Source organism: Bombina bombina, chromosome 6 (genome assembly GCF_027579735.1).
Source record: "Bombina bombina isolate aBomBom1 chromosome 6, aBomBom1.pri, whole genome shotgun sequence".
NCBI classification, from domain to species: domain Eukaryota; kingdom Metazoa; phylum Chordata; class Amphibia; order Anura; family Bombinatoridae; genus Bombina; species Bombina bombina.
The window spans coordinates 533,399,656-533,688,013 of NC_069504.1; the positions used below are offsets into that span (position 1 = coordinate 533,399,656).

Consider the following 288,358-nt stretch of genomic DNA (forward strand, 5'->3'; position numbering starts at 1 on the left):
ACTAGCGCACATAAAAAATGCTGGATAAATAATGTACCGTATAGTCAGTTCTTAAGGATAAGAAGGAATTGTACACATTTTAAAAATTATGAAGAAGAAGCTGACATTTTAGAGAGTAAGTTTTTAGCCAAAGGATATGATGCAAATAATATTAAATTAGCTAGACAAAAGGCCGGTATGAAAGATAGACAAGATTTAATTTCTCCAAAACATAGAGATGCACCAAATAAGATCAATAACAATGAATGTATAAGATTCACAACTACATTCAGTGAAGGTGCAGGGGCAATTAAGAGTATTATAAATAAACATTGGTCAATCTTAAAAGCAGATCCCCTTTTAGGACCACATCTCCAAGAGAAAGCCAACATATCATACAGAAAGGGTATGAGTCTTAAAAATTATTTAGCACCAAGCAAGATACGTGGTAAGACTGACAACAAGAATAAAGTACAGGAAACTTGGTTAAGCACCTGGAAGGGGACACTAAGATGCTCGAAGTCTAGATGTACGATGTGTCCTCATGTAGAGAGATCAAAATTCTTTAGTAACTCTAGTAGAACCAATAACTATGAAATTGACTTCAAAAGCAATTGTGAATCTACATACGTAGTCTACCTGTTAAACTGTGGGTGTGGCCTAATGTATGTAGGTCGCACAAAACGCCAAATAAGACGCAGAGCCTGTGAACATATTTACAACATAAAAGAAAGATTGATCAAACATAACGTTGCAAAACATTTTTTTGAGTATCACAACAGTGATCCTGCCTCCTTAAAAATACAGGTAATTGGGTGGATCCCGCCAACTAAACATAATAGACTACTAGAATTGAGGAAACTAGAGACATATTGGATATATAAATTAATGACATTTCATCCTCAAGGTCTCAATATTGACATTGATGTGGCCGCCTATATGTGAATCATAATAAGTTTCAAGGTGCCCTGCATATTTTTGACTTTTCTGCTTTTTACATTAAATTTTTTTTACATTAAATTATAAAAATTAAATTTTAACATCAATGTTTAGTAATTTTTAAATCAAATTCAATTTTAAATTTTTTATATGTATCTAATTATTTTAATATGTATGAACTTTTTCCCTTTGCTAACATATGTCATTATTCAACCAATCCAGCCGCTATGAACTACCATTCCAATCAACAATGTATTATTATTGCTTTTAGTCGTAACATATATAGTGCAAACTTTAGATTATTTAACTTAAAACAACATTGATTCACTATAACATCACTTTTCAGCGCTCAAACTTTTATGTTATGATGCGAGGTTGCAGTGCGTACAATTAAATACTATGTGTATCTAAGGATCGTATCACATGGGGGAACTCCCCAATCAAATGACTACACCACTCAGCCCTGTCATAGAATGAACAGAACTAGAGGTTATACAAACCACCTATCCTCAGAGAGAAACAAATGTCGAGCCTCTGTAGGGGGAGGGGTATACTACAAACCCATACAAAATAGCGCTGCTACGAGTAAACAATTACAAACAGTATGTATGCCCATGAACAGTTTCCTGAAATAAATTAGGCACAATATATGTGTGTGTGTAGATAAAGTATATGAACTTTTTGTATACAATTTTTTATCTTGTTTAAATGCCGTGTATAACAAAAAATTTTATGAATGAATTTTTCAGTATATGTATTATGTTTCTTATTGGTTTATATAAGCCAATCACTAATCAGATGGAAGATAGGCCCCTCTCTAGGGAGGAGAGTTTTCAACGCATACGGGTATTTAAGGAGCCAATGTTTGCTACAACCCGCTATTAACTTTTTGGAGAATATCCCCTTGATAAAGCCCGGCGAACACCGGGGGAAACGCGTTGGGGTTCACATCCGTCAGGAGCACCAGAAAAACAGAACTGTTATACTGAGGGCGGGCTGTCCGGAAAACCCTGCCGCAAGTTTTGACTTGCTATTCTAAGAACTTCCAGTTACCAGTGATCTGTGGTCTGTGGGTGCTGTGCACGGAAATGAAGTGTTTTTATCTTTGCAATAAATAAAGGCAATTTTTAATATATATCTGGTGAGTAGTTTTATCACATATTGCGCTACTTTTTTGTGTTATAACTGCACTTGAATCCTCTCTCTCTTGCGCTTTTGTTTTTCCTGTCTAATCTATTCAGTGTTGTCACATGAAAAGATATAATAAAATATTTTCAAAAATGTGAGGGGTGTACTCACGTTTGAGGGATGATGTATGTGTATAGATGGAAATAACATGGGCAGGTCTGCTATGTCTGCTATTTCCCATTTTAAAAGGACATGTGCTTAATAACAACAGGTGATAATTTTATTCAGCAAAACCAGCCTTTTTAAATAAAAAAACAAAATTTATGCTTACCTGATAAATTTATTTCTCTTGTGGTGTATCCAGTCCATGGATTCATCCATTACTTGTGGGATATTCTCCTTCCCAACAGGAAGCTGCAAGAGGATCACCCACAGCAGAGCTGTCTATATAGCTCCTCCCCTAACTGCCACCTCCCAGTCATTCGACCGAAGACAAGCAAGAGAAAGGAGAAACTATAGGGTGCAGTGGTGACTGTAGTTTAAAAATTAAAAAACACCTGCCTTAAAATGACAGGGCGGGCCGTGGACTGGATACACCACAAGAGAAATAAATTTATCAAGTAAGCATAAATTTTGTTTTCTCTTGTAAGGTGTATCCAGTCCACGGATTCATCCATTACTTCTGGGATACCAATACCAAAGCTATAGGACACGGATGAAGGGAGGGACAAGGCAGGCGCTTAAACGGAAGGCACCACTGCCTGTAAGACCTTTCTAACAAAAATAGCCTCCGAAGAAGCAAAAGTATCAAATTTGTAGAATTTAGAAAAAGTATGAAGCGAAGACCAAGTCGCCGCCTTACAAATCTGTTCAACAGAAGCCTCATTTTTAAAGGCCCATGTGGAAGCCACCACTCTAGTGGTATGAGCTGTAATTCTTACAGGAGGCTGCTGGCCAGCAGTCTCATAAGCTAAGCGGATTATACTTCTTAACCAAAAAGAAAGAGAAGTTGCTGAAGCCTTTTGGCCTTTCCTCTGTCCAGAGTAGACAACAAACAATGCAGATGTTTGACGAAAATCTTTAGTAGCTTGTAAATAAAACTTTAAAGCACGAACCACGTCAAGATTGTGTAATAGACGTTCCTTCTTTGAAGAAGGATTAGGACACAGTGACGGAACAACAATCTCTTGATTGATATTCTTATTGGATACCACCTTAGGAAGAAACCCAGGTTTGGTACGCAAAACTACCTTATCTGCATGGAAGATCAGATAAGGGGAATCACACTGCAAGGCAGATAACTCTGAAACTCTTCGAGCCGAATAGTTAGCTACCAAGAACAGAACTTACCAAGATAAAAGCTTGATATCTATGGAATGCAGAGGTTCAAACGGAACCCCTTGAAGAACTTTAAGAACTAAATCTAAACTCCATGGCGGAGCAACAGGTTTAAACACAGGCTTGATTCTAACTAAAGCCTGACAAAACGCCTGAACGTCTGGAACATCCGCCAGATGCTTGTGCAAAAGAATAGACAAAGCAGAAATCTGTCCCTTTAAGGAACTAGCTGACAATCCCTTCTCTAATCCTTCTTGGAGAAAAGACAATATCCTGGGAATCCTGACTTTACTCCATGAGTAACCCTTGGATTCACACCAATGAAGATATTTACACCATATCTTATGATAGACTTTCCTGGTGACAGGCTTTCGAGCCTGAATTAAGGTATCAATGAACGACTCGGAAAAACCACGTTTTGACAAAATCAAGCGTTCAATCTCCAAGCAGTCAGACGCAGAGAAATTAGTTTTGGATGTTTGAAGGGACCTTGAAGTAGAAGGTCCTGCCTCAGCGCCAGAGTCCAAGGTGGAAAGGATGACATGTCCACCAGATCTGCGTACCAAGTCCTGCGTGGCTACGCAGGAGCTATCAAAATCACTGAAGCTCTCTCCTGCTTGATCTTGGCAATCAGACGAGGGAGCAGAGGAAACGGTGGAAACACATAAGCCAGGTTGAAAGACCAAGGCGCTGCTAGAGCATCTATCAGCGCTGCCTTGGGATCCCTGGACCTGGACCCATAACGAGGAAGCTTGGCGTTCTGACGAGACGCCATGAGATCCAGTTCTGGTTTGCCCCAAAGCTGAATCAACTGTGCAAACACCTCCGGATGGAGTTCCCACTCCCCCGGATGAAAAGTCTGTCGACTTAGAAAATCCGCCTCCCAGTTCTCTACTCCTGGGATATGGATAGCTGATAGATGGCAAGAGTAAACCTCTGCCCATAGAATTATTTTTGAAACCTCCAACATTGCTAGGGAACTCCTTGTTCCCCCTTGATGGTTGATGTAAGCTACAGTCGTGATGTTGTCCGACTGAAATCTGATGACCCTGACCGCAGCTAGCTGAGGCCAAGCCTGAAGAGCATTGAATATCGCTCTTAGTTCCAGAATGTTTATCGGAAGGAGTGTCTCCTCCTGAGTCCACAAGCTCTGAGCCTTCAGGGAGTTCTAGACTGCACCCCAGCCCAGAAGGCTGGCATCTGTCGTTACTATTGTCCAATCTGGCCTGTGGAAGGTCATACCCTTGGACAGATGGACCCGAGATAACCACCAGAGAAGAGAATCCCTGGTCTCTTGATCCAGATTTAGTAGAGGGGACAAATCTGTGTAATCCCCATTCCACTGACTGAGCATGCAGAGTTGCAGCGGTCTGAGATGTAGGCGGGCAAACGGCACTATGTCCATTGCCGCTACCATTAAGCCGTTTACTTCCATACACTGAGCCACTGAAGGGCGAGAAGTAGAATAAAGAACACAGCAGGAATTTAGAAGTTTTGACAACCTGGCCTCTGTCAGGTAAATCTTAATTTCTACAGAATCTATCAGAGTTCCTAGGAAGGAAACTCTTGTGAGAGGGGATAGAGAACTTTTTTCTTCGTTTACTTTCCACCCATGCGACCTCAGAAATGCCAGAACAATGTCCGTGTGAGACCTGGCAACTTGAAAAGTCGACGCCTGTATCAGAATGTCGTCTGAGTAAGGGGCTTCTGCTATAGCCCGCGGCCTTAGGACCGCTAGAAGGGACCCTAGAACCTTTGTAAAGATTCTTGGTGCCGTGGCCAACCCGAAGGGAAGAGCCACAAACTGGTAGTGCCTGTATTGACCCTCCTGGATCATAGGAAGGATGGTTCGAATAGTCTCCATCTTGAAGGATGGGACTCTGAGAAATTTGTTTAAGATCTTGAGATCTAAGATTGGTCTGAATGTTCCCTCTTTCTTGGGAACAACAAACAGATTTGAATAAAAGCCCTGTCCCTGTTCCTCCTGCGGAACTGGGTGGATCACTCCCATAACTAGGAGGTCTTGAACACAATGTAAGAATGCTTCTCTCTTTATCTGGTTTGCAGATAAAAGTGAGAGATGAAATCTCCATTTTGGGGGAGAGGTTTTGAATTCCAGAAGATAACCCTTGGACACAATTTCCAATGCCCAGGGATCCTGGACATCTCTTTCCCAAGCCTGGGCGAAGAGAGAGAGAGTCTGCCCCTACTAGATCCGTTTCCGGATCGGGGGCTGCTCCTTCATGCTGTCTTAGAGGCAGCAGCAGGCTTCTTGGCCTGTTTCCCCTTGTTCTAAGCCTGGTTAGGTCTCCAGACCGGCTTAGACTGGGCAAAAGTTCCCTCTTGTTTTGTGTTAGAGGAAGTTGAAGCTGCGCCTCTCTTGAAGTTTCGAAAGGGCCGAAAACTAGACTGTTTGGTCCTTAATTTGTTGGACCTGTCTTGAGGAAGGGCGTGACCTTTTCCTCCAGTGATGTCAGAAATTATCTCCTTCAGTCATGGCCCGAATAGGATCTGTCCTTTGAAGGGAATGTTGAGAAGTTTAGACTTTGAAGTCACGTCAGCTGACCAGGATTTAAGCCATAGCGCCCTACGCGCCTGAATAGCAAAACCTGAATTTTTAGCCGTTAGCTTGGTTAAATGAACAACAACGTCAGAAACAAAGGAATTGGCTAGCTTAAGGGCCCTAAGCTTGTCAATAATATCTTCCAACGGGGTTTCAACCTGTAGAGCCTCCTCTAGGGACTCAAACCAGAAAGCCGCGGCAGCAGTGACTGGGGCAATGCATGCAAGAGGCTGGAGAATAAAACTTTGTTGAATAAAAATGTTCTTAAGGTAACCCTCTAATTTTGTATCCATTGGATCTAGAAAAGCACAACTGTCCTCGACAGGGATAGTGGTACGCTTAGCTAGAGTAGAAACTGCTCCCTCCACCTTAGGGACCGTCTGCCATAAGTCCCGTGTAGCCGCGTCTATAGGAAACATCTTTTTAAAAACAGGAGGGGGAGAGAATGGTACACCTGGTCTATCCCATTCCTTAGTAATAATTTCAGAAAACCTTTTAGGGATTGGAAAAACATCAGTGTAAGTAGGTACTGCATAGTATTTATCCAATCTACATCATTTCTCTGGGACTACAATAGTGTCACAGTCGTCCAGAGTTGCTTAAACCTCCCTGAGCAATACGCGGAGGTGTTCAAGCTTAAATTTAAATGTAGACATATCAGAATCAGATTGAAGTATCTTCCCTGAATCAGAAAAATCACCCACAGATTGAAGCTCCCCTGCTTCAGCTTCATTATATTGTGAGGGTGTATCAGAGATAGCTACTAAAGCATCAGAGAGCTCTGTATTTATTCTAGTCCCAGAGCTGTCTTGCTTTCCTTGCAATCCTGGCAGTTTAGATAATACCTCTGTAAGGGTATGATTCATAACTGCCGCCATGTCTTGCAAGGTATACGCAATGAGCGTGCTAGATGTACTTGGCGTCCCCTGAGCGGGATTTATAGGATCTGACACCTGGGGATAGTTAGACGGCATAACTTCCTCCTTGTCAATTTCTTCTGGTGATAAATTTTTTAAAGCCAGAATATGGTCTTTGTAATCTATAGTAAAATCAGTGCATTTGGTACACATTCTAAGAGGGGGTTCCACAATGGCTTCTAAACATAATGAACAATGAGTTTCCTCTATGTCAGACATGTTTAAACAGACTAGTAATGAGACCAGCAAGCTTGGAAAACACTTTAATAACTGTGAACAAGCAAAAAATAAAAACGGTACTGTGCCTTTAAGAGAAAAAAACAATCACAGAAACTGCAAAACAGTCAAAAAAGCAGTAAATCTTACAAAATTTTTACAGTGTGTATAATAGGCTGAGAGAGCATTGCACCCACTTGCAAATGGATGATTAACCCCTTAGTTTCAAAACCGGATAAAAAAAACGATATAAACGTTTTTAAACAGTCACAACAAACTGCCACAGCTCTACTGTGGCCCTACCTGCCCATACAATGACTTTGGAAGGCACAAAAACCCCTTAGAGAGGTCCTATATGTTCAGGGGACTCCTTCAGGGAAGCTGGATGTCTCAAGCTGCAAAAACTAATGGAAAATAGGCCCCTCCCAACCTGTACTCACAGTGAGAGGGCCTTAAAATACTATCCCTAGGCAAAATCTAGTCAGCCGTGTGGAAAAACTGGGCCCCAGAATAAAGTTTTATCACCAATATGAAATAAACGTTTATACACCTCAAGCAAACGTTATATCTATTCAGTAATGTGAGTAAATAATAAAAATATTACCCTTTACAGCAAGCATGATACCAGTCGTTATTAAATCACTGTAATCAGGCTTACCTTAAATAAATCTGGTATTTTCAGCATTTTTTAGCTTATCATTTCTCTAGAAAAAAATTTAAAACTGCACATACCTCAGAGCAGGAGACCCTGCACACTATTCCCCCAGCTGAAGTTACCCATCTCTTCAGTTATGTGTGAGAACAGCAATTGATCTTAGTTACAACCTGCTAAGATCATCAAAGACCACAGGCAGACTCTTCTTCAACTTTCTACCTGAGGCGAAAATAGTACAACTCCGGTACCATTTGAAAATAACAAACTTTTGATTGAAGATAAACTACATTAATGCACCACATCTCTCTAGCTGCTTCCCTTGTCGAGAGCTGCAAGAGAATGACTGGGAGGTGGCAGTTAGGGGAGGAGCTATATAGACAGCTCTGCTGTGGGTGATCCTCTTGCAGCTTCCTGTTGGGAAGGAGAATATCCCACAAGTACTGTAATGGATGAATCCGTGGACTGGATACACCTTACAAGAGAAAAAAACAATATTTAATGTCCCTTTAAGAGTTCTGGAAGATTTCTGAAAGGGTTTTCCAGACAATGGGTGACTTTATACTGTTTAAAACTATTTGTAGGAGGTGTAGCTTTATTTTGCATTAGAATTTTGGTGGGTTGTTCAGAAGTGCGTTCAGGGGTATCAGGGATAATTTAGTAAATACCCTACTGAAGTATGTTTTGCTAGTTTGCCAAAACGTTTGTATCAATTTGCAATGCCACCAGATGTGTGACAGACTACAAGCCTCCCACATCACCTCCAAGAGTTCCCTTGATAGATTGTCCTCGAACACACTGGCATTAGGTACTATCTAAGTAACATTTGCAAGTATGAGTAATGATGTGGTTCCACTCATTGGCTTCTATGGGCACCCCAAATTCAGTCTGCTATTCCTGTGCATAAGTTAGGATGGTATTATAGTGAGTTTCTCTGACTTTTAAAGTTACTACTTCCCAAGCACAAAGACTCAAAGTGGGTGAGGAGTCTCAGAAGGTCATGCCTGTGTGTTGAGGATGTGTAGCAAGTGCTGCAGTGGTGCATATTTGAGGCATAAGGGCCTCATTTAATATCCTATATGTTGTCCCTTGATTTTAAACTTCCCCCTGTCCACCAGCACACCCAGTGAGATTGGGCATCCGCACTCTTCTTGCTCCTCAAACCTGTGATCTTGACCTCCAATCACCTCTTCGTTCTGAGGAATAGGCAGCATAGGGAATGTCTGGTAGTGGATTTAAAAAGAGCATCCCAAGAGGAAAATAACTGTCAATGTATATCATATTTTGCACACTGGGGATGCCTACTCTCTTTGGATATCTAGCAGAAAGCTCCTACGAGCTGCGCTTTCATTATATGAGAGTCTATAGCTAGCCCCCTTTCAATTCAATATCCTCTGCAGAGTAGTTGTCTCATAGTCTCCGCTAATCTCTGGAACTCCCAAGACCCCCTCCATTTTCCTGTATAGATTTATTCTACTGTTTCTCAGTTTTATTTCTCGCCAAATAAAGCCGTTAATTGAACCTTGTAATTGCTGAAAATATGCAAAGGACAGATGGATAGGAAGTGCTTGTATGACATATAATAATGTTGTAATATTGTAATTTTAATGGATTGGATGCAAAATAGATTTCTCATTGGATGAAATATAGATTCATAGATATTTAAAAGCTACTTTTTGAAATTGAAATAAGCATACTTGTCTCAAGGCCTCATAAGGAATTCAGATAGCAAGGATGGTAGAGAGGTCTGGTCAGGACAGGTAAAACAGCGTGTTATCTACACAAAGGGCTATTTTTATATCTGTTTAGGCCAATTTGATTCCCTTTAATAGCTGTATTTTGTCAAGTATGTGCTGCCTTTACCTCCACAGTGTGTATGAACAAGATCAGGGACAGTGGGCAGCCCTTTTTCGTTCCTTACCCAAAAAGGCACAAATAAGACACCATTTCTTTTATTCATGCAGTCAGGGAGTAGAAGAGGCCAAAGATGCACATGCCTATTTGAGGACCAAATCCATATACCTCAGGTGTGGAAATTCTAGTCAGTGTGGTTAAAGGCTTTTTTATCATCTGTTTGGTCCTGCTTGTTTCCCATAGGACATAAGATTCAAGAATCTAATTGTGTTGTTTCATGCTTGCCTATATGGGACAAACCAAAGGACTGAATTCATTTGCTCTGCTATGATTTTAGCTAGGATTTTTAACTCTGTGTTTAAGAGAGTTATAGGGCAGTAACTCCTGGGCTCTTTTGGCGGTTTTCCTAAGTTGACGAGAAATAAAACGTGCTTCTAGTAAATTTGGCGAAAAGGTTTGAATTGAGATCAATAGTGTATAAAATGACAATATATTTGGGGCTAGGATATGTTTGAACAGTTTGTAATATGCATTGTTGAACCCATCTGGGCATGGCTTTTTCTAAAATAGAATGTTCTCTAAGGCCTCTTGTAAGGTAATTGAGTTTTCTAAGAGCTCAGCTTTATGTGCTGGTATTCACAACTCTCATTATATTCTCTGAGCATTTTATGCCTGCAAGTCTCACTGATTTATCTTACAATCTGTATGCTGGTGCAGTTTTCTTAAAAATCACAACTCACTTATTTAACGGTCAGAAAAGTGGTCTATATTAAGCTACAAGCAAATACTGAAGTACTGAACTGTACTGAAAACTTTGCAGATGAATTTGTATTTGCTTCAAACTTTATGTCAGTGCCAGATGCAACCTCATTCTCCCCTGTGTGATTTTCTTAGAGAATTCTGTGAGGTCAGCCCCTATGAGGTATGGGAGGGACTTCAATCCACACTGAAAAGTTTTTAAGAATCAGACCCTTACGCACAAGTAGTGTATTACCCTAGTTCTACCCTACATATCTTGATTCAATAAAACATGTTCATGAAACTAATGTCTTGCTGGGAGAAAAAAAATCATTCTCTGGTATAAGTATAAAAATACTCTTACATATTTATCACTTGGAAAGATAAGTTAAATACTTAGTTATAACATCAACAGCCAACAGGGCTTCAGAAACTAAATAGGTGAATAAAAACAAAAATACAGCTACATGAACTAGAAAGTGGAATAGGCCACAATAAAAATTTCAAAATTAAACTTTCATGATTCAGATAGAGCATGCAATTTTAAACAACTTTCTAATTTACTCTTATCAATTTTTCTTTGTTCTCTTGGTATCTTTTTTTTTCTTTTTTTCAAAAAGCTTTATTGAAGAAAGTATAACCATTACATACAATGTAAAATAGAGGTAGGTACATATACAACAGCATTTCACTGGTCAGGAGACATAAATAACAACAATGTGTCCTTTGCATAGGTGATATATAACAGATTGCTAACCAGGTTGTGTTATAATGACATATATCATTGCATGTACTATTTTAAATTACATAATATATTATCAGTGCTAGGTAAATAAAAAGTAAGTTCAGTCTACGAAAGGTAATGGTTCCTGCAGAGAAAAAACATGTACATTTTTATTTGATAGGCTACAAAGGTGGTCTCCTGTCTAGTTAGGGGTTATGGGGTATCATTTCAAATTTGTTGGTAAAGAGCACTAGACTTCTGTGGGTTTGAGGGGAGTGTAAGGGTGCCAGCTGTGGGTACCGGTGTTGTCTGATTGAGATAGTCTTCCCATAGGAAGTAGACTGAGTGGTAATCGTCTATTTGTTTGTTACGGGTGTAGTGGTATTTTTCTAGTTGAAGGGATTGAGTGGTTGTCTCCTTCCAAACTTGGATAGAAGGGAGGTTGGTACTTTTCCAATTTTTTGGGATCAGTCTCTTAGCTGAGTTTGTCATAATGGTCAACAGAGCTAGACGTAACTTACATTTTATTTGGGTGAATTTGTTAAAGAGGAAGAACCAAATATTAAGTTCAAGGCTTATGGATAAGATCTTCTCAAACTCGATCTTAATAGCCTCCCAAAATTTCTGGGCGGTTGGGCATGTCCACCAAATATGTGTGGGGGTACCAATTGCTGTACAGCCTCTCCAACATTCAAGTGTGAGCGTGGGGAGGATGGTGTGTAGGCGGTGTGGTGTGTAGGCGGTGTGGTGTGTAGTACCACCTATATAATAGTTTAACGTTAATTTACATTACATATATGGACGAGGATTTTGTCATGGCGGAGAATTTTTTTTGCCACTCTTTTTGGGTTTGAATGTCACCTATTTCCCTCTCTCATTTCTGAGTGTATGAAGGTAGGGACGCATTGTATGGTTGCATGAGTAATTGATGTGAGAGAGATGTGCTCAAGTTGTGCTTTTTGATGGTGTTTGGAGAAAAAGTCAGCGAGTTGCTGGTGTCTAAACCAGTTTATGTGTGTATCTCCTAGTATGGAGGTGAGTTCGGGTAGGGGTTTGAGTTTCCCATTCTGAGTGATTGCGAGACAGGGGAGGGAGTTAGTGATATGGGGTGTTTGTGTTGTTGGGCTAAGTGGTTGAACTGGAGAATCTGGATTTTCGCAAAGGGGTGTCAGCGGCAGGTTCTGAAAAAGATATAAGAATTTAGGGAGAAGAATCATTTTAACCGAGTTGATCCTACCTATCCACGAGCGTGGCTTACTGCTCCAGGATCTCAGTATAGCTTGTATCTCATTTCTTATGGCTTTGTGGTTGGCGTCAAGTGTTACTTGTGTGTGTGGGGATATATGTACCCCAAGGTACTTGATTGAGTGGGGTTGTATGTAAAAATGTGCGAGTGTTTTAATCACCTTGAGATCTTCTGCGTGTAGTTTAACTGGGAATAGTTCTGATTTGGTGATATTTATCTTAAAATTTATCTTAAAATTGGAGAAGGTGCCATTGGTATGTATCGTCTGTATAAGGGGGGTATTGATTTGTAAAGGTTGTGTAAGCATGAGGAAAAGGTCATCTGCATATAGAGTGGCTTTGTATTCCCGGCGGTCGATTGTGAACCCTTGTATATTTGCGTTGTGTCTAATATATGAGGCTAATAGTTCCATAGCGAGTATAAATAGTATGGGAGAGAGAGGGCATCCCTGTCTCATACCATTTGTAATGTCAAATGGGCAGGATAGGGTATCATTTAATTTAATTTTGGCTTGGGGGTTATTATAAAGGGAATTTTTTTCCCAGATGAATGTTTTGTCGAAACAGAATTGTATAAGTGTTGCTTGTAGAAATCGTCAGTTTAGCCTGTCAAAGGCTTTCTCCGTCTCCATTGAGATGAATGCGGTGGGGATGTTGTTGTTAATGGTGTGTTCCATCAACAGTAAGATTTTAGTGGTGTTGTCTTTGGCTTCTCTGAGTGGAGTGAAGCCTGCCTGATTGATATGTATAATTGATGGGAGGATTGAGTTAATGCGGGTGGCTAAGATTTTAGCATACAATTTGATGTCTATGTTTAGAAGGAAAATTGGGCGAAAATTTGCAGGCATATGGGAGGTATACCCGGTTTTGGGATCACTACCACCTGTGCCTCTAGCATTGATTGAGGGAATGGGTTAGTGTCGGTGACCTCGTTAAAGAGCTGGGTGAGATGGGGTGAAAGTAGGGAGGAGAAGGTGTGATAATATTTTCCGGTAAAACCATCTGGTCCTGGGCTTTTCCCGTTATTGAGCGATTTCATAGCCGCTAGGAGCTCAGGTTGGGAGATAGGGTTATTGAGAGTTTTGAATTGGTCAGACGTTATACTGGGTAAATGTGCTTGGGAGATATAGGAAATCAAGCCCTTGTGTTGAGATATCTTTTTGAATATTGTAGAGAATGGAATAATAATCATGAAAAGATTGTAGAATGTCCTTTGTTGTTTTAAGGGTGCCGGGAGGGTTGGGTATGTGTATTTCATTGATATATGATTTTAGCTTCTTTTTTTTCAAAGCTCTTGCTAAGAGCTTGCCCGATCTATTACTTTCATAGAAAAACATACTATTAGTTTTTGTGCAGAGTGTCTGGTATTCGATTTGTAGGAAGCCATCTAGTGCTTGCCTGGCGTGTTGTAAGTATTTCGCTATAACGGGGTCAGTGGGGGATAATTTGTGAGCCAAGTCTAGGCGGGCGAATGCATCTGACAGTTCTTTGTATTTTTGTCAGTATAATTTTTGGTGTTGAGCCTTTAATTTAATCAGTTCACCTCTGATCACGCATTTATGCGCTTCCCAAATTGCATAGTTATTGGTTGTCGAGTGTGTGTTTAGTTGGAAATATTTCTTGATACTGACATTAAGTTTTGTGACTGTATCTGGGTTGTTGAGTAGAGTGTTGTCTAATTTCCATGTTAATGGTGTTAATGGTTTGTTCGTCCAAGATATTTTCAGTGTTACCGCTAAGTGATCAGACCACGATGTGAGGGAAATATCGCATCTATTGAGTAGAGCTAGGGCTGTTTGATTGGAGAAGATGTAGTCTATGCGACTGTGTGTTTTATTTTGGTGTGAAAAGAAAGTGAAGTCTCGTGTATCCTGATAGGTGAAGCGCCAGGTATCGTGCAGGTTGTGACTCCTCAGACCTGTCCACAGTACCTTTGTGACTTTTTTTGAAATTGCTATGGTGGGATTGGAGCTATCTTCGGCTGGTTGCAGGGGGGCATTAAAGTCTCCCGCTACAAAGGTGGGTCCTTTTGTAATGTCGACAATACGATTAAACGTGTGTTTAAAGAAGGGGGTTTGGTTAGTGTTTGGGGCATAGATATTTACTAGGGTGATAGGCCAGCCATATAGCAGGCCTACCAAGCCCAGAAATCTTCCATCTGAATCTTTTGTTGCTTGGATCTGGGTAAATGGGAGCGATTTGTGCAGGAGGATGCTGACTCCTCCTCTCTTGGAGGTGTTAGAGCTGTGATAGTGGGTGGTAAACATTTTCCCAAAATATTTGGGTTCCCTGTTTCTTTTAAAATGAGTCTCCTGTAGGAACAGGATATCAACCAGTCTTTTTGATAGGTCTAGAAGGGCCTTGGATTGTTTGTGGGGCGAGTTCAGTCCCTTGGTGTTCTGTGTAAAAATAGTTACGATTCCCGTCATCCATAGTTGTGGGGATCATGGTGTTTTTTCTGTGGTACCCTGCCTAATTGTGGTTGTGTAGTGACATCAAACCTAGTGTGCATGTGCAGTTGTGGTATGAGTGGGTGAATCTCTGCCGGGGGAGGACATGTGTATAACCGGTAATAGAGTAAGTGGTGATGGCATCTATGAAGCTGTAGCATGTGTGTATGTGGGTAGATCTCTGCAGGAAAAAAACAATTGTATAACAGGTAACACGAAAAATAGTGTGTCATGACTAACATTGTAACATCATTAACAATAATAAACAGGAACATAACAACAAAAAACAAAAAGTCTCTCTTCCTATTATAGGGCATAAATAAGAGTGGTTTGGGGGTATTACCACAATTCGCCCAATTGGTGGTATTTGTTTGGTAATTTAAGAGGTTGGGTATCCTGGTCTGATCCATGAAGGGAGAAAAAAAGGGGATGGGAAATGGGTAGGGGGAGAGGGAAAGGAGGAGAGGGAGAGGAATACAGGCTTGGGGAAATGAGAGATAGGGGAGAGGTATGGGACAGTCAAGGGAATTAGGGTATATCAGTCTCCTTATTCAAGGGATAACAGGAAATGGTGGGGTACCAAGTAACAAGGCTGATGCTGAGATTACTTGCCTGTCCTAAGGAGGACACATTGTCCAGAAATCAAGTCTGTTTATTACAGCACTGCAAGTAAAGGATACAGAGTTCACGATGGTGAGTTATCAGAAGAAGCAGAACTAGTGGTGGTGTGCCTTCTGTTGGCGGCATCCTTTGGCTTGATTTTCTTAGGCAGGGCTGTATGCCAGGATTCACCTGGATTACTCAGTCTTTTGGGGGTTTGTGAGCTTCGTGGCTCAGGAGGGGGTGCGTCTGAAGGGGGATCAAGTCCAAGTGCTGTACAGAAAGTCTGGATGTCTTCTGGAGTCTTACAGACTATACAGGTGCTGTTGCTGATAGTCCAGAGATGGGTTGGAAAGCCCCACCTGTAGGGTATTCTTTTGTTTCTTAACAAAGTGGTAAGTGGCAAAAATTCCTTTCTATGCTGTAAGGTGCGGGTTGATAAATCCTGGAAGAACTGTAGGACATTGCCTCTGAATCTTACTGCTTGAGTTTTGCGGGATTGATTTAAGAGCATTTCTTTCTCCTGAAAGTTCTTAAAAATGATCACAATATCCCTTGGTGGGGCTGAGTCTGGTGGTTTTGGTCTCAAAGTTCTGTGAGCTCTGACCCATGGGATGTCATCAGTATAAGAGGGATCTTTCAAATGCCGGAACAGGTCCTGCAGGTAGACGGGGAAGTCTCTAGGTAGGATTGATTCAGGTACTACCCTGATGCGCATATTTTTGCGCCTGCTTCGGTTCTCGAGATCATCAAGCTTATCTTGAAGTGAGAGTATGGTCTCCTGCTGAGAAGTTAGTTGCTCTGTCAACTGTTGCACGTCTTCTTTAATGATGTCCTGATTGCTTTCTAAGGTTTCAACCTGAAAGCTTAGTGTGTGAATGTCCTGCTTCAGTTCCGCCAGCTCCTCTCTGATGCAAGAACGGACTATGTCCGCAATGTCTTGTTTCGAAGTTTAAGTTTTGCAAAAAAGTAGGAGAGAGCTGGCAATCTGCTGGTAGATTCCTGCTAGGTTGAGGTTCTTGTGACTGTGCCAGAGGAGTTTTTTTCCCCAGCTTTATGGCTAGTAGGAGAGGTGATCACCGTACTAGAGCTGTGCAAAAAGGAGGACATTGAATTAGATTTCCCTGAAGTAGATTTTGGCATTTTGTCCTGCTTGGTACTGCGTTTGGACGCCATTTTGGACAGGAGTTGCATTTGGAGCGGTACCAAGGTTGCTGTAATGGGGCTACCCAGCGCTATGCAGCACTTGTAATTTGTGTGCAGCAAGTGAATTTAATATCTGGGCTGCTGAAAAAAAAGTGGCAATGCCTGTCAGTTTACTGATGGTGCATGTCAGCAGACTGCTGCATGCTGAAGGAGTTAAACCGGTGCTGCAGTCGCAGTGGTATATTATTGAAAGGAGGTCTGGGTCTCTGAGCAGTTTTTTGGAGACCTAGAAAAGGTAGGCTTTGTGGGCTTGTCTGCTAGAGAGGCTGCAGAGTGGGTATTTTGGATTAACTTGCCCAGTTCTGCTTAACACATATTTCCAGGTTAAGGGTGAGGGCTGCTTGTGGGGACTGGTGAGAGATGGTGGAGCTGCAGCTTCTATTAAAGGGTGTGAGGGTAAAAAGCAAGGTTGTGCAGCCTGTCTTTTACAGGAACCGGTCCTGTGGTAGGCCCAATCCCCGGGCTAGATTTTTGGCTGCAGCCTGGTCTGTGATATGGGGTCTGTGTAGGAACAGGCTGCTAGATGTTGCTGGTTTGTGTAGTGGTGGGCCTATCTTCGTGGGGGTAAGCTGTTGTAGTGAGGTATCTGGAACGCTTACCCTTAGCGAAATGGAGCTCCATTGTAGGCCTGATCCCCAGCCTAATTTTTGGGTGCGGTCCGGTTCAAGTTGCGGGTGCCGTTTTCGGCTTTTAAGGCCTCCTTATTTTGATGTGTATGCCTCCCTGGAGGCTCGATTATGGTCCCTAGAGCTAGATTAGGGGGCAATCTTGAGGCCTGGAGCTGGATGCGGCCTATTTGCGGTCTGCTGCGTTGCGGGTCCCAGGTCTCATGAAATTTGAAAATGTTTCCCTTAGGTTGTAGCTGCAGGTTGTGGGGGTGATAGGGTATACTTTAAAGGGTAGTTAGTGCAGGGATGGCCAGGATTCCCAAGGGATTTAAGGGCTTTTGTGGCAGAGCTCCAGAGTTATGCTGCTCTCATGACAGTTGCCGGCTCCGCCCCCCCGTTCTCTTGGTATCTTTATTTGAATATAAGCTTAGCAGCAAGCCCATTTTTGGTTCAGCACCTGGGTAGCCCTTGCTGATTGGTGGCTACATTTAGACACCAATCAGAAAGCGCAAACCAGGTGCTGAACCAAAAATGGGCCGGCTCCTATGCTTACATTCTTGCTTTTTAAAATAAATATACCAAGAGAACAAATAAATATTGATAATAGGAGTAAATTAGAAATTTGCTTAAAATTGCCTGCTCTATCGGAATCATGAACGTTTAATTTTGACTAGACTTTTCCTTTAAGGAGAAGTACACTCAGGCATAAAGATAGAGGAATAGAAAAAAGTGTGCATATTTAACATACACGTTTACAGACCCCATTTTGGAAATGTTTCAAAAAAGTTGCAGTTTTTTTTTCTTTTCTGCATTTCTATCAGTTTACATATGATGAGCAAAAAGGTTATATAAAGTATTATTATAAAGTGGGCCTTTTAACACAACTATGTGTTAATGGCAAGGAAGCCCACTGGGGATTGACTTAAAAAGATAGGTAAAAAGAGCCTCAATTAATATGGAACAAATTCTCGCCTGAACAATGAGCTCCCCTGGTAGCATAACAAGCATCCATGAAGCTAGCCCAATGTCACTACTTACCTTTAACCCCTGGTGTGCCAAGCATATTAAATTAGCATGCTCCTGGCAGTGGGCTTTTTGGGACAAGCACCTAAAGTTAACCTGCTGCAGTTTGAGCTTGATCACCTCTCTATGCAATATTGTTGGTAGATTGGGCTGGGGGCACTGGCTTGACATCAGTCCTCTATAATGAAGAGGAACACTGTAGAGTAAATGCAGGGGAAACCTCTACAGCCACCTCCTCAGTAGCTTTGATTATGTCAGTGGAGAGTTTTGGAAGATGCCTCTCATGACTCCCTGCTACATATTTGTTATCAATGTATTCAGGAGACTTGGGACATTCATATTTACCTCGGTTTTCTTTCTACGTACCACTACCTGTATATCTGCTGAGAATGTTGAGAAATATATTTAAAAAAAATAAAAATGCTGATATTTAAAGCCGGACATGTATTTCCATGTACAAAGGTCTTGTAGAGTTTTTATATTCCCTTTGGTGTATACATTTAGGAACTATATACTTTTATGTGGTTAAACTAGGTGTATGTGTTTTAGCCTTGGTAACCAAAAGGTAGCATTTAATTTGTTCAGTTATTAAAATGACAAGCCTAATATACAGTATATTGCCTATTTATGGACTGTGTTAGTTATGCGATTAAGAACGTTTATACAAATTTGGTATCTGTGTGCCTAGGAGACAGGAGCGTTTCTCAGTTAACAGTTTTTTTTTCTTTCTCCATACTACTATGTTCTCAATAATATGTCATGAATGAACATGAAAGAAATTCACTATGAGAAAATAAAAGTACGGCTAACTTGAAAGTTGATTTTTTGATGGTTATTTATTTCTATGGATTAAGACCTATTTTGGATTCTTAGATACGAGTGCACTTTTATCAAATATACTTTTATGAGGTTATATTAGGTCTATGGATTAGTTTGTCCTTTTACATCATGTAATGAAGATTTTAATTAGCAAATAGAAAAAAATCATTCTGCTCTAATTTTGTGTCGGTATTGCCCCTAAAATTATGGATAACAATATAATTGGCAATAAATTATACTGGAACTAGGGAGTCTATAAACACATTGGCCCAGGTTACAAGTGGAGTGCTAATGATAGTGCAGGTGCGATATTAATATTGCTGGACTGCGCTAAAATTAATGCTCAAATTGATATTACAAGTCCATGGTAAAACGGATTTACCAGAGAAGGTTTAGCACAGCCGACTTCCCTTTAATATGCCCAACACTTTCAATGGAGAGCTTGACCACACTTAATATTGCTCATATTGGGCTAGATTACAAGTGGAACGTTAAATATAGATTGCGTGCAAGCGATATTAGTGCTCCACTTTGTAATACCAGTGCACGATAATGTGTGCTGGTATTACAAGTAAATCGCAATGCAAATGCGAGCTCTTGATCACATTGCTAGGAAGCATTGCGCTCACGACAGCGTGCTTCCATAGGCTCCTATGGGAGCCTTGTTCTGATGCCATCAGAAATGGCATCAGAACCTCGCACAGTGAAGGGGGTAAGTAGCGCAGCAATGGGAAGCATTTTTAAATATATATGAATATATACATATATATTTATGTGTAAAAAATTTACATTGCGGTCTATGGGAACTTTAAAGCCTCAAAGCTGCCTAGTGCAGTTTTTGTTTTTGTTTTTTACAAAAAATGCTAGATTTTTTTTCAATAAAAACAATAATGCCATCTATATTGAGGGCATTTGGGGCACTTTTAAAAAAAATTACCAGAGATCTAATCTCTGGTTTATTTCCAGAGCGCTAATTGCTACCATGCGCTTGCGGTAGCAATAACCAGCCACTTGTAATCGCTGGTTAATTATTGCGCCCCTGCAAATGGGCTTTTGAGGCCTTCACAGTCAAATACCTTGAAATATGCAATATAACTTTAAACTATGTTAATGTTTTTATGTTTGGTTTTTAATAGAAATAATGTAAACTCCTGTTATAAGAAAATGTTCTTTTATTTTTAAATATATATTTCTATATATATCTATATATACAATATAGATCTATCTATATATATATATATATATATATATATATATATATATATACCTGTATTCATATAGACATATATTTATAGATTTATTTTACCAAAAAATATACATATATGTGTGTGTGTGTATATATATATATACCTGTATGTATATATATATATATATATATATATATTTATATTTATAAAAGAATGTTTTTTTCTATGTGAATAACCTAGGTATTTGAAGTATTCCTACTGCACCTTTGACTTTAGAGCAGTTGACCTTTGGGTTAGCGCTTGAGCGAAAAAAAAAGGAAAGGCTTTTCAGTGCACCCTATAGCAGTCTATGCGTAAAGGGAGTTAGAGTGGTTGCAATATCCAACCTCCAGATGTTAGCGCGCCTGAGTCTTTTGCTCACTGGCTACATTTTCACTTTCAACTTGTAATACCAGCACTAACATGGGAGCGCTATTGATTTACCTTGAGCACAGTTAGCATTCAAGAGCGATAAAAAATTATTCTCCACAATCATTTTTAATGCGTATTTGCAATTACGACACTATGATTTTTGGTCTTTGCCACCGTTACTGACATTGGATATGGCTTATAAAATGGATATAAAATCAACACAGATCAGCAATTAGAAGTTATTGCAGAGGGCTGGAACAAGCTATTACCAACGCATACTAACTCAGAAAAAATTACAAAAATTAAAAACACTGTCCGCGTATCCTCCATAGAGACTATATAACTCCCAGGCGTCTTTTTAAGTGGAAAAAAAGATTGCAAAAATAAATGTATCAAATGTTCACAGCCTGACCCAACTTTTTTGCATTATTTTTGGGAATGCCCTAAAATTAAGCAATTTTGATAGAGGGTGGAGTTTTGGGTCGCTGAGCTTTTTCATCTTAAAGGGACATGAAACCCAAACATTTTGTTTCATGATTCAGATAGAGAATACAATTTTAAACAACTTCCTAATTTACTTCTATTATTTGATTTGCTTCCTTTTTTTGTTATCCTTTGCTGAAAGTATTATCTACGCAAGTTCATGAGCAGCAAAGAACCTAGGTTCTAGCTGCTGATTGATTGCTGCATATAAATACCGATTTTCATTGGCTCACACATGTGTTCAGTTAGAAACCAAGGGCGAGATTACATATATGGCGCAGGCTTCAGTGCAAGGGCTGCAACCCTCGCCGCCCGTAATTTCACCTCGCACATCGGGGTATTACATATACAGCGCCTGTAGTTCATAAAGTGCCGTAAGTCGGAAAAACTAGAGATGTGCAGAAATAAGCGTAAATACAAATTTCTGGAGTCGCCAGTGACTTACGGCATTTTAGAAACTGCCGACGCCTAAGAAAAGTTAAAACCAAAATCTAATCTCCCGCAAAAGTCTAACACGCCTCACAAAAATAAGCCCGACACGTAAAACTCCTATATCTGCAATCCCCCCTCTTACAACTAATAATAAATGTATTAACCCCTTAAATGACAACCCCCCACAACGAAATATGCCTAATTAAACTATTAACCTCTATATCCGCCATCAAACCCACACCGCAAGTAATAACTAAATTATTAACCCCTAAACCGCCAAAGCTCACAACGCAATAAACCTATCAAAGTATTAACCCCTAAACCGCCAAAGCCCACAACGCAATAAAACTAACCCCTAATCTAACACCCCCTAAATGTACCCAAATTACCTACATTACAACATACTAAAGTTACTATTAAAATAAAAAAAAACTAACACTACTTTAAAAATAAAAATAAACTAAGTAAAGGGACAGTCTAATCAAAATTAAAATTCTGGTGTAGACTGTCCCTTTAAGCTACAATTACAGAAATGAGCTTTGGTGTTCCAGACAAATATAAGATAAGGAAGCAAGTGTATGTGTACACAAAGTTATAACATAATGAGATTTGATATTACCTTTAAGTTCAACCCCTTGTAATAGGCTATGGTTTCAAAGCACAAAACCAGCTACTTCATATACACAAATAAGCATGAAAATGCAATTTCTCAAATATTTTATACTCTGAAGCTGGTATAACAAGTCATTTAAAATACATTAATGGAAAAACAATTTTACAGTGTACTGTCCCTTTAATGATTCAGATAGAGGATACGATTTTAAACAACTTTCTAATTTACTTCTATTATCTAATGTGTTTTATTCTCTTGGTATCATTTGTTGAAGGAGCAGCAATGCACTACTGGGGCCCCATTACATATGCGGCGTCGCCCGTAAAAGCCGGCGATGCCGGTTTTTACACAATTTTGGTATTACATATATGGCGTAGCATGCAAGTTACGCGCATATATTTCACCCGTTGCCGGCAATTTTTACTCCCATAAGCTAACATGGGACCGCCTCGCATTCTATTGGCTGTTCCAATCAGCCAATAAAATGCAAGCTCAATCCTATTGGCTGATATGTAATGGGGCCCCAGTAGTGCATTGCTGCTCCTTCAACAAATGATACCAAGAGAATAAAACACATTAGATAATAGAAGTAAATTAGAAAGTTGTTTAAAATTGTATCCTCTATCTGAATCATTAAAGGGACAGTACACTGTAAAATTGTTTTTCCATAAATGTATTTTAAATGACTTGTTATACCAGCTGCAGGGTATAAAATATTTGAGAAATTGCATTTTCAGGTTTATTTGTGTATATGAAGTAGCTGGTTTTGTGCTTTGAAACCACAGCCTTTTACAATGAGTTGAACTTAAAGGTGATATCAGATCTCATTATGTTATAACTTTGTGTACACAGACTTGCTTCCTTATCTTATATTTGTCTGGAACACCAAAGCTCATTTCATAGAGAAAACAATGGAAAATTATCATTTTATTTAACTATCCTGCGGCACACTAAGAGTGTAACTTCTGCTGGCTGTGTTTACTTAGGCTTGTCATTGGCATATACTCCAGTATCAAAGCTTTCAGTATAGGTGGCTATACCAAAGGCTAAATCAGCTATTTCAAATGCTAAAATAGGAGTAAAGGAGCTACTTGTTACCAATTTGATATACTCTAGCAGGTAAAAAGGATAATTGGGAATGATTTAAAGGGGAGAACATTTTTGGGTGAACTGTCCCTTTAAAGAAAAATTTTGGGTTTCATGTCCCTTTAATATACAGTTTGATGTTTCTTGTGTACTGTTTCTTGACTGGGACAAGTCAATCATTAAATATCACTCTAGTCTCACCTTATGTACATTACTTGCCCGCAAGTGTATTTTGGAAAATTGGGTGAAGCCTAAAGCTCCCAGACTATCCAGACTTAAATGAAAGTTATTTTAACCATTAAGCAAATCAATGTTAGGATGGATACAAATGAAAGAGTAAACCTTTTCTTGAGAAAATGAAAGTAGTATATAAAAACACTAGATCCAGATACTCTGAAAGCTCTTACGCCTTTTCTGAAGTCCCAAATCATGCTAACTGCCCCCTTGAGAGACGAGTGGTCTTCCTTATATGACACGCATTGAGAGGCATGGGAGTGTGGTGTGTGGGATAGGGGAAGTTTTTTTTTTGTTTTTCTTGAAGATTCTAAGGTTCCAGAGTGAATTAGAAAAGGAGTCTTAACATAAAGATAAATCAATATTTGAAAATACAGTTCTAGTTAATGTGTGTGCTGTTACACTTATTATGTTAGAAAGAAAGAGAGAGGATTTAAAATTTGAAGTGAAATGAATGAGTAACCGAGAACTCAGCAGGTTTGTCTTCTTTGTAACATTATTGATGCTATTGGGTTTTTCTTGTAACAAAACAACACGATATGTAAGATATTCATTGTGCTTTTAAACCTGTACCATGTTTTCTATGTCTGATGTATATAACAATGCTAATAAAAAGAATAATACAAATATACATACAGTATATATATTCTCCACTTGTAATCTCTAAGTCATTGACTTTCAGTGTAAAAATAGAAATTGTTAAAGGGATGTGAAACCAAAAAAAATGATTTTGTGATTCAGACAGAGGATGCCATTTTAAAAATGTTTCCAATTTACTTCTATTATCAAATTTCCTTTGTTCCCATGATATTCTGTGTTAAAGAGATACCTAGGTAGATGTATGGTGCACTACATGGCAGGAAATAGTGTTGCCATCTAGTGCTCTTGCAAATGGATAACATTCTTGCAAAACTGCTGGCATATAGTGCTATAGAAATGGGGTGGCTCCTAAGCATACATCCCTGCTTTTCAACAAAAGAATTAAGAAAAATTGATAATAGAAGTAAATTAGAAAGTTGTTTAAAATTGAATGCTCTATCTTAATCATGAAGGAAAAATGTTGGGTTTCGTATTCCTTTAAAGGACAAGTCAACACAGTAGATTTGCATAATCAACAAATGCAAGATAACAAGACAATGCAATAGCACTTAGTCTGAACTTCAAATGAGTAGTAGATTTTTTTTTTTCTGACAATTTTAAAAGTTATGTCTTTTTTCACTCCCCCTGTACCATGTGACAGCCATCAGCCAATCACAAATGCATACACGTACCATGTGACAGCCATCAGCCATTAGCCATCAGCCATTCACAAATGCATACACACTTATTGTTGCACATGCTCAGTAGGAGCTGGTGACTCAAAAAGTTTAAATATAAAAAGACTGTGCACATTTTGTAATGGAAGTAAATTGGAAAGTTGTTTAAAATGGCATGCTCTATCTGAATAATGATAGTTTAATTTTGATTTAATGTCCTTTTAAATACATAGAATGTGTAATATTGGGAAGCACAGTTTTTATAATTGTATTTATTAGATCTTACCTTAATCCAAAAAATAAAAATACAGGTTTATTATTATTATTATTTATTTGTATAGCACCACCAAATTCTGTAGCACTGGACCGAACAGATGAAAGTTTATTTAGGTAAAGAAAATGTATTGTGTAGAAAAATGTCCTCAAACCCTGGCACTGTAGGGGTTAAAGGAGCTTAAAGACCTTGAGAATGTAATATCAAAATGTTTATTTATGCATAATACAAAACTACAAAAATAAAACAATATTTGCAGAATGCTATCATCACTTATTTTGCCTCTTTTTCCTGTAATTTAAATAAGACAAGTGGTGGGGGAAAATAATTGCAGCAAACATGGATGATCAACAATATTGTGGAAACACCATATCATGTAGTAAATACAGATCTCCTCTCTGCTTCAGATGCATCACACATTTAAAGGGAAAGTCAAGTCCCAAAAAAACTTTCATGTTTCAAATAGGGCATGTAATTTTAAACAACTTTCCAATTTACTTTTATCACCAATTTTGCTTTGTTCTCTTGGTATTCTTAGTTGAAAGCTAAACCTAGGAGGCTCATATGCTAATTTCTTAGACCTTGAAGGCGACCTCTAATCTAAATGCATTTTGATAGCTTTTCACCACTAGAGGGCATTAGTTCACGTGTTTCATATAGATAACATTGAACTCATGCATGTGAAATTACCATGGAGACAGCTCTGATTGGCTAAAATGCAAGTCTGTCAAAAGAACTGAAATAAGGTGGCAGTCTGCTGAGGCTTAGATACAAGGTAATCACAGAGGTAAAACGTGTATAATTATAACTGTGTTGGTTATGCAAAACTGGGGAATTGGTAATTAAGGGATTATCTAGCTTTTAAAACAGCAAAAATTCTGGTGTTGACTGTCCCTTTAAAGCACTTTCATCTCTTACTGCAAAGTCAACTATAAGCACTGCTACACCCAAACCCACAGTTATATACTCCCCACTACAGTGTCCTTCTCTCTGACACAGATTCATGTAAAACGTAGTTACAGTCCTATCCAAACCTATTACATAACCAATTGCTAAACAATATGTAATATTTATTATATAAAATGTAAATATACAATCTGCAAGTAGGGAGTCATTTTTATAGATATGCTTTCAAATGTGCAGCTGCCTTTATTTAAAGCCACAAAACGATAACAGGGATAGCATTGTAGCTGATTTGATAAATCTAAATTGCACTCCAACACTCACCTATTAAAATGTGTTGGACCAATAAAATCATGATAGAATACCCTTGTGTGTGCGTGTGTGTGTCTCTGTGCATGCTATATTTTTACACATACAGTTAATTTATGTGTATCAGCTTTAGCTGCTAGCTTAGTGTTTTTATGCAGCATGAGTCATACTGCTTTTCTTCTATTGGATGAAAGCTGAGCACCCTAGAGATTATGAGTCAATTACAACCATACTCCACTTCATTCACAGATTTATAGCTTGCAAACATAAGGAGATACTCATTCAGTGAAGTCCATTCATGAAAAATTGTACGGCCTCCAAAATCTCTCAACTACAGACTATTGCTGTTGCATGGATCTTACACAGCATGAAGGAGGCTGTCAGCAGGAGGATTCTACTGTATCTGTAACAACTCTTCCTTTGTATGTGGATTTGTGTGCTATTTTATCGAAGACTCTTGAGGCAATTCTAAATCTTGTGTTCCAGAATTTTTACTGTTATTTTATTGCTTTGATTTTGTACACAACTGGATCTATTTCAAGATTATTTTTTCTTCATTGCATATGGATGTAAAATATCTTATATATTTGGAGTGATTTTTAGAGATGGAATAAAGATGAACAATGAGGACAGAAGGTTATATAATGCTACATTTCAAACTTAGTGATATTTAATGATATTAATGTGTAGTTAGTAACCGGGATCGGCCTAAAATAATGTTTGTGTCATGCCAAATTTGGATGATTTTTAAATATTAAAGGACATTGAGTTTATTTTCTATTTTTATATTGTTCAGAAAGAAAAGAAAACAGTGTCTTTTTCACTGCATCAACAAGGCTATGAAAGAGCGCAAACAGCACGCTGGTCACATGTTGCAAGAAACTTTTTTTCGAAATCCAGTGATGCTTCAAAGGTCAAAGTACAGTCGATTTAAGGATGACTCCTTAAACTCCACAGATGAAAGTGTCTCTATGAATGCCAAAGGTTGTGCCAACTCTCATGTGTCCTCTCCTACTTGTTTACCAAACGAGAACATTAAACTAGTGACGCAAAACAGTTCAAAAACATTATGCACTTTAATACCAAAAATGTCTAATTTCAAGTTGTCTAAACCAGCCAACCTGTTAGGTCTGAAACATTTCTCTCTGGGGACAAAACAAGTGCCAAAAATAAAACTAACAGAAAGACTCCCCACTGCAGCCAGCCCAACCTCTGCAGAAGTGCATTTCAACAGTTACTTGTCTGCTTCGCACCTAAGACAGGATGTAGATGCAAATAAACCCCCTCAACCTTACAGCGTTCTCTTCGAGACCGAAAAAGAAAGTCAAACTCAGCATGTCATTCAGAGCAATATGGGCAAAGGTCTCTCCTATTGTGTAAAAGTAAGTTGTTTTAGATTTATTTTTAATAACGTATATTGTGTGTCACAAAGCATCAGTGTACAAAGGATTCGTCATATATGTTATAAGGTGAAAGAACTATATGTATGTTCTGTTTAAAATTATAATCAAGAGTTTGCAGTTCATTTTAGTTATTGCAGTCTGTTAAACCAACATAAAGTATATTTTATTTAATCATTATTTAGCACGGTCATATATTTGTATTTTTAGGGTAAACACAAACCATTTAGCTTGTATAAATATATTTATACCAGCAATAGCTTGTACTTATTGTTAATTATACCATTGTTGCAGCAGCATTAGGATGTCACATGCTCTGTGGTTTCAGGAAATACGGAGACATTTTATTTATCCTTTGTTTTACTCTGGAATCTATTTCCAAAAAAGCTACTAAATATGGCCTAGATTTGCTTAAATTATGCCACTATGAAAAAATGAAAATTCCATTTAGGCAATCTGTTCACACTTGTACCCTTGATATTTATGGCTAGATTTATCCTTCGCCGAAAGTCCTTATCGTTTGCAAACTCACTCATTTAAGCCTGCAACAGATATTTATGAAGCAGTGCTTTAAACTACTGTTTTATAAACCCTTTCTGCCAAATTAGAGTTGGTGGATGAAAATCACTGCCAGACTCATTCAACCGGGGTGATTGACAAGCCCTGCTCTCATGCAATTGGTTGTGCGAGGGCGGCATTGTACAACTGTTTGCTCCTGCCATGTTAAATATGGGTAACAAATGAGCCCCATGATTTACAATGAAATGCGGACAGGTTCATAACTTGTGATCCCATAGTAACTGTTCACTATATGACCATATGGTGGAGAGTTTCTGACCCTAATTACGTATGCTATAGCACATTAATCTTCTGCATGACCTCCCCTACCAGAATTAACAAAATCTTCCGCCAAACCCCTAAACTAATATTAGTCTTATCTATGTCCTTGTACAATTAACCCTAACAGCTGCTTACCTGATCCCCCACCTCTGTTAAGCTTAACTGCAACACCTGATTGTAACCACTAGTCCTCTCCTTCCATCACAAATTACTACCCAATAGCTTTTACTTGATTCTATAACAAATATTTCTTAAAAATTAGTAAAAAAAAGTAATTACCCTTAATATTACCTGTCTTTAAAGGGACATTACTCAGGTTGCCACCCAGCAAGTATTTTACCAGCATGGCCAGTATTTTTAAGATTCAGATCAAAGTTAAGAATAAAGATTACATATAGACATAAAGATGCTATCATGGTTAAACTTATTCTAACTGTATTGGAATCTAATTATAAACAAGTGGTCTTTTATATTCAGTTCTAGCAGCTTTAGTTCCTGATTTAGACATTATACTCAACCATTTATATTATTAAACACCTGCAATACAGTGCTTTTTTATTTGTAACCCCTTAACGGCCAGCAACATACCCTGTAAGCCTGCAGGAGGGAGGGTGGGTAGTTTTTATAGCGCTATTATACCCAGACAACCCCTTAATGACCAGCGACATGCAGGGTATGTTGTGGTCATTAAGGGATTAAATAGGATGTTCTTAGTCTTATCAGGGAGTGAGGAACAGATAACCTTGTTATTATTTGTATCGTAAACATGCATTTCCTCTTTCACTTTATATTTAAGTAACTTAACCTTTCATGAAAATATAAATCAATATTGAAGCATGTTTAGCCACTGCTCTTTTCTATGCATCCTTATTTCTCAAGCTGTTGTAGGTGTACCCTTTGGCATACCTGAAGCATTGGCAAGGAGTACACCAGCACTCGCCATTTCTTTATTTTTTGCCCTAGTGCAGCTAATGTTTCGCTAAAATCAGTGTTTCTCTGTTCTACCCTCACACCTCCCTAACAGGCCAGCTTATATTTCTCTGCCTGGGTTGATTAGCTGAATGTTAAATGGACCCTACTGTGACTCACTCACCTGCACTTAGCAAAATCTGTAGAGTCTAGCCAGTTATAAACGCTTGAGGACTGGAGTTGAAAATTCTGATATAAAGTATGTCACAAGCAAAGTGTATATAACTGCAAAAATGTATCAGGGAGCCACATGCTAGATATAGGGCCACAGTGAAATATCACATGGAAAATATACTATAGTAAAATGTGCCCGGTAAAGTGTTTTGCACACAAGTGTGTCACAATGACATGAGCCTAAGCTGAGCTTTGTAAGTTAGATGTCGAAATGTGGTAATATGAATATTACTTATCATATGTTTTTTTCTAATGCAGGTAGGGTAGCTAGGTGTCCAGTATTCAAACAGACAGTCCAGTATTTTAGCAGGCTGTCCAGTAAAATCTTCACTAAAATACTGGACGCCTAAATGCATAACAAATATGGTGCAGAAAAAAGTGAGGGGCAGTCAAGTGTAGTCAAATTACTTCTGTTTACATATGTTACTGGCAGCCAATGAGATAAAACAATTGATGTTTATGTTACTGGCAGCCAAGGGGTCAAATGACTGCAGTTGTTAGAAATATACATCATGGTATCTAGAGTTGAGACTAAGGTAGAGTTTTTAGGGGGGCATTGTGTGACCTCGCCTACCATTGTGCCGAGTCAATGACAGATTGTCCAGTATTTTTGTGTATGGCAACTGGCAACCCCAAGTGTAGGTGACATAATATTAACCACTTCACTACCAGGAATTTCAGAGAAACACTTGCCCAAAGTTCTGGAGGAACTTTATCATTGTTGCTAACACTCAATTTAAACAGAAATAGAGCCTTTGTGGTTTATTATTTACTTACGAAAACTATATATTTTTTTAGCATAAAAGGAGCTTTCAGTAGATGACAGTTTCAGCTTAAACAAGAATGAAAAATAATAAAAAACAGAGGCGCCACCATGGCCTAATATCGCCAGTACAGGTAAAATGAGCAGCAATATGAAAATGTGAATACTCACAAACATAAAGCACCCCACTGGTGCTAGTAGAGCAGACTGACACTTCTCAGTGGTTCAGCACACTGTATCCAAAGCGCAGAGACAGTCAGGAATCCTCTGACACTCCAATGTACATGTGCCTATGGATAAAGGAAAAAGCAACACGACATGGCCCAATATCATCAAGACAAGGGGAAAATAATACCAATTGCTTGCACTTACAAGATGCTGGGCACCTGCAGGTGCAATCTCAGCAAACTGGAGCCAAAACGTCGCCCAGTAGACTTAAAACAGCAATCCTCAACAGGAACCAGGATCAATGATATAATTTATCACAGGAGGTGATAAAAACACACACAATAGCAAGTGTATAAAAGTATAAAAAGTCTTTATTAGCACAGCGACGCGTTTCTCAGCCTGCTCAGGGCTGTTTCATCAGGCTTTTATACACTTGCTATTGTGTGTGTTTTATCACCTCCTGTGATAAATTATATCATTGATCCTGGTTCCTGTTGAGGATTGCTGTTTTAAGTCTACTGGGCGACGTTTTGGCTCCAGTTTGCTGAGATTGCACCTGCAGGTGCCCACCATCTTGTAAGTGCAAGCAATTGGTATTATTTTCCCCTTGTCTTGATGATATTGGGCCATGTCGTGTTGCTTTTTCCTTTATCCATAGGCATATATACATTGGAGTGTCAGAGGATTCCTGACTGTCTCTGCGCTTTGAATACAGTGTGCTGAACCACTGAGAAGTGTCAGTCTGCTCTACTAGCACCAGTGGGGTGCTTTATGTTTGTGAGTATTCACATTCTCATATTGCTGCTCATTTTACCTGTACTGGCGATATTAGGCCATGGTGGCGCCTCTGTTTTTTATTCTTTTTTAGATTCCATACTACAGGATAGCCATCCTTTGACAGAGTGCAGCCTCAAACATCTGGAAATTGTCATTACCTTGGACTCATAGACTTTCACATTATCATTATTTGGTTTTGAATTGATTTTATTATTTTTTCCAATCTATGTTTATATTCTAGTAATATATATATATTCTTATATATATATATATATAGTTTTTTACTATTATCATTTTCAGCATTGCGGTTACTTACTTATGTCCACATTTTAGATTTTTTAGGGTTTTAATTATAGTTTTATAATTATTGCTATTATCATATTTCTAGATTTAGGCCTGTTTTTTTTGTCGAGTCATTACAAGCACTACCATATCACCTATTATATTGGAACTGAGGAAGCGCCCCCTAAGGGCGTGGTGTGTCCACTGAGTACACACCACTCTCTCCATACATACTACAGTTTCAGCTTGTTATTCACATAATTAAGAAATTATTGCAAAATGACAAATAAAATGATATATATATAAATATATATATATATGTCATTTTGCAATAATTTCTTAATTATGTGAATCAGCTGTTATGGGTAATATTTGATGTAGTGAAGGGATTACCCTCTCACCTGACACCTCACACCTCCCTAACCCCTCCCATACAGCTCTCTTCCTTCCCCCTTCCTCTGACCATCACCATCTTAGGTACTGCCAGCCAGTCTGCCAATAAGCAGCTTAGGGCTTTTTATTTATTTGTTTATTCAATTGATATTTTCTTTGGTACAGGGATCTATCATCACCCTCCCATCTCCCTGATCCCTCCCAAACAGCTCTCTTCCCTCCCACCCACCCCAACACTGGTCACCTCCATCTTTGTTACTGGCAGCCACCTCATTCCTTACCTCGAACTCCTTCCACTAGCTCCACCACAACATTGCTACAAAAAGTGACATTGTCTGTATCAATAGAAGATCTGGCTTCATATGATAAGGGAGCATGATTAGTGCTCCCTCACTACATTATGGCAGATGCCTTCTGCCCCAGCTGTAGTCCCTACTATCAAATCTGACAACTGGGACTGTAACATGCTTAATTGTATTAGATGTAGGTACTATGTGAACATAGTAAGCTGGACACAGTATTAAGTGTTGTAGTACCTACATCCAATAGGCACAGGGGATTAAAGAACTATATGTGTGTTGTGTGTATTTCCTGGTCAAGCTGATTTTTTATTATTTTGTTACTCTAACATTTCTAAAGATTTGCTGCTTTGCATTCAGTAAAACTGTATTTTAAAATAGATTCATGAAAGCAAATATATATATATATATATATACAGTATCCCACAAAAGTGAGTACACCCCTCACATTTTTGTAAATATTTTATTATATCTTTTCATGTGACAACACTGAAGAAATTACACTTTTCTACAATGTAAAGTAGTGAGTGTACAGCCTGTAAATCAGTGTAAATTTGCTGTCCCCTCAAAATAACTCAACACGCAGCCATTAATGTCTAAACCGTTGGCAACAAAAGTGAGTACACCCCCTAAGTGGAAATGTCCAAATTGGGCCCAATTAGTCATTTTCCCTCCCCGGTGTTATGTGACTCATTAGTGTTACAAGGTCTCAGGTGTGAATGGGGAGCAGGTGCGTTAAATTTGGTATTATCACTCTCACACTCTCTCATACTGGTCACTGGAAGTTCAATATGGCACCTCATGGCAAAGAACTCTCTGAGGATCTGAAAAAAAGAATTGTTGCTCTACATAAAAATGGTCTAGGCTATAAGAAGATTGTCAAGACCCTGAAACTGACCTGGGGCCTGAGCTGTGGCACAGTGGGCAAGACCATACAGCGGTTTTACAGGACAGGTTCCACTCAGAACAGGCCTCGTCATGTTCAACCAAGAAGTGCTCAGCGTCATATCCAGAGGTTGTATTTGGGAAATATACATATGAGTACTGCCAGCATTGCTGCAGAGGTTAAAGGGGTGGGGGGGGGGGTCAGCCTGTCAGTGCTCAGACCATATGCCGCACACTGCATCAAATTGGTCTACATGGCTGTCGTCCCAAAAGGAAGCCTCTTCTAGAGATGATGCACAAGAAAGCCTGCAAACAGCTTGCTGAAGACAAGCAGACTAAGGACATGGATTATTGGAACCATATCCTGTGGTGTCAAGTGTGTGTGGCGGCAACTAGGTGAGGAGTACAAATACAAGTGTGTCTTGCCTACATTCAAGCATGGTGGTGGAAGTGTCATGGTCTGTGCTTGCATGAGAGCTGCCGGCACGGGGGAGCTACAATTCATTGAGGGAACCATGAATGTCAACATGTACTGTGACAAACTGAAGCAGATCATGATCCCCTCCCTTCGGAAACTGGGCCGCAGGGCAGTATTCCAACATGATAATGACCCCAAACACACCTCCAAGATGACCACTGCCTTGCTAAAGAAGCTGAGGGTAAAGGTGATGGACTGGCCAAGCATGTCTCCAGACATAAACCCTATTGAGCATCTGTGGAGCATCCTCCAACGGAAGGTGGGGGAGTGCAAGGTCTCTAACATCCACCAGCTCCGCAATGTCGTCATGAAGGAGTGGAAGAGGACTCCAGTGGCAACCTGTGAAACTCTGGTGAACTCCATGCCCAAGAGGGTTAAGGCAGTGCTGGAAAATAATGGTGGCCACACAAAATATTGACACTTTGGGCCCAATTTGGACATTTCCACTTAGCGGTGTACTCACTTTTGTTGCCAACGGTTTAGACATTAATGGCTGTGTGTTGTTATTTTGAGGGGACAGCAAATTTACACGGTTATACAGGCTGTACACTCACTACTTTACATTGTAGCAAAGTGTAATTTCTTCAGTGTTGTCACATGAAAATATATAATAAAATATTTACAAAAATGTGAGGGGTGTACTCACTTTTGTGGGATACTGTATATTTTATACCAAATTGTCACATTCTGGGGTATGCACGATAGCCTCATATTTTTTAACCTAATAATTTGTATGAGTGGTAGCTGAGGAACTTAGAGAAAAAAAATATTCATGCTACAAAAATTCTGAGAAACACTAAAATACGTGATAGCAACATTTATTTATTTTTTAAAAATATTTTTTTATTGAGGTTAAAGTAAAAAGATAACAAACAATGAACCAATGTCACAGGTCAGATACAAAATACAAACCAGCGTTAAAGTTTAGTACATAAGGCAAAGATTATGCAATTCAAGTACTTATAGTGGATAATGACAAGAAGGTAATGAAAACTATAAAAAACTAACCTGTGCAAGGGTAGGAATGACCTCTATTTTTATCCATGGACCAACCACTGCCAAATATAACAAGGTACATTATAAAATAAATATACACATTCAGGAATCCTGGGCCTAGATTTGGAGTTTGGCGGTAGCCGTGAAAACCAGCGTTAGAGGCTCCTAACGCTGGTTTTAGGCTACCGCCGGTATTTGGAGTCAGTCAGGAAAGGGTCTAACGCTCACTTTTCAGCCGCGACTTTTCCATACCGCAGATCCCCTTACGTCAATTGCGTATCCTATCTTTTCAATGGGATCTTCCTAACTCCGGTATTTAGAGTCGTGTCTGAAGTGAGTGTTAGAATTCTAACGACAAAACTCCAGCCGCAGAAAAAAGTCAGTAGTTAAGAGCTTTCTGGGCTAACGCCGGTTCATAAAGCTCTTAACTACTGTGCTCTAAAGTACACTAACACCCATAAACTACCTATGTACCCCTAAACCGAGGTCCCCCCACATCGCCGCCACTCGATTAAAATGTTTTAACCCCTAATCTGCCGACCGCCACCTACGTTATCCTTATGTACCCCTAATCTGCTGCCCCTAACACCGCCGACCCCTGTATTATATTTATTAACCCCTAACCTACCCCCACAACGTCGCCGCCAGCTACCTACAATAATTAACCCCTAATCTGCCGACCGCAAAGCGCCGCTACTTACGTTATCCTTATGTACCCCTAATCTGCTGCCCCTAACACCGCCGACCCCTATATTATATTTATTAACCCCAAATCTGCCCCCCACAACGTCGCCTCCACCTGCCTACACTTATTAACCCCTAATCTGCCGAGCGGACCGCACCGCTATTATAATAAAGTTATTAACCCCTAATCCGCCTCACTAACCCTATAATAAATAGTATTAACCCCTAATCTGCCCTCCCTAACATCGCCGACACCTAACTTCAAACATTAACCCCTAATCTGTTGACTGGAGCTCACCGCTATTCTAATAAATTTATTAACCCCTAAAGCTAAGTCTAACCCTAACACTAACACCCCCCTAAGTTAAATATAATTTAAATCTAACAAAATTAATTAACTCTTATTAAATAAATTATTCCTATTTAAAGCTAAATACTTACCTGTAAAATAAATCCTAATATAGCTACAATATAAATTATATTTATATTATAGCTATTTTAGGATTTATATTTATTTTACAGGTAACTTTGTATTTATTTTAACCAGGTACAATAGCTAAAATAGTTAAAATAATTACAAAATTACCTGTAAAATAAATCCTAACCTAAGTTACAATTAAACCTAACACTACACTATCAATAAATAAATTAAATACAATACCTACAAAAAACTACAATGAAATAAACTAACTAAAGTACAAAAAATAAAAAAGAACTAAGTTACAAAAAATAAAAAAATATTTACAAACATCAGAAAAATATTACAACAATTTTAAACTAATTACACCTACTCTAAGCCCCCTAATAAAATAACAAAGACCCCCAAAATAAAAAAATGCCCTACCCTATTCTAAATTACTAAAGTTCAAAGCTCTTTTACCTTACCAGCCCTGAACAGGGCCCTTTGCGGGGCATGCCCCAAAGAATTCAGCTCTTTTGCCTGTAAAAAAACCACATACAATACCCCCCCCCAACATTACAACCCACCACCCACATACCCCTAATCTAACCCAAACCCCCCTTAAATAAACCTAACACTAAGCCCCTGAAGATCTTCCTACCTTATCTTCACCATACCAGGTTCATTGATCGATCCAAAAGAGCTCCTCCGATGTCGTGATCCAAGCCCAAGTGGGGGGCTGAAGAGGTCCATGATCCGGCTGAAGTCTTCATCCAAGCGGGAGCTGAAGAGGTCCATGATCCGGATGAAGTCTTCTATCAACGGCATCTTCAATCTTCTTTCTTCCGGATCCATCTTGCAGACCTCCGACGCGGAACATCCTGCTGGCCCGACGGACTACCGACGAATGAAGGCTCCTTTAAGGGACGTCATCCAAGATGGCGTCCCTCGAATTCCGATTGGCTGATAGGATTCTATCAATTGGAATTAAGGTAGGAAAATTGATCGGAACAGCCAATAGAATGCGAGCTCAATCTGATTGGCTGATCGGATCAGCCAATCGGATTGAACTTGATTCTGATTGGCTGATAGAATCCTATCAGCCAATCGGAATTCGAGGGACGCCATCTTGGATGACGTCCCTTAAAGGAGCCTTCATTTGTCGGTAGTCCGTCGGGCCAGCAGGATGTTCCGTGTCGGAGGTCTGCAAGATGGATCCGGAAGAAAGAAGATTGAAGATGCCGTTGATAGAAGACTTCATCCGGATCATGGACCTCTTCAGCTCCCGCTTGGATGAAGACTTCAGCCGGATCATGGACCTCTTCAGCCCCCCGCTTGGGCTTGGATCACGACATCGGAGGAGCTCTTCTGGATCGATCGGTGAACCTGGTATGGTGAAGATAAGGTAGGAAGATCTTCAGGGGCTTAGTGTTAGGTTTATTTAAGGGGGGTTTGGGTTAGATTAGGGGTATGTGGGTGGTGGGTTGTAATGTTGTGGGGGGGGTATTGTATGTGTTTTTTTTACAGGCAAAAGAGCTGAATTCTTTGGGGCATGCCCCGCAAAGGGCCCTGTTCAGGGCTGGTAAGGTAAAAGAGCTTTGAACTTTTGTAATTTAGAATAGGGTAGGGCATTTTTTTATTTTGGGGGTCTTTGTTATTTTATTAGGGGGCTTAGAGTAGGTGTAATTAGTTTAAAATTGTTGTAATTTTTTTCTAATGTTTGTAAATATTTTTTTATTTTTTGTAACTTAGTTCTTTTTTATTTTTTGTACTTTAGTTAGTTTATTTCATTGTATTTATTTGTAGGAATTGTATTTAATTTATTTATTGATAGTGTAGTGTTAGGTTTAATTGTAGATAATTGTAGGTATTTTATTTAATTAATTTATTGATAGTGTAGTGTTAGGTTTAATTGTAACTTAGGTTAGGATTTATTTTACAGGTAATTTTGTAATTATTTTAACTATTTTAGCTATTAAATAGTTCTTAACTATTTAATAGCTATTGTACCTGGTTAAAATAAATACAAAGTTACCTGTAAAATAAATATAAATCCTAAAATAGCTATAATATAATTATAATTTATATTGTAGCTATATTAGGATTTATTTTTAAGGTAAGTATTTAGCTTTAAATAGGAATAATTTATTTAATAAGAGTTAATTTATTTCGTTAGATTTAAATTATATTTAACTTAGGGGGGTGTTAGGGTTAGACTTAGCTTTAGGGGTTAATACATTTATTAGAATAGCGGTGAGCTCCTGTCGGCAGATTAGGGGTTAATACTTGAAGTTAGGTGTCGGCAATGTTAGGGAGTGCAGATTAGGGGTTAATACTATTTATTATAGGGTTATTGAGGCGGGAGTGAGGCGGATTAGGGGTTAATACATTTATTATAGTAGCGCTCAGGTCCGGTCGGTAGATTAGGGGTTAATAAGTGTAGTTAGGTGGAGGCGACGTTGGGGGCGGCAGATTAGGGGTTAATAAATATAATATAGGGGTCGGCGATGTTAGGGCAGCAGATTAGGGGTACATAGGGATAATGTAGGTGGCGGGGGTGTACGGAGCGGCAGATTAGGGGTTAAAAATAATATGCAGGGGTCAGCGATAGCGGGGGCGGCAGATTAGGGGTTAATAATGTAAGGTTAGGGGTGTTTAGACTCGGGGTACATGTTAGGGTGTTAGGTGCAGACGTAGGAAGTGTTTCCCCATAGGAAACAATGGGGCTGCGTTAGGAGCTGAACGCGGCTTTTTTGCAGGTGTTAGGTTTTTTTTCAGCTCAAACAGCCCCATTGTTTTCTATGGGGGAATCGTGCACGAGCACGTTTTTGAAGCTGGCCGCGTCCGTAAGCAACTCTGGTATCGAGAGTTGAAGTTGCGTTAAATATGCTGTACGCTCCTTTTTTGGAGCCTAACGCAGCCATTCTGTGGACTCTCAATACCAGAGTTATTTTAAAGGTGCGGCCAGAAAAAAGCCAGCGTTAGCTACGCGGGTCGTTACCGACAAAACTCTAAATCTAGCCGCTGGTGTTTAGGCAAATAGTATCTAGGAGAGTTGAGGATTAGGAAAGTTAGACATCTCTTAATAGACAGCAAAGATACTTAACATTATACACAGGTAGTGGTATGGTTTAAGTGGGGGGGGGGGGTAGAACAGTGGGCCAGAGCCACTTTTAGTTTGGAGGGGGAAATTTAGGGGAGGGGGGCGGGCTATAGTGAATAAAGGGATAACATAGGCATCTTAAGGACTAGTAGCGATAGGGGACTTAACAGGGTCCTATAATAAGGTTGCTTAAGTGTAAGCTCAGATTCTTATACGATTCAATAAGATATAGGTAACTTCGTAAAGAGTGACTATATGTGGGAAGCAAGCCATTAAACCTGAGACCTGAGTCTAGCAGCTAAACAGTGATAAGGTCAGATGATATTTAGTCTAGCATAATGTAGAAGCTATTGTTATGTACCTTGCTAACTCTCTGAGTAGTGTATGCAAGCTCCAAACATAAGACAAAATTATATAGGGTATTACATCTGGGCTACCTAGCTATATGAACATTCCTCAGTTGAAGGAAACGGGGCTTAAACATATTGCGTAAAACTATGTAATCAATATATCATTTATCTCAAATTTACCAAGGTCCAGTATTGAGAGGTCATGTTATACCTATAAACTAACTAACATGAGACATCAGGAGAGCCGTGTTAAAACGTACTATGATAACAGCAGTTCAATATGAAATGTTGACTGTCCAGCTCAAAACTCTTAAATTCACAAGGTTACCATTAGGTTGAAGTAAAATGCACACTGAGGGAGGTAGCATATCAGGACAAGTCTCCAGACTAAAATATTAGTTTGTGGAAGTTCTAAGAGCCTGTGGAGCTGTAATAGGAGCCAAACTTACATTATAGGCTTGCGGACAGATAATAGGGAACTCATAGCTTCTACTTCAAATGCTAATATTAGCGAGTGGAATATACAAGGCAGAGGGGGATTACATGCGGCTCCTAGTAGGAAAAGGGGAGCACAAATGAAATGTATATTTTAAAACGTGCTGGTGGCTGCTTTAGTTGGCAAAACTTAATGGTGTCTCTTAGTAAGGTTATGTATCGCAGTCAGGGAGGTTGCTACCGAATGTACTCTTTAGGGGTCAGCAGATCATTTCAACTTTTAGTCTGAAAGCCAAGAGCTAATTAGTATTCCAGCTCCGGAGTGTGCATAAAAAAGCTCTGGTAGGTGAGGTAATTTATGAGTGAGAGCCAAGGTTATAAAGTGTAAGTAACCATTACTTTATCAGCAGAAAGTGGATATTATCAAATTTACCTCTATCTACGAGGAAGAATATAGAGACCCTATAGTGAATTTGGACTCATGTTATTATGTAAAGGCATAGGCTATGCAACCTGAGAGCATAGTATCTATCTACGGGTCACAGACATGTATAATAAGATAATAAATTTAACTACTGCGATTGAACTTAGTAGGGTGCAGTATATCACATTTCTGTATGACCTTCTGCTAGCCACCTTGTGAGTTGCATATCTGACTGCTAGAGGGTTGTGAACTATTTAGGAAGAAGTTGGTAAAGTGATATGTCACTATGCATATAATATACACTGTATTAAAGGAGTATACAATAAGAGGCTTGCAGTCTGGGTTTAGGGCAGAGTATAGCAGACATTTACAAATAAGAAAATATAGAGTCATATCACTTTAAGTGTCGGTAGACAGGGTTTAGTGGGTAGTAGTTAAACCACCTATTCAGGGTATGAACAGTGATTGTTAAGTGCAACTGTACATAAACATTCTGGGGTTGTCAAAAGTAACCCGTCCTTTCTTAGGTAAATATGAGAGAGGGCGGCAGTAGATATAGGTAGCTCCCCTGAACCATGCTATGTAGATGAAGCTTAGGGGAATAGTTATATAAATCCTAGACAGATATAAGTCGCAAAAGAGAAAAATATGGTAACTTAACTGAGGGAGGAAACAGGTTATACAGCTGTAGCATGTGCCATGAACAACAAGTTAGTAACCCCTGAAGTTATTGAACCCAGAGTGTCAGTAGAAAGAAAACACCAACAGGCAACTGCTATCTCACAGCAGACCCATTCCTATTATGCAGTAGGTATTTCTTATTCTAATAGGGTGAAATGTTAACATCAGAACCCTCAGCTATACAGATAGTTAACAAATAAACAGTAATTCTATACAAACACATATTGGTAAGGAGAAGTAGGATTGAAGGCATGAAATCATGTATGATTAGCCTAGGCTTTAAAGCTATTGACAAGTTCACTTTCAGCAGTAAGGGATGTAAGCATATTCAGCAGTTAGATTGTCACATAGTACTCAGTGGTAGAGGGAGACTTGCCTCCTAAGGATTAAAGAAACACAGCCAGCGCCGAGGGACATCACATCAAACATATTTAGTATGTCATCATTAACGGTAGTCTGCGGGCCCAGTAGATAACTAACAATTCTACAGAAGGTGTACACAGTGTCAACATCAGGCCTGGGGAAAATAAACAGAAAAAGCGTTGTAGCCTCTCATCAACCTATGCCATGTAAAGTAAATAGGCTGTGAGTGTTTGTTAGGTCGTGGGAACCAAATGACCAGCCTGTATGAGAGACGTCTCTGCAAGCCGCAATGAAGTTTGTTGGAACAAAAAGGGATGCTCCCCAGAGGGGAATCACAGTGATGGACCCTCTAGGCATATTAGGCTTATCCAGAAACTGGTCTTTGTCAGGCTTTGCTTTCCGCTGTGTGGCAATTGCTTGGGTCTGTGTGCTCCTCATGTCTGCTGTCTCCAACTTTCTATTTGGCGGAGTTTCGGCAACATTTTTAATAGTGAGCATCATAGATTTGTCTCTTGTTATGGAGGCATGCAGTGTCAGGGACCTCCCGTATAGGTGAGATTGCTGCGATACGGTTCCTGCGGGTATGCTCTGGCCTTCCATCTGTCGTTTGACACTCAGTAAGCTGCGTGTGTCCCTCTTCCCTAGAGCTAGTGAGCTAGACTTTTGAGCTGCAGCGCTCGGTGAGACTTGGGCTATAAAATCAGATGTCTCGTGATCCAGCATATAAGCCTCCTCTGCCGCACGGAGAAAATTGAGATCCCTGACTCCGCCAGGGAGGCTGGCCGCATCCCCATTCAGGGGTAAGTTCGCTCCCGCAGTGTCCGGCAGGTCGGAAAAGGACTTTTCTGTTGGATCTGCCGCTATGTGAGTAGACTGGTTGTCCAGCCCATTGAGGCTCTTCATGAGTTCTGGCTCGGTATGCTGTGGCGTAAGAAAGCAGGCCGTTGGAGACTTTAGATCCGTCTCTAATTCCACCAAAGGTGCTGGCCATTTAGAGCAGTCCCTAAGCACTTCCCTTAGTTCAGTGAATCGAAGGGACATCAAATCGTCAAAAGCTGCCAGCTGGAATAGTATAGCTGCGCTAAGATCCCCCATGTTTCACAATGAGTAGTGCTCCACGTGGGCAGAAAAATGGCCGGTCCCAGATAGCTGTTGCTGACTTAGTCGCGGTAATAACTAATATAGATCTTCAGTAGTCGGACTTTAGGGAACTTTGTTTAGAAGGAAATTTAGCTGCTCTGAGCGGTCAAAGATATGTAAATTGTCCAGATAAGTCCGGAGCTATTGTAAGTTGCGACCTCTCAGATGCAAGGCTTGCTCTGCCCCCCGATAGCAACATTTTTTAATACTATGTCCCTTTAAGTCTAGTTGAATCGTCTTCATTCATTAGTCTTGTCTGGTTAGCTGCAAAAGGTCCATTAAAGGGGGATGAAACCCCAATTTATTTCTTTCACGATTCATATAGAGTGTACAATTTTATAACACTTTACAATTTACTTATATTGTCAAATTTGTTCTCTTGATATCCCTTGGTGAAAAGCAGGTAAGCAGGCTCAGGAATAAGTACGTCTGGAGCTCTACATCACTTCAGTTTTGCAAGAATCTAGTGCTCAAAAGCATTCTTGCAAAACTATTGCCATATAGTTATCCAGACACGTGCACTTTAGCTCCCTAGGTATTTTCTTCAACAAAAGATACCATGAAAACCAAGTAAATTATGCTAGAAGTAATCTAAAATCTTTTAAAAAATCTGAAATCATGAAAGAAACATTTTGTGTTAATGTCCCTTTAAATGTTAGGTTTAGAATTAGTCAAGGTTGTGGATGCCAAACTGATGCAGCTGTCTGATAATATTTTATACACCATTCTCCGCCCTTAATATATATATTAAACAGGGGTCAAGTCCTACAAGAAAAAGCGTGGGAACTCACCAAGACTTGCACCCCACTCACAATTAATATTGTTTATATACTGTATATATATATATATATATAGACACACACACACACACTGTATTTATATGTATATACTCTATACACTTTGGTTAATGAAAGCAAATTAAAACCAATGATGGGTTGAATTGTTGCCTTTGGGCCTGAGACTCCTCCTCTGTCACAGAGTCTCAACCTCTTAAGGTGCAATAGTACTATTTCTGCTGAGGGGAGCTAAATAACGCCAGAGCAAGCCACACAGAAATGTAAGCACCATGAGATTAACACAGTGCAGCGGGATCATACAGCAGGACTGCTAACAGGCTTGCATTTAGTGTATTGTAGGAAGTGTTACTGCCCATTACTAGAGGATCTCACTATCCCTCTAACCGGACTAAGCTCCAGCTCCTCCCAACCCCAACAGCAGTGATTACTGAAGTGTTTCTGTTCTCTGTCCAGAGGGAACTTAGTTCCTCCTGCAAAAATAGTGCAGGAACTCCGTTCCCATGCTCGACTTGACCCCTGCTGTTAATGTTGTGATGCCTGTCCTTATATGAGCTGTTTTTAAGACCATGTACTATTTTAGTTACCCACCTTTCATTTGTTTCTGATTGCTTAAAGGGACAGTATACACCAATTTTCACTCTACAAAGAATAAGATGCACGGATACTGATATATAAATCCAGCATAAAACTGTTTAAAAACTTACTTAGAAGCTCTCAGTTTAGCTCTGTTTAAGAGGTAGCTGGAAAGCCCACAACAAGTGGGAAATAAGACACTCCGCCCCTCCCCCTTCTTTTGCATGTGAAAAGACCCTTTACACAAGCAGGAGCAAGCTAGAGTAGGTATCTGTCAGTATTCTCCTAAAAATTTGGGGCTTGGTTAGGAGTCTGAAAATCAGAGCAATGTTATTTTAAAATAAGCAAAACTATACATTGAAAGAAAAAATGTATGGGCTATATAAATGAGTGTATAATGTAGCCCATAAAGTTTTGGCATTAGTGCTTCTACTTTATAATTCCTAACCAAGACTCTTTTAGAACACTGGTTTCTTTCATAGAGGTGGTGAGAGTCCATGATTCATTACATATGGGATTTACTTCTATACTAGGAGGAAGCAAAGTTTCCCAAACCCCAAGAACTCTATAAAACCCCTTTCACATCCCTTAGTAATTACTTTGCCTCCATTGTAGGTGGTTGAAGAATGAAGATGTGCATGTGTTCTTCAGAGAAAGGGGCTTTTAGTTCATGTTGAGGCCGGTTCCCATCAGAGTGGTACAGTGCTTATCAGATGGATGTATTTGGGGTATGGTTCATGACACAATGGTTTTGCCTCATGGGAAATCCTTCATAGGCCCTCTATAAATCGGTCACAGGGACTTGTCTTCTGCCTCCTTATACAGATCTATGTTATACTCCTATTCCATTACCTCTGCTGATATGTTTCAGTACTGGTTTGGCTGTCTGCTACTTGCTTGATAGAGGACGAGTGTCTATGGGTAAGTATGTTTTATTTTTATATATAGACACTCATATAGCTTTGTTATGGGCTCTTTTAAAATTGTTAAAAGTTTATTTATATATGGCCCTGGGGCAGAAACTCACTTCCCTTGCTTTGAGCGCAACAATTTTTGGTGCACTTTACTTTTTGTGTGCCAGGTTCCAACATCGGAATACGCTCATTGGGTTAGCGCGTTATTGTAACGTCCTTAGCCTCATAGTAATTACAGGTTAGTCGGGTTAGCGCACGTTGGCGTGTTTTTGTACACACGTCAGGTTAGCGTAGGTCCACGTGTTATTTTATGCAGGTTGGGTTAGTGTACGTTTCTCAGATATGCGCCTGTCTGTAATTCCAGATTTGAAGGGGAGCTCTAAATATTGCTTTCAAGAAAGCTTTATTAGCACTCCACTTTGTAATACCAATGCATGCTAATGTGCACTGGTATTACAAGTTAACAGCAATGCTAATGTGAGCTTGTGTTCGCATTGCTGGGAAGCATTGCGCTAATGAGATCCTGCTTCCATAGGCTCCAATGGGAGCCTCGTTCTGATGCCGTCTGGGCCCAATTCTCAAAAACTCGCCAGAATGGAAAGAAATCACAAGCTCATTTTACTGAGCACTGTATGGTAAAATAAGTGTCTCTCCTTAACATAACACATATTAGTGAAGTCCATTTAATGTGATACACAGTTAACAAGGGAAAAATTGCCTTTAAAACAATCCCTGACGGACTTTGTAACACTGATGAGGCAGTCTTCAGATCTTGAAAAAGCCCATCATAGGGTGAAACATGTTGATGGTATACAGGCTCAACATTTCTGATTACTAACACACTGGCACAAATCTACGGATAACTTCTGATCCAGTGTCTAATCTTTTGAACATCGTGGAACATTTAAAAATAACCCGGGTTATAAAATATGCTCTATACAACACTACTTGCGTGCTATCAGCACTAAGTGCAAGGAGACTTTGTGTTGCAATCTTTTAAGGTTGCTATTACTTTTGAAAAGTTCTTTTGTATCCAATCCAGCCCTTAACCGAAACCTCTACATAGCTGATCAGAGCTGTGACATAAGGTGAAGTCACGGGATCACCACAGAGGAGCCACACAACACGCCAAACACACGCTTGAAAAACTGCGGTACGAAACAAGAGCTAGGAGCATAGCTCATGCAGGTAAACTAAAACTGCTGATACAAAGTGTCACTTAACTGTGGAACAGTTCACTTACGACCTTGAGAATAATATGTTTGCAATAGTAATGTATGCTACCACAATCTGAAGTGGGAAACTCGTTATAAGAGACTTGCAGTAAGAGACATTGCTTTTACTTGGCTCTTCAAAGTGGCGCCATAAGTGTGTTTATGTCCTGCAATACTAACTTCTACCAGTACGTCTTAAAGATATATTTAATCAGAAGTGGATGAGTTCTAAAATGGCTCAATAATATATAATTTTTCCTATGGTGGTATGCGGTTCATAACCTCTGAATACATATTTTTTTAATTAGTTAATGGTATATGTTATTTATATAGCTGGCTATACTAACATAGGGTATCCACTTATCCAGATTTGTTAATTTGGAAGAGTTTATACATATACATTGATTTTATCTGCTATATGACCCCTGATCAGTTGGAATTTATTTTTGCTTTATCATTTTATTGTAATTTGAGAGTGTTTTTATATTTTTATATGCCATTCTTTAGGAGTGGTCCTATTTGTATGGGAGACATCCCAAATTTTACTATTGTGAATGTATACTAAACCTGAAGTATCTTTGTAAATAAATTTGTAATAATCTTTGCCTACTCTGCTTGGGGTAAATTTTATAATATTGCATATAGACATATCCAGTTAAATTAATACTAATCTATATTCACACCAATCTATTGTCATCATTTAGAAATCCTTAGGTATTGAATTTGTGGTTTAGTCTATATAAATATACGTACAGACAATCACAGTCTAAATAAGGCCAATCCTCTTTAACACCTATCTAAGGTCGCATATTAAGATATCTTTAGCTTCTCCTAGCGCCCTCTAAATACTACATTCAACTTGTAGAATTTCGCTAGACCAGAGAGATTCAGAGCATCAGGCCCTTTTTATCCTTATCAGCGTTATAAATAAAATGGTTTGATTTAAATGCTTGCTTAAACTTTAGAATAAAATAATTCAAACCTTTTTGTTGCTAACTGAAGAGGTCCAGGATGAGAAGGTTAAGTTCTTTATATAGCGGACCTTGCAGACAGGATTTGACGTTATGGGTGACATTCCAATCCATCAGAATTCCTGTTTAAACTCATTGTATAAAAAGTTATTATTAAATTACAGATCCTTTTCAAGGGTGTGTTCTCAAAACATTTTCTTAACTTTTTTCTTCTGAACTATCACTATTTATTCATGGCGGAGTAATTGGTTAAACTAAACATTCATAATTAAAATAGAGCATGCAGTTTTAAACAACTTTCCAATTTATTTCTATTATCAAATTTATTTTGATCTCTTGATATGCTTTGTTCAAGAGTAAACCTAGGTAGGCTGATAGGAGCTTAGGAGCGTGGATGTCTCTTTAACAATCGATGACAGCAGTGTTAAAGGGCCATAATACCCAAATGTTTAAACACTTGAAAGTGATGCAGCATAGCTGTAAAAAGCTGATTAGAAAATATCACCTGAACAATCTATGTAAAAAAAAATATATTTAACCTCAAAAGTTTCTCAGTAGCCACATCCCATTGTAAAGGACTTCTAAGCAACAAATCAGTATGTCTGCCCCGGGACAGCGGAAGGAGCGAGCATTCGTGCACACTCATCTTATTTCCCTATTCAGTGTAAGGAAGTTTACATTTTATTGGAAGGAAGTTTATTGCAGCAGTGTTTGGGACTATGTATAGCATTGCTATAAACAATGTTGCAAACATTGCTGCCAAATGGCTAAAGACACGTGCATTCTCCTGAGCTCATCTAGGATTACTCTTTCAAGGGACAGTCTAATTAAAATTAAACTTTCAGGATTCAGATAGGACATGCTATTTTAAACAATTTACCAATTTACTTTTCTCATCAAATTTGTTTTGTTACTTTAGTATTCTTTGTTAAAGGGACAGTTTACCATATAATTTTTATTATTTTAAGAGATAGATAATCCCTTTATTACCCATTCCCCAGTTTTGCACAACCAACACTGTTATATTAATATAGTTTTTACTTCTGTGATTACCTTGCATCTAAGCATCTTCTGACAGCCCCCTGATCACATGACTTTTAATTTATTATCTATTGACTTGCATTTAGTACTGTGGTTTGCTAAATCTTAAATAACTCCTTGTGCGTGAACACAATGTTATCTATATGGCCCACGTGAACTAGCAGTCTCCTGTTGTGAAAAGCAAATACAAAAGCATGTGATAAGAGGCTGTCTGTAGCGGCTTAGAAACAAGGCAGAAATGTATAGGTTTAAATGTTATAAAGTATATTAATATAAAAATGTTGGTTGTGCAAAGCTGGGGAATGGGTATTATCTATTTTTTTTAAAAAATAACAATTTTAGTGTAGACTGTCCCTTTAAGCTAAACATAGGTAGGCTCATATTCTAATTTCTAAGCCCTTGAAGACCGCCTTTTATATCACTGCATTTTGACAGTTTTTTTTACAGCTAGACAGTGCTAGTTCATGTGTACCATATAGATAACATTGCATCACTCCCATGGAGTTACCTAGGAGTCAGCCCTGATTAGCTAAAATGCAAGTCTGTCAATAGAACTAAAATAAGGGGGCAGACTGCAGAGGCTTAGATACAAGGTAATCACAGAGGTAAAAAGTGTATTAATATAACTGTGTTCATTATGCAAAACTGGGGATTGGGTAATAAAGGGATTATCTATCTTTTTAAACAATAACAATTCTGGAGTAACCAAAATATTGATTGCTAATTATTGGAAACAAAAACAGATTCCCTCTACAGTTAGAAGAATACCATTATATGAAAGTAAAGTGCACATCATTTTTCTTAGAAATTGTCTTTATATGGGAAGAATATCTATATAACAAGTACAAACATTAAGCCTTTATTATGAGGTCTAACGAGAAGTACATCATTCCAAACGCTTAGATTCATACTACACAGAACTTCAGGTGTAAAACGCTAATACAGGTTTTAAATGACTGAGGGATGCTATACTTTATTCTTTATCTTCTCTCTCCTCTCTTTTCTATTTCTTGTCTATCTCTTAATAAAAACAAGGAAATTATTTTCATCATGCACATTACTGTTTTATTTTTTATGCTAATAATATAAAACAATGTTGTAAGCTTGTATTTTCTATATTACTTATAAATGTTATGTAGACTTTGTATTATATTACCTCAATAAAAATATTATAAAAAATAAAAAAAAATCTGGAGTAGACTCCATGCTCTATCCAATCCATTTAAGTTTAAAGCGACATAATACTCATATGCTAAATCACTTGAAACTGATGCAGTATAACTGTAAAAAGCTGACAGTCAAATATCACCTGAGCATCTCTATGTAAAAAAGGAAGACATTTTACCTCACAATTCCCTCAGCTCAGCAGAGTAAGTTCTGTGTAAAAAGTTATACTTCAGCTGCTGCCCAGCTGCAGGTAACCAAAAAAAAAATTGAAGAAATGAACAGCAGCCAATCAACATCAACAGTGCTGAGGTCATGAACTCTTTTACTGTGATCTCATGAGATTTCACTTAACTCTCATAAGATTTCATTGTAAACTTCCTTACACTGAATAGGGAAATAAGATGAGTGTGCACAAAAGCTCTCTCCTTCCGCTGTCCCGGGACAGAGATACTGATTTGCTGCTTAGAAGTCCTTTACAATGGGATGTGGCTACTGAGAAACTTTTGAGGTAAAATATCTTTCTTTTTTACATAGAGATGTTCAGGTAATATTTTCTAGTCAGCTTTTTACAGCTATACTGCATCACTTTCAAGTGTTTAAACATTTGGGTATTATGGCCCTTTAATTTTGACTTTACTGACCCTTTAAGATCTAGACAATTGTTTTTTTCTTTTAAATTGGATGTAAACTGTGATTGATTGTTTATAAAAAAAAATATTATTATTAATTGCTTTCTTTGTATTTTGGGCTCTGTTTAGTATTTAGACAAAAGGCTGGTCTTTTCCCTGCACTAATTATTTAAAGAGCCGTGGTGTGTGTTTAACCTTGATTATTGAATGGTAGCTAGAAGCTTGTCAATTTACTATACAGCAGCGCTGTGTACCGCTCATATCTAGACTGTATCTATGGTTAAGAAATACAGTAAATGAACAACAACATATGTATTATCTGTGAAGAACCTGAACAGATAGAGACAATGTTTCATGGATATTTTCCATCATTTGAAAAAGGAGCCAAGTAAAGATGTTCATTAATAAACTTGAAGTACATCTGATGTGCTGCTTTACGGAAGCAAAGTGAATGGTACGTGCGGTAAAAATGATTTCTCTCATTACAGTAGATGAGTTCCATTTAATGCGAAGAACATTCATGCTTGTTTTTTTTAGACTGCATTCATTTAGTATAACTCATTTACACTTTGTTATTAAGCCCAATAAACTGTAAAGTTGCCTGTGATTTTGTTTTGCCTATAGAAAGACCAGTTTGATGAGGTGCAGAAGTTGTGGCAGCACTGTCATTTTATGGAAGCTGATACAGTTTTGAAATTATGGGAATTTATCCCATGTAAGAATTAATTGCGAAATAAAATCAAATAAGTACTATTTTGATGGGCAGTTTTTAGGGGGACTGCCCGGATGCCAGAGGCACTTAAAGTGATGGTAAACACAGGCTATTTGGACGAGAATAATGAAATTGTTGTGTGCCACTTTTTAGTCTCGCGTAACAGTTAACCTGAGGTCTGAAGTCACGCTTAGCCGACACAAGTTAAATTAAATTGCGCTCAATCAAACGTCTTTACTTTCAACTTGTAAAACGCGCACTACTTCCAATATGTGCAAAAGCTGTAATATACCCTTTATCACTCTCCCGCAACAGATCGCGACTTGTAATCTATCCCTTAATAAGCAGTATTTTCAATGGGTTTATAGGAATTTGGCAAGTTCAAGTATAAATCCATGGCTCAGAGTATTTGGGCAGTCAAGTGGATTACAGTTTTTATTGCTCTTCTATGGGCACAGTAAGCTTGCATGAGAATTCCAGAGGGAACTAACTGAAGAAACGTTTGCAGAATTACAAAGTCAAACACATGATTTCAGTACTTCGTTTTGACTTCAGGAAATCCCACTATCTTCGGATTATTTCTTCTGGAATAAATATCACGATTGTTTATGTTTTGAATGTAGACTCTCTGTTTAGCTTGGGTAACTCTTTTGTATAACTTCCAAATATTTTTTCACCTGTGTGTTGTTTAAAAAAGAAGCATCTGCTGGAAGTACATTTGATATGTATTTTATAAGGTGGTTGCTAAAAGGTTTGTATCTTTCTGTAAAAAAAACATGTAAGTTTTCAAACATTTAACTCCAAAACAATGTTGAATATACTGTATGTATACAATACACACACAGTATATATATTATCACATTAGACTTAGCTCTCTATTTTTATATCTTTATAAGAATATCCACTGTATCTGCCTCCACTTGGGCCTTTGTCAAGGTAATATCACAGCACACATATTCACACTTATATACCACAGTAATCATAAAACCACTCCCACACCCATGGGTACATTACATTTCCGCCATCTAGTGGTAACATCAGCACATTGCAGACTTTGCTTCTTTTTGTTACATTTTCTGGCTAAAAGAAATACATTATCCAGGTGTTATAGGTGGAATATGGGATTTACATCACATCGACCATAGGAGCAGGTAAAATTTCAACACCGCTAGTACAACATTTTTCTAGACATTATAACAAGGCCCATATTTATCAAGCTCTGTACGGAGCTTGAAGGACCTTGTTTCTGGCGAGTCTTCAGACTCGCCAGAAACACAAGTTATGAAGCAGCGGTCTAAAGACCGCTGCTCCATAACCCTGTCTGCCTGCTCTGAGCAGGCGGACAGGAATCGCCGGAAATCAACCCGATTGAGTACGATCGGGTTGATTGACACCTCCCTGCTGGCAGCCAATTGGCCGCGAGTCAGCAGTGGGCGGCGTTGCACCAGCAGCTCTTGTGAGCTGCTGGTGCAATGTTAAATGCGGAGAGCGTATTGCTCTCCGCATTTAGCGAGGTCTTGCGGACCTGATCCGCACTGTCGGATCAGGTCCGCAAGACCTTTAATAAATAGAGGCCCAAGTCTTTGAATTTTCTGAGATGGAGTGCTATAGAAAGCGTCGATGTACCTAAAAGAGGTGGAGACAGATATAAGCTCTTATGTAAGAGAGAGAGATGTTCTGGGTTTTCAAACTCAAAACCAGGGTGGCACAAGGATTGAATTCTGACTATGACCTGATAAATTATTGGGAATAATGACATAATTTACGCTTCCTTTAATATATCGGATATTTTAGATCATGGTCAGTCTTCTCTAAAGTGTAATTCCTTGTATATTTCCCATGTTTCAAGAGTACCATATGTCATTTTGTATATACCAGATATGAACCTAATAGGGAATCGTTTGATAGTCATACATTAGAAACACTGTCACTATTGAAATTTATTTATATGATGGGGGATTGTTTGTACTGTAAGTTTATTGTAGCTTACGTTTATATCAGCATTCGAACATATTATCTTTCTGATTTTTCTGTATAACGAATAAGTGTTTGACACAATGTAACATGTGTAGCTATTCATTTGCAATTAGTATAGCAATAGACTCAGATTAAGTGTTAGGCTTTTATGTACATATCAATGCATAGACAAAACTCTATTTTTTTTTCTTCAAATTAAGCATAACATGTATCGAACTACAATTTAGGACTCTAGTCAGATTCCAAGCAGGCATATAGGGTTAATCCGGTAGAGGGTGTGTATATTGTTTTTATTACCAATCAAATGAATGCAATTGCTATTTATATTTAAACGGTGTAGTGGAACATCAGGCTATGATTACGGCTTACCGCTGAAACGCGTAAGTCAGTTCTCAGTACACCATCTCCTTCTGAACATATTGTACCTCCTTATGGCTTTTTAATTGGAATTGAATAAAGACTTGAATTTTTAAATGGATGGATCGCTTACTTCTTTTTGTGAAGATAATTACATCACATCACACATAAAAAATACAAAGTTATATTTAATATTATATACATTCATTTATACTTTCCCTGGGTCTTTTATAAAAAAACATGACAGGGAAATTTATGTGTTAAGGCCCCTTGGGTATAGTGTGTCAAGTACATGAATCAATTTTGCCTCTCTTTGTAACAATAACTATTTTGCTACTGTTCTATGTAATTGTTGTTGCTGGTTCTCTGATAATGCATCAGTACCATAAAACAAATGTTTCCCCTATTCTATGTGTGCTGCTGTTGTGGCTCTGTTTGACCCATTCCTGAAATTGGAGTTCTTGGGCAATCAGATGGGGAACTCTTACAGTGTGTTTATGTTTATGAGTGTATTTATATGGCCAATACACCGCTGTGTGTTTTTTTGAATAGTAATTCCAGAGAAAAACTTCCTGAAGTATAAAAAAATTGTGTTCTTTCCTAAAACAATCAATTACATTTTCTGGAGAAGTGTCACAGATGTTCCAGTTCTGCCATAGCACATGATGCATAGAGGTTGCCCATATTTTTCATGGGTATTTACTTCTACATTCAATTTTGAATAGCACTGGTGATGTTTCACTGCCCCAGATAAGAAATAGTATTGTCAGTTCCTGTCACTGCTGCTGAGAGTCTGGTGTATTGTACCCAATGGTATGGAGTGGAATTGGGATTACAGACAAGGTTCTATGGCTTGGAACACAGCAGAAGTAATTACTACACTATTTAAAGTTATAACAACACCAATAAAATGTGCTTCTTCATTAGTCTAGGAATAGTAGAATATATGAGTTTATTACATAGGTTTCTAATTGCATGTTAAAAAAAATAATATATATATATATATTATTTTTTTTATTATTATTTTTAAAAGGATTAGTTATATGTATCTTAAATTTCTGAAATCATCTTTAAATGTTTTCCTTAGAGAGAGGAGTCTTACATGCTCCCGGGTTGTCTTTTTGCTACACTCCTGACTTGTATGTGTTCTATAAATGGCATTAACTGTTGGTCACACGCTTTGTGTGAAATCATGTGATGTTTCATTTGTTCATGTCTGCTGTCAGCCTTTTACTTCTGTCTGTCTCATCTAGTCGTCTGCTCCTTTCCATCTATAAATCACAAGACCTGCAACACCTTAGGGATGTACAAGTTTTATAACTAATCTTTTATAAACAGTCTGTGTATAGAGTGTCAAGTGATCATCGGATGTCCTTATTTTGCATTTAATTGGTTTATTTTTCTCTCTAACTTTCTGTGTTTCATATTGGCTTCTGTTATCTTTCTCACTGTCTGCTTCATTTAATTTCTGTTCTCTAAATAATTTCCTCTCTTTTGCAAACGGTGAATGTCTCTTCAACTAGTTTTCTATATGTCTCTGTTTTGTTGCCTTTGTCAATATATGTTTCAATTATTCACTATCCTTCTCTAACACCTAGATTTATAGTTCTGTGGCCAAAGCGGTGCGTTAGCTACGCGTGCTTTTTTCCCCCCGCACCTTTTAAATACCGCTGGTATTTAGAGTTCACAGAAGGGCTGCGTTAGGCTCCAAAAAGGGAGCGTATAGCATAATTTACCGCCATTGCAACTCTCAATACCAGCGGTGCTTACGGACGCGGCCAGCTTAAACGTGCTCGTGCACGATTCCCTCATAGGAAAAAATGGGGCTGTTTGAGCTGAAAAAAACCTAACACCTACAAAAAAGCAGCATTCAGCTCCTAACGCAGCCCCATTGTTTCCTATGGGGAAACACTTCCTAAGTCTGCACCTAACACCCTAACATGAACCCCGAGTCTAAACACCCCTAACCTTACACTTATTAACCCCTAATCTGCCGCCCCCGCTATCGCTGACCCCTGCATATTAATATTAACCCCTAATCTGCCGCTCCGTACACCGCCGCAACCTACGTTATCCCTATGAACCCCTAATCTGCTGCCCCTAACCCCTGCCGACCCCTATATTATATTTATTAACCCCTAATCTGCCCCCCCCAATGTTGCCGCTACCTACCTACAATTATTAACCCCTAATCTGCCGACCGGACCTCACCGCTACTCTAATAAATGTATTAACCCCTAAAGCTAACCCTAACCCTAACCCTAACACCACCCTAAGTTAAATATAATTGTTATCAAACGAAAGAAAATAAATCTTATTAAATAAATGATTCCTATTTAAAGCTAAATACTTACCTGTAAAATAAACCCTAATATAGCTACAATATAAATAATAATTATTTTGTAGCTATTTTAGGATTAATATTTATTTTACAGGCAACTTTGCATTTATTTTAACCAGGTACAATAGCTATTAAATAGTTAATAACTATTTAATAGCTACCTAGTTAAAATAATGACAAAAGTACCTGTAAAATAAATCCTAACCTAAGTTACAATTAAACCTAACACTACACTATCAATAAATTAATTAAATAAACTACCTACAAGTATCTACAATTAAACCTAACACTACACTATCAATAAATAAATTAAATACAAATACCTACAAATAAATACACTAACTAAAGTACAAAAAATAAAAAAAGAACTAAGTTACAAAAAATAAAAAAATAATTTACAAACATTATAAAAATATTACAACAATTTTAAGCTAATTACACCTACTCTAAGCCCCCTAATAAAATAACAAAGCCCCCCAAAATAAAAAAATGCCCTACCCTATTCTAAAATAAAAATTGAAAAGCTCTTTTACCTTACCAGCCCTTAAAAGGGCCTTTTGCGGGGCATGCCCCAAAGAATTCTGCTCTTTTGCCTGTAAAAAAAACATACAATAACCCCCCAACATTACAACCCACCACCCACATACCCCTAATCTAACCCAAACCCCCCTTAAATAAACCTAACACTAAGCCCCTGAAGATCTCCCTACCTTGTCTTCACCACGCCGGGTATCACCGATCCGTCCAGAAGAGGGTCCGAAGTCTTCATCCAATCCGGGCGATGTCTTCATCCAAGTGGGGGCTGAAGAGGTCCATCATCCGGATGAAGTCTTCATCCAAGCGGGGGCTGAAGAGGTCCATCATCCGGCTGAAGTCTTCTATCAAGCGGCATCTTCAATCTTCTTTCTTCCGGATCCATCTTCATCCCGCCAACGCGGAACATCCTTCTTCCCCGACGGACTCCCGACGAATGACGGTTCCTTTAAGGGACGTCATCCAAGATGGTGTCCCTCGAATTCCGATTGGCTGATAGGATTCTATCAGCCAATCGGAATTAAGGTAGGAATAATCTGATTGTCTGATGGAATCAGCCAATCAGATTCAAGTTCAATCCAATTGGCTTATCCGATCAGCAAATCAGATTGAGCTCGCATTCTATTGGCTGTTCCGATCATTTTTTTTATTTTTTGTAACTTAGTTCTTTTTTTATTTTTTGTAACTTAGTTCTTTTTTTATTTTTTGTACTTTAGTTAGTGTATTTATTTGTATTTATTTGTAGGTATTTGTAGTTAATTTATTTATTGATAGTGTAGTGTTAGGTTTAATTTTAGATAATTGTAGGTAGTTTATTTAATTAATTTATTGATAGTGTAGTGTTAGGTTTAATTGTAACTTAGGTTAGGATTTATTTTACAGGTACTTTTTAATTATTTTAATTAGGTAGCTATTAAATAGTTATTAACTATTTAATAGCTATTGTACCTGGTTAAAATAAATACAAAGTTGCCTGTAAAATAAATATTAATCCTAAAATAGCTACAATATAATTATTATTTATATTGTAGCTATATTAGGGTTTATTTTACAGGTAAGTATTTAGCTTTAAATATGAATAATTTATTTAATAAGAATTATTTTATTTAGTTAGATAAAAATTATATTTAACTTAGGGGGGTGATAGGGTTAGACTTAGCTTTAGGGGTTAATACATTTATTATAGTAGCGGTGAGGTCCGGTCGGCAGATTATGGGTTAATAATTGTAGGTAGGTTGCGGCAACGTTGGGGGGGGGCAGATTAGGGGTTAATAAATATTATGTAGGTGTCGGCGGTGTTAGGGGCAGCAGATTAGGGGTACATAGGGATAATGTAGGTGGCGGCGGTGTGCGGTCGGCAGATTAGGGGTTAAAAATGTTAATAGAGTGGCGGCGATGTGGGGGGCCTCGGTTTAGGGGTACATAGGTAGTTTATGAGTGTTAGTGTACTTTAGAGCACAGTAGTTAAGAGCTTTATGAACCGGCGTTAGCCCAGAAAGCTCTTAACTCCTGGCTTTTTCCTGAGGCTGGAGTCTTGTCGTTAGATTTCTAACGCTCACTTCAGCCAAGACTCTAAATACCGGCGTTAGAAAGATCCCATTGAAAAGATAGGATACGCAAATGGCGTAGGGGGATCTGCGGTATGGAAAAGTCGCGGCTGGAAAGTGACCCTTACCTACAAGACTCTAAATACCAGCGGTAGGACAAAACCAGCGTTAGAACTCTAGGCGTTAATGTTAAAGGGACCTTGTGGTGTAAATTTTTCTTAGCTTTAATATGTTCCCAATGATGAATTTTACCTTCCAGGGTGTAATAAATTGTTTACAAATAGTTAATTATCTTTATTTTGCCATTTGAAAAAGCTGCCTGTTAAAACCACCTATACTGAAATCATGAATATATACTTTTTATCATCTAAAGAAAATCTAAGTAAACAAGGTTTAGCTGCAGTCCAGTTGCCCTGGGATTGAAAGATAATAAAATATTAATTTTAAATTAGTCGAAATATCAGCCTTTGTGTATAAACAAATGAATAAGATAAAGATGCATATCTGCTCTGCTCTTTCTGCAAGGTCAGCTCACTTAAACTGGCTTTGTTTTCAATGAGAAAATAAACTGATATTTCATATACAAATATTTAATAAAGGAACACTTTCTGATACATTGTATACTCTTCAGCTGGTATAACATGACATTGGAAACACATTAAGGGGAAAACAATTTTACAGTACAATGTTCCTAAATATAGTAGAATTGAATAACTGACAAATACACAATAAAAAGACAATGCAATACTTTTACTTCGAAATGAGCAGTAGAATATTTTTGGCAAACTGCAAAGTTAATCCAATATTCTCTCCCCTTGTATCATGTGACAGCCAGCAGCCAATCACAAAATGCATATATGTATATACTGTGTACATTTGCACATGCTCAGTAGGATCTGGATCCTCAGAAAATGTGCATAGAAAAAGAATGCATGTTTTGATAATGGAAGTATATTGGAAAGTTTTTTTAAATTGCATGTTTTATCTGAATAATGAACTTATTGTCCCTTTAAGGAAGTAAAATCTCTTAGACAAAAATGTCTGTAGCCATGATCACTTTTAAAGGAACATGAAACCCAAAAAGATTATTTCATGATTCAGGTAAAGCATACACTTTGGAACAACTTTCTAAATTACTTATATTTTCAAATTTGCTTCATTCTCTTGGAATCGTTTCCTAAAGGAGAATCAATGCACTACTGGGAGTTATCTGAAAACTGCTGGTGAGCCAATAACAAGAGAGAAATGTGTGTAGTCACCAATCAGCCGCAACATTGCTGCTGCTGAGCATATGCGCATATGCTTTTCAATAAAGAGAGCCAAGTGAACAAAGCAAATTTGATAATACAAGTAAATTGGAACATTGTTTAAAATTGCACTTTCTATCTGAATCTTTCAAATTTCATTTTGACGTTACTGTCTCTTTAAAAGAAACACAAACTCACTACAGACGAATGTAACTTATTTGTATTATTTAACTACATAGCTACAGTGATCAGAGACCAGGGTGGAACAGTAGATGCAACTTATCTGGATTCTAGTATAGCATTTAACACTCACACATTAAAATCATTTATAAAATGCATTGGTTTGAATTACTCTGTTGGTTTATAATAGAAAATCTACGGTCATTATAAATATTTTTTTTATATATTTAATATATTTTGAATACAATCAATGATGGATGCATTTAGCATCAGTCAGTCATTTGATATTGAATAAATCTGTTTCAGTATAGAGCAAGCATGACTCATTAGGAAGTTGTATGGATACCAGATCTCTCTAAAAGCAGACTGCTCTCACAGGAAGCAGCATTCACTTCAGTGAGTCATATGTGGTTCAATCTCATCAATGATTCACAATTTCAAAGGCATTCTTGCAGCCATAGGCACAAAGCGTTGTACACTCATTGTATTATGTTGCAGGATCCAATGAAAAAAACATATTTGTATGTTATCTGTTTCAAGATTAAAAAGTTTATAGACAGCAACATTATTATAACAAATTGTAGGGAAGATAAAGTAAACATAATGTCTTTTGCAATTAAACGTTAAAATATATAGCAGTGAACGAAATTGAGTAAAAGGGACATGAAACCCAAAATGGTTCTTTCCTTATTCAGATAGAACATGCAATTTTATACAACTTTCCAATTGACTTCTATTATCAGAAAATCGGAAAATCAAAAGTAAATCAAAGCGCCAGCTGGCCGGCTTGGGTTCAAAAATGTGAAACCTATTCCTTCACAGTTCAAGTTAAAATAAAGTATTTATTAAAACAATTAAAACAATATTAAAATGTGGCCGAATACAGTTGTTTTGTAGATTTTCTTGCATACATTCACATGTAACATTGACAATTAACAATAGAACAAATAAAACAATGAAAGGTACCTTCAAGGATAACAATAAAATTCAGACAAATTATCCTATATCAGTATTACCTGATAGGTAAATAAATAACAAAAAAAAATGCTTTCATAAGATGACTAAAGGATGTCCGGATGGGATAGATAAACGCACTCCCCTGTGGTGGTGCTTGCTACTGTAGCTCCTTATAGCAGTGTTACTTACTACAATATGCTAACCAGTTTGGGTTTATACAATATTGCTTTCGGTATTACAATAAAATTATATCAAAGATATATCAAAAATATCAAAAATATTTGAACAGTTCAAAAACAAGCCGGTTATTCCTAATTCACTTTCGTTTTAATATGCAGATTACCCCAGAACAGTGCTATCACTCTGGAGGTCTTTTTAAGTCCATCCAGAGTGGGTTAGGGCCTCAATCTGTGTCAACTCCTATTGTTTCTGCTTGTGGTTATGAAAGGAACTGGTCTGCTGTGCCTCACAAGGATCAGAGACCGTTCTCCGCTAGCGGATGCAATTGGTGATAAGTGTCGGTAAATTATGTGCTGTAGGTGGGTGATCAAAGTCAAGTGATTCAAATATTAGGTGGTTCAGGTGGTGATAATAAACAAATTGCAAACATATAAATTATTCAAAATTCAGTGGTACTAATATGCATAGTGAAACATAACTTCTATAAAAATCCTGCAATAAATAAACTTCAAAAAACGATGTGTGTAAAAAACAATATTCCAAAAATAAATTCCAAAGGATTCCTCAGAAAACACTAGTGACCAGCAGGATACCAGCCGACAATTTCCAAACCAAAATTGTGTAAATAAATTAAAAAGTCAAAAGTAAAAAGTAAATACGTTATAGTCGGTTTTAAAGTGTTCCAAATTGGCGTTAATCCCTCTTTCTGTAGTTTACAGTCAGTAGATTTAACAGACTATATGAGGTGTTTGTCGCCTGTAGCGGGGGTTGGGCTTCAGCGTCACTAGACAATTTTTCAGCTCCAGCGTCACCCGAATACTGTTCCTTCTGCCGAAAGAAATAATAATAGTGCAGATAGTTTTCAAAAGTAGTTGAATAAATTAAAATGCTACTCACCAGTCGACGCGTTTCGGTCAAACATAGACCTTTTTCAAGACCTTTTCCAAATTGACTTCTATTATCAATTGTGTTTTATTCTCTTGGTATCCTTTATTAAAGGAGCAGCAATGCACTACTGGGAGCTAGCTGAACACGTCGGTAAGCCATTGATAAGAGGTAAATTTGTGCAGCCACCAATCAGCAGCTAGCTCATAGCTCCTGAGCCTACCTAGGTATGTTTGTCATCAAAGGATACCAAGAGAACTAAGCAAATTAGTTAATATAAGTAAATTGGAAAGTTGTTTAAAGTTGAATGCTTTATCTAAATCATGAAAAAAAAATCATGTCCCTTTAAGGTGTTTTAACTAATATGAAAACTAAAAGGATAACCATGTATGTTAATAAATGTTTTAAATTGGGATATAGGGACAACTCCCATAACTGTATTAGTAAACAAGCACATGCCTCCAGAAGTAGGAAACAAATGCATAAGCATCCTTTCGGCTAGATTACGAGTCTTGCGTTAGCCTTAAAAAGCAGCGTTGAGGGGTCCCAACGCTGCTTTTTAACGCCAGCTGGTATTACGAGTCAGGCAGGAGAGGGTCTATCGCTCACTTTTTTTCCGCGATTTTAGCATACCGTAAATCCCCTCAATTGCGTATCCTATCTTTTTAATGGGATTTGCCTAACACCGGTATTACGATCGCCTGAAAAAGTGAGCAGTAGACCCTCTCCTGGCAAGACTCCTACCGCATTTAAAAGTCAGTAGTTAAGAGTTTTATGGGCTAAAACACCCATAAACTACCTATTAACCCCTAAACCGAGCCCCCCACCCCACATCGGAAAAACGTAACTAAAATGTTAAACCCCTAATCTGCCGACCGGACATCGCCGTCACTTTAAAAAATGTATTAACCCCTAAACCGCCACACTCCCGCCTCGCAAACACTAGTTAAATTTTATTAACCCCTAATCGGCCATCCCTAACATCGCCGACACCTATCTACATTTATTAACCCCTAATCTGCCGCCCCCAACGTCGCCGCTACTATATTAAATTTATTATTAAATTTATTATCCCCTAAACCTAAGTCTAACCCTAAAACTAATAGTTACATTGTAGCTAGTTTAGGATTTATTTTAATTTTACAGGCAACTTTGTATTTATTTTAACTAGGTACGATAGTTATTAAATAGTTATTAACTATTTAATAACTTCATAGTTAAAATAAGTAAAATTTACCTGTAAAATAAATCCTAACCTAAATTACAATTACACCTAACACTACACTATCATTAAATTAATTAAATAAATTACCTAAATTTGCCAGCTTACCGCTACCATAAGCAACGCTGGTATTACAGTGAGATGTGGAGCTAAATTTTGCTCAACACTCACTTTTCTGAGGCTAACGCCGGCTTGAAGAAAACTTGTAATACCAGTGTTGGCTAAAGTGAGCGGTACGAAAAAAAGACTTGTTAGCACCGCACAGCCTTACCGACAAAAACTCGTAAATCTAGCCGTTTGTTTTTTAAACAGTGGTACATTGTAATACCCTTTCTTAGATGCAGCAAATTAAAAATATATTTGGCATTGGCATCCCTTTAACAATTCATACTAAGCGGGCACATTTGAAATGCACAGCAGTAACTTTCACATTTCATTCGAAGTACATTTCCAATATGCTTATTTTTTTTTTTAAAAAATGCCACTGCTTTAGTGCTTTAGTACAGGGGTCAGCAACCTTGGCACCCCAGATGTTTTGGAACTACATTTCCCATAATGCTTTCTGTCACATATCCTCTCCCCCAGCTCCCATCCAGTGGGTGGAGCGACCATGGGCATCAAATAATGTACCCAGGACAGACCATCAGCATTGCCCTGCAAAAGACCTGCCTGTGATCAACAATAAACTTGAAGGGTTGCATGATAAGGAATCCCCTAGTTACTATTGCATTCTTTCCTTTATCCTGGCTCATCTATGTGAAAGGTACACAAATTGTGTCAAAAAGCTGTGGCCAATTCTGTATGGCTTCTACTTTAGTTGTCTAAGGCTTAACCAATCCTCTACCAATAGTGTAATCCAATTACTTGGTCTCCTAAACTATGTGACACTGTCACTCTATCACTCTATGTGATCTAAATGATGAAAATAATGGTGTTAGTATTTAAACACAGCAACAAGCTGTTAAGAAAATGAAACCTAGTGCTTTTTATCCAGTAAATGCTCACACTGATCTAATAGAGGTTTTTCACTCTATACTAGAACAAGACCTGACACAACTTGCAGAACATACATCAGCTATAAGCAACATACTAATTTGAATAATAGTGAGAGACAGGCCCTAGATAAAATTGTAAACAATCAGAATATAGTTGTTGTTGACTCTGATAAGGGTGGTTCTATTGTGGTTCTTAACAAAGAGCAATATTTAAACAAAGCATTTAGACAGCTAGGTGACTGAGATACTTATAAGAAATTAACATACAATCCTACTACCAAGTTTCAAACAGAACTGAGACACCTATTGGATGTGGGCAGGGAAAAAGGTATCATTACTAATAGAGTTTGTGATTTTATATATACTGAACACCCTAGAGTCCCTCTGTTTAAATTTTTGCCTAAGGTCCATAAATCCCTCACCAATCCCTAAGGCAGGCCCATAATTTTGGCCATTGGCTCACTAGGAGAAAAATTAGGTGAGTGGGTGGATGCCCAATTACAGGCTGTTGTACAATCCCTTCCGGGTTTTCTCAGGGATACTAAACATCTTTTAAGGTCATTACATGAATTTAAATGGATTGCTAACTATAGGTTTGTAACCGCTGATGCAGTCTCACTTTATTCGCGCATACTGCATGAATTAGGTTTGAAAGCATTAAAGAGAATTTTAGAGAAGTATTCTAATTATGACTTAGAGTTTATTAATTTCATTTTGGAAGCTACTAGCTTTCTTCTAGGTCATAATTATTTAATCTTCAACAGAGAATTCTATATCCAATTAAGAGGTACTGCGATGGGGGCAAAATGCCCCATCATATGCAAACCTCTACTTTGTCGACTTTGAAAATCAGATTTTGTTTGGAGTTCAAAATAGATTTAAGAGCAATATCTTCTTTTACACTCATTAGACGATATGCTCCTATTTTGGGATGGCTCAGCTAATTATTTAGATGCATTTGTATGATACTTAAATAATAATAATGAGAATCTATTATTCATTTAGTGTTGATATACCTTATCTAGATGTTAAATTAAGCCATTACAACAACAGAGTCATCACAGAAGTCTACAGAAAAGAGTTTTCGGGGAACACTATCCTTAGAGTGGATTCCTCACATCCGTACCATCTGAAGAGGGGGAACCCTAAGGGACAGTTCATCCGGCTATGGAGAAACTGTAGTGATTTAGAACGCTACTGGGTACATACCAGGGATCTAACTACACGTCTTAGTGAGAGAGGCTATGCTCTCTAGAATCTTTGGCGATACAGGTAGCAAGTTTCAAAAGGGAAATAATCTTAAAGGATCAAATCAGGAAAGATATGAATAGAAAAGGTATAAACGTTATTACCACTTACAGCAAACAATTTGATTCTATTTGCAAGATAATTAAAAAAAGGTTACCGATATTAGATGGAGATGCAGACTTACATGGTATCTCCAGAGATTGTAACTTTATTTCACGCAGATCAAAGACGATTGGTGACATGGTCAGAAAGGACTTCAGTAAAAAGAGCAATGTGACACAAAAAAGAAATTGGTTATCAAGTAAGCAGGGCTTTTATAGATGTATTATACAAAACCGTGCAAAAGTTGCAGCTATGCGAGTGTAGGTGATACTTTTGTATCTACACAGAAAAGATTTATTTTTATAATATAAGAGAACGTATTAATTGTTCTTCAACATTTGTAATTTACCTGCTGATATGCAAACGTTGCAAATTACAATATGTAGGCCTCACCTCAAGCATGTTAAAGGACAGAATTAGAGAGCATCTTCTGTCCTTGGAAGCAGAGATTCCTAAAACACCAGTAGCAAAACATTTTGCGTTACATAATGGTTGTGATGTAAGTTTCTGCTTCCAAGGAATTGAACAGGTATCATTGGGTCTCTTACTTTTATTCTTATTTTTGTTACCTTTTTTATTTCTATTTCTTGTTGTTCTTATTTGCTGCGTTCCAGTTGTACACAATAGATAAATCATAGTCACCAAACACCAGTTGCAAAACATTTTGCGTTACATAATGCTTGTGATGTAAATTTCTGCTTCCAAGGAATTGAACAGGTATCATTGGTTCCTAGAGGAGGAGATAGATACTCTACATTAAGTAAAAGAGAAGTTTTTTTGATACATACCCTAAAAACTGGTGCCCCGTTTGGCATAAATATAATTAGTGATGTACAATTGTTTATAGATAAGACTTGAAATAATCAGTGGAATTTATATTCTATAACTCTGAATTGTATTGTCTTAATTTGAAGATATTATTTAACACCTGCAACCAATTTGTAAACCTTACTATTGATCTGCTCTTTTATTCATTTATTTACAGTAGCATTTGACTTACTGTATATACCTAAAGGAAGTTTAAGAATGGCTCAGTAGTTCGCTCAGTGTGGTTTACAGTATTACTAACACATAAGGAACTGGTCAAAAGAGATATAACCAAATTCCACAAGTATGCATATACAGCACTCTGGGCCCTGACTAATGGGTAGAAATTCACAAACAGGATGAATAAAATATAACTTTTATTAATAAATTAAAAAACCAAACATAGTTGGTTAAGTGACAAACAATTTAAAAGTTATCCTGGTATAAATACCGGATGTATAGTATTAGATCACTAATGCAAGAATTTAGCCTATATGAGTATACTAGTAAACAGTGATCTAGTTAGTGATATTCAGATAATATACACACCCAATAAGTTAAGGGGAAAAATATTCCTCAAATTATATAGTTATTTGAATAATATAGCTGATAGCTCCGTGACATGTGAAATAGCTGTTATGTACAAGTGGCTTCACAAAATTGCTACATAAGTGGTGTTCCTATAGATGAAGTATGAATGTCATTCATACAAATGTAGCTAGAATATAAAAGTAGCAGGTGTTCATCTGTAGAGAAACCACATGTATTATCTTTGTACTAGTTAATACAACAGTGGTCAGTCCTAATAAAGTATATAGACCAAAATGTATAATTCAGAATAGGCTGTACTAAGGACCTGACACTGTAAGATATGTATTAATGAAATAATGAGCGAATGGGCCTACAGATCAATCAAAAATCAGGTTTGTAAGACAGGAACCTGTGTGTACAACGGTTGTATAAAAAATGGGTAGACAGTGGTCCCAAGGGGAGTAATTGTTGTGTATAATTAGGGTTACTATGTATAGTAATGTTAGAAACGACTATAATATACTGGATATCCCCATAACTTCCTCTGCTTAGGATACCAATAAAACACAAATAAATTGTTTTTGAATCGTATCAGTATATTGATTCCAAAGCCTCTTGGGTAAAGTGTTATTGCATCCAAATAGTGATTAATTAAATATTTAATATTGAGTTATAGGTATTAAGAAGTACCCCTCAAATTCCTTTGCTTATAACAATATATGTGGTCACTACGTAATTGTATTTGCAGTATTCCGCTTGTATCTAAGCAGTGGGGTTATATCATCTAGGACTGGTTTGCAAGTTATTAACTATGAGAGAAAAGAGTCTAGCAAAACCTAGACTTAGAATTTCAAATAATAAATCAGTAATATCAGGTCACTTTGATAAAGCCCTATTGGGCGAAACGCGTCAGGGGAGAGTGGTGAATACGTTCACGCTCTGTCTGTATGTTTTTTAATTAAAGCCTGGTTGTACCGAAGATGTACGTTACTTAAAACACACACTCATAGTTAATTGGTGTACGGTCTGGGTTGTGCCAGACCTAGCATAGCTGACTTACGTGTTCTAATCAGTAATCTATCCTTTCAGCCCGGTTATTATGCTCATATACACTAGCTACCACCGGAGGTTGAAATGAATGTATTTACAGCGTATATATGCTCTGTGATTTGTGATTGACAAGAAACTGTATGCAGACGCTACGGATCCTGATTAAAATAATGTAGTGACCACATATATTGTTATAAGCAAAGGAATTTGAGGGGTACTTCTTAATACCTATAATTCAAGATTAAATATTTAATTAATCACTATTTGGATGCAATAACACTTTACCCAAGAGGCTTTGGAATCAATATACTGATACGATTCTAACACAATTTATTTGTGTCTTATTGGTATCCTAAGCAGAGGAATTTATGGGGATATCCAGTATATTATAGTCGTTTCTAACATTACTATACATAGTAACCCTAATTATACACAACAATTACTCCCCTTGGGACCACTGTCTACCCATTTTTTATACAACCGTTGTACACACAGGTTCATGTCTTAAAAGCTTGCTTTTTGATTGATCTGTAGGCCCATTCGCTCATTATTTAGTTAATACATATCTTACAGTGTCAGGTCCTTAGTACAGCCTATTCTGAATTATACATTTTGGTCCGTGGCCGGACTTTTGGCCGACGGACACTTGGCCGACGGACACTTGGCCGACGGACATTTGGCCGACGGACATTTGGCCGAAACACAAGTGGCTGTCAGATAACAGTCCGGCACAAGATAGATAGATTTGATAGATAGATAGATAGATACATAGATTAGATAGATAGATCAATAGATGCAATAGATACATTTGATAGATACGATAGATAGATAGATTTGATAGATAAATAGATAGATTTGATAGATAGATAGTTTCCCAGACAGAGAATTACAAAACGTGCGGCCTAGGACCCATGGTAAGGTTCCCAGAGGCAGTTGCGGCGCCCGAGGCTGTGATTAGAACAGAGCACTCTGGTAACGCATCTGCCCTCGGCCGAAATCGGAACATTCTTTAGCTTTCTGTCTGTCAGCCAAATGTCTGTCGGCCAAATGTCCGTCTGCCAAATGTCCTTCTGCCAAAAGTCTTTCTGCATTTTGTCAGAGCACCTTTTGGTCTATATACTTTATTAGGACTGACCACTGTTGTATTAACTAGTACAAAGATAATACATGTGGTTTCTCTACAGATGAACACCTGCTACTTTTATATTCTAGCTACATTTGTATGAATGACATTCATACTTCATCTATAGGAACACCACTTATGTAGCAATTTTGTGAAGCCATTTGTACATAACAGCTATTTAACATGTCACGGAGCTATCAGCTATATTATTCAAATAACTATATAATTTGAGGAATATTTTTCCCCTTAACTTATTGGGTGTGTATATTATCTGAATATCACTAACTAGATCACTGTTTACTAGTATACTCATATAGGCTAAATTCTTGCATTAGTGATCTAATACTATACATCCGGTATTTATACCAGGATAACTTTTAAATTGTTTGTCACTTAACCAACTATGATTGGTTTTTTAATGTATTAATAAAAGTTATATTTTATTCATCCTGTTTGTGAATTTCTACCCGTTAGTCAGGGCCCAGAGTGCTGTATATGCATACTTGTGGAATTTGGTTATATCTCTTTTAACCAGTTCCTTATGTGTTAGTATCATTATACTTATGCATAAGCACCATTTCCTTTACATACAGGGAATTTAGAATTATTAATCCCTTAATTAAATACAGAAAAAAAAAATTTGACTAAGAAAAGCCAGAGTAGAGACATTGCTCACCTTGTGTCTCATGGTTTACAGTATTGTTTATTATGCCAAAATGACTAATACCAGATGTACAAATGTCTAGGTCTGGTTATCTTCAGGGTTAAAAAAAAAATCTTGACCTAAGCTATTATCGACTAATATTTGTTTTCAATTTGCTAGTGTTTTGGTTATGCCGTTATGTATTTATGTGTCAAAATGTAAGAATCCACAGCACCAAAATTTTACAAATAAACCTTAGAAATTTATTATTGTTACAGGTACAAACAAATGCAACGTTTCAGGGAGCAATTCCCTTAATCATGCATAAGACAAGCAGGTGTACACTGAGCCTTTATAGGGAAACATTTAACCCTTCATACACTCATATGAATCATAATAGTATAGCGCCACCTGGCTAACATTACAAAATAATACTTTCTACTAAAAGCCAATTACTCTAATTATATACTATAATCTTATTAATAAATCATTCTAAAGTGCAGACCAATTAAAATAACCTATACCAGACAGAAGCCGCTAGATATTAACCTTAAAGAAACACAGAAAAATCTAGCTCCCTATTTAGACCTATGGATCCAAAAGGATTCCTTTTGTTTCAATAGTTGTTCCCTATTACCCCCTCTGCGTAACCTACCTATGCCATCAATGATTTGCCACCTAAGATGTCTTATACTGTGCGCAGCCTCTAAAAAGTGACTGGATACTGGGGTATTAAGATCACCACAACGAATATTTGACCTATGTTGACTCATCCTGTCTCTCACCTTTCTGGTCGTCTCACCCAAGTAAATTCTCGAACATGGACACTTTATTAGGTAGACGACAAAGGATGAGGAGCCAGTGAAGGTTCCTTAGGTGTTCGGTGATGTGGCATTGGAGAGGGTTGTCAAGGATGAGTCTGGCTGAGGCGTTCTGGATATGTTGGAGTCTCTTTTGGAGTTTGATGGTGGAGCCGGCAAAGAGTGCGTTACCGTAGTCTAACCGGCTGCTGACAAGGGCGTGGGTGACTGTTTTCTTGGTTTCGGTAGGGATCCACTTGAAGATTTTTCGTAGCAGGTGGAGAATGTGGAAGCATGTTGAGGTGATGGCATTGATTTGTCGGTCCATGGAGAGTGAGGAGTCCAGGATGAAGCCTAGATTTCGTGCATGGTTGGTTGGGGTTGGAGGGTGACCGAGGGCTGTGGGCCACCAGGAGTCATCCTATGCAGATTTATTGGGTCCAAGGAGGAGGACTTCGGTTTTGTCTGTGTTCAGTTTGAGCCGGTTGTCCTTCATCCAGGCAGCGACTGCTGTTAGGCCTTCGTGGACGTTCTTTTTTGCGGTGGTGGGATCTCGTGGTGGGAGGGTGTCATCTGTGGTGATGGGGCTTCAGATAGTCCGTGTGTGGTGAGGGGGTCGAATTTGGGAGGGGTGTCGTTGGGTGTAGGGGAGTGGGTGGTGGAGGTTGAGTTATGAGGTGTGAAACTGTCATAGATGTCGAGGATCTTGCAGTGGAAGTGTGCAGCAAGGGCATTGCAGAGGTCCTGGGAGGGTGGAATGTTGGTGGTGTCTCTGTTGGGTTTAGAGAATTCCTTGATGACTGAGAACAACTTCTTGCTGTTTTGTGCATTAGAGTTGATTCTGTCTTGGATGGCTGTTTTTTTGGTGGTTTTTATGAGGTGGTGGTGGGTGCTGATTGCTTCCTTAAAGGCAGCTTTATCCAGAAGGGTCTTGCTGGATATCCAGGTTCTTTCCAGTTGTCAGCAGTGGCGTTTGGAGTCCTGGAGGGGCGGGTTGAACCAGCTGGCTTTGTTGGTGGTTTGGCGGCCAGATGTTTTTTTGAGAGGGGTGAGGGTGTTGGAGCAGTCTGTAATCTAGCGGTGGAGGTTGTGGGCGGAGGAGTTGGTGTCTGTGGAGGTAGGTGGGGAGGATTTGTTTAGGGTGCGGTGTAGTGGGTTTTGGGTGATGTTGTTCCAGTTTCTGTGGGGCGGGTGGTACTGTCGGAGGTGGGTGGTGGGTTTGTTGAAGGAGAAGTGTATGCAGTGGTTGTCAGTTCAGAGGAGTTCGGTGATGTGATTGACTGAGATGATGTGGTTGCCTGAGGAGAAGATCGGGTCGAGGGTGTGGCCGGATGTGTGGGTTGGGTAGTTTATGAGTTGCTTCAGTACGATAGTTCCGAGGTTTTCCAGGAGGGTGGAGATGTTGTGATCATTGGGGTTGTCAAGATGGAAGTTGAGGTCACCGAGGAGGATGTAGTCCGTTGAGGTAAGGGCATGGGGTGTGATGTGGTCGGTGATCTCTCAGCATCTGGCTGCATGGAAGAGAATTCTTTAGCCGATCAGGATGATAACTATCATATGCTAATAACGTGTTTCTGTCAGTAGGTTTTTTGTGGATATCTACATCTAACAAACCACTTGAATTTCTATATATTACAGTGTCAAAAATACAATACTTTCCTCACTGAAGGAAACAGTAAATTTCACACCATTAACTGCACTATTAAGCTGTTCAACAAAAGACAGAAGGGTACCAATGTCACCCCACCACATGCCAAACACATCATCTATGAAGCGCCACCAGGCTGCTCCATAGTGTTTAAATAATAAATTTTCATATACAAACTTCTCTTCAATTTGTCCCATGAATAGGTTGGCGTATGATGCAGCGACATTGGAGCCTATTGCTGTACCCCTTGCCTGTTCATACCAGTCATCTGAAAAAAGGAAATAATTATGATATAACACAATTCTCATGAATTTTTCTATAAACTGCATTTGAGGTTCAGTATAAATACCAGTGCTTTTCAAAGCACACATACTAGATCCTATTCCACTTTTGTGATTTATGACCTTGTATAAACTACACACATCTAGAGTAAATAATATATATTTAGTATTTTGCATAGGAAGATCTTTAAGCTTACCTAGAAAATCACTGGTATCTTTAATATAGGATGTTAATTTTAAAACCTCTGGTTGAAGTAATTTATCCAAATATTTGGCAATGTTAGTAAAGACAGATTTGACCCCTGTCACAATAGGGCGCCCTGGGGGTCTATCCAAACTTTTATGTACTTTCGGCACTGTGTAAAAGATAGGGGTCTTAGGCCATTCCATAAACAAATAATCAGAAAGAGAGTTATCTATTACATTTCTTGATAATACCTTATCCAAAATACCCCTAATCTCATGTTGTATCTTAAATATCGATTTCCATTCAAAGTTCTGTGTGTGGTGGTATCTTTTAACTGACTCTCTATATCTGCCACATAAAAATCATTTTTCAATAGTACCGTAGCACCTCCCTTGTCTGCCCTTCTAATAATGACCTCTTTAGATTTTAAATCACTAATAGCAGTTCGTTGATCCCTAGACAAATTTGGCTTACATTTCCTTGGCTGACCCTTCACTTTATCTTTCAATTTATCCAAATCATGTTTAACCAATTTTGTGAAGGTTTCAACACTGCTATTGCTATCTGGATGGACAAAGGTGCTTTTCGTATACAAACCAGTTACCTTTAAATTCAATTTCCCTCTAGCAAAACTCATAGAGGCATTTTGTGTCACATTTACTAGATCTTTATGTGCTTTCAATTTTAAGGTTCTAAAGAAGTAGCATTTGACTTATATATGAAAAGGAAGTTTAAGAATAGCTCAGTAGTTCGCTTAGTGTGGTTTACAGTAATGTTTATTATGCCAAAATTACTAATATCAGATGTACAAATGTCTAGGTCTGGTTATCTTCAGGGTTAAGAAAAATTCTTGATCTAAGCTATTATCGACTAATATTTGTTTTCAATTTGCTAGTGTTTTGGTTATGCCGTTATGTATTTATATGTCAGTACCCAATGTCTATTCAATGTCTAATGAAATACATTTTGTTTTATTTCATCTATAACATCAAATTTAGTTCTAATTGTTATAATCTTAATATTGCGCTTATAACATTTGTGAATCACTGTCCTATAAGTTTTAATTGTAAGTAATTACTTGTTTTCATGTACCTTTAATTTGTTAATCTAATCTGTGAACCTGATTGGGTTACGAACACACCTCCTATATGTACAAAGGGGATCTTTACACACCTGGTAGTCAGCTCTGATGAAGTGCCGATTGAGGCAGGAAACGCATCAGCTGTGGTAAAGTCTGTGATGCCACCCATATAACAACTCAAAGGGGGAGACACCTGTAGAAGCCTGAGGAACCTCTCTGATATAAAACCCCATTATAGGCTAGATTACAAGTGGCACAATATCGTTTGAACGCGATCAATATCGGGTTTTTGCAACCGCTTGCACAAGTTAAATTCCACTCATATTACAAGTTGAAAGTAAATGCGAACGCATGAGCGCAGTTGAGATTTACAATAGAATGATTACCGCAACCTCGGAGCTCTGATTAACTGTTATACGAGTCAAAAAAGTGTCATAAAACACATCACAAGAATTGACATTTAAAGGTAAAGTTACACTTATAATAACACTATCTAATAAAAATTATTTAAAATAATATTGCACAAAAAATTATAAGGGCTCAAAGATATGAGATCGCAGGTGAAAAAAAGGACTACTAGGGGCTTTAACATAGAGACACGTACATATATACACATGTCTAAAAATGTATGTGTATATATATATATATATATATATATATATACAGTATATATGTATATGTATATATACACACACAGACATATATATATATATATATATATATATATATATATATATATGTTTATGTGTGTACATATGTATTTATATGTGTATATATGTATTTTGAGACATATATACACATATAAACACATATGTATACATACACTCACCAGCCACTTTATTAGGTAGGTACACCTGTTCAATTGCTTGGTAACACAAACTGCTAATCAGCCAATCACATGGCAGCAGCTTAATGCATTTAGGCATCTAGATGTGGTTAAGACGACTTGCTGAAGTTCAAACTGAGCATCAGAATGGAGAAGAAAGGGGATTTAAGTGACTTTGAACGTGGCATGGATTGGTTGTTGGTGCCAGACGGGCTGGTCTGAGTATTTCAAAAACTGCTGATCTACTGGGATTTTCACACACAGCCATCTCTAGGGTTTACAGAGAATGTTCAGAAAAAGAGAAAATATCAAGTGAGCGGCATTTGTGTGGACCAAAATGCCTTGTTGATGTCAGAGGTCAAAGGAGAATGGGCAGACTCTTTTGAGATGATAGAAAAGCAACTGTAAATCAAATAACCACTCGTTACAACCAAGGTATGCAAAAAACCATCTCTGAATGCACAACACGTCGAACCTTGAAGCAGATGGGCTACAGCAGCAGAAGACCACACCTGTGGCCACTTCTGCCAGCTAAGAACAGGAAACTGAGTCTACAATTCACACAGGCTCACCAAACTTGGACAATAGAAGATTGGAAAAACGTTGCTTGGTCTGATGAGTCTCGATTTTATCTGCGACATTTAGATGGTAGGGTCAGAATTTGGCGTAAACAACATGAAAGCATGAATCCATCCTGCCTTGTATCAACAGTTCAGGCTGCTGGTGGTGGTGTAATGGTGTGGGGGATATTTTCTTGGCAGAGCTTCCTGTGTGGGCGGAGCATGTGTTACGCGCGCAGTGAAGACGTGTCAGCATTGATCGGCATTTGTGGGATTTTGTGCCGGGAGTCAGATGGGCTATTAGGTGGCGTTTGCCTAAGCAGTGGAGCTCTCTAAGTCGGCAGAAATGCCAGCAGTAGGACCGCTAACAGCTTTATAGGAGATCCATTCCTGCATCTTATCTGGAGATTCCAGAGGCACAGAGCAACTCCTTCCAGTGTACGGCGACATAGCAGATCGGCAGTGAGGGCCGGACCTAAAGGCACTTGATACCCTTTTTACCTTTGCCCAAGGACGCCATTTGCAGGTTGGAGTTCAAGTAGCTGGGAGAAATCCGGGCAACTTTCCCCTTCCTCACAGCAGCAGGGCCCTGCAGGTGAATTACAGCGCCAGGTTAAAGAGATATTTTGCACATTGGAGGCTGTTGCCACTAAAGTTGAGCCTGGATATCAACATATATCAGCAGAGCCTAACACCTTATGCCCACATACGGAGACGCAAGTATACCTGCAAGAATTGTGTATTTTGTGTCATGCAAACATATCCTTTTTAGGGTGGCATTATATTTTTTCTATACCAGGCTTATATAAAAAAAATTGATACCTGGAGCAGGCCAGCAAGGAAATAGGCCTATTAACTGCTAAAATACAAAGGAAATTACTACTTTGAGGGCCTTTCAGTACCCCTCAGATGCTACAAATTTATTAAGACACTCTTTTATCTGGGACTTCTCCATAAGGTTCCTTGTACAAAAAACATTTTGTGAAGGGAAAAATAAATTTAAAAATTGTTACTATAGAACATCCATGAAGATTTACCTTGCTAAAACTTCCTTCAAGCAGTGTTTTAAGTTGGCTGCCATAGTAGTATTCAAGAAGAAAACTCAAGGGGATTGTTGAAATTCAAAGGGAGGGAAAATATTGCCAATTCAAGAACTTTATATGGAACCCAGGTACTCTTCTATAATTGTGTTATAATCATTATCTATGTCATTCTAGTTCGCTGCCACTTTGGCATATATTATATGACAGTGTCTGGGCCTTGTAGGTCTGCTTTGTCGTGTTGAAACATACGCAGGGAAGGTTGGAATGTTAACGTATATTTGAATTAATCTGATTCAACATTGCCGTATATATGATAATATGTTGTAAAATGTTTTTTGGGTTAACCTAAGTCCATTCAGTGAACATAGTTGCAGGCCTTAACAGTTTCACTACAGCACCCTTATTTCTTTTTTTTTTTCTTCTTCTTCTTTTCTCTGAATAAGAAGGATCTAAGAGAGTCACACACACAAAAAAAAGTAACAAAAGGAGCACTTTCACTATAATTGCTTAAAAGGACACTGAACCCAATTTTTTTCTTTCTTGATTCAGAAAGAGCATGCAATTTTAAGCAACTTTCCAATTTACTCCTATTATCAAATTTTCTTCATTCTCTTGGTATCTTTATTTGAAAAGCAAGAATGTAAGTTTAGATGCCGGCCCATTTTTGGTGAACAAATGCCTGCTAAAATGAAGGATAAAAAAATAAGGTAACTGATACTAGTCTTGAGGTCAGCACAGATTTAACCCCAGCTAAACCTGACACACAAACACTTATGTCTCAATTGGCTGATTTTTTTCTCATCCCAATTGAATTCAATTAAGAAGGAAATATCTACTATTACTGCGGAATTAACCTCTCTGTCCTCAGAGGTACATCAATTTGCATCTAGAATGCTTGAGGCAGAGAATAGAATATCGGATTTAGAGGATAAGCTCCATACCCAAGAAGTTATTACACATAAACAGGAAACTAAAATAAATAACTTACAATTACGTCTGGACGATCTTGAGGATAGTTCCAGGTGAAATAATATAAGGATAGTGGGGTTGCCAGAGACCACAGAATATGATGACCTCATTATATTTGTATCCACCACTCTTCCTCTGGCTCTAGGCTTCCCCCAGCAACAAATCCCCTTAAGCGTAGAAAGGGCGCACAGAATGGGTGTTAAAAAGTTTATTCCTAACGGCTCAGCTAGCAATAGAGTGTGTATCTTTAAGTTGCTAAAGTTTCAGGATAAAATTGAAATTTTAAAACTATATAGAAGGCTGGATACCTATACTTTGGATAATAATAGGCTTCTATTATTCCAAGATTTTTCTATAGAAACTTTGACTAAAAGGAAACAAATGTCTCCTATATGCACTCAGCTTATTAATAAAGGGGTAAAAGTTAGATTACTAAATCCTGCCAAAATTGTAATACATGAAAATGGTAACAGAATATTATTGAACAATGTGAAAGAAGCAGAAGAGTTCATGGCCGTAGATAAATAGGTTGTTTTGAATCAAGTGGATATTCATAATTATATATGATATTAATGTTAGGTATTTCGTGTGTGGTGTTATTGCAAGATGTAAAGATCTTCCTATTGAATATTGGTTTTTTTTTCTCTTTTTTTTTTTTCTTTTTTTTTTGTCGTCTGTGGTTCCATCCCCCCCGGGCAATGTTTTTTTTTCTTGTAAATTGTTATTATGACTACTAAAATATAGAGTTTAAATGTTCTTTCTTGAAATGTTGGGGGTATATCTTCCCCACGCAAACGTAAACTAATAATTAAACATCTGGCTAAATTTAATCCTGATATGGTATTGTTGTAGAAAACTCATTTAAATACTGCAGAGACCGCTAAGCTAAAGTCAAAGTGGGTAGGTGAGATTATCTCCTCCCCTAGCACTGCAAGGAAATGCCGTTTATCGATTTTTATACATAAAGATCTACATTATAAGATTTTAAAAGTTGATTCTGACCCAGAATCTAGATACATCATATTACAAATAGAAGTGAATAATACCAACTTTTTAATATAATGTATACGGCCCAAATATGTTTTCCCCAGCCTTTTGGGACAAAATTAAGCTTAAACTATTACCTTTAATTTCCGAGAACCTCATTGTTGGAGCTTATGCCCTGAGATAGACAGATCTTCAAGAAAAAATATAAAAGAACATAACAAGGCAGCAACATATTTAAAAAAATTCTGTAGTAAATTAAAACCCATAGATTTCTGGAGAAAGAAGTATTCTGATATCCGTATATATACTTGTGAATCCAAATCCTTCTCTAGGATTGATTATCTCCTTAGCTCTGAAAACTTTCTATTGTAAAAGCAAAGGTAGAAATAAGAGACATTGTGATATCAGACCATTTAATCATATTTATCTTGTTTTCTTCGCTTGCTAAAAGAGTGAATAAGAACCAAACTTTTTTCTTCCCTCTGTTTTTCTTAAATAATCCCAGATTTACAAATTGGTTGAAGCAAAAATGGAAAGATTTTTGCACATTTAATATATCACATTTTAACAAAATAGAGACTTTCTGGGAAGCATCCAAGACAGTTTTGCGGGGTGAAATAAAAGCATACATGTGTGCATGGAATAAAAAATTGAGTGCACATGAGTAACAATTAGCTAATAGGATGAAGAACGCTTACAGTAAAATCCTATCAGATTCCTCTATAACTAATTGGAAAAAATATTCAGAGGCCAAAAGGAGACATGTATTTTTAAAACAAAAATCACATACAGAAAACCTTAAGATGTGTAATTATTATAGGGGATACTACGGAGTATCAGCTAAATATATAGCTAAATTGATAAAAAAACAGAATAAAGCAGAAACTATATTACGGAGACTGAGGACATTAATAAAGCCTTTTTTTTTCTTATTATAAACAATTATATACTGCAAAGGATTCGAACCCTATTAATCAGGGATTGTTTTGGTCCAAGTTAAAAATCCCAAGGATCTCAGAGACAGATTTAAAGTTTATTAATGCCCCTATATTGGTAGAAGAATTAGAGAGTATAATTAAGAAAATGAAATTGGGAAAAGCAGCTGGTCCTGATTTCCTCCCGATTGAGTATTATATAATATTGTTTGAGGAGATGAAAGATGTTATGATTAAATTATTTAATAGTTATTATTCAGCTAACAATACGTCTCCCTTTTTCTAGGCTGCCACTATCTCTCTGATTTATAAAAAAAGGAAAAAATCCTAAAGAACTCTCTGCATATAGACCTATATCGGTTTTAAATTCGGATTACAACATTTTATCGCCAATAATAGCAGCTAGACATTACTTTTATCAAAACAATCATTCATCAGACTGGTTTTATCCAGGGAACAAATTTAACCAAGAATCTTTGTTTAATCAAGATCTTTTTAGATCATTATTGTAGTGAGGCTTCCCTGGCTAAGAAACATTCTGGTCGTGACCACGCAATCCTCACTCTAGATGCCGAAAAGACGGTTGACTCCATCTCTTGGGGGCACCTGTTTTTTGCCCTAGACAAGTTCACCTCTAAAAATCAGTTCTTTTAATTTATACAAAATATCTATAATAAACCTTGGTCCTATCTTCTTACCAATGGCTCACTCTCACCTCCACTCCATATTGTTTAATATAGTACTTGAACCCCTAGCTATTCATCTTAGAGATACACTAGAAGAGATATTGTTTGGTAAATATTTGTTTAAAATTCTGTTATATGCTCTTTCTCTGGATATAATATATATTTTGAGAAGAGTAATCTGTTATGGGTTTCTAAATTTAGAGATAGCTTCTTACACCATCCTTTTAAAACAGTAGAGACATTTATGTATTTTTTTTACATACAAATCCTGGTAGTTGGTATAAATTAAATTTTCATCCTCTTTTTCAAAAAATCAAAACGGATCTAAAGATCTGCTTAATCTTCCCCCTGTCAATGACAGCTAGAATTAACGTGATAAAAAATATCATCTTTCCCCAAGTGCTATTTCTGCTTCTCTGTATTTATCTGGAAGGGAAGTAAACTACGAATATCATTGAAAAGATTAATGCAGAACCGCTTATCAGTGGGTTTATCGCTCCTAGACCTTGAATTATATAACATAGTGTCACTGGCAAAAATTGCACTGGATTGGATTACTGAATTAAATTCCTTTACTTCGGTAAAGCTAGAGACCCATGTTACCTACCAATTTTCACTGAAAGCAATCTTACATTGTCCCATATTCAAATTTCTTACCGATTGGTAGCAACCCGCAATTTAGCCCGGGCATTTCTCAGAAAGTCTTTTATATATGGTTTGGGAAAGGGTTACAATTTATCCATCAAATGATAGACGCAAATGGTCATATTATATCTTCTCAGTTATTTCTTGCTCAATATAACCTCCCAAATTCTGATCTATTTGCTTACTGTCAAATAAAACATTTTATAAATAGCTTGGAATGTCAGATAGATCTCAGTGACTGGTCTGAAATCAGAGCATGTGTACAAAAATTTGTGGCAGGGAATACTTCCATCTCTTTATTATATAATATTATGCTGGCCAAGCAAAATCAGAATTATATTGATAAACTACTTAGTCGTTGGAGGGTTTTCTTTCCAACTTTAGACCCAGAGGATATTAAAGATAGTTTCTCTACATTAGGTCATATTAAGATATCTTATACGTGGAAAGAATCACATATGAAACTAATTAACAACTTCTATATCCCGCCTTTTAAAATAGCTAGGTTCTATTCTTCCCTGTCAAAGTCCTAGAGCAGATATTCCACATATGTTCTGGTATTGTCCTTAATTTTTTCAATGGTAGCAGAAAATAATATTCTGGTTCAACAAAGTTTTCAAAGAAAGAAAGGCCCTATCACCAAATAATATTTTATTTTGATTTTTCCAGAAAAATGTTCATATCTCTCGAGTTATTGAATACAATAATACTTGCTGCTAGACACCTTATCCTCAAAAATTGGAAGCTACATTCTGCGCCAGCTTTTTTGCTTTTTCTCACAGAAATTCAAAATCAAATTATTTTGGAAGCAGCTCATTTAAATGTCTCTGGGGAGAGACAAATTAAAAAAAATTGTAGATTGGTTACCAGTAATTGAAACTTATGCTGTTTCAATTCAAAAACAGATAGTCTATCCTTTCAGGAACTCAGATAGCTTTGCAAACCTGGTTTTGAATTAAGTGTTTCCTGCAATTTGGCTAATTAGTGTTAGAGATGTATAAAGATATCTCCTATGATGGGCATTTTTTTTTTCTCCTTCCTCGTTATGTGTTAATTTCAAATTACAATACATATATTTTTCTAAGCATTATTCTGTTTTCATTCATGAAAGTCTGTGGTACAGGATGATACATTGTATTATTATATTACCGTTTTTGTTATTGGTCACCGTGTATAACTAAGGTTAATTATTGCATAGAATAGTCCAGACGCTATGTGGTAATTTATATAAGTTCAACACCCATAAAATATTGAAGAGTTATTACAAACTTGTAGGTTGAAAACAAGGGACGCGCTCTCAAATATATCCAGAAAAGTATTATATATTCTAAAAAAGAGAAGTTATCAGTTTGAGTTAGTTTTTATTTTGTTTGTTAGTTCAGTGTGGTTATTATAATAAACTCCGACAATGTGTATGTATATTCTAGATGTCGCAGTTACGAAATATAATGTAGTAGTTTGAAGAAGATACATCAGTATAACATTTTTGGAATTTACATTTGTGCAAATACAGCTGCTTCCCATGTTGATGTATGATTCACGTCATGATATTTGGCCCTGCGTGGTACAATGTCATACAAATTATATGATTATGTACTTTATTGGTTATAAATAAAAAATATAAAAAAAAAATTCTTGGCACACTTTGGGCCCCTTAGTACCAACTGAGCATTGTTTAAATGCCACGGCCTACCTGAGTATTGTTACTGACCATGTCCATCCCTTTATGACTACAGTGTACCCATCTTCTGATGGCTACTGATGGCTCCTTCCAGCAGGATAATGCACCATGTCACAAAGCTCAAATCATCTCAAAATGGTTTCTTGAACAAGACAATGGGGCCTATCTATCAAGCAGTTATGAAGCAGCAGTCACACATCGCCACAATACAACCCAATCTAGTACGATCGGGTTGATTGACACCCCCCTGCTGGCGGTGGATTGGTCGCGAGTCTGCAGGTGCAATGCTGAATACGGCGAGCGTATTGCTCGCCATATTCAGCGAGGTCTGGCGGACCTGATCCGCAGTGTCGGATCAGGTCCGCCAGACCTTCATAACTAGAGACCAATGAGTTCACTGTACTCCAATGGCCTCCACAGTCACCAGATCTCAATCCAATAGAGCACCTTTGGGATGTGGTGGAATGGGAGATTCGCATCATGGATGTGCAGCCGAAAAATCTGCAGCAACTGCATGATGCTATCATGTCAATATGGACCAACATCTCCAAAGAATGTTTCCAACACCTTGTTGAATCTATGCCACAAAGAATTAAAGCAGTTCCGAAGGCAAAAGGAGGTCAAATCCGGTACAAGCATGGTGTACCTAATAAAGTGGCCGGTGAGTGTATATAGACATACATATATATATATATATATATATATATATATATATATATATATATATATATATATATATAAAGTGCATTGGAGCCCTTTGCAGTCAAGTAGATGAAAACATGAAAAATCATATTTATGCGATATTCATATTTAATAAAGGTTTTAACTATGTATTTACTGTAAATCTATAACTATATATAATCCTGTATATACATAGATATAAATATTTAATTGTGCACAAATATCTTTAAGAATAAATAGAACATATTCTGCTATGTGCAGAAAATTGGATAATGAAATATGTAATATCTTCCTAAATGTGCGACTTGTGGGTGTTATTATTTTTTAACTTTTTTGGCTCTATTGAGGCCTATGGGGAAATGCGATGTTGTGTTTCTGACTTCTCAAAGTCACTTTGTTACTCCGACTTTGCTAACACGAGAGCATAAACTTTTTACTTTCAACTTGTAATACGAGCGTGAATCTGAAATTACTTCTATTGGTTTTAACGCTCGAACCTGAGCGCAAAATATTGCTCTACTTGTAATCTGGCTCTAAAAAGGGTAATAAAAGGTCACATTTTCTTCCATCTGTATCAATTACTTTTCTTAGCATACTCTTGAGAGTTTTATTAAACCTTTCCCCTAAACCATCAGTCTGAGGGTGATATACTGAGGTCCTTAGGTGTTTTATATAAAACAGTTTGCACAATTCTTTTTGTAACCCTAGACATAAATGGAGTACCTTGGGCTGTCTAAATGTCCTTAGGTACTCCAACCCTACTAGAAATCAGCATAAGCTCTTTTGCTATGGACTATTATGAAGTGGAACTGCCTCAGTATAAAGCATAGTCAAGGACAATCAGTATATACTGATGTCCTCTAGAAGATTTAACCATTGGCAGGGCCGATCTGGTTTCCCAGGGAACCAGACCGGCCCTGTAAATGTTAGAAGACCAAAACACCCCCCCGGACCCATCGCCCCCCCCCCCTCCCTGAGCTGAGCAAGCAGTGAGCACCTACCATCACAAAAAGTACAACTGTGTATAACACCCAATATTTCCCTCACACAGTATTCTGCATTATAAAACCATAATATATATCCTGGCAGTGACTGGCATTATGATATTATTACTTACTTCCATACTTTCAGCTGATGGGACCACCAACTTTGCAGACACCAGATTGAAGGCAATAGTCTTGGGAAGTGAAATAATAGTGAGTGAACCTCTGAAGTAGTAAATAGTCTCCAGTTAGCCCACACCACATTTGTCAGGGTTGCATTGTTGCAGAGGTATCTGCATACATCTGGAGAGGAGCTGCGGTTCCGCCGCTGTGCAGAGAAAGTCTTCTGCTCCATCCCGGTATCGCATGTGACCCGGTACAGTGGGGTTCTAAACGGTAGGGCTGAAACCCCTACTTCAAGACACAGGACTATAAATTTTGCCATTTCCGCAGTGCTTCTGACATATTTTTGGGCTTATGGGAGCAAGAAGCTGCTGACTTACTAGTAGATCCGATGAGAGCCTCTGACTGAGAATGTAAGCAACTCGTTTCCCGCTCTAGTGGGCTGGCTGCAACTATCCGTTTTTCTCTTCTATGTAAATATAAACTGAGGGTTGTTGCGTGCTCGGTTGCAGGTTGTCGCCTAGATACACAACAGGTTAGATCACTTCCTCATCACCTAAGGCTTCACCTATGTAAGCTAAGCACTGCGGCGGTCGATCCGCTCCCGCTCACATGCCTGAATGAGTGGCTAAGCCTGTCAGTCTGTTTGTTGCTTGCTGGCGGCTCCCTCACTGTGCTTTGCTGCTCTCCGCACACTGCAGCTGTCCCTGCCGGCCCCCCCCGGCTGCCGGCCCACTGGGATTTTTCCCAGTATCCCAGCGGCCCAATCCAGCCCTGACCATTGGACCTAACAAGTCCATAGCAATTCTCTCAAAAGGCACATCAATTATAGGTAAGGGCAAGAAAGGGTTACGGAAAACTTTAGCAGTTGTCACTTAGGGCATGAAGCACAATAATTCTTAATGGCAACAAATACCCATGATCAACAAAACTTTCTAATAACTCCCTCTTTGGCTCTCACAACTTGGAGTGTCCCCCCAGTGGCTATGTCCAAGATTTAATACAGTATTTCTAAAAGTCTGGGGCACCAATAAATATTTAACAATGTTTTTTCCTTTCTTTTCTACTCGGTATATCAAGTCATTAAAGGGCTACTAAACCCAGCTTTTTTTCATTAAAATGATTCAGATAGAGGGGCCTATTTATCAAGCCATCAACCGCAAATACGCTGGAATTCTGCAGCGTAATTGTGGTGAGCCTGATTTGCCTCATTCATCAAAGCCTACAGACCGTCAAAAGTTGAAATTTGTGACGTAATGTTATTAACCCCTATCCCGCTGTTCCTGGACCCAGCCGCAACTAAATAAATGTATTAACCCCTATCACACCGCTCCCGGAGCCCACCGCAACTAAATAAATGTATTAACCCCTATCATGCCGCTCCCGGAGGCCACTGCAACTAAATAAATGTATTAACCCCTATCCCGCCGCTCACGGAGCCCACTGCAACTAAATAAAGTTATTAACCCCTAAACCTCTGGCCTCCCATATCACTACAACTTACTAAACCTACTAACCCCTAAACCATCAGCCCCCGACATCGCCATAAACTAAATTAAGCTATTAATCCCTAAACCTAACAACCCGCTAACGTTACATTAAATATTTACTCATCCCTATCTTATAATAAATTTAAACTTACCTTTAGAATTAAAATTAAATATATTAAACTATTAATTAACCTACCCTAACTTTTATACTAAAATTACTTTAAATTAAATTAAACTATATTAAACTATTCGTTAACCTACCCTATTATACTAAAATTACATTAAACTACAAATTAAATTAACTATATTACATAGTTATTTAAATCTACTATTAAAAATTACAAAGTTACAAAAAAAATAACAGCTAAATTACACAAAATAAAAACCACTAAATTGCACAAAATAAAAACCACTAAGTTGCAAAAAAAATAAACACTAAGTTACACAAATAAAAAATAAATTATCAAATATTTAAACTAATTACACCTAATCTAATAGCCCTATGAAAATAAAAAAGCCCCCCCACAAAATAAGAAAAGCCCTAGCCTACAATAAACTACCAATGGCCCTTAAAAGGGCCTTTTGCGGGGCATTGCCCCAAAGAAATCAGCTCTTTTACCTGTAAAAAAAATACAAATACAAATACCCCCAAACAGTAAAACCCACCTCCCACACAACCAAAACCCCAAATAAAAACCTAATCTAAAAAAACCTAAGATCCCCATTGCCCTGAAAAGGACATTTGGATGGGCATTGCCATTAAAAGGGCATTTAGCTCTTTTTCTGCCCAAACCCCTAATCTAAAATTAAAACCTACCCAACAAACCCTTAGAAAAACAGTTTTGAAGACCCGACATCCATCCTCATTGAAGCCGGCAGAAGTCTTCATCCAAGCGGGCCGAAGTCTTCATCCAGACGGCATCTTCTATCTTCATCCATCCGGCGCGGAGCAGCTCCATCTTCAAGAGCATCCTCTTCTGACGACGTCTTCTGAACAATGAAGTTTCCCTTTAAATGACGTCATCCAAGATGGCGCCCCTTACATTCCGATTGGCTGATAGAATTCTATCAGCCAATAGGAATTAAGGTGGAAAAAATCCTATTGGCTGTTGTAATCAGCCAATAGGATTGAGCTCACATTCTATTGGCTGATTGGAATAGCCAGTAGAATGCAAGATCAATTCTATTGGCTGATTGGATCAGCCAATAGGAGAAAAGCTCAATCCTATTGGCTGATTGCAACAGCCAATAGGATTCTTTCCACCTTAATTCCTATTGGCTAATTCTATAAGCCAATCGGAATGTAAGGGACGCCATCTTGGATGACGTCATTTAAAGGGAAACTTCATTGTTCAGAAGACGTCAGAAGAGGATGCTCCGCGCCGGATGTCTTGAAGATGGAGCCGCTCCGCGCCAGATGGATGAAGATAGAAGATGCCGTCTGGATGAAGACTTCTGCCGGCTTGGATGAAGACTTCGGCCCGCTTGGATGAAAATTTCTGCCGGCTTCGATGAGGATGGATGTCGGGTCTTCAAAAACTGTAAATGGATCTTTGGGGGTTAGTGTTAGGTTTTTTTAAGGGTTTATTGGGTGGGTTTGGGCAGAAAAAGAACTAAATGCCCTTTTAAGGGCAATGCCCATCCAAATGCCTTTTTTTAGATTAGGTTTTATTTGGGGGGTTTGTTTGTGTTGGTGGTGGGTTTTACTGTTGGGGGTGTTTGTATTTTTTTTACAGGTAAAAGAGCTGATTTCTTTGGGGCAATGCCCTGCAAAAGGCCCTTTTAAGGGCCATTTGTAGTTTATTGTAGGCTAGGTTTTTTTTTATTTTGGGGGGCTTTTTATTTTCATAGGGCTATTAGATTAGGTGTAATTAGTTTAAATATTTGATAATTTATTTTTTATTTTGTGTAACTTAGTGTTTATTTTTTTTTATAACAGTGTTTTTTATTTTGTGTAACTTAGTTGTTATTTTTTTGTAACTTTGTAATTTTTAATAGTAGATTTAAGTAACTTTGAGTAGGGTTTGGTTTTTAAATATGTAATATAGTTAATTTAATTTGTAGTTTGATGTAATTTTAGTATAATAAGGTAGTTAATGGTGATGTGGGGGGCTGGCGGTTTAGGGGTTAATAGGTTTAGGTTTAGTAAGTGGTAGTGATGTGGGAGGACAGGGGTTTAGGGGTTAATACATTTATTTAGTTGGGGTGGGCTCCGGGAGCGGCGAGATAGGGGTTAATACTTTTATTTAGTTGTGGTGGGCTCTGGGAGCAGTGAGATAGGGGTTAATACATTTATTTAGCTGCGGTGGGCTCCGGGAGCGGCGGGATAGGGGTTAAACATTTTAGTATAGTAACGGTGTTTAGTGACAGGGTATAAATAAAGTTGTGAAAAAGCCGAATAGCAGCGAGATCGATGACTGCTAGTTAACAACAGTCCGCTGCTCATCGCCCCGTACTTGGTGCGTGGCTTTTTGACAGCTTTTTTTATAAATAAGGAGAGCGTATTCAGGTCCGCGACCGCGATGTTAGGCGATGTTTGGCAAGCGTATTGGTGCCGGTGAATGCAGCACAGTTGACGGCTTGATAAATAGGCCTCAGAGCATGCAATTTTAAGCAACTTTCTAATTTACTCCTATTATAAAATTGTCTTCGTTCTCTTGCTATCTTTATTTAAAAAACAGGAATGTAAAGCTTAAGGGACGGTTAAGTCCCAAAAAAACTTTAATGATTCAGATAGGGCATGTAATTTTAAACAACTTTCTAATTTACTTTTTTCACCAATTTTGCTTTGTTCTCTTGGTATTCTTAGTTGAAAGCTAAACCTAGGAGGTTCATATGCTAATTTCTTAGACCTTGAAGACTGCCTCTAATCTGAATGCATTTTGACCACTAGAGGGCATTAGTTCATGTGTTTCCTATAGATAACATTGAACTCATGCATGTGAAGTTAACCTGGAGTGAGCACTGATTGGCTAAAATGCCCGTCTGTCAAAAGAACTGAAATAAGGGGGCAGTTTGCAAAAGAATAGATACAAGGTAAGCACAGAGGTAAAAAGTATATTAATATAACAGTGTTGGTTATGCAAAACTTGGGAATGGTTAATACATGGATTATCTTTAAACAACAAAAATTCTGGTGTTGACTGTTCCTTTAGGAGCCAGCCCATTTTTGGTTCAGTACCTGGGTTATGCTTTCTTATTGGTGGCTAAATTTAGCCACCAATAAGCAAGCGATATCAGGGTGCTGAACCTAAAATGGGCCGGCTCCTTTTTTTAAATAAAGCTCTATCTAAATCATGAAAGAAAACATCTGGGTTTAGTATCCCTTTAATGCCTCAAAATAAAGATTGGGTTATACATTTTCTGGCTGTGTTGCAACATCAGTTATAACCTGGATATTATTTCTGGCTTCCTCCAAAGTCTGAAAATTGCCAGGGCCACCCACTAGATCTAACAAATCATCAGCAATTTCTCAGCTAGTACTTGGCTCTTCATTACTCTGAAGAGATTGATCTTCCACTAATACAAGCATATGACAATATATCTTATTTTTCCCCTTATCAATGTAATTACCTTCCAAATCAGTTTCAGAGAAATGAAACACATAAATATCATTAAGGGGCAGTAAACTTACAAACTAATGTTATATAATTCTGCACATAGTGCAGAAATATATAATATTAGCTTACCGGCAGATTTATGCAGTAAAGTATTGCAGAGAATTTTTATGTAAAAGCTCCTTTTTCCAGAACGCCGCTCCTTACTCTACTGAGCGGGTCTGGTTTTTCCACAGCACATTGCGGCAACACTGTCTAGTCACAGTGTGCCCGGTCGTGCCATTAAAATGAATGTAGCTCGCTCCTGCTACTAGACCAGAGCGGTAAGCTAATGTTATCTAATTCTGCACTATGTGCTGAATTATAGAACATTAGTTTGCACGTTTACTGCCCCTTTAGTTTGACCCTTTTCTGGAGATTCCTGAAGAGATTTTTCTGTTGAAGCCCATAATTCCTCTCTCTATCACCACCTCATGGGCTAAATTGGGTACTACACCCACACAGCATTTTTATTTACTACACTGAGTTTCAATATCCGCTTTAGCTGGAGGATATTCATGTTTATCTCAATGAACACAGAAAATTCCCATTTGTTTGCACATAATCTAATACCACCTCTGTTACAATAGATTTAGCTACTATTGTGACCATACTTCCAGAATCAAGCAAGGCCATGAACACTTTACCATTTACCTTCACAGTACACCAGTGGTAATCTTATTAACAGAGCTGATACAATTAGACAATAATGAATGTGCATTATAACAGTCCATAAGTTTATCTTTAAGGACACAGTCTCTGGCTATAGGGCCAACCGTGTTACATTTAAAGCATCTAACAGGTCAGTTATCTCCTTAGTTCCTGGAAAAATGTCCCAGGTGTTTTGCATATACAACTGCAGCTCTCCCAATCCCCTTAACTCCTGAATAGTCTTACTATTTCTTGTAGAGTTCTGGGTCTTAGGATTGTGGGATTGATCCACTGTAGATTGACACAGAGCTTCTCCTGAAGCTATTACAATTTTCACCAATGCAATCAATTGGTCTGCTGTTTGAGGATCTCCTTGACTAACCCACCATTAGAAAAGCAGGTAATCCACTCTGAAAATGGTCCATCACCAGTAATTCCACTATTTGGTTATCAGAATTGACCTCTGGTCACAGCCACTTCCTGGCAATCTATAAGAGGTCAAACATCTGGGATCTTGCAGCTTTATGAGAGGAATACATCCAGCAATGGAATCTTTTCATACACACTGCCAAAGAAACTCCCAGGCATGGAAGGATTTTAGCTTTCAACTTTTCATAATCACTGGCTTGCGCTGGCTCTAAATTATAGTAGGCCTTCTGAGGTTCACCACTAAGAAATTATGCAAGTATACTCGCCCAATCATCTACTGGCCATTTTTCTCTTTCTGCTGTGCACTCAAAGGCTAGAAGATAAGCCTCGACAACTTCAGCTGCTGTCATCTTTTGAGGGTAGTGACAATCGCTTATCACCTTGGAACTCTGACCGCCAGTCTGACTGCCACCAACATAATCAGGGTCCAGCCTTTCTGATATAACTTGAATCTCATGTAGCAGAATTTGTGTAGCATTTTTTTGCTCTTCATGGGCCTTCCTGCTTGCACAGTGGCACCAAATTATCAGTGTTCTCTCTCTGTGATTTAGCCGTAGCATAGCATTCTCTCCATGGGCCAAAACCAACTGCTACAGGGCTGCACTACTTTCAACAGCTCTCCTGTTGGCATCTTGCTGCAGAGTGTTAGACTGGATCAAAGCTTTAATGACTTCTTTATTGCTTGCAGATTGTAATGCCCACAGACAAATAACGAGTGACACACTAACAGTTACGCACAAGCAAAAAGGGGTTTATCGTGAGTGTTTGCACGCGCTGGGTTTAGTGCTCATATTACAAGTTGAAAGTAAACACAATCGCGATTTACACAAGAATGATTACCACGCCCTCAGAGCTCTGGTTAACTGTTTTGCAAAACAAAGAAGCACACAACACATCAAATCACATTCATAATAGCATTATCTAATACAAATTATATAGAAAAATAAAGTTATAAGGGCTCAAAGAAATGAGGTCTCGCGTGTTAGAAAAAAAAAACAGGCTTATATCTTTATATTTATATGTGTATATTTGTATTTACAGACATATATACACATATAAACACATACATACATATGTACACATATATAGACATATATATATATATATATATATATATATATATATATATATATATATTTATATATATATATATATATATATATATATATATATATATATATATATATACTGTATATGCATTGGAGTCCTTTGCAGATAAGTAGATGAAAACATGAAAAAGCATATTCATGCAATATTCATATTTATCAAAGTGTTATAATGTGTATTTACAGTAAATAGGTCACATCCCAATGTTCTGCACATAGCAGAATATGTTCTAAGTATTAAAAGTAGATATTCCTCTATATAACGGTATATATCTATACCTATATACAAGCATGTATATATATATATATATATATATATATATATATATATATATATACAGTGGGGCAAAAAAGCATTTAGTCAGCCACCAATTGTGCAAGTTCTCCCACTTAAGAAGATCAGAGAGGGCCTGTAATTTTCATCATAGTTATACCTCAACTATGAGAGACAAAATGTGGAAACAAATCCAGACAATCACATTGTCTGATTTGGAAAGAATTTATTTGCATATTATGGTGGAAAATAAGTATTTGGTCAATATCAAAAGTTCATCTCAATACTTTGTTATATATCCTTTGTTGGCAATGAGAGAGGTCAAACGTTTTCTGTAAGTCTTCACAAGGTTGTCACACACTGTTGCTGGTATGTTGGGTCATTCCTGCATGCAGATCTCCTCTAGAGCAGTGATGTTTTGGGGCTGTTGATGGGCAACACAGACTTTCAACTCCCTCCAAAGGTTTTCTATGGGGTTGAGATCTGGAGACTGGCTAGGTCACTCCAGGACCTTGAAATGCTTCTTACGAAGCCAATCCTTCATTGCCCGGGCGGTGTGTTTGGGATCATTGTCATGCTGAAAGACCCAGCCACGTTTCATCTTCAATGCCCTTGCTGATGGAAGGAAGTTTGCACTCAAAATCCCATAATACATGGCCCCATTCATTCTTTCATGTACACGGATCAGTTGTCCTGTTCCCTTTGCAGAGAAACAGCCCCAAAGCATGATGTTGCCACTCCCATGCTTCACAGTAGGTATGGTGTTCTTTGGCTGCAACTCAGTATTCTCTCTCCTCCAAACACGACAAGTTGTGTTTCTACCAAACAGTTGTACTTTGGTTTCATCTGACCATATAACATTCTCCAAATCCGCTTCTGGATCATCCAAATGCTCTCTAACATACTTCAGACGGGCCCGGACATGTACTGGCTTAAGCAGGGGGACACGCCTGGCACTGCAGGATCTGAGTCCCTGGCGGCGTAGTGTGTTACTGATGGTAGCCTTTGTTACGTTGGTCCCAGCTCTCTGCAGGTCATTCACTAGGTCCCCCCGTGTGGTTCTGGGATGTTTGCTCACCGTTCTTGTGATCATTTTGACCCCACGGAGTGAGATCTTGCATGGAGCCCCAAATCGAGGGAGATTATCAATGGTCTTGTATGTCTTCCATTTTCTAATTATTGCTCCCACAGTTGATTTATACACACCAAGCTGCTTGCCTGTTGCAGATTCAGTCTTCCCAGCCTGGTGCAGGTCTACAATTTTGTTTCTGGTGTCCTTCGACAGCTCTTTGGTCTTCACCATAGTGGAGTTTGGAGTGTGACTGTTTAAGGTTGTGGACAGGTGTCTTTTATACTGATAACAAGTTCAAACAGGTTCCATTAATACAGGTAATGAGTGGAGGACAGAGGAGCCTCTTAAATAAGAAGATACAGGTCTCTGAGAGCCAGAAATCTTGCTTGTTTGTAGGTGACCAAATACTTATTTTCCACCATAATATGCAAATAAATTATTTCCAAATCAGACAATGTGATTGTCTGGATTTGTTTCCACATTTTGTCTCTCATAGTTGAGGTATACCTATGATGAAAATTACAGGCCTCTCTCATCTTCTTAAGTGGGAGAACTTGCAGAATTGGTGGCTGACTAAATACTTTTTTGCCCCACTGTATCTCTCTCTCTCTCTCTCTCTCTCTCTCTCTCTCTATATATATATATATATATATATATATATATATGAAATGAGAGTGAGTCTTGATGGGCCAGATGGATGGGCCCGTGGCTGGATTGGTAAAGGGCAGAGAGCTCCAGTCCGACTCAGACGCCAGCAAGGTGGAGGTGGAGTACTGGTTTGGGCTGGTATCATCAAAGATGAGCTTGTGGGGCCTTTTCGGGTTGAGGATGGAGTCAAGCTCAACTCCCAGTCCTACTGCCAGTTTCTGGAAGACACCTTCTTCAAGCAGTGGTACAGGAAGAAGTCTGCATCCTTCAAGAAAAACATGATTTTCATGCAGGACAATGCTCCATCACACGCGTCCAAGTACTCCACAGCGTGGCTGGCAAGAAAGGTATAAAAGAAGAAAATCTAATGACATGGCCTCCTTGTTCACCTGATCTGAACCCCATTGAGAACCTGTGGTCCATCATCAAATGTGAGATTTACAAGGAGGGAAAACAGTACACCTCTCTGAACAGTGTCTGGGAGGCTGTGGTTGCTGCTGCACGCAATGTTGATGGTGAACAGATCAAAACACTGACAGAATCCATGGATGGCAGGCTTTTGAGTGTCCTTGCAAAGAAAGGTGGCTATATTGGTCACTGATTTGTTTTTGTTTTGTTTTTGAATGTCAGAAATGTATATTTGTGAATGTTGAGATGTTATATTGGTTTCACTGGTAAAAATAAATAATTGAAATGGGGTATATATTTGTTTTTTGTTAAGTTGCCTAATAATTATGCACAGTAATAGTCACCTGCACACACAGATATCCCCCTAAAATAGCTAAAACTAAAAACAAACTAAAAACTACTTCCAAAAATATTCAGCTTTGATATTAATGAGTTTTTTGGGTTCATTGAGAACATGGTTGTTGTTCAATAATAAAATTAATCCTCAAAAATACAACTTGCCTAATAATTCTGCACTCCCTGTATATATATATATATATATATATATATATATATTATACAGTATTGTGCAAAACTTTTTAGGCAGGTGTGAAAAAATGGTGTAAAGTAAGAATGCTTTAAAAAATAGAAATGTTAAAAGTTTATTTTTTTATCAATTAATAAAATGCAAAGTGTGTGAACAGAGGAAAAATGTATTCTGTCTTTTTATGTAATCATGTAATCCCAGACAGACTCAATACTGTTAAGATCTGGGCTCTTTGGGGGCCATACCATCACTTCCAAGACTTCTTGTTCTTCCTTACACTGAAAATAGTTCTTAAGGGAGAACTCCATATACCACCACGATCCATTCCGCGATCTGAGACAAGTAGTTATGGATTTTGCGAAACAAAAATGTTTCACAAAACTCATAACAAAAATGGTACAAAGTACACAAACACCCATAAACTACCTATTAACCCCTTAATGCCATCCCCCCACATCGCAAATACTATAATAAACCTATTAACCCCTAAACCACCACCCCCCACATCGCTACTACTATAATAAACCTATTAACCCCTAAACCACTGGCCCCCCACATCGCTAATATTAAACTAACACTATTAACCCCTAAAACGTCGGCCCCACATCGCAACACACTAAGTTAAACTATTAACCCCTAAACCTAACACCCCCCCTAACTTTAAATTAAATTTACAATAGACATGTTCGACTCGTTTCGGATCGATTCGGAAATTCGGAAAATTCGGAGATTCGGATCGATTCGAATTTCCGAATTAAAATACTGCCGAATATACTGAATAGATCTGAATCGAATCGAATACATCCGAATCGATTCGAATACATGCAAATCGATTCGGATGTATTCGGTAGATTCGGATGGCCATGTATTACACTAGTATTGTACAGTATATTAGGTTTTATCACTCTGCTATGGGTTAAACCTAATATACAGTACATAATACTAGTGTAATACACAGCACATCCCACCTAACACTTACCGAAATTCCGAATTTCCGAATCGATTCGAACCAAATCGAATCGAACCAAATCGAACCAAATTTTTTTCCGAATCCGAAAGAATCCGAATGAATCCGAAACGAATTCATTTGAATTTTACGAATTCGAATAGATCCGAACCGAAATTCGAATCGATCCGAACCGAAACGAAACAAATTTTTCCAAGCTGCACAAGTCTAATTTACAATATAACTACCTTCAAATAAATTGATTTTGGGGGGGTTAGTTGGGTTAGGGGGTTTACTTTGTATGGTTGAGTTGCTTGGTCTTTTTTTCCATGTCAGAGGTATGGCTTTTTGGCTGCAAGTCTTCCATGAAGACCACTTCTAACCAGACTTCTCCAGATAGTGGATTGGTGCACCAGTGTCCCACTGGTTTCTGCCAATTCTGAGTTGATAGTTGGATATCTTCCTATTACAAAGGGAAGTAAGCATGATGTGTCTTTCATAGGCTGCAGAAAGTTTCCTTGGCCAATTACTGCATCTATAGTCCTCACCTTTGTCCGTTTCTTTCTACTTCTTCAGAAAAGCTTGAACAGCTCACCTGGAAACCCTTTTTACATTTCTCTCACGCTGATTTTCAAAGACCGGACATCCATCCTCATCCAAGTGGCAGAAGTCCTCATCGAAGCGGGCCGAAGTCCTCATCGAAGCCGGCAGAAGTCTTCATCCAGACGGCATCTTCTATCTGCACCCATCCGGCGCGGAGCAGATTGTCAAGGCTACTTTTTGTCTAGTTCCATTCTGCTGAAAGTGACCCAGACAAGGGTTGCTGTTGGGACAACTAGAACCATAGGACATCACGACGGGGATTCCCTGGTACAGCCAGCTGGTTTGCTGTGAGAATACCAGCCTGCCCCTACAGGCACAAGAGAGGGCCTTCACGTTTGTGAGTATCCTGTATCTTGTATCGCTTGGATATTGTCAGCTTTGATTGATCTACACATGTGGCGCCTCTGTTTCTGTTCTCATTACAGTTAACCATTTTAGAAGCTACACCATCGTTTGGGTGAAGACCGAGAGCTGCTTGTTCTATTTCTGGACTTTGTTGGATTCCATTTGAACTTATCTATTGCCAAATTGGTCACGTGCTACGTCTGTATATACACAAATTTTTAACAATTTTAATTTTTGTACTTTATGTATAGGGTATGACAAGTTGCACACTGATTTTAGCAATTTTTACCATTGTTTACTAGCGCCTCCTATAGGGGACCTGTGGTACTTTTTATCACAAATATCCCTGGATTTATATTGTAGTCTGCCTTGAAATGTCTGCCTGGGAGAGACCTTGCTGATGCAGTATAACTACCTTGTGTCTTATTGCTGTGCTCAGTCTTGTCATGGTGTATGAATTTTAACCTTACCTTGTTAGTAGGGTTTGGCTGTTCCTCGTCCAGTTTCATTCCTTATACACAGCTGTTTCTGTTTTAGTTAATGATTGTGTTTCATTAGCTCCTGTTTGCTATAATGGTTTAATCATTCTTATAAAATACCTTACTTTGTGCAAGTGTACCTAGAAGAATTAATGCTGTTTTGAAGGCAAAGGGTGGTCACACCAAATATTGATTTGATTTAGATTTTTCTTCTGTTCGCTCACTTTGCATTTTGTAAATTTATAATAATAAACTATTAACATTTCTAAGCATTCTTACTTTGCAGCAGTATTCACACCTGCCTACAGTGTACCGTATGTGTATGGATTTGTATGTATACATATACATATATATATATATATATATATATATATACATATATATATATATATATATATATATATATATGTATATTTATGTATGTATGAAAATCAAAACCTAGTTTGTTAATTTGGTCTGAAGTGAGCCAAGATAATTACTAATGAAAAACAAAATGCAGTTCTACATAAAAAATAAGTGGTTGATCACAATTCTGCTCTTGTTTTCGGCAGATAACTTTGACTGGCATTGCCAGTGTATTTTGTTTCCAGCGATCTCAATTTTAAAATACTTCTGCCGTTATTCACCCTCAAGCTCTAAAACGTTGCCTCCTGAAAACAGCACCAAATAATTATCTTTATTGTTTATCTGCCTAGTTCATAGCCCAAAATACAAATGCGCAGGATTAAGGGCAACACACAAAAAGGCAGTTTCTACTGTTTAGTGATTACATCACAGGGTGAAAAGCCTGTAAGTTGGTTGTGTAGTGATGCTAATAGGTGGCGTGCAATTAACCTGTTATGCTCCAAAAATATTAAGATATGTGTGTGTCTCTTTAAGAGGTTTGAACAGGGTTTTATCAGTATAGAGGACATGAGTGTTTGTTGCATTTTTTATTTAGCTGTTTTTTATTGATTGAGCAGATTTATCTATTTGGTGATGTTGCTTTCTAATGTTACTCTTGGAAAGCCTCTTGGATATTTTTATTGTATCCAATTTGCTGTGGACAGTTTTGAACAAGTAATCAATGTGTAGAATGTTGGAAGTTCAGGGTGAGGATCCTGCAGTATGCACTTCTGCCTCTGTATGAATAATAGAAAATAACACAATTTGCCGACTTAAAGGGACATGAAACCCAATTTTTTTCTTTCATGATTCATATAGAGAAAACAATTTTAAACAATTTTTAAATTTTCTTCTATTATCTAATCTGTTTCATTCTCTTGGTATAATTTGTTGAAGGAGCAGCAATGCACTAATGGTTTCTAACTGAACACATGGGTGAGCCAATCACAATCGATATATTTATGCAGCCACCAATCAACAGCTAGAACCTAGGCTCTCTGCTGCTCCTGAGCTTGCCTAGATAAACCTTTCAGCAAAGGAAAACAAGAGAAGAAAACAAATTAAATAGTAGAAGTAAATTGGAAAGTTGTTTAAAATTGTATTCTCTATCTGAATCATGAAAGAAAAATGTTGGGTTTCATGTCCCTTTAAAGGAAAGGAAATTGGGCGACATAAATAATTAAAGTATACAGAAAAAAATGTTTTACTATGCATAAATAAACATATTTGGGGGATTTAATGTTTAATATATTGTAAAACATACTTCAATAAATTTAGCCATTGGTAGGCAAGTAGTTGAGCAATAGCTGTGCTGAAATGTGATATAAATGAATGTGTAGTAGTGAAAGCTAAATACAAACTGGGGGCCAAAAGTTGGACATCTGTGTTTAAGAGGTTATATAATGTCCAGTCGAAAAAACAGAGCTGCAGGGAGTTAATCTGCTTCATTGCAGAGAGAAAGAGTTCCACAGATATAATAAACCACACTTTTTAGACAGATCAATTTTTCAAGTTACTTCTCTTATGATAATTACAAGCAATAGTGCAATTATAAAATACTCTCACACATTAGAACTTTTTTCTTTTTGATTATTTGTCCCTTTAAGTATCTGCAAGAGTTTGAAATTAGTTTGAATGCACAATGTTTTATTGTAGGCTGACAAAAAATAGTTTCCTTTGTCCCTTTAAGTATCTGTATTAATGCCATTCTAATTCAAGGCACAAACCATGCACTGTAAATAAAAGATACGATCAGCCCTTATTCTTTTCTGGGTAATTCTGATATTGATTTTCTCGTCTTAGTTTAGAGTAGCTTCCCACGCACAGGCCAAAGATGCAAGAGAGCACTTACTCATCATCATATGATCTCAGAGAATGACTCACCTTCTTCTCTTAATATTTTATTTTATCAATGACAGCACAAAGCAGCACTACAGAGAGCATTGTGAGAATGCATAATAAAGCTCTGCGCAAGACGTGCTCCTGCCTCCTCCTCTGGATGGAGAATGTACGAACATTTTGTCTGTCTTTAAAATTGCATTATATGAATTAAGCAAAAATTGATGATAGGTTAGTGACTCCTGTATATAAGGTTACATTGCAATATAAAGAGCAGTATTTTTTTAAAAAATCAATTATTTATGATTCAACATTTTGTTGCAGTTTTTTTCCCTTTTTAACCCCTTAATGACCACAGCACTTTTCCATTTTCTGTCCGTTTGGGACCAAGGCTATTTTTACATTTTTGCGGTGTTTGTGTTTAGCTGTAATTTTCCTCTTACTCATTTACTGTACCCACACATATTATATACCGTTTTTCTTGCCATTAAATGGACTTTCAAATATACCATTATTTTCATCATATCTTATAATTTACTATAAAAAATATTATAAAATATGAGGAAAAAATGGAAAAAAACACACTTTTTCTAACTTTGACCCCCAAAATCTGTTACACATCTACAACCACCAAAAAACACCCATGCTAAATAGTTTCTAAATTTTGTCCTGAGTTTAGAAATACCCAATGTTTACATGTTCTTTGCTTTTTTTGCAAGTTATAGGGCCATAAATACAAGTAGCACTTTGCCATTTCCAAACCACTTTTTTTCAAAATTAGCGCTAGTTACATTGGGACACTAATATCTTTCAGGAATCTCTGAATATCCATTGACATATATATATTTTTTTTTAGAAGACATCCCAAAGTATTGATCTAGGCCCATTTTGGTATATTTCATGCCACCATTTCACCGCCGAATGCGATCAAATAAAAAATGTTTTTTACTTTTTCACAAATTTTTTCACAAACTTTAGGTTTCTCACTGAAATTATTTACAAACAACTCATGAAATTATGGAATAAATGGTTGCAAATGCTTCTCTGGGATCCCCTTTGTTCATAAATAGCAGACATATATGGCTTTGGCTTTGATTTTTGGTAATTAGAAGGCTGCTAAATGCCACTGCGCACCACACGTGTATTATGCCCAGCAGTGAATGGGTTAATTAGGGAGCATGTAGGGAGCTTCTAGGGTTAATTTTAGCTCTAGTGTAGTAGACAACCCCAAGTATTGATCTAGGCCCATTTTGGTATATTTCATGCCACCATTTCACTGCCAAAAGCAATCAAATAAAAAAAAATTGTTCACTTTTTCAAACTTTAGGTTTTTCACTAAAATTATTTACAAACAGCTTGTGCAATTATGGCACAAATGGTTTTAAATGCTTCTCTGGGATCCCCTTGTTCAGAAATAGCAGACATATATGGCTTTGTGGCGTTGCTTTTGGTAATTATAAGGCCGCTAAATGCTGCTGCGCATCACATGTGTATTATGGCCAGCAGTGAAGGGGTTAATTAGGTAGTTTGTAGGGAGCTTGCAGGGTTAATTTTAGCTTTAGTGTAGAGATCAGACTCCCACCTGACACATCCCACCCCCTGATCCCTCCCAAACAGCACTCTTCCCTCCCCCACAATTGTCCCCGCCATCTTAAGTACTGGCAGAAAGTCTGCCAGTACTAAAATAAAAGGTATAAAAAAAATAAAAACATTTTAAGCATATTTACATATGCTGCTATGTAGGGTCCCCCCTTAGCCCCCAACCTCCCTGATCCCCCCAAAATAGCTCCCTAACCCTCCCCTCTGCCTTATTGGGGCCATCTTGGGTACTGGGCAGCTGTCTGCCAGTACCCAGTTTGCAAATAAAAATGTTTATTTTTTATTATTTGTTTCTGTAGTGTAGCTTTCCCCCCCACAGTCCAATACCCACCAGCCAAACCGATCACCAAAATAAACATATTAACCCCTTTGATCCCCACTTCTAGCAAAAAAACTTTCTGTAGCGTAGTGGTTCCCACCCGCTCCCTCCCCGTGCACGCGCCCGCCCGGCCTCCCCGTGCACGTGCGCACGTCCGTGCGCGTCCCCCCGGTCGTCCCCGCCCCCCTCCGCATCACAAAGGCCATCGATGGCCGCCACCCCACCTCCCACACCGGCTCCCACCCACCAACGAACGTAGCCGTTAATGTCCGTGCAGAGAGGGCCACAGAGTGGCTCTCTCTGCACCGGATGGCTACAAATGGTTATTGCAGGATGCCTCGATATCGAGGCATCACTGCAATAACCGGAAAGCAGCTGGAAGCGAGCAGGGATCGCTTCCAGCTGCTTTCCACACCGAGGACGTGCAGGGTACGTCCTCAGGCGTTAACTGCCTTTTTTTTTTGAGGACGTACCCTGCACGTCCTCGGTCATTAAGGGGTTAAACTACATTTTATTCATGTTTAAAAAATGATAATAAATATGCATAAAACAGAAAAACAAAAAATGGTGTCTGATTTCAGGTTGGGGTTCATCCACTAAATATGCAGCAGCACAGAAAATTATACATTAAGTATAGAACTTTCATAATAAAGGAAACAAAAAGAGAAAAAAAAGGAACAGAAAGAGAAAAAAAAAAGGAACAGATAATCTTATACAGTCAAATTATAACTCTAAGGTTAGTGCAATATTACCTCAAGGTCTCTGAACAGTTAAAACAATAATGTGAGGAAAAAAACATTTTTTTACTCATTATATCATATAGAAAGTAAAAAAATTCATCTGCAAATATTAAAGTGATAGTAAACTTGCCCATTGCAGAAGTAAAACAAGTTGAGCGATAGTGATAGCGCAGGGTGTGCTTTCAATATTATGGCCTAAAGTAGCACAATCTGGTATTACATAGAATTATCAGAAAATGTTAAGCGCATCTGACATCTCTTTAGCGCCCACAATACGTTCATTGAATAGTGCGACCGAGCTAAACATTGCTCAAATTACAAGTTGCGAGTAATGTGTTGTGCTCAAGAATATTGAAAAAGGCATTACATATATATATATTTAAATATTTTTTACTAATACCAGCATCTTAAAAGTAATAAATAAAGGGATAGTATAGTCTAAATTAAACTTTCATGATTCAGATAGGGCAAGCAATTTTAAACAACTTTCCAAATTACTTTTATCATCAAATTTGCTTTGTTCTTTTGGTATTCTTTGTTGAAAACTAATCCTAGGTAGGCTTATATGCTAATTTCTAAGCCCTTTAAGGCAACCTCTTATCCCATTGCATTTTTAGTTTTTCAAAGTTAAACAGAGATAGTTCATGTGTGCCATATAGATAACACCGTACTCACTCCCGTGGAGTTATTTATAAGTCAGCATTGATTGGCTAAAATACATGTCTGTCAAAAGAACTAAAATAAGGGGGAAGTCTGCAGAGGCTTAGATACAAGGTAATCACAGAGGTAAAATGTATATTAATACAACCGTGTTGGTTATGCAAAACTGGGGAGTGGGTACTAAAGGGATTATCTATGTTGTTAAACATTAAAAAGTCTGGAGTAGACTGCTCCTTTAAGGCATCTTATACAGATATCTGGTTACATTTTCAATGTTTAACAAAAAAACAAACCATCTATTACAATGTGGAAGCAATCAAATATTTTGTTCGCTTTTGAGTTCATTTTACATCACCAGGTCTGCGAAAGTTAAACTGCAAAGACCTCAGAGAGAACAAAGTTAACAGCATATATGAGAAAAACAGATGTTATGTTGCCATAACACTGGTCTAGGGAATGGGGATCCCAAACAACTTAGCAACCTCAGAAGATACCTCTGACCAAATAGATATTAGCTTTGGGCATTGCTACCATATATGAGCCATGTGTTCCACAGGGCCTCCACATCTCCGGCATTGCTCTTGAGAGAGCTTAAATATTTTCTTACTCCTAGCTGGAGTTAGGTACCATCTCTGTGGGATTTTTAAATTTGGTTCTAGTAATCTGCTAGATGGAGTATTTTTTTAACATTCAAAAAGTGCTGCCCCCTCCAATCTGCTGCCCTAGGCCAAAATACACCCCTGGGTATATGACAAGGTGTTTCACTGGGAAGGGCTAAAATATATCCGTGGGTAGCAGTATTTGGCTATTTTCGGTGCGGGATATATTAGGGTTAAAGTGCAACACACAAAGATTTGGATTTGCACAGATCTTTGTGCGTTTCATTTTAACACTAATATATTGGGAGCTGAAAAATAACACAGTATTGCATTTGTGAGGTAGGTTGCATACACAATTTCATTTCAACATTTTTTTTGGCCTAGATTTGGAGTTTGGCGGTAGCCGTGAAAACCAGCGTTAGAGGCTCCTAACGCTGGTTTTAGGCTACCTCCGGTATTTGGAGTCAGTCAAAAAAGGGTCTAACACTCACTTTTCAGCCGCGACTTTTCCATACCGCAGATCCCCTTACGTAAATTGCGTATCCTATCTTTTCAATGGGATTTTTCTAACTCCGGTATTTAGAGTCGTGTCTAAAGCCGCAGAAAAAAGTCAGTAGTTAAGAGCTTTCTGGGCTAACGCCGGTTCATAAAGCTCTTAACTACTGTACTCTAAAGTACACTAACACCCATAAACTACCTATGTACCCCTAAACCGAGGTCCCCCCACATCGCCGCAACTCGATTAAATTTTTTTAACCCCTAATCTGCCGACCGCCACCTACGTTATCCTTATGTACCCCTAATCTAATCTGCTGCCCCTAACACCGCTGACCCCTATATTATATTTATTAACCCCTAATCTGCCCCCCCACAACGTCGCCGCCAGCTACCTACACTTATTAACCCCTAATCTGCCGTCCGCACGCCGCCGCCAGCTACATTATCCCTATGTACCCCTAATCTGCCGCCCTACATCGCCGACCCCTATATTATATTTATTAAACCCCTAATCTGCCCCCCACAACGTCGCCGCCACCTACCTACAATAATTAACCCCTAATCTGCCGACCGCAAAGAGCCGCCAGCTACATTAGTAGCTATGTACCCCTAATCTGCTGCCCCTAACACAGCGACCCCCTATATTATATTTATTAACCCCTAATCTGCCCGCCCAAACATCGCCGACACCTAACTTCAATTATTAACCCCTAATCTGCCGACCGAATCTCGCCGCTATTCTAATAAATGTATTAACCCCTAAAGCTAAGTCTAACCCTAACACTAACCCCCCCTAAATTAAATATAATTTTAATCTAACGAAATTAATTAACTCTTATTAAATAAATTATTCCTATTTAAAGCTAAATACTTACCTGTAAAATAAATCCTAATATAGCTACAACATAAATTATAATTATATTATAGCTATTTTTAGGATTATATTTATTTTACAGGTAACTTTGTATTTATTTTAACCAGGTACAATAGCTATTAATAGTTAAGAACTATTTAATAGCTAAAATAGTTAAAATAATTACAAATTTACCTGTAAAATAAATCCTAACCTAAGTTACAATTAAACCTAAACACTACACTATAAATAAATTAATTAAATAAAATACCTACAATTACCTACAATTAAACCTAACACTACACTATCAATAAATAAATTTAAATACAATACCTACAAATAACTACAATGAAATAAACTAACTAAAGTACAAAAAATAAAAAAGAACTAAGTTACAAAAAATAAAAAAATATTTACAAACATAAGAAAAATATTACAACAATTTTAAACTAATTACACACCTACTCTAAGCCCCCTAATAAAATAACAAAGCCCCCCAAAATAAAAAAATGCCCTATCCTATTCTAAATTACTAAAGTTCAAAGCTCTTTTACCTTACCAGCCCTGAACAGGGCCCTTTGCGGGGCATGCCCCAAGAAGTTCAGCTCTTTTGCCTGTAAAAAAAACCATACAATACCCCCCCCCAACATTACAACCCACCACCCACATACCCCTAATCTAACCCAAACCCCCCTTAAATAAACCTAACACTAAGCCCCTGAAGATCATCCTACCTTGTCTTCACCATACAGGTTCACTGATCCGTCCTGGCTCCAAAATCTTCATCCAACCCAAGCGGGGCTGGCGATTCATCCTTCTGGCGGCTGAAGAGGTTCCAGAAGAGGCTCCAAAGTCTTCATCCTATCCGGGAAGAAGAGTAGATCCGGACCAGCAGCCATCATCTTCCAAGCGGCATCTTCTATCTTCATCCGATGAGGACCGGCTCCATCCTGAAGACCTCCACCGCGGACCCATCTTCATCCGGCGACGTCCAACTGAAGAATGACGGTTCCTTTAAGGGACGTCATCCAAGATGGCGTCCCTCGAATTCCGATTGGCTGATAGGATTCTATCAGCCAATCGGAATTAAGGTAGGAATATTCTGATTGGCTGATGGAATCAGCCAATCAGAATCAAGATCAATCCGATTGGCTGATCCAATCAGCCAATCAGATTGAGCTCGCATTCTATTGGCTGATCGGAACAGCCAATAGAATGCGAGCTCAATCTGATTGGCTGATTGGATCAGCCAATCGGATTGAACTTGATTCTGATTGGCTGATTCCATCAGCCAATCAGGAATATTCCACCTTAATTCCGATTGGCTGATAGAATCCTATCAGCCAATCCGAATTCGAGGGACGCCATCTTGGATGACGGTCCCTTAAAGGAACCGTCATTCTTCAGTTGGACGTCGCCGGATGAAGATGGGTCCGCGGTGGAGGTCTTCAGGATGGAGCCGGTCCTCATTGGATGAAGATAGAAGATGCCGCTTGGAAGATGATGGTTGCCGGTCCGGATCTACTCTTCTTCCCGGATAGGATGAAGACTTTGGACCCTCTTCTGGACTTCTTCAGTGGATGTCTAGCCCCTGCTTGGGTTGGATGAAGATATCGGAGCCAGGACGGATCGGTGTGATACCCGGTGAGGTGAAGACAAGGTAGGATGATCTTCAGGGGCTTAGTGTTAGGTTTATTTAAGGGGGGTTTGGGTTAGATTAGGGGTATGTGGGTGGTGGGTTGTAATGTTGGGGGGGGATTGTATGTTTTTTTTTACAGGCAAAAGAGCTGAACTTCTTGGGGCATGCCCCGCAAAGGCCCTGTTCAGGGCTGGTAAGGTAAAAGAGCTTTGAACTTTAGTAATTTAGAATAGGGTAGGGCATTTTTTATTTGGGGGTCTTTGTTATTTTATTAGGGGGGCTTAGAGTAGGTGTAATTAGTTTAAAATTGTTGTAAGATTTCCTTATGTTTGTAAATATTTTTTTATTTTTTGTAACTTAGTTCTTTTTTATTTTTTGTACTTTAGTTAGTTTATTTCATTGTAGTTATTTGTAGATATTGTATTTAATTAATGTATTTGATAGTGTAGTGTTAGGTTTAATTGTAGGTAAATTGTAGATATTTTATTTAATTAATTTAATGATAGTGTAGTGTTAGTTTAATTGTAACTTAGGTTAGGATTTATTTACAGGTAATTTTGTTATTATTTTAACTAGGTAACTATTAAATAGTTCTTAACTATTTAATAGCTATTGTACCTGGTTAAAATAATTACAAAGTTTACCTGTAAAATAAATATTAATCCTAAAATAGCTATAATATAATTATAATTTTATGTTGTAGCTATAATAGGATTTATTTTACAGGTAAGTATTTAGCTTTAAATAGGAATAATTTATTTAATAAGAGATAATTAATTTTTGTTAGATGTAAATTATATTTAACCTTAGGGGAGTGTTAGTGTTAGGGTTAGACTTAGCTTTAGGGGTAATACATTTATTAGAATAGCGGTGAGCTCCAGTCGGCAGATTAGGGGTTAATAATTGAAGTTAGGTGTCGGTGATGTTAGGGAGGGCAGATTAGGGGTTAATACTATTTATTATAGGGTTAGTGAGGCGGGGTTAGGGGTTAATAACTTTATTATAGTAGCGCTCAGGTCTGCTCGGCAGATTAGGGGTTAATAAGTGTAGGCAGGTGGAGGCGACGTGTGTGGGGCAGATTAGGGGTTAATAAATATAATATAGGGGTCGGCGATGTTAGGGCAGCAGATTAGGGGTTCATAGGGATAATGTAAGTAGCGGCGGTTTACGGAGCGGCAGATTAGGGGTTAATAATAATATGCAGGTGTCAGCGATAGCGGGGGCGGCAGATTAGGGGTTAGTAAGGCTAGGGGTGTTTAGACTCGGGGTACATGTTAGGGTGTTAGGTGCAGACGTAGGAAGTGTTTCCGCATAGCAAACAATGGGGCTGCGTTAGGAGCTGAACGCGGCTTTTTTGCAGGTGTTAGGTTTTTTTCAGCTCAAACAGCCCCATTGTTCCTATGGGGGAATCGTGCACGAGCACGTTTTTGAGACTGGCCCGCGTCTGTAAGCAACTCTGGTATCGAGAGTTGAAGCTGCGTTAAATATGCTCTACGCTCCTTTTTTGGAGCCTAACGCAGCCTTTATGTGGACTCTCAATACCAGAGTTATTTTTATGGTGCGGCCAGAAAAAAAGCCGGCGTTAGCTTTTCGGGTCGTTACCGACAAAACTCTAAATCTAGCCGCTAATTTGCACACTTTTTCTGAGGCTCCAGCTGCTACTGAGCATGTGCAAAATGCACAGTATATATGTATATGCATTTTGTGATTGGCTGATGACTGTCACATGATACAGGGGGAGGAAAACATTTATTAACTTTGCAGTTTGCCAGAAAATATTCTACTGCTCATTTCAAATTCAAAGTAAGTGCTATTGCATTGTATTTTTGTTATGTACTTGTCAGTTATTTAATTATACTGTATTTAGTGTTTTTTAAGTCTATGATGATTTAAGTTATAAAATTGTTTAAAATAAGAAAAAATACACTCTCATAATTTTTTGTCATTAAATTGCCATGAATTCTCCTGCACCCAGAGATTAGGGGGGATATTTATCAAAGTGTCAATTTCGGTGCATTCGCCGCATCAAATACGCTCACCAGACATCGCTGACGCAGATCCACATACGATGCCCTTATTTATAAAAAAATCCATCAAAAACACGCGCGTCAAGTACGACGTGATGAGCATCGGACTTTTGTTAACTAACAGTCATCGATGTTGCAGTTATTCTGGTTTTTCCCAACTTTATTTATACTATTTCATTAGAAGCCATTTCTCTAAAGCTAATCTTTTATTTTTTCATCTGTTAATGTCCAAGAACTGAGATAGATTTATACCTGAGCAAACAATATCTCATAGAAAGTTATTTTTTCTATTTATTATGTTATACAAAAATATCTGTTATATGACTATTTGTATTTCTAGAAGTCATGATATGATTTTATCCCATGTTTTTTTTTTATAAATGATTATAATGCTAGAATGTGTACATATATCTTTGCACATACTTGTATATGTATGTATATATATATATATATATATATATATATGTATGTATATATATATATATATATATATATATTATATATATATATTATATATATATATATATATATACACAGTATCTCACAAAAGTGAGTACACCCCTCACATTTTTGTAAGTATTTTATTATATATTTTCATATGACAACACTGAAGAAGTGACATGTAGATATAATGTAAAGTAGTGAGTGTACTGCCTGTATAACAGTGTACATTTGCTGTCCCCTCAAAATAACTCAACACACTGCCATTAATGTCTAAACCGTTGGAAACAAAAAGTGAGTACACCCCTAAGTGGAAATGTCCAAATTGGGCCCAAAGTGTAAATATTTTGTTTGGCCATCATTATTTTCCAGCACTGCCTTAACCCCCTTGGGTATAGAATTCACCAGAGCTTCACAGGTTGCCACTGGAGTCTTCTTCCACTCCTCCATGATGACATCACAGAGCTGGTGGATGTTAGAGTCCTTGCGCTCCCCCACCTTTGAGGATGCTCCACAGATGCTCAATAGGGTTTAGGTCTGGAGACATACTTGGCCAGTCTATCACCTTTACCCTCAGCTTCTTTAGCAAGGCAGTGGTCATCTTGGAGGTGTGTTTGGGGTCGTTATCATGTTGGAATACTGCCCTGCGGCCCAGTCTCCGATGGGAGGGGATCATGCTCTGCTTCAGTATGTCACAGTACATGTTGGCATTCATGGCTCCCTTAATGAATTGTAGCTCCCCAGTGCCGGCAGACCCACACCATGACACTCCCAACACCATGCTTGACTGTAGCCAAGACACACTTGTCTTTGTGCTCCTCACCTAGTTGCCGCCACACACGCTTGACACCACCTGAACCAAATAAGTTTATATTGGTCTAATCGGACCACAGGACATGGTTCAAGTAATCAATGTCCTTAGTCTGCTTGTCTTCAGCAAACTGCTGGCTTTCTTGTGCATCATCTTTAGAAGAGTCTTCCTTCTGGGTCGACAGCCATGCAGATCAATTTGATGCAGTGTGCGGCGTATGGTCTGAGCACTGACAGGCTGACCCCACCCCTTTAAAGGGACAGTCTAGGCCAACAAAAACTTTCATGATTCAGATAGAGCATGTAATTTTAAACAATTTTCCAATTTAGTTTTATCACCAATTTTGCTTTGTTCTCTTGGTATTCTTAGTTAAAAGCTTAACCTAGGAGGTTCATATGCTAATTTCTTAGACCTTGAAGGCCACCTCTTTTCAGAATGCATTTTAACAGTTTTTTTACCACTAGAGGGTGTTAGTTCATGTATTTCATATAGATAACACTGTGCTCGTGCACGTGAAGTTATTTGGGAGCAGGCACTGATTGGCTAAACTGCAAGTCTGTCAAAAGAACTGAAATAAAGGGGCAGTTTACAGAGGCTTAGATATAAGATAATCATAGAGGTTAAAAGTATATTAATATAACTTTGTTGGTTATGCAAAACTGGGGAATGGGTAATAAAGGGATTATCTATCTTTTAAAACAATAAAAATTTTGGTGTAGACTGTCCCTTTAACCTCTGCAGCAATGCTGGCAGCACTCATACATCTATTTCCCAAAAGACAACCTCTGGATATGATGCTGAGCACATGCACTCAACTTCTTTGGTCGACCATGGCGAGGCCTGTTCTGAGTGGAACCTGTCCTGTGAAACCACTGTATGGTCTTGCCCACCGTGCTGCAGCTCAGTTTCAGGGTCTTGGCAATCTTTTTATAGCTTAGGCGATCTTTATGTAGAGCAAAAATTATTTTTCTTTCATGTAATTGGCAAGAGTCCATGAGCTAGTGACATATGGGATATACAATCCTACCAGGAGGGGCAAAGTTTCCCAAACCTCAAAATGCCTATAAATACACCCCTCACCACACCCACAATTCAGTTTTACAAAATTTGCCTCCTATGGAGGTGGTGAAGTAAGTTTGTGCTAGATTTCTACGTTGATATGCGCTTCTCAGCATTTTGAAGCCCGATTCCTCTCAGAGTACAGTGAATGTCAGAGGGATGTGAAGGGAGTATCACCTATTGAATGCAATGGTTTTCCTCATGGGAGATCTATTTCATAGGTTCTCTGTTATCGGTCGTAAAGATTCATCTCCTATCTCCCTTTTTCAGATCGACAATATACTCTCATATTCCATTACCTCTACTGATAACTGTTTCAGTACTGGTTTGGCTATCTGTATTTTTTCATTACTTAAGACACTCTCAGCTATGGTTTGGCACTTTATGTATTAATATAAACTTCTAAATATATGTATTGTACTTATATTTACCATTAGTCAGGTTTATGTATATTTCCTTTTGCAGACTATTCAGTTTCATATTTGGGGAAGAACATATTTAGGAAAATATTTTTTCTTACCTAGGGCTTAGTCTTTTTTCAAATTGACTGCTTTTTCACTAAATTTTCACAAGCAAAATTAGGCTCGCGAGAATTTTTTTGGCACGAAGGTACATCCGGTGACGCAAGTTCGTCATTTTTGGCGTCTTAGTTGATGCCGAGTTCCTTGTACAAGGTGCAATGACGCGAGTGTGTCATTTCTGGATGTTGTTAGTGCCAAAAAAATTTCAGTTTGCGTTGTGCGTCATACTTGGTGCCAAATAATTTCATTATTTAAAGCCCCATTCCTATATGCCTCTTGCCTTTTTCTATGTCAGAGGGCTATGCTGTTTGCATTTTTTTCCGATTCCTGAAACTGCCATATAAGGAAATTGATAATTTTGCTTTATATGTTGTTTTTTTCTCTTACATTCGCAAGATGTCTCAATCTGAGCCTGTCTCAGAAACCACTGTTGGAACCCTGCTGCCTGATAACAGTTCTACCAAATCTAAGTGTATCTGTTGTAAATTTGTGGGGATTATATCTCCAGCTGTGCTATGTAATAGTTGTCATGATAAGTTTTTACATGCAGAGAATGTATCCATCAGTAATAGTACAATGCCTGTTGTTCCTTCAACATCTAATGTACATGATATCCCTGTGAATATAAAATATTTTATTGCTGATGCGATTCAGAAGGCTTTGTCTGCTATCCCGCCTTCTAATAAACGTTAAAGGTCTTTTAAAACTTCTCATAAAGTTGATGAATTTTCAAATGACCGACAACATACTGAATTATCCTCCTCTGATGAGGATCTATCTGATTCAGAAGATCCTACCTCAGATATTGACACTGACAAAGCTACTTATTTATTTAAAATGGAGTATATTCGTTCCTTGTTAAAAGAGGTGTTGATTACATTGGATATTGAGGAAACTAGTCCTCTTGATGTTAAAACTAGTAAACGTTTAAACTCTGTTTATAAACCTCCTGTGGTTACTCCAGAGGTTTTTCTAGTTCCTGATGCTATTTCTGATATGATTTCTAAGGAATGGAATAGGCCTGGTACTTCTTTTATCCCTTTTTCAAGGTTTAAAAAATTGTATCCTTTGCCAGCAGTTAGTTTGGAGTTTTGGGAAAAGATCCCCAGAGTTGATGAGGCTTTTTCTACTCTTGCCAAACGTACTACTATTCCTATGGAAGATAGTACTTCCGTTAAGGACCCCTTAGATAGGAAACTTGAATCTTATATAAGGAAAGCTTATTTATATTCTGGCTATCTGCTCAGGCCTGCCATTTCTATGGCTGATGTTGCAGCTGCATCAACTTTTTGGTTGGAAAGTTTAGCGCAACAGGAAACAGATCCTGATTTGTCAAGCATTGTTCGCTTGCTTCAACATGCTAATCATTTTATCTGTGATGCCATTTTTGATATCTTCAAAATTTATGTTAAATCTATGTCTTTAGCTATTTTAGCTAGAAGAGCTTTGTGGCTTAAATATTGGAATGCTAACATGGTATCTAAATCTAGATTACTATCTCTTTCTTTCCAAGGTAATAATTTATTTGGTTCTCAGTTTGATTCAATTATTTCAACTGTCACTGGGGGGAAGGGAGTTTTTTGCCTCAAGATAAAAGACCTAAGGGTAAATCTAAAGCTTCTAACCGTTTTCGTTCCTTCCGACAAAATAAGGAACAGAAATCCAATCCTTCCCCCAAAGAATCTGGTTCCCATTGGAAACCTTCTTCAAGTTGGAATAAATCCAAGCCATTTAAGAAACCAAAGCCAACCCCCAAGTCTGCATGAAGGTGCGGCCCTCATTCCAGCTCAGCTGGTAGGGGGCAGATTAAGATTTTTCCAAAGCATTTGGGCAGATTCAGAGATGGATTCAGAGTATTGTCTCTCAAGGGAACTGAATAGGATGTAAGACCTCCTGTGAGAAGATTTTTTCTCTCACGCATCCCGGCAAATCCAGTAAAGGCTCAGGCTTTTCTGAAGTGTGTTTCAGACCTGGAGCTTTCAGGGGTAATCATACCAGTTCCATTTCAGGAACAGGGTCTGGGGTTTTATTCAAATCTATTCATTGTCCCAAAGAAAGAAAATTAATTGAGGCTAGTTCTGGATCTGAACATTTTTAATCATTTTGTAAGAGTGCCAACTTTCAAAATGGTGACTATAAGGACTATTCTGCCTTTTGTTCAGCAAAGTCATTATATGTCCACGATAGACTTACAGGGTGCATATCTTCATATTTTGATTCATCCAGACCACTATCAGTTTCTGAGATTCTCTTTCTAGACAAGCATTACCAATTTGTCGCTCTTTCATTTGGCCTAGCGACAGCTCCAAGAATTTTTTCAAAGGTTCTCTGTGCCCTACTCTCTGTAATCAGAGAATGGGGTATTGCAGTGTTTCCTTATTTGTATGATATCTTGGGACTAGCTCAGTCTTTACAGTCTGCAGAATCTCACATGAATCAACTAGTGTTGTTTCTTCAAAGACATGGTTGGAGGATCAATTTACCAAAAAGTTCCTTGATTCCTCAGACAAGGGTCACCTTTTAGGTTTCCAGATAGATTCAGGGTCCATGACTCTGTCTCTAACAGACAAGAGATGACTAAAATTGGGTTCAGCTTGTTGGAACCTTCAGTCTCAATCATTCCCTTCAGTAGCTATGTGCATGGAAGTTTTATGTCTCATGACTGCAGCATCGGACGCGATCCCCTTTGCTCATTTTCATATGAGACCTCTCCAGCTTTGTATGCTGAATCAATGGTGCAGGGATTATTCAAAGATATCACAATTAATATCCTTAAATCCCAATGTTTGACTCTCTCTGACTTGACGGTTAGATCACCATCGTATAGTTCAAGGAGCCTCGTTTTATCGTCCAACCTGGACTGTGATTACAACAGATGCAAGTCTTACAGGTTGGGGAGCTGTCTGGGGATCTCTGACAGCACAAGGGGTTTGGAAATCTCAAGAGGCGAGGTTACCAATCAATATTTTGGAACTCCGTGCTATTTTCAGGGCTCTTCAGGTATGGCCTCTGTTGAAGAGAGAACCGTTCTGTCTCAAGGTCCGTTTTTCCATCAGGATCTCAAATAATTAAATTTGAAGGTATGGAAATTGAACACCTAGTGCATAGTCATAGAGGTTTCTCTGACTCAGTGATTAATACTATGTTACAGGCTCGTAAATCTGTTTCTAGGAAGATTTATTATCGAGTTTGGAAGACATATTTCGTGGTGTTCTTCTCATAAATTTTCCTGGCATTCCTTTAGAATTCCTAGAATTTTACAGTTTCTTCAGGATGGTTTGGATAAAGGTTTGTCTGCAAGTTCCTTGAAGGGACAAATATCTGCTCTTTCTGTTTTATTTCACCGAAAGATTGCTAAGCTTCCTGATATTCACTGTTTTATGCAAGCTTTGGTCCGTTTCAAGCCTGTCATGAAATCAATCTCTCCTCCTTGGAGTCTTAATTTGGTTTCGAAGGCTTTACATGCTCCTCCGTTTGAGCCTATGCATTCTTTGGACATTAAACTACTTTCTTGGAAAGTGTTGTTCCTTTTGGCCATCTCTTCTGCTAGAAGAGTTTCAGAATTATCTGTTCTTTCTTGTGAATCTCCTTTTTTGATTTTCCATCAGGATAAGGCAGTTTTGCAGACTTCATTTAAATTTCTAGCTAAGGTTGTGAATTCTAACAACATTAATAGAGAAATTGTTGTTCCTTCTTTGTGTCCTAATCCTAAGAATTATTTGGATAGATACTTACATTCTTTGGATGTTGTGAGAGCTTTGAAATATTATGTTGAAGCTACTAAAGATTTCACGAAGACTTCTAGTCTATTTGTTGTCTTTTCTGGTCCTAGGAAAGGTCAGAAAGCTTCTGCCATTTCCTTGGCATCCTGGTTAAAGCTTTTGATTCATCAGGCTTATTTGGAGTCGGGTCAGGCCCTGCCTCCGAGAATTACAGCTCATTCTACTAGATTAGTCTCCACTTCGTGGGCTTTTAAGAATGAAGCTTCAGTTGATCAGATTTGCAAAGCAGCAACTTGGTCTTCTTTGCATACATTTACTAAATTCTACCGTTTTGATGTATTTACTTCCTCGGAAGCAGTTTTTGGTAGAAAAGTTCTTCAGGCAGCTGTTTCAGTTTGATTCCTCTGCTTATATTTAAGTTTTTTCTTTTCATTTATGAGAATTAAGTTATTTTGGGTTGTGGATTCATTTTTTCAGCAGAAAATGGCTGTTATTATTTTTATCCCTCCCTCTCTAGTGACTCTTCTGTTCTATATCTTGGGTATTACTATCCCATACGTCACTAGCTCATGGACTCTTGCCAGTTACATTGTATTTATAGGCATTTTGAGATTTGGGAGACTTTGCCCCTCCTGGTAGGATTGTATATCCCATACATCACTAGCTCATGGACTCTTGTCAATATGAAATAAATGAATTTATCAGGTAAGTTCTTACATAACTTATGTTTTTTCAGATCCTCAGAGAGTTCTTTGCTATGAGGTGCCATGTTGAACTTTCAGTGACCAGTATGAGAGAGTGTGAGAGCAATAACACCAAATTTAACACACCTGCTCCCCATTCAAACCTTAGACCTTGTAACACTAACGAGTCACAGTAACGGGGAGGGAAAATGGCTAATTGGGCCAAATTTGGACATTTCCACTTAGGGGTGTACTCACCTTTATTACAAATGGTTTAGACATTAATGGCTGTGTGTTGAGTTATTTTGAGGGGACAGAAAATTTACACTGTTATACAGGCTGTACACTCACTACTTTACATTGTAGCAAAGTGTCATTTCTTCAGTGTTGTCACATGAAAAGATATAATAAAATATTTACAAAAATGTGAGGGCTGTACTCACTTTTGTGAGTTACTGTATATATGTGTGTGTGTTGTCAGAAATCTTTGGCAAACATATTTACATGTCCCTAAATTCCTTTTTTTTGTTCTAAACCATGTTGTCTTTCATATCTCGGTGTTTATTTATACCACTATATGTATATAGTATAAATTTATTATTATTCTGAGCAGGAATAATTTCGAATATAACATATAATCAGGGTATCATATGTATTTATTTGCAAGCAATGGATATTTTAAGAGCTGGGCCAGTTTTCTCTCTGTACCTGTGATTGCAATCTAGTTTTAAAAACCACCCCTACACAGGTGTTATAAAATGGGCTGGCATATAAGATGACACTTCTTACTGAAAAAGAAATTCAAGAGAAGGAAGAAATACACTGAAAATAGCATGACAGTAAAGAGGTGATTTAAATTTCTGCTGTATCTTAATCATGACAGTTGAGCTATCAGCTTAAGTGTCACGCTCAGCTGCTGGGAAGCTCTGCAGTCCTCTCTGTGCGCTTGATTGACAGGTGTCTGAGCCACCCCTTCCTGATGATGTCACAACCAGGCTTTTTATTCTTGGCTTCCTGTTTCTCCAGTGCCAGTTTGTTTGTTAACTTTTTGGCTTCTGATAGGATTTCGCTGAGGAATCTCTCTAACTGCTGCTTTTCTGTTGCCAATCTCTTCAAGGATTTAATATGCTGGATTAACCTTCAACCTCCTGATTACCTGTCTCCAAACAATGCAAGTACTGTTTGTTTTGTGAACCTTTCAAACTTCCTGTTTACCTGCTGCAAACCCTGCATATTCAGACTACTCTGTATACTGCCAAACTATTCAAATACTGTTATTTCTGTGAAACCTTCAATCTGCATGTTTACCTGTTTCCAAACTCTGCAAATACAATTATTCAGTGTAAACCTTCAAACTGCTTGATATCCTGTTGCCAATCTCAACAAGTACTGATTAATCTGTGTTAACCTTCAAACTACCAGCTTACCTGTTGCTATCTCTGCAAGTTCTGACAACACAGTGTTAACCTTCAAACTACCTGATTACATGTTGTTAATTCTGCAAGTTCTGACTACACAGTGTTTACCCTCAAACTGCCTGATTACCTGTTGCATACTCTGCAAAGACTGTCTACACAGTGTTAACTCTCAAACTGCCTGATTACCTGTTGCATACTCTGCAAAGACTGTCTACTCAGTGTTAACCCTCAAACTGCCTGATTACCTGTTGCATACTCTGCAAAGACTGTCTACACAGTGTTAACCTTCAGACTGCCTGATAACAAATGACCTACTCCTGCATTATTAACTGTTTCCTGTTTTACCCTTCTTCTGTCTGAGTATAAGTGGACTATCCCTGCTCTCCTGATACTGTGGAAGACATTTCCTGAAACCAGTTCCTTATTCAGAAGTCTATCTGGCTGATATCATGAATTACTTTGGCACAGGCTAACCCTGCTCCATATCGTGAGTACTTTGTTTTTTGGAGGTTGTCGTGGGGTCACGTCCTGGATTAAACTCAGAGTGCAAGGGTGTTGTTTAAGTTCGCCCTAGCATTTGGGTCTTCTTCTGGACATTTCCTAACCTGACAGTACAAACTGGCCATAATATGGACCCTGACGAGTTATCCAGGGCTGTGGCTCTACAAGGGCAACTTCTAGGAAATCATTCTGCTCATTTGCAATCTTTGGATTCCAAGCTTGACCAGATTACTGCTCTGCTACATAACCTCTCCGCTCCTTCTCAAGCGACGGTGACTCCTGCTGCCACTGCTACTAGCACCAATGCTGTCTTTAATCCACCTCAAACTGTTGGACAGAATATACCATGAATCCCACTTCCAGGTAAATATGATGGTAATCCTGAAGAATGCCGTGGATTCCTTAATCAGTGTCGTTTACACTTCAGAAACAATCCTCAAGTTTTTTCCAATTCTACTTCCAAAATCACCTTTATTATTTCTCTCTTGAAGGGTAAGGCTCTAGCCTGGGTGTCCCCTCTTTTAGAGAAAAATGATCCGTTACTACTGGATGTGGAATTATTTGTGTCCATTTTTTCTTCTGTTTTTGACAAGCCTGGGCTGTCTGCAGCTGCTGAGGCAGGATTGTTGGATCTGAGACAGGGATCCCTTTCGGTAGCTCAATATGCTATTTAATTCAGGACTTTAGCCGCAGAAACTGATTGGAACCATGGAGCCTTACAGGCAGCCTTTCGCAAAGGACTTTGCGAACGCCTTAAGGATGAACTTGTATTTCGGGAACTCCCTGATTCATTGGAGGGTCTTATCAATTTATGTATTACTCTTGACGCCCGGCATTCTGAACGTCTTCAGGAGAGAGATAGGAATCGGAGATCCTTTGTTAAATCTTCTTTTCGTCCTCTTATTCGAACCTCAAGTCTTTCTAATAATAATTCCCAATCTCCTGAGTCTGTGGAACCCATGGAAGTAGGAGCTATTAAATTGTCAGAAGCTGAACGCCATAGAAGGCGTACTCTTGGGTTATGTCTGTATTGTGGTACCAAAGGACATTTACTGAAGGACTGTCCTATCCAGCCAGTAAAAGCCAAGGCTTAACTTTTGATAGAGGGACAGAGTTAAGCCAGACTCCCATGTCTTCCCTCAATTCTAAACTTTTTGTTCCTGTAACTATCTCTTTTGGAAACACCAAGTTTCGAGCTCAAGCTCTCATCGATTCTGGAGCTGCTGGAGTATTCATTGATTCAAACTTTGCTGACTCTCTCAGGATTCCTCTTCAAGCCAAGAAACAGTTAATTAAGGTAACTACTGTCAGTGGACAGCCTCTAGGTACTGGTATCATACAACATTCTACCATTCCTCTTCTTTTGACTGTGGGCATACTTCATTCTGAAATTATTCGTTTTGATGTCATTTCTTCTCCCCACATACCATTGATTCTGGGGTTACCTTGGTTGCAGCTTCATGATCAAGTTGTCATGGTCTAAAGGAGAACTTATTTCCTGGGGAACTACCTGTTTCAAAAATTGCCTGTAAAATCCCTCTAAACCATCCTGTCCTGTCGTAGCTATGGTGGAAGTTCCTGAATCATTGCCCAATTACTATCATGCCTTTTGTGATGTGTTTTCTAAAAAAGAGGCTGAGACGTTACCTCCACACTGGATATTTGACTGTCCTATCGAATTGTATTCAGGGGCTCCTCTACCTAAGGGAAGGACCTATCCCCTCTCTCGTCAAGAAAATGTCTCTCTTGAGGAATACATAAAGGACAACTTAGCCAGAGGATTCATTCGTCCTTCCTCTTCACCTTTGGGTGCAGGTTTTTTCTTCATTGGGAAAAAAGATGGAGGTCTTCGTCCCTGTATTGATTATCGAGCCTTGAATCAGATTACTGTCAAAAACAGCTATCCTCTGCCGCTCATTTCTGAGTTATTTGATCGTCTTCAAGGTGCTTCTATTTTTTCCAAGTTAGATCTCCGTGGGGCCTACAATCTCGTCAGAATCCGTAAAGGAGACGAATGGAAGACGGCATTTAACACTAGATTTGGTCACTACGAGTATCTAGTAATGCCATTTGGATTGTGCAATGCACCAGCAGTATTTCAGCACTTTGTCAACGAAATCTTCAGAGATTATCTAAATCAATTTGTTATCATTTACCTCGATGACATTCTAATCTATTCAAAAACATTACAGGAACATGTACATCATGTAAGACTGGTTCTTCAGAGGTTACGAGACAATTCCCTGTTCGCTAAATTGGAGAAATGCTCTTTTCATCAGAGTTCCATCCCCTTTTTGGGGTATATAATTTCTGAATCAGGTTTTGAGATGGATCCTGCTAAACTGTCGGCTATCAAGGACTGGCCCAGACCAACTACTCTCAAATCCCTGCAGAGGTTTCTTGGCTTTGCCAATTACTATAGAAAGTTTATAAAGAACTTTGCTGACATCACGTCTCCACTCACTTCTCTTACTAAGAAAGGGCAAAATTGTAAGAACTGGTCCTCTTCGGCAGTACAGGCTTTTGAAACGCTAAAATCAGCATTTTCTTCTGCACCCCTTCTCAGTCATCCAATTTCTGATTTCCAGTTTATTTTGGAGGTTGACGCTTCCTCTATAGCAGCTGGAGCTGTTCTCTCCCAACGTGATCCGACTACCAGCAAGATACATCCTGTGGCGTTCTTTTCGAAAAAATTGAATCCTGCCGAGTTAAATTATGATGTGGGCAATAAGGAGCTTTTGGCTATAAAATTAGCTTTGGATGAATGGAGGCATTGGTTAGAGGGTACCAGTCAACCTTTTTTCATTCTGACAGATCACAAGAATCTTTTATACCTCCAAACAGCTACACGTCTCAATCCTCGTCAGGCTCGGTGGGCCTTGTTCTTCTCCAGGTTTAATTTTGTACTTTCCTATGTTCCTGGTTCAAAAAATTCCAAGGCAGATGCTTTATCTAGGCAGTTCCAATCTTCTGAACCTTCTCCATTGGATTCAGAACCTATACTACGTCCAGTCAAAGTTTTGGCTCAAGTATCCTCTTTTCCAGTACAGGCTTTACATGCTGCTCAAGTCCGGGTACCATCTTCTTGCAAACTACCTTCTGGTATCCTGTATGTACCCAAAGGATTACGTCTTAAGCTTCTACGTTGGGCTCATGACAACATTTCAGCAGGTCATCTGGGAATAACCAATACATTGTGGAAACTGAAGCAGCATGTTTGGTGGTCCACTATGAGGAAGGATGTTAAGGATTATATTGCTGCTTGTAGTTCTTGTGCTTCGAACAAACAATCTTCTCATCGACCGTTTGGTCTATTACACCCTCTTCCTATTCCTCATTACCCTTGGTCTCACTTATCCATGGACTTTGTTACAGATCTTCCTGTTTCTGCTGGAAATACAACCATTTGGGTAGTGGTGGATCGGTTCTCCAAGTCTGCTCGCTTCATACCTCTTCCAGGCTTGCCTTCAGCTCAAAGACTTTCTGAACTCTTTGTTCTACATATATCTCATTTATATGGTTTTCCCACTGACATAGTCTCAGATCGTGGAGTCCAATTTGTTTCCAAATTTTGGAGGTCTTTTTGTAAACACTTCGGAATCAACATATCACTTTCTACTGCACACCATCCTCAATCCAACGGACAGACTGAGCGTGTAAATCAAGCCTTGGAATCTTTTCTAAGACATTATGTAGACCATCACCACTCCAACTGGTCTCAGTTATTGCCTTTGGCAGAATTAGCTCACAACTCACGTTATAACGCCTCATTACAGACCTCTCCCTTTAAGGCAACTTATGGATTTGAACCTAGAACCTTTCCTATGATTACCAGTTCTACTGAAGTCCCTGGAGCAGATTGTATAGTGAAAAATCTCAGTAATCACTGGCAACTCATAAGTCAAAATCTACTCTCTTCTTCCTTAAGACATAAGAAATATGCTGATCGCAGAAGGTGCAAGGCTCCTTTACTTCGTACTGGAGACAGAGTATTTTTATCCACCAGATTCATACGTCTAAAACAACCTTGTACCAAGTTGGGTCCTAAGTACATTGGACCTTTTCGAATTGTTTCCAGAGTTTGTTCTTCTGCATACCGCCTGGCCTTACCCAAGACTCTCAAGATCCATCCAGTGTTTCACGTCTCCCTACTCAAGCCAGTCATCTACAATTGGTACTCTATCAAGAGTAAACCACCTCCTCCACTTTCCGTAGAGGGAACTTCTGAGTTTGAAGTCAGCCAAATTCTCGATTCCAAGCTACGGGGCAATCGGCTGTACTACCTGGTCCATGAGAAGGGTTATCCTATCTCTGAACGATCTTGGGAACCGGCCTCTCATGTTCATGCTCCAGTTCTTGTCAAGTCTTTTCACAAGAAATACCCTGCCAGGCCCGGTCGGGTCCCCCGGAGGGGTCCTTGAGGAGGGGGCACTGTCACGCTCAGCTGCTGGGAAGCTCTGCAGTCCTCTCTGTGTGCTTGATTGACAGGTGTCTGAGCCACCCCTTCCTGATGATGTCACAACCAGGCTTTTTATTCTTGGCTTCCTGTTTCTCCAGTGACAGTTTGTTTGTTAACTTTTTGGCTTCTGATAGGATTTCGCTGAGGAATCTTTCTAACTGCTGCTTTTCTGTTGCCAATCTCTTCAAGGATTTACTATGCTGGATTAACCTTCAACCTCCTGATTACCTGTCTCCAAACAATGCAAGTACTGTTTGTTTTGTGAAACTTTCAAACTTCCTGTTTACCTGCTGCAAACCCTGCATATTCAGACTACTCTGTATACTGCCAAACTATTCAAATACTGTTATTTCTGTGAAACCTTCAATCTGCATGTTTACCTGTTTCCAAACTCTGCAAATACAATTATTCAGTGTAAACCTTCAAACTGCTTGATATCCTGTTGCCAATCTCAACAAGTACTGATTAATCTGTGTTAACCTTCAAACTACCAGCTTACCTGTTGCTATCTCTGCAAGTTCTGACAACACAGTGTTAACCTTCAAACTACCTGATTACATGTTGTTAATTCTGCAAGTTCTGACTACACAGTGTTTACCCTCAAACTGCCTGATTACCTGTTGCATACTCTGCAAAGACTGTCTACACAGTGTTAACTCTCAAACTGCCTGATTACCTGTTGCATACTCTGCAAAGACTGTCTACTCAGTGTTAACCCTCAAACTGCCTGATTACCTGTTGCATACTCTGCAAAGACTGTCTACACAGTGTTAACCTTCAGACTGCCTGATAACAAATGACCTACTCCTGCATTATTAACTGTTTCCTGTTTTACCCTTCTTCTGTCTGAGTATAAGTGGACTATCCCTGCTCTCCTGATACTGTGGAAGACATTTCTTGAAACAAGTTCCTTATTCAGAAGTCTATCTGGCTGATATCATGAATTACTTTGGCACAGGCTAACCCTGCTCCATATCGTGAGTACTTTGTTTTTTGGAGGTTGTCGTGGGGTCACGTCCTGGATTAAACTCAGAGTTCAAGGGTGTTGTTTAAGTTCGCCCTAGCATTTGGGTCTTCTTCTGGACATTTCCTAACCTGACATTAAGATTATATTGAATCAAATATTAATTCTAATTTTAAAATCATTGTCTAAAATATTACACTGTGTGTCCTAATATCAGCATCAATGTTTATCTTTAATACTAATTTCACATATACATACTTTCAAAGTATAATATACAATGTAACTAATGGCACTTAGAAATTCTGATGAGTAATCAATGACACAAGTATCGAGCAATTTGATTAGTTAGTGATAGTTTAAAATGTATATTTAAATCAGATTGGCTAATGTCATAAATCATGTGATTATGCATATTTCAATCAAAAGTGGTTGAAAAATTCACTAGTGTGTGGGTTGTTTAGGAGTTTGCGTAATAATTAGTGCGAGAAGTGTTGCGTCAAATTTGGTGTGAAGTGGAGAGTGGGACTTGTATTACATGGCTTAAACATAGTGCAAATAGATTTTTCAAATAAATAAAAAAGAAAGTTATCTATATTATGTTGTGTATTGATTTCATTTTTATCTCTATTTCTGTTAGGCAAAACCTTTCAACAAATTTGTAGAAATAATATTGTCCCTTTGCTTTTGTAATGAGAGACAAAGTTGTAACATAATCCATAAGTAGTAATGCATTTTTCATTTTTATCCCTTTATCTACTAGTGCACCAAATGTGGAGCAATAATATTGTTTGATTTAGAAAGGGTATACAATTTTAATAAAGTTTCTAATTTACTTTTATTATGTAACTAGTCCTAAAGCCCTTGTACATGGGCCATTTTTTGCAGTACAGCGGTTCCACCCCTTGCTCTCTCTCTCTCTTTCCCCCCTCTATTTTGCTGTCTCTGTCCCCTCTCTTTTGCTCCCTCTCTCCCCCCTCTCTTCTGCTTTCTCTCTCCCTCCTGTATTTTGCTCTCTCTCCCCTCTCTTTTGATCTCTCTCTCCCCCTCTCTTTTCCTCCCTCTCTTTTGCGCTCTCCCCTATCTCTTTTGCTCTCTCTCTCCCCTTTCTTTTGCTCTCTCTTCGCTCTGTTTTGCTGTCTCTCTCTACTCTTGCTCTCTCTCTCCCCCTTTTTTTGCTCTCTCACCCTCTCTTTTGCTGTCTCTCTCTCTTTTGCTCTCTCTACCCCCCTCTGTTGCTCTCTCTATCCCCCCTTTCTTTTGCTCTCTCTCTCCCCCCTCTCTTTTGCTCTCTCCCTTCTCTTTTGCTCTCTATCCCCCATCTTTTGCTCTCTCTCTCCCCCTCTCTTTTGCTCTCTCTCTCCCCTTTTATTTTGCCCTATTTCCTCCCTCTCTTTTGCTGTCTCTCTCCCCTCTCTTTTGCTCTCTCTCCCCCCCTCTCTTATGCTCTCTATCTCCCCACTCTTTTGCTCTCTCTTTCCCCCCTCTTTTGCGCTCTCTCCCCCTCTCTTTTCCCCTCTCTTTTGCGCTCTCTCTCTCCCTTCTCTTTTACTCTCTCTCTCTCCCCTCTCTTTTGTTCTCTCTCTCTTCCCCTATCTTCCCCTTCTCTTTTCCCCCTCTCTTTCCCCCCTCTCTTTTGCGCTCTCCCCCCTCTCTTTTGCTGTCTCTCTACCTCACTTTTGCTCTCTCTATCTCCCCACTTTTGCTCTTTCTCTCTCTTCCCTTTCTTTTGCTCTCCCTCCCCCCTCTCTTTTGCTCTCTCTATCCCGCCTCTTTTGAGCTCTCTCTTTCACGGCCACATGGCCCCGTCCAGCCCCGCCCGCGTCCCGCCCGGCCCCATCATGCCTGGTTCTGCCCCTGTCATGCCCAGTCGGCCCCAGATGCCAGGAGGTCAGTCTGTTGAAGGTCAGGTGTGTTTGTCCTTGAGCAGTCTCTACTGCACATGACAGCTTCGGACAAACACACTTGGCCTTTTATATTATAGGATATACTTCATTCTCTTGCAGCATCGAACATAAGCTTTCTGTGTTTTCAGACTCCCATTGATTTCTAAGGCATCCGCAGCCTCAAGGGTGGCAGATTGAAAACTAGGTACGCTGCGTCGGAAGAGATGCGAGCGTACCTGTTAAATGTTTGATAAATTGGGAAAATGGTCAAATAGAGTTGAATGTGAATTTGAAACATCTGTAATGACGCAAGCATCGATCTGCGTCGGATTGAGATCGCGGGAGCGTATATTTCGTCACACATTTCAACATTTGACGATCTTGATGCTTTGATTACTACGGCGGATCAATCTCACGACAAATATGACTCGGGATTCAAGCGTATTTTCAGTTGACGCTTTGATAAATATCCCCCTAGGCCTCTTAACAGTGATTGCTAGTGATTTTTGTAAATTTGGTATGTGTATTGGGTTACTACTAAGTGTCCAGTGACTAAGCAGAAAGTTTGATGTATCAATGTTATAGGAGGGTGACTGATCAGATCTGAGGTCTGTTTGTGACCCTACCTACTGTTTTTAGCTAATGTATGGCTGTTCATTCATAATTGTTATATAGGACATCTGGCAGCCCTATATGTGTGTATATGTTATATCCTATTGTCAAGAAATTGCAGTTATAGCATTTTTGGGCATAAAAGTGGTACAATATTTAAAATAAAGTTTCTAGAGGTAAATTACAAGAATAGCTGGTCAAATAAATATTGGATTTACTTTCCATTTTTTTTTTAAAATGTTCTTCATTAAGTATTTTGAAGGGTGTTCAGTATTCCTTAAAAAGGGATAATAAAACAGAGAGTCGCACAAAACCACTGCAGAATGTAAAAACATAATGTGACAGTCTTAAAGAGAAGGGCTGACAATGTGGTACAAATGTTAGGAAAATAAAATAATAAATGGACTTGAAACAGTGCATATTATTGCATATGCCCTTGCGTGCTTTTTCTAATTTCTATACTATTAGGTTCTCCAGCACAAAGCTAATCTGAAATATCTATCTGTGCATTCTATGGCATTTGAGTTTGTACATTTGAACCTCACTACATAGAAATGTGCACATAAGCCCAGCTGACACATTACCGTGTCTCATGACATCAGTCTACAATTGTGTCTTCTCTGCTTTAATTTACAAGAGCGTCATTCGCTTCAGGGTCACAAACTCATTATAAACAAGTATGTGACTGACCACATCAAAACAGAGTACTGAACCCTTTGAAACTGTTTTTCTCATACTAATATCAAGAAAGAGAATACGTCAGGAATAAAGATTGGTTGTGAGCCCTAAACAGAACCATTATAGTAAACCCAGTTATATACATAATTTTTTATAGTAAACCCAATTGTACATCATCTTTCTCCATGTTCTGTGTGTGCTTCATGTTTACTGATTACTACTCAGCCTATCTATCTCTCAGTTCCACATTTAAGAAAGAGACACCTGTATCATCAATTAACTCATTCACAATATTCAAATGTTCAATCAAAATGTTTATAGATATTAATATTTTTAAGCAACATTTAGTAACTATCACATAAGCATTACACATCTAAACCAAGAAATTGTCCTTGCGGTAGTTCCCTCTGCTGAATGGAGGTCTCCAGGACCCTAAGCTGAGAAAACTACCACACTTTTTAGTTTTAAACAAAATGTAGTTTAGTTTAAAAAATAAAATAACTTGTGTTAATAAATAATTGAGATGTCCAAGCAGTATCCTAAGCATGACATAGTAAAAGCATTTTATATAGTATAATATATATATGGAACTAAACACTGAATTGCACAAATATTGTAATGATTGTATTGTTTTTAACACAGCATACAGTAAATATCTCCATATATGTTATTTGAGCTTATTCACTGACCAAGAGTGATATTGTTTTTTTTGTGGATGGCATTGCCTGTTCATGATATTATAGGGATTTAGTTTGCAAGAGCCGCTTAGTTTACAAGAATCTAAGAAGGCACTTTAGCTGGAGGAGCGTATTTTGGAGAGCAGTGGAGAGACTGTCCAGTGCACCTTAAGCAGCCCTGAAGCCCTGGGAGTCTCTGAGGTGAAAGCAATAGATCTTTCTCGGTTGATCAGTATTTATCAGCTGAAGTGGCTGACAGGTCTCCTCCAAGTACAGGATACGGACATTCTCTTTATGGGTAACTTGAAACAATGCGTCCTCAAATATTAATCTATGGGAAAGAGAGATTAACTTATCTGATCTGTGGGCTATCCAAAATTATGAATACTGGACTGCAGGACTTACCTATCACTCAGTATGCAACCAAACTGACACAGTGATCCTGAATAGGTTAGGCTCACAGTTGACTGTACTTCCACTAAAAACATACTGGATATAGGCTTTTTATTTATTCCAGTAGGATGTTTGTCTTTCACTTTTTTCTGTGTCCAAAACAACTGGCCAGCTTTTTATATGTTTGAATCATTTATGTTTGCAGCTTTTTATATGTTTGAATCATTTATGTTCTCAGTTATCATTTCAAGCTTCTCCATTTGATACATATATATATATATATATATATATATATATATATATATATACCTGTAAGAATACCGATGACACCTAAATCTAACTTTCTGCACCAGACCTATCTCCTTCCTTTGCTTACCTGTGTCACTAACTTTCTTTCTCATATCTCATCCTGGATGTCCTCTCACTACCTTAAGCTAAATGTCTCAAAACTGAGCTCCTTATCCCCCCCCCTTCTTCCAAAATCTCCACCCCCCATTTCTCTATGACAGTCAATAACTCAATCATTACTCCTACCCTGCATGCCCGATGTCTTGGAGTCACACTGGACTCAGATCTTTCTTTCACTCCTCACATTCAGTCCTTGGCTAAAGCCTGCTGCTTCCACCTTAAAAACATCTAGAGAATCACACTTTTCCTTAAACAAGACACAACTAAGATTTTAATCCACTCTTTCATCCTTTCCCACTTTGACTACTGCAATTCCATCCTCTTTGGTCTCCTTAGCTGCTGCCTAGCTCCTTTACAATCCATAATGAATGCTTCTGCCAGGCTCATTTCCCTTACATGTCGCTCTTCATCTGCTGCACCTCTCTGCCAATCCCTTCACTGGCTTCCTCTTGCCTCCAGGATTAAACACAAAAATTCTGACTCTGACATACAAAGCCCTTAACTGCACTGCTCCCCCCTCTATATCTCAGACCTTGTCTCCAGATACTCTCCCTCCCGTCCCCTTCGCTCTGCTCACAACCTCCTCCTCTTCTCTTATTAGCTCCTCACATTCCCATTTACATGACTTCTTCAGACTGGTTCTCATCTTGTCGAACTTTCTGCCTCGCTCCGTAAGACTCTTCCCTAGTTTTGAAAGCTTCAAGTGCTCCCTAAATACTCTACTGTTCAGGGATGCATACAACCTACACTAACCTTTCCTTATACTAGTTCCTCTCCTCCATTGCTATTCCCTTTAATCCCCTTAGCATATAAGCCTATGAAAACATAGTGCAACTCTTAGCAGGGCCCTCTACCCATTTGATCCCTATAAATGTTACCTTGTATACCACGCCTATGTTTATAGCGCTGCGGAATCTGTTGGTGCTCTACAAATAACTGATAATAATAAAAATACCAATATTTAATCTTGCCAGATACAGGTATACCCCACTCATACAGCGGGTTAGGGACCGGAGCCCCGCTGTAAAGTGAAAACCGCCTTTAAGTGAAATAAGGCAGTTTTAGCTTTCTTTTCAGTGTTTAAAATCTTGAAAACATGTTTGAACTAACATATATTAGGCATGCAATAGTGCTACGTTTAGTTTAACACTAGCACAGCAAGTATTCAATTAGTATTCAATAAATACTGTACCTGTAAAATTGTGACAATTACTGTAGTAAAATTTGCCAGACTATAACACTGAGACATAGATTGCACTGCAATGCTATAAACAGAGTGAACTAAGCATAACAAAATAGTGCCATTCACTTTTCTAGCAATCTCACGATGATTATAGCACTGTTTCAAAATCCTTGGAGGTTGAACTTCAGCTCCACAAAGCGCTGTATTAGCGAATCGCTGTAAAGTGAAGCGCTGTAAAGTGAGGTATACCTGTATTACAGAATTTTACAGTTTGCTTGCGCGTCGCCCTGGATACCATGTAACATGGATGTATTTCTTGTGTATTCTCTTTTTGCTTTCTTTCTAGTAGGTCTGCTGTTTTTGATCATTTTGCTGGGTAAGCTGATTAAGAGACTCTTAGAATAGTGATACCCGCAGTGGCACATTTATGGGAAGATACAAATTTAAAACTCATCAGAGTCCTCCAGGGCATTATCATAACTGTACTTGTTACTGCCTATGTCTAATGCCTTAAGAATTAGGCGCTTTTAACCTCTTACAGTAAGTTTGCAAATCCAGTGATCTATCTAACCATACAGCTTTTGAGGAAAAATCCTATTGCACTTAGAGACGTTTATGTCTATGTGGCTGCCGTCAGGGAGAATATAGTTTAGCAGGTTTAGAGTAACTACAATCTGTCATCATACTGACCTATAGCAGTCATGTAGACGTGCAATTCTGTATTGCTAGTTTTAAAACATCATGTTTCATACATAGGCATAAATCTTATTGTCATATCTGGTGCAGCCTCCAGGGATGTTTTGTTCACCTTTATACCATTTGTTGTGAGAGCTTCATCAGAGTCTTCTACATTTAGTTTTAAGCATGTTTTAAAGTTCGCAAATTACTATTGTCCTATGCAAACCAGACCTTCACCCTAATACTGCTCTATATTTGATCCTTATTGCATCAAATCCTTCCTTAATATTCCCTTATTCTTTGCCTCAGCTCTAATCATATGTCATAAAGGAATTCTCTTTCATAATTCCTACAGCGCTGTTACTCTAATATGACGAATTAAGGTTTAAAACTTTTAGTTTATTATAACATAATTCATCCCAGCTACCTCCCTCGCTCCCTTGTTATCTAAGAATTTCCCTGTGGCATAGTCTGCACACCTCATGTAATATCTGTTTGTTTCTCATATCATATATGCTGAATTATAAGCTATGTTTATTTGTGGTTTACCCAGTGGCGTATTTAGGTTTTGTGCTGCCCTAGGCACTCAAAATTCTGCTGCCCCCCCCCCCCAAGGTTTTAGGCCTTTTTTCTTGGGCCAGTGTGTAGAATGTTTTTTGTTTCATAACAATTAAAAAGAAAATGGGCTAGCAAAAGGAGGAGAGAGAGGAGAGAGAGAGAGAGAGAGAGAGAGAGAGAGAGAGAGAGAGAGAGAGAGAGAGAAGAGAGAGGGAAGAGAGAGAGAGAAGAGAGAGAGGAGAAAGGAGAGAGAGAGAGAGAGAAACTTAGGGAAGGAGAGGAGAAAAGGGGAGAGGGAAAGAAGGAGGGAAAGAAAGGAGGGAAAGAAGGGAGCAAGGGAGGGAGTTGAGAGAAAGAAGGGAGCAAGGGAGGGCGTTGAGAGAAATAAGGGAGGGAGTTGAGAGAAAGTAGGGAGGGAAAGAAGGGAGGGAGTTGAGGAAGGGAGGGAGTAAATTGAGGGAGGAAGGGAGTTGATGGAGGATGGAGGGAGAAAGGGAAAGGAGGGAGAGAGGAAGGAAGGGAAAGAAGAATACACTTGAAACAATCACTGCCCTTCACATGCAACAACATACAGTAATTACCATCATTCAAGTAATTAAACTTTTTAAGTGTTCGTTTACTATTTACTCCGTGGGTTCATGAATGCAGAGAAAGCTAGCTATTAGTAGCTAACATACATTAGCGCTGAGAGTTTATGATTAGACATCACAAGCTGATCTAAGCAATGCACAGACGCATCCAGTCTGTTAGTTACTAAGACCTGCAATAAGCACTGCGGTCCCAGATCCACCACAGCTGACAAGGGGAGGCAGCATATTGGCACAAGGTCTTCTCCTCCAGCCTCACCTTGGAAGCATATCCCCAGGCAAGTTTCTCACCAAGAACGCTTCCACTGCAAAAATGCCTGCAGCTCTAAATGAAGCAATGGTTTAAAGGAGCACTGCCTGTGAAGAGCGACCTTAATCAGCGAACGTGCCTTGTCTTCTCTGTAAAAGCCTGCACTTTATCACTCGCTGTACTGTGTGCTGGCTTTTACAGAGAGGATAGGGCAGATGTGCTGCCATTCCCAAATCTGCTGCCCTAGGCACCGGCCTTTTTGGCCTAGGCCATAATACGCCCCTAGGTTTATCTAATAGAATATATTAATTCTATACACTCTCCTCCTTTGAATAATTGTTCTCCTAACCAAGCCCCAAAGTATCAGATGTAGACTCAAGTCTACAGATTCCTGCTTGCTCCTGTTTGTATAATAGGTCTTTTCATATGCAGGGAAGGGGGGAGTGTCTGCTCTTCTTGCTTTCACAGCCCCTTTCAGTGGGTGTCCCAGCCTAACCTCATCAACAGTGCTAAACTGGGAGCGTCTAAGTAAGTTTTCAAAAGGTTTTATACTGGATTTTTGATCAGTATCTGTTCATATTCTTCTTTTACATGCAGTTATATGAAAATTGGTGTCCAAGGACATCTAGCCTAGAGAAACAATTTCAGTTGCATTTTTTACTTTTACTTTTTTTGTGTATGGAATCATGAAAGTTTTCTATCCCTTGCCCATGCAAATAATAAAATAATGACACATTTATGTGCAGTCTATATATAATTGCAAATTATATATTCAATTACATCACTGGTTATATGGCAACACCCATAACTCACTCCATGAATAACACTTTCAAACTGGCATTTAGTATATTTTACAATAACGTGACACAAATAGCTTTTTTTCATTAATATTTTGAAATATTATAATTGAAATGTATGGTGCCAGGGTCAAACTAATAAATTAACTGCAGGGATAAACATGCTGTAGTGATATAATTATATTCAGTATTCCACACAGTTTGTGCACTAAACTGATCAGGATATTTCTAACTTGTAAAAAGAAGCTTTATTAAGTTCAATAGATAACTTTAGATAAAATTGCATATAGCCCACCCCATCTTTTATTTTGGAAATTGATCGTACTCATTTGTAGTGATTTAGCAAATCTCCAATGTGTTTTCTACAAACTCTTTTGTATTGCACAAATCTATATACATTGTATACATTGAAGCTATATATATGTACTACTTTTTATTCACTAAATGTGCTCTTATTTTGCAGTACATGGGCTGTATTGAAGTACTGCAATCAATGAGATCGCTTGACTTTGCCACAAGAACGCAAGTTACAAGGTAATATCATTTACTATACAAAGTGTTATGAAAGCATTGACTCTTCTGTTAAGTCAGTGCCATGCAGTGTAAGGCAACTAAATATATGTCAATGGGAATATACTCTTATGTGCACAATCTCTATAACCACAATGAAGTGCTTTAATAAATGAATTCACATATATCTTGTGACTACAATATCCTTGTGTTCACTGAATCAAAGTTAAAAAATAATCATGATTTTAGTCTAGATTTTATGAAATGCTAATGCCTTTTTCCCATGAGAAAGTATTGCATAGTGCTGATGTATCCATGGATAGACAATCAGTTTACCTTAAAGCATCCACAGATATTCTTCAAAGTGTTTTTATGTGTTTGATCGGAGTAAGAGATGTTTCAATAAATATTACAATCAATCTGAGAGGGAATTAAGAAGCAACAAGAGAAAAGAATGCTGGGTGTCTAAGAGGGAGGAAGATTACTTTGGCCTAGATTGGGCTATGGTTGGTTAATATCACTAGAGCGCAATCCCTAAATACCCATTATTACTTTATTACTGTATTTTTTTAATGTGTTTGTGCAACTTTTTTGTTTTGCGAAACAGTACAGCTCTGAGGACGCAGTAATCATTCTAGCGTAAATCGCGATTGCACTCATGCAATCACATTTACTTTCAACTTGTAATATCAAAGCCATTTAACATGCACGCAAACAATCATGAAAACCCGATATTGCTTGCACTCATATGTTTGCGCTCCACTCATAATCTGGCCCTAAATAAGCAATTAAAAGTATGATAGAATGATACCTATTTGTTAAAAAAATAGCCCACAATGCACATATTTAACTGACAAAAAAGTAATGAAAACTAAACTAGAAACAAATGCAAGTTAATCTGTAGTAAAAACATTTTAGTTTAATTTGTACTTTCGGTAAACTGAGAATCTATTTTTTATGAATATATTTATTTAAATCAAATATTTGTTGAAAATTAGGGCATAGTACAATTACCATGGGATATACAGCTCCTACAATATACATATTACATTAAAATGTATTGGTTATATCAGTGCCAGGTGCTCTGCTGTTACCCTCACTCTCCCCTTGAGATTCTCTATCACAGATAATCTCATTGCTTTCTAAGGGATGCTTCTAGATTCTGTCCTTTTTCTAAGAGTTCTACCCTGTGAAGTCTACACTATAATTTCACTCCAAGGTGGAGAGTTTTTGATATCAAGCATTTACAGCACATTACAGGGCTCCAATTAGTTGGATTTTTTTAAAAATAATTAAACAGCACTCTCCCCTCACCTGACATCTCAATGCTGAATGTAGCATCTGAAACATACCCTCACCATCAAACTTTGCACTTTCTTCACATATTACTTTAAAAAGCCAAGATGAACCTGCTACAAAGCTGTACAAAGGTCTGGAAATAATATGAGCTGTACACATAGGATTATTAATGGGAATGCTTGCTTGTTGCTTAGGAGACAGCTTAGCTGTGCACTCTTATTTAAATGACGGCTCAGCTATTGATTGGTCATTGGTGCATGTGCATAATTGTGCATATCTGCTGCTTTGCATTCAGGTGATTTAGACCATAACAGTTATTCTGCAACTGCTCTGTTGTTCATGGTATTCTCGTGTATGCCACTGATAGAAATGGCATAAACTACAAATTGCATAAATTTAAAAAAAAAATGCCTTTTGGTAATATCCATTTAAAAATTTGAACATTTAAAAAAGCTGTGTTTTATAAAAAAAAACTAGAATGTCTATTTAAATACATTGAAAAGCTCTTATTGGGAAGGTTTATGAAAATAAATATGCAATCATTTTTATATGTCAAGATTTCAAGTAACATATATTGTGATATTCTTTCCCAAGAATGTTTCATGTTAAACATATTAGTTTCAAATAGTACATTTGTAGCAATTTATGAAAATAAATAGAGTTGATGTGATCCATTTAGATTTTGAAATGTATGGTAGAAACAAAAGGTTATTGTACGATATAAAGGAACCTTTAGACATAACTATTTTACATAATTACAAAATAAAGTTTATTGCCTGAAGAATGATTGTTATCAGAACTTGTTTATATTCAATAATTGGTATAAATGATTCTTCTAGAGCACAAAACTAAATTTCTATTTATGTTATTTTTTAAAATAGGCTTGAGAGCATATATACCATTTTGGTATATTTCATGCCACTGTTTTGTTGTCATATGCAATCATTACAAAATTGTTAATTTTGTCACAAACATTGGGTTTCTCACTGACATTATTTACACATAACCACTACAGCCATAAGAAAAATGGATGTAAAAGGTTTTCTGGGGTCCCTTTTGTTTAGAAATACCAGACATGCATGGCTTTTGGCAATAAGATTGCCACTAATTGCACCACACTTCTGAAATTACTGGCAGTGAAGGGTTTAATTAGTTAACTGGTAAGAGTAATAGTATTTTAATGCAGAGATTACTCTCCCACCTGACACTTCCCACCTCCCTCTCAAATAGCTCTCCCCCCATACACCCACAGTCTTGATAACCCACTTAGGTACTGGCAGACAATCTGCCAATAATAAGTTTTAGTTTTTTTTTTAATTTCTTTTAAATAAATACATTTTATTTATTTAATCAATTTCTGCAGTGTAGGATCACCCCTTACCCTCTTACCCTCTTACCTCCCTGATCTCTCTCAAACAGCTCTCTAACCCTTCCCTCTCCCAATTGTGTCCACCATCTTAGGTATTGGCAGCTATCTGCTAGTACCTAGTTTATAGTTTTATTTTTTATATTTTGTATATATATTTTATTTTTCAATTTTTAGTAGTAGTAGTAGTAGTAGTAGTGTAGCAGTTACTGTAGGGTCCCCCACCCTGATTTTGCCATTTTTTCTCTAGTGTTGCGTCCCTTCCCTCCCTCTCCCTTCTTAATCTTTTCTGTGGTGTAGGGCCAGTCCCACTCCCTCTCCCTATGCCTCTAACGATATGGCAATCTGCTTTCATATGGCAATGGAGAACTGACTATGCTCTTCTACCATATTAAGGCAGATGACTGCAGCCCAGGACTGCTGGAGCTTCCTGTAGGTCCAACGTATATATACATTATGTGTTACGTTGGGTTATGTACATATGTATATATGTCGCATTGGCGCATTGGGGTTAAGCATTTTATAAATGGGTCTAATACAAATCTGAAGACTATCATAAAACAGACTTGGCTTTCACATTTTTAAAAAGATCTTTTAATTAACATGTTAAGTTTTAGTACTGCCAATACCAATAAATAACTTGTTCATGTAAAATTAGAATGTTTTGTTCTTATTGGTTACATAACTTTTGTGTTTACAATGTTGTATTAAGATTTTGGATAAGACAGCTGCTGATTGGCTGACCTGCATTTACTTTTTGCCAGGATTACCTTGGGTGCTTTATTTTGGGCATTTAATGTTACAGAAGCCTCACAACAATTTAATACAGTTTATATTTTTACTGTGCCTTTAAGCATAAAGAGGTGAATATGCTAATGGTATTTGTCTCCAGTATTATTATTTTTTGCATTCACTAAGTAAGTAATTATATTATCTGAAACTTCCTAAACGTATAAGGTCTGTTCCCAAATTTTACTCATGTTTTGCCCTGCCTTGAATGAATTAACCATCAAATTAAGAAACTGAAGCAAATTGTGCAGTTACTTTTCACCCCATGCTCACTTCAAGCTCTAAACAATAATGCCTTTTAATACCACAGCATTATATGTTAGCTTGATATTTGCTGAATAACTATCTTTGTTGAGCTAATTTATTTCCGTTTTGTTCAAACAAAAAAGCTTTCTGTTCTATGGCGCAGCAGAGCATTTGTTCTGAAAAGCATTTTTTTCGATAACGTTCTTTAACTCTTTTACTGCTCTTCTTGAAAACTTACAATGAACAAAGACACTTAGTGTTATTGTGATTATTGAGTACAGAGCGATGACTGAATGGTATTAAAAAAAATGATTGTACGCTAGAATACAAAATAAACTTTTTCCGCTGCATACGTCTATTCAAGACAATTACCCTGTTTGTCATCCTCCCATTGCTTGATCACCATTAGCTTCTGTAACTTAGAAAATAGAGCACTCAATTTAAAACCAATTACCAGTTGATTTTGACCTTTTCTCTTTATGGTTCACAGAAATTCTACTACATGTAGCTGCAAAATTTATGATAAAGAAAGAATGGGAAACATTTTTTGTCTTTGAAGTTATATCCACTTGTTATGAATTTGGGGCCGATGATCATAAATTTGTGGGCATGGAGAGATATCACACAAAATCTTTGTTCGTTCTGGGTTTTTTATAGCGTTCTATTATAATGTATTAAGAGATAAGCCTGCCCAGAGGGCAGACTATTTAAAAAAAAAAACTACAAACCCCAAAGCTAAAATTACACAAAATAAAAAATGAAAAATTACAGAAAAAAATAAACAAAGCTATAAAAAATAAAAAATGTAAACCTAAACTAATACCCCTATAAAAAAACTCCCCCAAAAATAAAAACACCCCCTAATCTAATACTAAACTACCAATAGCCCTTAAAAGTTAAACAACTCTTTTACCTAAACAAATTACTAATTACCCCCTAACAGTAAACCCCCTCCCACCCACCAAATCCCCCAAAATAAAAAAAACCTAACCCTAAAAAAAAACTAAACTACCCATTGCCCCTAAAGGGGCATTTGTATGGACATTGCCTTAAAAGGGCATTTAGCTCTTTTACTTCCCTTAAAAGGCCAATCAGCTCTTCTCCAGCCCCCCAAAAAAAGCCTAATACTGAGCCCCAAATAGGTACTTAACTCACCGTTCCTGAAGTCCGGTGGAGAAGGTCTTCTTCCAGGCGGCTCCATCATCTTCTATTTTCATCCGGAACGAAGGCGGCGAGGAGCCAAGGTGCAGAGCTGTCTTCACCGATGCGTGGATCCTCAGCGGCGGTCCTCAAAAACGGCGTTCCTCGGCAGCGGCATTCCTCAGCAGCGTAGAGGCTCCTCTTCATCCGATGTCCATTGTACACTGAAGATTGAATGCAAGGTACCACATTCAATTTGGGGTACCTTGCATTCCTATTGGCTGAAATTTTTAAATCAGCCAATAGGATTAGAGCTACTGAAATCCTATTGGCTGTTCAAATCAACCAATAAGATTTCAGTAGCTCCCATCCTATTGGCTGATTTTTAAAATTTCAGCCAATAGGAATGCCAGGTACCCCAATAAATATGGGGTACCTTGCATTCAATCTTCAGTGTGGACGGACGATTGCATGAAGAGGAGCCTCCACACTGCTGAGGACTGCCATCACTGAAGACTGCCGCTGAGGATCCATGCATCGGGGAAGCCAGCTCCGCACCTCCACTTTGCGCCGCCTTCGCTCCGGATGAAGATAGAAGATGATGGAGCCGCCTGGAAGAAGACCTTCTCTGCCGGACTTCAGGAACGGTGAGTACCTATTTGGGGCTTGGTTTTAGGATTTTTTTTGTTTTTGGGGGGTTTATTATTTTTAAGATTAGAGATTTAATGGGCTATAAAAGAGCTGATTGCCCTTTTAAGGGCAGTAAAAGAGCTTAATGCCCTTTTAAGGGCAATGACCATACAAATCACCCTTTAGGGGCAATGGGTAGTTTAAGTTTTTTTAGTGTTAGTTTTTTTTATTTTGGGGGGTTCGTGGGTGGGGTTTTTTTTACTGTTAGGGGGAACTTCGTATTTTTTAAATTTAAAAGAACTGTTTAACTTAGGGCAATGTAGTTAATTTAGGGGGTGTTAGGTTAGGGGGCTTAGTAATTAAATTAGTTATTTGCTTTGTAGGGGGTTGGCAGTTTAGGAGTTAATATGTTAATTAGGTTTATTGCGATGTGGGGGTTGGCGGTTTAGGGGTTAATAGGTTAATTAGGTTTATTGTGATGTAGGGGGTTGGCGGTTTAGGAGTTAATAGGTTAATTAGGTTTATTGCGAAGTGGAGGTTTGGCGGTTTAGGGGTTAATAAGTTAATTAGGTTTATTGCGATGTGGGGGGTTGGCGGTTTAGGGGTTGATATTTTAATTATGTTATTTGCAGATTAGGGGTTAATTACTTTATTATTTTGCGATGTGGGGTTGGTAATTTTGGTGTTTGTTAATACTTCATGTGTGAGGTTAGGTTTTTTTTGTTATACTTCGTGCGGGCGGTTAGGTTTCTTTTTATTTCTTGTGGGCGGTTACATGTTTTTTTGTTGTTTGGTACAGGTGGTTGCGTGTTTTTTTTTTTAAGGCTTCGTTGTCTACGCTGCATCCAGGAGGCTTCCTAAAATGGCAGGGTGGTAAATCTAAATCCTGTAGAGAATCGTTTGGTCAATTTGACTAACTGATACACACAAGGTGGCACCTTTTTCCATTTGTTTTTGTCTAGATGTTATTTCCGGTTCCCTATGAATGGATATAAGAAGAGTGTGGCCCTTTGAAGAGGCTCTAGAGAACTCTTTCCATTGTGAACGATTCTCTCATTGAGTACTGAACTTGAAGTATTTTTTGTGGAAACATATGTTTAATTTGATTTGTTTCTTTTCTGTCTCTGCTAACTTTATTTTAATAATAGTATATATTATTTATCTGTGAGTTTGGCGCCTGCTAGGGTTTTTGATTCTATTTATTCTTGTACAACAGAAGAGGTGCACAATCAGGATCAGTGATGTTATTGGCTTTTTAGCAGCTGTATCATTTGTTTGGGGTTAGTGTACATGCAGCATGTGAGCTTTACATTTATAGAAAATGTATTTAAAAAACCCTCACTAATAATATAGAGCAATGCAGCCACTGCAAAAATGTAAAGCTCCTGATCTGAATCGTGCATCCTAACCTGCACAGTTGTAAAAAAGCCAGCAACCACACTGATCTATAAATGCAGTGCGAGAATACCTGTACTTCAATATGGAGGAAGCCAGCATGAGGCGGAGCTTCACCGTCTGGCAAATTTCAGGGGTTAAAATAGAAGAACTGCTTTGAAGATAGCAGCAGAAAAAGGGAGAAAAACACTTTCATTGTGAATGGTAACCATGCTATTGTATATGTGCCCAGCAGATTAATGTTACTTTAAAGGGACAGTCAACACCAGAATGTTTGTTGTTTAAAAAGATAGATAATCCCTGTATTACCCATTCCCCAGTTTTGCATAACTAACACAATTATAATTATACAAATTTTACTTCTGTAATTACCTTGTATCTAAGCCTCTGCAAACTGCCCCCTTATTTCAGTTCTTTTGACAGACTTGCACGTGCGTGAGCTCAATGTTATCTATATAAAACACATGAACTAATGCCCTCTAGTGGTGAAAAACTGTCAAAATGCATTCAGATTAGAGGCGGCCTTCAAGGTCTAAGAAATTAGCATATGAACCTCCCAGGTTTAGCTTTCAACTAAGAATAACAAGAGATCAAAGCAAAATTGGTGATAAAAGTAATTTGGAAAGTTGTTTAAATTACATACCCTATTTGAATCATGAAAGGTTTTTTTGGACTTGACTGTCCCTTTAAGTTAAAACTGTTTATAGTAAATTTAACTAGACACGTAAACACAGGAACATTAGTTTTTTTATTTGAAATGCATTTTAAAATGTCTTCTTTTAGATGCAACAAAAACAATGATGGATTTTATGCCCTTCTATTTTTTTTTTTCAATTATTTTGTAGTGTATATTCAGAAGCTTCCACTGTTCCTTGTTTATACTACACAAACAAGAACATAAGATCCTGAATATACAGATTTCCAGTATCAATTCTACATATCTTAACTACTGAATATGATATTATTTATTTTTTTGTGAAGTGAGGGAGACCTTGTAGCTATAAATCCAATACTGTATGGATATCTTCATTCATAACCAGACTTTAAGGTCAGTACAATTTTGCCCAACTGTCTAACAATAAGCAGCAGCAGCATTAGCCACTGATATAAGGGCAGAGGAAATAAACACTATTGTGGTGCCTATTATTACTTTCAGAGGTTATTAGAGCATAAAGGTATCTGACAGCTATGTATAAGTGGATATTCTTAAACGTTTCTGTTTTATATAACTGGAGGGTTTTTTTATCAGTTGGAGGTATATATGGAAGAGGGAAGTTCATCTATATAACGGCTAGATTACAAGTTGGGTATTAACTGTTGTGCTCGAGCGATATAGGCTTCTTGCGCGTGTCGGAGATAGCGTGTATATTAAAAGTTAAAAGTAAATGCGATTGCGAGAGCGCAATTGCATTTTTCAATAATGTAATGTAAGATTCATAATTCTTCATGTGTGCTAACCCAACACTGCGTTAAACCTAAATCGCAAAACAAGAAATGCTTCACGCATATTTTCCATTCCTGTGGAAAATATTTACTTTTTATTATTAAATATAAATTTTTACATCTATCGGATAATGTTAATGTAAAAAATATATTTATACCTATAATGTATAGCTATACAGATATACAGGTATCAGTAAATACAGACATATATAGAAATATGTATTTACAATAAAAATTACATTGTTCTGTACGTGAAGAACATTGGATTAGCGTGCAAACAATAGGTGTTAGGAATTTTTTTATTGTGAAAATTCTGTAGGTTTACTTTCAAAGTGTAATACGCGCGCAACCCAATGTGCACAAAAAGCTTACTTCTAGCGAAGTTTATGCCCAAGCAAAAGCACTAAATAGCACGCCACCTAAATTGGATAACATTGTTAGTGTATATATATATATTATGTTTTATGTGTTTGTGTAGTGTGTCACATGTTTGTCAGATGTGTTATATGTTTGTGTGGTGTCACGTGTTTGTGTGGTGTGTGACGTGTCACGTTTGTGTGGTGCCATGTGTGTGGTGTCACATGTTTGTGTTATGTGTCACGTGTTTGTGTGGTGTATCACGTGTTTGTTTGGTGTGTTACATGTTTGTGTGGTGTTCGGTGTTTGTGTGGAGTTATGTGTTTGTGTTATATATATATATCTATAGCACAAAGAGGAATTCCAGCACTCACCTCACCAGCACTCACAAAACTGGAAGAGTTACCGCATCTGGCCAAATGGGACAAGCCCAGGTACCACGTCAAGGTCTCTCCCAAAACCTGGGTCTCTAAAACAGCCAAACAATGCAAGCTCTCAATCAAACAAACTGGAAACAAGTGAAGGGTGCACAGGCTTATGTAATCACCCTAGACACATACAAAACATGGAATGGGACTGCACTCTCAGACTGGACTGGGTACACATCCTATGAACCTGCAACATGCACAGCCCTGGGTGCTCAATAGCACTCTAAGGCAGCTGCACTGCCCCCAGAGTCCCAGGCAGTTAACCCTAGACAGGTCTGGGTGCAAGGCCCATTGGGAAAATTACAAAACAAATACAGCACACAGAGGAAGTCCAGCACTTACTTGCAAGCTCTCAGCTAAGATTAAAAGCAAAAATGGAAGAGTTAGTAAGAGAGTGCAGTCCCCTTCCGTGTCTTTATATATACATATATATTAGTATATAACTAATTGCTGTTGAAACTGTGAGTAATCTTACTATAAACGAGGAACACTGGATTGAATATCATTTTGAATAATGCTACTCTTAGAGAAGATGATTTTATATTTGCTTTAGGTTCAGAAATCTACCTGTGAATTTGATCTAATATTCTACAGGCTGTGATATTGACCACTCAGTCTTACTAATGAGAGATGTCATTATGAGAGGTAGAGTGTCTTTATTCTGTATATGTTTCTAGTGACGCTGGCAGTGCTGTTATGTGGCACAAACAGTGTTCTGTGCCATGAGCGCAAGACATAAGTCTTTATGTGGCTACATTCTGTGGTTATTTTAAAAATGCTCTTATCCTTATATTAAGTTGGAATAATGTGAATTACTTTATTTATTTTCCATAGGGAAGCAATAAGTCGACTTTGTGAAGCTGTGCCAGGTGCAAAGGGAGCTACAAAGAAAAGGAAGGTAAGATGATGTTACAAGGATGTTTGTGTAGTGTGCCACATGTTTGTGTGATCTATCATGTGTATGTGTGGTGTCACGTGTTTGTGTAGTGTGTCACATGTTTGTAAGATGTCAAGTGTTGTGGTGTGTGACATGTTTGTGTGGTGTGTCACAAGTTTTTGTGGTGTGCCACATGTTTTTGTGGTGTGCCACATGTTTTTGTGGTGTGTCACATGTTTGTGTGGTATGTCATGTGTTTGTGTGGTGTGTCACATGTTTGTGTGGTGTCACATGTTTATGTAGTGTGTCCTGTGTTTGGTGTTTCACATGTTTGTGTGGTGTCACATGTTTGTGTAGTGTGTCCTGTGTTTGGTGTTTCACATGTTTGTGTGGTGTCACATGTTTGTGTAGTGTGTCCTGTGTTTGGTGTTTCACATGTTTGTGTGGTGTGTCACATGTTTTGTGGTGTCTCACGTGTTTGTGTGGTATGTCATGTGTTTGTGTGGTGTCACATGTTTGTGTAGTGTGTCCTGTGTTTGGTGTTTCACATGTTTGTGTGGTGTCACATGTTTGTGTAGTGTGTCCTGTGTTTGGTGTTTCACATGTTTGTGTGGTGTGTCACATGTTTTTGTGGTGTGTCACATGTTTTTGTGGTGTGTTACATGTTTGTGTGGTATGTTACATGTTTGTGTGGTATCATGTGTTTGTGTGGTATCAGGTATTTGTGTAGTGTGTTACATGTTTGTGTGGTGTGTTACATGTTTGTGTAGTATCATGTGTTTGTGTGGTATCAGTTATTTGTGTAGTGTGTTACATGTTTGTGTGGTGTGTTACATGTTTGTCTGGAGCTACGTGTTTGTAGGGAGTTATGTGTTTGTGTAGTGTGTCACATGTTTGTCAGATGTGTTATACGTTTGTGTGGCCTCACGTGTTTGTGTGGTGTGTGACGTGTCACGTTTGTGGTGCCATGTGTTTGTGTGGTGTCACATGTTTGTAAGCTGAATCAACTCTAAAAAGGTAATCTAGGATTTGAGGAGATGTATCTTGCAGAAGAATTTAGTAAGTTTAAAGTTATTGTAGGCTAAAAAAATAACAGCTGTTACACAAGTAACCAGATGTATTTAACAGATTGTCCAACCCAGGGACACTGATATCATGTGAGTGTGACGTGATGCATAACTAGTCTCTCTGTCTCTGACTACAAGGGTTAGTCTTTCTGCTTTACCTATTGGTGTTTATGTGTGTGTATTTATGCATGTGTGTGTATGTGTGTATGTTTGTGGAACCAGCAAATTACAGGCCTTGTTTCTACAGCATGGGAGGTACACAGTGTCACTATACAGTACCACTATATACAGTACGGGGGGGCTGGACCATTTTAAAGACTACTGTGGTCACTTTATAAAGTACTGTGGCGGGTAGGGTCAGGCCAGCCATCTCACCGGCAGATTACAGACTGTGTCACTAACTCACTATATACAGTACTTTTTTTGGGGGGGGATTTCTTAGATTCTTGCACCTGAGCCCTGTGGTTTCTAGTTACGCCTCTGGTCTAACCTAAAACCATAAAATGCGTTGACAATGCTTTTTATTTGGTTCTCCATTTCTTCAGCCCACATTCTTTCTGAGCCATCACCAATTTGCTACTTACACAGATTGTTCATATCTCTGCAGCTCATCTCTGCCCTGTGGGTATATGGGTCATTGTACTATATACTATAAGGAAGATCCTTGTGGTAATACCTCAAGTGTCAATGTATTCAAAGATATTGTTATTTTAAAAGGAAACTTTTATATAAATTGTGTGAAAAGCGCAAAAGTTTTATTTGTGACCTGTAATATATGCGCAACTAGGTGCTCCCCTCGTAATTAAGCCCCAAATGTTTAATTGTGAATAATTAAACAACTGTGCAATACACTTTAATTATATATTTATTTGTTTTCCTGTAATTTAACTTTAAAAACTGTAGTGTTTTCACTTTCCCTCAAAGGCTGGAATGCAGAACCCTGATACTCCTACATGCTACCCAGTGATTGATTGATATTTGATGGAGCTTGTTTATGTTTGTTCCTAAATGTCCACAGCAAAGGAAGTAAGATAAACATTCAGGAGACTTCAGGAAACAATGCATATTTTTCTATCATGACATTTTTAAATAATTCTAAAATATTTATTTTGCATTCAGATATTTGGAAATGCAGTGATTAATTTCTGATGCATAAATAAAATGATACTTTAATATCCCTTTAATGTGGTACAAAGCCACCACTAAATAACCACACTGTAATGGCTACAAATTTTTAAAACATGAAAAGCAATGCCATTTTGGTTGAAATAGACCTAGCTATTTCAGAAAAAAAAATATTGAATTAATTAGCAGACATAGTTTAGTTTTGCTTTTGATTCTATGAAAATTTTGCAAAAATATTAGATGTAATTAAAAACAAAATTTAGATTTCCCTGTTTAAAAACTAAAATTTGTATTTACTTAGAAAAAAAAACAGGATCTATCAGCATTAACATCAGAAAAATGTGTGACTTGCTGTTGCTATAACTAATTAAATGTCTGGAGTCTCTTCATTCAAACTAGTGCTATATTGTTTTCAGTCATTGTTGCCTATTTATCATTATTCAGGTGGATAAAGTTCCCAGAACCTGGGGCAAAAAAAGAAAGCATCCATCACCCACATTTATTATTTATTAAGTGCTATCCCTAACCCTGCTCAGCCTTGTCAATCATCCTAGGCGAGTCAGAGTCATTGCTAGTACTTTTGAAAGCCCCTTGCTTGTATTTAATCCAAAGTATTCTCAATATTAATAGAATAAGGGAAGAACTATCAAAGAAAATGTTGAGGAATTCTGCAACCAATGTGACTTGCTTTATATATATACATTATGAGAGGTTTGTTTGACAAAAGATAAACAAATACATTTCTTGAATGGCGCTGTCCTTCAGACACAATTTGGTAACTTTAAGAAAGATTCATAACATGAGTTTAATGCATTTATAAAACTGTAAAAACTTTAATTCTATTGATTGATTTGAATTTGAACATTCAAATCAGCCAATCGGAATGCAAGGGTACCCCAATATAAAAGGGGTACCTCGCAGTAACAATTCAGTGTGTGTCTGGTGACCGCATAAAGAGCACCTCTGTGCTCAAGGTCGCAAGATGAGGACCACTGCCGCCGCCACCTCCTCTGCCGCCACCGGGATGAAGATGGACCGCCACTGGGATGAAGATGGACCACCCCGAGATGAAGATGGACCGCCGCCGGGATGAAGATGAAGCGCCGCTGGGATGAAGATGAAGTGCTGCCGGGAGGAAGATGGACCACTGCCGAGATGAAGATGGGCCGCTGCCGGGATGAAGATAGACCGCCACTGCCATCATCTTCGGTGAGTACTATCTTGGGGTTTAGTGGTAGTTTTTTTGTTTTTTTTGGGGGGTGTTTTTTTTCTAAGATTATGTTTTTTTTTTATATGGGCAGCAAAAGAGTTAATGCACTTTTTAGATTCTATTTTGGGTTAACTTAGGGGTTGTTAGGTTAGGAGGTTTAGATGTTAGTGGGTTACTTTGCATAGAGGGCTGGCGGTTTAGGGGTTAATAGTGTAGTCCAGACTTTGCTATGTGAGGTGCGGCAGTTTAGGGGTTAATATTGTAGTAGCAGCAAAAAGGGTAAAATGGCACCTATTTAGCAGCAACACTCGTCCGCACTATTGCTGACAGGTAAAGCAATTATGAGCCCTTGGCCTGTAAACCCCCACATTCAATTCACCTTTCTCTCACTGTGGCTTACAGCTACACCGCCAACCCCTTGAATGACCAGCTTCCAAATAATAACCAGTCCTAGGGGAACAAAACCGTACTAGCCTCCGGGCAGGATGGTTAATATTGTAGTGCAGACTTTACAATGCAGGGTGTTTGGTGGTTTAGGGGTTAATAGTGTAGTGCAGACTTTGCGATGTGGGGGGGGGGGGGTCAGTTTTGGGGTTAATAGTGTAGTGCAGACTTTCCGATGGGGGGGGTTGGTGGTGAAGGGGGTTAATAGTGCAGAAGCTTACTTTGCAGTGGGTTAATAGTGTGCAAACTGCGATGTGGGGGGATGTAGCGGTTAAGGGGTTAGCAGTGTAGAAGTTTACTTTGCGGTGGGGTGTGTCGCAGTTTAGGGGTTAATAGTGTAAAGAGATAGTTTGTGATGTTGGGTGGTGGTGGTTTAGGGGTTCATAGTGAAGTTTTGTTTTATCTGGACAAAGTTTGAGCTGTAAATGCGATTGCGTTTGAATAATCGCATTTACTTTCAACTTGTAATACGAGCCCATATTAGCGCTCTACACTACCCATAGAAAATATGGGTAGTGTAAATTACCTTGAGTTTGCACAAACAAATTTACGGTAATTTGAACGGCCTGCCACATGTAATATGGATTTGAGAGTAAAGAACACTGCGATGTTGCGATCGCGTTTACGCTCCTAGTGCTCCACTTGTAATCTGGCTCATAATGTCTTGCATATTCACAGAGAGAAAAAAGGTCTGACTATGTAAAAATCACTAAGTATGCTGCTGCACAAGCAATAAACATAAACAGCTTCTAGCGATTTGCATATAATAATATTGTACAACAGTATAGAGAATGCAGACTGACATAAACAAATGTGTTTACATCCCCTGGCAACGATGGGAGTACAATGCCTTTAGTACTTATATTCAAGTATTGATAGCACAGATAGTAATAATAAATTATAATGGCACACATTATAGTAAATTGGGTACACTGTAGATCACATAAGAATGTGCTGAAGTGTACAGCTGTCTTAAAGGGATACTAAACCCAATTTTTTTTCTTTCATGATTCAGATAGAGCATGAGATTTTAAGCAACTTTCTAATTTACTCATATTATAATATTTTCTTTGTTCTCATGCTATCTTGATTTGAAAAAGCAGTATTGTAAGCTTTAGAGCCAGCCTATTTATCATTCAGCACCTGGGTAGCACTTGCTGATTTGTGGCTAAATGTAGCAAACCAATCAGCAAGCGCTACCCAGGTGCTGAACTAAAAATGGGCCGGCTCCTAACCTTTCATTACTGCTTATTCAAATCAAGATAAAATGAGAGCAAAGAAAAATTGATAATAGGAGTAAATTAGAAAGTTGCTTAAAATTACATTCTCTATCTGAATCATGAAAGAAAAAAATTGGGGTTAGTATCCCTTTAAGGTCTTTGCAAAAACACCTGCACAGAGGATGTTATTAAATCTGAACCCTTAGAAATAAGTGATTATTTCTCTGTGTATATACAGCATGTAGTGCTTTATCAGCAGAGAGTTGAATAAGAGTATAAAACTCAATAATAATAATCATGAAAAATGGCTACTCCTAGTGGTGAGAAATATATCCCATATGGTATGGAGGACTGTGGACCATCATCATTTTATGAAAGAAATCAGCCTTTTTAGAATTTCACTATGGACCTTAGAGTGTTAGATGATTATATAGAGTGATTTTGTCTGAGTAGAGAATTTTATATAATCAGACCCTAAGAATTTGGCTATGGTATACAGACAGAGATTTGATAAGGAAGCATGAGTGTGTACAGAAAGTGATTAAATAAGGAGATCTAATTTCCCTGCCAATAAAAGGCTATTTCATACACAAAAATAAACCAAAAGAAGCAGTGTTTCATACATTTTATACAGCTTGTATAACAAGTATTTGGAAACACAGTAAGGAAAAAACTATTTTACAGTACATAGTCCCTTTAATGCATATTTGTTTTTATTTTGCTGGAGTAATCTCTCTTTCTTAATAAACATATGTTATTAATTTTAATATTCCATTAATAAAATATAATATTATTTACAGACCAAGACTAATATAATGTGCTAGTGCCAAGTTTATGAATTTGCTTGAATAAAATGATTTTATTTGATTCATGCACAGAGCAACTAAGTGTGTATAAACAATTGCAAATATTAGATATAGATACTTAATATTATCAGTTTAAAAACTCGGAAATAGAATTTATTTATTTTTTTTGTAGCCGCCTCTGAAATTTCTGTCCTGTGTACTGGGGAAGAGCAACTTACAGTTTTCTGGACTGAATGTTAAACTGACCATCTCAACAAACAGCCTGACTCTGACAAACATGGAAACCCAACAGGTGGGTATGGAAAGAATGTGTTTGGATGGGAAGGTTCAGTCATCTCTTTCTCAATACCTCTGTATACCATAGTGTTGGGTATTGTAACAGTGCGCTTTGCCCTTTCCAAACCCTCATTTCTAAACCTCTACAGTCTCCTTTCCTCTGCCATTCTTGTTAACATTCCAGTCTAATTTTCTTCTCAGCCTCTCCCTGTACTTGTCTCACTCTATAGATCTCTCTGCAGACAGTTACTTTTACAATGACTGTAAACACAACAAAGTAAAATCTATCCTTGTTTACAGGAAGAAAATCGTGGCCGGACTTTTAGCCGACGGACACTTGGCCGACGGACATTTGGCCGACGGACATTTGGCCGAAACACAAGTGGCTGTCACATAACAGTCCGGCCACGAGATAGATAGATTTGATAGATAGATACATAGATTAGATAGATAGATCAATAGATGCAATAGATACATTTGATAGATACGATAGATAGATAGATAGATAGATTTGATAGATAAATAGATAGATTTGATAGATAGATAGTTTCCCAGACAGAGAATTACAAAACGTGCGGCCTAGGACCCATGGTAAGGTTCCCAGAGGCAGTTGCGGCGCCCGAGGCTCTGATTAGAACAGAGCACTCTGGAACGTATCTGCCCTCGGCCGAAATCGGAACATTCTTTAGCTTTCTGTCTGTCAGCCAAATGTCCGTTGGCCAAATGTCCGTCTGCCAAATGTCCTTCTGCCAAATGTCTTTCTGCATTTTGTCAGAGCACCGAAGAAAATATATATGAAAATGGAGCTAAGTTAATTCCTTTAAACTTAAAATGAGTCTTGGCAGTTATGGATCATTTAACTAACCACTGTGCACTAAACCTATATATGTACAACAAACATTATGTTGCATTAATCCCTAGAGTACCTACCTTTAGCCAAAAATAAATTAGGGGCATGTAAGTCAAATTTAAACTTGTTTATACTCATGGTTCTGGCTGAGCATGATATTTTAAGGGACTTTTTTTACTTCTACTTTTCAATTTACTTCTATTATCAAATGTATTTCATTCTCTTGGTATCTTTTGCTGACAAGCATACCTAGGTAGGCTCAGAAGCAGCAATACACTGCTAGGAACTAGCTGCTCATTTGTAACTATGCACCTCTGCCTTTTTTTCAAATATATTAAATGTGTGCACTCTACCTTTGTTACAAACAAAAACAAATTTGGTGCTAGCAGTCATAAAATAGTATTCAATGAATATATAAGAGAAGTCACAACTAAAAATAATAGCTGTGAGAAAGAATAACAAGGCAGCACTCAAATTGCATAAATAACAAGTGTTGTTACACTTGTTATTTATGAAATTTGAGTGCTGCCTTGTCATTCTTTCTCACAGCTATTATTTTTAGTTGTGACTTCTCTTATATATTCATTGAATGATATGCACCTATGCCTCTTGTTATATTCCCAGGGCCGCCACTAGAAATTTTGGGGCCCCTGACTTAACCATTGATCAGGGCCCCCCCCCCTTTGACACGTGCAAAACGTATATACACTTTATTCTTAAGTGTCTATTTAAACTTGGAAATGTTGTAAAGGTAGTAACATACAAACACACAGACACACTCATACACTGAAACACACACACACACTCACACATAAGGATTCACATATAGACACTCTAGCAGACACACAAAGAAACACACTCAGGCACAGACACCCAGACAGACACTCAGCACTTGTTTACATTGACCTGACAAGTAATGAGGTAAACTACAGTTTTGTAAAAAAAAGGAGATTTAGAAAACCAAATATGGAGTTCTGATTATCTTTTTGTAAAGGAAGATGCCAACTAAATGATGCAGTGTCTGAAAGGAAGGGCTCTGAACTGCCTAAACAATAATTTAAAGGTTAAATGGTAGATTGGCGACTTCCGCAAAGGTTTCATTAGTCTCAAAGTCTGTAGAAAGATGGGAATAATCAGTAGTAATGTCAAAATGTCCTAAAAAGGAACAGACAATGGACACACACACACACACACACAAACTCAAACTTGCACATACACCCAGGAAACACCGACAGAGACACCCACAGAAAACACAGAAAGACATAGACACACAGAGAGACAACCACATAAAACACAGAAAGACAAACCACACCCTCACTGAGACATCCCACCCAGCAAACACAGACATACATACACCACCCCACCCTCACAGATGCATCAAAGAAAATACCACAAATACAAACATACACACACCCTCACAGAGACCCATAGAAAAAGCTCAAAGACATATGCACACACCCTCACAGACATCCACAGAAAATGCACAAAGACATACACACCCACCCTCACAGAGAGACCCACAGAAAAAAAATACATACACACTCATAGAGACACAAACCAAAGCACAAAGACATAAAACACAGACACCCACCAGAAACACTCACAGGAGGAAATATTTATGCACCTTGCATCCCCTAAATCAACAGTGTGTGACATGCATGATTAAAAAATTTGCAGAAATTAAGAGATCACTTTTAAAGAATCATATTTGTAAATGTGCAAACAAAAATAATTCTGTGAATTCAAAATGGTACATTAATGATCTTGGCTAGATGGCTAGATGAAGAAAAGTACTTTTAAAAGGTTGACATTTGTTTGTTTGATTTTTTCCCCCATTATCCCAAACAAGAGCACCACTTCAAATATAGTGTACAAATGTTCCCATCTGTCAGCTGTACTTATGGATTTGAAAATGCTGTACTCTATATGTCTTGGTGGAACCATAAGCTGTGGTACTCATACCATTAGATCTGTTAAATGCAGCATTTAGGCTTGTTGGTATGTATTTCAAATTAAGTCAGCTGTAGTGTAACTGAACAGTTTTAAGTTAGCCTGTCTCATTTCAAACACTGAGCAAATCTTAGTCTGAGAGTATAACAGGTTTATACAGATGTAAAAAATCTTAGATAAAATGCCTCCTTGCATCTGGAAAGTCCCTTGCATAAAGGGGCAGTAAAACTGGAATGTAATATATATATATATATATATAATATATATATTATATATATTACATATCTGCCAAAAGGGCACCTACCATTTTTGTATTGAGGAAGAACATTTCTGCATGGTTTTAAATATACAGGGAGTGCAGAATTATTAGGCAAGTAGTATTTTTGAGGACTAATTTTATTATTGAACAACAACCATGTTCCTCAATGAACCCAAATAAAACTCATTAATATCAAAGCTGAATAGTTTTGGAAGTAGTTTTTAGTTTTGTTTTTAGTTATACGCTTATTTTAGGGGGATATCTGTGTGTGCAAGGTGACTATTACTGTGCATAATTATTAGGCAACTTAACAAAAAACAAATATATACCCATTTAAATTATTTATTTTTACCAGTGAAACCAATATAACATTCTCAACATTCACAAATATACATTTCCTGACAATCAAAATCAAAACAAAAACAAATCAGTGACCAATATAGCCACCTTTCTTTGCAAGGACACTCAAAAAGCCTGCCATCCATGGATTCTGTCAGTGTTTTGATCTGTTCACCATCAACATTGCGTGCAGCAGCAAACCACAGCCTCCCAGACACTGTTCAGAGAGGTGTACTGTTTTCCCTCCTGTAAATCTCACATTTGATGATGGACCACAGGTTCTCAATGGGGTTCAGATAAGGTGAACAAGGAGGCCATGTCATTAGATTTTCTTCTTTTATACCCTTTCTTGCCAGCCACGCTGTGGAGTACTTGGACGCGTGTGATGGAGCATTGTCCTGCCATTGAAATCATGTTTCTTCCTTGAAGGATGCAGCACTTCTTCACTGACCACTGCTTGAAGAAGGTGTCCCTTCCAGAAACTGGCAGTAGGACTGGGAGTTGAGCTTGACTCCATCCTCAACCCGAAAAGGCCCCACAAGCTCATCTTTGATGATACCAGCCCAAACCAGTACTCCACCTCCACCTTGCTGGCGTCTGAGTCGGACTGGAGTTCTCTGCCCTTTACCAATCCAGCCACGGGCCCATCCATCTGGCCCATCAAGACTCACTCTCATTTCATCAGTCCATAAAACCTTAGAAAAATCAGTCTTGAGATATTTCTTGGCCCAGTCTTGACGTTTCAGCTTGTGTGTCTTGTTCAGTGGTGGTCGTCTTTCAGCCTTTCTTACCTTGGCCATGTCTCTGAGTATTGCACACCTTGTGCTTTTGGGCACTCCAGTGATGTTGCAGCTCTGAAATATGGCCAAACTGGTGGCAAGTGGCATCTTGGCAGCTGCACGCTTGACTTTTCTCAGTTCATGGGCAGTTATTTTGCGCCTTGGTTTTTCCACACGCTTCTTGCGACCCTGTTGACTATTTTGAATGAAACGCTTGATTGTTCGATGATCACGCTTCAGAAGCTTTGCAATTTTAAGAGTGCTGCATCCCTCTGCAAGATATCTCACTATTTTTGACTTTTCTGAGCCTGTCAAGTCCTTCTTTTGACCCATTTTGCCAAAGGAAAGGAAGTTGCCTAATATTATGCACACCTGATATAAGGGTGTTGATGTCATTAGAACCACACCCTTCTCATTACAGAGATGCACATCACCTAATATGCTTAATGGTAGTAGGCTTTCGAGCCTATACCAGCTTGGAGTAAGACAACATGCATAAAGAGGATGATGTGGTCAAAATACTCATTTGCCTATAATTCGTGCACTCTCCTGTAGAATTTCTACAGCATTGTCAATTAATCATAAATACACCTGCTGCTAAAAAAATTGTTTTTATGGACCCCTGGCCCCACCATACAACTACTACCACACTGAAGTTTACAATCCGAAATTGCACAAAGAAATAAAAAACTTTTGCTAAGTAAGTCCCTACCTCCTCTGAAAATGAAAGTGATCTGCCGTCTGACTCAGCCACACACTGTACAAACAAAGTGCCCAAGTCTGTCTCACACTGTGCATAGTGGTAAGTGCGCACCTCAGAAATCCTCTCAAATGCTAATATTTTACTCTTTGTAATAAACATTTCCCATGCCTCAATTAGCACTCTGCTGTAGTACCCACTGGTGGCTGCCAAAATGTAAAAAAAAAAATTTTTTTTTTTTTTTAGTTCTTGCTCATGGGCCCCCCCTGGCCCATTGGGCCCCTGACAGGAGTCACCCCTGTCACCCCCTGATGGCGGCCCAATCCTCACCAGATGTGTTTGATAGCTCCCAGTAGTGCATTGCTGTTCTGGGACTGACATTAAATATGTATTTAACACCTCACAGTTGTATGTAAGCAATAGTGTATTTAATTTCTATACATTTACTGTATGTCCCTTTAATATTGCTATTACACTTATGAAGGACCCAAGTAGGTCTTATAAAATATAAAACAAGTTACATAATAACAGTTATTAGGCATTTATGTTGTTAGGCCCTTAAAGGGACACTGAACCCAAATATTTTCTTTTGTGATTCAGATAAGCAAACTTTCTAATTTACTCCTATTATAAAATTTTCTTCATTCTCTTGAATCTTTATTTGAAATGCAAGAATGTAAGTTTAGATGCCGGCCATTTTTTGGTGAACAACCTGGGTTGTTTTTGCTGATTGGTGGATAAATTAACCCACCAATAAACAAGTGCTGTCCAGGGTCTGAAGCCAAAAATAGTAGATTAGATGCCTTCTTTTTCAAATAAAGATAGCAAGAGAACAAAGAAAAATTGATAATAGGAGTAAATTAGAAAGTTGCTTAAATTGCATGCTCTATCTGAATAACGGAAGAAAAAAATTTGGGTCAGTGTCCCTTTAACTGCCCTTCGTTTCCAGAGAATTTTTAGCAAATTTGCTATCACTCAGCTTCAAAGAATAGAGCCTTTGTTTTTTTTATTTACCGATTAAAAATAATTTTATTTTAAAAGTAGACAACCCAGGGTATTGATCTAGGGTAGACCCATTTTAGTACATTTCATGACACCATTTGGAGGCCAAATATGATCATATAAAAAAATTGTTAAAGGGATACTAAACCCACATTTTTTCGTCCATGATTTAGATAGATCATGCAATTTTAAGCAACTTTCTCATTTACTCCTATTATCAAATTTTCATTGTTCTCTTGCTATCTTTTTTGAAAAAGCAGGAATCTAAGCTAAGGAGCTGGGTTCAGCACCCTGGATAGCGCTTGCTTATTGGTGGCTACATTTATCCACCAATCAGCAAGCACCACCTAGGTGCTGAACAAAAATTGGCAGGCTCCTTAACTTACAATCCTGGTTTTCAAATAAAGATAGCAAGAGTACGAAGAAAATTGATAATAGGAGTGACAGAAACAATTTGGGTTTAGTATCTCTTTAATTTTTTTGCAAAATGTGGTATTCTCGCTGAAATTATTTATACACATTACTGCGGTCATAAGGCAAATGGTTGTAAAAAGGTTCTCTGAGATCCCCTGTGTTCAGAAATAGGAGACATATATGGTTCTGCCAGTGGTTTTTAGCAATTAGAAGGCCACTAATTGCAGCTGTGCACCACACTTCTGAAATAACTGGCAGTGAAGGCGTTAATATTTGTTCTAGTGTAGAGATTACTCTCCCACCTGACAACTCCCATTGACAACTCCCATCCCCTGATCTCTATATGATTCCTCCCAAACAGCTCTCATCCCTCCTCCCTCCCCTCTTGATCACCACCATATATTTTTTTTAATATATTTATTGATTGATTTCTGTAGTGTAGGGGCCACCCTCATCCTCCCACCTCCTAGATAAGTGCTCCTTTACTATATGAAGGCTGATGCCATCTGCCTCCAGCTGCAGTCTCTGCTGTCTAAGCTGACAGTGGGGACTGCAGCATGTGCCTCTGGGTTGGACATACAGTAGGTACTACGTCAACACAGTACGCTGGGCAAAGTACTGTGTGATATAGTACCTACGTCCAATTGGCGCAAGGGGTTAAACTAAGTCAGTAGATATGTTGGGGTGAGATTGCAGACTATATAATACAGTAATAAAAATGTATACTGTACAAATATTGCACACAAAACAATATTCACACCTAACAATATTTAAAAAAAAAGAAAAACACAAGAAAGCAACACACATAACATTTGCTTACTCGCTCCAATCACATGTTTACTTGTATTTTGTAGGGTTATTGCTTATATTATCATTATGGAGTGTGAAGATACATTACACATATCTTTTTGTACTCAGTATTTGCTCAGCATACCTTCATTAGATTTACATATAGGACTGCCAGGTGTCCAGTACTTAATACGTGGTTGTCCAGCATAATCTATACAAATATACTGGACACTATAATGTACATAATGTACATTTTTTAGGTCTCCTGAGTCATGCTATGGGCCCAATTTATCATGCCCCGTATGCTGCAGTTTCCGCCTGAGCCTTCAGGCTCGCAGGAAACAAGAGCTAAGAAGCAGCAGATCGCTGCTCCTTAACTTGTCCGCCACCTCTGAGGTGGTCCAATGTAGACAAACAGCACTATACCTGGTGCAGGTGGTAGGGGGCCACTGCAAACGCCCCTCAGTGTAACCACAACACTGTTGTTGTGGTTACCACTGAGGTGGTGGACAACAATCATCCTGATCATATACGATCAGGATGATTGACACCCCTTGCTAGCGGCTGATTGGCCGCGAATGTGCAGGGGCAGAATTGCACAAGCATTTCATGAGAAATGCTTGTGCAATGATAAATGCCGACAGCCTTTGCTGTCGGCATTTATCGATGTGTGGCGGACATGATCCTCTACAGTGGATCATGTCCGCCTGCACAATATTAAAATGGCCCTTATGCCTCTATGCAAAACAGAAAGGTCTGACACTGCATGCGCCCTGAAATTTGTGTTGGCAGTCAAGGAGGATGTTACACCGCTGTGTGTGTTACATAGAGCCACTGGGGTAAAATCTCTGCTCTGTGTTATTACTGTCAATCATGGGGTGTAAAACATTGCTATGTGTGTGCTACTGGCAGACAAGGGAGGGCAAATCACTGTCCTGTTACAGAAGCAGTGCACACTGACAGATCAGTTACATTGCTGCCCTTTGACAGATGTACCACACAATAGAGAGCAGAAGATTTTTTGCAGTTTAAAAGTTGCATAAAAATATAAAAAGTTCCTCAGGAATAAAATAGAGCAATGCAGTCACTGCAAACGCGTACAGCTAATGCTCTGTGCAAGCTATACTAAAGTGCATGATACGGCTTGTCAAAAAGACAACGTCACTGAGCTGTGAATGATCACCAATTCTGTCACAGTCTGCAAGAATTTAAGTTCCAAGCTGGCAACTCCCAGTGTGAAGATGCAGAGCTTAACAACCAGCACTAGGGATTTACATTCGGACCCCTTTGTGAGGATCTGAATATAGAAGTAAGCAGTGACTCGTGTCCTTCAGATATTTTCATAGCCAGATTGATTCCCCTTAAATATCCCCACATTAAGATCTGTGCAAATCCAGATCTTTAGAGTGGGGATCTTTTACAAGAATCAATGTTGCTAAAATATCCAAAGGGCATGAGCCGCTGCTTAACCAGCACCAGTAGGAATTTAATAAGAGAAACAGCTTTAACGAGAGCTGAAGGCCCAGAAGAATAAAAATACGATGGTGAGCAATAACCCTTCTACTGTAATTGTGCACACAGCAGTATAAAGTATTTATAGAGATCACCTAAGCCCCTTGTAAGCTGAAAAACAATCAACATTCTTTTTTTTTTTACCAAAAAATCATTTAAAATCTATCAGGATTTCTACTTTGTGCATTAAGCTTTATAACAGTAGTAGAATGGTTTGGGAATCTGTTAGATATCTGTCTCGATTTACTAAAGGGCTATGCAGTGGACAATTTTGCTTTAGACTTAACAGAAACATATATTATAGTTCAGATCTCCATGTGACTACTACATACTAAAATATCATTAAAGGTTTGTAAGCATGTTACCAGTATATTTCAGTGAATCCTATCACTAATGTTTACTGTCTTTTATTTTATCTCTTTTCTTTAAGGTAGTGGCAAATCATCATATGCAGTCAATTTCATTTGCTTCAGGTGGAGATCCAGTAAGTACAAATTGTTAAAGATACCATTTAATTTCAAATCAATGCCTTAGGGGCTGTTTCCGCGTGAGCCTTCAGACTGCTGCTCCTTAACTCGTCCGCTGACTCTGAGGCGGCGGACAGCAATCCGCCTGATCGCATACGATCAAGTTGATTGACACCCCCTGCTAGCACCTGATTGGCCACGAATCTGCAGGGGGTGTCATTGCACAAGCAGTTCACAGCGGATCATGTCCGTCCACACATTCATAAATTGTCCCCTGTATATTTCTTCTGATATTTTATTAACTTTGCTATATTGAGTGGAAAAATGGTTGCAAAAAACTGCTATTTTTGCTTCATAAGTTCCATAATACATTTTATAGGACACTAAAAATACCATGTAAAGTCCAAATAAATAGTGACAAATAAACCATATACATATACAACATTTTCAGCATTTTTCTCACAAATTACAATCAATATAATAACTATTCAGACGCAATGCTAAATATAAAAATAGTATTTGTTTACAGATAGGATATAAAGGTTCCTGGTAAAATGGATGATCCTATAATATCAGTTTAAATGAACATCAAACTGTCCTAGATTACAAATGGAGGGCAAGAATATTAGCACTGTTGAATGCTAACACCACTCAAGTTAAATCAATAGCGCTCTTATTCTTGTGTTCATATTACAAAATGTAAGTCAAATGGTAGTGTTTTAGCAAATGCCTCAGTCTTGCTAACAGCTATATGCCATGCTATTTCCCTCATTACTTCTATAGGGCGCTCTACAAACTCTGTTCTCGCTTTCGCTCTAGAGCAGTAAGCAAAGGTGTGCTAAGCCAAAGTGCGCCTAAGCAATTAATTATATATATACCAGGGCTACAGAATTTTGCGGTACTATAAAATAAATGAAATAATAATGATAATATATATTATTTATACTATTTATATATTTATTTAAAATATCTAAAATACTGTTTATATATATATATATATATATATATATTATATATATATATATATATATATATATATATATATATATATATTTATAAACACAATATTTTGTTCTGAGAAGAAAAAATATTTTTACCTACTTTGGTTTTAAAAAATAAATAAAAGTGGTGTTAACAATGTTTTAAACCCCTTAATGGCCAATGACAAAATTACTATACTTTTCAATGCATTATCTCCATACAGCATCGGGAGAATTTTTTTTTTATTGTGTCACAAATGTCATGGTATTGATGGTATTGATTAGAAAACTGGGTTATGAATACTGGTCTATCATCCTTTTTCCTAGTACCCTTATTGTTTAGTAGCTCATTTCTGTTCATAGAGTCAACTTCCTGTTCAATAGTTTCTATTGTTTTTACTGGATAGCCTCATACTTTCATCCTTACCTTTAGTTCTTTTTTTGCTTTTGCATAACTTTACTGTTCAGAACAATTCTTTTTAATTCTCAGTAACTGACCTTTAACTATTCTCTTTACTACGTGTCTGGTTTGATCACTAGTGGTGTGCAAAAGTGCATTCCCTGCTATAGGTTTACAATCAAGATCGATTTCAACTTTCTCTTTTGAGGGTTCAGATTTTATTTCTAGATCTAAAAAGTTGACTCATTTTCTGTACCATTCATAGGTCAGCTTAAAGGGATACTAAACCCAAATATTTTCATTCATGATTTGGATAGAACTTGCAATTTTAAGCAACGTTCTCATTTACTCCTATTATCAATTTTTCTTCCTTCTCTTGGTATCTTTATTTGGAACAGCAGGAATAAAAAAGCTTAGGAGCCTTCCCATTTTATGTTCAGCACCTAGGTACTGCTTGATGATTGGTGGCTTAATGTAGCCACCAATCAGCAAGTGCTATCCAGAGTGCTGAACCAAAAATGGGCCGGCTGCTAAGCTTTCATTCCTGCTGTATTATTATTTTTTCTTCTTTCACTTGGTATCTTTATTTGAAAAGTAGGACTGTAAGCTTAGGAGCCGGCCCATTTTTTTGGTACAGAACCTGGGTAGTGCTTGCTAATTGGTGGCTAAATGTAGCCGCCAATAAGCAATCGCTACCCAGTGTTCTGAACCAAAAATGGGCTAGCTTCTTATGTTATATTCCTGCATTTTCAAATAAAGATACCAAGAGAACGGACAAAAATTGATAATAGAAGTAAATTAGGAAGTTGGTTAAAAATTGCATGTTCTATCCGAATCATGAAAGAAAAAAAATTGGGTTTAGTATCCATTTAATGCCATTATAACTTGCATTTAGAAATGATAAAAATCTGTGTGCTACCTCCTCATTACCTCCCCAGACTATTATTAGGTTGTCTATGAACCTCTTGTACAGTATAATGTTCTCTCTGTATGGATTACTATCTCCATAGTCCATGGCACGCTCCCACCAACCCATGAACAGGTTGGTTGTATGAGGGAGCAAATTTTGCCCCCATAGCAGTGCCCTGTCCCTGCACGTAGTATTCACCCATCAAACATCAGGTTGTTATTGTCTAGCAAGAACTTAATAGCTTCCACAATGTACCCTTTTAGCTTGTCACAATAATTAGTTTCATACTCCAGGTAGTATTTTATAGATTTCAACCCAAACTGATGTGGGCTTGAGGAGTAGAGGGAGACCACGTCTACTGTAAACCAGCTGTACTTTGTATCCCATCTGAAATTGTCAAAAATATTTAATACATGTGTAGTATCTTTTAAATAACTGTGTACTCTCAATACCAATGGCTGCAGGATGGTGTCTACCCATTCAGATAGTGGCTCTAATAGGGAGCCTATTCCAGACACTATACAAGCACTCTGCCACAAAAAATTGTGAAGTAAAAATGATCTTAAAGGGCTTATATTGATGTTATGAATATGTGTATATACACATATGAACACATAAATATATATGTATATAGCTGCCATCGCTGCGCTACTTACTCCTTCACTGCGCAAAGTTCTGATGTGTCTCTCATGAGTGCAACGTGTAATACCAGTGCACATTAGTGTTTGATGGTATTAAAAAGTGAAGTGCAAATATGGCTTCAGCGTAAACGATATATTGCGCTCCATTTATAATCTGTTATAGCTCAACGCTTGTAATATGAACTATGCTTAGCATGGCCTCGCTATCCATTGAAAGTATAGGGTGCTCTTAAGAAATACATTGTATCAGAACAAAGATTCTGAAAAATGATGATAACTAGTAAGCTTTCAGTTTAAACAGTATACCACAATGGGAAAACATAATTTATGTAAGAACTTACCTGATAAATTAATTTCTTTCATATTGGCAAGAGTCCATGAGATAGTGACGTATGGGATGAAAGCCAAGTAGTGGGGTGATAAAATAAGGAGTAAAAAAGCATACAAAAAAGAGGAACTGGAAATAATAATTGTGCTATCTTACAACATCCAAAGAATGCAAAGATCTTTCAAGAGCATTCTTGGTATTAGGACACAAGGAAGGAACAACAATTTCCCTACTAATGTTGTTAGAATTCACAACCTTAGGAAGAAATTTAAACAAAGTCCGCAAAACAGCCTTATCCTGATGGAAAATTAGAAAAGGAGACTCACAAGAGAGAGCAGACAATTCGGAAACTCTTCTAGCTGAAGAGATAGCCAAAAGAAACAACACTTTCCAAGAAAGTAGTTTAATATCCAAAGCATGCATAGGTTTAAAAGGAGAAGCCTGTAAAGTCTTCAAAACCCAATTAAGACTCCAAGGAGAAGAGATTGATTTAATAACAGGCTTGATACGAACCAAAGCCTGAACAAAACAGTGAATATCAGGAAGCTTAGCAATCTTTCTATGAAATAAAACAGAAAGAGCAGAGATTTGTCCCTTCAAACTACTTGCAGACAAACCTTTATCCAGACCATCCTGAGGAAACTGTAAAATTCTAGGAATTCTAAAAGAATGCCAGGAGAATTTATGAGAAGAACACCAGGAAATAATCCAAACTCGATAATAAATCTTTCTTGAAATAGACTTACGAGCCTGTAGCATAGTATTAATCACTGAGTCAGAGAAACCTCTATGACTAAGCACTAAGTGTTCAATTTCCATACCTTCAAATTTAATGATTTGAGATCCTATTGGAAAAACTGCCCTTGAGACAGAAGGTCTGGTCTTAGAGGAAGTGGCCAAGGCTGGCAACTGGACATCCGAACAAGATCCGCAAACCAAAACCTGTGAGACCACGCTGGTGCTATCAGAAACACATACGATTGTTCCATAATGATTTTGGAGATCACTTTTGGAAGAAGAACTAGAGGCAGAAAGATATAAGCAGGTTGGTAAAACCAAGGAACTGCAAAAGCATCCACCATCTCCCTCTGAGGATCCCTGGACCTGGACAGGTACCTGGGAAGTTTCTTGTTTAGATGAGAAGCCATCAGATCTATTTCTGGAAGACCCCACATCTGTACAATCTGACAAAATACATCTGGATGGAGAGACTACTCCCCCAGAAGTAAGGTCTGACGGCTGAGATAATCCGCTTCCAAATTGTCTACACCTGGGATATGCACCACAGAAATTAGACAAGAGCTGGATTCTGCCCAAGAAAGTATCAGAGATACTTCTTTCATAGCTAGGGGACTGCGAGTCCCCCCCTGATGATTGACATATGCCACAGTTGTGATATTGTCCATCTGAAAACAGAATGGTTCTCTCTTTAACAGAGGCCAAACCTGAAGAGCCCTGAAAATAGCACGGAGTTCTAAAATATTGATTGGTAACCTCGCTTCTTGAGGTTTCCAAACCCCTTGTGCTGTCAGAGATCCCTAGACAGCTACCCAACCTGAAAGACTTGCATCTGTTGTGATCACAGTCCAGGTAGAATGAACAAAAGAGGCCCCCCTGAATTAAACAATGATGGTCTAACCACCAAGTCAGAGAGAGTTGAATGTTGGGATTTAAGTATATTAATTGTGATATCCGAGTATAATCCCTGCACTAGATAGGACTCTCTTAATCTTAGATTAAGGGCTCCAAGTATTAATTCCAGTTTGTAGTTTTGTGCAGGTTTTTCCTTGTAGATGTATTGTATCCGATAGCTAGATAGTCACTTTTTGGGCATAAAAATCTTATTAAATTCTCCAGATCTTACATGTGTCAGGGATAAGAGATAGCTTTGCAGAGAGTGTATATGCTAAATGCAATGATGGTTTATGCTTAAAAAGGAAAAAGGAGAGGAAAGAAAAAAAGGAAAATAAGAGAAAAGAGTGATTTTTGAGTGATCTATATCAGGGAGTTTCCTAATATTATAATTCTCCTTTATGGGGTCTTGCTCTTTCTATACTGTTTTTTCACAGTGTATGCGCGGTGCATACTCCTAAAAACCAAGGGCCCAGCTTTCACAGGAGGGGCACGGGCCCCCCTTCAGAGATTTTCTTTTTTGTTTTTCTTGGCACCTGTAAAACTCCAAGGCCAGTCTGGGCCATATTCAATAAATAATAAGGGTTTCGTCTCCTTCATCAGAGGGGTCGGATTTCTTTCTTAATTTCTCACACATATAATATATATATACTCACACCTGGTGTTTTTTTTTTTTTCTCTTGTTACTCTCGTTCACGGGTGGTTTTTCTGGGCACGCACCCTTTACATAAGGTTTTATGGATAAATTTCTACAGGGGAAATCTTCTCCCAAAATGCCGGTTAAAGCGAAAGATAAAAAAGCTAAAGTGTCGGAGCCTGCCCTCGACACTTCGGTAGAACCGGTATCTAACTCACTCTTTATTTTCACAGCTGTCTGAGCTATTCTCTCCCCAATTCGATATGATCAGAAAGGAATTAGGATCTATTTCAGCCGAAATTACTACTTTGGCAGTAGAAGTAAGGCAGTTTTCACATAGAATGCAAGAGGCTAAAAATAGAATTTCCGATTTAGAAGACCAAGTCAATTCTCAGGAAACCATAATATCCCAACAAGATACTAAAATCACTAATCTTCAGGGGCGACTAGACGATCTTGAAGATCGGGCTAGACGAAATAATATCAGAATTGTGGGTCTCCCGGAAGATGTTGAATTTGAAGATCTACTGAAGTTTACGTCTGTCATACTCCCGCAGAAGCTGGGTGTCCCACAATCGAGGTTATCTATTATGATTGAGAGAGCCCACAGAATTGGTCCTAAAAAAAATACGGATTCAGGTCAAAGTAGGAGTAGGGTGTGCATATGCAAGGTGCTAAATTTTCAGGACAAAATTGAAATGTTGAAATTGTTTAAGAAACTAAATGAACCTCTAATGTTTGGTAATGGTAAAGTATTACTGTTTCAAGATTTTTCAGTTGAAACCTCGATGAAGAGAAGGATAATGGCTCCTCTCTGTACTCAAATTATTAACAAAGGAATCAATGCACAGATGGTTTATCCTGCTAAAATAATAGTTGAGTACAGAGGAATTCGCCAGGTCTTTATCGAGGTTGGGGAAGTGAAAGATTTCCTTAAAGATAAATAAGGTTTTACTCAATCCCTTTTACCCCAGATTATACAAGTGCGGTTTGGTATTACAAACCTGTATGTTGTTTATTTTCCTTTTTTTTTTTTTCTTTCTCTCCCACCCCCCCTACTGGTCGTCTAGAATACCTACTGTATAATAGGACATGGAATTGAAGATAACTTCATGGAATGTGGGGGGGATTTCCTCTCCCTCAAAACGCAAATTAATTATTAAACTTTTAGCTAGAAACAAACCTGATATTTCTTTTCTACAGGAAACCCACCTCGAAGATCACGAGGCTAAAAAACTCAAGATTAAATGGGTAGGTGAGGTGGTCTCTTCTTCTGCTGGAGGCAGGAAATGTGGGGTAGCGATCCTTATAAATAAGACCTTGGACTATAAAATTGTCTGGGCAGAATTAGACCCAGAAGCTAGATTTATTATTCTACACATTTATATAAATGATATAAAATTTGTTATCTGTAATATCTATGGTCCTAATAAACTGGATAGGGTATTTTGGGATAAGATCAAATGCAAATTGTTTCCTTTGGTTAAAGAAAATTTGGTGATTTGGAGGTGACTTTAATATGACATTACATCCAGAATTAGATCGACTTGCAGGTAAAAACATTTTAGAGAATAGGAGAAGTTCAAAGTACTTTTTACGATTTTGCCAGAAATTACAGGTCTATGATATATGGCGCAGGTTAAATCCAGATACTCAGAATTTTACATGTGAATCTAAGGCGCATAGGACGTTTTCTCATATAGACCTATTCCTAGTCACAGAGTCCTTGCCCGTGGCGAAATTAGAAGCTGAGATTGGTGAGATTTCAGTCTCGGACCACGCAATTATTTCCCTAGTTTTGTTCTTCCAGGATAAAAGGGACGTCAAGTCTCCTAGATTCTTCTATCCGAGATTTCTTTATAATGATCCTAGATTTTTGTCCTGGATAGAATATAAGTGGCAGGAGTATTCTAGGTTTAATTCTGGGTATATGCATAAAATAGAGGTTTTTTGGGAGGCGGCCAAAGCTGTGCTGAAGGGAGATATTAAGGGGTATATGGCGGCACGGAATAAGAAATCCCGGGCGAGGGATACTCAATTGTCCAACCAAGTCAGAAATGCCTTTAGGAAATACTGTAGTGACCGCTCAAAGACCAACTGGAAGCTGTATATAGATGCCAGAAAGGAAAGAGACGCTTTCTTTCTACAAAAACATCAGCAAGAGGAGACAAAAATTAACCTACGATTTAGAGGTATCCATGGTAGCTCTGCTAAACACTTAGCCAGACTGGTTAAAGCTAGGAACAAGAAGAACCTTATCCCAGTAATCCAGGTAGAAGAGCTTTTTTCCGATTTTATCATCAACTATATTCGGAAGGAGAATTCAACCAAGATAATCAGATAGAATTTTGGTCATCGATCTCTGTTCCTAAAATTCAAAAAGAAGAACTGGATATGCTAAACGCACCGGTCTCAGTTGAAGAGATAAGTAAAGCTATATCACGGGCCAAACTTAATAAAGCAGCAGGGCCGGACGGGGTACCTGTTGAATTCTATAAAAGTCTAGCTGGCCAGGTTATACCAATTTTAGAAAGATTATTTAATGAGTATTTTGTAACAGATAATGCTATTTCTACCCTCTTTTCAGCAGCTAATATTTCGCTGATATTAAAAAAAGGGAAAAATCCAGAAGATCCGGCCTCTTATAGGCCTATTTCGGTCCTGAATGCGGACTACAAAATTGTAGCTTCAATTATAGCCCAGAGATTAGTTTCTTGTTTGGATAGGTTGATTCACCCGGACCAGGTGGGTTTTATGGCAACGCGTAGTTCATCGAAAAATATAAGGAAATTAATAACCTTAGTCGATTTTGTTTGGAATACAGAGCAGTTTGAAGATAGGACTGATCTTAGGGATTTAGCGGTCCTTACATTAGATGCGGTCAAAGCATTTGACTGCATCTCGTGGAGGCATCTCTTTGTTACATTAACTAAATTTGGTTTTGTTGGTAGTTTCTTTAATTTCGTTAAAAAAATATATCAGAATCCGGTGTCGTATTTGCTAGTAAATAGTAGGATCTCTCCCAGCTTACTACTGCACAGAGGTACGAGACAGGGTTGCCCTCTCTCGCCTCTTCTGTTTAACATTGTTTTGGAACCTTTGGCAATTAGACTGTGAGAGGTCCTGCCTGGGATCCAGTTGGGCGGGCAGAACTTGAAAATTCTCCTATACGCGGATGATATTTTATTATTTTTTAATAAAACAGCAGTTACTATCCCGAGAGTGGTTGATACGATAAAGCATTTTAGTACATTCGCCGCCTATAAAATTAACATGGAAAAGAGCGACCTGATGTGGCTTGGACGCCAGAGGGGGGATCGCCCCAGTACAATATTCCGTAATGTCAATGCGATTAAATATCTGGGGTTGGAGATAGATAGAAATCCGAAACAATGGTATTAGGCAAATTTCACGACTCTCTTCCAGAAAATCCAGGAAGATCTTAAGATTTGGGCTGTATTTCCACTGTCACTTACTGCCTCGGTTAATTTAATAAAGACCATAATTTTTCCTAAAATTCTTTATTATCTTCAAAATTTACCCCTTATGATCCTTAATAAGGACTTAAAGAACCTGTCTTCGGGGTTTTCAAAGTTTCTGTGGAAATCTAAAAAATCCCGAATTTCGAATAATAGATTAATGCAGAAATTTACGGGGGCAGGCTTGGCTCTGCCCAGTATTAGATTATATAATTGGGCATCATTAATTAAAATAGCAGTTGACTGGATTGCTCAGGCTAACCTGGTCACTACATATGATCTGGAATCACATCTGGTCAAACCTTGGTCTTTGACGGCTCTCCTTCACTGTGCACCGCAGTCTCTACCGATAAGGGTTTTTTCCCTTATCTCAGTAAGGAATATAGTGGTGATCTGGCATAAGTTTTGCAAGCTGTGTAAAGTTGATCCTTTTTTTCTGACTTTTTACCCATTAGAGGGAACCCTTTATTCTTACCGGGGTTAGATCAAAAATGCTTTCAGGTTTGGCAGACTGGGGGGTTGGTATATTTGAATCAGCTCCTTAATATTGATCGTCAGATATTACCTTGGGAGACTTTAGGGAGCTGTTCTCTCTTCCGAGTGCTAATCGGTTTGCTTACTTCCAAATTCGTCATTTTCTTAGTTGTCAAAGATGGTATGCAAAGGGAAGATGGGAGTGGCCCGAGATCAAGAGCTGTATTAGAAAATTTAATGCTGGTGATGCATAAATCTCACTAATCTATGACATTATGTTGACGAAACAGGGTATTCTGGAGGAGGATAAATTAATCCGATCCTGGTTACCTTATATTCTGTCGATAGACCAGGAGATCTTAATCAACAGCCTGGCGACAGTGGCTAGATATCCGATAGCAGTAAGCTGGAAAGAATCTCACTTAAAACTATTAAATAACTATTATTATTCTCCAGCGAGACTAGCTAAAAAAAATTCCTGGTAAAACCTTTAAGTGTGAACACTGTTCGTATGTTCAGGCTGATATTCGCCATATGTTATGGACCTGCCCTAAAATTTCTCAATTATGGCAGAAGATTCAATATTGGTATAATAGAGTTTTTGAAAGTACTATTTCCCTTTCTCTGAAAGACATAGTGTTGCTTTTTCCAGATGAGAGAGCCAATCTGACCCTGCACATCCTAAATACTATCATATTAATTGTGAGATATAATATCTTTAAAAAATGGATATCAAAGACACCTCCTTCTCTCTCGTCAGTACTGAGGGACATCCAAGCTCAGATTATTTTTGAATCTTTTCATCTACAGCAGTTATCGGAAAAAAGAATTAGAAAATTCTTGGAAGGCTGGGCTCCGGTTATTAAGTCATATACTTCCTGCCTCCAGAAGCAGATCTTACTGCCCTTTTTGGTCTCGGTAAGCTTTGCTGAGTTTGTTATACCTCAGGTGTTTCCGGATACCTGGTTAAGGAATGGGGGTGATATAGATTAAGAAGGGTGATCAATATGCAATGTTATATTCGATTTTGGTAGGGGGGTCTTTCTTTTCCCCCCCTTTTTTTTTTTTTCTCTTCCTTTGTTTGTTTTTTATTATTCCCTATTATGTTGTTGGATCTTTTTTTTTAGTTTTGGTTTCTTTTTTTTGTTTTTATCTACGTATATGTGGTAAATATTAGCCATTACAATGTTACCGGATATGGGTAAACTTATAAGGACAAAATGTAGTTTGACATTTTTTTTTCTCTGTATGGTTTTTGTTTCTTTTTACCTTTGCTTTTTTGAGAGATATTGTTGGCAAATTTTTTGTTTGTCCTGCGTGACAGTGATTATGTTGAGATTATGTTACTTTGTCTTGTTTGGAATGGCTATACCCAATAAAAAAATATTTAAAAAAAAAATAAAAAATCCCTGCACCATTGATTCAGTATACAAAGCTGTAGAGGTCTCAAAGGGAATCGCGTCCGATGCTGCAGTCATGAGATCTAAAACTTCCATGCACATAGCCACTGAAGGGAATGATTGAGACTGAAGGTTTCGACAAGCTGAAACCAATTTCATTCGTTTCTTGTCTGTTAAGGACAGAGTCATGGACACTGAATCTATCTGGAAACCTAAAAAGTTGACCTTTGTCTGAGGAATCAAGAAACTCTTTGGGTAATTGATCCTCCAACCATGTCTTTGAAGAAACAACACTAGTTGATTTGTGTGAGATTCAGCTAAATGCAAAGACTGAGCTAGAACCAAGATATCGTCCAAATAAGGAAACACTGCACTACCCTGTCCTCTGATTACTGATAGAAGGGCACTGAGAACCTTCAAAAAGATCCTTGGAGCTGTTGCTAGGCCGAATGGAAGAGCGACAAATTGGTAATTCTTGTCTAGAAAAGAGAATCTCAGAAACCGATGGTGGTCTGGTTGAATCGGAATGTGAAGATATGCATCCTGTAAGTTTATCATGGACATATAATGACCTTGCTTAACAAAACGCAAAATAGTCCTTATAGTCACCATCTTGAAAGTTGGGACTCTTACAAAATGATTCAAAAACTTCAGATCAAGAACCGGCCTGAATTAATTTTCTTTCTTTGGGACAATGAATAGATTTGAATAAAACCCCAGACCCTGTTCCTGAAACTGAACTGGTATTATTAGCCCTGAAAGCTCTAGATCTGAAACACACTTCAGAAAAGCCTGAGTCTTCATTGGATTTGCTGGAACGTGAGAGAGAAAGAATCTTCTCACAGGAGGTCTTACTCTGAATCCTATTCGATACCCTTGAGAGACAATACTCTGAATCCACTGATTTTGAACAGAATCTGCCCAAATATCTTGGAATAATTTCAATCTGCCCCCCACCAGCTGAACTGGATCGATGGCCGCACCTTCATGCAGACTTGGGGGCTGGCTTTGGTTTTTTAAAAGGCTTGGATTTATTCCAACTTGAAGAAGGTTTCCAATTGGAACCAGAATCTTTAGGGGAAGGATTGGTTTTCTGTTCCTTGTTCTGTCGAAAAGAAGGAAAACGATTAGAAGCTTTAGATTTACCCTTAGATCTTTTATTCTTAGGCAAAAAAACTCACTTCCCTCAAGTGATAGTTGAAATAATTGAATCCAACTGAGAACCAAATAAATTGTTACCTTGAAAAGAAAGAGATAGTAATCTAGACTTAGATACCATGTCAGCATTCCAAGATTTGAGCCATAAAGCTCTTCTAGCTAAAATAGCTAAAAAAATAGCTCAATTTTGATGATATCAAAAATAGCATCACAGATAAAATGATTAGCGTGTTAAAGCAAACGAACAATGCTAGACAAATCAGGATCTGTTTCCTGTTGCGCTAAGCTATCCAACCAAAAGGTTGATGCAGCCGCAACATCAGCCATAGCAATGGCAGGCCTAAGAAGATAGCCAGAAAATAAATAAGCTTTCCTTAGATAAGATTCAAGTTTCCTATCTAAAGGATCTTTAAAAGAAGTACTGTCTTCCATAGGAATAGTAGTACATTTGGCAAGAATAGAAATAACCCCATCAACTTTGGGGACTTTTTGGCAAAACTCTATTCTAGCCACTGGCAAAGGGTACAACTTTTTAAACCTAGAAGAAGGAATGAAATAAGTACCAGGCTTAATCCATTCCTTAGCCATCACATCAGAAATAGCATCAGGAACTGGAAAAACCGCAGGAGTAACCACAGGAGGTTTATAAACAGAATTTAAACGTTTACTAGTTTTGATATCAAGAGGACTAGTCTCCTCAATATCCAAAGTTACCAACACTTCTTTCAATAATTAACAAATATACTCAATCTTGAAAAGATAAGTAGATTTGTCAGTGTAAATGTCTGAGGTAGGATCTTCTGAATCAGAGAGATCCTCATCAGAGAAGGATATTTCAGTATGTTGTCGGTCATTAGAAATTTCATCAAATTTATGAGGTTTTAAAAGACCTTTTACGTTTATTAGAAGGTGGAATAGCAGACAAAGCCTTTTCTATCGCATAAGCAATATAATTTTTCATATCAACAGGGATATCATGTACATTAGATGTTGAAGGAACAACAGAAACTGTACTAGTACTGATGGAAACATTTTCTGCGTGCAAAAGCTTATCATGGCAACTGTTACATACTACAGCTGGAGATATAATCTCAGCTAACTTACAACAGATACACTTAGCTTTGGTAGAACTGTGATCAGGCAGCAGGGTTCCAACAGTTGCTTTTGAGACAGGATCAGATTGAGACATCTTGCAAAATGTAAAAGAAAAAACAACATTAAAGCAAAATTTACAATTTCCTTATATGGCAGTTTCAGGAATGGGAAAAAATGCAAACAGCATAGCCCTCTGAGCATATAGAAGGCAAGAGGCATATAGGAAGTGGGGTGAAAAATAAACTACATTTTTTGACAGAAAGTATGACTCACGACGCAAAAGAAAGTTGGAAAAAAATGTTGGCGCCAAACAACATCCGGAAATGACGCAACTCGCATCATAACAGACGCAACCTCGTGCAAGGAAAACCTGGCGTCAACTAAGATGCCGGGAATGAATTAAAGACGTACCTTCACGCCAAGAATGACGCAATAAATAACAGCATTTTGCGCCCTCGCAAGCCTAATTTTGCCCGCGAAAGAAAAAACAGTCAATTTGAAAAAAAGGACTATACGCCAGGTAAGAAAAAATAACTTCCTAAACATGCTTCCCAAACTGAAACTGACAGTCTGCAAAAGGAAATATACATAGAACTGACTCATGGCAAATAGAAGTAAAATACATATATTTAAAACTTTAAATTAACATTATACATAAAGCACATTATACATAAAGCACATTATACATAAAGCACCAAACCATACCTGAGAGCAGGGCCGCCATCAGGGGGTGACAGGGGTGACTTCTGAGGCAAGAACTAAAAAAAAAATAAAAAAAATTTTTTTTACATTTTGGCAGCAGAGTGCTAATTGAGCATGGGAATTGTTATTACAAGGAGTAAAGTATTAGTATTTGAGAGGATTTCTGAGTGTGCACTAAACCACTATGCACATAAACATTGTCTGTTCCTTTTTAGGACATTTTGACCTTACTACTGATTATTCACATCTTTCTACAGACTTTGAGACTTACAAGACCTTTCCGAAAGTCACCAATCCACCATTTAACCTTTAAATTATTGTTTAGGCAGTTCAGGGCCCTTCCTTTCAGCCACTGCATGCTGTTGGCATCATTTAGTTGGCATCTTCCTTTGCAAAAAATATAATCAGAACTCCATATTTTGTTTTCTAAATCTCATTTTTTCACAAAACTGTAGTTTGCCTCATTACTTGTCAGGTCAATGTAAACAAGTGCTGAGTGTCTGTGTCTGAGTGTGTTTCTTTGCGTGTCTGCTAGAGTGTCTATATGTGAATCCTTATGTGTGTGTGTGTGTTTCAGTGTATGAGTGTGTCTGTGTGTTTGTATGTTACTATCTTTACAACAATTCCAATTTAAATAGACACTTAAGAATAAAGTGCATATACGTTTTAGTCACTTGGTCAAAAATTGCACATGTCAAAGGAGGGGGGGGGGGCCCTGATCAATGGTTAAGTCAGGGGCCCCAAAATTTCTAGTGACGGCCCTGGCTGAGAGTGTCTCAAATAAGAAAAAACACACTTATATGCTTAAATTAAGCACTTATATATTAACTTATCTGTGCACAAGTGATTATGTATCATATCCATTGTATTATATTTAACTCAAAAATTAAAGAGGTATGAAACCCATTTTTCTTTTCAGATAGAGCCTGCAATTTTAAGCAACTTTCTAATTTACTTCAATTATCAATTTTTCTTCGTTCTCTTGGTATCTTTATTTGAAAAATCAGGAATATAAGATAAGAAGCTGGCCCGTTTTTGGTTCAGCACCCTGGGTAGCATTTTCTGATTGGCGGCTACATTTACCCACCAATCAGCAAGCACTACCCAGGTTCTGAACCAAAAATGGACCGGCTACTAAGCTTACATTCCTGCTTTTCAAATAAAGATACCAAGTGAAAGAAGAAAAATTGATAATACAAGTAAATGAGAAAATATCCCTTTAAATTACCAATTAGAGAAAGTATTCTGTGTCACCTTAAACTGTTGCAGAATCAGTAGCCACAAGGTAGCAATAATTAATTAAATTCTAATAGTAAGACCAGTCTATGCTGATTAAAGCTATACTGCCATCTAGTGACTGAATAAAATAAACACAAGAATATTCACAAATAATATCTATATTTTACACCTAACAGAATACTAATTAGCACAAACAATACATTAATCATTTGCAAAGTCCAATTTGTTAATCTGCTAATCCTCTAACTGTAATAAATAGTATTAAATGAAAACATCATGTGATGATGTTGCTATTGGTGTTATCAAATTCTGACCTAAATAACACAGTTTGTCATCCGTATACTGGTATAGTATTCACATTGAACCACATAATACTGTTGAATATATATCATTATAAGGTGCCAACTACTAAATCCCTACACCTGACTAGTTTTGCCTATTCAGGCTTTTTCAAATATGCACTTTTTGCAATAGAGATTTAGGCTTACAAGGGGTAAAGAGATACTAGGGAGGTGCACGCTTTGCAGCTTCCTGGCTGATCAATAGTGGCCTGCTAATAAAGTACAAGGCTTGAGGCTCCCAAGTGACATTTACCTATGTGTTTAACTCTATAGTAAGGTTGCAATCGTAGTTTTCACTAAATAAGGCCGTCATTTTTGGGTTATACTGTCCCTTTAATATCCCATTAATCTACGAATGTGCCTTGTCAAACATGTAGCATGCATCTCAAGATCCTGCCTATATTGTGTCCTCATCACTTGTGAATTTATTATAGGGACTCTAAAGTCAGTTGTTATTTATACATCAGAAGTTATTCACTACATTGCAAAAGATTAGTATTAAAAAAAATGTATATATTGTAAGAAAAATATTCTTTCGCAGGCACAAGGCACAGCCCTTGAAAAGCCGCTTATATGTAGTTTATTTTATTTCCTTTGCTGTGGCCATTTAGGGACAGATATAAAGAAATCCCTGCACATATTAACCAATTACTGTGCAGCATTACAGGAAAAGCAGACAAAATAAACTATAGTAAATGCATAGCTTTTTTATTCTTTTTCATTCTGCTCAACTAAAGAAAAACATTAATTGCCCCATTTATTAAGCTGAGGTTGTGTCTTCAGGGCCTCAGCGTTTCAGGCTTGTGACTTTTAATAAAAGGAGCTGAACAGCCAGATATAAAGGAAAAAATACAGACTGATAGAAATAATTGTTTTTTGTTGTTATTTTCAAATCAACTACATGACAGAGGATCATGTTAACCACTCATTTTAAAAAAAGTAACTCTGCTTGAGACGTCTCATGTGCTGCATTTTTTGTTTCCTTATTCATTTAAAGTAATGTGTTAAGCAAGGCTGTAGATTCTCTTACAGGTGAGGAGTATCCCTAGGGAATATTCTCTCGCCTACCCAGCTACCCTCAAGAAGTAAAAATGTCATAAGCTCTTGGTTAAGACATAATGACACTTTTAGGTGTGGTAGCTCACGGTGCAAGGCCTGTGAGCATGTTCAAGTTACAAGTAAATTGGTCTCTTATTCTACAGGTAATGAATATACCAACTTACAATGTGTAAATTGTTCCATGAGTTACGTGGTATATCTGGTCTCTTGTACCTGCTGTGAGATGCAATACGTCGGTCTCACCACTAGGGAGGTGAGATCTAGAATCAGGGAATATCTAATTAACATTAGTAAGGGTAGTGAATTTTAAGCTTTGGCTACCCACTTTATGAACAAACATGGTAAAAATGTAGATTCATTTAAGTGGCAGGCAATTGAGAGAGTGCTTAGCCCTAAAAGAGGGGGTGATAAAACTAAACTTCTTTATCGCAGAGAAGCATTCTGGATTTTTAAGCTACAGACATGTTTGCCTAAAGGATTTAATTCAGTGTTTGACCTTATCAATCACTGGGAATGATGTTTTTAGTCCCAATGAGACAGGGTAACATGAATTAAAATGAAGAATTTATAAAAGAGAATTGCTGATTGTTAGTGGAATTTTTGATACGTAGCTAGTTTTGTTACTAGATAGCATAGAAATTATAGACAGTAAGATAGGGGAGGAAAACCTAGTTTTTAAACGTGTGCATATATTAAGGATTTGTGCGTAGTAGCTATAGAAGGTGTTCATTTAGGAATTATGTTACATTTACTTATGGAATAGTTTGACCGTGTATTAGATCTGTAGCATTTAGTTAACGCTGTCACCACTAATATACAGTAGCTAACATGTGTTAATAAGTATGAACACTTAATAATCAATTCGTAATATGTTTAGCGTATATCCTATTAAGATAATGTTTCTGAAGGCAGTGTATACACAGTTTCTTTAATGTATAAAATGGTAGGAGACTCCAAAACGAGCCTTACACCTGTTACAAGGTGTAAAAGCCAGAGGGATACATAATACGACTATCTATGATTACAGGGAAACCCGGAACGCATCAGTAACATCATACGGCCCCTCGGTTGTAGCTTTTTGCTAGCCTTTTAAATGATAGCAGTCTGCACTTCGCTTAGCACTTGCTTACTATTCATGGGGTCTGTTTGGTTGTTGTTTAACATCTAATAAAGAAACCCACCTTTTTTACTGCGTAAGGAGCCGGTCTGGATCATTTGCTTGAAACCCTTATCAACCCATTGCCTTTTCTTACTCAATCATCTGCCTTTATGTAAAGTTAAACTACATCTGCCAGTGGAAGAAGGTCCTGCAATTTAAAATCCCCATGCTGATCTGGCAAAAAGCTATTAAACACACAATGAAAACCATCCATTGTGTTACTCTCTACAAGTGCAACTGCAAACTTTAGGTCAGGTGGCATATGGTCCCTCAAAAGTTGCACAAGATTTTTCCTAAAAAGTCCCAGATGTGTTGGCGAAAACTGTGGACATGTAGGCACAGCCTTGCATAATTGGTGGGAATAGGGTACTAACCTTTACATTTGGTGGGAATGCCTAGTTATTAGACCATTATGGCAACAAGTATTCACAGTTTGCTCTTCCCATAGTGGTAAGCTCATCTTAGACCTCGCTATAGCCTTGTTTCATCATAGGTCGGGAGATTTGGCCCCCTTTAAGAGAATCCTCAATATTGTACTCCTCTCTGCATGTAAACCTGCCTTAGCAAGAGCTTGACTACAAGAGATTACCAAGTCCTTCAAATAATTAAATATGAGTGATAGGGGAATACATATATACCTCACTGTGTAACATATGCCCGGATATGGGTCCCATGGGATGCCTATCTTGCCGTCAACCCATGAGTATAGTTATAGATAATGAGCACTAGACCCTCTGTAGCCCATGACAGGATGCTTCCACTTATTTTATATCTGCTAGCTGGACCTAAGTGAGTGGGGAAGATGGAAAGGGGAGAGAGAGTGTCTTTTTTCCCAACCTATCTTTATTTTTTAAATTAATAGTACTTATCTTCTCATAAGCAAAAACAGCTTTGGTGGAGATTCCCTTCCTGTTTAATTGTGAAGGGGTGTATTTCAATCAGGGGTCAAGTCCTACAAAAAAAAGTGTGGGAACTCACCAAGACTTCTACCACCCCTCAAAATGAATATACATATATATATATATATATATATATATATATATATATATATATATATACACACACTGTATTTATATGTATAATCTATACAATTTTATTAATGGAAGCAAATTAAATCCAATGAAGGGTTGAATGGTTGCCTGAGAATCCTCCTCTGTCACAGAGTCTCACCCACTTAAGGTGCAATAGTCCTATTTCTGCTGAGGGGAGCTAAATAACCCCAGAGCAAGCCACACAAAAATGTAAGCATCATGTGTTAAACACATTGGGGTCAATTTAATAATGTGCGAGCGGACATAATCCGATATAGCAGATCATGTCTGATGCACATCGATAAATGCCGACAGCATACGCTGTCGGCATTTATCATTCCACCAGCAGTTCTTGTGAACTGCTGGTGCAATGCTGGCCCCTGTAGATTTGCGGCCAATCGGCTGCTAGCAGGGGGCATCAATCAGAGCAGGCAAACAGGTTATGGAGCTGCTTCATAACTTCTGTTTCCGACGGAGCTTGATAAATTGATCCCACTGCTGAGTGATCACACAGCAGGACCGCTGACAGGCTTGCATTTAGTGTATTCTAGGAAGTGTTACTGCCCATTACTAGAGGATCTCACTATCCCTCTAACCCCACTGTTTTCTAGCTCCTTCCACCAGCAGCAGTGTTTACTGAAGCATTTTTGTTCTCTGTCCAGAGGGAACTTAGTTCTTCCTGCAAAAATAGTGCAGGAACTCCGTTCCCATGCGTTCTCAGCCGACTTGACCCCTGACTTCAACATTCTAACTAAATAGTATCCTTTTGTGTGCTCCTCTTAAATGTTTAACCTTTTTTGTACTACCTGTTTTATAATGTGTGTATTACTTTTACATTATATCACCTTTGCATACACTATTATATTAAGATGGTTGAAATGACACATATATTTTTTTAATCTACTTTCCCAGTCTGCTGGTTTGTGCTGTACTGTAGGATGAGAAGGTGGTGTAGATGTTGGTATTCCTTCTCTTTGTGGGCTGCATTTTGCTGCTTTTCACCATTTGTTCCTGACTGTTATGCAGTGTAGCTGACAGGCTTAGCGTTTTCCTCTAATTCTCTCTGCGCAGAAAGGCCCAGCAGACTCCATGAAAAAGTAGCCACAGATGCCAACAAAAGTTAAAGAGACAGTCAAGTCAAAATTAAACTTTCATGATTCAGATAGGGAATGTAATTTTAAATGCCTTTCCAATGTACATTTATCATTAAATATGCTTTGTTCTCTTGGTATTCTTTGTTGAAATGAGCTCCTATGCTAATTTCGAAACCGTTGAAGCCGCCTCTTTTCTAAGTGCATTTTGACTGTTTTTCACGGTTAGAGAGGGCTAGTTCATGTGTGTCATATAGATAGCATTGTGCTCACTCTCGTTGAATTATTTATGAGTCAGCACTGATTTGCTAAAATGCAGGTCTGTCAAAAGAACTGAGATTGTCAAGCCCCAAGGCACTGTAAAGTCTGCGCTACAATTACTCTGTGTTGGACACAGACAACACTAGGAGCCGCGCTGTTTGGGCTGATAGGACCGGTGGACATGCTACCCTAAGAAGAGCAGAGGCAGCAGAGGCACAGGGACCACATTAACAAGTCTTCTGCCTCGTGTGGCTGCAGTGTGGTATGTGCTGCTTGTCCTCCTGGTTTTGACTGGCAATTAGCCTGGCTTACTTTACCTGTAACTGCAACCTGTGGACAGATTTATTGACTAAAGACCCTTGGAACTGTATTGTGGTTTGTGAGCGTAGTTTCTCCTACTGTTGCACAGCTTCTCACAGATTTCCTGGTGTTGACCTCTGGTTTCTCTACTGAATACGCTTCTGCTTCACCTGTGTGTGCCTCTAAACCATCTCCTGCCTCATTGGCTCTAGTCATTAAACTAGGTAATAACCTAATCACCTTATACAGATGGACTAAAGGGTTCAGGATCATAGGTCTTATGTATCTATGTGTGTGTATATCTATATAAATAGCTCATAGAAAGGCTGCAGACCCAGATGTATGTCTGATATGGGAACGTTTCTAACAGAGGCTGCATGGTCATTGGTGTGATATTAAATCTTATCTGGGTATGTAGATGACAGCAAGATTAAAGGGGCCTGCGGATCTGAGATCTCCTGTGGTAGATATATGTCTGATAAGAGCTGCAGGGGTTTGATATGGGTACATGGCTGGCATAGGGGCTTCTGGGTTTGAGGTTTTTAAACTAAGGAATGATGAGGGTATGCGGTTGACAAACAAGCTGCAAGGTTATGTGTTTTGAACTAAGGTCTGATGTAAGTATATGTCTGACACAATTGCTTAAACCTATGTTGAATCACAAACCCACCTGCTGCTCGCAGGACACCCTCTAATTTTCAAGTATTTTTATGGATGACAGATGGCAACTTTACTCTCATTCGCAGTTCAGTTTCTCAGGTAGGACAATGTATTTTCAAAAGGTGTATCTATTTGTTTTTGTCTCCTTAGCACCATTTGTGGTTCATACATTGTTTTTTTATTACACCTCAAATTTTAAAAAAATTGGGGCATTATACCGCTAGCCACAAAGTACATAGAATAAATGCTACTAGTCAGTGTAAACTAATAAGCAATGAATTTGAACTATTAGGCATAACTTTGGTAATAGACTAAAGTTCCAGTTGCTTCAACAGGCATTTTCTTCTTCCTAATTTATATAGCTATGTGAATAAAACTGAGGTTTTGTTAACTAAAACTGGTTAAAAAAAAAGTTCTTTTTTATTTTGTTGTTTTCAAATTCATATGATTTTATGTAAGCACTTCTTGTATTTATTTTGTTAGAGCAGAAAAAATTCTCCTAATTCCTAAATATGTAGGGCACTTGTCAGCAGTTTTTGATCACATGGACAAAAACATAAATGGAATAATAAATACAAAGGAATATGCAATGTCTGTGGGCCATTTACATCATTTATACTTTTAATTTACATAGGAACATAAACAAATTAGTAGTAGTTACTGAAATATGCATTTTTATTTTGTACAGCCTGAATATTTATGCGTAATGTATGGATACAATTTCATAGTGTTTATTTTATTTTTGTAGGATACAACAGACTATGTGGCATATGTTGCAAAGGATCCAGTTAACCAAAGAGGTAGGGCAAAGCAATGCATATTTTCATGAATCTGTAGTAACATTTTACAAATTACAAACATAATCTTAAAACAGTTAATCATGATTAAAGGTACAACTTTGTTAAAAAAAAAAAATGTTTGTTAATGCCTTTGATTTCACAAATATTTTATTTTACTTGTGCTGACATGGGCAGTGTTTGTAGTAGAATTTCATGAGCCAACCACAGAACTGTGTAATGCATGTGGGAAAATGAACATGCCAGGAAATCATCACAGAACATAAGTCATGGACATCTCACACATGTTCTTGCACGTTAGATGATCTGATTTCTTCTTGGAGATTTAAATAGAGAGAAAAGTCAAAGTTAAACTTAAATGATTTGACTAGAGCATGAAATTGTAAACAATTTTCCTATTTACTTCTCTTACGAATTTTGTTTAGATCTCTTGGTATTCTTTGTTAAAAAATAACCCTGGGTGAGTTTGGGAGAGTGCATGTGTCTTTAGCAATCTGGAAGCAGTGCTTGCAACAATATTTATTGCAATGTCATGCATAGTTGCAAACATTACTGCCATAGACTGCTATAGACATGTGCACGCTTCTGAGCTCCTATCAGACTACCTAGGTTGATTCTTCAACAAAGAATACGAAGAAAACAAATCAAATTTGATAATAGAATAAATTGGAAAGCTGTTAAAAACGGCATGCTCTATCTAAGGAATGAAAGTTCACTTTACCTTTCTTTTCCAATGACCATCTAGCTTATACGTGTCAGCTTGCGTGGTTGCAGTCTTTATAACCCGTTTACTCGTTTTGATGATCAGACTTATTGCATTACTTTAGATCGTTTCTAATAAATCTTTTTACATTTTTATGAGCACCTTGTTAACTTACTTGTTTTTTTTTTTTACTTTTCGGGATACTGAGGAGTGCAGAGGGCTTTCTGATGCTGCACATTATTATGTTTTATTGTCCTTTAAGTATTCTATACTTAACATATGTAGATCTAAGCATGGTAAGAATATGTACTGTACCTCATTGACATGGGTCTGAGAGGCCAAAACGTACATCCAGGGTGTGTTGTTCCCCTTGTTCAGAGGAGAATCACTGGTGTTTCAGGGCTGGAATGTCTTTTAGGGCAGGATCACACTCATGTACTGCAGAATATTTCTCCTCTGTGAAAGATATAGGCCTAGTTGTGAACTGTGCAAACTGGTGTTAACAAGTATCTCTATTAAAGTCTATGGAGATGTTTTATGTTAGCACCAGTTTACAGGAATAAAAACTAGGCACTAGTGAGCTAAAAGAGGCTGCACCCTGAGTGGCAACTACTGAACAGGCACCAAATGTCCAGCTTTTGTTCAATCTCAGCTGAGTACTTCTCTCCATTTTCTTTAACGGGACACAATACCCAAATGCTGAAGCACATGAAAGTGGTGCAGTATAGCTGTAAAAAGCTGGCTAGAAAATATCACATGAACATCTCTATGTAAAAAAGGAAGATAGTTTACCTCAACTTTCCTAAGTATTTACACCCCAGTGAAATCTCATGAGATCACAGCAAAGGCAAAGCATTACCTCAGCATTGCTGATGCTGATTGGCTATTGTTTTTTTTTTTTTTTCAACTTGCAGCTGGACAAAAGCTGAAGTATAACTGTTTACACAGCACTTACTCTGGTGAGCTGAAGACATTTTGAGGTAAAATATCTTCTTTTTTTACATAGGGATGCTCAGGTGATATTTTCTTGTCAGCTTTTTAACGCTATGCTGCATCTTTTTTTCAAGTGTGATGTCCCTTTAAGTATGTCCCATAATAAGGTTTCCAGCTTTTGCTATGTGTAATGTATTTATGTTCTTGTTGTGCACACCTTACATTTTTTTTCTGTTTTAATTTTTTCCTTAATATCTTCTGCCCTGTGTTTTCATATACTACATTCCATGCATATTGCCACCAATTGCACCATAATATTTTCCTTTCTGGCTTTCTGCCTCAGTTTTTTTTTATTAGTTTCCGCAATGTATTTTTCCTTTCCCCATTATCCTTCCCTACAGCCATAATAATTTACTAATAAAACTGCAATGAAATGTTGCTATTTGCACTTAAAATCATGTTTAGTATGTAAGATCTTATTTTTTTTTACTTTGACAGTTAGTTTTTTGTTTTCTTTCTTGTTTTCTTTTGTCAGCTTAGTCAGCCAAGTCATTAGCCCTTATCTGTGACATTTTATATGGCAGCATTTTTTTTATTATTATTATTTTTTAAATTAGCAATTTTTAACTGTTATTCTGCAACTGTTAAAGGGACATAACAGTCAAAATGTAAATGTTAATAAGAGCATTATACTTTTTAATAGAAGCATGTTTTGAATTTACTTTCTATAGAGGTATATATTATTATTTCAATGTATATCATTTTACCAATCCTCTAATTTAAAATAAATTAAGGGGACATGAATCCACAATTGTTTCTTTTATGATTCATATAGAACATACATTTTTAAACAACTTTCCAATTTACTTCTATTATCAATTTTGCTTCATTCTCTTGGTATCCTTTATTGAAGGAACAGCAATGCACTACTGGGAGCTAGCTGACCACATTGGTAAGCCAATGGCAACAGTTATATATGTGCAGCCACAAATCAACAGCTTGCTCCCAGCTCCTGGGCCTACCTAGATATGCTTTTCAACAAAGGTTACCAAGAGAACTAATAAAGTAAATTGGAAAGTTGCCTAAAATTATATGATCCATCTGAATCATGAAACAAAAACATTGGGTTTCATGTCCCTTTAAACACCCTTTTTAACATATCTGTATTGAAAACATCTTATAAAAATGTTAGCAAATGATAAACACATGGACACGAGACTCTACCCCTTTATCATTCATGTAAATGTGTTTTTATTTTACCTTATAATACTTCACCTATACCCTAATACTCTTGAATATAATTTTAACTTTATAAATAGATGATCAAAAATATATTAATAACTATTGTTTTTAAATGCAGAATTTGGTGTAGTAATTGCTTATTTCCTTCTGATAAACAGAAACACTTTCTTACCATTTAGTTTTTGTTAGATACACATCATGTACTAAATTCTCTTATGCTAAAGTTACCCAGTGTTAGATTTTGTAGTCAAATGCATTTGTTAAAATGGTAAAACACTGCCATCTAATGGTAAAAGTATGCATTTATATTACACCCATCTGTCAAAATATTTTCTGGGAAACTGGCTGTATTTGCTAAGTTATGGAAAGATTAAGTGAATCCTGTGTACAAATAAGTGACATCTTTTTTTAACTTTAAAAAAATCATCTGCAATATGAACTCTGCAAGATTCTGAAACAAATATTAAATTTGTGTTATAATTTGTTGGTGCTTAAAGGGATATGAAAGCAAAAATTAAACGTTCATGATTCAGATAGAGCATGCAATCTTAAAATACTTATTTTACTTCTAATATGAAATTAGTTTTGTTCCCTTTGTATCCTTGATTGAAAAGCATAACCTAGATAGGCTCAGAAGCATCAATGTACTACTTGGAGCTTGCTGGTGATTGGTGGATACATATGCCTCTTGACATTAGCTTGTTAGATGTGTTCAGCTAGCTCCCAGTAGTGAATTGCTGCTCTGGTGTTTACTTTAACTGTGTTTAACCTATTTTGCAGGGGTTAAACACAGTTACTTACAAGCATCAATGCAATAATAAAATAAACTAATACATTGGAGCTTTTTCTTTTTGCATTTTTATGTCCTTTAATCATACACAAAAACACCTTTCATTGTAAAGCCATAACACATCCCTAATGGAAGATGGGAACAAATGGATTGTAGTTGCCAGTAGTCATTTTTCCTAGGGGGAGTAATGGACATCCAATTTAAATGTCTATTATTTGTATAATTCCTTTATTATGTTGGTGTTTTTGGCTGTCCATTTTCTTTTAAAAACAGTGGGCAAGTTAAGTTCCCTGAAGGGGGCTTTCCAATCAGCTTTACCAGTTCACCTATTATCCTAAGCTGCTGATTCACTAAATGAATGAAGAAAGGAGTCAGCTGCATAGAATAAGATGGGGACTGATGAAGCTGATGATGCTGGGGAGATCACTTGGGGGGCATTTCCAACCTCTCCAGCTTGACAAGTCTCTTCAGCTTCACTGGTTTACTCTAGCAGCTGATACATGACAGCCGTATAGAATGACACATGAACTAGTAAACCTAATGAGGACTGTCAAGTTCCAGAGTTGGACAAACCTATTAGTGATTTTAGCTGAATAACCCTCTTTTTATGCTTTAAACATTGTCTTGTGTGAAAAGATCTTAATACTAAATATAATGCGCTAGCTCTGGAAATCTTAAACCCACAGAAACGCAAAGATCTTAGAACATTTACTTTTAAAAAAAAGAAAATAGTCTTGCAAGTGCCACACTCAAGAGCAGTGCTTCTTAAGTCCAGTCTTCAGAACCCCCAACAGGCCAGATTTTCATGATATCTAGATCACAGGTGAAATAATCAGCTGATCAGTAACCATGGTTATTAAATTTCTCTCACCTATCAGCTGATTATTTCAGCTGTGCTCTAGTTCAGGTATCACAAAACTCTGGACTGTTGGGGGTCCAGAAGACTGGACTTAAGAAGCGCTGCTCTTGAGTTAGGTTTGCCACCTCGGCCATGTTTTCCTGGACACCTATGAGTTACACATGTTGCAGGGTGTTCAGGGAGGAACATGAACAGTGCTGTCCAGAAGCACAATGCATGTGTCCCTCTGCACACCCTGCATGGCCGAGGTGGCAACCCTATCTTGAGTGTGTCACTTGCAAAACTATTTACTTTTCTTTATAAAGTACCTGTTTTAAGAGTTTCTATAGAATGTCTAATTGCTACCACTGATTTACAGTTGTGTTTTTGTCATTACTTCAGCGTGCCATATACTAGAGTGCTCAAACAACACAGCTCAAGAGGTGATAAGTTCTATCGGACAAGCTTTTGAACAGCGATTCAAACAGTACTTGAAAAGTCCATCTTGTTTGATAGATTCCCATGAAAGGTAAGATCAAGTTACGTACCTATTAAAGTTATATATTCACTGTTCAGATTATAATAATTTAATGTATTTTTTTTTTCTTTTTAAAATGGGACAATGAACAAAATATATATAAAGCATCTAACAAAGTATGTCTGAAATTTCACCTTGCACATCGGGGTATCACATATACGGCGCCGGCAGTTCATAAAGTGCCGTAAGTCGGATAAACTAGCGATGTCCAGAAATGTGCGTAACTACACATTTCTGGAGTTGCCAGTGACGTACGGAACTTTAGAAACTGCCGGTGCCTAAGAAAATAAAAAAAAAAATGTCAAATCTCCCATAAAAGTCTAACCCGCCTCCCAAAAATAAACTGACACATAAAACCCCTATATCCGCCATCAAACCCACATCGGAACCAATAATAAAAGTATTAACCCCTAAACCGCCAACACCCACAACACAATTAAAACCCCAATTACCTAAATAAAAAAATACTAAGTTACAAACAATTAAAATAAAAAAGCTAACATTACTTAAAAATAAAAACCCTAAAATTAAATTAATCTAAGATTACAAAAATAGAAAATAAAAAATTCTAACATTACATAAAATAATAAACCAAATTATCAAAAATAAAAAAATTAAACCTAATCCCTATGAAAACAAAAAAGCCCCCCAAAATAAAAACACCCCCTAATCTAATGCTAAACTACAAATAGCCCTTAAAAGGGCCTTTTGTAGGGCATTGCTCTAAGTTAAACAGCTCTTTTACCTTAAAAAATACTAAGTCCCCCCCTCTAACAGTAAAACCCCCGACCCACCAAACCTCTGCAAAATAAAAAAAAACTAACACTAAAAAATCCTAAACTACCCATTGCCCCTAAAGAAGCATTTGTATGGGCATTGCCCTTAAAAGGGCATTCACCTCTTTTTTTATTATTATTATTATACTTTATTTATAAAGCGCCAACAGATTCCGCAGCGCTGCCCATGGGTACAAGGATAAAAGTACAATTTTAGAAACAATACAATAAAAGACAAAATTTTACAGACAAATACAGGGGGTATTGAGGGCCCTATTCCCGTGGGAACTTACAATCTAGATGGGTAGTAGGATGGGAAACAGGAGGTGGGGACTACAAAGGTGAGAATGATATTAGTGAGGAGATAGATGAGGGCAACTGTTATGTAAGTGAAGTTAATTTGTTAATGAGTAGGGTGATAGGCTTCCCTGAACAAAAAGGTCTTTAGGGAACGTTTAATGGAAAAGAGGTTAGGGGAAAGTCTGACAGCTCGAGGAAGTGCGTTCCAGAGTGTTGGTGCCGCACGAGAGAAGTCCTGTAGTCTAGCATGAGAGGAGGTGATGGTAGAGGACGCAAGGAGCAGGTCATTGTTGGATCTTAGAGGGTGGGCTGGAGTATATTTGTTGATGAGTGAGGACAGGTATTTTACTCTGCTGTGAATGAGGAGCCAGTGAAGGGACTAACAGAGAGGTGCAGCAGAAACAGAGCGTCGAGAGAGGTGGAATAGCCTGGCAGAGGCATTTAGGATTGATTGAAGGGGAGAGAGGCGGGAGAGAGGGGGGCCAGTTAGCATGTTATTACAGTAGTCAAGTGAGGAAATTACCAGGGAGTGGATTAGCTGTTTAGTAGTTTCAGCACTCAGAAACGGACACATTTTGGAGATATTGCGTAGGTGGTTGCGGCAGGATGAAGAGAGCAATTGAATGTGGGGAATGAAGGACAGATTTGACTTAAGTGTGACTCCAAGGCAGCGAACTTGGGGTGATGGGGAGATAGTGGTGTCGCCAACAGTGATGGAAAAAATAGTAAACTGGAGTAGAGTTAGAGGAGGGGGGAGATTAGAAGTAGTTTGGTCTTGGACATGTTTATTTTTAGGTGGTGAGAGGCCATCCAGGAGGAAATGCCAGATAAACAGTCGATGATGTGAGAATTGACAGAAGGAAAGAGTGCAGGGGTGGAAAGGTAGATCTGGGTATCATCAGCATAGAGGTGATAGTTGAAGCCATAGCTGTTGATAAGTTTACCCAGTGAAGAAGTGTAAATAGAGAAGAGTAGAGGACCCAGGACAGAGCCTTGAGGTACTCCAACAGACAGAGGCAATAGAGAGGAGTCACCAGCAATAGAGACTAAGAAGCATCTGTTAGAGAGATAATAGTGAATCCAGGAGAGGGCAGTGTCACAGAGCCCAAGAGAGCTGAGAGTCTGTAGGAGAAGGGGATGGCCAACAGTGTCAAAGGCAGCAGAGAGGTCAAGTAAGATCAGTATAGAATCAGTATAGAGTAGTAGCCTTTGTTTTTAGCAGAAAGGAGATTGTTAGTAACCTTGGTGAGGGCAGTCTCAGTTGAGTGTTGAGGACAGAAGCCAGATTGCAGGGGGTCGAGCAATGAGTTGGAGGATAGGAAGTGGGTTAGGCGATCGAAAACTATTTTTTCAAGGATTTTTGAAGGTAACGGGAGCAGTGATATGGGGCGGTAGTTTGCAGGAGAGTTAGGGTCGAGGGAGGGTTTTTTGAGGATGGGGGTGACCGTTGCATATTTGAAAAAGGCATGGAATGAGCCGGTAGAAAGGGATAGGTTGAATATATGAGTAAGAGCCGGAGTGAGGGTGGGAGACAGAGAAGGTATTAGATGTGAAGGAATAGGGTCAAGTGGGCAGGTAGTGAGGTGTGAGGAAGACAATAGGGAAGCCACTTCACTATCAGTAGTTGGGAGGAGGGTGCGAGGAGGGTGCAGACAGCGGCAGAAGGGGTGACTGGGAGCGAAGTTGGGAGATTGCAGGCTTGTGTTGGGATGTTTCTTCGGATGGTAAGAGTTTTATTGAAAAAGTCTGGGGTTGTTGTTTCTCTTGTTCAGAGAAGAATTGCCTGGTATTTCGGTGCTGGACTGTCATTGGGCAGGGTCAGACTGATATGCTACAGGATATTTTTTCTCTGTGAAGGGGCATAGTGTGCTAAAAGAGTATGCACCCTGAGTGGCACCCTAAAATGAACAGGCACGGAAGTTTTTCTAGCTTTTGTTCTGTCTCAGCTGAGTGCATCTCTCTCTCTTTTTATATTTATGCAAATTGCTCTTGGGTCTCCCTAAGAGTAAAAGGGGAAACCAGACGTGGACTCCTTGCACACATGCCCTTAGAGAGATGCGACTGCACCTCACTGACGAGGCCCACAGAAGGCCGAAACGATCGTCTGGGGTTGTTGTTTCTCTTGTTCAGAGAAGAATTGCCTGGTATTTCGGTGCTGGACTGTCATTGGGCAGGGTCAGACTGATATGCTACAGGATATTATTTCTCTGTGAAGGGGCATAGTGTGCTAAAAGAGTATGCACCCTGAGGGGCACCCTAAAATGAACAGGCACAGAAGTTTTTCTAGCTTTTGTTCTGTCTCAGCTGAGTGCATCTCTCTCTCTTTTTATATTTATTGAAAAAGTAGTCAGCCAGGTCTTGAGCACTGAATGCAGATGAGGGGGATGGTGCAGGTGGGTAGAGGAGAGAGTTGAAAATGGAGAAGAGTCTTTTAGGGTTTGAGGAGTAAGTGGATATAAGAGAAGATAAGTAGGTTTGCTTAGCTAAGTAAAGGGCAGAGGTGTAAGAGTAAAAAATGAACTTATAGTGCATGAAATCAGGTTCAGAGTGGGATTTCCTCCAGGCACGTTCAGCAGTGTGGGAACATTTTAGTAGGTAGCGAGTTTGCTGGGAGTGCCATGGCTGGAGCTGATGATGTGGGGCTTTGTGAAGTTGGGGCGGAGCGAGAGTGGGTTATAGCAAGGTCAGGGCAGGATTTTGTGGAAGTTTGGGGGAGGTGTGTTTGAATAAGGTTGGAGAGTTGGGGAGGGTCCACAGTGTGCAGATTTCTGCGGATTTCTACAGATTTCTACAGGTGCGGGGGCGAGGGGGAGAAGTAGGTTTAGCCTGTATATTAAGATTAAAGTTGAGTAGATGGTGGTCTGAGATGGGAAATGGGCGACAGGCAACATCAGAGAGAGCGAGCAGAGATAGGAGAATACCAGATTAATAGAATGTCCATTGCGGTGGGTAGGGAATAGGGTGGATTGTGAGAGGCCGAAAAAGTTAGTGAGTGAGAGGAGTTTAGAGGCAGCAGGGGCAAATGGGTTGTCAATAGGGATGTTGAAGTCCCCTAGGATTAGAGCAGGTGTATTTGCAGAGAGAAAGTAAGGAAGCTAGGCAGCAAAGTTGTCAAGGAATTGGGAGGTTGGTCCAGGGGGGCGATAGATAACTGCCACTCTGAGAGAGAGAGGGGAGAACAGGACTTCAAAGGAAGAAAAGGAGAGAGGGAAATGGGGATTAGGTACTGATAGGTGCAGGAGGGAGAGAGTAAGATGCCAACACCACCACCGTGTCTCTCACCTGGCCTAGGTGTGTGGCTAAATTGAGAAATATATACCCAGGGATAATAGTAGAAGGGGAGAGATACCATCTTGCTCAATATGCGGATGACATGTTATTATTTATGCAAGACCCAGAGAAAAACATATAAAAAATTTGAAATTATTAATGAAATTGGCCAATTTTCAGGATTTAAAATTAATAGAAGTAAATCGGAAGTTTTATGGCTAAATAAAAAGGAAAAATGTCATATTAGTCAATTTTCGTTTAGAACTCCTCCTAACTTTATAACATAAGAAAAAAGAACAAAAAGGAGCGCCCTATATAGAATCGAATTAAGTAAAATAAGGTAAAATAAAATAAAATAATTTTAAAACATATATAAGTAGATCTACATGTAAAAACCTTATAATAAAGGATATGTGTAAGGTTTTCGTATAAGTCCTGAGGGATAAGTACTCCCAAGTGGATGGTATCTCTTTAAGGTGCACGAATCTCAGAGTCAGTTGCAGCCCCTTGACAGCACGGTTTTGGCAACCGGATCAAACTAAGTAAAAACAAGAAGGTAGTACAGGGGCGCACACTCCTCTAAGCGTAGTATGTATTAAAAATGACAGATTTTATTTGAACACAAGACAAATGAACACTCACATGTTCAAACCTCAAACAATTATGAGGTATGATAACAACATATGGAAAACCATTGATTCTCAAGGCTCTGCTTAGGTATCTACTGTAGTGTCCCAGAGTAATTCTCCTCACTTCTAAAAGTCCAGATTTCTCAACTCGGATTGTCTCAGCTGGGCACTTGTAATCCGTAGATTTAGTAAAGCAAAGTTTCACAAGCACTAAAGATAACACACGCCCACCATCTACGCGTCACCCACAGCTGTTTGACAATCCGGCTAGAGCTCTTTTGAACGGCTGTGAGATTTTCTGTGACGCTTCTTTTACAGATTTGTAGCACTTTATGTTATCTTTAGTGCTTGTGAGACTTTGCTTTACTAAATCTATGTATTACAAGTGCCCAGCTGAGACAATCCGAGTCCGGAAATCTTGACTTTTAGAAGTGAAGAGAACTACTCTGGGACACTACGGTAGATACCTAAGCAGAGCCTTGAGAATCAATGATTTTCCATATGTTGTTATCATGCCTCATAATTGTTTGAGGTTTGAACATGTGAGTGTTCATTTGTCTTGTGTTCAAATAAAATCTGTCATTTTTAAAACATACTACGCTTAGAGGAGTGTGCGCCCCTGTACTCCCTTCTTGTTTTAACTTTATAACATATCTGGGTATTAATATCTCCACTAGCCCGGATAAATGGTATAATCTTAATTATGAAAAAATACATTTATCCATAGAACAAATTCTTAAAAGATGGTATAATGTGCTCATTTCATTGATGGGGAAAGTACATTTAATTAAAATGATGATTTTACCTAAAATCTTGTATTATTGATCCCAAGGAAAGATATTGAGAGATTAAATAGGATATTTAATAGGTTTCCTGGGGGGGGGGGGGGGGGGGGGGCGAGACCTGTATAACTTTAGATAAAATTAAACAACCAATATTAGGAGGTGGTGTGGGGGTACTAGCTAGATATTCATTTGTACAATCTTGCATCATTAGCAAAAGCTGCCATAGATTGGTTAGCTGGAACACAGTATTTTTATGTGAACTCTTTGGAAACAAATTGATTAAAGGGAGTGAAAATGGCACTTGCATTACACACAGAAATGAAGGAGTTTGACTCCTCAGTGAAAAATAATATCATGTATAAAGGAATTTTGATAGTATGGTTTAAGATTAATAGGATACTGAAATGCCCAAACAATGTCTCAATTTATTTACCAATTAGAGTGAACAACTCATTGCGAACATTTTCGGAACTGCAATACAGATTCGAATTACCTAAATCACATTTTTATGCTTATATTCAAATATCACAATATATAAAGAGTATTGTAAAAGCCTCACCCTCTTCTCTATGGGATCCTCATCCATTACAGGGCATGATAGAAAGCTTTCATAAAGGATTTTTTTCTTATTCTGCCCTTTACAGGGCTCTTTTGAACTCAAGGTCAAGTGAGACAATGGGAAAAAATATAACTGGATGGCAGCAAGAAGCCTTGATATTTTTAGATACTAAAGAGATGCACAATGGTATTAAAAATATGTTAGCTACACAAAATTCTTACTTTATGGAATCGCAGATTAAACTATTACATAGATTCTATGTTACTCCGACATTGGCGGCAAGGTGGTCAAATTGTGAGAGGAGATGTATTAAATGTAACTTCTATGATCCTAATTTGAAGCATCTTCTTTGGGAATGCCCAAAAATGAATCAATGTTGGGCAAAAGTTAGCTTTTGGGCTTCAAAAGTGATTAAAATGAAGGTGAACGTAAGTTTTTTTAACATGTTGCTTGCCGAAAATAGACAAATAAAACATGATAATGTTAGACTGATGGCAATGATAATTTTGGTGGCAAGAAAGTGTATAATAAAAAAAATGTTGTTGAAGGAAGGACCCAGTATGCATGTTTTTCACTCTATGGCCCCTATTTATCAAGCCATCAACCGCAAATATGCTGGAATTCCTCAGCGTAATTGTGACGAGCCTGATTCACCTTATTTATCAAAGACTACAGACCGGCAAAAGTAGAATTTTGTGACGTAACATACAATCCGCCGGTCTCAGTCCGACACAGATCAATGCTTATGTCACTACAGATGTTCCGAATGCAAATTCGGCACTATCTGACTACTTTTGCAAGTTATCAAATACCTACAAGGTACGCTTGCCACTATTCCGGCCCAGCGTACCTGGAGACGGCGGATGCCATAGGAATCAATGGGAGTCTGAAAGCAGCGAAAGCTTATGTTCGCTGCTGCCCGATATCCCATTGATTCCTATGGGAGAATAAAAGTTATGTTTACACCTAACACCCTAACATGTACTCCGAGTCTAAACACCCCTAATCTGCCGCCCCCGACATCGCCGCCACCTACTTTATACTTATTAACCCCTAATCTGCCGCCCCACCACCGGCGCCACCTACATTATACTTATTAACCCCTAATCTGCCCCCCGACTCCGCCGCCACCTACATTACACTTATTAACCACTAATCTGCCGACCCCAACGCCGCCGCCACTATATTAAATTTATTAACCCCTAAACCTAAGTCTAACCCTAACACCCCCTAACTTAAATCTAATTAAAATTCCTATCATTACCTAAATAATTCCTATTTAAAACTAAATACTTACCTATAAAAATAAACCCTAAGCTAGCTACAATATAACTAATAGTTACATTGTAGCTAGCTTAGGGTTTATTTTTATTTTATAGGCAAGTTTGTATTTATTTTAACTAGGTAGAATAGTTACTAAATAGTTATTAACTATGTAATAACTACCTAGCTAAAATAAATACAAAAGTACCTGTAAAATAAAACCTAACCTAAGTTACAATAAAACCAATTGTTCCAATCAGCCAATAGAATGCAAGCTCAATCCTATTGGCTGATTGGATCAGCCAATAGGATTGGACTTCAATCTTATTGGCTGATTGCATCAGCCAATAGGATTTTTCCTACCTTAATTCCAATTGGCTGATAGAATTCTATCAGCCAATCGGAATCTAAGGGACGCCATCTTGGATGACGTAACTTAAAGGAACCTTCATTCGTCGGGTAGTCGTTGGCAGAAGAGGATGCTCCGCGTCGGATGTCTTGAAGATGGACCCGCTCTGCGCCAGATGGATGAAGATAGAAGATGCCGTCTGGATCAAGACTTCTGCCATCTGGCGGACCACTTCTGCCTGTCTGGAGGACCACTTCGCCTGGCTTGGATGAAGACGTCTCCCGGTAAGTCGATCTTCAGGGGGTTAGTGTTAGGTTTTTTTAAGGGTGTATTGGGTGGGTTTTTAGGTTAGGGTTTGGGCCTTCAATAGAGCTAACTGCCCTTTTAAGGGCAATGCCCATCCAAATGCCCTTTTCAGGGCAATGGGGAGCTTAGGTTTTTTTAGTTATTTTTTTTTTTGGGGGGGGGGTTGGTTGTGTGGGTGGTGGGTTTTACTATTGGGGGGTTGTTTGTATTTTTTTTCCAGGTAAAAGAGCTGATTACTTTGGGGCAATGCCCCGCAAAAGGCCCATTTAAGGGCTATTGGTAGTTTAGTTTAGGCTAGGGTTTTTTTATATGGGGGGGGGGCTTTTTTTTTATTTTGATAGGGCTATTAGATTAGGTGTAATTAGTTTAAATATTTGTAATTTGTTTTTTTATTTTTTGTAATTCAGTGTTTGGTTTTTTTTGTACTTTAGATAATTTAATTTAGGTAATTGTATTTAATTTAGTTAATTTATATAATTATAGTGTAGGGTTAGGTTTTATTGTAACTTAGGTTAGGTTTTATTTTAGAGGTACTTTTGTATTTATTTTAGCTAGGTAGCTAATAAATAGTTAATAACTATTTACTAACTAGTATACCTAGCTAAAATAAATACAAAGTTGCCTGTAAAATAAAAATAAACCCTAAGCTAGCTACAATGTAACTATTAGTTATATTGTAGCTAGCTTAGGGTTTATTTTATAGGTAAGTATTTAGTTTTAAATAGGAATAATTTAGTTAATGATAGTAATATTATTTAGATTTATTTTAATTATATTTAAGTTAGGGGTGTTAGGGTTAGTCTTAGGTTTAGGGGTTAATAAATTTAATATAGAGGCAGTAACGTTGGGGACGGCAGATTAGGGGTTAATAAGTATAATGTAGGTGGCGACAGTGTCGGGGACGGCAGATTAGGGGTTAATAACATAATGTAGGTGTCGGGGGCAGATTAGGGGTTAATAACATAATGTAGGTGGCGGTGGGCCCCGGGAGCGGCAGGATAGAGGTTAATAAATTTATTAGAGTGGCGGTGGGCTCCGGGAGCGGCGGTTTAGGGGTTAATAACTTTATTTAGTTGCGGCGGGGTCCGGGAGCAGCGGGTATAGGGGTAAAACAGTGTAGTATAGTGTGGGTGTTTAGTGACAGTATACCAATAAAGCTGGGAAAAAGCCGAAGAGCAGCGAGATCGATGACTGTTAGTTAACAACAGTCTGTTGCTCATCGCACGGTACTTGCTGCACGGCTTTTTGACAGCTTTTTTGGTAACTTTGGAGAGCGTATTCAGTTCCGCGGCAGCGATGTTAGGCATCTTAGGCGAGCCTATTGGTGCAGTCGAATGCAAGTAAGTTGACGGCTTGATAAATAGGCCCCTATATTTCTAGATCAAATGAACATAGAAATAATTGATGTATTATACGATAAAGAAACAAGACTTAAAGAGTTAAAAAAATGAGGCAAGTTTATTAGTACTTTGGACCCTTTCGTAAAAAAATTAATTTTAGCTCCGTTAGCTCATTATATTTAGGTATAGGTATAATACTAAAAATATTTTTATATAGATGTACTTTTCCAATCTCAAAAAATAATAAAGAGCACTACATTTAACTCAGATCTTTCTTTCACTCCTCACATTCAGTCCTTGGCCAAAGCCTGCCGCTTCCACCTTAAAAATATCTCTAAAATTAGACACAAGACGCAACTATGATTTTAATCCACTCTCTCATTCTTTCCCTCCTCGATTACTGCAACTCTGTCCTCTCTGGTCTCCCCACCTGCTGCCTAGCTCCTTTACAATCCATAATGAATGCCTCTGCCAGACTCATCTTCCTTACACGTTGCTCTTCATCTGCTGCTCCTCTCTGCCAATCCCTTCACTGGCTTCCTCTTGCCTCTAGGATCAAACACAAAATTCTCACTCTGACATATAAGCCTTCAACTGCACTGCTCCCCCTATATCTCAGACCTTGTCTACAGATACTCTCCCTCCCGTCCCCTTCACTCTGCTCATGGCCTCCTACTTTCCTCCTCTCTGGTTACCTCATCGCACTCCCGTTTACAGGACTTCTCCAGACTGGCTCCCATCTTGTGGAACTCTCTGCCTCACCCCACAAGACTCTCCCCTAGTTTTGGAAAACTCTACTGTTCAGGGATGCATACAACCTACGCTAACCTTAATTTATACCAGTTGCTCTCCTCCATTGCTATCCCCTGAACTCCCTTAGCATGTAAGCCTAAGAGTCCAGCTGTTTGTAGATCACCTTCTTAAGAGCTGACTACAACAGTGCAACTCTTGGCAGGGCCCTCTACCCATTTGATCCCTATAATTGTTTTGTTGTACTCCGCATTTGTTTATAGCGCTGCGGAATCTGTTGGAACTCAAATAACAATGTACCGATGATAATAATAATAATAATAATAGTGATGGGATTAATGGAGATAAAATCTATCTAATGCTATATTTTGTTCAAATTAGGCATAAAATACTCAGTATTTTTTTATACATCTCCTGAGTGATATAGAAAACTGTTAAATAATGAAATAATGTTATATAACTGCATATTATCAATGTAACAATTGGTATTTTATATGTTTTCCTTTTTGTGTATCTGATGAGTCATGAAATTGTTAAAAAAAAAAAACAAAAAAACAACAAATCATGAAATTTCTCTCTGTTCTAAAAAATGAAAAACATTCACAAGTTAACAGAAAGGAAATATTTTCTCTACCCTAGTAGTTATGGGAAATAAAATGCAGATTATTTTCCGCTGGGGTGCTTTTTTTGAAAGCTTTCATATTAGTTGCCAATTAAAATAAACTATGTTTTGTTTTATCTCATAACGAAAGAACTTTATCTCCCCATGAAGATTGCAGGAAAAATGAGAAAGCCTTAAAGGCTGTAAAATGCTGTAAGGGAAGCAGATAAGGAGTTTTACATGATACCTTCCAGATGTGTCAATTAGTGAAAAAATAAGCAAAATTTTAGCCATAGAACAAAACAAGATTACATTATTTATGAATATACTGCATGAAAACATTAGTAAGAACCCTATACACACGTGTATCTTTTGTCTTGCCCAGGGATGGTTCTAGACCTTAAAATGTAGGAATGGTAACAAACCCTGCCACAAAGCTACAAGCTGGAAGGTGATAATAGGGATGGTGGGGTGTCATACGTGAGCATCCATACAAATCTCTCCAGGGGGCTGAGGGAAACAGGAAAAAATGCTCCAAACATTATCAGCGGCAGCAGGAAGGAGTTGCTTGTTGTACACACGTACTACATATTTTTTAAAATGTGAATGGCATCAAAAGAGTGACTTAAGTATTTATGTTTACATTATAGGAGTACGATTTCAGGGGAAGGCATCTGCCCTCCTCCATTTTCTTATTCCTGATTTTAAATTCCTAATCTTATTTTGTCCCATGCAAATGTCATAAATTCTACATAAACAGTACATAAAGCAGGTAAGTTAGAGACTACTACTGAAAGGAAATTACCTGCAGAGGCCACAATCAAATATGAACACTGCAAACTTGTAATCTCAAGCAAAAAAGTGAAACTGGATTAATATGCTCATAGAACAATGATGTCAGATGACAGTGATCAAACTTATTAGCCTAGCACTCACATGATATGTCTAACAAAAAGAAAACAAACAAACACAAAGGGGTGTCTAGAATTATAAGATTAAAATACAACTATCATAGCTCAGACCTGGTCCCTTTGCTAAGCCTATTAATGGATTTAAAACCACTAGGGTAACCCAAGGCTCTGTCTTGGGTCCCTTACTTTTCTTTAACAATACATCCTCCCTTGAAAAAACATAATTTATGCTTACCTGATAAATTCCTTTCTTCTGTAGTGTGATCAGTCCACGGGTCATCATTACTTGTGGGATATTAACTGCTCCCCTACAGGAAGTGCAAGAGGATTCACCCAGCAGAGTTGCTATATAGCTCCTCCCCTCTACGTCACCTCCAGTCATTCGACCAAGGACCAACGAGAAAGGAGAAGCCAAGGGTGTAGTGGTGACTGGAGTATAATTTAAAAAATATTTACCTGCCTTAAAAAACAGGGCGGGCCGTGGACTGATCACACTACAGAAGAAAGGAATTTATCAGGTAAGCATAAATTATGTTTTCTTCTGTTAAGTGTGATCAGTCCACGGGTCATCATTACTTGTGGGATACCAATACCAAAGCAAAAGTACACGGATGACGGGAGGGATAGGCAGGCTCTTTATACAGAAGGAACCACTGCCTGAAGAACCTTTCTCCCAAAAATAGCCTCCGAGGAAGCAAAAGTGTCAAATTTGTAAAATTTGGAAAAAGTATGAAGCGAAGACCAAGTTGCAGCCTTGCAAATCTGTTCAACAGAGGCCTCATTCTTAAAGGCCCAAGTGGAAGCCACAGCTCTAGTGGAATGAGCTGTAATTCTTTCAGGAGGCTGCTGTCCAGCAGTCTCATAAGCTAAACGAATTATGCTACGAAGCCAAAAAGAGAGAGAGGTAGCAGAAGCTTTTTGACCTCTCCTCTGACCAGAGTAAACGACAAACAGGGAAGACGTTTGTCGAAAATCTTTAGTTGCCTGTAAATAAAATTTAAGGGCACGAACTACATCCAGATTGTGCAAAAGACGTTCCTTCCTCGAAGAAGGATTTGGGCACAAGGATGGAACAACAATCACCTGATTGATATTCCTGTTAGTGACTACCTTAGGTAAGAACCCAGGTTTAGTACGCAGAACTACCTTATCCGAGTGAAAAATCAAATAAGGAGAATCACAATGTAAGGCTGATAACTCAGAGACTCTTCGAGCCGAGGAAATAGCCATTAAAAATAGAACTTTCCAAGATAACAACTTTATATCAATGGAATGAAGGGGTTCAAACGGAACACCCTGTAAAACGTTAAGAACAAGGTTTAAACTCCATGGTGGAGCCACAGCTTTAAACACAGGTTTAATCCTGGCCAAAGCCTGACAAAAAGCCTGAACGTCTGGAACTTCTGACAGACGCTTGTGTAACAGAATGGACAGAGCTGAGATCTGTCCCTTTAAGGAACTAGCGGATAACCCCTTTTCTAAACCTTCTTGTAGAAAAGACAATATCCTAGGAATCCTAACCTTACTCCAAGAGTAACCTTTGGATTCGCACCAATATAGGTATTTACGCCATATTTTATGGTAAATCTTTCTGGTAACAGGCTTCCTAGCCTGTATTAAGGTATCAATAACTGACTCAGAAAAACCACGCTTTGATAAGATCAAGCGTTCAATTTCCAAGCAGTCAGCTTCAGAGAAGTTAGATTTTGATGTTTGAAAGGACCCTGAATCAGAAGGTCCTGTTTCAGAGGTAACGACCAAGGTGGACAGAATGACATGTCCACCAGATCTGCATACCAAGTCCTGCGTGGCCATGCAGGCGCTATTAGAATCACTGATGCTTTCTCCTGTTTGATTCTGGCAATCAATCGAGGAAGCATCGGGAAAGGTGGAAACACATAAGCCATCCTGAAGGTCCATGGTGCTGTCAAGGCATCTATCAGGACCGCTCCCAGATCCCTGGATCTGGACCCGTAGCGCGGAAGCTTGGCGTTCTGTCGAGACGCCATGAGATCTATCTCTGGTTTGCCCCAACGTCGAAGTATTTGGGCAAAGACCTCTGGATGAAGTTCCCACTCCCCCGGATGAAAAGTCTGACGACTTAAGAAATCCGCCTCCCAGTTCTCCACTCCCGGGATGTGGATTGCAGACAGGTGGCAAGAGTGAGACTCTGCCCAGCGAATTATCTTCGATACTTCCATCATTGCTAGGGAGCTTCTTGTCCCTCCCTGATGGTTGATATAAGCTACAGTCGTGATGTTGTCCGACTGGAACCTGATGAACCCCCGAGTTGTTAACTGGGGCCCAGCCAGAAGAGCATTGAGGACTGCTCTCAATTCCAGAATGTTTATTGGAAGAAGACTCTCCTCCTGATTCCATAGTCCCTGAGCCTTCAGAGAATTCCAGACAGCGCCCCAACCTAGTAGGCTGGCGTCTGTTGTTACAATTGACCAGTCTGGCCTGCTGAATGGCATTCCCCTGGACAGATGTGGCCGATAAAGCCACCATAGAAGAGAATTTCTGGTCTCTTGATTCAGATTTAGAGTGTTGAATGGAATGAAGGACACTGCATGCATTTTGAAGTTTTGTTAACCTGTCCTCTGTCAGGTAAATCTTCATTTCTACAGAATCTATCAGAGTCCCCAGGAAGGGAACTCTTGTGAGTGGAAAGAGAGAACTTTTCTCTTCGTTCATTTTCCATCCATGCGACCTTAGAAATGCCAGTACTATCTCTGTATGAGATTTGGCAGTTTGAAAGCTTGAAGCTTGTATCAGTATGTCGTCTAAGTACGGAGCTACTGAAATTCCTCGCGGTCTTAGTACCGCCAGAAGAGTGCCCAGAACCTTTGTGAAGATTCTTGGAGCCGTAGCCAGTCCGAATGGAAGAGCTACAAACTGGTAATGCCTGTCTAAAAAGGCAAACCTTAGATACCGGTAATGACTTCTATGAATCGGTATGTGAAGGTAAGCATCCTTTAAATCCACTGTGGTCATGTACTGACCCTCTTGGATCATGGGCAAAATTGTTCGAATAGTTTCCATCTTGAACGATGGAACTCTTAGGAATTTGTTTAGGATCTTTAAATCCAAGATTGGCCTGAAGGTTCCCTCTTTTTTGGGAACTACAAACAGATTTGAGTAAAACCCTTGTCCTTGTTCCAACCGCGGAACTGGATGGATCACTCCCATTAATAAAAGATCTTGTACGCAGCGTAGAAACGCTTCCTTCTTTGTTAGGTTTGTTGACAACCTTGACAGATGAAATCTCCCTCTTGGGGGAGAGGATTTGAAGTCCAGAAGGTATCCCTGAGATATGATCTCTAACGCCCAGGGATCCTGAACATCTCTTGCCCAAGCCTGGGCGAAGAGGGAAAGTCTGCCCCCCACTAGATCCGGTCCCGGATCGGGGGCCCTCAATTCATGCTGTCTTAGGGGCAGCAGCAGGTTTTCTGGCCTGTTTGCCCCTGTTCCAGGACTGGTTAGGTTTCCAGCCTTGTCTGTAGCGAGCAACAGCTCCTTCCTGTTTTGGTGCAGAGGAAGTTGATGCTGCTCCTGCTTTGAAATTACGAAAGGAACGAAAATTGGACTGTCTAGCCTTGGCTTTGGCCTTGTCCTGAGGCAGGGCATGACCTTTACCTCCTGTAATGTCAGCAATAATCTCTTTCAAGCCGGGCCCGAATAAGGTCTGCCCTTTGAAAGGAATATTAAGCAATTTAGATTTAGACGTAACATCAGCTGACCAGGATTTCAGCCACAGAGCTCTGCGTGCCTGAATGGCGAATCCTGAATTTTTAGCCGCAAGTTTAGTTAAATGTACTACGGCATCTGAAATAAATGAATTAGCTAACTTAAGGAATTTAAGTTTGTGTGTGATGTCATCTAGTGTGGATGATTGAAGTGTCTCTTCCAGAGACTCAAACCAAAATGCTGCTGCAGCCGTGACAGGCGCAATACATGCAAGAGGTTGCAATATAAATCCTTGTTGAACAAACATTTTCTTAAGGTAACCCTCTAATTTTTTATCCATTGGATCTGAAAAAGCACAGCTATCCTCCACTGGGATAGTGGTACGCTTAGCTAAAGTAGAAACTGCTCCCTCCACCTTAGGGACCATTTGCCATAAATCCCGTGTGGCGGCGTCTATTGGAAACATTTTTCTAAATATAGGAGGGGGTGAGAAAGGCACACCGGGTCTATCCCACTCCTTAGTAACAATGTCAGTAAGTCTCTTAGGTATAGGAAAAACGTCAGTACTCGTCGGTACCGCAAAATATTTATCCAACCTACACATTTTTTCTGGGATTGCAACTGTGTTACAATCATTCAGAGCCGCTAATACCTCCCCTAGTAACACACGGAGGTTCTCAAGCTTAAATTTAAAATTTGAAATGTCTGAGTCCAGTTTATTTGGATCAGAACCGTCACCCACAGAATGAAGCTCTCCGTCTTCACGTTCTGCAAACTGTGACGCAGTATCAGACATGGCCCTTGCATTATCAGCGCACTCTGTTCTCACCCCAGAGTGATCACGTTTACCTCTTAGTTCTGGTAGTTTAGCCAAAACTTCAGTCATAACAGTAGCCATATCTTGTAATGTGATTTGTAATGGCCGCCCAGATGTACTCGGCGCTACAATATCACGCACCTCCTGAGCGGGAGATGCAGGTACTGACACGTGAGGCGAGTTAGTCGGCATAACTCTCCCCTCGTTGTTTGGTGAAATATGTTCAATTTGTACAGATTGACTGTTTTTTTAAAATAGCATCAATACATTTAGTACATAAATTTCTATTGGGCTCCACTTTGGCATTAACACATATAGCACAGAGATATTCCTCTGAATCAGACATGTTTAACACACTAGCAAATAAACAGCAACTTGGAAATACTTTACAAAGTAATTTACAAATAATATGAAAACGAACTGTGCCTTTAAGAAGCACAGAAAAATATTATAACAGTTAAAATAATTAAGTTATAGCATCAATCTTTGTCAGAATATACAGTTTTAGCAAAGGATTGTTCCCCTCAGCAAATGATAACTAACCCAGGCAGCAGAAAAAAAAAAATACACAAATAAACTTTTTTTTTTTTTTTTTTTTATCACAGTCAATACAATCAGCACAGCTCTGCTGTAATGATTACTTCCCTCAAAAAAGGCTTTGGAGATCCCTGAACTCTGTAGAGATGAACCGGATCATGCAGGAAGAAAATGAATCTCTGACTGAGTTTTTTCTGATGCATAGTGAAAGCACCAAAATGGCCCCTCCCCCACACACATAACAGTGAGAGGGATCAGTGAACTGCTCTAATTTAAATCAAAACTATTGCCAAGTGGAAAAATAGTGCCCAAAACATTTTTTCACCCAGTACCTCAGAGAAAAAAACGTTTTTACATGCCAGCAAAAAAACGTTTTACCTCAATAATTAATTGTCATTTAAAACCTATTGCAAGTCCCTGCAAATTAGGTTAAGTCTATGTATACAGTCTAAAAACCAGAGAAGTATAAAATATACATACATGACAGCCTGATATCAGCTACATCTACTGCATTCAAGGCTGGGTTTACATTATAACGGTATGGCAGGATTTTCTCATCAATTCCATGTCAGAAAATAATAAGCTGCTACATACCTCTTTGCAGATTAATCTGCCTGCTGTCCCCTGATCTGAAGTTTGCCTCTCCTCAGATGGCCGAGAAACAGCAATATGATCTTAACTACTCCGGCTAAAATCATAGAAAAAAACTCAGGTAGATTCTTCTTCAAATTCTACCAGAGAAGGAATAACACACTCCGGTGCTATTATAAAACAACAAACTTTTGATTGAAGATATAAAAACTAAATATATCACCATAGTCCTCTCACACATCCTATCTAGTCGTTGGGTGCAAGAGAATGACTGGGGGTGACGTAGAGGGGAGGAGCTATATAGCAACTCTGCTGGGTGAATCCTCTTGCACTTCCTGTAGGGGAGCAGTTAATATCCCACAAGTAATGATGACCCGTGGACTGATCACACTTAACAGAAGAAATGTCTACGTTCAATTGCGTTCCAGTACCCTTTCTATACTGATGATGCCCAAATCTCTCTTTTTTCTCCTCATATCTATCTCTGTTTGCTCAACCAGGTCACCAACTGCCTCTCTGCAATGTCCTTCTGGATGCCTTCCCGTTACCTCCAATTCAATCTCTCAAAAACTGAGGTTCTTTTTATTCCCACTCCCCTTAACCTATTATCTCTCGCATTGTAGGAGACTTTGTACTGAAAACATTTACCTGGATCTGCTGTCTTGGCATCACAGTGGTCTCTGAACTCTTATTTACTATGCAAAACAGAAAGAGAAGCAGTCTGCCAGGAACGGACAGCAGCTTCAATAGCTTGTTCTATGACCCGGTTACCACCTAGAAGTAGCTTCTTTCTGCCCAATTGTGCTTTTCAAAGAGGAAAACTTTCCTGTAGCATATCAGTCTGATCCCGCCGACATGGTCAGTCCAGCCCGAAATACCAGGCAATTCTCCTCTGAACAAGGAAAACGGCAACCCCAGATGATCATTTTGGCCTTTGATCCTGCTATGTGCACCTAAGCAACATATCTAGCATTTGCCCTTTCTTTACCCAAGACAGTAAGAACAAAATAATTAATTCACTCACTTTTGTCTTCTATTGTCTACTGCAATCTACTCCTAAGTGCCCTTCCCAATAACAGCCTTTCCCTCCGACACTCTAACATGAATATTTCAGCTAGACTCATCCACCAAATGTCATGATCTACTTCAGATTCCTGCTCTGCCTCTTCCTACACTGGCTCTTCGTATGCTTTAGAATACAGTTCAAAATATTTACTCTAAACTAAAATGCTCTTACTACCCTCATAGCCAACTAAATTTCCTCACTTTTTTCCAAATACTCCATGTACCCCTCTCTTTTAGTTTAACTTGTAACCTTTGTTTGTACGCTTCTATTATTAATACTTACTTCCTCACCTTCAAGACATCGCATGTGCTGGAACTCTCTACCTTGCTCCATCATGCTATCTCCAAGTCTCTTCATCCTAAGCGACAAAATAAATCTTGAACTGCTCTGTCTCGCTGCTCCAAAGACAATTCATGTGCAAAGCTACCGCACACCTTATGTTTCCTTCCCTTAAACCACTAGGTATGAGCAAAATTCTTTATTCGGATATTCATTTACCAAACAAATTCCAAATATGGTCACAGGTAGCAGCATTTGTTTTTTTTCGGTGCTGGATATATTAGTTTTAAAGTGCAACACACAAAGATCTGTGCAAATACAGATCTTTGTGTGTTGCACTTTAACCTTCACTTGTATTTACCATGTATCTTCCTTACAGCATCATTTATGTTTAGGCTATAAAGATCCACTCCAGATTGAAGATCTTTTGGATACATGAACAAATTAAAACTCTGCTTTATAATGTTTATTATTACTTTAAAAGTTTGCCTAAGTCCTGACTTTTATTATGGTTTTCTGGAGGTACCAAGCCCGTGTTGGACTTGGATCCTCCAGAAAACCATTCTAAAAGTCAGGACATTTATATGTTGATGTGCCTGTGTGTTACAGGCACATCAACATATAAATATCCTAGGAGTGTATCAGACTGTGAACTTGTTCATTTGTCATAATGACATTCTCCTAATTAGCTGCATGATCTTTTGACCATACTTTTCATATACATTTACACAGTCCAAATATAATAATAATAGCAACATATTTATTATATATTATTAATGTCATAAATAATACTTGGTAGATGATTGATCTAGGGCTAGTACTTCCATAGCACAAACATAGGTGGTTGTCTTAGGTGCCCCTGTGGGTGGAGGTGAAGTGTAGTACTACACCAGGGCTTTCAAAAATCACAGTGTTGCTGAATCTGTACAAACTTTTTAAAATGTGTTTTTTTATGTCCATGACTGCCTGTGGGTTTACAAATTAGTCCATGTGAGAGAGGAGGGAGGAAGATTAACACCTTGGACTTAAAATACAGTGCATTTTTGTTTTTGTAATGTTTTCATTAATGTCACTGGCTCCATACAGGTCAAAATAGCCTAGGTGAAGGTATAATTGTAAAATGTTTAATTATAAGTAGTAAAATAAAAGTTTTATACTTATATTTATTTTATCCCCTTTAATGTATTTTAATTATAAAAATGTGTGCTTTCTAATTTCTATGAGAACTGAAAGTACAGACTCCAGACGTAACACTTCTACATATAACCATTCTTTTCACACAATAGTGATTCATTTACAGCAGTTGATAATTGGGGGCTGATTTATTAAGTTTAGGACAGACATGATCCGCTGTAATGATCATGTCCACCCGACATCGCTGAATGTCGACAGCATATGCTATCAGCATTTATCATAGCACAAGCATTTCTGGTGAACTGCTTGTGCAATGCCGCCCACTGCAGATTTGTGGCCAATCGGCCGCTAGCAGGGGGTGTCAATCAACCTGATCATATGTGATCGGGCTTATTGCTGAACGCTGCCTCAGAGGTGGCGTACAAGTTAAGGAGCAGCGGTCTTAAGACCACTGCTTCTTAACTCTGGTTTCCGGCGAGCCTGAAGGCTCGCGCAGAAAAATATGTATCTGGCCAATTCGGGCCATGCTAAATCGGCCCCTTGGTCTCAACAGTCAATATTATATAGCGGAAATCTAGGTCACAACTTGCCAGCAGCCATTGTTTTATGAATACTTAGGGCCTAATTATCTAAAGTTCTCTGCTCTTGTGAGATTATCTAAGCAGTCTCAGCAGTACAGCGAGGTTCCTCAAAGTATTTTAGCTTGAGATCAGTTTATTAAGCTATGCAGGGTCCTAGACGTGACGTATTGACACCTACATTACAACATAATGCTAACAAAGAAAAACAAAACAAACAAAGAAGATTTTGTGTGATTTCTCTTCATGACGGCAGGATTTAATTTAACTAATTTGAGAATCCATTTATATGTCCTTCAAACACTTGCTCTGATTCAGAATTGCAGTAGGCCATATTATATGAGGCTAGTTGTTAAGAAATTGGTTTAAGTCTAGAATTATCAATATCATATTTAATAATATAGGAATTGTAATATGTATATATTCCGATATATTTTTATCTAGTTTGGCATTAAATCCTGCTAAAGCGTCTCTGAAAACTGAAGATCAAGAGGTCCACGAATATTACAATGAGATGCTAAGAAATGAACCACCAGCTGGCAGCTTACTTGATAAGAAGATGAGAATAGAGACCGTGGAAAACTTGTCTGTAACTGATGGACAGCACAGTTTGGTAAGCACATTAATAAAATATGCAGCAGTACACCTAGTCTATCTATAGGCAGCAGTACACCGAGTCTATCTATAGGCAGTGCAGCAGTACACCTAGTCTATCTATAGTCAGCAGTACACCTAGTCTATCTATAGGCAGCAGTACACCTAGTCTATCTATAGGCAGCGCAGCAGTACACCTAGTCTATCTATAGGCAGCAGTACACCTAGACTATCTATAGTCAGCAGTACACCTAGTCTATCTATAGGCAGCAGTACACCTAGACTATCTATAGTCAGCAGTACACCTAGTCTATCTAAAGGCAGCAGTACACCTAGTCTATCTATAGGCAGCAGTACACCGAGTCTATCTATAGGCAGTGCAGCAGTACACCTAGTCTATCTATAGACAGCAGTACACCTAGTCTATCTATAGGCAGCAGTACACCTAGTCTATCTATAGGCAGTGCAGCAGTACACCTAGTCTATCTATAGGCAGCAGTACACCTAGACTATCTATAGTCAGCAGTACACCTAGTCTATCTATAGTCAGCAGTACACCTAGTCTATCTATAGGCAGCAGTACACCTAGTCTATCTATAGGCAGCAGTACACCTAGTCTATCTATAGGCAGCAGTACACCTAGTCTATCTATAGTCAGCAGTACACCTAGTCTATCTATAGGCAGCAGTACACCTAGTCTATCTATAGGCAGCGCAGCAGTACACCTAGTCTATCTATAGGCAGCAGTACACCTAGTCTATCTATAGTCAGCAGTACACCTAGTCTATCTATAGGCAGCAGTACACCTAGTCTATCTATAGGCAGCAGTACACCTAGTCTATCTATAGGCAGCGCAGCAGTACACCTAGTCTATCTATAGTCAGCAGTACACCTAGTCTATCTATAGTCAGCATTACACCTAGTCTATCTATAGGCAGCAGTACACCTAGTCTATCTATAGTCAGCAGTACACCTAGTCTATCTATAGGCAGCAGTACACCTAGTCTATCTATAGTCAGCAGTACACCTAGTCTATCTATAGGCAGCAGTACACCTAGTCTATCTATAGTCAGCAGTACACCTAGTCTATCTATAGGCAGCAGTACACCTAGTCTATCTATAGGCAGCAGTACACCTAGTCTATCTATAGGCAGCAGTACACCTAGTCTATCTATAGGCAGCAGTACACCTAGTCTATCTATAGGCAGCAGTACACCTAGTCTATCTATAGTCAGCAGTACACCTAGTCTATCTATAGGCCGCAGTACACCTAGTCTATCTATAGGCAGCGCAGCAGTACACCTAGTCTATCTATAGGCAGCGCAGCAGTACACCTAGTCTATCTATAGGCAGCAGTACACCTAGTCTATCTATAGTCAGCAGTACACCTAGTCTATCTATAGTCAGCAGTACACCTAGTCTATCTATAGTCAGCAGTACACCTAGTCTATCTATAGGCAGCAGTACACCTAGTCTATCTATAGGCAGCAGTACACCTAGTCTATCTATAGGCCGCAGTACACCTAGTCTATCTATAGGCCGCAGTACACCTAGTCTATCTATAGGCAGCAGTACACCTAGTCTATCTATAGGCCGCAGTACACCTAGTCTATCTATAGGCCGCAGTACACCTAGTCTATCTATAGGCAGCAGTACACCTAGTCTATCTATAGGCAGCGGTACACCTAGTCTATCTATTGGGGCCTATCTATCAAGCTCCGAAAGGAGCTTGACGGCCCGTGTTTCTGGCGAGTCTTCAGACTCGCCAGAAACAGCAGTTATGAAGCAGCGGTCACAAAGACCGCTGCTCCATAACCCTATCCGCCTGCTCTGAGCAGGCGGACAGGAATCGCAACAATTCAACCCGATCAAGTACAATTGGGTTGATTAACACCGTCCTGCTGGCGGCCCATTGGCCGCGAGTCTGCAGGGGGCGGCATTGCATCAGCAGCTCTTGTGAGCTGCTGGTGCAATGTTAAATGCGGAGAGCGTATTGCTCTCCGCATTCAGCGATGTCTTGCGGACCTGATCCGCACTGTCGGATCAGGTCCGCAAGACATTTCATTCCCATGCAAGGAAGCTCTCTACAAAGACATTCTTGAAACTCATTACACAGAAGAAATGCATTTTGAAAACAAGTTTGCATGGGTTTCTCTAGACTTTTACATTTGTGGATAATAACAAAGGAAAACACAAAGATGAATAGCATCAGTGGAGGGTAGAACAGTTGAAAGTTGCAGTATTCTACATTGTATTCCTCTCCTCATTTAAAGGGAAATTAAACTATTTTTTTTTCTTTGTTCAGATGAATGATTTTTAAAAAAACTTTCCATTTTACCTCTATTATTAAATTTATTTCATTCTCTTGGCATAATTTGTTGAAGAACATATCTAAGTAGGCTCAGGATCGTGCATGTGTCTGCAGTACTATATAGCAACAGATTTGCACCAATGCTTTCAACAGTGTTATACACTTTTGAGCACTAGAACAGAATTGTTTGCACAATGCATATAATTTTTAAAAGCATTGTTGACTATAGGGTTGCTGAGGCTATCTAGGTATGCTCTTGAAAAAAGAATACCAAAAGAACAAAAGTAAATTGATAATAGAAGTAAATTTAAAAAACACAACTGTACACTCTATCTCCCTTTTAACCTACTTACTTCTGCTTTTATCTCCTTCTATTGTGTAGAGCACTAAGGGGGCGATTTATCAAGCTGAGGTGGACAGGGGCGAACATACGCGCCCCTGTCTGCCGCAGCTCGCCTCCGGTGGGCTGAATTCCCCTGGCAGGATTCAGCATTACACACGAGTGCTATTTTGCACTTGCGTGCAATCCTGCCCCTTGCCCGCGCACAGCCAATCACGTGCGGGCAGGAGCTGTCAGACTAGACTGGGGAGATTGAAAGTGAAGGTCTGACCGCTGCTTGTTAAATACAGCGTGCATGTTCTCTTGTGAGAACCTGCATTCGTAGGCAGGCAAAAGCCTGCCGAAGAGCTTGATAAATCGCCCCCTAAGTATGCTAAAAAAAAAGAACTGTTTTGCAATATCAGGACAAGAACTACCATTACAAATAAGAACAAGCTATAACAAAGTACAGCCACAAAAGCTACAAGAATTAAAAATCACAATAGGAAGTACGAGTGCAAGCAACTATTTATAATGTCATCAAATAGTCCATCTTGTATAAAGAATTCTATCACTTTTATACAGTAAATGTTTGTTTAAGGATTAAAAATCTACACAACAAACAATGCATACTTAAAATGAATGCAAGTAAACACACCAAGCTGATACTGAAAATAAATTGTATGTTGAAAAATATATAACACTAAAGTAAAGTAAATATGCATATATAGACTCAGGAAAGTATTTGAGTATATTATTTGCCAACATTAAAGGGACAGTATACACTCATTTTCATATAACTTTATACAATAGACACTACTATAAAGAATAAGATGCACAGATACTGATATAAAAATCCAGTATAAAACGGTTTAAAATCGTACTTATAAGCTTTCAGTTTAGCTCTGTTGAAAAGGCAGTTGGAAAGCCCACTGCAAGTGGGAAATAAGACACTCCCCCCTCCCCCTTCTTTTGCATATGAAAAGACCCTTTACACAAACAGGAGCAACCTGGAGTAGGTAGCTGACGGTATTCAAATAAAACTTTGGGGCTTGGTTAGGAGTCTGAAAATCAGAGCAATGTTCTTTAAAAATAAGCAAAATTATACATTTAAAAAAAAAAAAAAAAACTTTATGGGCTTTATAAATAGATCATCTACAAAACATTTATGCAAAGAAAAAAATCAGTGTATAATGGCCCTTTAACCAAAATCCAATTCAAAATTAAGATTATAAATTCAAATTCCCCCAAACAACAACAGCCTGGTGCCTGACAACAATCAGTATTTTAAACCAAGGCCTTGGAATGACCATACATTTTCACACAGAGACCCCAAAGCACATACGGCTAGATTACGAGTTGTGCGTTAGGGTAAAAAAGCAGCTTTAAGAGGTCCTAACGCTGCTTTTTTACGCCTGCTGGTATTACGAGTCTTGAAGGTTTAGGGTAATTGCACACTTTTTTGGCCTTACCACAAAACGACAAACGATTCTGTCCAGGGAGGCCAAAAAGTGAGCGGTACACCCTACCCCGTCAAGAGTCCTAACGCATTTAAAAGTCAGTAGTTAAGAGTTTTATGGTACAACACCGTAACATAAAACTCATAACTAAAGTTCTAAAAAGTACACTAACACCCATAAACTACCTATTAACCCCTAAACCGAGGCCCTCCGGCATCGCAAACACTATAATAAAATTATTAACCCCTAATCTGCCGCTCCGGACATCGCAGGAACTATAATAAACATATTAACTACTAAACCGCCGCACTCCCGCCTCGCAAATATTAGTTAAATATTATTAACCCATAATCTGCCGTCCTTAACATCGCCACCACCTACCTACATTTATTAACCCCTAATCTGCCGCCCCCAACATCGCCGCCACTATATTAAATTCATTAGCCCCTAAATCTAAGTATAACCCTAACACCCCCTAACTTAAATATAATTTAAATAAATCTAAATAAAAATTCCTATCATTAACTAAATTATTCCTATTTAAAACTAAATACTTACCTATAAAATAAACCCTAAGCTAGCTACAATATAACTAATAGTTACATTGTAGCTATCTTAGGGTTTATTTTTATTTTACAGGCAAGTTTGTATTTATTTTAACTAGGTACAATAGTTATTAAATAGTTATTAACTATTTAATAGCTACCTAGCTAGAATAAATACAAAAGTACCTGTAAAATAAAACCTAACCTAAGTTACAATAACACCTAACCTAACCCTACAATTAAATAAATTAACTAAATTAAAAACAATTAAATAAATTAAATTAGCTAAAGTACAAAAAACAAACAAACACTAAATTACAGAAAATAATAAACAAATGACAAGATATTTAAACTAATTACACCTAATCTAATAGCCCTATCAAAATAAAAAAGCCCCCCAAAATAAAAAAACCCTAGCCTAAACTAAACTATCAATAGCCCTTAAAAGGGCCTTTTGCGGGGCATTGCCTCAAAGAAATCAGCTCTTTTACCTGTAAAAAAAATACAAACAACCCCCCCAACAGTAAAACCCACCACCCACACAACCAACCCCCCAAATAAAATACTATCTAAAAAAACCTAAGATCCCCATTGCCCTGAAAAGGGCATTTGGATGGGTATTGCCCTTAAAAGGGCAGTTAGCTCTATTGCAGGCCCAAACCCTAACCTAAAAATAAAACCCACTCAATACACCCTTAATAAAACCTAACACTAACCCCCTGAAGATCGACTTACCGGGAGACGTCTTCATCCAAGCCAGGCGAAGTGGTCCTCCAGACGGGCAGAAGTCTTTATCCAGACGGCATCTTCTATCTTCATCCATCCGACGCGGAGCATCCTCTTCTTTCGGAGTCTTCTTACTGAATGAAGGTACCTTTAAGTGATGTCATCCAAGATGGCGACCCTTAGATTACGATATAATTCTATTAGCCAATCGGAATTAAGGTATAAAAAATCCTATTGGCTGATGCAATCAGCCAATAGGATTGAGCTTGCATTCTATTGGCTGATTGGAACAGCCAATAGAATGCAAGCTCAATCCTTATTGAAATTTATTGTAATTATATTTAAGTTAGGGGGTGTTAGGGTTAGACTTAGGTTTAGGGGTTAATACATTTAGTATAGTGGCGGCGCCGTTGGGGGCGGCAGATTAGGGGTTAATAAATGTTGGTAGGTGGCGGCGATGTTAGGGATGGCAGATTAGGGGTTAATAATATTTAACTAATGTTTGCGAGGCGGGAGTGCGGCAGTTTAGGGGTTAATATGTTTATTATAGTGGCGGCGACGTTGGGGGCTGCAGATTAGGGGTTAATAAGTGTAGGTAGGTTGCAGCGACATTGGGGGAGGGAGATTATGGGTTAATAAATATAATGTAGGTGTCGGCGATGATGGGGGCAGCAGATTAGGGGTTCATAAGTATAATGTAGGTGGCGGCGGTGTCCGGAGCGGCAGATTAGGGGTTTATAAGAATAATGTAGGTGTCTGCGATGTCGGGGGCGGCAGATTAGGGGTTAATAAGTGTAAGATTAGGGGTGTTTAGACTCAGGGTTCATGTTAGGGTGTTAGGTGTAAACATAAAATTTGTTTCCCAATAGGAATCAATGGGGCTGCGTTACGGAGTTTTACGCAGCTTTTTAGCAGGTGTTAGACTTTTTCTCAGCCGGCTCTCCCCATTGATTCCTATAGGGAAATCGCGCACAAGCACGTACGACCAGCACACCGCTGACTTACGCAGCGCTGGTATTGAAGTGCGGTAAGGAGCACAATTTTGCTCTACGCTCACTTCTTGTCTTTTAACGCCGGGTTTGTAAAAACCTGTAATACCATCGCTGCAGGTAAGTGAGCGGTGAGACAAAACTGCTCGTTAGCACCACATAGCTCATAACAAAAAACTTGTAATCTAGCCGATTGTTTTTAAAGAGCAATGCAAACTGGATATCCATTGCACTAGTCACTTCCTCCATATCTGTATTCTTTGTGTGGCACATATGGCACCATATGCTAGTTTGTGGCACATTCGGCTAGATTACGAGTTCTGCGTTAGCCTTAAAAAGCAGCGTTAAGGGGTCCTAACGCTGCTTTTTAACGCCCGCTGGTATTACGAGTCAGGCAGGAAAGGGTCTACTGCTCACTTTTCTTCCGCGACTCGAGGCTACCGCAAATCCCCTTACGTCAATTGCGTATCCTATCTTTTTAATGGGATTTGCCTAACACCGGTATTACGAGTCTTGGAAGAAGTGAGCGGTAGACCCTCTCCTGTCAAGACTCCTACCGCAAAAAAAAGTCAGTAGTTAAGAGTTTTATGGGCTAAGGCCGGAACATAAAACTTTTAACTAAAGTGCTAAAAAGTACACTAACACCCATAAACTACCTATGAACCCATAAACCGAGGCCCCCCCCACATCGCAAACCCTATAATAAAATTATTTAACGCCTAATCTGCCGACCGGACACCGCCGCCACCTACATTATAGCTATGAACCCCTAATCTGCTGTCCCTAACATCGCCGACACCTATGTTATATTTATTAACCCCTAATCTGCCCCCCCCAAGGTCGCCGCCACCTACCTACACTTACTAACCCCTAATCTGCCGACCGGATATCGCCGCCACTATAATAAATGTATTAACCCCTAAACCGCCGCACTCCCGCCTCGCAAGCACTATAATAAATTTTATTAACCCCTAATCTGCCCTCCCTAACATCGCCGCCACCTACCTACAATTATTAACCCCTAATCTGCCGCCCCCAACGTCGCTGCTACTATAATAAAGTTATTAACCCCTAAAACTAAGTCTAACCCTAACACCCCCCTAAGTTAAATATAATTTAAATAAAACTAACTAAAATTACTATAATTAAATAAATTAATCCTATTTAAAACTAAATAGTTACCTATAAAATAAACCCTAATATAGCTACAATATAACTAATAGTTACATTGTAGCTATTTTAGGATGAATATTTATTTTACAGGCAACTTTGTATTTATTTTAACTAGGTACAATAGCTATTAAATAGTTATTAACTATTTAATAGCTACCTAGTTAAAATAATTACAAAATTACCTGTAAAATAAATCCTAACCTAAGTTACAAATACACCTAACACTACACTATCAATAAAATAATTAAATAAATTAACTACAATGATCTAAACTAAAATACAATTAAATAAACTAAACTATAATACAACCCCCCCCCACTAAATTACAAAAAATAAAAAAAATCTTACAAGAATTTTAATCTAATTACACCTAATCCCCCTAATAAAATAAAAAAGCCCCCCAAAATAATAAAATTCCCTACCCTAAACTAAATTACAAAGTAATCAGCTCTTTTACCAGCCCTTAAAAGGGCTTTTAATCCGATTGGCTGATTAAATCAACCAATCGGATTTTTCCTACCTTAATTCCGACTGGAATTCGAGGGATGCCATCTTGGATGACGTCATTTAAAGGAACCTTCATTCTGCGTTAGGACATCAGAAGAAGAGGATGGCTCCGCGTTGGCTGGATAGAAGATGGCTCCGCTCCGGAAGGATGAAGATAGAAGATGCCACCTGGATGAAGATGTCTGCTGGTCCGGATGTCCTCTTCTGCCCGGATAGGATGAAGACTTCTGCCGGTCCGGATGTCCTCTTCTGTCCCATCGGTGGTCGGCTGGCTGAAGAAGGCTCAAGGTAGGGTGATCTTCAGGGGGGTAGTGTTAGGTTTTTTTAAGGGGGGATCGGGTGGGTTTTAGAGTAGGGGTGTGTGGGTGGTGGGTTGTAATTTTGGGGGGGATTGTATTTTATTTTACAGGTAAAAGAGCTGATTACTTTGGGGCAATGCCCTGCAAAAAGCCCTTTTAAGGGCTGGTAAAAGATCTGATTACTTTGTAATTTAGTTTAGGGTAGGGAATTTTATTATTTTGGGGGGCTTTTTTATTTTATTAAGGGGGCTTAGGTTAGGTGTAATTAGATTAAAATTCTTATAAGATTTTTTTAATTTTTTGTAATTTAGTGTTTGTTTTTTTTGTATTATAGTTTAGTTTATTTAATTGTATTTTAGTTTAGATCATTGTAGTTAATTTATTTAATTCATTTATTATTATTAATTTATTTATTATTTAATAGTGTAGTGTTAGGTGTATTTGTAACTTAGGTTAGGATTTATTTTACAGGTAATTTTGTAATTATTTTAACTAGGTAGCTATTAAATAGTTAATAACTATTTAATATCTATTGTACCTAGTTAAAATAAATACAAAGTTGCCTGTAAAATAAATATAAATCCTAAAATAGCTAAAATGTAATTATTAAATTATATTGTAGCTATTTTATGGTTTATTTTATAGGTAAGTATTTATTTTTAAATAGGATTAATTTATTTAATTATAGTAATTTTAGTTCGTTTTATTTAAATTATATTTAACTTAGGGGGGGTGTTAGGGTTAGATTTAGGTTTAGGGGTTAATAACTTTATTATAGTAGCAGCGACATTGGGGGCGGGAGATTAGGGGTTAATAATTGTAGGTAGGTGGCGGCAATGTTAGAGAGGGAAGATTAGGGGTTAATAAAATGTATTATATTGTTTACGAGGCGGGAGTGTGGCGGTTTAGGGGTTAATACATTTATTATAGTGGCGGCGATGTCCGGTCGGCAGATTAGGGGTTAATAAGTGTAGGTAGGTGTCGGTGACGTTGGGGGGGGGGGGACAGATTAGGGGTTAATAAATATAATATAGGTGTCAGCGATGTAAGGGGCAGCATATTAGGGGTTCATAGGGATAATGTAGGTGGCAGCGGTGTCCGGAGTGGCAGATTAGGAGTTAATAATATAATGCAGGTGTCAGCGATAGCGGGGGCGGCAGATTAGGGTTTAATAAGTGTAAGGTTAGGGGTGTTTAGACTTGGGGTTCATGTTAGGGTGTTAGGTGCAGACATAAATTTCATTTCCCCATAGGAAACAATGGGGCTGCGTAAGGAGCTGAACGCTGCTTTTTTGCAGGTGTTAGGTTTTTTTCAGCCAGCTCAGCCCCATTGTATCCTATGGTGAAATCGTGCACAAGCACGTTTTTCCAGCTTACCGCTACCGTAAGCAACGCTGGTATTGAGGGTTGAAGTGGTGCTAAATTTGGCTCAACGCTCACTTTTCTGAGGCTAACGCAGCCATTCAGAAAACTCGTAATACCAGCGTTGTCTTAAGGATGCGCTGGAAAAAAAAGGCTCGTTAGCACTGCAGGTCTTTACCGACAAAACTCGTAATCTAGGCGATAGTATTTTGTAAATATAGATCATGAAAAGTAACTATATTAGTATAGGAAAATTTTTTGTTGTACACTACTGAAGCACATTAAAAAAAAGTGCCAAAAATGTAGCACAGCAGTGTGACACATATAAGCATCTGAGTATTTATCTAACCAGAGAAAATAAACTAGTGCAGAGTTATTATAACAAAACTTCTGTACTTCTCCATGTCTGTGTGCATTTACATCAGCTAATGTTTTGGATAGACATAGTGACCTTCAGTAAGGTCTCTTTGACTGTAGCATTCATTAGAATAAATAGCCCTTATATAGTAAGCACAGATGTGTAAATTATAAAGAACCCCCCAACAGCACATAACCCAAATTCTGCCTTCACTGCATGAATCCTTACTGCTCAGAATCTCTGTAGCTTCTTTTAATCCCAACACTCTTAACCTTACTGCAACTGATATCAGCCCTATTAGCTCCCTGCTACTTTTCCTAGATTATCCCATAGTGTAACCCCAAACACCCATGTGCCCCATAAAACATAACAAGGGCAATCAATCCCTCCAGAACCTATAGGCAGTGGCAGTCCTACATAAGTGCACAGGGTATCCATCTTTATTTGATCTTCACACAGAGAAATATTATTCCTTTCAGTCATACGTAGATATTGTGTATGGCTTAAAAAGGTTCCACTTACCAAGCTCCGAAAGCAGATTTTCATTGTGTAAATTGCAGGCTTGATCTTGTGAGCTAACACATGGAAGTTAAAAAGCTGTTCTGTAGAACTACTTCCCTACAGGTAGCAGAGTTTTGTTGTATTTCTTTCCTATTAATATTAGTTGGCTTGTATATAATAGTGAAAGTGGTATTTTAGATAGCTCATCCTCTCTACACTTTGCTTATTTCAAATATGCGTGAAATGAGCACACTACCGGTGCTTTGTGCTTTCTGTGGAAAGTATGGGGGAGCAACAACTTGTACATAATACCAAATCAATAATTTGCACCTCACACAATCCATATCACTTGACTTGTGATCTGACCCTTAGAGTATCATATATGGAACACACTGCCAAGTGAACATATTGGTCACCATTTTAGCTCAATATGTCCAAGCAGGCATCCTCAGAATCAATGGACAAGTTTGATTTTAAGGTTATGCATGGCTGATAAATAATTTTATCAGTGGCTGAGTTACTATGATATACTAATATCTTCCCAACCAGGGATAGCCTTAAAAATTGCCTGCAGTTGGGCTTTAACATAGTAACTTTGTTGTTCTGGTTGTCTAAGTGATGAAATAATTGAAAAATATACATTCTGTACTGTTTCAGAGCTAAAGCTAACTAAAAAATGGTTTAAAATGGTCCAAAAAACATTTAGGGGTATATTTATTAATGTGCGAGAGGACATGATACGATGTAGCGTATCATGTCTGCCGCACATCGATAAATGCCGACAGCTTACGCTGTCGGCATTTATCATTGCACCAGCAGTTCTTGTGAACTGCTGGTGCAATGCCGCCCCCTGCAGATTCGGGGGTGTCAATCAACCCGATTGTATTTGATCGTGTTGATTTCTGTCCACAGCCTCAGAGAAGGCGGACAAGTTAAGGAGCAGCGGTCTTTAGACCTCTGCTTCATAACTTCTGTTTCTGGCGAGCCTTCAGGCTCGACGGAAACAAGGGGCATCAAGCTCTATACGGAGCTTGATAGATCGGCCCCTTAGAGTTATTTTGTTTTTGTTTTTTTAACAATAAATGCTATACTATATATATATTTTTTATTGCATAACTATTTCTTTTTTCAGATGGATAACTCTAAAAGTGTCAATATATATGAAAACTGTCCAGAGAACCACAATATAGTAGGTATGATCTGTTAGTTTTGTTTGAAGATGAGTAATATGTGTTGTCAGTACTATAACAATCATAAAAAATAATCAAACTCAGTTATTTTTTTAAAAAAATTGTCTATGGGGTAGATTTATAAATAGTCGAGCGGACATGATTCGCTGTAGCGAATCATGTCTGCTCGACCTTGCTAAATGCAGACAGGTTACTGAGTGGAGGAACTGGGCCTTAGATTGGTTAGAGGATTCCCTTTCAACGATGAGTAGATCTTGCACTTCACTTTCACCACACTCCTCATCAAAGAGGCAAAAGAAAATGACTAAGGATCATGGGAAGTGGGAGGAATTTAAAGCTCTGGTGTGTTAGGGTGTCTTTTGCCTCCTTCTAGTGGTCAGGAGGGGGATATTTCCACATGTGATGACTTGTGGACTCTCACCATCTAATAAAAGAAAACAGTAGTGAAACCTTTACATTTGAACTTGTCAGGGTGCCTAATACAGGTCAGTGATAATTTTGGATTAGTCAATCATGCAAATACTCTAAAATGATACATTGTTGCTGACATCTACATTGTGTGAACATTTGCAGTTTGTTACCGTTTCCTAACAAGTTCATTTCATATCACATCATATGTGTGCAATAAGCCCATTAATTTCCAAACACGTAATTGCAATAGTGAACAATCAGCTTAAATATAACAATGCTCAACATTTCAATGGTTCATGAACATCTTTCTCAAGAATTGTGGTATTTACAGTAGATAGGAAGCTGCAAATGAGGTTATTTTATTTAATTTCTAAGGGCCCAATGATCAACAATTCGCTGGCATGGAGATTTTTGTATTTTTTTACACCTAATATTATAATGTAGTTGTCTCTCCTTCATATTCAGAAAACTGCAAATCCAGATAAACAGCTCTCAAGCTTTGTAGTACTTAAGAGAACTCTTAGATCACCTCACCTGAGCGGAGGGCTTAAGGATTATCAGGCCCAAATAAGTACTATTGATTTAGTTAGAGACTGAAGTATTTATAGATAACACTATGGTCTCCATTTATAAAGCAGCTGAGACCATTGCTTTTAACCTCCCCACCCTCTCTGAAGTGGCAGAGTAAAATCACCTTGCAAATGTCTGGCATGGTTGGCAGGTGCAGAAGCATGGACAGCACTGCACAAGCAATAAATGCACACTGCAAGTAGTCAATTTTGCTAGCTAATAACCTTGTCCTAACACCTACTGATAAATGGGGCACTAAGTTATTTTTTCTTTTTCATTGTCTCATCAATTGTTTTGACTTTGCTGAACTGCATCATTCTTACATTACTATGGCCTGAATTTCTTGTTTGGTGTACTTTTTTCTTTAATGAGCAATGCAGCCCTATTTTCCTTGCTAGTGTATTACTTGTCTTTCAAGCTATTGGGGGTGTTTTTGTGAACTAATTTATGTTGCTGATCTTAACTTTGATTCCAAACCTTGTTATTTCTTTAATATTTCTGCCTGCCTATACCTGTTGCATATCCTGGATTGTTCACAAAGATTAAACCCATAGTTACTGTATATATAATAATAAAATGTTCTAACACATTAAAACATTTTATGATTTTCCTTTTCTGTCCCTTTAATTCCCATACACTAAATGTAACAAAATCCAATGGAAATCAGCATGCTAATGATTAAATTGAATGTTACAGTTTAAATAGTAAGTTTAACAATAATTTAAAATAACAAACGTCTGGCTGGCAAACATTCATTCAGCATCCAATTGAAATGAACATATGTGGCTAACATTTGTTGTTTTACACTAATGTGCTAAATATTTCACCCATCCTGATTCTAGAAAGAGAAATTCTAGTGGTTATGGAAAGTACATGACCTTTATATAAAGTATTAAAATAAATTTCACCAAAATATTTCATTTTTCCCAGGTCAGACAGCTCAAAAACTACTGAAGATGCCAAATGGCAGAGGAGAACTTTTTGATGACCCACGTTATATAAATACAGTGCCAAAAACGGATTACCTAGACAGGAATGAAACATCTGAAAACTCCAGTCTTAAAACAAGTATGTCTACAAAAACTTTTTTTGACTTTTGTGTTTGAAGACTAAAAAAACTAGACAATTATATAGAGCCTGACGACTGCACAATTGCTGACATGTATGAATTTAAACAGTAACCTGAGTATAATTTGCAGGCGGCATCAGTGGGATTTTATTTTTGTAGAAATTGTAACACTTCCAGTTAGGTTACTTTAAAGAAGCAAAAGTCTGCTTGGGGAAAAAACTGTCTGGTCATCACTCATAGAGCAGTATATTCAGGGTCTATAGCCTATGCCAGCAAGATAGGTGGTCTGTAATGTAACTGTTTAGGCATAAGAGTTAAAGTGGCAGTTCAAAATGGGATTATTAATATTTCAGCTTCAATGCTAAGAGGTGAGCTACAGTCAGTTTTGTTTTTGCTCTCGTATTTATAAATGAATTGTCTTTTGAAAACTTTCCTATGGGAGTTGCCATTAAGCCAGGGGTCAGCACATTGGCACCCCAGATGCTTTGGAACTACATCTCCCATGATGCTCAGACAGCCTAAACAGGGTGTCTCAGCATCAGGGAAAATGTAGTTCCAAAACATCTGGGGTGCCATGGTTGCTGACCCCTGCGCAATAGATATAGGGGCCTATTTATCAAAGGTCTTGCGGACCTGATCCGAAAGTGCGGATCAGGTCCGACAGACCTCGCTGAATGCGGAGAGCAATATGCTCTCCGTATTTAGCATTGCTCCAGCAGCTCACAAGAGCTGCTGGTGCAACGCCGCCCCCTGCAGACTTGCGGCCAATGGGCGGCCAGCAGGGAGGTGTCAGTCAACCCAATCGTACTCGATCGGGTTGATTTCCGGCGATTCCTGTCCACCTGCAGGGCAGGGTTATGGAGCAGCGGTCTTTAGACTGCTGCTTCATAACTGCTGTTTCTGGCGAGTCTGAAGACTCGCCAGAAACACGGGCCCACAAGCTCCGTTCGGAGCTTGATAAATGGGCCCCATAGAGTTGTACATAAATATGTACTTCCTGTTAATTTCACTTTACAGCTTTAACTTTTTTAACTTTAACTACAATGAATTATAGGTACAGTTTTTATGGCAAACATGATTATGATAGTTGAAAAATAGGTTTATTTACTGTATCCTGTCTAAATTAAAAAAATATATATAAATTTCATTACCTGTAATGCTCTGCAAAATAACTTTTGGAAACCTTAATGCTCATTTGTAGAAATTCAAGAACCTAACCAGCAACTTCAAGAAAGTAAAAATTGTCTGTGGAACTCGATGCAAAGAGAAGAGTGGTATCACGGCAAAATGAGCAGAAAGGCTGCAGAAAGTCTTTTAGTTAATGACGGAGATTTTCTTGTTAGAGAAAGCTCAACATCGGCTAGTCAGTATGTGCTAAGTGGCCAACACAGAGGGATTCCAAAACATTTACTGCTGGTTGACCCTGAGGGAAAGGTAATTACAAATGATATCACATAAATACAATGCATGTGTTTAAAGCATCCATATTGCCTGTTCTATTTCCGGGATTCTTTCTAACGCTGCGTATATTATACTCAACCTAAATGAGATTATTTTAATCATCTTTTACCTTAAAGGGACAGTCTTCACTAAAATAGTTATTATTTAAAAAGATAGACAACGCCTTAACTACCCATTCCCCAGCTTTGCACAACCAAAATTGTTATATTAATATACTTTATAACATTTAAACCTCTAAATTTCTGCCTGCTTCTAAGCCACTAAAGACAGCCTCTTATCACATGCTTTTTATTAGCTTTTCACAACAGGAGACTGCTAGTTCATGTGATTCATATAGATAACATTGTGCTCATGCCCGTGGAGTTATGTAAGAGTCAGCACAACACAGCACTTATTGGCTAAAATGCAAGTCAAAAGATAATAAATAAAAAGCCATGTGATCAGGAAGCTGTCAGAAGTTGCATAGATACAAGTTAATCACAGAGGTAAAAAGTATATTAATATAACTGTGTTCGCTGTGCAAAACTGGAGAATGGGTAATAAAGGGATTATCCATCTTTTAAAACAATAAAAATTATGGTGTATTCTGTCCCTTTAAGTATTCTGTCTCTCTCCCATTTTACTCAATTCTAAGTTTTTTTTTATATCTAGTTGTTATGTTGTTAACAAATACATGTGCTATTCTGTTTTAAATAGGTTAGGACTAAAGATGATACTTTTGAAGATGTGAGTCATCTAATCAAGTATCATGTAGAAAACAAGGTGCCAATCATCTCATCTGGGAGTGAACTGTATCTCAAACAGCCAGTTAAAAGACAAGATAGCCCTGTGCTAAGGGAATAAATATACTTTGAAAAGTCATCTGTGAAAATGGCTGCATCCACCCATATTGTGCTTTCAAAATATGCAACATGGAATATTGGTGCTTTCAACGTATGACTAAAAAAAATCAGAATATAAATTGAAATCAATTTCCCTGGACTAATATAAACCGCATACATACTGGTGACACAAGTCTATGATCACACAGGTCTTCTTTCTACATGTAAAAATGGAACCCAGCAAGTTTCAATGTTCTAAATTTCACTGCATATATTGCAGCTTGTAGAAGATACAACCAAGTAATATTTGAAAGCACAAATGCCCCCACATCAAGAAATGACATGTGCCTTTGATTTAAATTCTAACATACACATTTTATCATAAGATGAACTTATAAACTTTTATACAATATGTTGGTTTAATAAAGCATAGTTTTTGCCAATAAGTCTGATTATAATATTAACTGATACAATTATTTATATCTTCAAAAGGAGTATATTCCAAAACTTGCAAGCTGAATATATATACACATATGTTCTTTATGTGTTGAGATAGACATTTTACATTTTAAACATTCTCCAATCATAGCCATTTTATTAATATTTAATCATATCTGCTCAAATCTCTAACAAATTATAAATGGACCTGAGCTATTCTTATATTTACATTTCAGCAGCACTTTAAATATTTTTTTTGGTTATTACATTTGTGTTTTAAAGTGTTGACGAGTGGACAATGAAACTATATGCATGTTTAATAGTTTGTAGAGTGCATCAGGGGCAATGTTTATAAAATTAGGTTCAAAAGATTTTTCTTGAATACCAAATGCTATGTTTATATAATAGTGAAAAGTAGATGATAGATCCTATTTTTATTTTAAATTGCTTTATTCTTCCATTACAACATAACAGCATTATTTTTAATAAACATAATGTTTGTACATAAAAGGCTTGCTGACTCATTTATACTTATGTGTGATATATTATATAGTACCTATGTGAGTACATTCATTTATAGGTAAAAAAAAGAGAACTCTGTAGTAATGTCTATCTGTGTCATCTTTTTTCATCTTTAAAGGGGCAGTAAACTTACACAATAATGTTACATAATTCTGCACATAGTGCAGAATTATATAACATTATCTTAGCACCAACTTTATATAACAAAATATTTCAGAGTTATTTTATCACAAAGCGAACAACATTCAGTTTAATGGCGCAATCGGGCCGGCTGTGACTAGACAGCATGCCGTGATGCGCTTAGGTAAAAAACAGACCCACTCAGTAGAGCCAGTAGCAACATTCTGCAAAATTCTACTTTGTGATAAAATATCTCTGAAATACTTTGTTATACAAAGTTGGTGCTAAGATAATGTTATATAATTCTGCACTATGTGCAGAATTATATAACATTATTGTGTAGGTTTACTGCCCCTTTAAAGGGTCATTTACACCTAACACTAAATTCCCACAAAATGAAAAAAAATAATAATAGTAATAAAACACCAAAAGATATAAAGGACCATTAAACTTGACTTTTCAACAAAGCATAAAGGGCCCGATCCGATAAAAATCGTCGCCCGCAAAAGCTGGCGACGCCAATATTTGCGCTGGTTTGGTATCCTATATATATATTTCTGCCGTCGCCCGTAGTTTTTTGGGCCATAGACAGGTATACCAAACAAGCGCAGTTTGGTATCCAATATACAGCGTAAGGACTTACGTGGCGAAAATGGAGAAATCTTACTCCATTTTCACCTTGCCACAAAAAGCAGCCGTAAGAAGCCTTACGCTGACTATTGGAGCCCCGTAACTCCCTAAACTACCTGCTAAATAAAACCTAACACCTAACGCATGCGCAATGTCTATCTACCTGTCAACCGCGATCTGCTAAATAAAACCTAACACCTAACGCATGCTCAATGTCTATCTACCTGTCAACCGCGATCCCCCGCCGCAATCCCTAATAAAGTTATTAACCCCTAAACCGCCGCTCCCGGACCCCGCCGCCATCTACTTAAACTAGCCCCCTACTGTGAGCCCCTAAAACCGCCACCATCTAACTGATCTATCCCCTAATGTGAACCCCTAAAACCGCTGCCATCTACCTTATCTATCCCCTAATGTGAACCCCTTACACCGCCGCCATCTACCTTATCTATCCCCTAATCTGACCCCTTACACTGCCGCCACCTATATAAAAATTATTAACCCCTAATCTAATCCCCCTATACTGCCGCCAGCTATATTAATATTATTAACCCCTTATCTAATATCCCTAAAGTAATAAGCTCTATTACCAGCCCTTAAAAGGGCCTTTTGCGGGGCTTTGCCCCAAAGTAAACAGCTCTTTTGCCCTATAACCTGCCCTCCCTACACCGCCGCCACCTATATTAATAGTATTAACCCCTAATGTAAGCCCCTTACACCGCCGCCATCTATATTAAAATTATTAACCCCTAATTTAATCTACCTACCCCGCCGCCAGCTATATTATCTATATTAACCCTAAGTATATTAGGGTTAATATAGTTAAAATAGTTACTATAGTATTTATATTAACTATATTAACTCTATCTAACCCTAACACCCCTAACTAAATTCTTATTAAATAAATCTAATTCATATTATAAACTAAAATATTCCTATTTAAATCTAAATACTTACCTATAAAATAAACCCTAAGATAGCTACAATATAATTAATAATTACATTGTAGCTATGTTAGGGTTTATATTTATTTTACAAGTAAATTGTTAATTATTTTAACTAGGTATAATAGCTATTAAATAGTTATTAACTATTTAATAGCTACCTAGTTAAAATAATTACCCAATTACCTGTAAAATAAATCCTAACCTAAGTTACAAATACACCTACACTATCAAAAAATTAAATAAACTACAAATATCTAAATAAAAATACAATTAAATAAACTAAACTAAATTACAAAAAAAAACACACTAAATTACAAAAAATAAAAAAAAGATTACAAGATTTTTAAGCTAATTACACCTATTCTAAGCCCCCTAATAAAATAATAAAGCCCCCCAAAATAAAAAAAATTCCCTGCCCTATTCTAAATTAAAAAAGTTAGCTCTTTTACCTTACCAGCCCTTAAAAGGGCCTTTTGCGGGGCATGCCCCAAAGAAAACTGCTCTTTTGCCTGAAAAAAACCACAATACCACCCCCCAACATTACAACCCACCACCCACATACCCCTAATCTAACCCAAACCCCCCTTAAATAAACCTAACACTACCCCCCTGAAGATCTCCCTACCTTGTATTCACCCCGCCGGGCAGAACTTTTCATCCGATCCGGGCGATGTCTTCAAGCAAGCTGCAGTGAAGTCTTCTTCCATCCGGCGATGTCGTCAAGCAAGCGGCAGAGAGTCTTCTTCCATCCGGTGATGTCTTCAAGCAAAGTGGCATCTTCAATCTTCTTTCTTCGCTCCTCCGCCGCGGAGCATCCATCCGGCACGACGACTTCCCGACGAATGAGGTTCCTTTAAATGACGTCATCCAAGATAGCGTCCGTCGAATTCCGATTGGCTGATAGGATTCTATCAGCCAATCGGAATTAAGGTAGAAAAATCTGATTGGCTGATTGAATCAGCCAATCAGATTCAAGTTCAATCCAATTGGCTGATTGGTTCAGCCAATCGGATTGAACTTGAATCTGATTGGCTGATTCAATCAGCCAATCAGATTTTTCCTACCTTAATTCAGATTGGCTGATAGAATCCTATCAGCCAATCGGAATTCGACGGACGCCATCTTGGATGACGTCATTTAAAGGTACCTCATTCGTCATTCAGTCGTCGGCCGGGATGGATGCTCCGCGTCGGAGGAGCGAAGAAAGAAGATTGAAGATGCCGCTTGATGGAAGATGTCGCCGGATGGAAGAAGACTTTGCTGCCGCTTGGATAAAGACATCGCCGGGATGAAGACTTCTTCTTTGCCGCTTGGATAAAGACATTGCCCGGATCGGATGAGGAGTTCGGCCCGGTTGGGTGAAGACAAGGTAGGGAGATCTTCAGGGGGGTAGTGTAAGGTTTTTTTAAGGGGGGTTTGGGTGGGTTTAGAATAGGGGTATGTGGGTGGTGGGTTGTAATGTTGGGGGGGGTGTTGTGTTCTTTTTTTTTACAGGCAAAAGAGCTGTTAACTTGGGGTAAATACCCCGCAAAAAGCCCTTTTAAGGGCTGGTACAGAGCTGGGTATTTTATAATTTAGAATAGGGTAGGGAATTTTTTATTTTGGGGGGCTTTATCATTTTATTAGGGGGCTTAGAATAGGTGTAATTAGCTTAAAATTGCTGTAATCTTTTTTTTTTTTTAATTTAGTGTTTGTTTTTGTAATTTAGTTTAGTTTATTTAATTGTATTTTTAGATAGATATTTGTAGTTTATTTAATTTATTGATAGTGTAGGTGTATTTGTAACTTAGGTTAGGATTTATTTTACAGGTAATTGGGTAATTATTTTAACTAGGTAGCTATTAAATAGTTAATAACTATTTAATAGCTATTATACCTAGTTAAAATAATTAACAATTTACCTGTAAAATAAATATAAACCCTAACATAGCTACAATGTAATTATTAATTATATTGTAGCTATCTTAGGGTTTATTTTATAGGTAAGTATTTAGATTTAAATAGGAATATTTTAGTTTATACTATGAATTAGATTTATTTAATAAGAATTTAGTTAGGGGTGTTAGGGTTAGATAGAGTTAATATAGTTAATATAAATACTATAGTAACTATATTAACTATATTAACCCTAATATAATTAGGGTTAATATAGTTAATATATAATGTAATAACTATATTAACTATAATATACTTAGGGTTAATATAGATAATATAGCTGGCGGCGGGGTAGGTAGATTAAATTAGGGGTTAATAATTTTAATATAGATGGCGGCGGTGTAAGGGGCTTACATTAGGGGTTAATACTATTAATATAGGTGGCGGCGGTGTAGGGAGGGCAGGTTATAGGGCAAAAGAGCTGTTTACTTTGGGCCAAAGCCCCACAAAAGGCCCTTTTAAGGGCTGGTAATAGAGATAATTATTTTAGGGGGATTAGATTAGGGGTTAATATAGATACTATAGCTGGCGGCGGGGTAGGGGGATTAGATACTGGTTAATATAGTTTAATATAGCTGGCGGCAGGGTAGGAGCTCACATTAGGGGGTAGGTAACATAGATGGCGGCGGTGTTGGGGCTCACTTTAGGGGGTTATAGATTTAATATAGCTGGCGGCGGGGTCCGGGAGCGGCGGTTTAGGGGTTAATAACTTTATTAGGTGGCGGCGGGGTCTGGGAGCGGCGGTTTAGGGGTTAATACATTTTTTATTGTTAGGATAGTGAGGGGGGATAGCGGATAGAGGGTTAGACGTGTCGGGCTATGTTTGGGAGGCGTGTTAGACAGTTACGGGAGATTTAATACTTTAGTCAGGTTTTGTAGGCGCCGGCAGTTTCTAAAGTGCCGTAAGTCACTGGCGACTCCAGAAATTTGTACTTACGCAGATTTCAGGACATAGCTGGTTTATCCGACTTACGGCACTTTAGCAACTGACGGCGCTGTATATTGGATAGCTCGAGTTGCGAGCTGAAACTGCGGGCGACGCGGGTTCCCTCGCTTGCGCCAAAAACTACGCCGTATATCAGATCGCGCCCAAAGTGTTTTAATATTGCAAGTGCAACATTATTGCAATATACAGTCATTATTTATTTTGCTGCCCTTTGTTGTAAAATACATCTAAAATGTGTTCTTGTTTTACTTCCTACCAGGCAGGTTTCGGTTAATACTTTTAGGCAATTTGTGCAAGCTTTTGTTGACTTCAACCTCCCCGCTAAGATTCTCAGCAGTCACATGTTTGTAAAGGGTGGATTATCAGTATTTCATCAACAATCATGATAGGAGAAGCATTGTTTGTAATAGTAACTACGGTGAATCAGTGCTAAGCCACCTTAAAAGGAAATTAAACACTTTGAGATGGTAACATAAAACTATAAATCATATATATAAGTAATCTCTGCAATATACTTTCATTATTTATTTTGTCCCCTTTTCCTGTAATTCCATTCTGAAATTGTGAGCCTTTCAGTACACAAGGTAAGACACAGGGCAAGTACTCTTGTAATACTGTGTTTTATGTATCTCATTGTATCCTTTTGCAAGTGCTGCTGTAACACTGTGTCTTATATGTTTACTTGGTTCCCACTTTCATAATAATGATCAATATCTTCACACTCCTTTTTTCTACCTCTTGTCTCTATAACAAACTACATTACTCAATTACTCCTTCTCCCTTTCCACCTGCACTGTTCATTAGCCCATCTCTCTTATACTCAACTTACTTTTGTACTCATGGACTTTACCTATTCCTAAACTACTCTCTCCCCCCTGCACTTCAGCCAAAAAACAGTCTCATTACTGCAAATCTGCTTCTCATCTCATGTCACTCTCCCTCTTGCTCATACTAGCTGCTGGTGACATCTCACCTAATCCTGGTCCCTCACAACCTCCTAGCCTTTCACATCCCTGTGTGCCTTTCAATAGACTTCATAAACAAAACTCTGGTAACCTTAACCACATTCCTCTTACATCTAACACCACCCCCCCCCTTCACTTGTGCACTCTGGAACTCTTGCTCTGCTTGCAACAAGCTCACTTCTATCCATGATCTCTTTATCTCCCACTCTCTTAACCTTCTGGCTCTTACAGAAGCCTGGCTCTCTGCTTCAGGCACAGCATCCACTGCTACACTGTCACATGGGGGTCTCCACTTCAGCCACACTCCTAGGTCTGGCAATAGACAAGGAGGTGGTGTTGGTATTTTACTTTCCTCTCGTTGCACCTTTCAACAAATACATCTTAGAAAAGCCAACACGATGTCCGTGTGAGACTTGGCTAGTTGGTAAGTCGACGCCTGAATTAAGATATCGTCCAGATAAGGCGCCACAGCTATGCCCTTTGTGAAACTTCTGGGAGCTGTGGCCAACCCGAAGGAAGAGCCACAAACTGGTAATGCTTGTCCAGAAAGGCGAACCTGAGGAACTGGTGATGATCTTTGTGGATAGGGATGTGTAGATACGCATCCTTTAAGTCCACGGTGGTCATATATTGACCCTCCTGGATCATTGGTAAAATAGTCCGAATGGTCTCCATCTTGAAGGATGGGACTGTGAGGAATGTGTTTAGGATCTTGAGATCTAAAATTGGTCTGAAGGTTCCCTCTTTTTTGGGAACCACAAACAGATTGGAGTAGAACCCCTGCCCCTGTTCTGTTTTCGGAACTGGGCAGATCACTCTCATGGTATATAGGTCTTCTACACAGAGTAAGAATGCCTCTCTTTTTGTCTGGTTTACAGACAATTGAGAAAGATGGAATCTCCCCCTTGGAGGAGAATCTTTGAAATCTAGAAGATACCCCTGGGTTACGATTTCTAAAGCCCAAGGTCCTGAACGTTTCTTGCCCAAGTCTGAGCAAAGAGAGAAAGTCTGCCCCCTACTTGATCCGGTCCCGGATCGGGGGCTACCCCTTCATGCTGTCTTGGTGGCAGCAGAGGGCTTCTTGGCCTGTTTACCCTTGTTCCAAGTCTGGTTAGGTCTCCAGACTGACTTGGATTGAGCAAAATTCCCCTCTTGCTTTGCAGCAGGGGAAGAGGTAGAGGGACCACCTTTGAAGTTTCAAAAGGAACGCAAATTATTTTATTTGTTCCTCATCTTATTTGTCTTATCCTGAGGAAGGGCATGGCCTTTCCCTCCAGTGATGTCTGAAATGATCTCTTTCAGTTCAGGCCCGAATAGGGTCTTACCCTTGAAAGGGATGGCTAAAAGCTTAGATTTTGATGACACATCAGCAGACCAGGACTTAAGCCATAACGCTCTACGCGCTAAAATGGCAAAACCTGAATTCTTTGCCGCTAATTTAGCCAGTTGAAAAGCGGCATCTGTAATGAAAGAATTAGCTAGCTTGAGAGCCCTAATTCTATCCAGAATATCATCTAATGGGGTCTCAACCTGAAGAGCCTCCTCCAGAGCCTTGAACCAAAAAGAAGCTGCAGTAGTTACAGGAACAATGCACGCTATAGGTTGGAGAAGAAAACCCTGATGAACAAATATTTTCTTTAGGAGACCCTCTAATTTTTTATCTTTGAAAGCACATCTATCCTCAATAGGTATAGTTGTACCCTTAGCCAGGGTAGAAATAGCTCCCTCCACCTTAGGGACCGTCTGCCACGAGTCCCGCATGGTGTCTGATATGGGAAAATTTTCTTAAAAGTAGGAGGGGGAGTGAACAGAATACCTGGTCTATCCCACTCCTTAGTAACAATGTCCGAAATCCTTTTAGGGACCGGGAAAACATCAGTGTAGGCAGGAACCTCTAGAAATCTGTCCATTTTACACAATTTCTCTGGAACTACAATAGGGTCACAATCATCCAGAGTCGCTAAAACCTCCCTGAGCAATAAGCGGAGGTGTTCTAGTTTAAATTTAAAAGTCGTCATATATGAGTTTGTCTTAGGCAACATCTTTCCTGAATCAGAAATCTCTCCCTCAGCCAGCAAATCCCTCACCCCCAACTCAGAACATTGTGAGGGTACATCGGATATGGCTAATAAAGCGTCAGAGGGCTCAGCATTTGTTCTCACACCAGACCTACTGCGCTTCCCCTGCAACCCAGGCAGCTTAGATAAAACCTCTGTGAGGGTAGTATTCATAACTGCGGCGATATCTTGCAGGGTGAAAGAATTAGACACACTAGAAGTACTTGGCTTCGCTTGTGCGGGCGTTAATGGTTGTGACACTTGGGGAGAATTAGATGGCATAACCTGATTCCCTTCTGACTGAGAATCATCCTGCGACATACTTTTAGTAGTTAAAATATGTTCTTTGCAATTTATTGACCTTTCAGTGCATTAGGGACACATTCTAAGTGGGGGTTCCACAATGGCTTCTAAACATATTGAACAATGACTTTCTTCAATGTCAGACATGTTGAACAGGCTAGTAATGACTACAAACAAGCATGAAAACACTTTATTTAGTGAAAAAAATAACAATCTTAAAAAACGGTACTGTGCCTTTAAGAAAAAAAAAGCATACACGTTCTGCAAAACTGCTTTAAAATGCACCAAATTTTTCAAATTTTTGCAAGCAGACTCAATATGTGTAGTTAAGTTTGCCCCACAAGGAAAATTAACATTTAACTCTTTAATGTGCTAACCGGATTGAAATTAGGCCTAAATCCAGAAAAAACACCCCCAGCACCTTGCCACAGCCCTGCTGTGGCGCCTACCTGCCCTCAGGGATAGTAAATATTAGTTCGATTTGGCCCAAAACATCCACAAGGGCCCTCAGGAGTTGGAGCTTGCTGCTTGCTGAGTGAAAATAACTGCGCATCTGAGGCGCGAAAATAGGCCCCTCCCATCTCACTCAATGTCTCCAGAGCGGTTTTAGACTAGCCATGTGGGTTCTGAGACCCCCCAAAAAAGCCAAGTGTACCCTCAATAAAGTTGCCTAAAAAACTTTATTGCCCACAAAAAACGTTAACAGCACTCCCAGTTCATAAAACGTTTGCCCACAAACATTCAAACCTCAGTGTCAACCATTTTTGTAATTAGCCCCTTATGCAAGCTTAGTAATGCCTTTCTATAGCTCTTAGGATTACTGCTTACCCTTACCCTCATGGGGATACTGTCAGCCTTTATGAAATACACAGTCTCTCCAGAAAAAATGACTGAACATACCTCACTGCTATATAGCATGAAAACGTTCCTCACACTGAAGTTTCTTGTACCCCTCAGCCTCTGTGGAAACAGCACTGGATCTTAGTTACAAATGCTAAGATCATCCTCCAGGCAGAGGTCTTCATCCATCTGCTGCCTCAGAGTAAATAGTACACACCGGTACCATTTAAAACAAAAAACTCTTGCTTGAAGAAATTAAAAACTAATATTTTATCACCTCTTTCACTTTACCCTTCCTAGTACTTAGAGTAGGCAAAGAGAATGACTGGGGGTGGAGCTAAGGGAGGAGCTATATAGACAGCTCTGCTGTGGTGCTCTTTGCCACTTTCTGTTAGCAGGAGGATAATATCCCACAAGTAAAGGATGAATCCGTGGACTCGTCGTACCTTATAGAAGAAAAGGGTGTTAAAACCACCCTGAATGTGCCGCCGCACATAGTTAAACTCAGTGGCTCTGGCCGCCCATGGCACATCGCTCTTCTACCAATGAGGTGACACTTGTACCTCTAAACCAATAGACAACACAGAACACTGTCAGCTGACATGCACGTCTATTGATTTAGATGTGCAAACATCACCTCATTGAAGGAGAGTGATGTGCCATCGGCGGCCAGAGCCACTGACTTTAGGGACATGCAACGGTACAGAAAGGGTGAGTTTAGCACCCTTTTTTAAATATCTGATCATTTACACTCTATTTTTAGTGATGTTAAATTCTAGCGTTTGCTATACGCTTGGATTTACCATCACTTTAAAAAAGACAAAAAAACGGAGACAGAGCCTATAGCGGTTGCGGCAGGACTTGTGTGTGAAGAACTCCTGGACTTAATCTACCTTTTAGTAGTTGTTTTTTTTTACTTTTACTTATTTTTCTTTTTGGTAAACTTAAGCTAAACAACCCTGTGTAAGAATCTAGGAATATCTAGCATAATACAGACCTGCCTATGTTCCTCAGCTAACTTCACTGTGACTAGCCACGAGGTTGAGAGGCCTCTATTGCCTGACTGTCAGTACTGTTGGGGTTGTCACATACCCCACCAGGACCATGGGTTACCAAACCAGTTTAACTATAACTGGACAGTTATTTGTTCATTCATTGAAATAAGATAATAGCCACTATCACAGGGAGAGAAAAGTGCGCAACCACCATTAAAAACTAAAAATGGATGCACTTGACACGTGGGAGACAAGAATGCTTCAGCTGCTCCATGATCATTTCTCTACTTTGGAACTACAAATATCCCAAATCCTTTTCCCAAAAAGAGAGAATACACCTTCGACTGATGCTGGAAAGGGAGAGCTAGCCCAAATTGACTGGAGTGCCAGGAAATGCGAGGGAAAGATGTGTACTTCCCCCATTATACTCATTGGCTCCGACTCCAGTACTTCACTGCCACAACTCCTAGAAGCATTATCCCTAGAAGCATTACCAAAGAAAATGAAGAGAGAACCGAAAATGGTAAGCTCTTCTACTGAATAGAAAGACCGAATGCATACTAAATCACATACTGTTCAGCTGGCTGAGTTACTTGACAGTGGTTGGCGATCAGCAGGAGAGAGTGGAAGAATGGCTGGCTGGATCCGTAGGCTACATAGCCGCTCACATGAAGAAATGCCCATTTGATGCTCGACCTGCCTCACTGAGACAAAGATTGCTGCATTTGAGAGACCTAGACCCTGACCAAGTAAAGCCCACATTACAACATGTTTAAGCTACAAAGCGAAACCTTTCCACGAGCCCCTCTGTGCTGATGCAGGAAGCCGCCATGCTCAGACCTACAGCCCCAACCGGAGCTACCAATGAAAGGTATCAATGCTGCAATTGATTTTGTTGAGTCTCAATGCCATTCAGCCGCGACATCGTCCCCTTGTGGTCCCGTCATCAAGCTGGATGGGCACGATAAGTCAGAGATTGGCACACCAGGCTAGAAACCGGCTTCACATTGCCCCTTGTACTCTCCGGTCTGGAATTGGTTAGTGAGGTGACACCACATGCATGTTTACCCAGAGGTATATTTACGATTTGGTGACTTCTATAGACCAGACAATTCCAATCTGCTTTTATTTCTTTTATTGCGTATTTAGCTATGAAAGGTTCTGGAGCACTAATGGAGGGAAGATGCTAAGTCACATTTCCAGAGATTACATCAATCGAATATCTCTCTGAACCTCTGGTTACTTCTACTTACTAAAAGGAACTACCTATGAAGACATAAAGGTCTAAAGCAATAGTTCTCTAGATATATTTAAGAAATGAGGTTTAGTTCAGTGTCAGTTAGCTACCGCAGTCTCTCACATTATAGCCCCTGATTTTGGTAAGAGTTTATGTGAGCATTTATACTGTGGTAACATGTCTGATTGTTAGTATGTAAGTGTACACTCTGAAGCCAGCGCTAACTTTTCCATTTTAAGTCTAGCAGATGCCAATAAGTAGTTTGTTTAATATTAAAGGTATTTCTTATTGCCTCCTGTATGTATATAAAAAAAAAGACAAAAAGCACATAGGATATATAAATTTATTTACAATTATTTATAATTGTTTAAAAAAAATAAATCAAGATTAAAACAATTTAATAGTGTATGTCAATCTGTATAGGAAGCTTTATGCGTGTTGGGTGTGCTTTCCAGTTAAAGGGACATTCCAAAACTGGATTCCACATGTATGCATTTTAGTTTTGAACTGAAGCATTTTTTTAATATACACATATTAGCATAAATGTTTCAAATAAAAGCTATAGCTGTTTCAAAAGTGCATTTAACCCCTTCACCCAAAAAGACGTATATATACGTCTTGCAGTACTTTGCCCATCGTACTGCAAGACATATATATACGTCTCCACTTCAGGAAGCTCCAGCACTCTCAGCTTTAAAGTTACAGCTGAGAGCTGGAGCTCCTGAAGCTTCAGGCATCTGCCGCATATAGAGCTGAAGCACGATCGGTGTTTCGCCTCCATATGAGGGCAGATGCCTGATCGTTACAGACGGTGACACTGTGTGTGACACCGTCTGTAACGATCTTCTGTTGGTGCCGGTGGGAGGTGTGGGCAGGAGGCGGGTGGCCGGCCCAGCAGGAAGTGGGAGGGACCTATGCTACGGAAAACAAAAAAACAAAAGGGACAGGGAGGGATGGGGCTGCTACACTACAGAAAAGGGGATCTGGGGTGGCCCCCTAACTAAAGATCACGGGTGGGGGGAGGTGGGGGGGACACTACGCTACAGAAAATATGTAAAGAATATTTTTTTTTTAAATAAATAAAAAAAGCAGTTTATAGATACAGGCAGACAGCTGCCAGTACTTAAGATGGTGGGTAATAGAGGGGGGAGGTTTAGAGAGCTTTTTTTTGGGGGGGGGGGGGATAAGGGCAGTTGGAGGGTATGGGGGATCCTACACTGCAGAAAATATAATAATAATAATTTAAAAAAAAAGCCTTATATTTTCATACTGGCAGACTGTCTGCCAGTACTTAAAATGGGGGTTACCAGTGTGTGTGTGGGGGGGGGGGAGAGAGCTGTTTGGGAGGGATCAGGTAGGGATCAGGGGGTGGGAAGTGTCAGGTGGGAGGCTAATCTCTACACTAAAACTAAAATTAACCTTTTAAGCTACCTAATTAACCCCTGCACTGCCAGAAATAATAGAAGTGTGGTGCACAGCTGCAATTAGCGGCCTTCTAATTACCAAAAAAGCAATGGCAAAGCCATATATGTCTATTATTTCTGAACAAATGGGATCCCAGAGAAGCTTTTACAACCATTTGTGCCATGATTGCACAAGCAGTATGTAAATAATTTCTGTGAGAAACTTAAAGTTTGTGAAAAAGTACCATTTATTTTAATTTGAATGCATTTGGCGGTAAAATGGTGGCATGAAATATACCAAAATGAGCCTAGATCAGGGGTCAGCAACCTTGGCTCTCCAGATGTTTTAGAACTATGTTTCCCATGATGCTTAGGCAGCTTAAAGACACTTAAAGGACCAGTCAACACTTTAAGATTTCAGCATAAACATGTGTTTAAAATCTGCATTATATTCATTGAGAAAACTCATTTTGTATATTTTATTTCTTTCCCCGTCCTCCTGGGTCACGTGGGTGATGTTACCGAATGAAAACTGCATATACGTATATGCAGTTTTCCTCCTCTGCGCATGCCCAATCAGAATCAGTGACGTTGCATATGACATCACCGGCAAACAGGATTGCGCTTCTTTGGTGGAGCAGTGCACGTAAAAGCAGTGTGCACTGTATACATAGGCAGAAAAGCTTCTGCACGCTCCACACAGCGTCGGGTGGGAACCGGGAAGAGGCTGACAGAGAGGCGCGGTGAGGAGGACACTCAGTAAAATGTGCCCTAAGCAATGAGAGTTCCCCTTTACAAATTGCAAAACATCGTCCTCTCAGGCTTCAGGGATTTCATCATATTTTTCAGCAGTGCAAAGCAGCAAGAGTTAGTCAGGTTTAAAGCAAAACAATTTACTACATTAAACCTCTGATGGATTACATGAATAATTGGGGTGTAGTGCAGCCACAGTGACCTATTTGTAAGCAGTGAGTATATATGGCAGTAAAGCTCCGTCTGACTTGAGGACCGCTATCGTCAAAAGGTAAACTAAGCAATAGAGATCACTTCCTGGATGAAAAGGTAACAGGGAAGTTCGAGTGTGCTTTCAGCCATAATGATCAACTTTAGATGGGCTAAGCCACGGATCTAAGAACTTTATCCAGACCGGCAGCCTTTCTGTATGTCACTTGGTCCAAATCTTTTTTGTTTAGGATGGAACATACATCACAAAAGGTTAGAACTTCATTTGAATCCAATGATTTAGTTTTTATATACATCTGACACACCAATGACAGCTCTCTACTAAAGTGTAAAGGATAGTGTAGATGTAAGTTGAGGGCCTACCCAAGTTGTTTCTTTTTGAGTAGTTTGCTACCACCTAATGTAACACCTCCAGGCACTGCACTGATTAAAGGGACTTTAAAGTCAGAAAATGAACTGCTTTTAAATTACAGGTTATTTTTTGATAAAATACCCTTAAGAATGTGTTGTTTTTTTTAGTGATGTGGTAAGCTAAGAAATGGTGTATATATAAGGAGTAATTAAAGGTCCTGTGTTCTGTTTAAGCCCAGATCAACTATGCCTGTTCTGCAGGTACAGTTAATGTGTGTGCATGTATGTATATTTGTATGTGTGTGTAATAGTATATGTATGTGTGTGTTTATTTGTATGTGTGTGTAATAGTATATGTATGTGTGTGTAATAGTATATGTATGTGTGTGTATATTTATATGTATGTGTATGTTTATGTATGTGTGTGTTTATGTATGTGTGTGTAATAGTATATGTATGTGTGTGTATATTTGTATGTGTGTGTAATAGTATATGTATGTGTGTGTATATTTGTATGTGTGTGTAATAGTATATGTATGTGTGTGTATATTTGTATGTGTGTGTAATAGTATATGTATGTGTGTGTATATTTGTATGTGTGTGTAATAGTATATGTATGTGTGTGTATATTTGTATGTGTGTGTAATAGTATATGTATGTGTGTGTATATTTGTATGTGTGTGTAATAGTATATGTATGTGTGTGTATATTTGTATGTGTGTATAATAGTATATGTATGTGTGTGTTTATTTGTATGTGTGTGTAATAGTATATGTATGTGTGTGTATATTTGTATGTGTGTGTAATAGTATATGTATGTGTGTGTATATTTGTATGTGTGTGTAATAGTATATGTATGTGTGTGTATATTTGTATGTGTGTGTAATAGTATATGTATGTGTGTGTATATTTGTATGTGTGTGTAATAGTATATGTATGTGTGTGTTTATGTATGTGTGTGTAATAGTATATGTATGTGTGTGTATATTTGTATGTGTGTGTAATAGTATATGTATGTGTGTGTTTATTTGTATGTGTGTGTAATAGTGTATGTATGTGTGTGTTTATGTATGTGTGTGTAATAGTATATGTATGTGTGTGTTTATGTATGTGGGTGTGTAATATTCTCAATAAAGACATTTCATTAAAAATAACTGCTGATGTAGCATATAAAATATCACGTTTCAGTCTTTTGCAGCTCATGATGGTTATAGCATGTAATTTTAAGCAACTTTCTAATTTACTCCTATTATCAATTTTTCTTTGTTCTCTTGGTAAATGTATATTATAAAAAAGGATGCTCCTACATCTATCAGTTGCACAAAAATCTCCAATATACAATTAAATAGATAGATGTGTGTGTATGTGTATATACACACAAACAAATATATGTATATATATTATATATATGCCTGCTTGTAACAAATAAAAACAATGGTGCATGACAGAGGGGGGGGGGGGGTTCACGTGCACATGCGAGGGGGTCACGTGCACGCTCACATGCACACAATGGGGGGGGGGGGAAATGCAAATAGGTTAATCTTGGATTGGAAGGCAAAACTTGTCACTCAGAGTGAGCCCATCCTCCTCTAGACATGGGAGGTAGTCAAGCCTCAGAGCACTTGGTAAAACAGACAGAAGAAAGTAAGTTTTATAATAAATTTATGATTTAAATTTTTATTTTGAATGCTCATATACATTATACACATAATCATCTATGTGGCTGTATATTTATTTTGTTTTTTTTGGTTTTGTGCTGTGTTGACTGGTCCTTTAAGCATCATGGGAAATGTAGTTCTAAAACATCTGGAGAGCCAAGGTTGCTGGCCCCTTGGCCTAGATCAATACCTTGGGTTGTCTTCTTAAAAAATATATAAAATAAAAAGTCCCGGTAGTGAAAGGGTTAAGTATGCATGTGCACCAGCATTTTAAACACAGAACTTGCTTAGAGAGCTTAAGGTGCTTGTACCACCTGGTAATGACTCAATTTGTGCTGACCAGCTGCAGTATTTAAGATTCTAGTGCACTGACAATATCTAGCTATGCTTTACATGCAGAGAAAAATGCTAGAACAGTGATAAGTTTAACTAGAAGCATTTTTGCTAATACATGTATATTGCAAATATGTTTATATTCAAAGAGATAATCTTTTTTTATTTAAATTTTGACTGGAATGTCCCTTTAATGGTACAGACACACACAGTGTACACAACCTTAAAGGAACACCTCACACCATGAGTACATAATCTAAAAGTTACAGTCACATTCACACAAAGCACACAGCCTTAAAGCTCACCCAAAAACATTGTTAAAGGAACAGATAACAGCAAACACAAAAACACACAGCCTTAAAGGGACATTCCTTTATATAATAGGAACATCAAAGTATATATTTAAACAATTTATATATATATATATATATATATATACACATACACATACATACAAGGGTGGAAAAATATTGCTATAGTTTATTAGTCGGGGGAAACGCTACTAGTCCACTCAATGCTAAAGAAAAAAAGCCACATTTTTTTACTTGTCCACCTCAATTTCTCATCTCAGACTAGTGGGCTAGTGTTTACATATAAACAAACATAATAGTTCACAGGCATACATAAATAATGCTCAAGGAAGACACTATGGGGCCTATTTATTAAGGTATGAGCGGACATGATCCAATATATCGGATCATGTCCGCTGCACATCGATAAATGCCGACAGCATACGCTGTCAGCATTTATCATTGCACAAGCCAAGCAGTTCTTGTGAACTGCTTGTGCAATGCCGCTCCCTGCAGATTCACGGCCAATCGGCCACTAGCAGGGGTGTAAATCAGCCCGATCGTATAGGATCGGGCGGATTGATGTCCACGGCCTCAGAGCAGGCGGAAACAGGGGGCCTTTTCCCTTATATGTCAAAGGAAAAAAAACAAGAACTACAACAAAAATATTTTTTGCGTTATTCCTGTTGAACAAAAATCTCCCTCCTATGCTCAGTATAAATAATGACTGTAATTACCCAAATATCAGGTGCTACAAGCCTTTGTGTGTTATGCCCAAATCCTCATACTAGTAATGGACCTTGCACTGCGGGATACCTGAACTCTACACTTCAATGGGTTGCCGTGGCAGAGTTCACTCAAATTCCGTCTGCAACTCCTCCTTGCTGGGATAATGGATGGGCCTTCCAATATACCATGCTGCCTGTTTTTTCGAGTTCTCTCACTTCCAAGATGCCAATGTCAATGCTACTCAGTTGCCAGCACCGTCATGTGACAGACCAAAGCCTTTTACACCGGAACATTAAAAACCAGTTTTGCAGTAATACTGGGTGTATGAAACGGGTGCTCAGGTGCCACAAAATGACTTCGAAGTACAAAACGACTTTCAGTGGGACCTTTCCGTATTATATTTTAAGGGTTACTTTGTTTTTATTAACCCATATTTTTTTCCGATGGTGTAAAACTGCCATGGGTGCCAAGTTTGCCCCCTCTTATGCCAACCTGGTTATGGGTTGGTGGGAGGCGGTTCACATATATGGAGATATAAACTTTGAAAATATTTATATTTGTTTTTACCATCGATTTATTGATGATATGTTATTGGTGTGGGCCGGAGAAGTACTAGCTGAATTTATGTCATCTTAAATAATAATAATTTTGGTTTAAAGTTTACACATGTGTTTCATACTATTAGTATTCATTTTCTAGATGTTACATTACTTGGCAATTGTGAGTCAGTGTGAGTTAAGTCCAAGACATATAGAAAACCAATCTCTGGTAATTCTTTATTGCATGAGAACAGCAATCATCCAAAACATGTTCGCTTTGAAGCAGATGAAAAGTTACGAGAAGTGGAACAACAAGGTTATCATTTTTCTTACAGATGGGGTGTCACATTGGGCAATCTATTATCACCAAGTGAACTGAGAAGCCCTAGAGACTCTAGGAGCTCTTGGATGGAGGTAAAGGGCATGTTTAGATGTGACACATCAGTCTGTAAACCTTGTAGTTTTATTCACAGAAGTGATCAGTTTGAAACAGGTCAAACCTTTAAAATATTAGGTTGTGTGAACTGTAGATCTTCATATATTTTTTACTCAATTTGGTGCACACAGTGCCAGCTTCAATATGTAGGGTGCCCAACTAGATAGTTGCGGTAAAAAATTAGAGAGCAGCTATTGAATATTAAAAGATGATCAATGTTCAGAGCTTGCTAAACATTTTATTATTGAACATTCTAATCCTATGGAATTTTTAAGATGGACAGTGATTGGGAAAATTAATTCACCAAGGAGAGGGGAGACACATTTTGTTTGCTCCTTAAAAGGGAGACCTTTTTTTTTATGTTGAATGCTCCAATTACTCCCACTGAAGTATTAAATGCAATAAAGAAAGCAACACCTAATAAAGTTGCCGGTCCCGACCAGCTCCCTATAGAACTGTATAAAATCTTGTCAGATGATATTGTCCAAACTCTGGTCTCTCTTTTTAACAGTTATTATTCTGACAAGAAACCATGCTCTAGATACTTTGCTGCATCACAAATAGTTCTTATCCTCAAAAAGGGTAAGGACAAAGAACAGATATCCTCATACAGACCGATTTCGCTCCTTAATTGCGATTACAACATTTTGATGAGTATTATTGCTGAACGTTTAAAATATTTCATTGGCTCCTTCATACACAAGGACCAGGTTGGTTTTATGCCAGGTAGAATTGCTACACGGAATTTACGGAAATTACAATAAAATTTTAAATTAATTCTACCTGCATAAAAACCTCAACATCGGATGCTGCCCTAATATCAATTGATGCAGAAAAAGCCTTCGACTCCATCTCTTGGGAACACCTGTTCACAGCTCTCCCAAGATTTGGAGTTGAGGGAGCGTTTGTCGATTTTATTCAGGCAACTTAGAAATCCTCAAACTCATCTGTCCCGGTTAACGGCATTCCCACCGCATACTTCCCACTAAATAAAGGTGCCCGACAGGGTTGTCCATTATCCCCTTATCTTTTTAATTTGGCACTAGAACCACTTGTAATATTTATAAGAAAAGAGATTGAAGGGATTAATCTGGGACACAGGAAAGTCACTACACTTCTATATGCTGACAATTTACTAGTGCTGATAGCTAATACCACTAAGTATATCCCATTACTAATTCAAGTCCTCCAAGATTTCAGTGCATTCTCAGGTTATAAAGTCAACACTCACAAATCAGAAATCTTCTGGTTATGTAAAAATAAAGAATCACATCAGCAACACCATTTTAAAGAAGCTAAATCTAACTTTGTTTACCTGGGGATTAAACTTTCCAAAAATAATAATGAATGGTATGAACTTAACTATTTACCTATTTTTAATAAAATTAAGCAGGATCTAGACACCTGGTCGAAATTTTATCTAACCCTGTCTGGCAAAATCAACTTAATTAAGATGGTGATCTTCCCTAAACTTCTCTATCTAATGCAAAATCTTCCAGTCATTATAAAGCAAAAAGATATAAAATTATTCAATCAGTTATTTACACAATTTATTTGGGGGGGAAAAAGGAGGGCCATCGACCTTAATAGACTTGTTCTGCCTAGACAATATGGGGGGTTAAGTCTTTCAGATATCGAGACCTATAACTTAGTATGTATTTCTAAAATTGCAATTGAATGGCTAACAGACGCAGAATACATTGTAGACCAGAATATGGAAGCAACCTTAGTCAGACCCTACTCTTTAAAAGCTTTACTACATTGTAATGTGAATAAATGTCCAACTAAAATTAAACAGCTACCAAGTATTTATAGCATAATTAGGGCCTGGCAGAAACTCCTAAAAAAAATCCATATTAATTATAAATTCTCAAAATATTTAACAATAACGGACAACCCTAATTTCCCTTCAGCACTGAACTCCCGTATCTTTAACGCCTGGGCTCAACAGGGCCTAATATATATAGATCAGCTAAGAGAAAAGGGCTCAGGGGTATGTAGATCATTGCAGGATCTAGCTACTGAATTTGAGATTTCAAAAAAGGACTTTTTTCCTTACTTCCAAGTCCGCCATTTTTTAAAGGAATTCCCATCTGATTCTTCAGATGAATGTGCATGGAATATCATTCAGTTCCCTATTAAACTTTTTAAATTAGGGAAATACAATGTAACTTCATTATATAAATCAATTATGACAGAATATGGGAAGGAAAATGTGGAGCATATTGCTAAAAATTGGCAGGTATCATCAGAAATTATACATAAAAGTTTCACACTTGCAGACGCAGCAACACTATCTACCTCATGGTGTGAGTCTCACACTAAATTAATAAACAAAACATATATTACCCCTAGTAAGAAAGCGAAATGGGACCACTCTGAGGTTTTATTCCATAAATGTAAAGCTCTTAATGCTGACCTGAGTCATTGCTTTTGGAGCTGCCCCAAAATCAGGAAATTCTGGTACAAGACTAACGAGTGGTTAAATAAAATTAATCATATACACTTTCAATTTAAGTCAGAACACGTAATGTTCTTCATAGATGGAGATAAAATAGGGACATATAAACATATACGTCAATTAAACTCGGCAATAATGGTCGGCAGACTATTGATACTGAAATACTGGAAATCTAGTAAAGCCCCAATTTTATCAGAATTTATTCAAAAACTGAAAAATCAATTGATTATGGAACAAATGGACACATCAATAAACTCAGAAACACAAGTTAACTGTTTCTTATTGAAATGGTGGAATGTAATTTCTAGTTTTCCGAAGGAAATACAACTACAATTGATCTCGCCCCTTCGGGGGTCAGTGTCAATGGAGCTTGCTATCGCTAATAAACAATTTTCAGATGATAGAGCTTAGGACTGACCGGTGCGTAACGGAGGGTGCGGACGACGCGGGGCTGGGGTGGGCGGGGAGGGGCGCGGGCGGAGGGGAGAGAGAGGGAAATTCCAGCCTTTTTTTTTTTATTCCATGCCCAGGTTAAGGCATGTTATTTTCATTTGTTTTGTTAAAAAAATAATAATGTTCTATTGAATATCCTACAGCAGTGGAAGACTATTAATAAGTAACTAAAATATGTTTTATGTTTGAATTCTGTATTATTGTTAATTTAGTAATTTCAAAAACAAAATAAAAGAAACAGTGATAGAATATTGCCATATGGTGGAATAACACGATATGAATATTAAATTACAAGAAAGTGATACATTATTAAGATGCAGGTTAGAGGATTTACTATAATCATTTTGATGTTTCTTTTTTTTCTGCTTGTATTGCTCATCATGGAGGGGATTGTCCTCTATTTTGAGCTACTTTGACTAATGTTATGGACAATAACCAATCATATGGACTTTTTACTCGAAAGGTGGGACTAATAATTTTGATCTGATCTAACCTCAAACATTTTCTTTTACTGTTTTCTGAGTCATGTACCCACCTCTTTGTATTGATACACAGCATGATTTGATTTCCTGTATTGTCCAATAACTTTCAATAAAGAAATTTAAAAGGAAAAAAAAAAGGGAGACCTTTTTGATTATACTTTAGAGACTGTACTGAAAGGCCTTAACTTATTATTTAATCACTTTTTGGGACTTGTGTGGTAATATGAGTTTTGATTTATTACAAATTATTTCTGTATATTTCAGTTGGATTACATTTAAATTGTTATCCCCCTCTCATTGTTTTAATAGATTTTTGATATATAAAATTGTACATTCTATAGTGATGCAAGTTTGTACCTTAATTTCCATGGAATAATGTATTATGCAGTAACTCAAAACCTACTGTACCATAAATATCTGGGTTCACCATGTCCCAATGATTTATTGCTATAACAGTAGGAATTAAAACTATTTGTATCCTGAGCAAAACAAAGTAGTTAGCGTTTAGGATAGGGCAGAGACTACCTAACTCTGCCTAGGGTTGCGGAGGGTTTTAGTTACCACTATCCGCAATAGTTCCAGGTATGGGGGGGTACTTAGCAGGGCAATAACTTGTTGCTGTAGTAAGTGCCATATTCTCTAGAAACATTTTTAAACCAAGAAAGCTTCTCCCATTTTCAAATAAAATAAGCATAATAACAAATAGGAGTACAAAATAGAAGATGTATAGGCACTCTTGGGCCAAGATATATATTACGCAAAATAACGTATTTATTCAAAGGTTATTAGTGTACCCCTTAAAATAAAGAAAAATAAGGTGGAGCATAAACCAACTGAAAATTATTGGCCACTCATGGACCACGAGAATTGAGTATATTAAAAGGGACAGTATACTATAAAATTGTTTTTCCCTTAATGTGTTTCCAATTACTTTTTTTACCAGATGCAGGGTATACAATGTATGAGATTTGCTTTTTTAAGGCTTATTTGTGTATATGAATTAGCTAATTTTGTGTTTTGAAGCCACAACCTAATAAAATGGGTTAAGCTTGTAGGTTATAATCAGACCTCATTACTTTATCACATTGTGTACATATACCTGCTTCTTTATCTTATATCTGTCCATAAACCAATCACCAATACTTGGAGAGAACAATGGAAAATTAACATTGTATTACCTTATCTCTTCTATAACCCACTGGGAGTGTAATTTCGTCTACTGGCTGTGTTAACACTGCTTGTCCTCGAGGCAAAAAACGTAGGATAGGTGTGGATACTACAGACTACATAAACTATTTAAAATGCCAATATAAGGGCAATGGAAATACTTATAAACAATTTAATACACTCCAGCATGTAAAGTGTATCATTGGGAACAAATTAAAGGGGAGAGTTTTTTTTGAGTAAACTGCCCCTTTAAGAGGTAAATGTTGGGGGATATGTTGGGGGACAGCGGAGCCCCTCTGTGACCCAACACATTAGTGCAAATCTGTATAAACAATAGAGTGGGGTTGTATTCATATTGTATTAGTACACAGAACAGCAGGAAATATCTATCCAAATATGTGAAAACGATTACATATGTTATTAACTATTATACATATTACGGGAGCAGCACACTTATAATATAGAAACAAATATAGCTCTGTTGGAATAAAAACTAGAAACCATTGCCGTGGTAGGTTACACTCTCATAAAGTGGTTATGTATCTATTGACCTAGTCATAATATTTATGTCTATGACTAAAGCAGTACCAGAATACACTGTATAGGGCATTGTATGTGTGGAAATGTTGCATTAAATATAAGCAGAAACATTTTGTACTAACTTCTGAAAAAAAACAACATAATTATCTCTGCTTTCTAATCTGAGGACTTTCAAATGGCACTGGCTGTATGAGGGCCTTAATATAGACTGTATACAAATAAATGACATAAGAATTATAGTGATTCATATGATAGGGCCTCCTTTTATGGAGACTATGGCATCTAACAGTTATGAGATGTTTATAGTACCATGATAGTAGGCTGCATAGCAGGGCCACTGATCTGCCCTTGATATTTCCTTTTAGACCTATTTTGGTGTATGATATCAAATTAGAGGTTGAAAATCTTTAAAGACACCTTCTTTTCTGCCCTCATCTACAGTATAGGCCACTTTTGGACCCTTATTAACTCTAATGCCTAAGCGGAGGGTTTTTAAAACAGCACAGGCCTCTATTGGACCTAATTACACATTGTATGTAAGTAAAAGGTATATAAATTATGGATCTGTAACATTAAGCAAACCCTAGGGCAACTTTTAAATACTTAATGATTAATAACATGCAATGAGATATAACTCTTTAACCCTTTGAGTGCTAATGACGGCACTGAGCCGTCACAGAGTTTCTCACTCTGGTGCTAATGATGGCTCAGAACCGTCATGAGCACTCTCCACCTTGAGGGAGATATGGGGGCTCCTACCCCGGCAATCGTGCCTGTAGTGACAGGCACCGCCGGGGCTTCACGTGATGCGTGGTGACGCCACGCGAAATGACGTGATGACGTCACCGTGCAACTTTATTTATACTTAACAATGTTAAGTATAGGAGGAGGGGGCATGCTGCTTAGAAGCCTGTATCTCAGGCATCTAAGCAGCTACAGATCCCCAAGAGCCACTGTTGGAAAGGTAATCGCCTAACCTTTCCAACAGAATGTTTTGGGGTCTGTAAAAAAAAAAAAGTTAAAAAAAACTTTTTCAAAAATAAAAAAAAAACTTAGAAAATATTAGCACCCAGGTGGGAAAGTGCTTAGCACTCAAAGGGTTAAAGACTATAGCATCCAACAGCAAACAATAGGGACATGTTGGAACCTTGGTTTATGAGAGCAAACTAAAATAATAGGAGTACTATGAGGAGCTGTTACATGTATCGTTATAGTACATAGCACACTCAAAAATAGTAATATAACAAATACACAAGTTACTTTTTGGCTTCTAGAGAAATTATTACATGTATATTTCTATAATAGATAACACAAGTAAAGCTTTTAATTATCTAGTGAACTGTACAGCCTTAGCTTACATCTATCAACTCAGTAAATTCACAGAATAGTAACACACAAATGTTATCTGAAATCAGGAGTGGTTGTGGTTGTCTATTGTCCAATGTAGAGACATTCATATCACATACCACCAAAAATAATATTTGGACAACAGGGATATAATTCTTAACATACATATAGGACATCTGACTAAAAACAGTCCTCAGGAGCATAGCACTGTAGTAATACTGCACGTAGGAGCAATCTAGGATTTCACGTTGGAACACCGTCATTAGGAGTTGTGTGTAGGGTAGAGCATCTAAAGATAAACACACGGTAATTGCGGCACTGTTTACCCCATACCGGTCTTAGGGCTAGGAATGTTCCAAGCAAATGACATGTCTCTCTGGGCTGGCCTAGAGGAGTTGGTGCAGGCTCGCAAATTATCAAGCATTCTGGTAAATCTGCCGATTTTGGCCCTCCATGGAGGACACAGCTCTCCTTCACCCCCTAGCAAAAACTGCAGACAGATCGCCTTCCGGTACGGGTAAGTGCTGGAGAGGCGCACCAGGGAGCCAGCCGCACTCCCTTCCACAGCCGTCCATTTGAAACCTTCAGCAAGGCTCTGATATTTAACTTGTGCGCTTCCTGTAACTTCCCCTCCTAAGATCTGCTGGTTGGTTGGAGTTCTGTTTTCTTCAATAGCGCTTGCCTCCGGTGCCCAGGAAAAGTTGTTATGAGGTAGTGAATTATGAGGTAGTGAATTAGGTATAGTTGGTGTCCTTTGTGTGACTTTGACTCCTATGTCTGACTCCCTGGGTGATTCTCTCTGCAGTGGATCAGCCCCCAAGTTAACAAGCTCTTTACGCCTCTCGATCTTCGGTGGTAGGTAAACCGCTACCTCCCTCATGGACTGTATGGTTAGAATCACTTTATCGATCCTTTCACAGAGATTTTTTCAGATTCCTCTATCAGTGCTCGAAAGGAGTGGTAAATCTTCTCCATGGCCTATAACAAGGTAAGTACAGCAAGACCGAGTCTCTGGACTACAGATAGGCCCCAATCTGTGTCACAGGCGAAAGTATCTTTATTGGTCAATTTACCCGGCTCCCGGGTTATCCGACCGTGTCTCCTAGTATTCTCGGATCGAATCTGGTCACTCAGGCTCCTTTAATCCAGATTTGGCCCCCACTTAACAGCTATATTTAATATTTTGGGCCGGAGCTTCTAAACTATCTAGCCGCTCTTGTTGGCTAGCTCCGCCCCCACATTTAGCCTTTCAAATGAGATAATTATCAATAGATTTCATCCTAAATAATTGTTTTGATGAAGTCCTGTTATAACAAATTTTCAGTGATATCTAGATTAATTGGTCAGCTTGTATTTGTTTGCTAGCCAGTTATTAGTATGTCCACCTTAATTATGCTGACTTTTACGATTTGATACAAATTGGCCAATGAAGGCTAAATTGTGAATTTAAAAAGTGTTTTTTAAATGGTTAGTATGCATCTATGAGTAAGACTCATAAGATGTATTTGTTGACAGCCGTTTTAAAATGTGATTAAAATAACGTGTCATTGTTTGTTATTTCATATATGAAAAGCAGTCTCCCACTGATTTGAATATCTCATTCAAAACTGGTGTGTGACTTCTATGCATGAATAAATAAAAACATTTTAACTGGAATGTCCCTTTAAGTCACTTTTAACGCCATTACGATGTTGTATTCCGTCCAAATTTTTCTGGGCTTTCAACGCTGATGGATGGAATACAACGTCCTAACCGGATGGCTTTCCTGAAGCCACTGGCGCTTCCCTGATGGGATAGCAGTCTGGAGGGCGTGCCTAGCATCATAGGGACGCCCTAGTGAGGATTGCAAGCTTGCCATATAACAAATAAGGTAGGACAGGTGAGAGATCTCAGGAATGTAGTAGCCTATGTCCTGATCCAGATCCCTTTTCGTTGTCATAATTACATCTATATGCCAACTTGTAACCTCAGATCTAATTCCATCACCTGCAATGTATGCCAGTTATATACTCCAACATACCCAAAGCCTTGTAGTGACTGTCAGCTACATATCCACATTAGTCATCAGACCCAGTATTATTTTTTTTATATTTTTTTTATTGAGGAAGCAAACATATTAACATCCAAATGACAGTACAGCTGAAACAAGCATATAACAATTGTCACAAATGACGAATGTCAGGTACTATAATGTCAGGCAAATGATTAGAATTCGCACTATGTGTGTGACGATTAGAGAGTCAGTGTTCATTGTGGGGGAGAAAGGAAAATAACCCTAGTGGTGCTGTATATCCTCATTTTGTTTTCCTCTAGACTCTGCATCTTCCAGTTCCACTTTTCCACAATTTATAGATGTGAAATATCCATGTAAAATCATATGGTGCACTAGAACTTTTTCCAAGTCCCATGTAGCTTAAAGGGACACTGAACCCAAATTTTTTCTTTTGTGATTCAGACAGAGCATGCAATTTTAAGCAACTTTCTAATTTACTCCTCTTACCAATTTTTCTTCGTTCTCTTCCTATCTTTATTTGAAAAAGCAGGCATCTAAGCTTTTTTTTGGTTCAGAACTATGGACAGCATGTTTTTATTGGTGGATGAATTTATCCACCAATCAGCAAGGACAACCCAAATTGTTCACCAAAAAAGGGCCGGCATATAAACTTACATTCTTGCATTTCAAATAAAGATACCAAGAGAATAAAGAAAATTTGATAATAGGAGTAAATTAGAAAGTTGCTTAAAATTTCATGCTCTATCTGAATCACGAAAGAAAACATTTGGGTTCAGTGTCCCTTTAAGTATTATAAATAGGATTACAACTTATGAACACTTCTAAAATATATGATAGTAAACATACAAAAAGTCTTATAAGTTAAAGTCATGTGACAAGTAAAGTTTAGAAATATAATGATCGTTATAAAACCTCAGGAACACAATAAGTTTAGAACATATATATCACGTAAACATAACGTAATGCCACTTCAAACAATTCTGAATGTCCGTTTCCAGGATGCTAGCGGGAAGGGAGAGGAGGGAATCAGAAATAATGGGAGAGGGGGGAAAAGAAAGAGGAAGGGGAAAGAAGAAAAAAAAAAAAATTAGGGGGAGCCCCCAGGAGGAGAGAGCAGACAACTCAGTTAATAAACACATGATAGACTATGGAGTGAGTATGTTGGATTTCTGCTTTCTTTCTCACTCCTCCCACGCAGCCAACACTAGGCCGTGAAGTCCCAGCCTACCCTCAGCTCTCAGGGAGTATTCCTCCATGTTATGCAAGTAAACCACAGTCTCTGTCACTGTCCTCAATTAAACATGAGCATTTGTCAACCAGTTTTTAGCTATAACCAGTTTTGTGGCAAGTAGAATTAGAATACATAAGATTTTTGCAGGCTTGTGCAGTCCATCCAATCCCAGGTGGAAGAGGGCTATATTTACCGTTAGTCTCCGAACCAACCTCAGCTGCCGCAGAAGTCAGCCAAAGTCTCCTCATTGTGCTACAGCTCCACCAGATATGTAATTGCATAACCAGCTGTCCACACCCCCTCCAACATAAGCCTGATCTCTGGGGGAACATCCTATGTAGTAATACTGGGAGCCTATGCCATCTCAGAAGCAATTTAATGAAAATGTCATAAACAGTGACGCAGTGTACAACAGATTTTGTGGCCACTATAGCTTTCTGCTAATCTAGCTCTATGTAGTCAGATCCCATCTCCCATGCCAAAGTGTGATATGACTTAGTGATAGAGGGGGAGTTCAAAAACATCTTGTAATGGATGGTTAGTGCTTTATAGAGAGGTATCCCTGCGGGTCATCTCCTTTCCCACTGCGTCAGTTCTCGCAGTCTTAGTTTCGAGAACCCCCAGGCTCTAATCTTAGAGACTAGTCTGAAGTATTCAAAATAAAGTTTTTTGGGAATATCCGGTTCGGGGAGGCCGAGAATGTCAACGGAGGGGATGTGAGTCAGGAAGGCAGAATAGTAAAGCCTTGAGAGAATGGATTGGTGATGGGTGTGGGGCAATTTGTTCTATATGTCTAAGTTCCCTCCAGAGCTTCAAGCCTGCTCTAACAATGGGATTGCTAATTCCTGTCAAGACCTCTGCGTGTTGAGGAATCCACACAAGATCTTCCAGGTATATATTTGCAAACAATATAGCAACATAGCCTGCTTAAGTTGTCGCCATCTATTATTATTATTATACTTTATTTATGAAGCGCCAACATATTCCGCAGTGTTTTTGCTGGTAACCCCCCAAGCCGTAATGTGGGACAGCATTGCAGCCTTATAGTATAAGCTAATGTTTGGGGCAGCTAGTCCTCCAGATTGAATCAATGTCTGTAACTGCTTTATAGATACTCTTGAGGGTTTCCCCTGACAGATAAATGAGTTAAATATAGATTGGAAATGGTTTAATAGATAAGCAGGGACAAGGAGAGGTATACACAGAAAAAAGTAGATCAGCTTGGGAAGCAGCATAATTTTCAAAGTCTGGACCCTTCCAATCCAAGATACCTCTAGAGTTGACCATTTGTTTGTTAGAGCTCTAAACTCCTTCAGTAAAGGTTCATAGTTTGTAATTGGGTGAGAGGAATATTCAAAGCCAAAGCTTCCGTCTTATTATAATTAAGCATATAATATGTCAAGTTTCATTACTCGCTCAAAATATCAAAAACTTTTGGTAAGGAGTGTTCGGGATCCGAAATAAATAGGGTCAGCTCATCCACGAACAAGGCCACTTTGTGTAGTGTGTCTTGAATCAACAGGCCATGGACATTTACACATTGTCGGATTTTTGTTGCCAGTGGCTCCACCACTAGGACATAAAGGAGAGGGCAAAGGGGGCACCCCTGCCTTGTTCCATTTAACATTTTCAAAGGGTCTTGAATGAAAGCCCATCCCCCTCACTCTGGAAAAAGGTGCCGAATATGATAGCTGCAATAAAGGGAGTCAGGAATCAAAACAAATTCAGCACTTCAACCACTAACTAAACTCTGACTAATCCTATGTAGGTTAATTTCATTTATAACGCTTCATCATATACTAAAGAAATAATGATTTGGTGATAGATTTATTATTTTATATCTAAATGTTTTATTTATGAAGAACATATTTAATGTGTAATTCTTCTTTAAAATAGTATATTTTATTCTAATCATGATTTTATAACTCCACATTTACTCACATTTAGCAACAGATGTATATGTATGATTCTCGCAAAAGAGGATAGAAAAAGAGATGCTGTAAGAATTATTCTTTAATATGATTTATTATATGCCTTGATTAGACAAAAAACCCTAACTATAGACAAATATTCAATCTGGGTTATCTAACAGATTAAATTAATACTCATATTTATCAAATATTAGTTGACATAAATCATTTATTAATCACAACAAGATTAATACATACCTTGAGATCTGAAGGCAACAGATAACAATAGCTTCATCCAAATTCAAAGCTTATATACACATTTTAAGCGAATCAAATTATAGCATACCATAAATGAAAAGGCTATCTTTATATATTTTAACTTCCTTAAAAGACTTTATAATTTTGGCTGACATATAGAAAATACTATTTTAACTTGTTCATGCGCAGTCTATAGGGAGTTAATAATAATAAGTGTTTAGCTAGCAGTAAGTAGCAGTGTTTTGATTGACAACAGCAACTGAATGTACATGTCACAGTCCTAAATACATTGTCCTTAAAACAGCATTAACCCATTACTAACTAAACTCTGACTAATCCTATCTAGGTTAATTTCATTTATAACTCTTCATCATATACTAAAGAAATAATGATTTGGTGATAGATGTATTATTTTATTTTATATCTAAATGTTTTATCTATGAAGAACATATTTAATGTGTAATTCTATTTTAAAATAGTATATTTTATTCTAATCATGATTTTATAACTCCACATGTATAGAACTAGAACTGCTTGTGTAATGATAAATGCCGACAGCGTATGCGGCGGACATGATCGCTACAGCTACACTTGATAAATCAGCCCCAAAGTCTCCCGAAGCTCATCTGGGATCTTTGGGAGATTAAAAGAGGACAAGAAACCCACAATAGCTTCCCTAGGAGCAGCATCCCTACATGCATGTTGCCCAAGCTAGTAGAGGTGGCTGTAATAATCTACGAACGCTGCGCCAATATCTTAGCAGCTTAGTAGCAGCTGACATTACCTCACCTTATACATGCAATTTTATTCATTAGAGTCCTCTGGCGTAATCAGTAAGCTTTATTACCTTTATGGTAGTATTTTAGCTTCAAGTATCTCAGGTTCCGCTGAGCTTTTTCAACCTCTAATTGTTCTATTTGTTTCCTAAGACTTTGAAGCTTTGCAGGTTGTGAGTGAAGGGATAAATATTCACAATACAGTTGTGCCAAGGTCTGCCCTCTATTTTTCCTAAAATGGGCTAACCTTTTAATAAAAAGGCCTCTCATATAGGCTTTCAGGGTAGACCAAACCATTAAAACAGACACTTCTCCAGTATCATTAAACCTCAGATACTCAACCAAATCTCTGTTCCACTCTGGGAGATGGATGTCTTGCAGCAAATAATATGGTAGACGCCAGCCCCCCTTCGGGCTCTGCATATTAGACTGGTAAAGTTGCATAATGACAGCATCATGGTCCGACCAGGTATGATTACAGACTGCTGAATTGCCTATAACGTCTGGGAATTACAGAAAAGGTAGTCAAATCTAGAGAATGATAGGTGGGGAGCCGAGTAGAAGGTATGGTCACAAGTGTCCGGGTGAAGCGCCCTCCATATACTGTATAATAAAGACCAAATTGAGACAGGTTCCTAAAATGTGGGGACAGCCTGTCTTTGGTACTGTCTTTTTTCCTGGCACGTGTAGCTCTCCTATGCTTATAAGTACCCCACAGCATATTATGGTATATCCTGCCAATGGGCCCAAAACAGCAGAGAAAAGGGAATGGGCATATTTTTCCAAATCTCACGGGGTCACCTCCTCAGGGATCCCCCGAATGCGAACATTGTTCCTTCGGGAACGGTCCTCCAAGTCTGCGACTTTGGCTTCTAAAGAGGATACTTGATCTGCTAAGTTTGAGTATAACTGACACCGTTAGCATTATCCACAATCAGATCCTCCTGCTTTCTTTCAATGGTGTCAGTGCACTCAGTAATTGATGAGATGTCCCTGCTCAGATCTTCAAATGAGCTTTCTAGCTTATCAAATCTCTTTGTAAGAGTTTGGTTCTGCCTTTCAAACATCTGCTGTATAGATTCACAAATAAGGTCAGAAGACTCTCCCAGGCTTCTGCTAGAGGAGGCAGACTGTGAGGCAGAAGTTTCTGGGAGAAGAAAAAACAAGAAGGGCGACTCCTAGTGCAGAACAGTAGGGTATTTTTAGACTTGTATGGGGAACCCAGGGCATAAGGGGACTCACAATCGGTTAAGCACCCAATGGTGCAGACGAAACACACTGGACAATTTAAATGGTCCAGTTCACATAACCATTCGATTTCCAGGTATAAATGTTCCAAGTGGTCTTTAGTATGGCAAAAATAAAGAGACTCAAAAAAGTGCTTAATTCAATAAAAGTTCATTTAGAGATTAAAAAGTAAAAAAATAAAATACAATGGTTAAAACCAACAGTACTAATTGCTATGCATTTCTCTGCGTCTACCGCGCCGTTTCCTCAGGCATATAATACTGACAGCACTCAGAGTCTCCTATATACCCACCCACTCCCAATCATAGACAAGGCAACTCCCTAACGCACAGGTGGTTGATTACCAAACTCTGTGTTCTAATACGTAAGAATCTAAACATATTGATACAATGTGATCTAAACACATAATAATAGAAAAAACATATGTACTGTATATCTCTGTGCAATATGACAAATCGCACAGTGGCCTCTATTTATCAAGGTCTGTCGGACCTGATCCAACAGTGCTGATCAGGTCCAACAGACCTCGCTGAATACGGCGAGCAATACGCTCGCCGTATTCAGCATTGCACTAGCAGCTCACAAGAGCTGCTGGTGCAACCCCGCCCCTTACAGATTCGTGGACAATAGGCCGCCAGCAGAGTAGGCGGACAGGTTATGGAGCAGCGGTCTTTGTGACCGCAGCTTCATAACTGCTGTTTCTGGAGAGCCTGCAGGCTCGCCAGAAACACGGGGCATCAAGCTCCATTCGGAGCTTGATAAATATGCCCCAGTATGTAGGCATAAAAGTAATATTGCTATCCTATTGGTGATACATACACACTAAATCTTTAAAGTCCATATGTTCATTTAGCGGCCTGACATTCACAAATAGCGTACACAGATAAAGGCAATAAAACGTATGTAGTCTCCAATATAACTGATATAACCAACTTATGCTGGAAATTTATAGACTAAATCAACAGTAAAAGTTTAGAAGCTAATTGTAAATGACATATGTGAAACAAACCCCATAAGGCAAGCGAAAACCTCTACAAATCCGATTGGAGAGTGTGGTTAAATAAACCAATTGTGTTGCACCTACGTCAGCCACAAGACACAGGTAAGTAACATTGTACAAAACAAAGGAATAGCGCTATAAGAACCTGTTGTGTATAACTAAAATCCTATACCATAAATGTTTTAACAGCCTCTATACGGACATTATATAATAGTCTGTTTAAAAAAAAATAAAAAATTATCACAACCTAACTTTCGTAACTTTCCCAATGAAAAAAGCATACAGGCAGTCCCCGGGTTACAGACATCTGACTTAAGTACAACTCATACTTACAAACATAGAAAATAGAGCTTTATTGCCAATCCTTCTTTACAGGATAAACCAAAATACTCAAAATCCAATTGTCACAAGGACAGAAAGTGATGTGAAATTTTCTGAACAGGGACACAGATAGCAAAACAAACTTTTCCCTATGCTTTCCAAAACTAAAAAAAATGTTTGGCTAGATTTTCACCTAAATAAAGTGCCTGTTCCAGCTTACATACAAATTCAACTTAAGAACAAACCTACAGAACCTATCTTATTCGTAACCTGGGGACTACCTGTATATATATATATATATATATATATATATATATATCTATATATATATATATATATATATATACACACACACACCTATCGGTGAAAAAGTGATACATGATATACATGTGCAATAGTAACCCCTAAGTGTATATATCTTATATAGTATATTAATGCTAATGTAAGGTAGCAAATGCAAGATATGCAATATACTACATATGCAGAATTGCAAGTGATTATTTGTGACAATTGGAAGGTTACACCCGTGCTATATGATGTAATAGATGTAGACCTATCTGTTATATATTGGCACATATGGCTAACCTTCCAATTGTCACAAAGAATCACTTGCAATTCTGCATATGTAGTATATTGCATATCTTGCATTTGCGGCCTACAATATATAGGTCGCACCTGTAGGAAGGTACGACAAAGATGGTCGGAACACCTCAGATGCATAGAGAGAGGTTCAGATAAATATAGTACCTCAAGACATCACACCCAGGCACATGGCACTGAAGAATGTGTAATGAAAATTACACCATTAGAAATTATTCCTGTTAATAACCTCCAAAACAGAATGTCTAGGCTTCACCAACGTGAGACATACTGGATCTACAAATTTGGATCCCTATACCCCAGACATCCCAACCTGCAAAAACTCATTTCAGGGAGGTGGCTTCTCCCGCTACTGCGCCGCCACGCCCCCCCCCCTCCAAATTATGTATTGGACACCTTGAAACCCTAAATAAGATAGAGACATCATTTAAGTAGCTTCCCACTAAAGTCACATAAAAAAGTAGCTTTATTGCACAACCACATACAACAAACCTATTTTCCAGTGATTGTACTCTTGTTGAATGCTCAAATATTTTAGAATTCAAAGTTTAATTACGTGCAGTAAATAAGGTAGTATTTGTGTTTTATTTTATTAAAATCAGTGAGGGCTTTTTCGTTACTGATGCATGCTTTAAGGGTTCTTTAACGTCCCAGCAACTAAAGGCATTCCTTAAAGAAACACTTTTCCTGATTTGGGCCACATTAGATCATAATACTTGGAGTTTCAGGGAGATTGCACTCCATTTGCTGGCATCAGGGAGCAGCTATTACAATCAGGGAGACTCCCTGAACGTCAGGGAGACTTGGGATGTCTGCCAGATGGCCTTAATGAGGTTATAGACACTGGGGCTTTTTAGTTTAGATATAATTTATACACAGTCCTCGCACATATTTTCATCACATTATCCACATAATTGTTCATATGATTTAGTTCACTTTGACTACTAATTTTTCTTATTTGATATATCTATAGCTACTTTATATTATCACCAGTATTGAACCTTATTTTTACAATGACAGCTGTTCATTGTGACAACCTTCTCTTTTTCTTATATATATCTATTATTTCATTACACTTTTATACTTATCACATAAAGTCTATAATTATTTTTCTCACAATTAATATCTTGTCATTTTGTATGGTGTTGATACTGACTAAATTATTAGGTTAATTAATATACACTATAGTACACGTTATATTTTATTGCTTAGTTAGAACATGAATACTACACCGTATTATATTACCATTACATTAGCGTTAATATACTATATACGAAATATACGCTTAGGGGTTACTATTGCACATGTATATCATGTATCACTTTTTCAACAATAGGTGTGTATATATATATATATATATATATATATATATATATATACACAGGGAGTGCAGAATTATTAGGCAAATTAGTATTTTGACCACATCATCCTCTTTTTGCATGTTGTCTTACTCCAAGCTGTATAGGCTCGAAAGCCTACTACCAATTAAGCATATTAGGTGATGTGCATCTCTGTAATGAGAAGGGGTGTGGTCTAATGACATCAACACCCTATATCAGGTGTGCATAATTATTAGGCAACTTCCTTTCCTTTGGCAAAATGGGTCAAAAGAAGGACTTGACAGGCTCAGAAAAGTCAAAAATAGTGAGATATCTTGCAGAGGGATGCAGCACTCTTAAAATTGCAAAGCTTCTGAAGCGTGATCATCGAACAATCAAGCGTTTCATTCAAAATAGTCAACAGGGTCGCAAGAAGCGTGTGGAAAAACCAAGTCGCAAAATAACTGCCCATGAACTGAGAAAAGTCAAGCGTGCAGCTGCCAAGATGCCACTTGCCACCAGTTTGGCCATATTTCAAAGCTGCAACATCACTGGAGTGCCCAAAAGCACAAGGTGTGCAATACTCAGAGACATGGCCAAGGTAAGAAAGGCTGAAAGACGACCACCACTGAACAAGACACACAAGCTGAAACGTCAAGACTGGGCCAAGAAATATCTCAAGACTGATTTTTCTAAGGTTTTATGGACTGATGAAATGAGAGTGAGTCTTGATGGGCCAGATGGATGGGCCCGTGGCTGGATTGGTAAAGGGCAGAGAGCTCCAGTCTGACTCAGACGCCAGCAAGGTGGAGGTGGAGTACTGGTTTGGGCTGGTATCATCAAAGATGAGCTTGTGGGGCCTTTTCGGGTTGAGGATGGAGTCAAGCTCAACTCCCAGTCCTACTGCCAGTTTCTGGAAGACACCTTCTTCAAGCAGTGGTACAGGAAGAAGTCTGCATCCTTCAAGAAAAACATGATTTTCATGCAGGACAATGCTCCATCACACGTGTCCAAGTACTCCACAGCGTGGCTGGCAAGAAAGGGTATAAAAGAAGAAAATCTAATGACATGGCCTCCTTGTTCACCTGATCTGAACCCCATTGAGAACCTGTGGTCCATCCTCAAATGTGAGATTTACAAGGAGGGAAAACAGTACACCTCTCTGAACAGTGTCTGGGAGGCTGTGGTTGCTGCTGCACGCAATGTTGATGGTGAACAGATCAAAACACTGACAGAATCCATGGATGGCAGGCTTTTGAGTGTCCTTGCAAAGAAAGGTGGCTATATTGGTCATTGATTTGTTTTTGTTTTGTTTTTGAATGTCAGAAATGTATATTTGTGAATGTTGAGATGTTATATTGGTTTCACTGGTAAAAATAAATAATTGAAATGGGTATATATTTGTTTTTTGTTAAGTTGCCTAATAATTATGCACAGTAATAGTTACCTGCACACACAGATATCCCCCTAAAATAGCTATAACTAAAAACAAACTAAAAACTACTTTCAAAACTATTCAGCTTTGATATTAATGAGTTTTTTGGGTTCATTGAGAACATGGTTGTTGTTCAATAATAAAATTAATCCTCAAAAATACAACTTGCCTAATAATTCTGCACTCCCTGTATATATATATATATATATATATATATATATATATATATATATATATATTAGTCATTTTTGGGTTGGTACATTTTATCTTTTTTTTCAATGCTCGTAGTTACACCAATGTGTCATTGAATATCACTTGAATAATACATAGGGACCCTTATTTATATATTATCTTTATTATTAATTGTCCACTTTTAAACTGCTTTTTCATTGGGATAGTTACGAAAGCTAGGTCACGTAATATTTTTTTTTTTTACGGACTATTATATAATGTTCGTATAGAGGCTGTTAAAACATTTATGGTATAGGATTTTAGTTATACACAACAGGTTCTTATAGCGCTATTCCTTTTTTTTGTACAATGTTACTTACCTGTGACTTGTGGCTGAGTAGGTGCAACACGATTGGTTTATTTAACCACACTCTCCAATCGGATTTGTAGAGGTTTTCGCTTGCCTTATGGGGTTTGTTTCACATATGTCACTTACAAATCGCTTCTAAACTTTTACTGTTGATTTATTCTATAAATTTCCAGCATAAGTTGGTTATATCAGTTATATTGGAGAATACATACGTTTTATTGCCTTTATCTGTGTACGCTATTTGTAAATGTCAGGCCGCCGAATGAACATATTAATTAATTTATCCACCAATCAGCAAGGACAACCCAGGTTGTTCACCAAAAATGGGCCAGCATCTAAACTTACATTCTTGCATTTCAAATAAAGATACCAAGAGAAAGAAGAAAATTTGATAATAGGAGTAAATTAGAAAGTTGCTTAAAATTTCATGCTCAATCTGAATCACAAAAGAAAAATTTTGGGTACAGTGTCCCTTTAATGGAAACAACACACCTGTCTGCAGACTTTATGAGTTGGATACAGTTTAACACCACTTTAGAGTTGAAAATTATATATTATGGGGTGAGATGCTGGACATTAGAGAACACCTTGATGGGAGGGAGAGCCTGGTTCTTTATGCTTCCATGTTGTTTTGGTAGGAAAAGAAAGCCCACATGTGTATGACCAAAGGGCAACTGGGAAGACTCAGTATAAAGCGAACGCTAGTCGCATAACTCCGGTTGCTCAGTCTCTGTAATAAAGGGGTTCCACCAGCACAGCCTCTGTATGCCACACTCAAGCGATTGTATCGTGTCACATGTATGCGTTTTTGAGCCCACTGTTTTCCAAAAGCTTAGGCCCAGCAACACCGGGACTCATAGGTGTTAATACCTACTATAGAGGTAGCTATCAATCAAGTGTCAATAATTGTTATGCGGGCAAACCGGATAGCAAGCAATAAGGTATTTCCCCTCTAACTCACCCTTGTCCTGTATAGCAGGGCTTTCAAAAGTGGCGGCAGTGCATTAAGCAGATTCAGTTTCCAGATCAGCCACTCCTCTTATGTATGACTGAGGCCCGCAGAGGGAAATGCACCCCTGTGCTAGCTGGGGTCTGTGTTGAGAATAATGGGCCGCCTCCGGCACTAATGGTGTCTGCTGCGGCCTCCAAGAAACCCAGTTGCTGGGTGTGTGTAACTTCAGCCAGTACCTTGTGTGTTGAATGCTCCTAACAATTGCCAATCTCAGAAAGTGTCCAACACCACAGGCTCCGGATGGGCCGATCTGTGGGTTGAAATCAGATGCGCCGTGGACTTTGTAGCAATGGTAGTATGGCCAGAGCTTGTGTAGCAGGCCAATAATAGTCGTCGCCGCTCCGGGCGGCCCCACAGATAGTAGACAGGTTCCCCGCCGCAACAGCTAGCAATGGTGGCCCAATATATGTCCTTTTTATTTATTTTGACCAGAAATTTGGGCATAAACAAATAGCTAAGTCCCGGAGCTCATTAGTTGTATGTCCTCTAAGATTGAGCGCTAGCTCCGCCCCCCAGTATTTTTTTTTAACAAATATTTTAATGGATGTACAGTTGAAGCACTAACCTGCCCAGTTAAATACTAGAGAGTGGGACACCTGGCAACCCTGTAACATACATCTTACACTAGGTAAATGCTTAACCCCATGCCGACTGAGGACGTGTCAGGCACGTCCTACAAAAAAATACAGTTAAGGACCAAGGACGTAACTGACACGTCCTCTGGGGTTTCAAGCGGTGGAAGCGATCGTGATCGCTTCCAACCGCTTTCAAGGTATTGAAGTGATGCCTCGATATTGAGGCATCACTGCAATACCTTTTTTTACCCACCGATGCAGAGAGAGCCACTATGTATCGGCCAGCTGTGGTGCCGATCGTTGCCAGTACCCAAGATGGTGGCATATAGGTAGAGGGGGGAGGGTTAGAGAGTTGTTTGAGGGGGGTCAGGGAGATTAAGGGCTAAGGGGGATACAACATTGCAGAATAAATATATTTAAAAAAAAAAAGGCTTTTATTTTAGTACTGGCAGACTTACTGCCTGTACTTAAGATGGCGGTGACAATTGTAAGGTGGGGGAGGGAAGAGAGCTGTTTGAGAGGGGTCAGGGAGGGATAAGAGGGTGGGATGTGTCAGGTGGGAGGCTGATCTCTACACTAAAGATAAAATTAACCTTTCAAACTACCTAATTAACCCCTTCACTGCTGGGCATAATACAAGTTGTGGTGCGCAGCGGCATTTAGCGGCTTTCTAAGTACCAAAAAGCAATGCCAAAGCCATATATGTCTGCTATTTCTGAACAAAGGGGATCCCAGAGAAGTATTTACAACCATTTGTGACATAATTGCACAAGCTGTTTGTAAATCATTTCAGTAAGAAACCTAAAGTTAGTTAAAAAAAAAATATTTGTTCGCATTTGGCGGTGAAATGGTGGCATGAAATATACCAAAATGGGCCTAGATTAGAGCTGAGCAATACGGGCAAAAATGAAAATCGCAATTTTGTACAAAAAAAAAGCGATTGCACTTTAACCCCTTAACGACCAACGACGTATGGGGTACGTCCTGCAAAAAAATGCAGTTAATGACCAAGGACGTACCCCATACGTCGTTGGTCTTTGAAAGCAGTGGAAGCGATCCTGATAGCTTCCAGCTGCTTTCATGTTATTGCAGTGATGCCTCATCCTGCAATAACTGTTTTTAGCCATCCGATGCAGAGAGAGACACTCTGTGGACCTCTCTGCATCGGCTATCGATGGCCGTTATCGTTGGTGGGTGGGAGCTCATCCAGGGAGGCGGGTGGGCAGTCATTGGTGGAGGAGGGGGGAGGGATCTAGTGCGGGTGCGTGCGTGTGCACGGGCGTGCACGAGAGCCGTGCACGCGTGTGCACGTGAGGTCTATGAAAACAGCATCAATATGCTGTAGATCTGGAGGGTGGGAGAGAGGACTGGGGAGGGTGGGATTTTAAAATCAAGGCATCTGGGAGAGGGTGGGGGGTTGGATGTTGAGGGGGGGCAGCTACACTACAGAAATAAATAAAATATTTAATAAAATAAAAAAAAAAAAATACATTATTATTTTTCAAACTGGGTACTGGCAGACAGCTGCCAGTACCCAATATGGTGCCCAATAAAGGCAGAGGGGGGGGGGGGGGTTAAAGAGCTGTTTGGGGGGGATCAGGGAGGTTGGGGGCTAAGGGGGGTCCTACACAGCAGAAGAATTTTTTTAAAAAAAAAAAAACTAAAACCCCCCAAAAAACTTTTATTTTAGTACTGGCAGACTTTCTACCAGTACTTAAGATGGCGGGGACAATTGTGGGGTGGGGGAGGGAAGGGAGCTGTTTGGGAGGGATCAGGGGGTGGGATGTGTCAAGTGGGAGGCTGATCTCTACACTAAAGCTAAAATTAACCCTGCAAGCTCCCTACAAGCTACCTAATTAACTCCTTCACTGCTAGACATAATATACGTGTGATGCGCAGCGGCATTTAGCGACCTTCTAACTATCAAAAAACAACGCCAAAGCCATATGTCTGCTATTTCTGAAAAAAGGGGATCCCAGAGAAGCATTTACAACAATTTGTGCCATAATTGCACAAGCTGTTTGTAAATAATTTCAGTGAGAAACCTAAAATTTGTGAAATATTTAAAGTTTTTTTTAATTTGATCGCATTTGGCGGTGAAATGGTGGCATGAAATATACCAAAATGGGCCTAGATCAATACTTGGGGTTGTTTACTACACTACACTAAAGCTAAAATTAACCCTACAAGCTCCTTACATGCTCCCTAATTAACCCCTTCACTGCTGCGCATAATACACGTGTGGTGCGCAGTGGCATTTAGCGGCCTTCTAATTACCAAAAAGCAACGTAAAAGCCATATATGTCTGCTATTTCTGAACAAAGGGGATCCCAGAGAAGCATTTAAAACCATTTGTGCAATAATTGCACAAGCTGTTTGTAAATAATTTCAGTGAGAAACCTAAAGTTTGTGAAAAAATTTGTGAAAAAGTGAACTTTTTTTTTTATTTGATCGCATTTAGCGGTGAAATGGTGGCATGAAATATACCAAAATGGGCCTAGATCAATACTTTGGGATGTCTTCTAAAAATATATATATACATGTTAAAGGATATTCAGGGATTCCTGACAGATATCAGTGTCCCAATGTAACTAGCGCTAATATTGAAAAAAGTGGTTTGGAAATAGCAAAGTGCTACTTTTATTTAGTGCCCTATAACTTGCAAAAAAAGCAAAGAACATGTAAACATTGGGTATTTCTAAACTCAGGACAAAATTTAGAAACTATTTAGCATGGGTGTTTTTTGGTGGTTGTAGATGTGCAACAGATTTTGGGGGTCAAAGTTTGAAAAAATTGTTTTTTTTCCATTTTTTCCTCATATTTTATAATTTTTTTAATAGTAAATTATAAGATATGATGAAAATAATGGTATCTTTAGAAAGTCCATTTAATGGCGAGAAAAACGGTATATAATATGTGTGGGTACAGTAAATGAGTAAGAGGAAAATTACAGTTAAACACAAACACCGCAGAAATGTAAAAATAGCCTTGGTCCCAAACGGTCAACAAATGGAAAAGTGCTCTGGTCACTAAGGGGTTAATCGCGATTTTCTTAAAAAGCGACCTACGGATTGGTTTACAAAAATCTTTATGAGATATTGTTACCTGCGACTAACGAGTCTGATATGACTAGAGCAATCTCACATGAAACATACTGTAATGTCAAGCAGGCGGAACCTTACAGGTTAGGGAATAAGATCGCACTTGCAGACTTAATGTAGAATAGGAATGTATCACCAGTGTATACAGGCTATTAACAGCATAGACTGTTTATGATAGGTGAGATAGGTTTAATCTTGTTTTAAGAATAGAAGGTAGAATATAAGTCTCCTTCTAAGTATGTAATCAAATAATGAAAAGAGGACACCAGTATTTAACTTGACACAAGGAAGTCAGTTCAAATCATATAAGATGCATAATTCTCAGTATAGGAACCCGGAGTGCAAAACTCAGGATCAGTATGTAAATGCAGCGTGAGAGTTATTCTGGTAACACACAGACGAATCAGCTATCACACAGTGGTTGCAGAGAGGAGACTCAATCAAAACCGCAGGTAAGCAGGGAACCTGTCTCTCAAACGGAGCAGCTGGAATCTGTGACCGCTATAGAGCGGAGTTACGTGCAGCAGAGGGAGGAACACAGGTACTGATTGACAGCGGCTTGCGCTGTGGAAATCCGATGATCCTATGTAGGAGGCGGAACTGAGGATGATTGACAGCGGCTTGTTACCTGAGGCTCCGGTGCCGGTTAACGGCTACAGTGGTGGTTTAGCGAGTATCAGCAAGTCTGTGTAATTGATCTTGAACTGAAACAAGAGAGTTCAATTGCCTGATGTAGTAGAGGCTCTAAGCAAGATCTGAATGTAGGTGTAGGGAGAGCTGTGGATAGCTCGTATTGGCAGAGAAAGTTGCTTGATGGAAACAAGGTTTAATTCCTTTAGGGAAAAGCAACTATTCCGTTAGTGTAATCCACTGTTCAGAATGATGAGAAACACAGTTAGAATAAAGGTCTTATTTGTAATCCAAACATAGGCTTAAAGGTAATCTCAGGAGCGAGTTAGCAGTGTTGCTGCTAGCTGCATTCAAGTTTAATTACTAAGCACCTGTTTGCAGTCAGGTGACGACTTAAGAACAGGTAGGATGTTCAGTAACAAGGAGAGAGAGAAAAGGTGGCCTGGAATCCTTACATACGCCCCCCCTCAAGGAAGCCGATCCTCGGCTTGATGTTTAGGACGGTGCGGATAGCGTCTGTGGAAGCGGGATACTAGGCGTGGGGCGTCAACATGGTTATAAGGTTCCCAGGTGTCATCATCCGGAGAGTATCCTTTCCATCTAACCAGGTATTGTAGTTGCCCATTACATACTCTGGAGTCCAGAAGGTCTTGCACCTCAAAGGAATCCGAAAGTAACTGTGTGGTAGCAGGGGGCAAAATACTAGAGGTAGGGGTTGAATCAGTGGCTGGTTTCAACAGAGAGACATGAAAAGTTGGATGTACAGGTATAGATGATGGCAGGTCCAAGGTGACCGCATTGCTGTTCACAACACGAGTAATGAGAAATGGACCGATAAATAACCCAGAGAGTTTCTTACAAGGAACTGCTAATTTGATATGTTTCGTGGAAAGCCAAACCCTGTCCCCAACTGCATAGGTAGGAGCAGGTCGGCGGTGTGAATCGTAGTTTTTCTTCTGTGAGGATTGGGCATTTAGGATATTCCGTTTTAGGAAGTGGAAATTCTCTGCGATGGTTTGTAAGAGGTCATCGACTGTCGGGGAGTCGACAGTTTGCGTCTCCTCTAATCTGAAGTTGGGATGGAAGGCGTAGTTGGCAAAGAAGGGTGATAGATTAGTTGAACTGTTTGTAGCATTGTTATAAGCAAACTCAGCCATGTATAGATAACGAGCCCAGTCAGTTTGCTGATAAGAACAATAACAGCGTAGATACTGTTCCAGCCATTGATTTAGTCTCTCGGTCTGACCGTTGCTTTGTGGGTGAAAAGCGGTACTCAGACGATGGTCAATTTGTAGATGTAGAGTTAGATGTTTCCAAAACTTCGAGGTAAATTGGGTGTCTCTGTCCGTTATTATGACAGTTGGAAGACCATGATATCTGACGACTGAATTCAGGAACAGTTGAGCTGTTTCATAGGAGGTAGGAAGTTTATGATAGGGAATAAATATCGCCATTTTAGTTAGGATATCCGTGATGACAAGAATGGTATTAAATCCAGTGCTTAATGGTAGTTCCACTAAGAAGTCCATGCCAATGTGAAGCCATTTACTGTTCGGAATTTCACTCGGCATAAGTGCACCGTAGGGTTTGTTCCTATCTTTTTTAGAAGTGATACAGATGGTACAATCTTTTATGTAAGCCTTTACTGTGGACATCATGTTTGGCCACCAATAAGATCTGTCGAGCAATTTTTTTGTTTTGTTTATGCCAGGATGTCCCAATAGGGGAGGATTATGATGTTGTCGAATAACGTCCATCCTGAGGACTTCTGGTACATATATTTGCCTTCCATGGAAGTACAAGTTGTTCCGGTAGGTAACTTGATTGTACGGAATTTCAGCGTCAGAGAGCAGGGATTGTTGTATCCGTGAGACAAAAGTAGGTAGAAGCCCTAGGAATCTATCAGGCGGTATGATTGAGGTAGGTTCTCGTGTATTCAATGGCCTCGGATCTCTCCTGGAGAGGGCATCAGCCTTACCATTCTTATTGCCCGGTCTGTAGATTATTTGAAAATTGAATCTGGTGAAGTATAGGCTCCAACGGACTTGTCTACCTGAGAGTGTTTTGTTTGTTTGCAGAAACTCAAGATTACGGTGATCAGTATAGATCAGAATGGGAAGGGTTGTGCCCTCCAACAGGTGTCTCCAGTTCTCAAAAGCTCTTTTAATAGCTAGTAACTCTTTGTCCCCGATTGAGTAATTCATTTCTGTTGGAGAGAGTAACTTAGAGTAAAATGCTACAGGATGGAGAAGTTGTTTAAGATCTTTCCGTTGTGATAAAACTGCCCCAATAGCATAGTCAGAGGAATCAACTTCAAGAGTGAACTGCAAAGAGGGGTCTGGAAACTGTAATATGGGAGCAGAAGTAAAGGAGTCTTTGAGTGAATGGAATGCTTGCGAGGCAGCATCATTCCAAATGAAAGGAACCGAAACACTAGTAAGTGCGGTAAGAGGTTTAACCTTATGTGAGAAGTTCCTAATAAACTTTCTATAGTAATTGCTGAATCCAAGGAAACGTTGTAAATCCTTCCTGTTGGTAGGTTGTGGCCAGGATTTCACGGACTCGACTTTGTTCTCTTGCATCTTGATACCTTCAGGTCCAATGGTGTAACCGAGAAATTCAATCTCAGAGGTATGGAAGACACATTTCTCCAATTTAGCATAAAGCCGATGAACTTGGAGACGGGAGAGAATCCATCTCACATGTTTAATATGTTCATCTATATTGTTGGAGTAGATGAGTATGTCATCCAGGTACACTATGACGCAAACATCAAGTAAATCATGGAAGATGTCATTCACGAAGTACTGGAACGTTGCAGGCGCGTTAGTGAGACCAAATGGCATAACCAGATACTCAAATAGACCGTAACGGGTTCGAAAAGCGGTTAACCACTCGTCGCCCTCCCTGATTCTGACAAGGTTGTAAGCCCCTCTTAGATCGAGTTTCGTGAAAATTGTTGCATGTTGCAATCTCTCAATCAATTCAGGGATGAGTGGCAACGGATATCGGTTCTTGACGGTAATCTTATTTAGTTCCCTAAAATCGATAATAGGGCGTAAAGATTGATCCTTATTTCTAACAAAGAAAAATCCAGAGGCAGCAGAAGAAACAGAGGGACGAATAAAACCCTTTTTTAGATTATCATCCAGATAGGTCTTCAGGTGGACAAGTTCCGGTTCTGACAATGGATAGAGACGACCAAATGGTGGAGACAAGCCTGGTTTTATATCGATAGGGCAGTCATAAGGGCGATGTGGGGGAAGTGTCTCCGCTTCCTTCTTGCTGAACACATCAGAGAATTCCAAGTAGACTTCGGGTATTTGAGGAGTTTCGGATAAGAGAAGTAATGAACCATGTTGGAAACAGGTCTGCTTGCAATAAGGTGAATCAAAATGCACTCGTAAAGAACTCCATGTGATGTGTGGTTCATGTAACTGGAGCCAACGTAAGCCTAGGACAATAGGGAAGAGAGGTGATGTGATAACATCAAAAGTGATGTATTCTTGATGTAACCCAATCGTAGTGACAAGGATAGGAATGGTATGATGCGTGATAGGACCAGATGAAATATCAGAACCATCAACAACTTTAATAGAAACAGGAGACAATTTTTTGCAGAGTGGTATTTTATTTTTCAATACAATGGAAGCATCAATGTAATTTTCTTGTGCTCCAGTGTCAATTATTGCCTCTATCTTCGTATGTCGGTTGTCCCACTGTAAAGAGAGAGGTAAAAGACAGTGAACCGGAGAATCACGCAATATCAGTGAGCTTAAGCAAGAATGTGACTTACTGTTTTTGTTCTTGTGTAGTGAAGTACAGTCACGGATTGAGTGGGAGGGTGAACCACAGTACATGCATAAGCCACAGGACTTTCTCCTGAATCTTTCCTCCGAAGATAGTGGGCCTCTGAATACACCTATGTCCATAGGTTCAGCTTTACTTGAAGTAGGATGAACAGGACCATGGTTCAACATGGCAGGTCTTCTAGCGTTAGGTTCAACGCCGATCAAGCTGCATAGAAAGTCTGATGAGACCTTCCAAGGTATCTGGGAGCTCAGTGCGAGCTAATTCATCTTTGACTTGCTCCGCCAGGCCTAGGCGAAATTGATTTTTTAATGCAACGGTGTTCCATTGGCTATCGGTTGCATATTGCTTAAAATCAGTGATGTAAGATTCCACAGGCCTGTTACCTTGTTTTAGCTTTCAGAGTTTTGTCTCCGCTGTGAGCTGTACATTTGAGTCGGAGTACAGCTCATCCATAACAGCAAGAAATGATTGCAGGGAGGAGAGAATCGAACTGTTAGTTTCAAAGAGGGTATCAGCCCATTTACGGGGTTCTCCTCGCAGATAGGAGATCATAGTTAGAACCTTCACTCTATCATTTGGATAGGTGACAGGTTTTAGAGTGAAAGTCAGAAGGCAAGCATTTCTATACTGCCTATATAAAGCTCTATCCCCATAGAAAGGTTCAGGAGAGGAAATAAAAGGTTCAATTGAGGAATCAGATGTATGAGGTTTTGAAGCTGTGATATCCTGAATAATTTTCTTTAGTTTGTCATTTTCAGTCTTTAACTCCCTCATACCCTGAGTGAGCTCGTCCACCCTGTGGGAAAGGTTGTATACGATATTTGGCAAGTCTGCTGGATCCATGGAGGCTTAGTAATTCTGTAATGTCAAGCAGGCAGAACCTTACAGGTTAGGGAATAAGATCGCACTTGCAGACTTAATGTAGAATAGGAATGTATCACCAGTGTATACAGGCTATTAACAGCATAGACTGTTTATGATAGGTGAGATAGGTTTAATCTTGTTTTAAGAATAGAAGGTAGAATATAAGTCTCCTTCTAAGTATGCAATCAAATAATGAAAAGAGGACACCAGTATTTAACTTGACACAAGTGGATTCAGATAAGGAAGTCAGTTCAAATCATATAAGATGCATAATTCTCAGTATAGGAACCCGGAGTGCAAAACTCAGGATCAGTATGTAAATGCAGCGTGAGAGTTATTCTGGTAACACACAGACGAATCAGCTATCACACAGTGGTTGCAGAGAGGAGACTCAATCAAAACCGCAGGTAAGCAGGGAACCTGTCTCTCAAACGGAGCAGCTGGAATCTGTGACCGCTATAGAGCGGAGTTACGTGCAGCAGAGGGAGGAACATAGGTACTGATTGACAGCGGCTTGCGCTGTGGAAATCCGATGATCCTATGTAGGAGGCGGAACTGAGGATGATTGACAGCGGCTTGTTACCGGTGCGGGTTAACGGCTACAGTGGTGGTTTAGCGAGTATCAGCAAGTCTGTGTAATTGATCTTGAACTGAAACAAGAGAGTTCAATTGCCTGATGTAGTAGAGGCTCTAAGCAAGATCTGAATGTAGGTGTAGGGAGAGCTGTGGATAGCTCGTATTGGCAGAGAAAGTTGCTTGATGGAAACAAGGTTTAATTCCTTTAGGGAAAAGCAACTATTCCGTTAGTGTAATCCACTGTTCAGAATGATGAGAAACACAGTTAGAATAAAGGTCTTATTTGTAATCCAAACATAGGCTTAAAGGTAATCTCAGGAGCGAGTTAGCAGTGTTGCTGCTAGCTGCATTCAAGTTTAATTACTAAGCACCTGTTTGCAGTCAGGTGACGACTTAAGAACAGGTAGGATGTTCAGTAACAAGGAGAGAGAGAAACGGTGGCCTGGAATCCTTACACATACTGCCCACTGTACCAGACTAATACTAATATAAGAGAAGCACGCCAGTGCGGCATGCCACAGTGCATAAAACACTACCCATACACATGAAAAAGGAGCTCCGGTGCTGAGAGGGATACACTGGGGAGTCCTATATAAATCCCAAATGATTTTAAAACAGGGATAAGCTGCTCAAAGTAGATAAGGAGTGCAAGCCCAAGACCTTATCCCCCATAGAAATGAGAAATCCACACGCCGAACTGCCGCACTTCTCTTATTAGCCACGGGGCATATAATTTTTTATTAGTCTGCCTAATGTGAGGGACAATCCTATGTTTCTTATTGGCGCTCTAGAAGCATAGTGACAGTTTACAGTTCATATAGGGTCGTGTGAAGTTCCAATATGGCCGCGAGTATTAGTCCGGTACAGTGTTTCATGTGAGACTGCTCTAGTCATATCGGACTCATTAGTTGCCGGTAACAATATCTCATAAAGATCTTTGTAAAACAATTTGTAGGTCGCTTAGTGACAGTGCGAGTCAGTCCCAATAAACCAGCAGCCTGGGAAGGAGGTGTCTCTACCGGCTCCTTGTTGCTGTGGAACAGTTACCGGTGGTCCGGGACCGGCTCCTTCTATTGGCTCCGCCCCCCCATAAAAACAGCAGACTCTCGCGGTTTTTAAATTGCAGCGGTTAATTACGGTTTAAAACCGCATATGTGGTTAATCGCCCAGCCCTAGCCTAGATCAATACTTTGGGTTGTCTACTACACTACACTAAAATTAACCCTACAAGCTCCCTAATTAACCCCTTCACTGCTGGCCTTAATACAAGTGTGGTGCGCAGCAGCATTTTGCGGCCTTCTAATTACCAAAAAGCAATGCCAAAGCCATATATGTCTGCTATTTCTGAACAAAGGGGATCCCAGAGAAGCATTTACAACCATTTGTGCCATAATTGCACAAGCTGTTTGTAAATAATTTCAGTGAGAAACCTAAAATTTGTGAAAAAGTGAACGATTTTTTTTATATGATCGCATTTGGCGGGGAAATGGTGGCATGAAATATAGCAAAATGGGTCTAGATCAATACTTTGGGTTGTCTAGTAAAAAAATATATACATGTGAAGGGTTATTCAGTGATTCCTGATAGATATCAGTGTTACAATGTGACTATCGCTAATTTTGAGAAAAAAAATGGTTTGGAAATAGCAAAGTGCTACTTGTACTTATTGCCCTATAACTTGCAAAAAAAGCAAAGAACATGTAAACATTGGTTATTTCTATACTCAGGACAAAATTTAGAAACTATTTAGCATGGGTGTTGTTTGGTGGTTGTAGATGTGCAAGAGATTTTAGGGATCAAAGTTAGAAAAAGTGTGTTTTTTTCCATTTTTTTTCTCATCATATTTTATAAAGAAATTGTAAATTGTATGATATGATGAAAATAATGGTATCTTTAGAAAGTACATTTAATGGAGAGAAAAACGGTATATAATGTGTGGGTACAGTAAATGAGTAAGAGGAAAATTACAGCTAAACACAAACACCGCAGAAATGTAAAAATAGCCCTGGTCCCTAACGGTCAGAAAATTTAAAAATGGTCTGGTCAGTGGTCACTAAGGAAACCTAAAAATTTGCTTTAAAGTGAATGTAAATTTTGATGCTAAAGTGCCCGGTTTTTAAAACTTCGATTAAAAGCAGGGGCACTTTAATTCATCAAAATTTACATTTCACTCCTGTTGTGAAAAAAAAATACCTTTTAATCTTCACAGCAGTTCCAGCTTCCACCACCCTTTTCAAAGCCTCTCCCTGGGTCTAAAATGAGGCATCCGGCTTCCTCCAATCACAGCGTTGAATCAGACACTGATTCCCCCAGGGGGGAAGCTGTGATTGGAGGATGACCTATCAATCATTTCTGACATCAGAAATGGCTTGTGAGACCAGAGGAAGCTGGATCTGCTGTGAATATTAAAAGGTAAGTTTTTTTCCACAACAGGAGTGAAATGTACATTTTGATGAATTAAAGTGCCCCTGTTTTTAATCGAAGTTTTAAAAACCGGGCACTTTAGCATCAAAATTTACATTCACTTTAAAGAGACACTGTACCCAAATTTTTTCTTTCATGATTCAGATAGAGCATGCAATTTTAAGCATCTATCTTGGCCCCCCTGGTAATACTTACCAGTGAGACCCCCTCTCCTGAGGGGCGTGGACAGAACTATCCACTCCCCTCATTTACATAAAAGCCTTAGGAAGACACCACCCCATCTTCCTCCTAGTTCTGTCCAGCCTGCATTTGGTGGACAGGGCTAGGAGTCCCTCACCGTTCATTACCTTCTGGGCTTGTGTTATGAGTATTTTGTCTTGGCTTCTTGGGCCTATATGTTTAAACTGACATTGCTTCAGGTAGCGCCATCTATTATTGTGGCCGTGGTCACCCAGATTGGCGGAAGGCGGTGGGTTATTAGTCTCTTTGATATCCCTGTGGGGGCCGCCATGTTACCGTGACGTCACGGGGACTGTGTCTGAGGGCTGCCTCTTTCTGTGCGTGTGTGCATAAAGCTTGCCTAGGCATGGTTTGTAACAGTTGCGTTTCCTTCTCCCTGCTAAAGACTCGTTATTTGGCAAACAAACCTGATACCCTAACAGACTGAATGTTTTTTTTTTTTTTTTTTTTTTGAGGGTAAGTGTTATGCACTATCTTAAGTGCAAATTTTATAAGCTTCTGTGGCTTTATATTTAATGCCAAATAAACTATATATGCAGTACTCATTATGCAAAACCAAAATGATCCAGGTCAGCCTGAGCCCCAACCTGTTATAGCCCAGGAGGGCTTAATATATATTTTGTTATGTGTTCAGCATTAACATGGAGGATGAGAATGATTAGTCTCAGCTCCAGCCTCAAGCTGTTTCTGCCCAGGTGGAATCAGGGGCAATTATAGGTATAATATGTTGTTCTATGTGTGTATCTTGAATGCCTTATATAACATACTATTTATTTGTTTATGGCTGGTTATGCTTTTTTCTTAGTGATACAGCCCAGCCTATTCCCACCTGTTTCCTTTTGTGCTAATCTTTGCTGACAAACTTTGTAAAGTATGTATTGGGCAGATTTATACTGAAAGCTTTTTCTGAATCACCTGATTCTGCCTCTAATAGGGAGATTTGATTTTTTCCTATTATATTTGACATTACAAATTAATCTAAATTTATTAAATGGGTCTTAAGTTCTCTGAGAATTGGGAGTGAACTATCATGTTTTTATCTGATTGGTTTAGTTCAAGTTTGGCACCAGACCAGTATTCCCCTATTTCTGACGCTTTAAAGTTTATATATTCAAATATTTTTTCAAAATTTAAAAATATGTAATATCCCCCTGGAAAAACAAAACAAAAAAAAACACCTTTTGCATAACCAAATTTGCTGCTCCACCTAAGGTTGATGCTACAATCTCTAGATTATCTAAATATATGTTCCATTATGTATGATGCTGGATCTTTTTAAAGATGTATGGAGTAGAATTTGAAAGGAATTTATCTCCATTAGTGAATCTTATTTCATTATAGCAGAGCTATCTATTTATAGGCTGTATACTATTCATTATGTTATTATAAGCAGGGCTATCTAACTGCAAAATATATACTATTTGTGTGATACTATAAGCAGGACTATCTAATTGCAAACTGTATACTATTTGTATGATAATATAAGCAGGACTATCTAATTAAAAACTGTATACTATTTGTGTGATATTATAAGCAGGACTATCCAATTGCAAACTTTATACTGTTAATTGTGTGGTAATATGATGTTTTAAGCACAATTACAAACATGTCAAATGTATTTCATCTACTTTTTTGATGGAAATTTTTGTTTTCTTTTTCAAGGCTTTTGTTTAAAGTATGATAATATTTATTCTTACCTAATTTTTTCTTTCTCTGTTTTAATTCTGTAGGTTTTTTCCTTAGTCTATTTTCAACCCATGCTCCTTTTTAATCACCTGCCTTTAATTATCTAGGGAGCATTTAGGAGACACACTCCGATTGAATTTCTCCTTTTGGTACTTGATAGATAAAAAAGTTTTTATGAGTTCGAAGTCTTTTTAGTTTTTAAATGTATTTTCATTGATGGGTTAGAATATATCATTTACATTTCTCTCTTTTGTTACGTTTTTAATAGTTTGTTTTATATAAAGAGTACCTGCTTCCAGCAGGGAGGCAGAATTATATTCTACTCTGGCTGGGTTTTATATTTTCTATGCCTGTTACTAACTAACTACCCCAAATACGCTTTTTATCAATAGCATTTCATTAACATATCTCTACCGTATATCAGAAATCCTGTCTGCAAATGTAATTGTTTTCCAAACCCACTCTGTGGGTATCCTTTGCTCTGTACCAGTCCGTTTACAATACCTAGGTTTCAAAATGGCGCTTTAAACACAAAGTTATTGGTTTAAGTATTTTGAACACTCAGTGCTGAAAATAGTGGGCAGGATAACGTGACATCATCAGCGAATAAAAGATATAACTTTTAGAACGTTATGAAACTTCGTTTTGGAGAAAATATAGGTCAGTAGGTTTTAATTAATGTTTATTAACTTTAATATGTTAGTTGTTTAGCTTAAAAATTATAACAGAAAGTAATCCTTTAAGGTTCCACTATTTTTAATCTGATTTATGTCTCAGAAATTAACTTAATCCTTGTTGCATCTTCTTTAAAAAAAAAAAAAAAAATACATGAAAGTTTATTGCACAAAACTAGTGTTTTCTAATATATTTTGTTATTTAATGGACAAAAATAAAACTACTTTTCTTTACAGGCAAGAAAAATCAGAATTTAGATTCTTTCTACATAAATACTTCATGAGTAAATTTTGAAGATAGCAGCCTGGTTTGTGGTCTGATCCAAAGTACAAAATTTGTCTGTAATGTTATTGTAATTTTTGGTACAGGGATTTCTTTTCTAGTCATGTTATTTACAGACCTGACACTATATCTGGGTGAATGTTTTAATTACAACATTAAACCTGCCTGTATAGGGCAAGGATCTATTTTTCTCTTCATTTTCAAGCTTAAGATTCTCTGTCCCAAACTAGGGGCAAGAGAGGTGGTTTTCCTTTTCAGCTCTTCATGTTTTTTGAATCCTATTCGTTTGCTTGCAAGCAACTTTCCAACTTGGAGACATTTGAAATTAGATTTTCATTTCTGCTCTGATATATGTCCACTTCCCAACAATCTTTGAAGTTTAACTTTAAATTTCAGTTTATGGGAAGTTTTTTAATAGCTGGAGTTATATTTTCCAGTATTTTGATCTGTTTCTAGTAAAGCTAGTTTTTCTATAACTGCATTCTCCCTTTTTCAGTTGTATAAAGGAAGCACTTCTTTTGTGAATTCAGAATTTGTAATCTGTCGGAAGTCTATCCTCTTAGAGCCAAATTGGTTCATTTTGCAATGGCATAACAAGAAGTCAGTTAGTCCTGAAGAAGAACTTTATTATATATTTTTGTGGGCTTAATGCAAGCTTCTGATGGCGTTCACATTTCAGGTTTTATGTTTTTAGCACAGACTTCCTTTGCAGGGAGCAGGTTTTTTCCAACATATTGCTAGTTTACAAATTAGTTTTTTGTAAGGATTATGGACAAATGGAATCTTCTATATGAATCTATGACTTCTAGTTTATTTTTGTCCAATTCACAATATATCTATTTTTTCCAGATGTCAAGCCCTAGGATTGGATACTCTGTTTTGGGTGTTGACTCTAAATAGATGTGTTTTCTATATTTTTCCTGATTCCTTATCTACCAGAGAATTTTTAAGGAAAAGATAACATTTTTTGTACCCTTCTCTTTTGTCATGCAGAATTTAGTTCCCTCTGGGGCACTGATTTTCGGGCCTATTCTCTGGCTTCCCTAAGTGGGCTTTATTTTTTGGGCACAGGTCTAATATTGGCTGATTATTTACCATGCCTGTTTCTATTCTGTTGTGGAGGCCTGGAGGCAAATTTGGGGACAAGTGCTAAGGTTGACAAACTCCCATAGATATTTTCATATTTAGATTTTTTAGATTTTAGACTTGGCTGCTGAAAGTGTCTGTTAACTGCAGTTTAAATTTTTTTGTCTTAATGTTTTGTTTGCACTCTTGTAAATTTTCAACTTTTTGATGGTCACATATAATGCTTTCATAGCTTTCTGTTGGCATTCTCTAACAGACTATCTCAAGTTAATTAAAATGTTTGGGTCTTTTTGTAAGATGCTTGTGCTCCAATAACTGAGGATTTAGATCTCTTGGTTATGCAATATTTTCAAGTCTTGGTTCATACCCAATTTACTTAGTTTTACAATTTCATCCTGGGTTCTTACTTTTCGATCTTTAGTTTTGTTTCTACCTGGTCTCTCGTTGAAACCATTTTTCCAGAGTATATTTCAACACCAGGAGATGTTTATAATTTTGGTTACTTTATGTGGTACTGTCATACCTTATTTTATAATGATAGAATAATCTTGAGAACTGTAACCAATGTTGTCTCTGACATTCTTTTTTCCTTCCTTTAGTCCTGATAAGCAGGAGTATCAAATTAAATGATTGTTAACCTCTTGGTTGTGATCTGTTACGTTTTATGCTAAGAGTACTCAGTTTCTTTTATAGCTGTTTTTCGCTTCGTTTTGTTACAAGGTCCTCATTTTGGGTAGACATTTGTAGGGTCTACCATCTTTAAGTTATTTTGTGTTCAATTAAGTTATAAAATGAGCAAGTTCCGGAGGGCTCATCATATTCTCGTTTGGTTCCTTGTGGACCTACCATTTTTGGTTTGGTTATACAGATATTCTATATGACTTACAGGCAATAGGGAACTTTTTGTCTCTATTTTTTTTTAAATGTGTTGTTTGCCTGGCAGCTACTGTTTGGAAGATTGTGTCTTCAATTTCATTTTTATGGATTTGTATTCTTAGTATCAATGTTTTTATTTATTTCCCACCCTTTCTTTAATTTTTGCTCTGTATTCTCTCACTGGTAAGTATTACCAGGGGGGCCAAGATAATTGGAAATTAACAACAAAATATAAGCAATTTCTATATCTTGGCCCATACCCTGGGTAATACTTACCAGGCTCCCTCCCTTTGTCTAGTTCACCTGTTTTGGCTGGACATCTCTAGGAGGAGGATGGGGTGGTGTCTTCCTAAGGCTTTTATGTAAATGAGGGGAGTGGATAGTTCTGTCCACGCCCCTCAGGAGAGGGGGTCTCACTGGTAAGTATTACCCAGGGTATGGGCCAAGATATAGAAATTGCTTATATTTTGTTGTTAATTTCCAATTTACTCCTATTGTCAATTTTTCTTCATTCTCTTGGTATCTATATTTGAAAAGCAAGAATTTAAGTTTAGATGCCGGCCCATTTTTGGTGAACAACCTGGGTTATCCTTGCTGATTGGACAGCACCAATAAACAAGTGCTGTCCATGGTTCTGAACCACAAATTGGCTGGCTCCTTAGCTTAGATGTCTTTTTCAAATAAAGAAAGCAAGAGAACGAAGAAAAATTGATAATAGGAGTAAATTAGAAAGTTGCTTAAAATCGCTTGCTCTATATGAATCACAAATGAAAAAATTTGTGTTCAGTGTCCCTTTAAACAACTTTCTAATTTACTTCTATTATCAAATGTTCATCATTCTCTTAGTATCTTGTGTTGAAAAATGCTCAGGAGCATTCAATGTCTGGATTTGCAAGAGCACTAGATAGCAGCACTATTTCCTGCCATGTAATGCTGCAGACACCTAAAGTATCTCTTCAACACAAAATGCCTTTAGAAACAAAACAAATTTGATAACAGAAGTAAATTGGAAAATTTTCTTTTTTTAAATTGTATGCTCTGAATCACAAAAGAAACTTTATGTATCAAAATATGATTTTCATGCATTTATATCTTGTAACGTAAACAATGACATTTAAAAGTAATGTACTTGCTTTCAATTGCATGAGAAAAATGTGGACTTCATAACTAATGTAAATATTTGCGAGTCTAACGCTCGAAATCGAACAGCAGAAGCACCATTTATATTGCCTCTAGTTCACTGTAACCATGGGGACTAATTACCATGAAATAATCACGTACAGTTACATCTCTTTAGCCCGAGATAAGCAATCAGCTGAGCTCAGTCCGACTCCACACACAACCTTCCCGCTGCCTCTCGCGCCACTGTCCCGCCCACTTTACCAAACCCTCGTAGTTGAGTGTTATACAGAGCAACCTAACTTATTGTGTCCTTCTTACGATATGAGCTTGAGGTCGTTAGCCCCGCCTTACACCAATCAGTAATCAGATCCCATACTTGCTCTGGGATCCTAGCCTTGAGATTGGATACGTACATTGTCTATCTAGAAATCACTGAGCGAATGAGGGACTTGGCTTTCATTTTGACTGTTGAGAGGGAAGTGGAAATGTTTATGTCCGGTGTTATGAAGATTGATTATTGAATCTATATGTAAGTATTTGACGAAGCGCAGGCTGGTACCGGTGTCTTATGCTCGGGTGCACGAATTAGCTAACTGTACTGTTGAGCTTCTGCTGGCATCATATATGCAGAGTTACCATAACCAATAAGTACTGTACGTAATATATTGCTCACTTCTCATGAACGTGTTTACAGACTTATCTTGTTTTATGTACATTTTCAGGCACAGTACATGTGTGAGTTGTGTTATTTCAAACTGCACTGATTGACGCTATTTTAGCTGTGCTATTGAGTACAGATTACATTGTTAATTGGTCATAAAATGATATAGTAACTGTTTAATAAAATATAAATATCTGTATGGGATTCAAGTTTTTTTTTTTTTTACAGCAAGTATCTTACATGTAGTGCACAATGTCTATAGACTTTGATAGTGGAGCATTGCAAACTCAACACGAAGATGAAGAATATGACAAGGAAGATTATGCTAGAGAACAAGAGGTAAGAACATATGACATCAGTGTTATAAGTTAAATTAAAACACCCAGTGGGCACCATCTGTTCACCCCCACACAATTTTAATAACCTATATTAATTTCACCTTTATGTGAAACCCCACTGGGGATTAGCATACCTGTACCATCTGTTATTTCCTGCCTTGTTTATATGCTTTGTGCTGCATTAAAGGGTTAGAAATCTTTGCAAAATGTAGTGAAAATAAAAGACATTATTATAATTATATAAATATATGATATGAAATCAACCTACTTTTTTGCTGAAACGAAGCTTCTAAATATATTTAATTTAACTTTTAAATTTGTATAAAATGAGCTTCAACGACTGCTCATAAAATAGGCAGGGTTTATGTAAAATTAATTCCCGTGCCCCATCCAATAGCAAAGCAGTTCCGCCCCCAATTAATTTTAATATTCATGGGAGGCAAGACTGGCAGAAGCTGATTGATGTATCAAAATAAGTATGCATTACTCGCCGCACACAATGTTTTCATTCTGTCACCGACATATAAAAAATAAAGTCACTGAAGCAATAATCAGCCTTGATTTAGCTAACTCCACAACATAGACAGGGGCTATCAAATATTACTGTCTTTGTCATTGAATGAAATGTCCCCTATCATGACTTAACTAAAGTGGGTGGCCCCAGAAGACTGACCGCTGCACACATTTTAACTCTTTCTGGGAAGCTTTACCCCAAGCAAAAAAAATGCAAAATAACATGATAATATTTACCGTTCTAGTCACAGGGCATACACCTTACACTGACACAGTGAGCTAGAAGGAGCGCTAGGGCTAATGCTGGGGGATTCGGGCTATCACTGTGAATCATCATTGCACTGATGCACCTTGCCCACCGATAGCTACGTCACATGCCAAATGTCTGCCCTGCATTTGGTGACAGCGCGCTGCAAGAGAAGGCTGAGAGGGACCAAGATGCGCATGCGTTACTCAACAAAGAAAATAAATGAGTATGCGGGCCACCATGATGTTTCTACCTAGGTAGAACATCATTATAGGTCCCACATAATGAGCAAAAAATGGGTTTGGTTAAATAAGGATTTTCAACGAGCAATACCAAGAAAAGGACATTAAACTTTTAATAGGCACATATTACAAATATGTATAATATTTAATGAAGTTTTAAAAAATATTAAAACATTTTTTGAGTTTCCTATCCCTTTAATGACGCAAAGGTGCTCCAATCATTATAACTTGTATACTATTGATTATATCAAGCCCACAAGAACTTGTAGTTTACTTCACTGTTGTTAAAGCAATAGGTCCATTTAAATAAAAGCATGTCTGCAGTATAATACCATTAGCAAAAGTGCTTCTAGTATAAGTTCTAGGAGTTTTTCATCATCTGCTGTAAATGCCCTGTGCGGCAACATTCAAACACCACAGAATTATAAAAAAAAAATATATAATGCTGCTATCTGAGCATTAAAGTTTTTTTTTTTTTCTTTCTTTGTGTACTTTGCCACTGACATATACTTTATGGCATCATTCATTTTAGAAGTCAGTGAAATGTCAAATATAAGCAACTAATTCCCCTCTCTTCTACTTATTTCAGCTACAGCAGTTGTTAACTGATCTTCCCCATGATCTGCTGGAGGATAGCCTCCCTTCATCACCGGAGCCAAACTACAGTGATTGCAGTGACCATGACATCTCACAGTCGTAAGCGAGAGGTTTATAACAAGTTGGAAAGTTAATCTTTAAAATAATCATATTACATTTTAAACATGAAAAATACAAATGAAGAGATACTAAGTATTAAGCACCCACAAGTAGCAGTTTTAAAGGGATAGTCAAAATTAAACTTCCATGATTTAGACAATTTTAAGTAACTTTCTAATTTACTCCTATTATCAAATCGTCTTTTGTTCTCTTGGTATCTTTATTTGAAAATGCAAGAATGTAAGCTTAGGAGAGGGCACATTTTTTATTCAGCGCCCAGGGTAGCGCTTGCTGATTGGTGGCTTCATTTAGACACCAATCAGCAAGAGTAACTCAGGGTGCTGAACCAAAAATGGGCTGTCTCTTAAGCTTACATTCTTGATTTTTCAAATAAAGATACCAAGAGAACAAAGAAAAATTAATAGGAGTAAATTAGAAAGTTGCTTAAAATTGCATGCTGTGTCCAAATCATAAAAGTTGATTTTTTTTTAATTTATTTATTTATTTTTTGTCTAGACTATCCCTTTAATTATATCAAACTTGCACCGACAACATAAGTGGATCTGAAATATCAAGATCAATAAAATATGTAATCAGTCTGTCATATAATATTATTATCAGGTATTTGTAGAGCGCCAACAGCTAATTATGCTGACACTATTTGTGATTTTCCTTGTACATCCTCATACACTGTCTTTAAATATAATTTATAACCATGGGTTGATTTCTCATTTCCTTTTATTCCTCCAAAGTAATCAGCATTGGGATACAGAGGCAAGTTGGGGATTACCTAATCAGCAAAAAGTAAGTGTTTCAGTTATTACTTTACAAATCCCTAATAGATCACACAGAGCTGAGCAAGTGCATTGAAATACCTTTAAAACACAAAAGCCAGATTACGAGTTTGTGCGCAAGCCATATTGGGTTTTCACCATCCTTTCTAAAAAGTTAAAAGTAAACACGATTGCCTAAGCACAATCGTTAATTACGCTAGAATGATTACCGCGTTCTCAAAGCTGTGGTTAACTGTTTTGTGAAACAAAAAAGTTGCACAAAACACATAAAAAATACATTACAAAGTACAGTTACACTTATAGTAACACCATGTAATAAAAATTATTCAAAATAAATATTGCACACAAGTTCTAAGGTCTCAAAGATATGAGATCTTAGTTGTTAGAAGAAAAGGAAAAAAAATTGCAGCAAAGGGCGTAAACATTGAGATATATACATTTCTAAAGATGTGTATGTATGTGTATTTACAGATATATATATATATATATATATATATATATATATATGTGTGTGTGTATGTGTGTATATATATATATATATGTGTATGTGTGTATATATATATATATATATATATGTGTGTGTATGTATATATATATATATATATATATATATATATATATATTATATATACACACACACACTATTCTACGTTCAGCTTTTTGCGCTTGTCGGGATAGTGCAAGAGCGAAAAGAGTTTACTTTTAACTCGTAATAAGAGCGCAATCCGGTAAGCACAAAAAGCTTACTTCTAGTGCAATTAAAGGGACAGTCAAGTCCAAAAAAAACCTTTCATGATTTAATTAGGGAATGTAATTTTAAACAACTTTCCAATTTACTTTTATCACCAATTTTGCTTTGTTCTCTTGGTATTCTTAGTTGAAAGCTAAACCTAGGATGTTCATATGCTAATTTCTTAGACCTTGAAGACTGCCTCTAATCTAAATGCATTTTGACCACTAGAGGGCATTAGTTCATGTGTTTTATATAGATAACATTGAGCTCATGCACGTGAAGTTACCCTGGAGTGAGCACTGATTGGCTAAAATGCAAGTCTGTCAAAAGAACTGAAGTAAGGGGGGCAGTTTGCAGAAGCATAGATACAAGGTAATCAAAGAGGTAAAAAGTGTATTTCTATAACAGTGTTGGTTATGCAAAAGTGGGGAATGGGTAAACAACAATAATTCTGGTGTTGACTGTCCCTTTAACGCTCAAGCAGAAGCATTAATTTGCACTCCACTCGTAATCTGGCCCAAAATCTATTACTACATATTGCAGAGATTCTTTGTATGCAAGCTTATATTTTATAGAATGTGGTCTTTGAATTTGCTCATGTTGTTGCTCCATACACTTTTTTTTTTTATTTTTATTTTTTTAGAATGCATATACAACAAATCATTGTAACACAGAGTTTGTGTTTAAACAAGGAGAGCCTCTTAGAAACCAAGAAGGTGATAAGTTATCAAATGGTGGATGGGGAGCTCTTCATAGTGAAAATGGACAGAATGTGTTTGACAGGTACAAGTATCCTACAGAAGATACTGATAATGAACCAAGTGACCAGGTTTATCAGAATGAAGATTGTTACAGCGTACCTGGCAGTGAAGTGTATCATTTACCAGAAGACTTTCAGCCATATGACAGTGGGAAACAGAGTGAACATATCCCTGCTCCTAAACGTGAACATTTCCAGGTTAGTTGTTTTGATATAAATAATGGCATTTCATTATATTACAAATTGCAGGTCTTTTCATAGAATGAGAAGTCAGTGCACTCACTGTTGGCAATGCCTCTCTGGTCTATTGCTGTGGCCAATTCAAATCATAAGTATTTAGATCTAATAAAAGCAAATGCTGTAGCATGCCACAGGGTCAAAATTGTACCTATTTATGTATTCAGGATACATTCTATCCTCTTGGGAACTGGATCATGTTCTATTTTCCGTGGCATTTTATGACTAAAGCAGACAAAAACATACTGCTGTGTTTCATTTTTTTGAAGGCATGTGAAACCTATTTTCTTCTTTCATGATTCAGATGGATCATACAACTTTCAAATTTTATTTCTGTTTTCAAATTTGCTACTTTCTCTTGGTATCCTGTGTGGAAGGAGCAGCAATGCATTACTGGGTGTTAGCTGAACGCATCAGATGAGCCAATTATGAGGCAAATCTGTGTAACCACCAATCAGCTGTTACCTCCCAGTAGTGCATTGCTGCTCCTGAGCCTACTTGGGTATGCTTTTCAATAATGGATACCAAGAGAACAAAGTAAAGTAGATTATAGCATTAAAATGGAAAGTTGCTTAAAACTGCACACTATGAATTAGGAATGGTTCATTTTGACCTTACTGTCCCTTTTTAAACATTCTTTATGGGTTTATATTTTGAGTATAAAGTACCTTTAAATATGTCTGTCTTCTAGATGTTCATTGCATCAGAAGGAGCTGGTAACAAACCTCCAGAGTCTGTTCAAGTAAAATACAATCCTTACCCAATTCTAAATGGTACCTGCAAGAATGTGAATACCCAAGATCCTCCAAGAAGAGATGGTCATTTTGATGACTTGCAAAGAGAGTTCTTGGATACAGGTGAAAGTAAGCGCTATATCTCATTACAAAATTAGTATATCTTTTGTGAATATGCACGACTTTGATAAATAGATTATAATATGCAAAATGTTTTTTTTAAGGTTCTGCTAGCAATATGCAATTTGTTCAGCTTCAAGTTCTGTATAAAGCAAGAGGCAGGCAGCTTGAAGAATTAAACGAGAAGTTGGAGGAAAGTGATCGACAGATAAGATACATGAGTCATCAGCTTGCAATTGTTAAAGGTAAAGCTTTTGACATTGTATAGAGTGATTTATGTCTCTCTGTACGTACCTGGTAGAGGATGGAACATTTTGGCAGCTGATTCACCTTCTAATAAGTGTGATTTTTCTTGTTAAGAGAGAATACAATTAGTTTATATTTATTTAAACATAGTATTTTCACTTTCTTTGAATGTAATGGTAAGGTGTATAAAAATATTTTATCATTTCAGATGAGAAAGACGGCTTGGCCATCAGTTTACAAGAATCGCAGTCACTGTTGCAAAGTGCCAAAGAGACTGAAGTGCAATTAAAAGGACAGATGGCAGCTTTGGAAAAAAATATTAATGTTTTAACCACAAATGAAGAACAGGTTAGGGTATTTTTTTATATACTTTATTATAATGGCATCTTGGCACATTTTGATTCTCTTGTCCATTGTTATTGTTGCTTACTGCATATATGGGTTGCTAACTGCGGTTTATTAAAAATGAAATACATTTGTTTCTACCCTGTATAAGCAGTTTTCTTGTCACACTTACAGAGGCAGTTGTCCTTATCAGCCAGTGGGGATTAGTAAGAAGTATGAAACAAACATTGACACATTTTAATTACATTCCAACAGCTTTGACTGCAAACTAAAAATGATTAATTGAGCATATTGTATTGTTCCTTGTATACAATCCCTGCCAAGGGGAGCCCTCTCCAGAGCAGAAATACATGACTGGGACCTAGCAAAACGCATCTGGTGAGCCAATGACAAGAGGCGTATGTGCGTAGCCACCTATAAGCAGCTAGTTCCCAATAGATCATTGATGCCCCTGGGCCTACCTAGCTATGCTTTTCAGGAAAGGATACAAAAAGAACAAATTAATTTTGATAATAGGTGTAAATTGAAATGTCTAAAAAAATTAAAATATATGTAGATATTGTTTGACCAGGTTTGTTAGAATTTCCCTTTAAGAGGTGGTGTTTGGTCACAAAATGTAAAAATTGATATAGAGCAGTTTTGTTTTAACTTTCTAATTATTTGTTAATCCTCTGACTACTTTTGCCTTTTTTTATAGTTAAGGAAAGAGTTAAAAGTAGCAAATGTTGCAATGGAGAGTATGCAGCAACAGATCCTGGATTTGAGACGTTCTGATACTATGCAAAGAACAAGAGAACAGCATGAAGCGGTTGTTACAATGCTTAAAAATAAGAATGAAGACCAAGTATTGGCATTGCAGCAGAAATTGGATGATGTTACTAATGCACTTCTAGAAAAGGTAAACTTGCTGCTGTCTATGAAACTCAATCCAAACCCTGATATAATCCAGGGCTTGGGAAAGCTCCGGAGCTAGGAAGCCAATGGCTCCTAATTATTGGCTAATTCTACTTGTCGATCATTAATTAGGGACTCCTCCACTCCACCTTTTTTCTTTAGCGTAGCGCCCCTTCCCTCCCTCTCCCTTTATTTATTTTTATTTTCTGCAGGGTAGGGCCCTCCCGCCGGCGCCACCAGCAGTGTTACTGTCTGTAACGATCTGGCATCTGCTCTCATATGGAACTGGAGCACCTATCGTGCTCCGGTTCCATATGTGGGCAGATACCTGGAGTTCAGGAACTCCAGCTGTAACTTAACAGCCGAGACTGCTGGAGCTTCCTGAAGCTCAGACATATATAAACATTGTGCACTATGATAAGTCAAAGAACAACTATATATATATATATATATATATATATATATATATATATATATATATATATATATATATATATATATATATATATATATATATATATATATATATATATATATATATATATATGGCCCTCGTTTTACAACGGTTCAATTTACACCGTTTCAGAATAACAACCTTTTTTTTCCATTCATTTGACTGCTATTGAAAAGCATTGAGAAGCAGTGCATTTATTAAAATAGCCAGTAGGTGGAGCTGTCCGCTTGTGTTGCAGCAAAGCCAAGCAAGCTGAAATTAATCAGTTTAACCAGACCTGAGCTATCGAGCAGATTTCAAAGGAACAAGATCTTCCTGTCTATAAATCAGTTCAGATTGGAATCCATAGAAAGAACTGTTTGCAGAAAAATGCAAGTGAAGTCTGTGTTGTGTGATTTTATTAGGTTTATAATGCTGTTTAGCAAATGTTTTTGTTCATTTAACTTAGTTTATTTATATTTTCTGTGTTGTGTTATTATTTTATTAGGTTTATAATGCTGTTTAGCATTTAAAGTCTTCATTTCAAATCTTTAAAAATAATTATTATGTGTTACTTATGCCAATTTTGAGAGGGGCCTGAAACCTAACTCCCTCACTTCCCATTGACTTACATTATAAACTGGGTTTCAATTTACAACGGTTTAGATTTACAACCATTCCTTCTGGAACCTAACCCCGGCATAAACTGAGGGCTACCTGTATGTATGTGTGTGTGTGTGTGTGTGTGTATATGTATGTATATATATATATATATATATATATATATATATATATATATATATATATATATATATATATATATATATATATATATATATATATATATATATATATATATATATATATATATATATATATATATATATATATATTTGGGTGAAGGGGTTAAATCTCCAAAATGGAAACTATTTCTTATCTTTTCACTAGTGGTGCAGACCCTCATAAAGCATCATTTTAAAATACAAAAGACAGCAATGGAAGATCATGCTTGCTAGCAAGTCTGTTATTGTTAGGAACTATCTTCCATTGCTGTTTTTCTTTTGCCTATTAAAGGGACATAAAACAGGTTGAGATCTGTGCATATACTAAAAGGGCTAATTAACTAAAAATAGTTTGCATAAAAAAATTGTTTAAACATTCCTGGCAAGTATTTTAAAATAATGTTCAAAAATAAGCAAAACAAATTACATAGCTAAGCTGCTTGGAGCAGCTAACTCCCACCCTCATATCGGTGTTTAGACACAGGTATTGTATTTCCACTGAGTTCACAGCTTCTAGGCATGCTCCAGCAGATAATCCCTATGCATTTTTGTATTCTACCAAAAGAACAATAGACATAGATTCATCCATAGAAGGAAATGTGTGGGGGGAATTAGAGCTTTACAATTCAGAAACTAAAAAGAAAGGGTTAATAGTGAGGCACTGCAGTAAAAAATTTGCAGAAAAAGTAATTAAAGTCCCAACTTGTTTTATGTCCCTTTAAATATTTTTACCAGTCTGCCCATAGTTACTTTCCTTACCTGATATGTCTGTTTTCATATAAATATAATCAGCTTTTGTTTATGTTCTGATAAGGACCTGGTGCAAAAAATCAACAACCAGACAGAGCCCTAAACAGAAGTATGCAGTTATATTGCCCATATTTCTATGTTGCATTTCTAACCAACAGTACCCCAAAAGTGAAAATATCCTGCACCATATTACGGTGTTTTGCTTATTGGGTTCAGTTAGAAGGGGCCTTATCTGACATACTTTGTCACAAAGGAACCAGGTAATTGTGCATTCGAGGGTGGCATTTTTTACTTACTAGGTTTTGTAAAACTAGTTGGTGTTTCACAGTGTACTTTCATGTAAACATAATTTTTGTACCTACAGGAGCCATTGCAGTATTTTAATGAAGATCTTTATACTTGGTATTTTTATTTTTTAGTCCTGTTCAACATTAGTTATACCCTTGACAGATTATTAAGCATGTGCCTTATTTTATAATAGTATTATATATTTTATACTCATTATGGTTCTATTTGTGTGTTTGTTTTTTTAAACAGAGAGAATTATGCTGTCGTTTGGAGGATCAACTAAAGCAAACTGAAAGAAAGCAGGAAGAGAGCAAGATGGAGAAGACCGAGATAATCAACCGGTTAACTAGAAGCCTGGAAGAAAGTCAGAAGCAGTGCGCAAATCTTTTACAGACAGGTAATTTAGAAGGCAAAATTAGAGCTGCAGAACTTTAAATAAATACAAATCCTTATTTTTGTTGGATTTATAATTTCATGTTACCTGGTGGGGTTTCAAATTAATTGCATTTTTAACCTTTGATTCTTCAACCTGTTTTAGGCTCTATACAGGAAGCAAATCAGTTACGGTTGCAACTTCAACAATTGCAGTCTTCAAAGTTTATAAATGATGGCATGAACAAGGCTTTGCAGGTTAGTATTTAACATTTGTATGGAAGTTGTCTAGTTTACTTTTCTCTACACTGATAAATTGGCGATATTTTTCCAAATTCCACCCCTGTGTGTGTGTGTGGGCTTTGTAAGGCATGGGCGTTTTGTTCAGAATTCAGAATTTGTTTAACAAACGCAGAATATGACCACAGGAAGCTGCATTTTGTTCTTTTTTGTCATCAAATGTATCTGTGTTTGCACATTCTGTAAAAATGCCCATGCCTAGTGTTTATGTCATATAGTGATGCTGTTTTTAGCTTTTCTTGACCATCTGTCATTGCTAGAGCATGCATGTCCGAAACTAGTATTTTGTCTATGGGCTCTAGGATGTTTGTTTAATGTGAGCAAGATGAAAGTTTTAGCTGTTATGTAACTGCAAATCTTTAAGATTTTTCTTTTATATAGATTGTCTCCTCTATTATGATTATTATGCCTAGAAAGTTCAGGCATTCCGTATTAAATAAATCAATCTGTTTTATTTGTTGAGGTAGCATGACAAGATTCTTTTTGACTAGGAATAACACTTCCCTTCTATAGACAGTTACAAATGTAAAATTCCTGCATGGGATTTTATTAGATCTAGACTCGGACTTGCATTATTTTCTATAGTAATCACATTTTCCCTTTTTTTTTTTTTTTTTTTTTTTCTCCCATATACATTTTAGGGTGATTTTGTAATGTGTGTGTTTTTGAATATTTTTAGTCTTAGTATGGATTTTTCTTTTCTTTCAATAAAACTGCGTATTTATACTGCAGTATCCCAGTATTGTCCCCTGTTCTGTCAAACCTGTTAATATATGTTTATTTTTTCCTTTCTCAGCAGGAAATAGAAGAATTGAAAGAACAAATAACCATGTATGAATCGGCTGCAAAGCTTGGCATTTCTATCAGTAGGGGAGAACCGGAAAACTTTTCTGATTCATATGTAGATTTGGGAATAAAAAAAGTTAACTGGCAAAAATCAAGATTCCAAAGGTACTTTTTATAGTCAACATTTATTTAATTTCTTTTGGAATATGGAATTGTATACTTTTGCATTTACAAGAACTTAAAGTACTTACTGCATTTAGAACGCATGTTAGAATGCATTTAGCCCATTCATAAAATGTTTACAATGTTTTGTTGGACAAATTATCATTAAATAAATGTATATTAGTTATTTGTTGATCTGTGCTTTGGGTAGGATAAGTAACATTTATAAATAACAGAAACTATTATAATATTGTAAAGTTTTACATTGCCCCGACTGGCTGGCAACTTTTTCTGTGGAGTACATTGTATGAAATGCTATGTTTACTAATAGTCTGGCATGTATATTTTTACTTGTTGTTTTATATTTTAATTTCATTATCAGAGATATATATATATATATATATATATATATATATATATATATATATATATATATATATATATATATATATATATATATATATATATATATATATATATATATATATATATATATATATATATATATATATATAAACACGGAAGGGAACTGCACTCTCATACCGGACCGGGTACACATCCCTGCAACATGCTCAGCTCTGGGTGCCCCTGGCTGTCCCCAGAGCCACAGTCAGTTAACCCCAGACAGGTCTGGGTGCAAGAACCATAGGGAAAATGACAAAACAAATTAAAAAAAATGTTCTCTGTGTGGTGTGTGTATATATGTATATATATATATATATATATATATATAGCTATTATATTCTAGAACAACATTGATGGTCCTTTCTAAAAGTGCATCATTGTCAAGTGTGTGTGTGACTGTGTATATGTATGTATGTTTTGATATCTATCGTCTGGCACACTCTTGCAAGCACACGGCTAGATTAAAAGCAAAGTTTAAGAGTTAGTCACAGCATTTGAACAAATGGACCGCGAACAAGGGTGACACACAGACCTTTTGTAAGGATTGTATGGGGTTCACATCCTGAGTCACCAAAAGCTGTGCAGCTGTCATGAGTTTTGCATGGTCATGTACCTTGAGACTGCAGTCCATTTCCGTGTTTTGTGTGTGTGACCAATTAAGATTTAGATGTGAATGAGTCTGTGGTTTAAGCATCTAATGGGAATTACAGTGTTGGCCTATTATAAATAATTTAATTTATGGGGTGTATTTTATTTTTTGAAGCTTAAAGCACGTTTAAGTTCTTTAAATAACTGCAGTAGTGCTTACTGTCCATTTAATATAAGGTTAGTGGTTTAGTTAAAGAATACTCTTA

The 288,358-nt window shown here is 38.2% G+C and overlaps 2 protein-coding genes across 2 annotated transcripts in view; both read left to right on the forward strand.

The window, feature by feature from the left end:
- Window positions 1-26,874: 26,874 nt before the first annotated feature.
- SHC4 (SHC adaptor protein 4) lies at window positions 26,875-219,912 on the forward strand. The gene is made up of 12 exons (XM_053719895.1): window positions 26,875-27,569; window positions 129,728-129,798; window positions 139,702-139,765; window positions 145,789-145,908; window positions 154,917-154,970; window positions 176,679-176,730; window positions 181,636-181,762; window positions 202,744-202,912; window positions 214,575-214,635; window positions 216,544-216,681; window positions 217,884-218,116; window positions 218,840-219,912. Exons 1-12 carry the CDS (start codon window positions 27,027-27,029, stop codon window positions 218,984-218,986), a joined length of 1,779 nt encoding a protein of 592 aa, XP_053575870.1. The 5' UTR covers window positions 26,875-27,026; the 3' UTR covers window positions 218,987-219,912.
- A 56,228-nt stretch (window positions 219,913-276,140) lies between these two features.
- The window catches only part of CEP152 (centrosomal protein 152), a 170,052-nt gene continuing 157,834 nt past the window's right edge, over window positions 276,141-288,358 (forward strand). Inside the window, 12 exon segments of the mRNA XM_053719332.1 lie at window positions 276,141-276,195; window positions 276,556-276,666; window positions 278,257-278,363; window positions 279,116-279,167; window positions 280,534-280,848; window positions 281,579-281,750; window positions 281,846-281,986; window positions 282,196-282,335; window positions 283,030-283,230; window positions 285,729-285,876; window positions 286,018-286,109; window positions 286,948-287,102. Of these exon segments, the coding sequence (XP_053575307.1) occupies window positions 276,580-276,666; window positions 278,257-278,363; window positions 279,116-279,167; window positions 280,534-280,848; window positions 281,579-281,750; window positions 281,846-281,986; window positions 282,196-282,335; window positions 283,030-283,230; window positions 285,729-285,876; window positions 286,018-286,109; window positions 286,948-287,102 (1,610 nt within the window). The 5' untranslated portion in view covers window positions 276,141-276,195; window positions 276,556-276,579.

Bases quoted from the DNA above. Each gene is read 5' to 3' on its own strand.
- SHC4 (XM_053719895.1), top strand. From the start codon at position 27,027: ATGAAAGAGCGCAAACAGCACGCTGGTCACATGTTGCAAGAAACTTTT. The intron at 27,570-129,727 runs GTAAGTTGTTTT...CTTATTTTGCAG, and splicing joins GTCTCTCCTATTGTGTAAAA to TACATGGGCTGTATTGAAGT. The intron at 202,913-214,574 runs GTAAGCACATTA...TTCTTTTTTCAG, and splicing joins CTGATGGACAGCACAGTTTG to ATGGATAACTCTAAAAGTGT.